The 288,358-nt window shown below is 40.0% G+C and overlaps 1 protein-coding gene, 2 non-coding genes and 1 pseudogene across 35 annotated transcripts; 1 reads left to right on the top strand and 3 right to left on the bottom strand.

Moving 5' to 3' along the window:
* Positions 1-67,893: 67,893 nt before the first annotated feature.
* On the bottom strand, positions 67,894-68,003 carry LOC118633702. The gene has a single exon (XR_004960245.1). It is a non-coding gene; the product is annotated as a U6 spliceosomal RNA (small nuclear RNA).
* Positions 68,004-68,405: 402 nt separating this feature from the next.
* On the bottom strand, positions 68,406-229,144 carry LOC118633232 (sarcolemma associated protein). 33 transcript variants are annotated; one of them, XM_036266945.1, is made up of 25 exons: positions 227,599-227,881; positions 164,271-164,424; positions 146,069-146,141; positions 141,269-141,305; positions 139,000-139,062; positions 134,196-134,291; positions 133,862-133,933; positions 131,570-131,710; positions 130,188-130,325; positions 128,035-128,203; positions 127,894-127,944; positions 127,351-127,401; positions 121,723-121,785; positions 111,076-111,120; positions 106,426-106,485; positions 99,248-99,328; positions 98,896-98,955; positions 88,354-88,476; positions 87,137-87,211; positions 84,238-84,558; positions 83,389-83,506; positions 79,277-79,448; positions 75,025-75,159; positions 72,680-72,769; positions 68,407-71,317 (listed from the first exon to the last, which is right to left on the bottom strand). In XM_036266945.1, exons 1-24 carry the CDS (start codon positions 227,794-227,796, stop codon positions 72,686-72,688), a joined length of 2,580 nt encoding a protein of 859 aa, XP_036122838.1. In that variant the 5' UTR covers positions 227,797-227,881; the 3' UTR covers positions 68,407-71,317; positions 72,680-72,685. The 33 variants fall into 33 exon arrangements, with proteins under 33 accessions (XP_036122851.1, XP_036122850.1, XP_036122838.1 ...); XM_036266951.1 differs by lacking the exon at positions 111,076-111,120 and adding an exon at positions 229,076-229,144 and having other exon boundaries at positions 68,408-71,317; positions 164,277-164,424; positions 227,599-228,872; XM_036266961.1 differs by lacking the exons at positions 111,076-111,120; positions 127,894-127,944 and adding an exon at positions 229,076-229,144 and having other exon boundaries at positions 164,277-164,424; positions 227,599-228,872.
* On the bottom strand, positions 100,236-100,342 carry LOC118633690. Its single transcript, XR_004960234.1, has one exon. It is a non-coding gene; the product is annotated as a U6 spliceosomal RNA (small nuclear RNA).
* On the top strand, positions 148,874-150,043 carry LOC118633234 (annotated as a pseudogene).
* Positions 229,145-288,358: the final 59,214 nt, after the last annotated feature.

The raw sequence follows: 288,358 nt of genomic DNA on the forward strand, positions 1-288,358 counted from the left end.
GGGCAGGATGGAGGTCTAGGGCTTCCAGCCCAGCAGTTTCCCAGGAGAAGTTAGCAGATTTGTGATTGTACCATTCTGTAACAAGTCATTTGCATACAATGCTGACATGCTTTGTTCAGACAAATTGCCTCACTCACTGGAAATGCTCACAACAGCAGCAGGGAGAGAGTGTATTACCAGGCCCTACCCCTGGCCCATTGTAGGAACATAATAACTATTTGAGAGTTCATTCTCCCATTTGTGTGTGTGTGTGTGTGTGTGTGTGTGTGTGTGTGTGTGTTTAAAGAGTACATTATTAAAGCTAGGGACGGTGAAACAAGGAAGGGCCTAGGATACAGAAGCAACAGGAGAGAGACTAGGCAGGAAAATGAGCCTAGGCTGGGCTGCTTTGGCTCACTAAGTGGTCAGAGAAAAGGGGGTCTTGGGGATAGATGCAGGGGATTAGCCTGGGATGAGCTGCAGCTGCCCATTAATCCTCGGTTGCAAATCTCCATGGGGTCCCTTAGAGTTTAGGAGATGCATGGGGAAGGGAAAAGTAAGGGCATGCTCCTGGGAGGGAAAGCATCCTCAGTACCCTTCTTAGTCATTAAGTGAAGAGGTTTGTTAGAGGTCAACTAGGTAAGGACTAGACAATGCTGGATTTGAACTTGAGTATAACTCCAAAGTCTGCACTATGCCTAAGTGCCCCCTTGGTGTTCCTAGCCATTTGTCTTTACAATCTGAGCAGCAGATTCACTAGAGGCAGTGTTGTAACTTCACCTCCCCTATATCCAAGGCTCCTGGTAGCTCATGCTTTCCTCCTCCACCCAAACTCATCCATCAAAATTTATGGGGCTAGTCTGGCTAGTGTGGCTCAGTGGATTTTGCATTGCCCCATAGACTGAGAGCCCCCGGTTCAATTCCCAGTCAAGGCACATTCAGTCTCCATCCCGAGTAGGGGGCATGCAGGAGGCAGCCAGTCGGTGTTTCACACATCAATGTTTCTCTCTCTCTCTCTCTCTCTCTCTCTCTCTCTCTCTCTCTCTCTCAAAAATCCATAAAAACATATTTTTAAAAAAATTTTATGGGGCCAGTGTCTTACTGCCAAAGGGACCGCGTCCCTACTAGGTGAGACTGGAGCTAATGTGATCAACTCAGCTCAATCATCAACTACTAATGTGCTAATATCCCCTTTCTTATAAAATATTTCTGCTTTCATCAGGTCTCCACACAAATAACTAAATAAATTCCGCATGTAAATATCCAGTCCACTTCACTCTGAGCTGAGACATCCTGTCTCTCCAGAATGACTCTCCATTCAATCAGAAGAAGCTTAAGAGTTCTCTAGTGAGCAGTTTATGGAGGGTGAAGGAGACTCAACAACCATGGTGGAGGGTGGTCATCAGTGGCTTCAGAGCCGAGGAGAGGAAGCAGACAAAGTCTTCAGATGGCTCTTTGATAAAAGATAAGGGCAACTCAAGGTAAGCATTTCTGCAGGGAGCATTTTAGCTAATACATTCCATAGTTTTGCATGACAAGGCCTTCATTTTACAAATACCTAATCCTTGTTTTCCAAATTTAATCCTAGGCATCTCTGATTTTTTGGTAGAACCATCCAGAGTGGAAACATGTAAAGAAGCACAGACTTTGGGTGTGAATTCTGGCTGTTCTGGTTTTGTGACCTTGAACAAATAACCTTTGCAAGCCTCAGCTTTCTCATCTAGGTAATGGATATAATGGAGATAACCCTGCTCCCAGGGTTATTAGATAATGCAAGCAAAACTCTTAGCGTAGTACCTGGCACACAATATGCGCTCAATAAATATGGCTGGAGACTGGGCAAAATTCACAGACTTCACAACCAGTCTGAAAAACCTTAAATTGACCGCATTTTCCCAGACTCGTCATTCTCTGTAAGAAGCCACATCTTTTACCCAGATATTGACACCAGTCTGCCACAACCCTGAGAGATCCTGGTCAGAATAAACTGACCAAGAAAACACGTGCAGAACAGTAACCCCTCCATGTCAGCGTGGGCCTGACAAGACAGCAGCAGAGGCACAGAGACATCCTGAGGAAGAGACCAGCTGGGCTTGAAGATCAACATGGAGTGGAAGGGTGCGGCACTGTGAGCCTACTTCTCAAAGCTGCACAGATTGCCAAATCAGCCCATCTGAGTAGGCCTGGAAAGGGTTCTTCTAATCAAGCAAGTGTGCATATATAATAGTTCCCTGGATCCCACCTCTATGCCTTTGCTCAGGAATGTTCTGCCAAGAATGTTCTCATCTCTCCCCTCCAATTTGGGAAAATCATGCCCATCCTTTAGTCCCCTCACTCTCACGTCTTGTGCAGTCACAATGCTTGTTTTGTGCTAAAGTTTAGTTGCTGTTTGCTGTGGTCAGTTGCTGAAGGAGGGAGGCTGTCACCTCTGACCCCTTGCAGAGTATAGTCTGGGGTTTAAGACCTAAGAGAGAGCCAGCACTATCCAATATAAACATAGTGAGCGCCATGTTGTAATTTTAAACTTTCTAATAACACTTAGTGTTATTTAAAAAGTAAAAAAGAAATAGGTAAAATTAATTATAATATATTTTAACCAACAGTAAAGTGACCAACTGCCCCAGTTTGCCCAGGACTAAGGAGTTTCCTGGGATGCAGGCCTTTCATTTCGGTGCTAAAACCAGGAGTGTCTCTGGCAAACCAAAATAAGCTGGTCACCCTGTTGGCATCGAGAACAGCACCAGGTGTTAAACTGGTGGAGTCAGACCAGACCTTAGTTCAGCGACCTTGGTACTTGAGTTCTGGCTAGGAAGGAATTCATTTATTTATTTATTTTTTATCCTCACCCGAGGACATTTTTCGATATTTTGTTCAGATAGAGTGGGAGGGAGAGAGAGAGAGAGAAACATCGACGTGAAAGCGACACATCGAGTGGTTGCTACCCACACGACCCAACCAGGGCCGGGGACAAACTGCAACCAAGGCACGTGCCCTTAGCGGAAACCGAACCCGGGTCTCTCCGGACCGCAGGCCGACGCTCTAACCGCTGAGCCAAACCGGCCAGGGCAGGAATTCAGAACCAAGACTCAAACTACAAGAGCGAGTTTATTTAGAAAGTCACAGAGGTAGAAGTGAGCTGTAGAAGAAATGGGGTAAGGAGACAAGTTACAGAGACAAAGACAGGCCTTGGAGCTTAGCAGAGAGAAAGATAAAGGTACTGTGCCTGGCGGGTGGGGTGAGGCGCAGGTGTGGTCCTGGGAGAGAGAGCCTGAGCTGGGTCCTCATCTTGAAGGTATTTAACGCCAAGTCTCAGGGGAGGATCCCAGTAGAATATTCATCAACTTTCCAGGTGCCTCCTTTCAGGATCGAGGTCTCTACTGATTGGTCAGCGCCAGGGGCAAGGGGTGAGTGGTCAGTGCAGCTGGTCCTGTTGTCAGACATGGCATCGCTTGTTTGGTTTTACTGCTTTTCTGGGCCCCCGGGGCTGAAACCCCTGAGGCCTTGATGTTATCCCTAGAATGGATGCTTGAGGGAGTGGTCGCCTGAGGCCACTCTTCAGCCCCTGTTTCTCCTCCAAGAGCATTTACTCCCCCCCCCCCCACTAGTGACCTGCCAGAAGAAAGGTCAGGGGAGGGTCTGAACCACACGACCAGCAACCAGCCATTTGAAAGGCTGAAGGTCTAAACTGCATATGCTAAGGGAAGGAAGGTTAGTTACCCTGGGGGTGAGGACCTTATTGTCCCAGTTTTGCTTATTGCCAGGCCTGGCCAGTTTGCTCAGCGGTTAGAGTGTTGGCCCACAGACTGAAGGGTCAGGGGTTTGATTCCTAGTCCAGGGCACATACCTGGGTTGCAGGTTCAATCCCCAACCCCGGTCAGCGTCCTGCGGGAGACAACCGATTGATGTGTCTCATATCGATCTTTCTCTCTCTCCCCCCATTCCCTTCCATTCTATCTTAAAAACAGGGACCTGGGGCTGCCTCTGCTTCCCAGGAGTTACTGGGATAAATGAGAAACTATGTGTCTAGCACTTAGTATGTATCTGCTGAGAGATGATACTGCTGTTATCATTACTATACTGATAATATTATGATCATGCGAAGAGCATAGGAAAGGGACCTGGCCCTGAGTGGGCCTGTCTAGGGCTGGCCAGTAGTGTGTGGGTTCTTGACTTCATGCGGGAAAAATTTCACAACATAAGTCCAGGTGATTTTTTTTTTTTAGGGAGAGAGAGATAGAAACATCAATGTGAGAGAGATAACATCTATCAGCTGCCTGCCTGCTGCCCACTGAGGATCAAGCCTGCAGCCCAGGCATGTGCCCTGACTGGGAATCAAACCAGGACCTCTCAGTCCATGGGACAACACTCAATCCACTGAGCCACACTGACCAGGCCATCCAGGTGACTTTTAGAGAACCTATATCATATCTGGTGACAGTGAAACAAGGAAGGGTCTAGGACAGAAGAAGCAATAGGACAGAGACTAGGTGGGGAAATGAGCCGAGGCTGGGCTGCTTTGGCTCACTAAGAAGGCAGAGAAAGGGGGTCTTTGGGGACAGGTTCAGGGAGTTAGCCAGAAATGAGCTGCCACTGCCCATGGCCTCCCTGGTTGCAAATCTCCTGGGGTCCCTTAGAGTTAGGAGCCGCACACCTATGGGGGTCGGGAAAGGCACAGGTGTATTCCTGGGAGGGAAAGCAAGCACTGTGACCTTTGTTTTGGGGGTTTTAGAGGCTGGGAGTTTAGGGAAGATCTTAGGGGAGGCTCTCAATAGAATATTCATCAGTTTTATCCTAATGTGCCAAATTGAGATTTAGTCCCTTAACTTCATCTGTGTTTTTTTTGTTTTGTTTTGTTTTGTTTTAATATGTTTTTATTGATTTGAGAGAGAGAGAGAGAGAGAGAGGAAGGGAGAGGGAGAGAGAGAAACATCAGCTGCCTCCCCACCAGGAATCAAATGGGCGACCTTTCGGTGCATGGGGTTACACTCAACCAACTGAGCCACACTTGTCAGGGTAACTTCATCTGTTCGTGGGTGTGGTTGGCACAAATGGCACTAATTGGATTTCTGCTCTGTCTCCCTGAGTAGGGTGAATTAAGCTGTTTACCCTCTGGTTGGGGAGGAGAAGTGCAAACCCTTGGCCGTTAGGTGTCCTTGGTTTAGGGAAGGTAGATGTACTAAGTGGCTGCAAACTGCTGTTTTACTGTCTCAGTTTCCCTGCTGCACTCGTCCTGGCTTACTAGCCTGTCTCAAGCCGGCATCAAAGAGCGAAGACTGCAAGCTCCGGGTTCAGAAGCCCACTTTCCAAAGGGAGCAGAGATGGAGACCCAGGACTTACAAAATGAAGTGATGTCCTCCCCAGTTGCATCTTGGTCCCAGGGCGGGACCTTCTCAGTTGTAATTTTACACCAAGGTTCACACCCTGCCAGAAAGGAAGAGAAGCAAAATGCAAATGAAAATATTTGCTCTTCTTCTACCCCTTAGGGAAGAAGAGCTTGTTATCTTAGCAGTTCCCTGGAGAGGGGGGAGGGCTTACCCTTTACCCTCAGCCCCACTGCAAAAGTCCCTGGACCGTGTGGCTGGGGTCCTGGGAGAAAGCATCCTCTGACAAGAACAAGGCTGGGTCAGCAGGCCTTTCCCAAAGGGTTGGCATAAGGCGATGCATTTTGAAGGCCCAGAGACCCACCAGCCAGCCCTGCCCTGAGATAAGGTGGGGTAAGCAGGCTGCAGGGAAAAGGCACAGACCTTCACCCCAACTCTGCCTCCTCACCCACTGCTAGGGTGGAGCTCAGAATGGGCTTGTTGTGATTTTATTCATATTACCTCCTTTGATCCCTCAACTGTGGTAACTGACCACTTCCTGGTGTCAGGCACCCAAGTAAGCATCACATGTCCATGAGTTATCTTTTTATTATTGTTATTGTTATTATTATTATTTTAATCCTCACCCGAGGATATTTTTCTATTTATCTTCAGATAGAGTGGGAGGGAGAGGAAGGGAGAGAGCAAAAAACATCCACGTGAGAGGGACACATAGCCCTGGCCAGTTTGGCTCAGCGGTTAGAGCGTCGGCCTGCGGTACAGAGAGGGACACATAAACTGGTTGCCTCCTGACAACCCCGACCAGGGCCAGGGACTAGCCACAACTGAGGTACATGCCCTTGACCAGAATCGAACCCGCGATTTATTGGTCCTCAGGCTGATGCTCTACTGCTGAGCCAAACTGGCCAGTTATTGTGTTTGTTTTGTTTTGTTTTTTTTAATATTTTTTCTTTATTGATTTTAGAGACAAGAAATGAGAGAGATGGAAACATTGATGAGCGAGAACATCAATTGGACGCCTCCTGCATGCCCCCCACTGGGGGATTGGGCTCACAATCTGGGCATGTGCCCTGACCAGAAATCGAACTGGCAACCACTCGGCACATGGGTCAATGCTCAACCAGTGAGCCACACCAGCCGGGCCAGTTATTGTTTTTTTAAAATATATTTTTATTGATTGTTTAGAGAGAGAGGAAGGGAGAGAACTGGAAACATTATGTGAGAGACGTACATCAAACGGCTGCCTGCTGCACGCCCCGCCCTGGGGCTCAAGCCTGCAGCCTGGGCACGGGCCCTGACTGGGGAATAAGCCGGGACCTTTCGGTTCATGGGATGCCGCGCAGTCCACTGAGCCACATCAGCCGGGCCATGAGTTGTCTTTTTAAATCTTCTCAAGAACACTGTGAACTTGGTGCTATTATTATCATCCCCGTTTTACAAGTAGGGAAACTGAGGCTGAAAAATAAAAGCAAGTCACTTGCTCTGGGTCCCTTTGGTATTAAGTGTCAGAGTCTGGATTCAAACCCTGGTCTAACCAACTCCAGAGGCCAGTTCCGAATCCCTCCCTAAGCTCTTCACTCCCTCAGAGCCCACAGCCCCGACTGCCAGAAACAGTTTTCCTGGCGATGGTGAAGGAGTGAAGGTGGTGGCCACCATTCACTGTTGTCTGTGTGCTGTTCACTCTGCAGGGGTGTGGAGACAGAGCCTGTTGTTAAAGGTCTTGACTTCTCTCTGGGCATTCCCAGCCCAAGGGGAACTCACGGCAAAGCAAGACCCACACCCTCCCCCAGTCTTGCTGGAATCACACACACACACACACACACACTAATTTGCAAGTGACTGGGCCCTCTTCCTCCACCCAGACTGGCTTTGGCTTCTTTGGAAGATTTATGTAAGAGTCTGGTCTGTTTTTTTTAAAGTGCAGACAAATGCCACAGAGCACTTTTCTGCTAAAGAAAATCCTGTCTAGCCACTGCTCACCTGCAGACCCAGCCTGCCTTCCAACTGGAACAGAGCTGGTCCTTTGTGGACGGCTGTGCAGCTGACTAAGCCTTTTCGACCTTATCTCACCTATGTCCCTCCACTGTGCTCTCCACGCCAGGATCACTATGATTATTGTCAGAGGCTCAAGGACAGGGACTGTATTTATTTGTAGGATCTAAAAGAGGGGAGGTGCCTAGCTGGTGTGGCTCAGTGGCTGAGCATTGACCCATGCACCAAGAGGTCACCGGTTCAATTCCTGATCAGGGCACATGCCCAATTTGTGGGCCAAATCCCCAGTGCAGGGTGTGCAGGAGGCAGCCAATTGATATTCTCTCTCATCATGTTTCTATCTCTCTCCCTCTTTCTTCCTCTCTCTTTAAAAATCAATAAAGAGCCCTGGCCAGTTTGGCTCAGCGGTTGAGCACTGGCCTGCGGGCCAGAGAGTCCCGGGTTCGGTTCCTGCTAGGGGCACGTACCACAAAAAAAAAAAAAAAAAAAAAAGAATAATACATGAAATGATAAAAAAAAATCAAGAAAGAAAAAACATTTTTTTGTAATTAAAAAATAAAATAGAGGCCCTGGCCGGTTTGGTTCAGTGGTTAGCACATTGGCCCACGAACCAGTGAGTCTCAGGTTCAATTCTGGTCACGGTCACATACCTTGGTTGCAGTGTTTCCCTAGCCCTGGTCGGGTTGAGCAGGAGGCAACCAGGTGATGTGTCCCTCTCACATCAATGTTACTTTCTCTCCCTCTCCCCCCGCCCCCACTCTATCTGATGATAAATGGGAAAATATCCTCAGGTGAGGATTAAAAAATAATAATAATAAAATAAAAGAGGGGAGGCATTTGTGACTGTTCACTGGCAGCTCAGAAAGGTTAAGTGACCTGCTCATAGTCACACAGTGTCAGGGTCAGAGCTCGATGTTCTGACTCCTGTCTCTAAAACCTGTTCTCTGGTGCGCCTTGTGCATATTCAAGGCTGTATATTGCAGCACTATTTCTAACAGCCCAGATGCCCCTGTCTGGTGGGTCTCTCACTTGCACTCCAGCCTTGCTCCTTTAAGTATAGTTCCATCAGCAGCTTGGGAAGCATCCGGGAGTGTGCAGAATCTTGGGCATCACCCTAGACCTACGGAATCAGAAGCTGTGCTTTAACAACATCCCCAAGGTGACTGTGGTAGGTTCTGCATGACAGTGCATCTTTGAAAAGAATGCGATGAATCTACATAGACTGATGTGGAAAGATCTCAGAATGTATTGCTAAGTGGGGGGAAAGAAAAGCAAGTTACAGACCCACGTGAATTTGTATGATCCAATTTGTATACACTCTTTTTATTTATTTTTATTTTATTTTATTTATTTATTTTTATCCTCACCCGAGGACATTTTTCCATTTTTTTGCACAGAAAGAGTAGGAGGGAGAGAGAGGAAGAGAGAGAGAAACATCGGCGTGAAAGGGACACATCGAGTGGCTGCCACCCGCACGACCAACCAGGGCCGGGGACAAACTGCAACCGAAGTACGTGCCCTTAGCAGAAACCGAACCTGGGTCTCTCTGGACCGCAGGCTGATGCTCTAACTGCTGAGCCAAATCGACCAGAGCTGTATACATTCTTTTTAAATACAAATGCACAGCCTGGAGGTGTGGCTCAGTGGTTGAGCATCAACCCATGCACCAAGAGGTCACCGGTTCAATTCCTGGTCAGGACACATACCCAGGTTGTGGGCCAAATCCCCAGTGGGGGGCAAGCAGGAGGCAGCCAATCAATGTTCTCTCTCATCGATGTTTCTATCTCTCTCTCCCTCTCCCTCTCTCTGTAAACTCAAATAAATAAATAAATACAAATGCACAGAGCTGATCAGCCAGGCAGCCTATCAGGGTGCCAGTCTAGAAGGGGAGCCCAAACAGTGCTGGACTAGATGAAAACATGGAGCCAGTTCACTCAGGTTTCCACACGGGACAGGCCTGTCGTAACCAGTGATCAGAGGCAAATAGCCTCCTCTGTGAGAAATTGGAACATTCTCTTCCCCAGCAGTAGGGGCAACTCTTGACTGGGCCACCAAGCCAGGACCCAGCTATGTGACAATCCTCTCGGGTCTTTGGTCACGTCAGCTTCGTCCTTGGTCAGAGCTACGTGCTGTGCCAACACCTAGCAATTTGTTAGTGCATCACCCAAATCTTATGCCCGTTAGCTCAGCCCCCCAAAAGCTTGGACAACTATAATTCCAGGACCATTCCAAATAAGTTCAAAGGTCAGGTTTCATTCTGTGCATGTAATAAATCTTTTATTTTGAAAAGAAAGAGGAACGCTATATTTTATTAACAGAAAATCAGTTTCTCCACATCCTGCCTAAGTAAATTTTGAACAACTGTTTTTATAATATCAAGTTGAGGGCATGTCAGATTATTAGCCTGTGCAGGGCACCTCACTGTCTCAGTCTGGTTCTGTATGTGGGCAAGAAAACAAAGGGACCCTGCAGGGATTTATAGTAAACAGTGAAGCAGGCCAATCAGTAGGAGGTAGAATTATAAGAACTTTTACTTTCTACTTTAAGGACTTTCTTTCTGTCTTAAATGTTTAATGATTTTAAACATACCCTGTTGGTGGGAATATAAAGTGGTACACCCACTATGGAAAGCAGTGTTTTAGAAAGTTAAACATATACCTACCATATGATCCAACCATTCTACTCCTAACTAATTACCCAAGGGGAATAAAAACATGTGTCTATAAAGAGACTTGTACTTGGATACTCATACCAACTTATTTGTAATTACCAAAAACTGGTAGTGACCCAAAGGTCCCTTAACAGGTGAATGGATGAACAAACTGGTAAAGCCACACAATGGATGGGTTAGTACTCAGCAATAGAAAGGCAGCACCTACTGATAGATACAACAACATAGCTAAATCTCAAAATAATTATGCTGAGTGAATGGAGTTAGGAAAAAAAAAAAAAAAAAAGAATATATACTGTATGGTTCCATTTATATACAACTCCAGAAAATACAAACTAATTTTAGCCCTGGCCGGTTTGGCTCAGCGGTTGGAGCGTCGGCCTGAGGTACAGAGAGACCCGGGTTCGGTTCCCGCTAAGGGCACGTACCTTGGTTGCAGTTTGTCCCCGGCCCTGGTTGGTCATGCGGGTGGCAGCCACTCGATGTGTCCCTTCACATCGATGTTTCTCTTTGTCTCTCTTCCTCTCTCTCCCTCCTGCTCTATCTGAACAAAAAATGGAAAAATGTCCTCGAGTGAGGATAAAAAAAAAAAAATTAAAAAAAAAAAGAAAATACAAACTAATTTTAGTGAGAGACCATACTGTGCTGCGGGTGTAGGGGATAGGGAGGGAGGGATTATAAAAGAGTATGAGGGAAATTTCTGGTCAGGATGGCAGCGCAGGTAAATGCGGTTTCATCTCCTCCCACAACCACATCAAAATGACAGCTAAACTACAGAACAACTATCATTCAGAACTGCCTGTAAACCAGCCGAATGGAAGTCCTACAACTACAAACTTAAAGAAGAAACCACACGGAGACTGGCTCCAGCATGGGGGAGACAGCTTGAAAGGCACCAGAGACATACAGAGAAAAAAACTGAGTCGTTTGGCATTGGGGTGAGGGCTGGAGGGGCAGCTTTCTCCCGGGCAGAGGTGCTGGTGGAGGCTGTTGTTCCTCTGGTGAGCCCTTCCCCCATAGGGCGGGCAGATTTCGGCCATGTCTGGGATGCCAGAAGCCTGGCTCACACTGGTTGCCCCACCCTGGTGATTCCCTGAGGGCCCACCCCACCCAACTTTCGGGCCCACCCAAGCTGTTTCCAGTGGCTCTACCATAGGATTGGCCTGTTGTGGATCCTGCTTCAGATTTTCTTAAATTCTCTCAATCAAGCAGCATCTGGTCTCAACGAGCCCCAAACCTCTTGCTAGGTGGCCCCAGGCCTGGCACTAGGAGCAGCCAACCTTGGTTCACAACTTGGCTTTTCCTGGGCACCTCCAAGCCTAGCATAAGAAGCAGCCATCTGCAGATCACTTTGTAGCTTATACCAGGTGGTCCTGGATAGCAGTGGCTGACCTTGCCCCAGAGCCAGCACACCCAGTGGACAGCTTCAGACCATGTTGAAGCACTACCACCCAACCACCTCCACAAGTGACACACTCAATGAGTGGACTCAGTGGGTACCAGAGCCCTACTGATGTAAGTCTTGTTCTGTATCGTGGGCCCTGCATAGCCAATCCTCCAAGGTAGCCAGAGGTCAGAGGTCAGTGGTCACAGACAGCCCTTGCAGCTGATTAACCTGAGTAAATAACTCCCACTGATGTGCCAACAGCAATTAAGACTCAATTACAACAGAAGTGTGTACAGTCCACACGAGGGGTGCACCTCAAGGGCCCAGCTGGGTGACCAGGGAGGCTGTGCTGCTGGATCCTACAGGACACCTACAATAATAGGCCACCCTACGAAGCCTAGGAAACATAGGAATTCTACCTAATACATAGAAACAAACACATGGAGGCAGCCAAAATGAGGAGACAAAAGAAACATGTCCCAAATTAAAGAACAGAACAAAACCCCAGGAAAAGAACTAAACTAAATGGAAATAAGCAATCTACCAGATGCAGAGTTCAAAACATTGGTTATAAATATTCTCAAGGAACTTAGTGAAAACCTCAAGAGCATAAAAAAGGAGCAGTCATAAATGAAGGATGCACAGTCAGAAATGAAGGACGCACTAACTGAAATAAAGAATAATTTACAGGGAATCAATAGTAGAGTAGGTAAAGCCAAGAAGCAAACCATTGATTTGGAATATAAGGAAGCAAAATACACCCAGTCAGAACAGCAAAAAGAAAAAAAAAATAAAGCTAGTGTAAGAAGTCTCTGGGACAACTTCAAGCATACCAACATGGGGCTGCTGGAAAGAGAAAAGAGAGAGCAAGAAATTGAAAACCTGTTTGAAAAAAAAAGTAACAAAAAGTCCCTAACTTGGTGAAGGAAACAGACATACAATCCAGGAAGCACAGAGTCCCAAACAAGATGAACAACAAGAGGCCCACACCAAGACACATCATCATCAAAATGCAAAAGTTTAAAGACAAAGAAAGAATCTTAAAAGCAGCAAGAGAAAAGCAGTTAGTTACCTTCAAGGGAGCTCCCAAAAGACTGTCAGAAAGGAGTGGCAAGAAATATTTAAAGTGATAAAAAGTACGGACCTACAACCAAGATTACTTTATCCTGCAAAGCTATTATTTAGAATTGATGGACATATAAAGAGTTTCCCAGACAAAAAAAAAAGCTAAAGTAGTTATCACCACCAAACTAATATTATTTGAAATGTTAAAGCGTCTTCTTGAAGAAAAAGAAAATAAAAAATATGAACAATAAAATGGCAATAAATACATATTTATCAACAACTGAATCTACAAACAAAATGAGCAATGTCAATAGAAACAGATTAAGAAGTACAAATTGGTTGTTAGACTGGTGAACCTCAAAGGGAAGGGGGGAGGTGTACAGGAAGAGATAAACCAAAGAACTTATATGTATATATGCATAACCAATGGACACAGACAATAGTGTGGGGAAGGCAGGAGGAGGGCAAGACTGGGGAGAAGGGGGTCAATAGGGAAAAAAGGGGGGGACATCTGTAATACTTTCAACAATAGAGATATGTTTTAAAAAAAAAAGAGCCCGGCAGGTGTGGCTCAGTGGTTGAGTGTCAACCCATGCACCAGGAGGTTGCTGGTCTGATTCCTGGTCAGGGCACATGCCCAGGTTGTGGACCCAGTCCCCAGTGGGGGACATGCAGGAGGCAGCCAATTGATGTTCTCTCTCATCGATGTTTCTATCTCTCTCTCCCTCTCCCTTCCTCTCTCTCTAGAATCAATAAAGAAAAAATATTTTTAAAAATAAATTAATTAAATTTAATTTAAAAAAGAGTATGAGTAAAATTTTTGTATTGATTTTTTTTCTTTATTGATTTTTAGAGAGAGAGGAAGGAAGAGGGAGAGGGAGATAAAAACATCAATGAGCCCGGCCAGTGTGGCTCAGTGGTTGAGCATTGACCCATGCACCAAGAGGTTGCCGGTTTGATTCCCGGTCAGGGCACATGCCCAGGTTGTGGGCCAAACCCCCAGTTGGGGGCATGCAGGAGACGGACAACCCATGTTCTCTCTCATCGATGTTGCTATCTCTCTCTCCCTCTCCTTTCCTCTCTCTAAAATCAATAAAGGAAAAACATTTTTAAAAAATACATGAATGAGAAAGATCATTGACTGGCCACAACCCGCATGCTCCACACTGGCGATTGGGCCCACAACCTGGACATGTGCCCTGACCTGGAATCGAACCGGCGACCTCTTGATGCATGGGACAATGCTTAACCGCTGAGCCACACCGGTTGGGCTTGTAGTGATTCTTATGTTCCCCATTTTTATTGTAGTAATGGTTTCATGAATGTGTGTGTGTATGTGTGTGTGTGTGTATGTGTGTGTGTGTGTATTATACACTTTAAATATATGCAATTTACTGTAAGTCAATCATACCAGGAAAAAAAAGACAGGAAGGAAGGAAAGAAAGAGAAGTCTGTTCCATTTCTATGGGTAGAAAAAAGCAGTCAGGATAAATTCAGAGGCACACCCACATGCAAATGTGTGCTCTTTTACTACATACATGTTTGTCTTCTAGATGTCCTAGTGTCCCCTACCCACCACCACAGAGAATAACTGCACCAAATGTGTTTTTATTCAGCTTATTTAGGACTGTTTTTTTCTGTCCCCCGTGCCCCCCACTCAGAAGGAACAAAGTGGGATCCTGCTGAAATGGAGTCAGATAAGCTTTCCTCACCACCCTTGCTCCGTGGTGGCCCGAGCTTCTCCCTACGGAGGTTACAGGCTGTGAGGAATGTGATGACATATGTACTTTGGAGCAGACTTTGGCCAGTAAATACACTCTCAACTCGGACCAGAATCAGCCCCTGATAGAAGATAGGCCCTTCCCAAATCCCCTCCAAATGTTCCATGTGGGTCTTTAATACTGCATGTGGGTGGGGGGAGGGGACTGACAGAGCCTTTTCCCTGGGATCCCCACAGCCTAAGCTGGGAGGGCAGTTGGCTGTAGAAGCTCACAGGGAAGTAACCTGAGAACAACCCGAACGTGGTTGGCCAGACTTCACGGGATCTGGGAGGGTCCCTGTGGTCCAAGTGCGAAAGGTTTGGTTTCTCTTCTGCGCTTCTGGCTGACAGGACAGTTGAGCAGTCACATGACCCCAAGCTGGTTAGGACCAGAGGGATCCACGGCACCAGAGAGCTTTTCAGAATGCAAAACTTCTCCCGTGCTAACAATGATAGTCATGATGACAGCCACCCATGTTCTGAGCAAGGGTTTACATCTATTGCCACATTGAATCCTCACATGCCGCTGTGAGGTAGGAACTGAGGCCCGGAGAGGTGCAGCAAGCAGCCCCAAAGCAGCCACTATTAGGGCTGATTCTAAAGTCCATACTGCTCCCTGGAAACCATGGGAAAGCCAGGCATGACACAGATTCTGCACTCAGATCCAGGTTCAAATCCCCATCCTGCCATTGAAGATATGTAGGGATAGGAACACTCTCACCGCTCCCTAGGTGACTCCCTATCCTCCTTTTCTGCCTTATTTTTCTCCTTGGCACATGTCACCTAGATACACTGTGTAATTTATTTATCTTGTTTATATTGTCTTCCCAAGTAATTCATGAAGAAACCTCTGCCTAGAACATGCCTGGCATACAGCAGGTGCTCAGGAAATATTTGAATCCTTGCTTGAGGTTTTAGATTGGACTTCAGATTCTGCTTCTCTTTAGTCTTGTAACATTAAGTTATTCAACTTCCAGGGGCCTAATTTTCCTCAGTGGCTGAAAAAGGCAATAGTATTTGAGTCTAAGGGACAGGCAAGGTCATGCATGAAAAAGAGTCACCTGCAAATACTCTAGGAATTGTTCCTGAGTGTCTGCTCCATGCCAGCAGGATGCCAGGCACTGGGGTTGGGGTGCAAACAGGCATCAAAAGCCTCTGCTCCAGGGACCTGTGACCTGGCCGAGCAGACAGACAATGTCAACAAGTATTTGCAGTCTACTTGGGTCACAATCCTGATCTATAGTAATCATTTAACAAGCTAAGCACATTGCATTAATTGTCTCATGTAACTATGTACTGGGTACCACCATCAGCCCCATTTCTTAGACAAGAAAACTGCTGTAAAAAAAATTAAGAAACAAGGATTTACTCCACACCTAAGTAAATACCCAGGAGAAATGAAAACATATGTGCACACAGAAACTTGTATGGGAATGTTTATACAATATTATTCATATTAGCCAAAACCAAAATGACTCAAATGTCCATCAGTAGATGAATGGATAAACAAAATGTGGTACATCCACACAGTGGAATACTATTCAGCCATAAAAAAGGAATGAAATACTGATACATCATGCAATCTGGATGAACCTTGAAAATGTGTTAAGTGAAAGAAGCCAGACACAAAAGATATGTACTATATCCTTTATTTGATATGATACAGCCATAATAGGAAAAGTCATAGAGCTGGAAAGCAGATTAGAGGCTACCAGGGGAAGGGTGGGGAAGACAGAGAGTGACAACCTAATGGGTATGAGGTATTTTGTAATGTGATAAAAAAATCTGAGCCTTAGCCAGTTTGGCTCAGCGGTTGGAGTGTTGGCCTGCAGACCAGAGAGTCCCAGGTTTGATTCCTGCTAGAGGCACATACCAAAAAGTAAAATAAAATAAAATAAAATAAAATTTAAAGCTAGGGAGACTGGTTTTTTTTTTTTTTTTTAATCCTCACCCGAGGATATTTTTCCATTTTTTGTACAGATAGAGTGGGAGGGAGAGAGGGGAAGGGAGAGAGAGAGAGAAACATCGACGTGAAGGGACACATCGAGTGGCTGCCACCCGCACGACCAACCAGGGCCGGGGACAAACTGCAACCGAAGTACGTGCCCTTAGCGGGAACCGAACCCAGGTCTCTCCGGACTGCAGGCCGACGCTCTAACCGCTGAGCCAAACTGGCCAGGGCGAGACTGGTTTTTTTAAACAACATTGTGAATACATTAAATTCCACTGAACTGTACACTTTAAAATGGCTCATTGTATGCTGTGTGGATTTCACCTCAATGAAAAAGAAACAAGGGCTGACATTGTCCGTGGTAAAGGCTGGGGCCAGGACCTGAGCCCGGGCAGTGGCTCAGCCTGTGATCCTAACAACGGCACCTCTTAACTTTAGTACTGTGTTTTTCAGTTCTGGAACTTCCACTTGCTTCTTTTTTATAGTTTCCGGTTTTCTGCTGAAATTCTTCTTATCTAATCTCCCGAAGGTGTTCATTATTTATTAGAGTCCCACCCCAAGCTGGGGTTTTATCAAAGAGCCACCACCTAGTGGTTCCTACAGTCCGATTTTGTCCCCTAGACCTGGAGACACCAAAGCTCTGTCAGCTCTCAGCCCTCTGCTGTGGCAGTGAGCACATGCCTCGAGGGGAAAAGGAGCCCCCAGTTTCGGGCTTGTCTTCTGGGGCCATTTCTAGGTGTTTTGGTGGGAGGGTTGACCAGCTCACCTGCCAGAGTGAAAGCAGGAAGCTCCAGCCTCCCCCCTCCCCCACCCCGCCATCCATGCCAGCTGCTGCCTGTCTGCCAACATGGGTAAGGACTTCAAAATTTAAAAGAAAAATAGAAAACTTGGGTGAAATGCAGTTTTCAAAGTTGTGTTATATATTTACTTATTTGGGGGAACATTTCCCTCTAGTTCATTCCAAAAAATACTATACAATTTCTGAAAGAAATGAATGACAAAAACTGCCATTTATTGAGTACTTCAAGAGGGCTCATTGTCTTGGGCATTGCACATGCATTAAGTCACACAGTCATCTTAAAAAGCCTGAGAGCAGGTATTGACATCTCCACTGCCATGGTTGAAGGAACCAAGGTTCAGAGAGGAAGGACATAGGACACACAACTCATACAGCCGGAGCAGAGTCACACCCAAGATCTGGCCAGACATTCTTCCTTGTGACCTTAGAGCAAAGAATGAGTAAATTATGAAGAATCTGAGTATCCAGACCTCAGGGGGCAAGAAAGCCAGAAAAAAAAATTGCAGACACCAGATGAAAGGTGGCTAAGGAGGAGGGAGCAATTTTGGGGGCCAGAAAAGAGTTCTGAGTTGTTTAGTGGGCCCCAGCTTTGAGGACAAGTAACTTAACTTCTCTGGCCTCAGTATCTTCATCTGTAAAATGGGACTGATAAAAGTACCCTTACCCCTGGGCTGTTCTTGGACTCCAGCTCCCAGCCGCCTGTCCTCATTCTGCTCTCTGAGTGGAACCTGAGAAATTCCCTGGGGTGGGGGTGGGGGGGAGGACGTACTCAGCTTCTGGGCCACGTGAACACCTTCCCTGAGCAGAGCCTCATCCTTTTTTGGAAAGAACCCAGGCTTGGATGCCAAGCTCTGCAGTGGGGAGGATGGAGACAGGGTGCTTTCCCAGGCCACATGACGAATCCCTGCAGGTCCTACGGGAAGCGGGGCCCTTAGCACATAGTCACTCCCAAACCTAAAGGGCTCAGGAGAGTGCCTCAGTGCTCACTCACTCACTCAACACATGCCCTGAGCACACCTCGAGAGTCGGGACTCTCCTGGTTGCCAGTGACAGAAACCTGGCTGAAATTCCTAAACCACAAGGGATGATGCTCTCTGTAACCAAGCAGCCCAAAGGGGTGGTTCATGCATGTCTGGGTCCAGGGGCCTGGGTGACACCATCCAGATCTGCCTCCCTCCACCCAGGGCTACTACAGGGACAGAGCCCCTCTTTCCAGAACTTCCAGCAGAAGTCCAGGGCTGATGCTAGTGGCTCTGGTGACCCTGACCCAGTCCCACAGGCAGTGGGATCTGGGCCTTGCATTGGTCAGCCCTGGACCAGGGCTGCGTCCAACCTCTTAGCTATTGATATGGGAAGACACACATATGTGACAGATTCACTGAGCCCTTCCTCTGTGCCAGACTCTGTGCCAAGTGCCATTGGCGTGTTTTAAACTCACAGCTCTGTGAGATAAGTACCATGTGTCATCCCATCAGGCAGGTGAGGAAACTGGGGCACAGAAAGGTCAAGTTACTTGCCCAGTCACACAGCTGGGAGATTGTAAGGCTGGGGCTTGTACCATTGTACCACACAGCTTCCATCCTCAACCCCTCAACCCCTGTCCCCTGGCCAGCCTGAATCATCCCAGTTCCTCCAGCGATCCAGCTTTCTCTCACCTCCCGGCCTTTGCACTCCCTGTCCCCTCTGTCCAGCGCCCTCCCTTTCCACGTTTCCCGGTTACCTGCTATTCACGGCCCAGCCTGGGCCCAGGCAGCTCTCGCTCAGGAAGTTTCCCCTGACCCTTCAGACTGGGCAGGGCCCTTCTTCAAGATGCCAGCCCCCAGCATGCCCTGCGATGGGTTGCAAGTGCCCTCTGCTTGATGATGTCCCCGGCCAGGGTCAGTTCCAGGGCCTCATCATGGTTGTCAGGGGCCACGCTGCAGCCAGGGCTGTGAGGTGGGGACTGTTACCATTTCCATTTTACAGACGCAGAAACTGACTCGGAGCTGGGGCTTGACGCCAAATGACTCCTTCCATGAACCCACCCTCTGGCAGCTGGAATTGCTTCCGGCTCCTCAAGCTGCTGTGCTCGCTGTCCCCTGCCCTCTGCTCTCTGCAGCACAGACAGGCTAACTCGCTTGGTCACACAGCAGGTTAGAGGTTGAGCCACTTGTTTCAAGCGCAGGTCTGCCGGCTGGAGCCCTCTCACATCACCCCTACTGTAGGCAGAACTGTGGCCCCTCCAGATGTCCGCATCCAGAACTTGTGGCTGTCACCTTCTAAGGCAACAAGGCTTTGCAGATGTGATTATGTTACGGATCTTGAGATGGGAGATTATCCTGAGTACCCAATGGGCCTGATATAATCACCACAGGCCTCCTAAGAGGGTGTCCTCATGTCTCTTGCAGAAATGATGATGGTCCCAACCCCACGGCACTGGCTGTCCTGGGATCAAATGAGTCAAGACATGTGACGTGCTGAGCATGGTGCTTGGCACAGAGAAAGTGCTCGGTGATGTCGGCGGCTGCATGTTGTCTTAGTTTGGGTTTCCTTACAGGCAGACCCCCCAGGACTCAAACGCAAGACATTTATTGGGAAGTGGTCCCAGGAAGCACTGGCAGGGGAGGTGGGAGGTGAGACAGGCAAGGAAGGAAGCCGGTAAGCTGTTCCTGGGAGGGCTGCCGGGCCCTGCGGGCAGGAGTCAGGGCGAACCTGCCATCAGGACTGCTCGGGGACGAGGGCCGTCCATTCCAGGCCCTCTGGCCTTCTGAGTGTGAGGCCGAGTGCGTGATTGCGATGACTAAACAAGTTATTCATGAAAAGCTCTCACCAGCAACCAGGTGGCCAGAAAGTCATTGGGCAAAAGCACCCGGATGCTGGTGGCTTACTTTGCTCTAAACCCTGGAGGGACAGAGCCTGAAGGGATGTGGGTGGGCACTGGGAGTGTGTGACACACCACACAAGGCCATCACCACCTGGGAGCCTGAATCCTTGGGGCCAGGATCTGGTGACTACACACAAAGAGGCACCCCCAGGAGAGTGTGGCTTCTTTGCCTTGGAAGTGGGCAGGCCCAGGACTGAGGCCTGAGCCTTCTGGGCCCCTCTGTACAGTTAGGTAGCCCCTTGCCCAATTTCATTTACTTTCTCCAAAATGCATATGATGCTGTCCAGCACAGGCTGAAGGGGAAATGTTAGCAGATCCCCGCCGGTCCTGGTGAGGTTTTGACTGCAGGTGTGGAAAGGTTTGCTTGGCAGCCTAGGGCCCCAGAGGCTGATGGAAAGGTGGTGTCTGCTGGGGAATTTCTGGTTGGGGCCAAGCAGCCAGAACTCCAGTCATATCCCTGCCTCCTCCAGGGAAGCAGAGGGGCATGAGGGTCTGGGATGAAAAGCGGGTGGTGAAATGTTGAGGGCAGGGAAGATGACCTCTTAGAAGAACATGAGCCACAAGGATGTGTAGTCCTGGGTGGAGGGCAAGGCTGTTGTAGCTTTCTGAGATATTTTGGGCATGAATAATGCTCAGACTGTGGGCAGGACACAGAAAGGAGAAGGGGAGAAGTCCTGAGAGACCGGGAAAGGCCAACTACTCTGCAGCAGCTGCAAGTTGAGGCCTCAACTACATCTACTCCCAGCACCGAGGAAGGATGTTGGTTCCCATTTCAAGACACCAGCAGGTAGCTCACAGGAGGGACTGGGGACCACAGGAATGAAGTTGGTTTGAACATCTGGCCAGAGCTCTGGGACACTGAACCCCCAACATCTTCCCAGTCTTTGCTCTAAACCCTGGAGGAGCCCAGCTGATAGAATGTGTCCAGCTGCTCAGAGCCTGGGATTCAGGACAGACCTTGACCTTATTTGGGGTTCCAAAAAGAAGCCTTTATTGAGATGCTGCTCCAACCCTGGGACCCCCACCCCAGCCTCATGATCTGTAGATATGACTTCATTTGTCCTCTGTTAGTCTCCTTGATCCAGGAGAGCCTACAGCCAAGAGCCAGGGAGCTGGGTTCTGATTCCAGTTCTGCCATACAGCAGCTGTGGACACCGGAGAAGCGGCCTGTGTCCACCTCAGCCACAGCTTTATCTCTGCACCTGGCACAGGGTCAGCCAAACAATAAATGCTGAATGAAGAAAGAAAACAAGTGGATGGATGCTTTGACTGTTGGATGAATGGGAGATGGATGGATGGGGGAGTGGATGGATGGGAGATGGATAGGAGGATAGATACGTGGATGGATGGATAGATAAATGACGGATGGATAAATGGGGGAATGAATGAATAAGCAGGTGCAGGCAGAAGGGCAGTACTTTATCCTTCAGGCTAGAGGTAGTGCAGAGCATCACAAGTGTGTGACCTGAAGAATCTACATCCTGTCCCTGCCCTGGGTGGGGTGTTTGCTCTACTCTTATTTCCACCATGCAATTAACTGCAAACACCCTCAATCCACAGAGACAGCCTCTAGAAAGTCAAGCAGCCCTTACCTCCCTGACCAGGAAAAGAATAATAGGGTCTTGCCATCCACCCATGGCTGGCTTCAGGGTCCTCGAGATTGAGTTGCCCAAAAACTCATAACTTCATCTTTTTATTTTCCTTTTATGCTATGTGGCAAAACATTATACTAATTTCTTCTGTTTATCTCAGGGATTTACAGTTTTCCTGTGACCTCGTCTGAACTTTATCCTCCTGGAAAAGTGGCTACCCAGTAGAAATCATATGTACACTGCACTGGATTTTATTTTCATTTAACATATTAATTTTCATGACACTAGATACTGTTTATTTGTGTAACTGCTGGTGGTTGTGGCCAGGCCTTTGCTATACAGTAATGTAATTTACTTAACCATCCATCATGGTTAGACAACTGGGTGGTTTATAAGGTCTCACTAGTCCAAGCAACCCTGTGGTTGGGTGCAGAACAGTGTGGCCCGCATGCTACCTTTGTGTAAAAAAGGTGGAGAAAAAAAAAATGTATATTTACCTGTCTGAGCATAAAATACCTCTGGCATGACTCATAAGAAAATGGTAACATTGTTATTTCCAGGGACACAGATGGGGAGAGGCTTTTCACCTGTTCCTTTGCATTTTAAACAAGAAGCATAGATTTTTTTATATATATATATATAAGTTAATTAAATTGCCCAGCCGGTGTGGCTCACTGGTTGAGCGTAAACCCATGCACTAAGAGGTCGCCAGTTCGATTCCCAGTCAGGGCACATGCCCAGGTTGTGGGCCCAATCATCAGTGGAGGGGCATGCATGAGGCGGCCAATAGATGTTCTCTCTCATCAATGTTTCTATCTCTCTCTCCCTCTCCTCTCCTCTCTTTCTAAAACCAATAAATAAAAAATATTAAAAAATAAATTTAATCTCTGGCTGGTTTTGCTCAGCGGTTAGAGCATCGGCCTGCAGTCCAGAGAGACCTGGGTTTGGTTCCTGCTAAGGGGACATACCTTGATTGCAGTTTGTTCCCGGCCCCAGTTGGGATTGTGTGGGTGGCAACCATCAAAGTGTCTCTCTCACATCGATGTTTCCCTCTCTCTTCCTTCTTCTTCCCCTCCCGCTCTATCTGAAGATAAAATGCAAAAAATATTAAAAATAAATAAATAAATAATGTGAAAAGTTAATTAAATTAACATTTCAAACCTTAAGCTTTCCCCCCAGAGGTGGAGCCTCGTTCCTGCCCTCCCCACTTGAAGGTGGCTTAGACTTATTGACTCACTTCCAAAGAGTCGAGCTGGGCAAGTGAAAAATAGTCACTTCACAGCATAGCAGGGAAACTGAACAGACATCACCTTAACCACAAATTCAAGGTGAACCTCATCAGTGGTGTCCCGTGGGTGTCATAGATGTGATAAAAAGGGCACTTCAGCCCTGGCCGGTTTGGCTCAACCGTTGGAGCGTCGGCCTGTGAACCAGAGAGTCCCGGGTTCGGTTCCCACTAGGGACATGTACCAAAAAAAAAAAAAAGAAGGGCACTTCACCCTGGGTGTTTTCTCTAAAACTTATAATCTGGTTTTATTAGGAGAAAACCACCGAATGAACCCAGCTTGAAGGACATTCTGCAGGATGCCTGCCAGTCCTCCTCAAGGCTGTCCAGGAGAAACAGTCACAGGTTAGAGAGACGTCACAACTAAATGCCATGTGCTTTCCTGGGTTGAGCCTTTGAACAGAAATGATGTTAGCGGTAAAACAGGTGAAATCCAAATCGAGTCTGGAGATCAGCTGACAGCAATGTGCCAATGTCAGTTTCTTGTTTGATGAATACACAATGCTAATTTAAGTGTTAATAATGGGGAAACTGCCCGGCCAGTGTGGCTCAGAGGTTGAGCATCGACCCACACACCAAGAGGTCACTGGTTTGATTCCTGGTCAGGGCACATGCCCAGGTTGTAGGCCAGATCCCTAGTGGGGGGCGTGCAGGAAGCGGCCAGTTGATGTTCCCTCTCATAGATGTTTCTATCTCTCTCTCTCTCTTCCTTCCTCTCCCTCTAAAATCAACAAAGAAAAAAATATATTTAAAAGTAATAATAATCATAAATAAATTATTGTGATAACTAAAGGACTATTTTATTTTGAGAAAGGGGATCCTTTTATAAATGAAGAATCATTACGTAATCCATCTTGAAGTTCTATTAAAGCAAATATTTCTTGTCTGCAGTAGAACAATTCTCTTGATCAGTGACGTTGTGAAACAAAACTAATACTTGTTCTTTAAATTAAAAATAATGAAGCTCGGCCGGTGTGGCTCAGTGGTTGAGCATCGACCCATGCAACAAGAGGTCACTGGTTCGATTTCTGGTCAGGGCACATGCCAGGGTTGTGGGCCAAATCCCTAGTTGGGGCATGCAGGAGGCGGCCAATTGATGTTTCTCTCTCACATCAATGTTTCTATGTCTCTCTCCGTAAAAAAAAATAATAATGGAAAAACTGGGGGAGGTGAACTCTCCATATTACTTACCATCACAACTTTTATGTGATTCTAAAGTGATTCCACAATGAGTTCACTTTAAAAAAAAATGCTTCCCCAAGTTTTAACGAGGAGTAAAATGAAACAATTCTTCTATGAACCTTTAGAATAAAAGCTTCTCTTCTTAGGTCTGTGGTCTCAGGAGAGCTGGGTGTGATGAGTTAGGGAAGGATGGGGACCCCCGCATTTTCCTCAGCAGCTCCGGTGGAGGTCTGCTCGGGCCTGCTGTTTGTCTGGGGCGGGCTGAGGCTGCTTCAACATGAGGAATTGCTATTGCGCGAGAAAGGACATAAATTCCCTCAGTGCTGTAGTTGGTAACGCTTGCACATTCACTCTAGATGGTGTCTGGTTCCTTTTTGGTGAAAATGGCTCTGGGTTCAAGGAGTCTGGAGGCCAGAGTTTTGGTGCCACATTTGCTACTGGCCAGCAAGGTGCCACCTCAGGTGGGGACTTTCTGGGTCTCAGTTTGCCTTGCTGTGAAATGGGATGGCAACTTCTCTCTCATAAAGAACACGTGAAAGCCCTGGCCGGTTTGGCTCAGCGATTAGAGCGTCGGCCTGCAGAGAAACCCGGGTTTGGTTCCCGCTAAGGGCACGTACCTTGGTTGCAGTTTGTCCCCGGCCCTGATTGGGTCGTGAGGGTGGCGACCACTCGATATTTCTCTCTCTCTTCCTCTCTCTCCCTCCCGCTCTATTTGAACAAAAAACAAAAATATGTCCTCGGGTGAGGATAAAAAAAAAGAACACGTGAAAGTGCCTTGGCCGGTTTGGCTCAGCAGTTAGAGCATCAGCCCATGGACCAAAGAGTTGCAGGTTCAATTCCAGTCAAGGGCACGTACTTCAGTCGTGATTCATCCCTGACCCTGGTAGGGGTCATGTGGGAGGCAACCAATCGATGTGTCTCTCTCACGTCGATGTTTGTCTCTCTCTCTCCTCTTCCCACTCTGTCTGAAGATAAATGGAAAAATATCCTCGGGTGTGGATTAAAAAAAGAAGAAGAACGTATGAAAGCACTTTGCAAAGGTGTGCTCAGTTCAAATATGAGACCTGAAGCATTTCTATAGCAGGGCCTAAGGGCGGAGAGAAAGAGAGAGGTTGAGTGTTGGGGGTGTAACTAGCCCAGAGCAGCTGGCCTCGAATATGCTTTGGGGCAGGGGGAGGTGAACCTCAGGCTTTCGATTTAAAATGTACATTCTGGCCCTGGCCAGTTTGGCTCAGCGGTTAGAGCGTCGGCCTGTGGTCCGGAGGGACCCGGGTTCGGTTCCCGCTAAGGGCACGTACTTCGGTTGCAGTTTGTCCCCGGCCCTGGTTGGTCGTGCAGCAGCCACTCGATGTGTCCCTTTACGTGGATGTTTCTCTCTCTCTCTCCTTTCCTCTCTCTCCCTCCCACTCTATCTGTAAAAAAAAATGGAAAAAATATCCTCGGGTGAGGATAAAAACATAAAATAAAATGTACATTCTGGCCCTGGCCGGTTTGGCTCAGCGGTTGGAGTCGGAGCTTCGGCCTGCGGACCAGAGAGACCTGGGTTTGGCCCCCGCTAGGGGCACGTACAAAACAACAAAATAATAAAATGTACATTCTAGTCCTGTGGGGCGTGTGCTGACAGCCAGGTCAGCTTCATGGCACGCGGCCTTGCTGTTGACAGGGTTCTGCGCTGAGAAGGGCCCTGCACTTGATTTCATGCTCTGTTGTCAACGTCTTGAAATTTTTCATGCTTTCTGAACCAGGGGCTCCGCATCTGCACTCCGCACCAGGACCCGCAGAGCAGCAGTCCTGCCAAGGCGCCCAGCACTGCCACGGGTGAGCGTGGCGGACGGAGGGCGGAGAGGAGGCCAGAAGCCGAGGCCTTGGGGGACAGTCCCTGGGGAAGGAGCTAGACTGGGAGGTAGGACTTTTCAGGAAGTCTTGCCACACTAGGAAACTTGCCTTTTAAATTCCTAAAATTCCACCTTTGGTGAAGGGTTGCCTTTGGCTGTGGAGGGAGAGTGTGCCCGGAGCAGCGCCGGAAGCGTGTCCTGGGTGTGTACGAGATACCGGCTGCCACGTTGGGTGTGTCTCCTGAGAGAACAAACCAATAAAGTAGGGCTAAGGGCCCGCTTCCTCTCCTGGCTCCCTGTCCCAGGCTGAGTCCCAGCAGGGGGTCTGTTATTTCCTCGTCTCCATACTCTGGGATTTTCAGGGGTAGGGACGATAGTTTCTAGTATAGAGCTCAGGTCCTTTGGGTCTCTGAGGAAGGGGAATCTGGTTACAGGGAAAGAAGAAGTCAGGTCCCGGCCTGGGCCTCAGCCTTTTGCTTTGCTCCTGGATTCCACTTGGAGGCTGGCCAGCCCCTCGCTGCCCTGACTTTATCCCTGGCGCTGCCCTGGCTGAGCTCCCACAGGGCCTGGCCAGCCCCACCTCCACACCTTTGCCCCCTCCTGAAGGCCTCTCCAGCTTCTCAGGCTTCTGCCCAACCCTCTCTGAACACTCACAGCACGATGGGGGATGGGACAGACTCTGCCAGGCCGCCATCCCGAGGTCTATTTGTTTACGAGGGTTTATATACTGGGTATCCACCTCTCCTGCAGTCCCCATAAAGTTCAGTGATGGCCCTTAAGTGCGACATAGTAAACGGCCGAGAACGTGGGCTCTGAAGTGGGAGAGACATGAGTTCAAATCCTGACTCTACCAGTGTGCTCTTGGGCACCTTACTCAGAATTCCTGAGCCTCAGTTTCCCCACCTGTAAGGTGAGAAAGGTGTCCTGGGTTCACTGAGAGAACATCTAAGTGAAAGGACCATAAACGTGGCCGCAATGCTGCTGCTGTTGCTGGGACCGGGTGTAGAGGAGAGGACTCCCACGGGAGTGCAGATGACAGTGGCCAACACTGTTCCCGGGAGTATTCTAGGTGCTTTATCTAGGCCTCAACTGTGAGGCTGATATTATTTTTTCCCCATTTTACAGATGGGTGAACTGAGATCCGCAGGTTATTAAGTGTTTTGCCCAACATCACAGTTAATGGCAGGTGGGCTGGGATTTTGAATCCAGGTACCCACTATCTACACTAGCCCTCCACCACCACACTGCCCGCCACCCCCCTTCTAGCCTGGGCCGGGCCACTGCCAGCCCCTTCCGACCTAATGCCTGAGGCAGGTGGGTGGGGGGGCCCCACCTAAGGAAAAACACTTTGTCTTCAAGGTTAGCTTTCCAGGTAGCTAATATATACTGAGCAAAAGCCATGCCCCGGGAACTATGCAAAAAAAGAAAGCATCTCATTTAATCCTCAAAGCAACTCTGAGTCAGATACCCTCATTAGATACCATCATTTCACAGATGGGAACTGAGCTCAGACAGTTTAGAAAATATTTTTTCATTGACTTTTTAGAGAGAGGAAGGGATAGAGAGATAGAAACATCAATGTGAGAGAGATCCACTGGGGATCGAGCCCACAACCTGGGCATGTGCCATGACCAGGAATGGAACCGGGACCTCTCAGTCCATGGGATGACACTCAATCCACTGAGCCACACCTGCCGGGCTGAGCTCAGACAGTTTAAATAACTTGCTCAGGGTCACACAGTAGAACCTGGCAGAGTGGGGCTTGAACCCAGGTTTCTGCTGCGCTTCTCCCCAGAGGGAAGCAGACAGGTCCCTTCCTACAGCAGGTCCTTGCAGCCCACTGGACTGTCCTGCAGTCTGGAAGCCAGCCCCTAAATCACAGCAGCCGTCTTTGGGAGGCCGGAAGAGGGATGATCCACCCACTCCCTGGCTGCAAGAATGTTATTAGGGCAGGGTGAGCCCCCCCTCCCGCTCTTCCCACTTCCCAGGTCTCCCCTCTCCTCCCTTTCCCCCACTCCCTGACTAGAAGAGGTTTCCAAAAGCCTGGTTTTCCTGGAAGGCAGGATGAGGAAGGAGCAGCTTCACTGAGGGTGAGTAAGCCCAGCACGGATAGGTGTCGTCCTGCCTCCAGTCAGGGGGCTGGACCAGATGACGTCATGGGATCCTCCCCTCCTGCCCTGGCCACCTTAATTGCCTAAGACCCCACAGAGACTGGGGAGTGGCTTTAGCCACAATGGTGGGGGCACCCTATCAGGGTTTGGGGCCTGCTCCCTGCACAGTTTGGGGTTTTTGCAGATTTTGCTTGACTGTTCTGCTCCCATCCCTGTTCTAAATCCCTCAGCTGGACCCTGTGTTCTACAGACAACTTCATTTGAGTGGGTGTTTCCTTTAAAAGGACAGATTGTTCTGGAGGTGAATAGTAGTGATGGTTGCTCAACAGTGTGAACATACTTAAAGCCACCGGACTGCACTCAGAAAGGGTCAGAGTGGTACATTTCAAAAAGCCAAAAAAGAAAATACATTTATTATGAAAACTTTCAAATACACATAGTAGTAGAAAAAAATGGTTCAATGAATTTCTGTATACCCATCATCCGATTCAATCCTCAAGATGTTCGCCACACTTGCTTCATCTAGCCTTGTTTTCTCTCTTCTTTTTTAAAAAGCACTTTAAAGCGAATCCCAGGCATTGTATCGTTTCACCCGTACACCAGTATTCATCGCTTCATATATATCCTCAATTCTGTTATCACACCTGATACAGTGAACTGACTCAAATAAAACTCTTTCCTTAGTGGATCTTAAAATCACAACTGCAGGTTTCAGAACGGCTGCTTTCTCTGCCACCTGCCAGGAGCTGAGAGGGTTGCTCCCCATGTGTCCTGCGGGGACCTGGTCACGCTCCTGAAGTGAGAAGGCGGATTGGATGAAGGGACAGCAAAGGAAACAGGAGGCCACTGCAGTGCCGAGAAAATACTGATACCCCGGAAGGAAAGCTGGCTTTGGTGGTGTCTGTCACCTTTCGGAGAGAAAGTCCAGAGAGGGACAGGAGCTTGACCACAACTCAGCGTCAGAAGAACAGGGCGAGCCCGGCCGGTTTGGCTCAGCGGTTAGCGTGTCGGCCTGCGGTCCAGAGAGAACAGGGCTCCCTTTCCCTTGGTTCTCAGCTCAGACCTGACGGTGCTGGCAAGGGGGACAGCATTTTCTCCGTCATCAGTGCCATTTATTGTGCTTATAGTTTGTCTAGAGTTATGTTGAGTGCTTAACTTACCTTCTCTAAGTCAGGGGTCAGCAAACAGTGGCCTGGGTCCCATTTTGGTCAACAAAGTTTCACTGGGACAGCTGTGCTCATGCGTTTGCATGTCACCTGTGGCTATTTGGGGGCTACAATGGCAGAGTTTAATAGTTTCGACAGAAACCTTCTGACCCATAAGGTATAAAATATTTTAGACTTTACAAAAAGAGTTGGGGATTTTTTGTTTGTTTTCTGTTCCTTTTAATTTTTTATTTTTATTTATTTATTTATTTATTTATCCTCACCTGAGGACATTTTTCCATTTTTTTGTTCAGATAGAGCGGGAGGGAGAGAGAGGGAGAGAGAGAGAGAGAAACATCGATGTGAAAGGGACACATCCAGTGGCTGCCACCCGCACGACCAACCAGGGCCGGGGACAAACTGCAACCGAGGTATGTGTCCTTAGCGGGAACCGAACCCGGGTTTCTCAGGACCGCAGGCCGACGCTCTAACCGCTGAGCCAAACCAGCCAGGGCTATTTTTATTTTTATTTATTGATTTTAGAGAGAGAGGAAAGGAGAGAGAAAGAGATAGAAACATCGATGAGAGAGAACATTGACTGGCCGCCTCCTATGGGGATTTGGCCCACAACCTGGGCATGTGCCCCAACTGGGAATCGAACCAGCGACCTCTTGGTGCGTGGGTCGACGCTCGCTCCACCCTGAGCCACACCAGCTGGGCTTATTTTTTGTTTTTAAATTTCTTCTCGGAGCCATTCCTGGCATCAGCTCGTGGAGTCAGCGTTAGGATGCCGCTTTACCGATGAGGAAACCAGCTCAGGCAGAGACATGCCCCAGATCACACAGACCATTGAATGGGACCCAAGCTGAGGTTTGTCAACCTCCACAATTTATGTTGCCTGTACTTTGTGCTATTTCAGTTGAATCTGGCTAATTAAATGGATCATCTCTTATCGAAGTAATAGATTATAATGTGATGACCTTTATTTTCTTCCTTAAATACAATAAAGTGACATTTTAAAATTGAAAATAGTCCAGTCGGTGTGGCTCAGTGGTTGAGCATCAACCCATGCACCAAGGGGTCTCCAGCTGAATTACCGGTCAGGGAACATGCCGAGGTTGTGGGCCAAATCCCCAGTGGGGGGCATGCAAGAGGCGGCCAATCAATGTTCTCTCTCATCGATGTTTCCATCTCTCTCTCCCTCTCCCTTCCTCTCTAAAATCAATAAAAAAAAAAAATTTAAAAATAAATAAAACTAGCCCTGGCCGGTTTTGCCCAGTGGTTAGAGCAGGGCCTGCGGTCCAGAGAGACCTGGGTTCGGTTCCCGCTAAGGGCATGTACCTCGGTTGCAGTTTGTCCCTGGCCCTTGTTGGGTTGTGTGGGTGGCAACCACTCGATGTGTCCCTTTTACATCGATTTCTCTCTCTCTCTTCCCTTCTCTCCCTCCCACTCTATCTGAACAAAAAAATGGAAAAATGTTCTTAGGTGAGGACAAAAATAAATAAATAAATAAATAAATAAAACTGAAAATAACATAAATAAATAAAATCACTACTCATCTCCTTACAATCAAAATCATATCTTGCTCTCCTTTTCACTTTCTATTACTCTGTATGACTAGTGCTTTCTGCTCATCTTCTGTCTGCCCTCATTGGACTGCAAACTCCGTGACGGCAGAAGCCTTTGTTTGGCTCACTGCTGCATTCCTAGGCCTAGCTCAGTGCCTGGCACGCACTGGATGGCTCAACAAACCTTGGCAGAATGAATGAGTTTATGAATAACTTAGGGCAGTCGGAAAAGGTATCTGATGCAATATAACAAGACAAAATAAAAGTAAACCTAAGTAGGAAAGCCTGGCCGGGGTGGCTCAGTGGTTGAGCGGTGACCCATGCACCAAGAGGTAGCTGGTTCGATTCCCGGTCAAGGCTCCTGCCCAAGTTGTGGACCCAATCTCCAGTGTGGGGCATGCAGGAGGCAGGCAATTGATGTTCTCTCTCATCGATGTTTCTATCTCTCCATCTCCCTCCCTCTCTCTCTAAAATCAATAAAGAAAAATAAATAAATGAATGAATAAATAAATAAATAAATAAATAGGGAAAAGGAGATGAAATGAAAATAAGAGTAAAAGGCCCTGGCCGGTTTGGCTCAGCGGTTAGAGCGTCGGCCTGCGGTCCTGAGAGACCCAGGTTCGGTTCCCGCTAAGGGCACGTACTTCAGTTGCAGTTTGTCCCCGGCCCTGGTTGGTCGTGCGGGTGGCAGCCACTCCATGTGTCCCTTCACGTCGATGTTTCTCTCTCTCTCTCCCTTCCTCTCTCTCCCTCCCACTCTATCTGTACAAAAAATGGAAAAAATATCCTCGGGCGAGGATTAAAAAAAGTGTAAAAGGAGGCCAGGAGTGAGGATGAAATGGAACAGGCCCATGAGACCCCCTTAGTTACTGGAGATAGGTCACCAGTTTTGCTCTGAGCTTCCTAGCAAGCAAGGCAAAGAAGACAAGTTCATTGATTAATTTAACACATTTATTTGGTGTTCATTATGTGCCAGGCACTGGACCAGGAATTGGAGGATACAGTAGAGAACAGGACAAACATGGTCTCTGCTCTACTGAAGTTTATGTTTTAGTGGGAGGAAGACAGGCAATAAATCCTAGGAGTCTAGACAGTGGTTCGTGCTAAGAATAGAAAACACTGACAGCAGACTAGGTGCGGGCTGGTTTAGCAGGGTAACTGGGGAAGTTGATGAGATATGCAGTTCGAATTGTGGTTCCCAAAATGTGTGCCCATCAGAAATTTCAGAATGTGACCTTATTTGGAATAAAACCACAATTTTCAGCTAATCCCATCAAAAGGTAAAGTCTATTTCTCCCCCGTAAATCTAGGTTTGGCCTGTGGCGCCTGTCAGCCAATGGATCCTTAGCAAAAGTGATGCAAGCAGCCTGGCCAGTGTGGCTCAGTGGACTGAGTGTTGCCCCATGGACTGAGAGGTCCCGGTTCAATTCCAGGTCAAGGCACATGCGCAGATTTGGGCTCAATACCCAGTAGTGGACATGCAGGAGGCAGCCAATCAATGTTTCTATCTCTCTCTAAAAAATCAATAAAAACATATTTAAAGGAAAAAAAGTGTGGGGACTCTTGCAGGGGGTGCTGGGCTTGCCCTCTCTTGCTGCTGGGACACTTAGACCACCGTGGGAACAGGCCCAGGCTGGCTTCCTGGAGGATGAGAGGCCACATGGAGAGAGGGACAGATGTTCCAGCTGCCCCAGACTAGAACTGTCCAACCAACCCACCAACTCAGGAGAAATAGAAACCATTGCTGTTTAAAGCCACTATGCTTTGAGGTGATTTTTTATGCTGCAAAGACTAACTGATAGACCAACCTTTGATTTTTTCCCCCCAAATGAAGAGTAGAGACACCTTTGCCATCAAAATGGAGTTGGAGTAATTTGGAGTAACACAATTGTAAGACTCATAAAGCCATTTCATTATTGTCCTGAATTGGATGATGGCATGTGTTGAAGTGAACACTGGGGGTGGGGTAGGGGTAGGTATCATGGGGCTCTAATACCTAGTCTTTGCCCTTCTGACCCTGAATCACCTCCTCCCCTCACCTATAACCACCAACTGTCACCCCTGCTTCCATTCTTTTATTTTAGTTTAGTTAATTCTCACCAGAGGGTATTTTTTTGTTTCTTAATTGATTTTAGAGAAAGAAAGGGAGAGACATAGAAACACCAATGATGAGAGAGAAACATCGATCGGCTGCCTCCTCCACATTCCTGCTGGGGAATCGAGCCCACAGCCCTGGCTGTGCCCTGGCCGGGAATGGAACAGGTGACTTCTTGGTGCCTGGGTCAGTGCTCAACCATTGAACCACACCAGCCAGGCACGCTGGGCCGGAGGATATTTTTTTTTATTATTGATTTTTAGAGAGAGTGGAGAGTGGGGGAGAGAGAGAGAAGCACTGATGTGAGAGAGACACATCAACTGGTTGCCTCCCACACCCAATCAAACCTGCAACCCAGGTACATGCCTTTGATCAGGAATCGAACCTGTACCTTCCAGTGCGCCAGCCAACACTCTAACTACTGAGCCATGCCAGCAGGGCCCTGCTTCTCTTCTTTAATTTTTAAATATTTTTTAAAATTGATTTTAGAGACAGGAAGGGAGAGGGAGAGAGATAGAAACATGGATGAGAGAGATCATCGATTGGCTGCCTCCTGCATGCTCCTCACTGGGGATCGGGCCCACAACCTGGGCATGTGCTCTGACCGGGAATTGAACCGGCAACCTCTTGGTGCGTGGGCTCAACCACTGAGCCACACTGGCTGGGCCCTGCTTCCCTTCTTAATTAAAAACCAAGGAGAGCTCTTCTCCATGCCATGCCCACCACATTTTGCAATCTAAGCATCAAAAGGTTTTAGGTGCGTGTTGGGTGTCACTACTGGCTGAGAACAGGAATCAGGACACTTAAGTTTGGATACCAAGGTGTTAGGTTTCTGGACCATTTGGAAGATTTATGTTGATGAGAGAGAATATTTGAAACCAGGATAATTCCAGAAAATTGAGCTGGGCAGCCGCTGCATGTCTGAGGGATTCCAGATTCCTCTGGACCTAGGGAGCACAATTAACTTAGCACATGGGTAGAGACCAGCTCAGCCCTCCTCCTTCCTCCCTACACCTTTCCGTCCCTCACCCACACAGAAAGATTTATGCCCTGCAGGAGACCCTGTGGAATGCAGCGCAGGGCTGCACTCAGCACTCTGGTTACCTCCTTCCTGACCTACTGCGTGTTGGGCTGGAAGCCAGGCAAGGGAGTTTCTGGGACCCGTGGGATTACCTCGTGGCCTCCACGTGCCCGGCACCAGGTTGATGCTACTGCTAACCTCTCAAGTTCTCCAGAACCCCAGTTTTACAGGTGAGGAATATGAGGTCAGAGAAGTGAACTGAATCGGCCCAAGTGTAACAGTAGTCAGTAATGATAGTACTAATAAAAGTAACCAGAGTAATCATGTTAAATAGTACAGTATTAATAGCAATATGATAAAGTAACATTACAGTGCATTGAGCTCTTCTCTCTTGGCTACTTTCTGCCGTACATGTACTTGCTCATTTAATCCTCATCCCAACTCTCTGGGATAGGTACTGTTATGAACCCCACTTTACACAGGAGGGAACTAAGGCACAGACAAGTAAGGACTCTTATCCAAGGTCACACATCTAGTAAGTGGAGAGGAATCTCAAACTCAACTGTGGCCAATCTCAAAGCCTCTGGTTTCTTTTTTTTTATTCTCACCCGAGGACATTTTTCCATTTTTTGTTCAGATAGAGTGGGAAGGAGAGAAAGGAAGAGAGAGAGAGAGAGAAACATCGATGTGAAAGGGACACATCGAGTGGCTGCCTCCCTCAAGACCCAGCCAGGGCCAGGGACAAACTGCAACCCAGGTAGGTGTCCTTAGCGGGAACCGAACCTGGGTTTCTCTAGACAACAGGCCGACGCTCTAACTACTGAGCCAAACTGGCCAGGGCAAAGCCTGTGGTTTCTTTAGGGTCACTTTAATCATAGTGATCAAACAGCAGCAAACATTTATAAAGCTCTTTCTGCCCTGGCCAGTTTGGCTCAGGGGTTAGAGCATCGGCCTGCAGTCCAGAGAGACCTGGGTTCGGTTCCCGCTAAGGGCACGTATCTCAGTTGCAGTTTGTCCCCGGCCCTGGTTGGGTTGTGTGTGCAGGAGGCAGCCACTTGATGTGTCCCTTTCACATCGATGCTTCTCTCTCTCTCTCTCCCTCTCACTGTATCTGAACAAAAAATGGAAAAATGTCCTCGGGTGAGGATAAAAAAAAAGAAGTAGTAAATCTGGCTTGTATCATGGTTCAGAAAGGTCAGAGAGGCAGGACAAGGCTCTGTACGCAGAGTCATTCAGAGGTCCAGGCTACTTCTACCTTGTGGCTCCACCTCTTCCAGGTCCTCTGAATCCCCTCAGCTGAGTCAGCCGGAGGGAAAGGGTCTGGATGGTGCGTGGGAGGTTTACCAGGGCCCAGGCCTGGAAGTGGCACTTATGACTTCTGCAGCACAAATCACATGGTCAGTCCAAACAGCAAGGGGCTCTGGGAAATGCATTGTCTCCTTCAGTCCTCATGAAAACCAAATCAATGACATACTATTATTACCCCATTTCCAAGATGGGGAAACTGAGGCACGCAGGGAGGAAACTGAGGCACACTTGCTTATGGTCAGGTAGCTGGAAACAGGCAGAGTTGGAACTTGAGCCCTGATGAGTCTGAGGCTAAATCTGTATGTAGCTGAGACTCTGCTGCCTCCCTGGGGCTGGGAGCTGGGCCCCCAGCAGAGCTCAAGATCCAGGAAGACGCAGCAGGATCTAGACTTTCTGATTTTGTGCCTAATGACAGGAACCTCAGGCTGAGGGGTGGGACCTGCACTGGTCCTACCTAGAGCGACTCTCTTCTCTCCCGCACGCAGCAGGGCAATGACTGGGAGAGACGTCTGGTGGGAAGAGGATTAGGGACCCACATTCTGGACTCCCACACGCTCCCACCCACCTGGGCTTCCCACAGCTCCAGGTCTCTCTGGGGGCAGTTCCTGGCAGAATCTGTGCTCAGTAAATATTTGTCAGATGATTGCGTGAACAGATGAACAAAAGATAAAAAGGTGCTGCCTTTCTCTCTACACTCTCTTGCTTTTTTCCCTTGTGTTACTATATTTTGTATTTCGTCAATTATAAGGAGCACGTTTTCCACATGTTAGCACCTCTGCATTTGGGTCAACAAATCTCACAATTGCTGTTGGCATGGTAAAATTGTCACTGCCTAGAAAATATCATCTACTTATTTCAACTATATTTGTTATGTGCACATAAATGCTATCTTATATGATAAAGAAAATTTTCCAATGAGAAAAAAAAATCTAGGCGATAATAGCTTTTCCATCAATTTCTTTTTCCTTTTTTTTTCTTCTTTTATTTGGTATGTGCCCCTAGCGGGAACCAAACCCGGGACTCTGCTCCGCAGGCCGATGCTCCAACCATTGAGCCAAACCGGCCAGGGCAATTTCTTCTTTTTTAAAAAAATATTTTTTTCTTTGTTGATTTTAGAGAGAAAAAGGAGAGGGAGAGAGAAATAGAAACATCGATGAGAGAGAACATCAACTGGCCGCCTCCTGCATGCCCCCACTGGGGATCGGGCCCACAACCTGGGCATGTGTCCTGACCAGGAATCAAACCAGTGACCTCCTGGTGCATGGGTCGACGCTCAGCCACTGAGCCACACCAGCTGGACAGTTTTTCCATCAATTTCATTGGCAGAGTCTTTTTGTTTCTCAGTGGCACTTGAAGTAATGGTGTGTTCTTATAATCCATGACATCTTGGAGTCAGTGGAACACAGCATGTCATGAGCATCTGACCGAGAATGGGAACAGCTAACAAGGCTGAGCTCCTCCCAGCCTTTACATTCACTATCTATTTATAATTAGATAATGACTGCCTGGATCTTATTATTATTCCATTTTACCAATGGGGAGACTGAGGCACAGAAAAGTCAAGTAACGTCCTCAAGGTCAGTAGAAGCAGAGCCAAGACTTGGCCAGCAGCAATTTTACCCCAGAGCCTGGGTGCCAACCACTGGCCCATTCTGCCTCCCACTCAGGGAGCAGAGAAAAACAATGGGGTTATCACTTCCATTTTTAACACTGGTGGGGTGATGTGACAGTCTGTCAATGTTTATTGAGCACCTACTGTGTGCTGAGCGAGACCTGTGCCAGGGGCCATGGAGAATCCCTGTGAAAAGGCACCAAGCCTCTCTAGGGTGTAGCAGATCATTCTAGGTATGTAGAACCATCACCCATCATGCTAACTTAAAAATCCAAATAATGGTCGCAATTTCAGTGCAAACTGGGTACCTTAAGGGCTAGTAGGAGCAGAGTGGAGGGGTTTAGCCTGTGGGGCAGTTCAGCAGGGCTTCACAGAGGTGGTAGCTTAAACCCATAAACCTCTTCCAGGGCTGCAACCAGGATCCAACATGCAGCTGCTTCCCCATGAGAGCAGGAGGGAGGTGGCGCCCTTGCCTGCAGTCGGCTTTTCCCCTTCCTGGCCGTCACAGCTGGCACTTCAGTCCAGATGTTGTTCCTGGCACCTCTCCTAAGCTGGGGAGGCTGTGAGTTAGGGAAACACAATGCCTAGAGCCTCCTGGGGGGCAGACACCCAGCCGGCTGCTGTGTACTCTCTGGGCAGGGACAGCCACCAAGTCTCAGGCCCGAGGGTCTTCTCCATGCCAAGGCCAGTGGCTCCTCCTTGGTTGGCTTGGATCCAGGACTTGCCAGTTCAGGTTGCTCGATTACTCATGTAGCTCTAGGTTCAAGTCCTAGATCAGTCGTTTACCAGCGTGATGTGGGCTTGCCCTGTTGAGCCTAGTTTCCTCTTTTCTAGAATGGGGATGTTAATAGCACTGACTTTGCAATGTTTCTGGGAGGATTCAGAGACGAGGCCTGTGGGCCCAGGGCTCAGCAGAGTGCCTGAGAGCTAGCTAGTATTCAGGAATAGGAGCTGGTTGGTGGGGCCAGGCTGCCGCTGCCGGTGCCGGTGCTGGTGCCGGGCAGGGTAGACGGTGCCTGCAGGAGCCAGAGTCAACTCTCGGCTGCCGGGGAGGAGTCAGACAGTTTATTTCCTATGGGCCTCAGTTGAGACCTCTGTAGAATGGGGATAGGAGCAGATTCGTAACATAAACATGCATATAGCAGATAGATAATAAATGGCAGATTTTGTGATGATCTTGTTCATCTCTGGTAAAAACCTTCCAGTTATCTCCATTTTTCAGAAAGAAATATGCATAGAGAGGTGGAAGACCTGCCCCAAGTCACACAGTGGGAAGGGGGGGCTTGACTGGGGGGTCCTTTTCTGCACCCCCAGCTCTCCCCACCCCCAGCTCTGATGAAGAATCAGTGGGGGTAAGATTGCCTTGGGTGTTACCATTAGCCAGCAGCAGCACCCAGGGCTCCTGACGCTCTGTCTGGGCTGTCTGCTGACTCAGTCTTCCTCTGTGTGGCACCCCACCCTGAGCAGGAGGGTGTCCCTAATGGGAGGAAGGACAGTGAAGCTATTTGTGTGTCCACCGCATTATTTCTTTTACACCTCATAAACCCTGAAAACTGTACCAGATGTCATTAGCCCCATTTTCTCCCTATATAGGATAAATCCAAGCCCAGGGAGGTTAAGAAATCTGCCTGAGGTCACACAGCCTGGACATAGCAGGGTCAGGATTCTAAGTAGCCAATGGGGCTGGGCGATGGGAAAGATGAACCTAAACATGGAGACTTGGCAGAAAGGAAGCCCTCACAGGGGTCTGAGGACATGGCAGATCCTTCCTTCATGGTTATATCGCTGGAAGGGGAAAACAAGGGGAGGAGGAGGAGGAAGTCTGTTTGGCACTGTTGTGTTCCCACACGCCCCTGATGGCCGCCCGGCTTTCTGCTGCTGGCACCAGCTTTCTCCCAGTTGCCAGGGCCCACCCTGTGCCACACAGCAGGCCTGACGTGCCCCCTCTGTCCCAGCACCCTCAAGGGGACTGACAGGGGTGGCCCATACGTACTCCAGCTCCCTGGTTCCTCAGTCGGCCTGTCCCACACCATTTCCCAGGATTGTTGTCCCAAGCTCATTAACACACCGGGTGTCAGCTGCCTTCTCCCTGCCCCACTGCCCGCCTCCCCCTCCCCTGCTATGCTTCCTGAAATTCCTCATCTCAAGATCTGCTTCTGGGATCATCTCAAACTGGGGCGATTTAGTCCCCAGGGACATTCGGCCAAGCCTGGGACTTTTTTATTGTTACAGTGAAAGAGGGGAAATGCTCCTGGCTTCTAGTGATAGAGGCCGGGGATGCTTCAAGCCCCCTGCCCGCACAGCGCAGTCCCCAACAACAGACCTTATCTGGCATGAAACGCCCATAGTGCTGAGGGGGTAAATCCCTGACTAAACTAAAAGGCTGAGTGGCTCCTTCCTGGTGATAACCCTCTGGCATCTTTGGCCTGACAAGAATGGCCCAGCCAGGCCAGTGTGGCTCATTGCTTGAGTGTCAACCCATGCACCAAAAGTCCCAGCCAGGGCACATGCCCAGGTTGTGGGCCAAATCCCCAGTGGAGGGCATGCAGAAGGTGGCCAGTCAATGTTCTCTCTCATCAATGTTTCTATCTCTCTCCCTCTCTCTCTCAACTCTCTCAAATTAATAAAGAAAATAAATAAATAAAAAGAATGGCCTAGCAAAGCCTGGGTATGGACAGGCCTGATGGGTGGGGAGCTAGCACCTGGAATCCCCTGGTTTTGCCTGTCTCCCCCTTTCCCCCTTCCATCTCCCACCCATTACTATTGGTTCTGCTGATCTGCTGTTCAGGCCCCACAAGGAGATTCAGTGCAAGGAAGGGCATGCAGGGCTGGACTCGGCCAATCTGAAAACCCCCACCCCAGACCATGGTGATTTGTTCAAACTGGGGAGCATGTGTCTCAAGATAAGCCGATCTGATTTCTCTCTGGGACTTTTCTGCTAGAGACTCTTCCCACTAGGACCAGCGAACTGGCCGGACACGAGTCGGGAGTATCCGGCAGGCATGCAGACAGCAATGCCAGGCCTGACTGATAAATGCCGAGAGGGCAGAGTCCTGACGACAAATCCACAGTTCAGCGACATGAATCAGAGCCTTCCCTTTTTAGGAATGGCTTTTCTGTCGTCTCTGCCACTGGGTTGGGAATTTCCTGTTCTTTATCTCATTCTCAAACACCACACCTCCACCCCCTTCCAAGCGCCCAGCAGAGGAGCCTCGACTGCTCAGTGATGAGCTCCAGTTACTCACCCACTGTCTGGCCCACAGAAAGCCCTGGTCCTCCAGCACATCACACCAATAAGGGACTTGCAGCCGGGAAAGCATCCTGTCCACCTCGGCGGGATCCCCCGGGCAGTGGACCCCTTTGAGGATGTGATGTAAGCTATGGGTGGCCCCCAGAGGTGTCACACATCCCTGCTGCTCAGCCCTGCCCTGCCTATCATCTCTCTGTTTGGGGTTTTCAAGGGAGTTTTCTACGAATTTTGGACTGGGCTTGAATCCTGGATCTGCTGCTTCTTGGATGAGTAAATCTGAGCAATCCACTTCCTCTCTCTGAGGCTGTTCCTCGTCCGTAAGATGTGGAAAGTAATAACACCAACTCCCCAGGTTGTGACTGGGGTGAAGATTACAGGGGACCGTATAGGCAAAACCCTTATTCTAGTGTCTGGTGCTTAGCAGATAGTCAACACTTTTGGGAAACAATATTCTGGAAATATTTTCTGTTTGGAAAATAAGAAGGAGACGCCCTGGGCCACCCCTCCCGTCCCAAACTTCCGAGGCAGGGACTCTCTCTGGCTGCTGAGGAGTGGGTGTGGCGGTCAGACACACTCCCACTGGGGACCCCCCCCCCAGTTGGTGCTTGGTGGTGCAGGGCCTGGCCTTTGCAGACGCCCCCACCCTGGCACACCCAGGTCCCCACCCCCGTGAGTCAGCCCCACTCCTTAAGGCACAGCAAACCCACAAGTCACTTCCTGGCCGCTCCAAACAAAAGACAGAATCCGCAGTACAGGAACTGACCCCTTATCACTCCTCAGGCCTGATAAGAGGGGCAGAGGGTCTGAGTCAGCCAGGAGTAACTAGCCGGTTCAGGACTCGCCCTGGCCTCGGGCCTGCTCCCAGCAGCCAAGGGCTGAGCCTCTGCTCCTGGGCTCTCTGTAGGCAGGCAGCCGGTCAGGCCTCTGGCACCAGCTCCAGAAGGAACCAGCTACAACCTCTCCGAGGAGCAGCGCCAGGCAATGCAGCGCTCCCTGGAGCTGATCAGATAGGCAGGCTCGAGAGGGGCCCAGGGAAGGGGCAGGGGACAGGAACAGGGCGAGGCAGGAGGGAGCGGTGAGGGGGGGCGGGAGGCGCCCTCCTGCGGAGCACTCTTTTGGAGCTGGGGCTCAGCCTCCTCAGGGATCCTGTCTCCCACCCACCTGGGCTGACGCCTCCACCCTCTGTAAGCCACATCTGCTGTCCCACCCTGCCCGGAACCCCGCCGTAGCTCCCGCTGCCTGCACGGTGGCAGTGGCAGGAGGCCCTTGGGCCGTTTGGTCTGAAGGGGTTTTCTCCAGGCCAGTCCCTTGGTTCCTTCTCTGGTCCCGGTCAAGGGAAAGGGCCATGGCTGGGGGGAAACGAGGCCAGGCCAACCTGGATTTTCCAATTGTTCCCAGCTGTGTGTTTGCTCCTTGGGGCTGGTGGGAGGAAATTCTCTGCACAAAGACAGGAAGGCAGAGGTGCTCTGTGGCAAAGCAAAGCCACCGTGGCGCCTGGTACAGTCCGAGGGTCTGCAGCACACAGAGGGCTGGGCAGGGGAACCACAGCAGAGGCTCCGTCACCCCAGCACCGCTCAACCCTGTAAGGACATCAACTCAGGAGGTCGCAGAGGGGGAACTGACACCCCGACAGAGTTGGACTCGCCCTAGGTCACATACAGGCTCCCAGTTCAGCTCTCCCTTCACTTTCTATCAAGTTCACAGCCACTGACTGAAGACACCCTATCAAGTACCTAGAAGATGGTGATCGCTCCCCAATGCGGTTTTAAAGGAATTCATTTCACATATATACACAGTTTAAACAGCTCTATGGAAGAGTAATTTATATGCCATACAATTCACTACAGTAAGTTGTTCTGATGAGTGAATTTCCACATCAGCTCAACCACCACAAAAAGTTTCAAACACTTTCATCATGCTGTTCGCTGTCAGCAGCGGATCCCGCCCCCAGCCCCAGGCAACCACTGGGCTGCTTTCTGTCCCTATAATTTTGCCTTTTCTAGAAATCACCATCCTCTTTTTTAAAAAAAAGTAAAACACCCAAGAACTCTGCCGTCTCCCAGGCCTGGAAAGGGGAAGACTTTGAGGGCAGGAAAGATGTGTCCGTGAGGGGCTCAGCTCAGAGAACTCCCGGTGACCACACTCAGAGTCCGAGAGGCCAGGGGTGGGAGGCTTTCGGTCCCAGCCCATGCCTTCGTCCACAGGCGAAAGTGACAGGCCAGAGCGCTGGTTACCTCTCAGGGCCCGGCCTGGCCATGGCGGCTGCCCCACCAGAGGAGGAAGACAGGTCTGGATGCAGGACGTCCTGGCTTCCCCAGGACCAGAGGCGCTCGCGAGCTGCTGACTCTGCTGGGCCTGGGGAGGCCAGCTCCCTCGGGCCGGTCCGTTCCTGTTCTAGTAGGAAAGGCTCTGGGTCCCAGCTTCTGCCCCTGGGCCCTGATAAGCTCTCGGGGTTACGAGTGCCCAGAAAGGAAACTGCCAGCTGCGTGGACTTGTAAGTGACGGGAAACCACCTTCCAAGCTGGACCCGGAGCGCGTGGCCACCAAAGAGCTCATTCACAAAAGCAGGGCAGGGGCTGGCCTTGGCCTACACATCACCTGGGCAGGTGACGATCGCAGAGGCCTCCTTCGTCCTAATCAGGGACTTGCTGTGTTGTTGGAGACTGGAAGCAGACATTTCTTCTTTCTGCCACGACCAGGCCCAGGAGGGAGAGGGAACTTTCCAGTGCTGCCAGCAGGACAGCCTGCTCTCCCAAGGCGAGCGGAGCTGTGCGTCTGAGTGGCGGATGAGGTCCTGATGATAACAGTGAACACATATTCTGAGCTCTGTGTGTGCGGTTCTAGGTGCTGTCTTAGGGAGTATGTACCACTGTGACCCGTATTTCACAGACGAGGAAACTGAGGCCCAGGGAGGTGAAGTGAGGGGCCACACACAGTGGGCGTGGAGCTGGGAGCTGGACCCTGGGCGTGGGCTCCACTGGTGCCGGAGCAGTGCTGACTTCTGCCATGGAGATGCCCTGCCTCCTGCTGAGCCTGCTTAATAGGCAACACTCAATCCTGACACAGAGACCCGCCAAAGCTGACGCCTGTGCCTCTGCTCTTCCCAGCACCCGAACCACCTCACGAAGCAGGGGTCCGAGCTGCTGAGCAATGAGAGATGAAGTTGGTAAGGTCATTGTTACAAGTTGAACTGTGTCTCCCAGAAGATGTTCAAGTCCTAACACACACACACACACAGACACCTGTGGAAGTGACCTTATTTGGACATTCAGTTCTTTGCAAATGTCAACAAGTTAAGATGAGGTCATACTGGATCAGGACTGCTCTAAATCCAATGACTGGTGTCCTTATAAGGAGAGGACGATTTGGAAACAATTTGGACAAATACACACACAGGGAAGAAGGCCACGTGACTACAGAGCAGAGGTCGGCGTGCTGTGTCTACAAGCCAAGGAAGCCCAAGGACGGCCAGCAGCCACCGGCAGCTGGGAGCGAGGCCGGGGACGGGGTCTCTCCCTCGGAACCTCCGAGAGGAAGCAACCCTGCCTACACCTCGATTTTGGACTTTGGCTGGATGACTTGTAAAATAATACATTTCTGTCGTTCTAAGTCACCCAGTTGTGGTAGCCCAGGCACACTTTTTTTCCCCTCAAATCTCTTCATCCAGCTTTGTCATTTTGCTAGTTCCCTCTCAAGGAGTTAAACAAACTTTGACATGTGGTCACTGTATACTTTTGAACACTGTACTTTGCCATAGCACGGACCCCGAGCTGTGACTTTAGGTTACTCTGTCCCCTGTCTGATAGGCAGGGCCCCACTGCCCGTCCCTCTGCCCCAGGCGAAGCCCCCGCTCCCCGTGGATGGCAGTCCACGCAGGCGGTGCAGGAGGAAAACAGCCCTCTCAGCCTGGGTCTATTTTAGCAGCTGGAGGGCAGGCCAGCCTGGCGACTGGAGGCTGAGAGGCAGAGGGCTGGAGGGGAGGGTTGCTCTCTGCAAACCTAGACACATCTGAGGAGTGGGGCGGAGGCAATGCGTGTGAACTCACACAGAGGTGCTGGGGGCCCGGGCTCAGTGACATGAAGCAGACGGCCAAACAGCCCACTGAGGACAGTGAGGTCATTTTGAGGCTGACTCACTCCAATTGGCAGAGAATTGTGTGCAAGGAGGAAGTCAGCTCCTCCTGAACCAGAAACAAGTGGGTGCCCAGGCTGGGCCTGGGATCGGGCATTCCCCTTCACCCTGATGCTTCCAAGGCTCCCGGTAGAAGGCCCAGGTGCTAACTGGTGTCCTCGCTCAGGACCTTCTGAGCTGGCAGCGGGCAGGTTTGAGTCCCATCTCCCTCATTCACTCACTGTGTGAGCAGAAACAAGAATCTGCCCATCAGTGTCTTTATTTGGAAAATGTCCACTTTCCCACAGTTCCCAGGCGGCCTTGATGGACTCAGGCACAAGAACACTCCTAGCACAGTGCCTGGAATAAACTGACATCTAAATGCTAAAAAAAAAAAAAAAAGAAAAGAAAAGAAAATTAACATGAAGTCATCCTCAAATACTCCCTTGGCTTTTTTTGAGGAAATCATTCTGAACAGGAGGGTGGAAGATGAAAGCAACTTAAGTCATTTTTTTTTTCCCCAAAAATGGAAATATCTTTTCACGTAAAAAAATGTACTACATTCCACTAATTCTAAGCTGCACATTTTTTTCATAGTTTAACATCTCAGAAGTATCTCAGTTAGTAAGCTGTCTTACTAACCGGTGACATGTAGTTTAGTGGGTAGCAGTTTGCCTTCGTGGTAGTGTATAAAATAATGGTACCTTTCAACCGATGGCATCTTAGACTTACGAAATGTGGTCTAAAATTGATGCTCATTGTGTGCAGTCCAGACACACAGAAGTACACGTAGTAAAGGTTCTGCATTCCAGAACACCGCCACCCCGAAGACAGCCCCCTCTGTGTGAAAGTGCACGTTTGTTTTCATTCTCTTTAATTGCCCAGAAAATCTCCGCAGACCAGTCACCCACACCTCCTCCAGGGCACCAGAGCCAAATTAACGCTCATCTAAAGACGGCACTTGTTACAGGTTTGGATTTTGTGATCAGACACCTTCCCCACCGGCACCCCCGCCCCACGGGCTGGTGCTGCCCCTGCCGCCCAGCCCTGCCTGCACCGTGGTGCCCTGTGCCGACCAGGTGTGGGGCTGAGGGAGCCGATGACTTCAGCCTTTAAAAATATGTGTGTGCAGTGCAGTTTGTAGTTTTACTACTTGCAAGTGACAAAAATCAGGGCGGCGTGGAGGCTGAAGAGGGAAAGCAGTGGGAAATCAGGAACGTGCGTCTCACACCAGGACAGGTTTTCACCCGTGACATGATTTAGCAGGACCACCAAGGAACCCTCGAGCTCACTCTGTGCCAACTTAATCAAACTGGGAAGAAGGAGGCACATACATAGTTCCATACAAGCACGTGTTGACTCTGATGAACAGGTAGCAGCTGTCAGGGCACTAGACGGACTCTGAGAAGCCCATTTTTCAAAGGAGAAAGGGGAAGTGATTTGTACCAGTTAACTTGACTAGTGATCAGCAGAATCAGCCTGGAAACCAGTCTAATCGCTGGGCGAGCAATTCTAGGGCTCTTTCCACCACACCATGTGGCTCCAGAGATGCCCTCCCACCCCCATCAGCCGTGCCCGACACTCACAGCCATGCTTTGCTCTGAGTCTACCTCCCCAGCCTTCTGTGGATCACAGCTTCCTCAGGAGACTGAAATGAGAGGCAAGGGGAAGGAGGCGGGAGACACACCAGCCTGGGGGCCCGCCGGTTATGAATGAGACTTCTGTTTGCCTGCCCTGTGCGCCTGGAATTTTGTATGAAAACAATGAACTGGAAGGAGGTGAAAGCATGTTCCCCAAAGCAAGCCCTCCACCCCACGACTTTATAAAAGACCTGCTTTGTTTCAAGCAAAGCAAAGGAGAAGCTGGCGAATACGCAGAGATTTGGGGGAGTTCAGGTGTTTGGGGTGAAGGAGGCAGCCATCTGAAAAATCAGGAGCCAAACCAAAGCCTGGGATTTCAGACTCTGATCATCTCCCTGAATGCTCTCGTATTTGTGTGATGCTTTATGCAAACTTGCAAAATGCTTTCTCCCACCTTTTCTCAGCGGAGTGAGAGCTTGAGGAGGGACAGAGAGCATGATGCCTTCAGCTTTTCTCTTGTTGTCTGGGGCCATGGTCCCCACCTCTGGAATCTGGCAGACCGGCTAGGGCCCTGGCTTAGGCGCCTGCTAGCTTCGGTGCCTTTTGCATATGAATGGATCATGGTACCAGCTGCAAAAGGGAGAATGATAATGGCTACCCGGTAGGACGCTGTGAGGACTGAATGAGCTCCTGGGGTATGGGGGCCTGGCTTATGGCAAGGCCTCAATCAATGGTGGCCATTAGCTGTTATGGCTAGTGAGAGGTGTACAGTAAGGCTGGCATATGGTCTAGCCTGGAAGCCTCTGGGTATATGATTAAGTCCCATCCAGAAAAACAGGGTGTGCTGGGGGAGCATCATGTCAGGCAATGGACTGAGTGATGTTCCAGGTGGGGACAGGCCCTCAGAGTTGAGGATGCTGGTTGACAGAGTCAAAGGAGCTGTGCAGCTTTTCTTTTTTTGTTTTTGTTTTTTGTTTGTTTTTTTGTTAATCCTCATCCGAGGACATTTTTCCATTTTTGTTCAGATAGAGTGGGAGAGAGAAAGAGGAATAGAGAGAGAGAGAGAGAAAAACATCGACATGAAAGGGACACATTGAGTGGCTGCCTCCCACACGACCCCAACCAGGGCCGGGGACAAATCGCAACCGAGGTACGTGCCTTGGCCGGAATCGAACCCGTGGACCAATGGTGCTTTAACCGCTGAGCCAAAGCGGCCAGGGTTGTGCAGCTTTTCATTTGATCTACAATACACAAGTAAGTACTGAGATCTACTGAGGGTCCAGTTACATCACTCCTCTCTCTCAACCCTTCCAAGTCCTCGTCTCAGGGAAAAATAGTCACAATCCTTACAGAGCCTGATACAATTGGGTTTCCACCTCTCTGACCTCCATTCCTACTGCTCTCTTCCTTTCTCACTCCACCCTGGCCACACAGGCCTCCGGGCTTGCCCTGAAACATGACAAACATGCTCCTGCCTCAGGGCCCTTGCACATGCTGTTCCCTCTGCCAGATGTGTCCTTCCCTCATTTCCTTCAGACTTCCACTCAAACACCACCTTCCCAAAGAGGCCTTCTTTGACCGCCTTATATAAAATAGCAACCTGCCACTGGTGTCCCTGGCTGCTGTATCATGCCATATTTTCCTCCAGACCATATCAGACCGTGACATACTTTATAAGATATGTACGTTTGTTATCTCTCTCTCCTCACTAGAATGTAAGTTCCATGAGGACAAAGACTTTTTTTGTTAGCTGGATAGGACTGAGCACAATGCCTGGCATGCAATGGGTGCTCAAAAAAGTATATGTTGAATGAATGAACCTCTGTTAAGAGAACACAGCAGGCTCATATACAGAAGGGCATGAGTCCTTTTTTGTTGTTTAGAACTAACATTTGTTGGCAATTGCTTCCAGGCATTGGATAAACTCTTGACATGAATCAGCTTATTTAAGCGAGTACTATTATCATGCCATTTTACAGATGAGGAAACTGGATCTCAAAGTTTAGTCCCCTTACTCAGGCGTAACGGCGGAGCCAGAACTGCACGTTCTCCCAGCCCGAGTGTGGGTTCCTGGCTGCAGAGAGTGCTCCTTCCTGATGCAGCCAAGTCACAGGACTACAGGAGGCTTACAGGTGATCTGTATCCATCTTCACATTTTTTCTAAAGTTATGAATTTTCCTCCCAATAAGCAGGTATTCATTTTATTTTATTTATTATTATTTTTCTTTATTAATTTGAGAGAGAGAGAAAGGGAGAGGGAGAGAGAGATAGAAATATCAATGAGAGAGAACATTGATCGGCCGCCTCCTGCACGCCCCCCACTGGGGTTTTGGCCCATAACCCGGGCATGTGCCCTGACTGGGAACTGAACTGGCGACCTCTTGGTGCATGGGTGGATGCTCAACCACTGGGCCACAACGGCCGGGTAGGTATTAACTTTATAATGGGAAAAAGCTAAAGGTTGATCTGCCTGTCCATCACCCACCAGGAATCACCAAAATAGTGGGGGCCCTAAAGTGAGAGGTTATGTCTATAGTCATCACCCTGAACACACCCAAGCTCGTCTATAGTGGGCAGTTGCTGTGGCTCTTCGGGGAGCCTCTGAACCTCAGAGTCTCTGGGAACCTGGGTAGGAGCAGGAAGACAGGACCCCTAGTAGAGATGATGACGGCAGGAAGACAACTGTCCGGCCAGCTGTGAGGACTGCAACTATTGCCAGGGACGGCGAGGGTGACGATGGAAGAGAAATCTTCCTCCATACTGCGGGACTTCTTGTCCTTCTGGAGTCTGGTACCACATGGACAGTAAACATGCTTCAAGGTCTGAGACTGGCTCACTTAACTGATCTCACCTTCCCCAAACCGTACTTGGCTTTGGAGCTGTGACAAGGCCCAAATTCTCACCCAGAAACAACAGGCAGACTTTGCTAAGACGACGCAGCCCCACCCCGTTAGCTGGGCTTCTGTCCCTGCAGGTCTAGTGGGGAGGAAAGGGAGGCGGGGACACGTGGGACCAAACCCTCAGACCCACGAGACTGCCGCTCTCTTCACCTCCCACCCAGCTTTCGGTAAACACCGCACCGCAAGAAACCAACACTCCCAGTAAGAAGTGAAAAACCAGAGAATGTCCTTGTTCTTAGCAAATATACCTTAATGCAAAGGACCACACGAATGAGTTGACATTCTCAAACAGTTCAGAAAAAAGTGTGTGTATGTTTACACATATGTCGAGAGTGATAAAGTCACTTGGGCAAAATGTAACCAATTAGTGAATCTGGGTGAAGGGTGAAGGTGAGTTCCTTGTGTTATTCTTGCAACTTTCCGAAAGTTTAAAATCACATCAAAACAAAAAGTTACAAAGAAAAGAAAGTATGAGTGTGAGGAGTTAACTAAGGTGCTCAGCTTGGTGTTCAGAGAATTGAGCAAAGGGTCCAATTCTTTTTCTTGTGCTAAACCCACTCAAGACCTGGAGAAAGCTGTGATCACCTCATTCCTCTTCCCATGGGTCACTCTGGATCCTCTTAAGCGTCCTGGTATGGAAAACATCCTGCTTGGACAAAAGTTTTGATCATAAAAATGCAATAAATGCCTGGAGCCTGAGACTGGAATCTTTGCAAGGGACTGTTGGAGGAGATAACATGGAGGGCGAATCCTGGGCACCACCCCATGAGGAGGCCAAGGCAGGGGCAAAGTGGAGAAAACCTGAAAACTTGTAGTTATTATCAGCCTCCCAGGGCAGTGGAGGGCTGGGGGGCAGGGAAGACCTGTGAGTCACAGTTTAGTAGGAGAGTGAAGCTCCACCCATTGGACTCCTGGGGTGGAAAGTGACAGGGCAGGAGGTGGTGTGTGTGTGTGAGTGGGGGGGAGTCACAGAAAAAGTCCTCCAGGGGCCAAGGCAGGAAGACTGCTTGGGGGAATTTTCTTTTTCTTTTTTTGTTAATCCTCATCGGAGGATATTTTTCCATTGACGTTCAGACAGAATGGGAGGGAGGCAGGGAGGGAGAGAGAGAAAAACATCGATGTGAGAGAGATACATTGAACACATTGATCGGTTGCTTCCCCCACTGGAGTTGGAGATTGAATCTGCAACCGAGGTACGTGCCCTTGACCAGGAATCAAACTGTGACCCTTTGGTTTGCAGGCCGATGCTCTAACCACTGAGCAATTGGCCAGGGATTGGGAGAATTTTCTAAGGGGAATGTGAGGGACAGAGAGACAAAAGCAGAAATGCCCGGCAGTGGCCTCCCAGTGAATTCTCTCTGCTTAGGCTGCCCTGGCTCCTCACTACAAAAAGTGAGCCCTCCCCAGCAGTGGAGCAGCCCCTGGATGCACACCCAGCTCCCTCTGTCTCAACACTTTCATGCACCTGAAATTCTCTCTTCCCAGTCTCCTCCCAAGCCCTGATCTTCCTCCAGACCCGGCTCCAGTCTGCATGAAACCACTCACACGCCTATCGCTTTCTTACCTTCCTTGCAATGCCTTCCTGTTTACACCCACAATGAGCCCAAATTGTTCTTGCCCTTCAAGGCCTGTCTGCAAAGTTTCACCCCCTTCCAGTTTTTCAAGTTGCTCCCTGGGGAAGTCATTTGATTCTGAAACAATACGATTTAAATGTTGTTCAAACATTTCAATCTTCCGCAGGACGCATGGACAGAAAGTTCTTTAGAACTGACCAGTTCCACATTCTCTGCAGTTCAGAGCCTTCTGGGAGCTGTTCTTGAAAACCCTGGCACACGACACTCCAGAAGACACAGTGTGGAAGGCAACCTGGCAACCTTGTCACATGAACAGCCGAGGGAGCCAAGTTTGTCGGGACTGACGCCAGCTTGGAGAGGTGCATTCCAGTAACTGAGGGGTTGTCATGAAATGAGGAGCTGAGTTCTGGGTAGCAAAGATTTCAGAACTAGGACCAGTGCAGTTTGGAGATACAAGGACTTAGGACTCCACAGGCAAGGACCACTTTGCGTTATGAAATGCTGCCATATGCAGTCATGTGCTCCCTGTTGCAAGAGGGAGCCAGGTGGAAGTGGGGAGCATAGAAAGACTTGTCTGGGCCTACATAAGACCCTCCCAGTCCTGGCCAGTTTGGCTTAATGGTTAGAGTGTTCTCCTGTGAACCATGTGGTCTTGGGTTCGATTCCTGATCAAGGGCATGTACCTGAGTTGCAGGTTTGATCCCAGGTCCCAGTGGTGCACCCAATCGATGTTTCTCTCTCTCTCCCTTGCCTCCCTTCCACTCTATCTAAAAATCAATGGAAAAATATCCTGGGTGAGGATTAACAACAACAACAACAACAACAAAAAGACCCTCCTAAATGTCCAACCATTAGGGCAATCTCCAGTGGTCTAGGTAAAAATAAGGGCAACATGCTGAGATTTTCATAAAGCTAGTTCATTTAAAGGGCTTTTCCTTTTCTGATACGGGTCCACAATCCAAAAAAAAAAGGTCTGAAAACCAGGTTTTTTTGGTTTGGCACCAAAACTCATTTGGCAGAAAATCCTGTCCTCAACTGATGATACACAGTTATTTATAGCAGTTACTTATCCCACTTAGTTGAATATTCATATGATTCGCTGCATAAATTTTACATTTTACTATGGAGCATAATATGCACCACATTACCTTTCAAAAATGTAAAAAACCCCAAAAATGTTCAATTCCAAAACAAATCTGGCTCCCAGGATTTCATAAGGAAATGTGAACCACTATTAAGTGCACCCTACTTTTTAGATGTATAATGGACTTTCTTTAATGAAATAATGAAAGTAAATAGTAGCTGTGTATGTGTGTCTTTTAGTAAAAAAATGTTATTGCTTGCTCAATTAAATGTTGGCAACCCTACGTTTAGCTCTGAAATTTCTGGAACATTTTATTGTTCTAGTCCAACTCTGGCATGAGGCACTCCAGGTGCTTTACAAATTTAAGCTTGATGAGAACACAGGTGGCCAGCTGGTAGCCCCACTGGCCTCGGGGAGCTTGCAGGATGTTTTATTTGCTTCACACAGCATTCTCCCCTCCCCTTCAATCTGGAACATGAACATAACGTCTAGCTTCCAGTTTCTCTTGAAAATTCAGAAGCTGTTGACAACTGTCCTGCATGGCACACAATCAGCTGGAGCCAGGTGGCCCTCTGCCCCCCAGCTGACCCCCTGTGTGTACTAGAACAGCAGTTCGCTCCACTGCCAATGCACTAGAGGAGACCGCCTTCCCCAGGGCAGGTGGCTGCTCACCAGCTCCCTGTGGAACGGTGCTCTGGCCAAAGCCTCCACACAAAACTAGGAGGCTGCCGTCCCAGGGAAGGCCTGGGGCAGAAGGTGCTGGGAGGCCTGGAGATCAAGAGCAACTTGCTCAACTCAGGGAACTGCTTCCCACCATCACACAAACTCCTGCAGAAGCAGCAATTGTCAGGAATATTGTCACAGCTTGCCTGAGGCCCAGCTGCTGAAAGTCTGTATAGAATCTAGTCCTTTGTCCACAAGGATGGCAGTACTGTATTCTGAGGAAAAAGATTCAAAAGATGGTATTAGAGTTTTTTTTTTTATCCTCACCCGAGGACATTTTTTTCGATATTTAGTTCAAATAGAGTGGGAGGGAGAGAGAGAGAGAAAAACATCAATGTGAAAGGGACACATCAGGTGGTTGCCACCCACATGACCCAACCAGGGCCAGGGACAAACTGCAACCGAGGTACATGCCCTTAGCGGGAGCCGAACCCGGGTCTTTCTGGACCGCAGGCCGATGCTCTAACCACTGAGCAAACCGGCCAGGGCTGGGTTTTTGTTGTTGTTGTTGTTTATTTTTTTTTTTTACAGGCACAATACAAAGCAAAATAAAAGTAATGATTTTTGGTTACTCAACCGATACCTGTCCAAACAGAACTGACACTTTGGTCACAGTGCTTTGCACAGTAGTTCCCTCTTATCCATGGTTTCATTTTCCACAGTGGTCAACAGCGGTCCAAAAATATTAAATAGAGCCCGGCCTGTGTGGTTCAGTGGTTGAGCGTCGACCCATGCACCAAGAGGTTGCCGGATCGATTCCCAGTCAGGGCACATGCCCAGGTTGTGGGCCCAATTCCCAGTTGGGGGCCATGCAGGAGGCAGCCAATCGATGTTCTCTCTCATTGATGTTTCTATCTCTCTTTCCCTTTCCCTTATTCTCTCTCTAAAACCAATAAAGAAAAAAAATGTTTTTAAAAGAATGATCTTATTAAAAATATATATATATTAAATAGAAAATTCCAGAAATAAACAACTCATAAGTTATAAATTGCATGCCATTCTGAGCAGTATGATGAAATCTTGCGCTATTCCACCCCATTCCGCCCGGGGCAGGAATCATCTCCTCATCCAGCGTATCCACAATGTACATGCTCCTCGTCGCTTAGTCACTTAGTAGCTGTTTCAGATTAATTTGCAGAATTTTAGTACTTGTGTTCAAGTAACCCTCATTTTACTTAATAAAGGCCCCAAAGCCATTCACTGTAACTTTTATCATAGTATATTGTTATACTTGTTCTATTTCATTCTATTGTTGTTAATCTCTTACTGTGCCTAATTTAGAAATTAAACTTTACCTTCAGTATGTATGTATAGGAAAAAAGATATACATGTAGGGTTCAGTACTATCTGCACTTACAGGCATCCACTGGGAGTCTTGGAATGTATTTCTCGTAGATAAGAGGGGACCACTGTATAGGTAAAATATGCCACTGTTTATTGTTTTTTAATTTTTTAGAGAGAGAGGTAGGGAGAGAGAGATAGAAACATCAATGTGAGTTTGGCTGGTGTGGCTCAGTGGTTGAGCATCGACCCATGCACCAAGAGGTTGCCAGTTTGATTCCCCGTCAGGGCACATGCCCAGGTTGTGGGCCAGATCCCCAGTGGGGAACATGCAGAAGGCGGCCAGTCGATGTTCTCTCTCATCGATGTTTCTATCTCTCTCCTTCTCATTTATCTCTCTCTAAAATCAATAAAGAAAAAGAAAGAAAGAAAGAAAGAAAGAAAGAAAGAAAGAAAGAAAGAAAGAAAGAAAGAAAGAAAAGAAAGAAAGAAGTTAAAGAAACAGATCGGCTGCCTCCTGCATGCTCCTCACTGGGGATGAGCTCACAACCTGGGCATGAGCCCTGACTGGGAATTGAACCGGACCTCTCAGTCCATGGGACAACACTCAATCCAGTGAGCCACACTGCCTGGGCTAAAATATGCCACTCCTATAGAAACAGTCTGTTTAATGGAAACAGAACTCTTTTCTTCAAATATATAGCATGGAAGACAATATAAGAAACATTTATATACCTGTTATCACAAATGAACAGATATTCAATTCTACCACCTGTACTTTTTTTTTTTTAATAAAGAACTAAAGCATTCATCATCTCAGTGAAAGCTGATGTCTCTTCCTTTTTTCTCCTTCGCGTCTCTAAATCTCATTGTCCTTGCACCATCCCAGAAGCAAATACAGGGAGTTAGTACTTCTACTGTCACTAGTTAGTTTCCCTACATAGAAAACATGGAGTGATGTTGGTCTTTCATTCAATATTGTTTGCGTTCTAACAGAGTTGATGCACATAAACCCACTTAATTTTTTTTTTTCTTTTCTTTTTCTTTTTTTTATCCTCACCCGAGGACATTTTTCCATTTTTTGTTCAGGTAGAGTGGGAGGGAGAGAGAGGAACAGAGAGAGAGAGAGAGAAACATCGATGTGAAAGGGACACATCGAGTGGCTGCCACCCGCACGACCAACCAGGGCCGTAAACCCACTTAATTTTAACTGTTGTATCGTGTTCCATCACGAAGCCATATACCACAATTCATCTCTTTCCTTATCGATGACCATTTAGGTTGTTTCTAAATGTTTGCTATTACATAGAATGAGTCTGTGAACAAAGATCCTTGTACACATACATCTGAGATTCTCTAATACATATAATTAGAAGAGGGATTGTTGGTCAAAATGTTATACATTTTCAGCTTTACTGAACATTGATCAATTGCTCCCCCAAGTGGCCATGTTAAGTTATATTCCTGCCTGCAATGAAGGACAATTCCTGTTTTTCCATACCTTGACTAACACTTAGCTTTGGCAGACCTTCAATATTTAAAATGCGAAGAGGCATTCAAAACTTCTAAAATCTGAGCACAATTAAAAGCAAAATAACAATGGTGATTTTTTTTTAATCTTTATTGTTGACTGTATTACAGATGTTCCTCATTTTTCCCCCATTGACCCCCTCCTCCCCACACCCACCCTCCTCCCGCCTTTTCCCACATTATTGTCTGTGTCCATTGATCATGCATATAAGTTCTTTGGTTTATTTCTTCCCACCATCTAACCTCCTTCTCTTTGAGGTTTGTCAGTCTAGCAATCAATTTGTTCTTCTTCATCCCTTCACCTTTTTCACCCATTCCCCCAAGCCCCCTCTCATCTGGCAACCAACAAAATGTTCTCTATATCTAGGAGAATGTTTCTGTTCTGCCTGTTCATTTCATTTGTAGATTCCATTGCCGATAGATATGTATTTATTGCCATTTTGTTTGTTCATATATTTTATCTTTTTCTTCAAAAAGACCCTTCATCATTTCATATAATAATGGTTTGGTGGTGATGAACTCCTTTTAACTTTTTCTTGTCTGGGAAAGTCTTTATATGGCCATCGATTCTAAATGACAGCTTTGCAGGATAGAGTAATCTTGGTTGTAGGTTGTTGCTTTTCATCACTCTGAATATTTCTTGCCACTCCCTTCTGGCCTGCAAAGTGTCTTTTGAGAAATCAGCTGACAGCCTTATGGGAACTCCCTTGTAGGTAACTAGCTGCCTTTCTCTTGCTGCTTTTAAGATTCTCTCTTTGTCTTGAACCTTTTGCATTTTGATGATGATGTGTCTTGGTGTGGGCCTCTTGGGGTTCATCTTGTTTGGGACTCTCTGTGCTTCCTGGACTTGTATGTCTGTTTCCTTCACCAAGTTAGGGAAGTTTTCTGCCATTATTGTTTCAAATAGGTTTTCAATTTCTTGTTCTCTCTCTTCTCCTTCTGGCACCCCCAAGATGCGAATGTTGGCACCCTTGAAGTTGTCCCCGAGGCTCCTTACACTCTCCTCAGTTTTTTGGCTTCTTTTTTCTTTTTGCTGTTCTGATTGGGTGTTTTTTGCTTCCTTGTATTCCCAATCGATGGTTCGCTTCTTGGCTTTACCTACTCTACTATTGAATCTGTGTAAATTATTCTTTATTTCAGTTAGTGCCTCCTTCGTTTTTGTGCATCCATCATTTCTGACTGGTTCTTCTTAATGCTCTTGAGGCCCTCACTAAGTTCATTGAGCATCCTTATAAGCAGTATTTCGAACTCAGCATCTGTTAGGTTGCTTATCTCCATTTCACTTAGTTCTTTTCCTGGAGTTTTGTTCTGTTCTTTCATTTCGGACCTGTTTCTTTGTCTCCTCATTTTGGCTGCCTCCCTGTGTTTGTTTCTGTGTATTACTTAATGAGAGGTATGGGGCTATCTGAGACCAGATGCTGCTTGTTTGAAAGAATTCAGGAAAACCTGAAGCAGGATCCAAGACAGGCCAATCCTATGGTTAAGCAAGTGCCAACAGCTTGGGTGGGCCTGAAAGTTGGGTGGGGCGGGGCCTCAGGGAATCACCAGGGCGGGGCAACCAGTGTGAGCCAGGTTGCTGGAGTCCCAGATATGGCCACTGTCTGCCGCCCCAGGGAAGGGCTCACCAAAGGAACAAAGGCCTCTGACAGCACATTTGTCCCGGAGAAAGCCCCCTCTCCAAACAGCTCAGTTCTTCCCTGTATGTCTCTGGCGCCCCTTGAGCTGCCTCCCCTCCAAGCTTAGAGGGAGAGAGTCCGGTAAGTCCGTGCGCGGGCCCTTTAAGGAGCTGCCTGGGGCTCCAGCCGCCTCAGCTTCCCTGAGCCTCAGTTCCCGCTGGTTTTTCCAGGCAGAAGTTATAGGGACTTCTCTTCCTGGCACTGCAACCCTGAACGGGGTGCTGTTGTGGGACAAGAACCCCTCAGTCCTCAGGAAGGACCTTCCTAGCCGAGGTGTCCTCCTGATTTTTATCTGCCACATGTGGGTGTGGGACCAGCCCATCCGCCTCCGCCCCTCCTACCAGTCTGGATGCAGCTGCTGCTTTAATTCTGTAGTTGTAGGACTTCCATTCAGCTCGATTTCAGGCAGTTTTGAATGATGGTTGTTCTGTAGTTTAGTTGTAACTTTGATGTGGTTGTGGGAGGATACAATACTGCGTTTACCTACCCGCCATCTTGACCGGAAGTCCGATGGTGATTTTTATATATCTCATAGGTGTTTTAGTTTGCATTTCCCTGATCTTTTTATATTTTATTGGCTATCTGGATTCTTTTTCTGAGACTTGCTAGTTCATACATATCCTTTGACCATTTTTCCTTTGGATTTTTCTTACCAGATTGTAGTTACTTATAAATTTGAGATAGTAATCCTTTGTTATATATGTTGTAAATATCATCTCCCAGTTTTTCTTCTAATTTATTAAATATCTTTCATTGTATAAGTTTTTAATATAGTTGAATTTATTTTTACCTTCATAAGTTGATCCAACACCAAGGTCATAAAATTATTTGTCCCGCATCCTCCCCCTCTACTGTAATAGTTTAACGTCTTTAATTCACCTGGCATTTATTTTTGTGTAAGGTATACTTTTATTTTTTCCATATGGAAACCCAACTGTCCTCAAACTGTTTATTAAATTATTTTCTGTGATTTGTAATGTAATGTGATCTTGATTTTAATGTACCAAGATTTCATAGGTGCTTGTTTCTGAGCTCTTTTGTTCCGTTCCACTGAGGTATATCAAGCTCCACCTTACTACTATATTCTAAATCATTATAGCTTTATTAAAAGCCTTGAAACTTGATGGAGCAAAAATTCTTTCTTGGCAATTCTTTTTCTTTTAAATGTTTTTATTGATTTAGAGAGAGAAGGGAAGAGGGAGAGAGAGAAACATCAATGAGAGAATTATGGGATCAGCTGCCTCCTGCATGCCCCTTACTGGGGATCCAGCCTCGAGCCTGCAACCCTGGTGACCTGGAATCAAGCCAGCGACCTCTTAGTGAATGGGATGATGCTCACCTGAGACACACTGGCCAGAGCAGCAATTCTTGAATTTTTAAATTTCTTCATATATATGTTTTTTATACATAGTCAAAGAAAAGTCTCATTAGAATTACATTAAATTTATAAATTCATTTAGGAGAATTGACATCTTTATAACACTGAAACTTCCCTTCATAAACAGTGTATTTCTCTATTAATTCAAAGTTTTATTCCAGATATTTTATAGTTTCTGTTGCTATTAGACATGGGCACTTTTTTCTATTACATATTAAAATTAGTTGTTACTGGAATTTAGAAACACTACTGATATTTGTATGTTGATTTTATTTATCCTCACCCAAGGACATTTTTGCATTTATCTTCAGATAGAGCAGGAGGGAGAGAGGGAGGAAGAGAGAGAGAGAAACATCGATGTCAGAGAGACACATCGACTGGCCGCCACCGCATGACCCCATTTGGGGCCGGGGACAAACCGCAACCAAGGTACGTGCCCTTAGTGGGAACCGAACCCGGGACTTTCTGGTCCGCAGGCCGACACTCTAACCCGCTGAGCCAAACCGGCCAGGGCTGTATGTTGATTTTATACCGAACAATTTTTATTCAATTCACACGAGTCTAATAGTTGATAAATGCTCTTAAGTTTTCTACATAGATCATTATAAGATCTGAAAATAACAAATTTGTCTTGCTTTCCAGACTTGTCTCATTTCTTTTTATTTTTTTTAAACGGAGAGAAAGGAACATCGATGTGAGAGGGACACATTGACTGGTTGCCTCCCGCATGACTCTGACCAGGGCTGAGGACAGACCGCAAGCAAGGTACGTGCCCTTGACCAGAATCAAACCCGTGACTCATTGGTCTGTGGGCCAGTGCTCTAACCACTGAGCAAAACTGGCCAGGGCCGTGTCTCATTTCTTATGTCATATAGCATTAGCTGGTACAATAAGAATTTGGGAATGGGAATGAGAATTTGGGGTGGGAGTGCCACTTGGGATCCCATTAAGTATGATAATTGCTGTACATTTGAAAACACTTTTAAAACCATTGTGGGATATTTCAAACATATATAAAAGTAGAGCAAACACTATAATGAATCATCATGTGCCCTTTCCAGTTTCGATAAGTGGTGATAATCTTTTTCATCTACTTTGAATATATATTTTTAAAAGTTTAAAAAAAATTTTTCTTTATTGATTTTAGAAAGAGGAAGGGAGAGGGAGAGAGAGATAGAAACATTGACTGGCCGCCTCCTGCATGCCCCCTACTGGGGATCGGGCCCACAACCCAGGCATGTGCCCTGACCAGGAATTGAACCAAGACCTCTCAGTCCATGAGCCAATGCTCAATCCAGTGAGGCACACTGGCTGAGCTACTTTGAATATTTTTGAAAAGAAGGTATTCAGGATTCCTTATGTCATATAGCATGCATTTTTAAAAAATAGACTTTTAAAAGAGCAATTTTAGGTTCATAGTAAAATTGAGCGGAATATCAAAGGCATTTTTTTTAAAAAGTTCTAAGAGAAATTCCTCGTTTTCACACTTCTCAATAATTTATTGTTAATCTTATGAACACTGACCTTAGTAACTGACAAGGACTTTTGGTTTGGTTACTATAAAGTTTAGAGCCATAGGTGCAGGGTGGCACGGAGTAATTTTTTTCCCTCTCAGTTTTAGATCTTCACTCTTATTTTACTTTCGTATTTTCCCCTTCCCTGCTCATTTTAACCACACTATTCCATATTTTAGGTATCTGTGTAGGTAGATACAGAAACAAGGCAGGGCATAAATAAATGCTTATTCAGTACCTTTTAACTTGGTAATTGGTAAAAACTAGGTCCAGCTTTTTCCATTATGATATTTAAGTGTACACTTAAAACAAATTTTTTTTTCTCCATTGATTTTAGAGAAAGAGGAAGGAGGACAAAGAGCTAGAAACATCGATGAGAGAGAGCATCCACTGGCCACCTCCTGCTGCATGCCCCCCAGAGTATCGGGCCCACAACCTGGGCATGTGCCCTGACTGGGAATGGAACCAGTGACCTCTGGGTGCATGGGTCTGATGCTCAACCACTGAGCCACACCAGCCATGCTTAAATGTATAGTTTAAATAAGGTTTAAAATCTGCTAGAAACAAGGTCCTCCTTCACAGTCAAATGTATGTTCATGGTAATAGAATGTTCATTGCCATTAGTTGGTTTTTTTCCAGGCAAGTGGTCACATCAGCAGACTTCCTACCAGTAGCTACCACTAATCACTAGAAAGTGGTGCTTTATTTTTTATTTTTTTATCCTCACCCGAGGACATTTTTCCATTTTTTGTACAGATAGAGTGGGAGGGAGAGAGAGGAAGGGAGAGAGAGACAGAAACATCGACGTGAAGGGACACATCGAGTGGCTGCCACCCGCATGACCAACCAGGGCCGGGGACAAACTGCAACCGAAGTACGTGCCCTTAGCGGGAACCGAATCCGGGTCTCTCCAGACCGCAGGCCGACGCTCTAACCGCTGAGCCAAACTGGCCAGGGCGAAAGTGGTGCTTTAAATCCACCTAACACTTGGTTTCTACATCCTTTATCCAACAAATATTTATTGAGTAATACATGCTAGGCACTGTACTAGGCTCTAGATATACCAAAGCAAGTAAAGCCCCAGTAGTTACCCTTAGGGAAGGAGGGGCAAGACGTGAGGATAAGCTCAGAGAGTCTAATAAAAACTGTCCCCTTAGCTTTTAACACAGTGGTGAAAGAAAAAGGACATAATTTTAAGAAAACTGTCCACTTTGAGGAATCTTGATAAAAATTTGTAACTGTAAATTATAGATATGAAAGCTATCTTGAAGATACACAAGCTTGATAATTCATCCAAAGAAATGCATTTCATTGTTTTGGACTTTCTACAACTTGTTCAAAATCAATACAAATGATACAAGGTGTGAAGACACAAAAAATAATTTTCCTCCCACCTTTCTAAATTCTTCTGGCGAACATAACAAATCAACATGAGACAGAAAATGTCCAAAATTTATTACATATGTACATGCAGGGTTCCATAAGAATATGAGACCCAAGGTCGCATTGGGCAGTTGTGTCTTTTATGCCATCTGGACTAAGAAGGGGGGCAGGGGTCTGGGACTTCAAAGGAAAAGTAGGCAATTCACTGGTAGAAGAGAAAGAGCAAACATGTGGTAAACAAATGTGCCAGAAACAATGGGAGTCCAACAAACAAGCTTTGCTAGATTTCTCCATTTGCCACACCTAATTCATAGCAGTCAGGGTAAATATGCTAAGGATCCCTTCCTGAGGCAGCTTTAAAAAAAAAAAATGGCCCTGGCCGGTTTGGCTCAGCAGTTAGAGCGTCCACCTGCGGTCCGGAGAGACCCGGGTTTGGTTCCCGCTAAGGGCATGTACCTTGGTTGCAGTTTGTCCCCGGCCCTGGTTGGTCGTGCGGGTGGCAGCCACTCGATGTGTCCCTTTCACATCGATGTTTCCCTCTCTCTCTCTTCCTCTCTCTCCCTCCCACTCTGTCTGCACAAAGGATAGAAAAATGTCCTCGGGTGAGGATTTAAAAAAAAAAAATGTTTTTATTGATTTTAAAGAGAAGGGAGAGGGAAAAAGAGAAACATAGATCAGATGCCTCCTGCATGTCCCCTACTGGGGATCGAGCCCACAACCCCAGCATGTGCCCTGACCAGGAGTCAGGAATAGAACAGAGGACCTCTGGGTGCATGGGATGACTCAGACAACTGAGCTACACTAGCCAGGGCCTGAAGCACATTTTAAAAATCTTAATTCCTTTATGCAGATAAGGGAGAGGGTCAAAGGTTCTTTCTGAGTCTTTCGCTTCTTAATAACCAGCTTAAAATCAATAGTCCTAAAGCCATATTTTGGGGTGGCAAACTCTGGTCCTCCTCAAAGGGAAGGATGTATTTCTTACAGAAGTCTCTTTAGTTTTTCTATTTTGATATACTTTATAAAATCAATAATTCAGAAGTTTCCTAATGGGAAGTTGGGTGAGGAAGCAGTTTCCAAACTGGCTCCCAATGATCCCTGCGACTTCTTGGTATCCATGCCTTTGGTTGCCCCCCAATCCCCATTGGACCTGAGTCAGTCTGTGTGACCAATGAAATATGGCAGCATGCTGGTACATCACTCCAGATGAAAAAACCCTTTATCCTTGTGCTCTTCCTCTCTTGAATCACTTGCTCTGGAGGAAGCTGGCTGCTGGGTCTGAGCAACTCTATAAAGAGGCCTGAGTGGTAAGGAACCAAAGCCTCAGGCTAACAGCCACCTGAATGGGCTTAGAAACGAATCCTCCAGACCCAGCTAATAGCTTGACTGCACCTTTATAAGAGACCCTGGTCCTGAACCATCCAGCTAAGCTGCTCCTGGATCCTCAGAAACTTTGTGAGATAATGTTTGCTATTGAAGCTGATAAACATTGGGGTAATTTGTTATACAATGGATAACTAAAACATGTTTTGAGGACTTTGCTATAAAGTGAGAACAGAAAAAATAACGTATTTTAGGTATTCAAAGATAACAGCTTGAGCAGGTAGAAGAAGGTTCTATCTACTTGAGGTGCTTTCTCAGTACTTACTCACCTCCACTGGTTAAAGGGCTTTATGTGGACACAGCACATCTATAATCCATCACCTAATTTTTGGCAAAAGTATTAAAAATACAAAGCTTTTCCTTTGGCTAAAGTTGCATGACAATAAACTCTTCCCATGTGATTTTATTAGCTACATGAAATGCTAAATTAGAATGTCCAACTTTTTTTTTTTTTAATCCTCAACCGAGGACATTTTTCCACTTTTTGTTCAGATAGAGTGGGAGGGGGAGAGAGAGAAACATCGATGTGAAAGGGACACATTGAGTGGCTGCCTCCCACACAACCCAACCAGGGCCGGGGACAAACTGCAACCAAGGTACGTGTCCTTAGCAGGAACTGAACCCAGGTCTCTCTGGACCACAGGCTGACGCTCTAACTGCTGAGCCAAACCGGCCAGGGCTAGAATGTCCAGCTTTAAAACTGCACTGGCCTAGACGGTTTGGCTTGGTGGTTAGAGTGTCAGCCTTCAGACTGAAGGGTCTTGAGTTCGATTCCCTGTCAAAGGCATATACCTGGGTTGTCCCAGACCCCAAAGGGGTCCTTTGGGAGACAGCCAATTGAAGTATCTCTCTCACATCAATGTCCACCCCCCCGCCCCCGCCTTCCACTCTTATCTAAAAATCAATGGAAAAATATCTTTGGGTGAGGATTAACAAAACAATAAAACAACAAACGACACCAAATTTAGTTTGTACCAAAAAATGTGATTACACTGACTTTTTTTTTTAATCCTCACCCAAGAACATTTTTCCATATTTTGTTCAGATAGAGTGGGGGAGGGAGAGAGAGAGAGAGAGAGAGAGAGAGAGAGAGAGAAACATCGACGTGAAAGGGACACATCGAGTGGTTGCCAACCGCAAAACCCAACCAGGGCCGGGGACAAACTGCAACCAAGGTACATGCCCTTAGCGGGACCCGAACCCGGGTCTCTCTGGACCGCAGGCCGATGCTCTAACCGCTGAGTCAAACTGGTCAGGGCTACACTGACTTTTTAAGGAAAATAAAAAGTTGATTAAAATATCCAAAACACATGAACTCTTCGAAAGTTAGTTATGACCTGGCCAGTGTGGCTCAGTGGTTGAGCGTCGACCCATGCACCAAGAGGTCGCCAGTTCGATTCCCGGTCAGGGCACATGCCTGGATTGTGGGCCAAATCCCCAGTGCGGGGCACACAGGAGTGGCCAATCAATGTTCTCGCTTATCGATGTTTCTATCTCTCTCTCCCTCTCCCTTGCTCTCTCTCAAAAATTAACAGAAAAAAAAAAAAAAGTTAGTTAGTTATGGAGTACATGAGGAGGAGGAGAACCTGAGGAGGGGTGGAGTGTGTGTGATGGGGCAGTTAAATAAGCATAGGTTAATTATCTCAGAGTAAGACAGAAAACCAAAACAGCATAACTACACACAGATTTTACGAACAGTGAAGTAACATACAGCAGAAACCTGTTTTTCAAGAAATGGAAATGGTCGAGGTTTTTAATGCCTGTGGTGTGCCTTCCTTGTCCGCTTGAAGAGCCCATCATGAGGAAACGTTCTCAGCTTAGCAGGAATGGGTTCCTGCTATTGAAGAGGGAAAGAAGTGCTGTCTAAGCCAGCATGCCTGCTTCAGTTCTATACAAAACAAGGTGACGGACAAATACATACATAAACATTTAGGATAAAGAAACCCTCTAGCCCTGGCTGGTTTGGCTCAGTGGTTGGAGCATCGGCCTGCGGACCAGAGAGTCCTGGGTTCGGTTCCTGCTAAGGGCACGTGCCTCAGCTGTGGTTTGTTCCCAGCCCTGGTTGCGGTCATGTGGGTGGCAGCCACTAGAGGTCTCTCTCTCACATCGATATTTCTCTGTCTCTCTTCCTCCCTCTCTCCCTCCTGCTCTATCTGAAGATAAAAATGCAAAGGTGTCCTAGGGTGAGGATTAAACAAAAAACCCTTTAGGCTGTAATTTCATAGAGCAGAAGTTTTTTGTTTTATAATTTTTTTATTTTTTGGTATGTGCCCCTAGCGGGAACCGAACCTGGGACTCTCTGGTCCACAGGCCAACATTCCAACAGCTGAGCCAAACCGGCCAGGGCGATAAACATATTTTTAAATGTATTTTTTACTTTTTTCAGATAGAGTGGGAGGGAAGAGACAGGAAGAGAGAAAGAAATGTCGATGTGAGAGAGACACATCGACTGGTTGCCACTGGCTGAGGACAAAATGCAACCGAGGTACGCACCCTTATCTAGAACCGAACCCGGGGCTCTCTGGTCCGCGGGCTGACGCCCTGACTGCTGAGTCAAACCAGCCAGGGCCATAGAGAAGTTTTAATCTCTTCTAAATAAAGTTTGGCTATCTAGATATGCTCTGGCCAATTCAAGAGGTCAAAATGAAAAGATGAAGTGGCCCTGGCTGGTTTGGCTCAGCGGTTAGAGTGTTGGCCTTCGGTCCAGAGAGACCAGGTTCGGTTCCCGCTAAGGGTGTGTACTTTGGTTGCAGTTTGTCCCTGGCCTTGGTTGGGTTGTGTGGGTGGCAGCCACTCGGTGTGTCCCTTTCACGTCGATGTTTCTCTCTCTCTCTCCCCCTCCCACTCTATCTGAACAAAAAATGGAAAGATATTCTCAGGTGAGGATTGAAAAAAGGAAGAAGAAAGAAAAGATGACGTGAACAGCAGCTGTAGACAGTGGGAATATAACCAATTCCTTCACTCCCCTATCCCCATGCTCTACCACATGTCCCTTTTGCTTTTATTTATTCTCAGTGTTCTTGTGTTTTACATAAGCTTTATCTCAGTGTCCTTGCACAACAGGGTAACAATCATACATTATAAGATCTGAGCTGAAACATGCTTCATCTTTAGGAAAAAATACACAGCTGCTTAATCTACTGAATGAGCAGCTCTGTAAATACATGCAATAAGATATGGTGAACACTTGCTTCTATGTGCAAGGGGTTATTGGCTCCATCCAATTCATAACCCAGCCCACCAATGGGAGGCTTCTTTCAAAGAGCCAGTCTGGCTAAGACACTTCACTGGTTTAAAAAAAACAAAGCTTCACTAGTTACCTGTTACTTGCAAGGTCCAGTTCAAACCATTTAACAGGGCAAAAATCCAAGACATTACATAAAGCCTTAAGAATGCTTTCCAATCACAATGCCTTTCCTAGGAAAATCAACCTCAGATTTGCAAAACCAGTTACTTCAAGAGAAACCAGTCCTGGCCACCTCCTTCTTCTGCAGCTCCTGGTGCTGCTTATGTGCTTACTTGGTGTGAACCTGTACCTCTTTTGTGAAGCGGCAGCTGAGGGGACCCCGGCGCTTACCATGCCTGATGAAAAGCCAAGGAAGGCCCTGACCCATTAGAGCATTGGCCTGCGGACCAGAGTCCCGGGTTCGATTCCGATGTGTCTCTCTCACATAGATGTGTCTGCCCCTCCCCTCTGTCTGAAAATAGATGGAAAAATATCCTTGGGTGAGGATTAATATATATATATCCTCAAGTGAGGATAAACAAACAAAAAAAGCCCAAGGAAGGTATCAAGACTGAGAACAACCTTCATATTCATTTGAAGGTGGCGGGGAAGGATGGTTCTGGGGTGCAATTTAAGATTAAGAGGCATACACCACTTAGTAAACTAATGAAAGCGTATTGTGAATGACAGGGTTTGTCAATGAGGCAGATCAGATTCCGATTTGATGGGCAGCCAATCAATGACACAGATACACAATGCACAGCTGGACATGGAGGATGAAGATCCGAGTGATGTGTCCTGGAGGTGTCTGCTAAAAGGGAACTGCTAGAACGCAGTTCCTCCAGACCAAGAGACATTCTCAATTTGAAAATGGTTCCACCACATCCTGACTACTACAGTATAGTTTTCTCTACTCTTTCATTTCCCCTTCCCCATTCCTTTACTGTACCTAAAGCAACCAATGTGGGTATACAAACATTTTTGTTGTTGTTGTTGTTAATCCTCACCCGAGGATATTTTCCCAATGATTTTCAGAGAAAGGAAGGAAGGGAAGGAAAGAGAGAAACACATTGATTGGTTGCCTCCCACACGACCCCGACAAGGGCTGGGGATGGAACCTGCAACCCACGCACATGTTCTTGACCAGAATCGAACCCTTGACCCTTCCATCCAAGGGCTGACACTCTAACCACTGAGCCAAACTGGTCAGGGCAGAAGGCTGATTTTTTTTTTTTTAAATTCCTCACCCGTCACCCGAGAATATTCTTTTTTTTAATTTAATTTTTTTTATCCTCACCTGAGGACATTTTTCCATTTTTTTTGTTCAGATAGAGTGGGAGGGAGAGAGAGGAAGAGAGAGAAACACATCGAGTGGCTGCCACCTGCACGACCCAATTAGGGCTGGGGACAAACTGCAACCAAGGTACATGCCCTTAGCAGGAACCGAACCCGGGTCTCTTGGGACCGCAGGCCAATGCTCTAATCGCTGAGCCAAACCAGCCAGGGCACCCAAGGATATTTTTCTACTTATTATCAGATAGAGTGGGAGGAGGGTGGAGAGAGAGACAGAGAGAAACATCGATGTGATAGAGCCACATCGACTGGTTGCCTCCTGCATGACCTGACCAGGGCCAGGGACAAACCCCCAACTCATTGGTCTGCTGGCTGATGCTCTAACCGCTGAGCCAAACCAGCCAGGGCAGAAGGCTGATTTTTATTTTATTTTTAAAATATTTTTTCTTTATTGATTTTAGAGAGAGAGGAAAGGAGAGAGATAGAAACATCCATGAGAGAAAACATCGATTGGCTGCCTCCTGCATGCCCCCCACCAGGGACCTAGCCCACAACCTGGGCATGTGCCCTGACCAGGAATCGAACCGGTGACCTCCTGGTGCATCGGTTGACACTCAACCACTGAGCCACAACGGCTGGGCAGAAGGCTAATTTTTAAATGAACACATTTAAAAAGTGCAAATGAACATTGCCCCTTAAATGTAGATACTCTGACAAGTTACTTATTCAGTTATGGAAACTAATTTGGAATTCTGCGGAATACTTTGTTTTTAATTCAAAGCAAAATCAAACAGCTTTTAAAAATTTTACAAAAGCAATATATATTTATTACAAAAAAGAAACAAAAAATAATAAAGAAATGAACTGACCTATAATTATAGAGACAGAAGCATTACTGTGGCCTGGGTATAAATCTTCCTAAGTCCTCCTGCAATAAACATATCCTATATGTCTATGTTATTTCTTTATAAAACCAGGGTTATTCTACACTGGTAACCCTTTTCTTTCACTTAATATAGTATGACTATCTCCCCCATATCCTTTGCAAGCACAGTAATCCGTAGAATGGTAATATTAATTCAACCAATGACCCACTGCTGGATATTTAGGTTGTTTACCCATCACTATTACAAAAAAAAAAAAGCTACACTAAATGGTAGTTAAAATTTGTGCACACAGCCCAGCCGGTGTGGCTCACTGGTTGAGCATCGACCGTGCACCAAGAGGTCGCCAGTTTGATTCCCAGTCAGGGCACATGCCCAGGTTGTGGGCCCAATTTCCAGTGAGGGGCATGCAGGAGGTGTCCAATAAATGTTCTCTCTCATCGACGTTTCTCTCTATAATCAATAAAGAAAAAAAAAATTTGTGCACACAACTGTATTCGCAGAATAAATTTCCAGAAGTGAATTTTTTGGAGCAAGGCTGTGTGTGTGTGTGTGTGTGTGTGTGTGTGTTTATTTATTTATTTATTTTTATATGGAACGCTTCACGAATTTGCGTATCATCCTTGCGCAGGGGCCATGCTAATCTTCTCTGATTGTTCCAATTTTTTTAAGTATATGTGCTGCTGAAGCAAGCACAAGGCTGTATATATATATATATTTTTTTTTTTGTACAGATAGAGTGGGAGGGAGAGAGAGGAAGGGAGAGAGAGAGAGAGAAACATCGACGTGAAGGGACACATCGAGTGGCTGCCACCCGCACGACCAACCAGGGCCGGGGACAAACTGCAACCGAAGTACGTGCCCTTAGCGGGAACCGAACCCCGGTCTCTCCGGACCGCAGGCCGACGCTCTAACTGCTGAGCCAAACCGGCCAGGGCAAGGCTGTATATTTTTAATAGTTGTTTTGTATCCAGTTTTTTTCTCTTTAGTAGCAGATTTCCATATTTTTAATAGTAGATATAATCACTGGAAGCAGTCAAAAGTTACTGGGGGTCAAATTTGGTGACTGAAGTGAGAGATCAAGCCACTCAATGCTATTTTTGGTTGGATGCCTCTGATTATTCAGCACTGTGACTTGTTTTTACATGCCACTCAAAGTAGCTCTGAAGGCAGTTACGATAGGCAACTGGCTCATTATCAGACTAAGCATATTACTTCCCAAGACACAACTATGAAGGGGACAGAACTAAGTGAAGATGCTTTCTTCAGATTCATTACTTTGCAGTTGTATCTCATTCACACACATAGAAAGTCTTAACATTTGAGTCAATCAATTCATTTTAAACAGCTGTAATGGTTCACCAAACTTAAATACTTGCAGTAGTTTTTCTAGCATAGCATTCTCCTAAACATTCATTTGGCACTCAAATGACAGTTTACATACATTACCTTCTTAATTTTCATACCACCAGTAAAAATATAGATGTTATTCTCTCCATTTTATAAAGGAGGAAATGGAGACTCAGAGAAGATAAATGATTTGCCCAAGGCAACACAGCTGATAAAAGGCAGAGTCAGGATGCCAATTTGGTTCTGTTTAGCTTTAAACACCATGTTCTTTTCATTTTCTGACCCAGCCACATAGCGTCTTTGTATAATTCTTAAATGTTTCATTATAGGGTTGTTCAATTCTTAACTACTATGATTAAAATTTCTTAATGGCTTATTACTACCAATGAATAATCCTACTCTTTATTTAACCTGGAAGTGAACTGAACAAAGCTGGAGGTATTGCTTATGAATAGGATCATTTATATTCTTAAAAACTGGCAGTAACTACAAAACCCCATTTATTCAATTTAAATAAAGTAAATATTGATACTAGACTTTACATTTAGAGAGCCTTGTCTGGCAAGTGAGTCATGTTTTAACAATAACAATAGTAAAAGAGAAAAAAATTAGAGCACTAAGTTAAATAAAAGGCTAATAAAACCTGGAGGAAACAGCTCAGTGTTTTCTTTTAAACCCTGAAGAACACCAACCATATATATGTTGCACAGAGTCATTTTAAGAAAAGACTTATTAACAATCCAATAGTAGAGTCAGCACTAAGAATTTCAATGATATTCAACTCAAAAATGCATAGGGAGAGTAAAGTTATTTTATTAAATCATGCACATCACGTGTGTTAGTGCAAATAGTTTAATCTGTACTCCAGAAATTCTATTGTACTTTATATCTTTACAAAATAGATTTAAAACAATTATTTACTTTAAAAAATGTAATTCTGAAGTTAAGCATTTCAGAACAATATTTGCAATAACCTATATACAAGAGGTACTGGGTACCACTGGCATATTAGCATTCTGTGGTGGAGTGGCTTCCTGCAACAGAAAATGATGAAATGAACTATATATGACAGTATTTTCTACAAGTCATCTGTGACTAATTCCTCCATAAATCTAGTGATCCTCCCAACAGCAAATCCTGAATAGCTTAAAATATAACCTTTAAAGTATAAACAATGACTGCCAACATCACAAGGCAAATTATATCCTAAACTTCTATTTCAATATTTGGCTAGGCCTGTGAATTGCCACAGAACATTCAAGCCAGTTCACTGACATCCCCTCCCAGTCTTCACTGACTGAAAAATTTAACTATGTGATGATACTTTAGGATATTCTATGATCTAAATAAACTTTATTGACATAGCTGTGGTGCTGCACAAAACCACCTCGGTGTTTTAAATTTATAATATCAAGCAGTGTTTAGGTGCTTCACTGTGCCTGGAACACTATTAATCTTGGGAATAGTGCTTCTCATTAACAGAACATACCAATTCGCAATTAAAAGAAAATAACCATTTGCATACCTAACTAGGAAATCTGTTGGTAGGTTACAACAGCTTACTTCGAACATGAATTAGCTTTGAAATATCATAATCAAATTAAGTCAGTAAAAGCTTATCTAAAGAGATATTAATTCTTTCTTCAATTAAACATGCTTTGGAGGAAGAGATGATAGAAAAAAATTCATGCTTCCTAAAATGCTGTAGATGAAAAAGTGACTTGGCTTTTAAAGAAAATATCTCTTTAAATACATGAGGTTTAATAAATTACATTCCAATTGACAACAGTTTGGTTTACTGCACTGAAATTATATAATTACTGTTTTTGCTCTCAGAAATACTTCAGTTTGCTCAAGAAAATACACTCTCATGGAAAGTTTTTCAAAGTTACTGTCCTCCACATCATCAAGTCACATTAAGGCTGAACAAGCGTGCACATATTGCCCAAATTATCACTAGAACAGAATATTTTCCAAGTGCATTATTTCTCCTTAACAAAAAAAAAAAAAAAAAAAAAAAATCCACACAAAGAGTTGTCTCTAAATCTTGTTCCCAATAGCTCAGTGGTTTTATAACGAGTAAAAATGGCGTAAATATGTAAAAAATATATATATGTGTATATATTTCAAACTGATAGGCACTGAGCACACAGGGCCTCTCTTCCCATGTATGTATCGATTGTTTGGTTTGGGTAGTTGATGAATCAGAAAAATGAATTATCTGGCCATTAGAATTCAGAGTAAAATACCCATAAATTTAATGTTATAAATAATTTGGTGTACCAAGAAGCCTACTTTAGGCCACCATAATATTCAGAATCCCAACATACTAATTTAAAAATTACATGAAAAATTGCAAGCAAGTTATTGCTTACAATAAAGTCACAATTTTATATTCTTTACAGTCAGATACATTTTATATAATTTAAAGCAATGACCCTACAGCTGTATTCTTGCACTTCCGCTGTTTTAAGAGGTAAAAAGAAGAAAATGGTTCTGTCTGTCCCCAGCATGAGTGTGATGCCAGCTTCTAGAGGGAGGACGGTGTACGGACTCAAGAAACGCTCTCATGGAGAAGCTCTGGCCAGACCTGGCCCGTACAGCACGATGGCTGTTACTGCAACCAGGGCAGCCAACATGGGCATCCAGGGCCAGGGTTTCTGTGTGGAAAGAAACCAAGAGTCAATATCACATTCTCCCCTCTCTTTTCATACCTCTTAACCCCTTGGGTTCCAGAGAGTCCTGAATATTTAGAATATTAGAAAAACCTTATCTTTGCATAAGAAAACATTTTAAAAAGAAAAGAAATAAAGGTGAGGGAGTGCAGGTGTGAGAGCCATACTAGCAGGAACTCTTTTAGAGGACCACTGTATAGAAGCCTGATACATCTCAGGCAATTCCTGGGCAGGTTCCAATTTTGGTACAGCTGAGACTTAATAGCAACTTCTAAGAAACCCTCTGGACTCAGCCTGCTTTATTTACTCCGGTACCCATATATTACAACTAACTGATGTACACAGATGCCTGGAATATGTTTCTGCCTAAAAGGTTTATTTCTTGATGAAAAACAGATTTACATGGTAGGGAAGTTTTCTACAAAAGGCTGGTGGATAAGGTGATAGAAAGAAAATTGTCTAAGCTTTGATCCTCTAATTTGAAACCACATAAGACAAAATAAGATGGGGTTCAAGATGGGGAGGTGCTATTTAGGGACTCTGCCTGTCTGATACTTTTGGTAAAGACCAGTGTAATAATGTCATGTGATCATCTCATATGGTCTACTAACATGCGTGACTGTTGGAAGTAAGCATGGATAGGCTGTTACCTGTAAACTTTCAGAGGACTTTATAATACCAACTTTTGGTTGATAGCTTTATTTTTCACTAGTGTTCTTACTGAGAAAGTTGGCTTTTAAGGAAATATTCTAATGTTGCAGATCAGGGCTCATAAAGATATGGGATAGGTTTACTCTCATAAGTATATGCACACTGGTGTTGAGATTGTAAGCCAATGGTCCATTATGTTAATCGCATATGTTTTCATCTTCATAGCCATAGTGTTAATATAGGCAAGGGTTGAAACAAAAAAATTCTACACTATGGAAAAGAAGAGGGAAGGAAGGAGGGCGAAGAAAGCTGGCTGAAAACTTCAAAGAGGCAAACTCTTCATTTCTCATTAAAATCTGATTAAAAATATAACTGGGAAGGGGTACTAAAATTGCAGAAAATCATAGTTTACTCCAGTTTGCTAGAGACAAAGACTCAGTTAAAGGCAGAATATTAACAACTGGTTAGGTTGGAATTAATTCATGGTTAGCATTACTACAAAGGAAACAAGACAAAATGTTATATGATTAGTTGATTGTTCAGTTCATTCGTATGGCACAATACATGGCATACTAAATGAAGGGTTTGCTTCAGGTAACCAAATACCTGTGTGGCTTTGCCATGCACTACATTACAAATATGGTACAAACAGGTGACAGGGACAAACAGACAAGGACTCAACAGTAGTGCTTGTACCTTTCTCTACCACAATGGACCGAAACACCAAAACAGGAAAGCCAGGAATAGGCCGATGAATACGGCTGGGACGGGTTGTAATATGGAAGGCTAAAGAAGGGAAGGGATATTAAAATCATTTTATGCTATAAAAAAAATCAGATAAGTTGATTTAGACCCCAGGGGGGTGGGAGGAAGGGCAGAAAGACTGAAGCAATAGAAGTAATAGCATTCAGGTTTTGCACTGATTCAAACATTTTAAAGACATCTAATACAATCCAGAATGATGGGGCTGGATTGACAAACTACATAGTTGTACATAGTTGACAAACTACCAGTCTAACAGGAACAGTTGGAGGCAAAGGGCAATATGGGTGCCCCTAAAATCCTAATGAAATGCAGTTCATTAAGACAGTGCAATGAGCCCTGGCCAGTTTGGCTCAGCGGTTAGAGTGTCGGCCCGCGGACCAGAGAGTCTCGGGTTCAGTTCCCGCTAAGGGCATGTACCTCGGTTGCAGTTTGTCAGCAGCTCTGGTTGAGGTCGTGTGGGTGGCGACCACTCAATGTGTCTTTTTCACATTGATGTTTCTCTCTCTTCCTCCCTCTCTCCCTCCCGCTCTATCTGAAGATAAAAATGCAAAAGTGTCCTCGGATGAGGATTAAAAAAAAAGACAGAGCAATGAAAATACCTCAACAGATGATGCATTGCTTGACAGTACATTATTTTTGTTCCATACTTGGAATCCATTATTTGACAATGAGTATATTGGAAATGGCTGAAGTTTATTTTATCTTTCCATCAAAACCTTTTTTTAAAAACCAAACTCTTTTGCTTGAAATGGCATTGCTTTAAAGCTTAAAAATAAATGCCCTATGGTGCATGCTTTTGAAACCAAGCAAGAGATCTGACACAGTGTACAACAATCATTTGGTATATGAAGACAGGCAGCTAAGTCTCAGGGCTTTCAGTTACATTACCAAATATAATCAATTTTTTAAAATTAGGAGGAAATTACAATAATGAGTGTTATTACAGAGTAATATTTTAGTACCACAAGTCCAATATCATTTAAAAAAAAAAAGAAAATTCACTCTAAGGTAAATTATTTGTACAACTGCAAATAATAGCAAGGTTACTTTCGAAAAAGTTCTAAATGGTACAGGGGATCCATTCTGATTATGCTAGATGTCTTCATAGGTTAATTTAGTAGAAGGCAGATTGAAATTCCATACTCAGAGGGATATGAATTAATATGAAAGACAAGAGCAACCAAACTTGGAATCAAACCATTAAAAGTTCTGTAATTTACATTTTCAAAATAAATGCCATCCATTTTTGCTTAGCATAAAGCCTCCAGACCCAATTTATCAACTTTTAAAAGGCTCCTAACTAAGCAACAGCCTTTATTTTCTAGAAAACCAAGACTTTCTTTAGCGAAGGACAGTTGGACACAACCCATGAGCATTCGGTGATGGCCATGCGACACCACTCTTTTGTAGTTGTTCTGCAAGTTAAGCAGAGTGCATTCCTTTGTAGAAGTGTGTGACTCATGCCCACTGCAGTGTCCAAGCCATGACAAAGGTTTGAAATAAGTCAGAGCACAACCAACTACACTGAACATCATCTATCAGTTAGGTCCCACAAAGGCAATGATCACCAAACATATAACACAACATTTATTTAGTATAACATATTTTTAAAGACCCTCTGTCTTTCTGGCAAATGAAAAACAAATTAATATTATTAAACTCAGTTTACACCAACACATTCCAACTTCACACACACACTCACACACACACACACTTGCACGCACACAGCCTTAGAAAAAAACTAATTGATATTTCCTAACATTTATGGGAGGACAAAAAGACATTAAGTTTTTTAGAAATGTGTCTTAGTGAGAAAATTATTAATATAAAATAAAAACCATAATAAAGTTTCCACTTTCGGATACAGCCAAGTGATAAGGAGTCAACATGAACTACTCTTTCTTAGGTGGGTCACTGGTGGTAGGTACAATGCTTCATTTCCCAGCATGGGAAAAACAAGAGCCAGAAAATGGGACAGAACTTCAGATTCATCTGGGAAAAGCTGACAGTTCTTAGGTAATTATTTTCTTGCAAACAAAGCTCTTCCTCCAGGTAGTCCTCAGGCTCTTCTGGGGCTACAGGTTAAAGGGGCAAATTCTAAACTAAAAAATTTGACAACACAATGATTTCATCATGGCATTTCATAATGAGAAGTTTAGTTCACGTGTATTACAGGCCTTCGTTTCTCAAATCAGTAACAAAATCCTCTGAAGAATCAATTTCAAGACTCTCACCTGCCTCTCAATCAAAGCTAAGCCATGTTTGCAAAAACTTACATTATTTCCTTTCTCTCGGAGCAGCTTCAGGTTGTCTTTACATTGTTTGAGCTCATCTGTGATTGATTGTTTTTCCTGCTCAGTCATTTCAAACTTCAACTTCAGTTCTGAGAGTACAGTCTGTGTCTTTTCATACTAAAGGCAAAGAAAAAAGAGTGTGCAGACTCAACTTAAATGGGTATGAAGTTATGGTTCTAGTCAGGTTTATATACCAGACCCTATTCAGTCACCTGCAACACCAAAGTCAAGCTTTTTGTTTTAAGAAGGATAAGAATCATTTACACTAATAATAATAATTCTTTAATGTTAACTTGATTCTATGTAAGAATTTTCTGGCTCTGAAATTAAAAAAATTTGAGAGAAGTTACCATCGTGTCATCTGTTTCTAATATAAAGGATCACTTTTTCCACTAAGTGAGTTAGAGGAGAAAAGTAAAATTTCAAACTGAGCAAAAGAAAACAATTGAAGAAAAACTCCATAGCTTAATTAAATGCCATAGTTAGAAAGTATGAGTTTATATCCTGGTAAACAATGACAGCCAAGCTATTTTAGTCTTGAAGTAGAAAGCATTAATTCCCATTAGGCCTCCCTTTATCCAGCATCACAGGTTATTAAAATGTTCTGGATAAGTAAATTTCTAGGCAAACAAAGCAAAGAAATATGTTTAAGGTACCAATCACTATGACTGAGGACATTTCTATCTCTCAACTTAAACTTATAAGCATCAATTAAAAGTAATTTTTTTATTGTTGTTGTTAGTCCTAACCCAAGGATATTTTTCCATTGCTTTTTAGAAAGAGTGAAAGGGAGGTGGAGGGAGGGAGGGAAGTAGGGAGGGAGGGAGGGAGAGAAACATCGATGTGAGAGAGACACACCGACTGGTTGTCCCCGACATGACCCCAACTGGGGCTGGGGATTGAACCTGCAACCCAGGTACGTGTCCTTGACTGAAAATTGAACCTGAGACCCTTCAGTTCGAGGGCTGATTCTAACCACTGAGAAAACCAGCCAGGGCTAAACATAATTTTTTAAAATGTGTTTCTGATAGACATTTTTCTATAGTGAAACACTGCTTCCTTCTCTGAAAAACAGTTCACTGTATATTAATTTGATTTTCAGATGCATCAGCTAGCCCTCAAACACTGGTGAGGTCAAAGAGAAACGCAGTATAGTTTGCCCCTACTTTAAATGCCCCTGGAGGCAGGAATTCTAGACTGGTCCCACTTCGAGACATTGCATCTAACATGCAAGCTGTGCTCCCAGTCAAAGAGCAAAGACTGTTCTGCTGCTGGCTGTGCCTTTGCCTTGGCCCTGCTACCTCACTCTGCCATATCTGAAGATTTTAGAAGAAAGAAGGACAAGGGCTGAGTATAAAATAAATATACCATGAGTCTGCCACACCAGAAAGGTTTCTTCTCTTCCCCAAACATAGTCCATGAGGCTGGAAAGTTTCCAATCCTTTCTGCCCATATCCTAGAAATTCCTCAATAAAGGACACACCTTGATATGGTGCTTCTGAATAATGCAAATACCTTGGAGTGATTATTTAGGAGCTTATCATTATGTACTCCAAAGGTAAATACTAAGAAGGCTGAAAATGTATAAAAACATTAGTCAAAAGAGCTAGGTCAGCAGAAGTAACCAGAAAATGGGGAGAAAAATATGGGTACAGAGGAGGTAAAATATGAAAGGAGCTCCTTGTTACCTACCTATGTTCCCAGAACAAGTCCAGGTAGTATGCCAGAGAATGAATTAAGGAGTAAGATTCATGGACTTTATAGCAGCATTTTTTGTAGAGTCTGTGGACTTCCTTCTAGAAGGCAGAAGGTTATGGGCAGGCTGCCAAGGCAAATTCAGTGTACCTAGACTAGTCTCTGTACCTTAGAACATAATCAATTCTCAATGATCTGATTCTTAACAGTGAGTAATAAAGCATAAGTGAAAAGTGCTTTGCTGACCTAAATTTTCCCTTACTTTCCCTTTCCACCATTTTCACATCCAGCCTGCTCTTTATACCAAAGCACTTAGTCATTTCTCTGTTCCAGGAGTTGTGAAGCAGAATGACAGGAAGACAGCTCAATCAGGAAGATCCGGCTGTTTACCTTCAGCATGTGAGAGGGGTGGAAAGAACTGAATAAATTGAAGCCAAACAACTTTCCTGGGTTAGTCTTTGCAGGGTGACTTGTGTGTTCAAAATATTATAAATTCATAGATATTCCTACTAAATTAAATCTGTAGATGCTTTCTTAAGTCAAATATAAAGATGATATATCATTTTTCTCTTAATACAGAGGATTAAAATGTACTGTTCTCATGTATTTTTTTCTTTGTTAAATGTTCAAATAAAAGCTGCCATATATGAAAATGTAACTGTTGGAACAAAGGTCACCTTCTGCAGTCTTAGTTTCACATCTCACTTGGATATCATTCTTACTCTCTCTTGCTTTCTAACTCAGAGGTGAGAAACGAGCTCAGTTCTGATTAAAAGGAAAATACCACACAATATTACCAACACCTTCGGTTTTCTTCTTAAATAACCTTGCTTATTAGCCGATAATATTTTAGCCTTTTACAGTGCTGAAGATACATAATGATGATACTATGCATGATTCTATGAGAAAGGAGAACAAAGGGAAAATACTGAAAGGGAAGAATATATGTGCATTAATAAAAGGTAGTAATCATTTGCAGTGGATTATACAGATATAAGGACCTCATTAAAGAACATTTTAGTTACAGACTAGTATCCAGTAGCCGACATCAGGACAAACAGAAAGAGAAGCAATTTTACATTACAAAGAAGGTGATGACTACACATCATTTCACAATGGAAAACACTGAACAAGAAAACAGAAAAGAAACATATTGACAAGATCAGACATATTTTCAAATATGCTGCATTTAATGCAATCCAAAGGCTATCAACAATTTAGATGCTGTGACAACATGCCACTGCCATTTGTGGAAACAGTTAAAGCATTTAGCACTGGTGGCTCAGTGACCAAAAACAGGCAAACAAATAATGCAACAAAACGGTAATGCATTCATAGTAACATACAACAGAATCATCTTCCAACCACTGCATTCTTCCCAGATTTTGAAAGAATTATGGCATATGGACTGGAAGAACACAAAGTGCTTACAGTATTAAATACTAGGATATTTACTTTGACACAAAATTTGTGTTCCAACTAAATAAAATGAGATTTCTCCCCAAACACATATCCTTAGCAAGAGGATAAAAACAAACATTACAAAATCAATATGGACACATATACTGTTACAGTTTTTTTTTTTTCCCCTTTAGGAACAAACATGAAGACAGAACAATAATTATTTCCAAGTTCAAGATACTACAAGGAAAGGAAAGTGCAAGAAAAAATTTCATTGAGTGACAGATTTTCTAAAAACAATTTTGGGAAAATTCGTTATTAAAGACAAAGAATTGTCTTCAACTTTCTTCTATTTATAACAAACCATTTAAGAGAGACTACAACTGGGGTAGGCCCTAATCAGTAAGTAGATCATGATGCAACAGCCTTCTCCATCCCCAGAGCTGGTCAGGAGTCAATGCAGGCAGTATCCAAGGCCAGTAGGACTGAACCCAACTCTTACCGCCCACTGTCTCCTTCAAGGATTTGCTCAGGAAGAGGCTGAGTGAGATCTCTGCTCCAAAGTCAACCCTCACCATTTCTAACATGGTATTTTAAAAAGCCACCAAGTCAAAGTTTTAAGCAAAATGATATGAAAAGGGAGCATGCATATTTGGGAAGAAGGGAAAAATTGGATGGGGGTGGTGGGAAGAAAGTAAAAGGTCATAGAACATGTGTTTGGTTGGCTGGCTAAGAGGTGAGTTTTAAGTAACTTTTCAGGCCAGTTTCACCTGAGGGGTTTAAACAGCAGTATGGTGTGGCCCAACTTTGCTTTCCAAAGTATTCTAATTGAAATAAGATACTGTTTTTGAAACATAAATAATGAATTAAGTGTTCTGGTACAAAGGGCTTTTCATATAAGTCAACTAACTGGTACAGAACATTTTTTAATGTAATTTTATATATTTATATTTTTGAGGTCAAACTCTACAGATAAAATCTCTATATATGGACCATGATACACAACTAGAAATCACCAGGTAGAGATGTTCCAAGTATCAACTTCATGATAGAGAATATAACTTTATTTCTAACTGGCATGAATATCTGATTTGCTTTTGTCTTTAAGTCCAACTACAATTGGGCCTTTTCGCTTTACCTCTTTCTGTACATCCTTTGCTTGGTTTTCAGCCTTACTGAGAAGAGTTTTTAAATCAGCGGAATCCCGAAGATGCTGTTCTTTCAAGGATCCCATTTGATTCTCAAGCTCTTTCCTAGTCATCTGAAGGATGCTGAGATCACTGGTAAGCTCTAAACTCTGCTTCTGAGAACTGTAAAATAAATATTGACAGAGTTATTCATGTAGAAACCGGATGCAGCAGGAAGTCCAATTCCTTATACATTTAACTAGAAGAGATGGACTGGATTTCAGAAGAGAGGAGAAAAGTATAAAAAAAGAATAGGCCTGGCCAGTGTTGCTCAGTGGTTAAGCATCGACCCATGCACCAAGAGGCTGCCAGTTCAGTTCCCGGTCAGGGCACATGCCCAGATTGTGGGCCTGATCCCCAATGAGGGATATGCAGGAGGTGGTCAATCGATGGTCTCTCTCATTGATGTTTCTCTCTCTCTTTCCCTCTCCCTTCCTAAAAATCAAAAAAAAAAAAAAAAAAGAAAGTTTATAAAAAAGAATAGGCGCCCTAGCTGATTTGATTCATTGGTTAGTGTCAGCCTTTGGACCGAAGGGTCTCAGGTTCAATTCCAGGTCGAGGGCACGAACCTGGGTTGCAGGTTCGATCCTGGCCCAGTTAGGGCTGTGCGGGAGGCAACCAATAGATGTGTCTCTCTTACATCTCTCTCTCTCTCTCTCCTCCCCACCTTCCACTCTATCTAAAATGGAAAAATATCCTCAGGTAAAGATTACTCCCCCCAAAAGAATAAGATTTTCAATCAATAAAAAGCATTAAAACACTAAAAAAATTCAAAAGTTTAAAGCTGTGTCCTATTTTCAAATAATCAAATATGCACAAAGGTTGGCATGTAAAAGATAAAAAAAGGAGGTGACTATATTTTGTTATATCATATTAACAATCCTAACATTCAGTGTAGGTCTTCTACAGGAAGGAATAGCATGTACTTCAGCTATTATAAGAACTTGACAAATAGGATGGGGGACAGAAACTCACAGTTTAGAAGCCAATGCCAACTCAAGTAAAGATAAACCTACTCAAATGAGAAGACACACCAAAATAGGGGAAAGCACGGAACGAAGAACCAAGAGGCTGGTTCTAGACCACAACTCTGCCACTATTTAGTTGTGGGATGTTAAGCAAATCATTTCACTAGTGTAATATCAGTCTCTGAGTAAGCATTTCCTGAGCTCTTAGATCTGTGCCAGGCACCATGTTATAGAGACACAAATAACACAAGCAGAGTCTCAGTGCTCTCCACTGTCAAACAGGAAGACTGAAGTCACTCAATTTCTGAGGCCATTTTCTGGCTTAAATTCTATAATTACTTTTATAATTCAATTTAAACAAAAACAATCCCGATTATACATTAGAAAAACAGCTTGTTAGGGGTAAATAGAAATCCTTTATTCAATTTTTTCTACCTCACAGATAACAAAGAACAAAAGACCTATATAGTGTAGTTGTGTCAAAGAATTTGGCTCCCAAGCCCTGGCCAGTTAGCTCAGTTGGTTAGAACATTGTCCTGATACACCAAAGTTGTGTGTTAGATCTCCAGTCAGGGCAAATACAAGAATCAATCAATGAATGCATAAATAAGGGGAACAACAAATCGATGTCTCCCTCTCTCTCTCCCCCATCCTCTCTCTAAAATAAAAAAAAAAATAATAATAATTTGGCTCTCATATACAATTGAAATAGCTAAATGAAGATAAGCTTTTCAAAATGACAGCTTTGTGCCTTGCAGGATGAAACATAAGACTCAGATTCAATACTGTAACTGAGGTACTACGGAGCATAAATCATATTTTGATTGTATGCGAGGCAGATTCTTAGGGGGAGGGTCTGATGTCAGACCAACATAGCTAGGAACTAAATACCAGAAAAGAAACACTATCTTGCCCTGGCCAGTTTGGCTCAGCGGTTAGAGCGTCGGCCTGCGGACCAGAGTCGCGGTTTTGGTTCCTGCTAAGGGCATGTACAAAAAAAAAAGAAAGAAAGAAAGAAAGAAACACTAGCTTCTAAATACAAGTATAGTGATCGCCCGGCTAGTGTGGCTCAGTGGTTGAACATCGACCTGTGCACCAAGAGGTCACCGGTTTGATTCCTGGTCAGGGCACATGCCCAGGTTGTGAGCCCAATCCCTGGGGGGAGGAGGGCATGCAGGAGGTGGCTAATCAATGTTTCTATCTCTCTCTCCTTCTCCCTTCCTCTCTCTCTAAAATCAATAAAGAAAAAAAATAATAATAATAAAATACTGGGGAGGCTTACTAAATAAATTTAGAGAACTACTAAACCAGAAAAGTTTAAGAAATTAATTTGTCTTAAACAGCATATGAGTTTAGGCAGACAACTTAACCAATATATATTCTACCCTCTGGGACCTAATTTAAAGTAAAAAAATAGCATTTAACAGTTTATCAGATTCCAATTAATTACTCAAAAAGGAAGGATCAAGTCTGAATCTTTAAAATATCAATAATTCCAAAGTAAGAATAATTTAAGATGATCAATACTGGTAATCAAACATCAGTATGTCTTCTTGTTAGAGTACCAAATTAAACGGATTCACTAAGACCCAAATATGAAGAACTTGAGTGTCTGCATCATCTTACACATACTTTATATCAAATAATGCCTAAATGTGTTGTGTTTTGGGACTTTATTTTGATCTATTCATATTTTGGAATTTTTTTATAAACTTTTACATGTTATAAACAAATATTTGTTGTATGCTTTATTGTTAATTATCTCTAAACATTCAAAAGTAACAAACATAAATGTGCGAAAAGACTACATAGAGATGACACTAAAAGAGAAGAAAGTGCTATATAGATATTGATATTGAGAACACGTGGTACTGAAAGACTAAATTAGCATATCTCGTTCCTACAACTAGTTCTTGATTTTTTAAAATGTATAATCAATATAATTGTTTTTGTTTTTATAAGCAGATGATGAGGCTTACTATTTTCTGATATATCTGCTCCTTTCTTTGTTAAAATTTTTTTTATTGATTGATTTGGGGGGGGAGAGAGAGAGAGAGAGAAATTGGGGGGAGATATACTGATTTTGTTGCCCCACTTATTTATGCTTTCATTGGTTGATTCTTGTATGCACCCTGATTGGGGATCAAATCCACAACCTTTGTACATCAGAATGATGTTCTAACCAACTGAGCCTCCTGGCCAGGGCCTATCTGGTCCTTTATTGTTTTTCCCTAAAGCTTATTTTCTATGGGAACTGACTTTGATCACTAAGTTTTTGCTAACCTTATTGCTCTTGAGGAGTGTAACCACAAGGCTAGCAAGAGAGTAATGACTCCCATTTTTCGTGTACTGGGGAGAAGGAGATAGATTAATTGAGAGTGCCTTCAATAATAAACAGGTACTACTTTCATATTCTGAATAAGAATACAAACATTGTTTAAATAAGAATATAGGGCAGATCAAATTTTTAAGGAAAAAATAGTCTGAACTCTGCAACAAATGTTTGTGGGAAAACAGGACTCCACTAAATTTGCTAAAATAAATCTACTGCACTGATTGGTTTGCATGTAAGGTATTGGATGTTAGAAAAATTTAACTGATTAGATAATTCTTAATCTTATATATTATTACTCTTTATATAACCCTGTTTGAAATTCAGAGGCTGAACTGGTATCCTTTAATAGTATAAATTATTATAGTCATCTCCTGATCACCCTTATTAAAAGAAGGGATCACTGGCATAAAAGGAAAGCAAACTTGTATTTGAAATTTATTATCATTTGGTTTATAGGGCAAGTTCAATCACTAATTACAGATCTTTGCTGTTTGTTTAGGAATATTTTTTTGGGGAAGAAGCATTTAATGAATCTGTATTCCATGAGTACATCAAAAGGAAAAATATGTATCATGACAGTGGTGGTAGAAAAAAAATGCTGAAGTAGTCATTTAGTATGGTTAATCTGCCAAACAGCCAAAATGATACTGGCTGAACATTTTGCTCCAAAAATATATTTTAAGTATCAAAATTAAATTAAATTTAGATTAAAATTTAAGATAAGGAAATATTTTGAAGCTAAATAAGAGTTCTTGCATACTTGTGCAATTCTTTTTCTTGCCGCTGCAATTCTGCCGATAGCAAAACATTTTCCTTTTTTAGAGAATGGCATTCAGTTTCCAAAACATTCCACTGTTTTCTCAACTTCTCTAGTTCACCTAAAAGAATCCCAAAACATATTTATTAATATAGGAACATAACTTCCATAATTAAGAGAAAAACGGTGAAGAATTTCAGAGAACAACATATTTCTTCCCCCTTAAAAACATATAGATTTTGCCCTGGATGGTTTGGCTCAGCGGTTAGAGCGTTGGCCTGTGGTCCAGAGAGACCCAGGTTCAGTTCCCGCTAAGGGCATGTACCTCTGTTGCAGTTTGTTCCCGGCCCTGGTTGGGGTCGTGTGGGAGGCAGCCACTTGATGTGTCCCTTTCCTGTCGATGTTTCTCTCTCTGTCTCTTCCTTTCTCTCCCTCCCACTCTATCTGAACAAAAAATGAAAAAATGCCCTCGGGTGAGGATTAAATAAAAAAATTAAAAAACAAAAACAAAAACAAATGTAGATTTTATATGGCTGTTCTTAGATTCCTGTTATCCTGCAGCTATATCTTATGGGAAGTCCCATCACCTTGAACTTTTGTCATTTTTTTCCCCACTTCAAGTTTATAAGATAAGTCATTTTAAATATAATTTAAATAAAATATAAAATTATAAAAAAATAGTTTATTCTAGAACTTGCAGACCTGAAGAATGTTTATAGCACTAACATAAGACACTGCTTTGTACAATCAATTGCTATCAAAGAGAAAAACAGTCAGAATGGTTAGGTTTCACAGGTTATAAGGTTATCATTGTCAAGAGTTAAGAGCTTTATGTAAAATATACTTATCTACCTTGTAGCCTCGTTGCTTCCTCTCTCTGCTGATCCTCACACTGTTGACATCGAAGCTGAAAGCTGTTTTGCAGACTTGTGATTTCTTTCTCATATTCAGACGCTGTTTTCCGCCACCGCTCAAGCTCACTTCGCACCTTCTTAAGCTCTTCTTGTAAAGAAGCAATGTCAGTGTCCCGCTCAGAGGCGGCCTTCTCTGCTGCTTGATGAAGAAGCAAAATTTCATCTCGGGCACCAAGCAGTTCATCACGAGTGCTTGTGATTTCACTGTCCTTCTCTTCCCGGAGATTCTCAATATTGATGTGTAACCTCTGCAGTTGGGCTACAAAAGTATATTTATCTATCATTTTCTTAGTCCATAGCGATTGGGAATAAAAGAACAGCTCATATGGGGCTGCAGTCACTACACAGCCCAGGTTGTCAAAACTGTTGCTTTTGATTAAACTGAGCAAGCAGGTTATGTTTAATGTAGAAAATGTCAAAATACAGAAACACAAAGAGAAAAAAAAACTAATCTTTATTTCCCCCATACAGAGAAAATTGCTTCTAACATTTGGTACTTATTCTTCTAGCTATTTTCTATGCATTTGTATACATATAAAAACAAAATAGGGAGGGATCATAAAATGTATAGTGCTCCTATCCTGCTAGTGATGATAACAAAAAGGTACACTGTAACATTTTTTTATAGATTCTGTATTTTAGACATTGTAGAATATTTAGTTTTTAGTTATTATAAACAATACTACCTATAACACAGTCCTAATTTTTTTCTTAAGGTGAATTCCTAGATAGAGAATTGCTTGCTTAAATGGTAAGCATTAGAAAAAACTTTGATGTTCTTGATTAAATTTTCTATGCAAATGTCAATTCCTTAAAGAAGCCTTCTCTGATGACTTGCCTAAAAATCACTCTGTCATCCTCTAGGTATTTACCCTGCCCTTATTGGATGTCACAATATATATTTATTTGCTTGTTGTTTATCTTTTTCACTAAACTGTATATTTCATGCATGCTCTATCTCCAATATTAGCAGAGTAAACAATCAAGAATTAATAAAATTAATGAATACTGTCCATCAAAGAGGGACTTTTTTTAAACTTTATTTTTATTGTTGACACTATTACAGATATCCTCATTCAAAGAGGCACATTTAGAAACGATCTAGTCTTATGTTCTCATGATGGAACTGGAAATAATTTGTATAAAATAATACTTTGTTCAGAAATAGAATACTACTTTTGGTTACTATAACACAAAAAAATTATTGGTAGAAAAAGTTCTTTAGCTAGAAGAAAATAATAATTAAAATAATTAAGAGGATTTAAGGTGGGGAAAGGAGGAGGTTGTTCCATAAACATTAGGCCTTTTAAGTTTGTAGGAAGCACTGAGAAGTAACAGGTCAAAATATGACAAGACACAATGGCCAGTGATAATATGACCATGGATTTGTGAAATTAAGTCCTGAAATATATGTGCTGGCACTATGGGGCACTCACTGAGGCCTAGGTAATACATCTTTGAGACAAAAGGCAGCACTGAGTCACAGAACTGTTAGGGAAAATTGCCTAATGTACAATACAAGATGGCCATATAGATTCAATTAAGATTTATATAAACTAATGAATAACAGTATTAAACTGTAAGGGCTTTAAACGTTTTCAACTTAAAAAAGATATATGGTGCCCTGGCCGGTTTGGCTCAGGGGTTAGAGCGCCGGCCTGCAGTCCTGAGAGACCCGGGTTCGGTTCCCGCTAAGGGCGCGTACCTCGGTTGCAGTTTGTCCCCGGCCCTGGTTGGTGGTGCGGGTGGCAGCCACTCGATGTGTTCCTTTCACATCAATGTTTCTCTCTCTCTCTCTCTGTTCCTCTCTCTCCCTCCCACTCTACCTGAACAAAAAATGGAAAAATGTCCTCGGGTGAGGATAAAAAAAAAAAGATAAATGGTTATTCTGGCCGGTTCGGCTCAGCGGTTGGAGCATCGGCCTGTGGACCAGAGACTTCCGGGTTTGGTTCCCGCTAGGGGCACGTACCAAAAAAAAAAAAAAAAAAGACAACCTACAGCAGAAATTCAAATTTGACCGTAATAAAATTAAAAAAAATTTAAAACGCAAATATCCCACTCAATAAGAAAAAGAAAACCCAAAGACTGGTTTTTCTCTGGGATATTTTAGGACAAATATCACAGGTCTCACACAATGACTCTTCATTTCTTCTGAAGTGAGACTACTTGTGTATTTAATTTCTGCTCACCCTCTCAAAATAAAATTTTAAAATAGTATTCGTTCCCTCTTTGACAATGAAGGCAAATTAATCTTGCTTTAGGTATATTACAACAGCACAGGAAAGAAAGCTCTCTCCTTGGGTATCTCACCACTATAGCCTCACAGTACCAGGAGCTCCAGTTCACAGAAAACCTTTGACAGGCAAGGGTCTTTCTGGTCATTTCTGTAATGACTCCACAACAGCCCACAAAATGGGGGATGGAAAGAACAGCCTTTACCACTGAAGGCAGTGCTGGGACCATTACTTCATTTCATGTGGTATATCATTTTTGCAATGCCAAGTGTGTCATGAACATTAGCAATAATGCCACCAACAAGCTAAAAGTGCTGATGCATGAGCAGCTCAAACTATTTCCTATCTGAAGGCCCTCTCTGTAGTAAATCACTACAATAACTCAGAAAGTGACAACCTTATCAAATCCATATCTTCACCCCTAAATTACAGGGTAATCTTCCCTTGTATCTTATTTAAAAAATTTAAAAAGGTCACCCTGTTATATTATCAGATTCTAGGGAAGAACAAAAGCGACTAAAAATGGGAACTCTCTGCACTATTATTTTCCATTCCCTTTGAATCACTAAAAACTATCTCAAATACTCTTGGAGTTTTCCATACCTTGAAGAACCTGTATTTGTTTAGTGGATTCCTCAATTTGATTTCGATAGGCTTTTCTTTCTTCTTCCAAAAGAGCTAAAAGTAAAACACAGTATATCTAATTTTGTGACTTAATAAAAGTATTCAAAATTGGGCAGCTGGAAATTTCTTTAAAATTCTCTTCTATAGCTTATTGAAGGAAAGAAAAGTTAGGCAGTAAGTATCATCAGTATTAGCAGTTAGATAGTTTAAAGATTTTTAGGAGCACAAAACAGTAGTTAAGTAGTAAATCTACTCAATTGAGTAGTGGAAATTTCTATACTTTATATCACCAAGATAGTATGTGCTATTCTTTGTATGAGAAGCATTCTTAAAAGTTGTTAATCAGCATTCTGAGCTTAAAATCCTCATGTGTACTACCAAGTTCGTAGAAAGTACTGACTAACTGCGGCTTGCTAATTTTTCCCCCAATATAATTAATTAAATTAGCTTGGGCCCTCCAAAAGATTCAAGTCAAGTAAATACCAACTCTAATTTCTTCAAGAAGCAGAAAAGGAAGGGAGTAGTAACTTCTCTCTGAGAATCTTCCTCCTGGTCAGGAAGGCCATCTTAGAGAACATGAGGGCCCCAGAGGCCATTCACTAAGCCTCATTCTAAGACATTCTAATAGACTACAACCAGATATTACTGTGTATGATACAGAAATATAAGCTCTAGGGAATAGCACAGACTCCACCAGCCTCTGACACTACAGGTAAGTGGCTACTAGAAAAGAAATGGTTGGTACATTAGAAGATTCTATACCTTAACCTAGCCTGATTCCTCCCATTTACTGATGAGTACACTAAAAAGTCACAGGGAATATAAATCTCCCTTACCTTATTTACACTGGGTAGCTAACATTAGGATAACTAAAACTTAGAAATTGATATACATTGCTTTTTTTCCTTTTGCTGTACTTAATATGTAATTAATTATTAAGATCCTTCACTGGTAGAGGTCTTTCATGATGTTCACATCAAAAATGTGAAGGAAGTAGAGCAACTGAACTCTCCTCAATTTAGTGATGTGAAACATAAGTTCAGAGAGGTTAAGTGACTGTCCCAAGATCACATATCTAATAAAGTTGTGGATCTGGAACAGGGACAAGATACCATGTCTCTGGACTCCAAGTTTGGGGCCAGTTATGTCATGTTGCCTCCACATCCCCTAAAGAATCAAAGTAATCTTGATCTCACCTTGAAGTTCAAAGCATTTTTGTTTACTTGCTCTAGCTAGCTCCTGGGCTTCAATCAATTCCTTGCGAAGATGCTGAATTTCTTGTTTTGCCTCAATTTCTGACTGTGCACCCTGCAAGTCATCTGACAAAAATATGTTTATTTTAAAAGCAAGAGTTAATATCACAATATAATCTCTACAAAGATTAGCAATCTCTTTCATGTTTAGACATGCACAGTTAAACAAAATAGCACAAATGAGTTAAATAAAACTTGGAAGCAAATTATATTAGGCACTTTAGTCATTTTACCCTGGAGAAAGAATACAAGTACAATTACATAAATATATTAGTAACTCATGGCATGGTACTACAAAAATATCTATTAATACATACTAAAATTATAAATTTCACTCATGTCGAACTTATGTAAGGCTTGAAATTCGGTAAGATAGGCATATTGCTATTCTTTACCAATTTTGAAATGTCTTTCTTTTTTTTTTTAATCCTCACCCGAGGATATTTTTCCGTTTATCTTCAGATAGAGCGGGAAGCAGAGAGGGAGGAAGAGAGAGAAACATCAATGTGAGAGAGACACATTGATTGGTTGCCTCCCACACGACCCCAACTGGGGCTGGGAACAAACCATAACTGAGGTATGTGCCCTTGGCCGGAATCGAACCTGGACTCTTTGGGCCATGGCCAACGCTCTAACTGCTGAGCCAAACTGGCCAGGGAGAAATTTCTTTTTTTTTTAAACCCTCACCCAAGGATATTTTCCCATTTATCTTCAGATAGAGTGGGATTGGGGCAGGGGACATCAGTGTAAGAGAGAGACATTGAGTGGGTGCCTCCTACATGACCCCAACCAGGGCTGGAGACCAATTACAACTGAGGTAATGTGCCCTTGACCAACACCAAACCTGAGACTGATCGTGGGCCAACGCTCTAACTGCTGAGCCAAACTGGCGCCAGAGCCCAATTTTGAAATTTCTTGATAACGAGTCAGAACAATTTTACTTTTAACTTAACTGAAAATGGAAAAACAGAAACAAACTTTTCTTCAAGAAAAAGTATTCTAGCATGATTTCCTCAGTTGTGGGATAGAAAATAAAAACTAGGCTGAAAGCTGCACTGTGCTTACTTTGTCATCGCTGTTTTTTCATCACTATACATAAAACAAATATTTGTTGAATTATTAAATAATGTAACTTAAATGGTTTTATTAAAAAAATATTTACCGTTGCATCTCAAATATGTCTCCTCCCCTAACTTCTTTCCTCTCTGGTCATTCTGTTCATTTTCCACTGTATTAAAACTTTCTGCAACTGAACGCTGCCTGAAATAAGTCAGGTAGGCCATATTTTTCTAGTACATTCTATTTGGCTATTACTTTGGTTTATAAGTAGCTCAGGTATAACAACTTTAATCCATCAAAACAGAGCTGAGGCCCTGGCCAGTGTGGCTTAGTTGGTTGGGCATCATCCTGTGCATTGAAAGGTTGTGGGTTTCTATTCCTGGTCAGGGCACATGCCAGGGTTTCAGGCTCCATCCCCGGTAGGGGCATGCAGGAGACTGCTGATTGATGTTTTGCTCTCACATCGATGTTTTTCCTCTCTCTCCTTCTCCCTTCCTCTCTCTCTAAAAAAAATCAATAAAGCTCTTTTTTTTTTTTTTTTAAGAAAGAGCTGAGAATAAAATTTCACAATACAATTGCAGTAAGTCTCAGATGTTACATACACATTATTTTCACACTCATCAATTACATGAAGGGAGGGGAGGAGGAGAGTAGATAAAATTCTTCCTTATAGTAGAAAGCCGGCCAATAAATGTAAAAGGAATCATAGAATTACGAGATCACTATTTGACAATTAATATAGTAACAGCTGATTCAGGCAAGAATCATCAGTAGATGCTAAAATTAAGTAGATAATAGGAGTAACAAGATATTTACATACCAGTGATAGAACAATTCAATATCAGATACCTCCTGGTATGATGTTACATTATTGTTATACCCCTACCAAAAATGCGTAGCTTAAATCTTATCATGAGGAAACATAAGGTACAGACAAGCTAAAAGACATTTTACAAAATAACTGTGTTCTTCTAAAATGTCAATGTCATGAAATACAAAGAAAGACTTGAAGAACTCTTCCAAATTAAAGGAGACATGACAACAGAATGCAATTCACGACTCAGGATTTTCTTTTGTCATAAAGGTCATTATTGAGACAACTGACAAAAATGTAAGGTCTGTAGATTTGATAATAATAATATATATCAATGCTAATGTCCTAATTTTGGGAATTGTAAGATGATTATGTAAGAGAAACAGAACATCCACATGGAAGTATTTAAGAGTAACAGCTATCATGTCTGCAATGTACTCTCAATGGTCCGGGGACACAGGGAGTGGTAGGGATCTGGAGAGGGAGAGGGAGATGGATAAATCAAATTTGGTAAAATGTTAACAACATACAGGATGAAATGCTAACATTTGGAGATTCTGGATAAAGAGTATAAACAATTCTTTGTTCTATTCTTGAAGCTTTTCTATAAGTCTGAAATTATATCAAAATAAAAAGTTTTAAAAAAGTCTACATATATACATATACAGTAAAGAAAATATGATAAAACACTAACAACTGTTGAATCTTGGTGATGGGAATATATGGGTGTTTTTGGTCTTTAACTTTTCTCATGTTTGAAAGTTTTCATAATTAAAAGTATATATACTAATAATACAAACTTAGAACAAGCCCCAGTGATTTCTTCCTAAATTCTTGTCCTTGCCTGGCCAGTGTGGCTCCGTAGTAGAGCATCGACACAGGCACCAAGAGGTCACTGGTTTGATTCCTGGTCAGGGCACATGCCCAGGTAGTAGGCCAAATCCCCAGTTGGGGGCAAGCAGGAGGAGGGCCAATCGATGTTCTCTCTCTCCCTTTCCCTTCCAATCTCTAAAATCAATACAGGAAAAAAAAAAATCTTCTCCTTGACCTATCTTGTCTTTCTTCATTCTATCCTAGATTGTAAGACTAGAGCAATTCCCTTATTTAGATTAAGAACCTATTTGGCTCATTGCTTATCAAATCCAGACATCTTTATCTGACTTTCGAAGTTCTCAATAATCCAGTCATTACTTATTTTCCTTTACTCACTAATCTACTCAATTCTTTTGTCTCCCCAGTGGATTACTTTCCTCACTTATCTTTGCTCATGCCATTTTCCTTTACTCCTCCAAACCTGTCCATCATTTAAAATTCAGGCTCATGCTTCTACATCTAACCCCATGACTGCATCTAACTCCTAGCACATAATGGTCCTTGCTTGATTTCTAGAGCTTGACAGTAAAATCCAAGCAAACTAGGAAACCCTTTTCAAGTTCCTTAATTGTTTAATAGCATTTAGTGTCATTTTTAAAGGAGCATGAATCCATACAGATACATAGAATTCTTTTAAAGGCCTTTAAGCCTGGCTGGTATGGCTCAGTGGTTAAGCATTGACCCACGCACCAAGAGGTTCCCAGTTTGATTCCCGGTCGGGCACATGCCCAGGTTGTGGGCCAAATCCCCAATGGAAGGTATGCAGTAGGTGGCCAATCAATGTCCTCTCTCATTGATGTTTCTATCTCTCTCCCCCTCTCCCTTCCTTTCTCTCTAAAATCAATAAAGAAAAATAAAATACAATAAAATAAAAGACCTTTAAGATCAAGTAACCTACACCTTTCATTTGACAGATGAGGAAATAAAGGTCCAGAGTTCTGAAATGGTTTACATATATGGGAAATGGTGAAACCAGGATTAAAATTCTCACTTGAGCTCAATTGGCTTTCCTATAAATCATGGTACCTTCTTAGTTATATCACAGCTATTAAGCAGCATGCTTTCCTAACAAACAACTCTTATTATTTTTTCTCTAGAAATAAATGGATTCCTATCATTGTTTTCTTTTTAGTAATAAATGTTAAATGCATGTTTCACACTTCTGCTCCATGCTATATGGAACATACTACATTCCATCTAACACAAAGCTAGACATACAGTAGGCACTTAACTATCTAGTTAATATACAGGTAATCAAAGATTTGCATCTAAAATGTGTAGACTTTAGCCCTGGCTCGTTTGACTCAGTGGTCAGAGCATTGGCCTGTGGACTGTAGGGTCATGGGTGTGATTCCAGTCAAGGGCATGTACCAGGGTTGTAGGTTCAATGGCCCCGGGGCCATTCAAGAGGCAACCAATCAATGTGTCTCTCTCACATTGATGTTTTTCTCTCTTTCTCTCTCTCTTTCCCTCCTTCCCTCCCTTCCACTCTCTCTGAAAATCAATGGAAAAATATCCTTGGATGAGGATTAAAAAAAACTAACTCACTCACTCACTAAATAAATAAAATGTGTAGACTTTAAAAATAATAATCATAGTCCAGCCAGTGTGTATCAGAGGTTGAGTGTCGACCCATGCACCAAGAGGTTGCTGGTTCGATTCCTGGTCAGGACACATGCCCAGGTTGTGGGCCCGATCCCCAGTGGGGGTGCATGCAGGAGGTGGTCAATCAATGTTCTCTCTCATTGCTAGTTCTATCTCTTGCTCCCTCTCACTTCCTCTCTCCCTAAAATCAATGAATAAAAAAATATATAAAAACAAAATAATCATAAATAAATTAATGCGATAACTAAAGGACTATTTTATTTTGAGAAAGGGGATCCTTTTATAAATGAAGAATCATTATGTAATCCATCTTGAAAGTCTATGAAAACAGATATTTCTTGTCTGCAGCAGAACAATTCTCTTGATCACTGATGTTGTGAAACAAAACTAATATTTGTTTTTTAAATTAAAAATAATGGAGCCTGGCCAGTGTGACTCAGTGGTTGAGCATCGACTCATGCACTAAGAGGTCACTGGTTCAATTTCTGGTCAGGGCACATGCCCAGGTTGTGGGCCTGATCCCCAGTGAGGGGCATGCAGGAGGCAGCCAATCAATATTCTCTCTCATCGATGTTTCTATCTTTCTCTCCCTCTCCCTTCCTCTCTCTCTAAAATCAATAAAGAAAAAAAAAATAACGGAACAGAATTTATGTTAAGTAATTATGTTTTGGGAGACAAATTTAATTTAGGCAAAAATGAGTTCTACTAACACAAGGATCGAGCAAATTAGTTCTCTTTACAACACAATAAAAAATGTCAGCATATGGCCCTGGCCGGTTTGGCTCAGCGGTTAGAGCGTCGGCCTGCGGTACAGAGAGACCCGGGGTTCGGTTCCCGCTAAGGGCATGTATCTCGGTTGCAGTTTGTCCCCGGCCCTGGTTGGGTTGTGTGGGTGGCAGCCACTCGATGTGTCGCTTTCACGTCGATGTTTCTCTCTCTCTCTCTTCCTCTCTCTCCCTCCCACTCTGTCTGAACAAAAAATGCAAAAATGTCCTCGGGTGAGGATAAAAAAAAAAAAAAAGAGAGAGAAAAATGTCAGCATATGTATATATTTTTTATCCTCACTCGAGGACATTTTTCCATTTTTTGTTCAGATGGAGTGGGAAGAAAAGAGGGAGAGAGAGAGAGAGAGAGAGAGAGAGAGAGAGAGAGAGAGAAACATCGACATGAAAAGGACACATCGAGGGGCTGCCTCCCTCAGGACCCAACCAGGGCTGGGGACAAACTGCAACCGAGGTACGTGCCCTTAGAGGGAACCGAACCCGGTTCTCTCTGGACCACAGGCCAATGCTCTAACCGCTGAGCCAAATCAGCCAGGGCGAAAGTGAGTACTTTTAATAATTATGCTAGGACAATAGGCATAAATGGTTCTAGGTGGTCACATTTCCTATTCAACACGTGCCAAACTAAAACCATCATTTTCCCCCAGGATGCCTCTTCTTCCAGAAATAAATACTTCTTTTAATAATACCACCATCCTTTCAGTCATTCAGCGTCAAATGCTATAATTATATCTTTCATTTCTCTCTCATATTCTGCTTCTCAGGCCTATGGATTTCAGATGATTACCAAAGGAGAGATGAAAAAGACAAGAACAATAGGGCCCCAAACTAGATTTTTGTTCTTTTGTTTAAATTTCCGAAACAGTCATCCTAGTTCAGACTGTCAATAATGACCTAAGCCTCTTAATTGATTGCCTTACCTCCAACTTCTACCTATTCCAATCTCCCAAAAATGCAGGTCTGATCAAATTTCTGTGCTCAGAAGCCACTGAATTTTACCAAAACAATCACCTCCAGCTTATAAAACACTGAAATAATTATGTGAACAAACTTTAATTATACTGTACTTGTCAAACACAACCCATGTTACATAGCTTGTAGTTTTTTTATGTTTTTATTGATTTAAAAAAAAATTTTTTTTCTTTATTGATATTAGAGAGAGAGAGAGAGAGGGAGAGGGAAAGAGAGAGAGAAACACTGATGAGAGAGAACATCGATTGGCTACCTCCTATATGCCCCCCACTGGGGAGTGGGTCCACCACCTGGGCATGTGCTCTGACTGGGAATTGAACCGGTGACCTCTTGGTGCGTGGGTTGATGCTCAACCACTGAGCCACACCAAGTGGGCTGTTTTTATTGATTTTTTAGAGAGAGACAGAAACATCGATGTGAGAGAGAAACATGGATCAGCTGCCTCCTACACACCCCCTACTGGGGATTGAATGCGCAACCTGGGCATGTGCAACCTGGGCATGTGCCCTGACCAGGAATTGAACTGGGACCTAAGTTCATGGGACAATGCTCAGTCCACTAAACCACACTGGCCGAGTTAAAACTTGTAGTTTTTAATATTTCCTTTGAGAAGATACCTTAACCTTCTCTTCTTAAAGTCCTACCCACTTAAAAAATATATCTAGCCCTGGTCAGTTTGGCTTAGTGGTTGGAGCGTCGGCCTTTGGACCAGAGAGTCTGGGTTCAGTTCCTGCCAGGGGCATACACCAAAAAAGAAAAAAAAAATCTCGCCCTGGTTGGTTTGGCTCAGCGGTTGAAGTGTCGGCCTGCGGACCAGAGAGTTCCGGGTTCGGTTCCCGCCAGGGGCATGTACCAAAGGAAAAAAAAAGTTCTCGGGTGAGGATTAAAAAAAAAAAAAAAAACTCTATCAATATATTCTCCAAAAGTCAAGAACTAAAAACAAAAATAACTGTAGTGCTATTATCACATTGAAAATAATAAGTAATTCCTTAATATCAATATCCATTTAATATTAAAAACTTCCCCATTGTCTCAAATTTCTTTTGCAGCTAAATTGTTTGAATGAAGCTCCAAACAAGGTTCACACATTGCATTTAGTTGACATATCTCTTAAATCTTTTTTAATTAATAGGATTCCCCCATTCCTCTTTCCTCCCCCCCCCCCCCCAAGCCTTGCAATTTTCTTGAAGAAGCTGGGTCACTGTCCTACAGAATCTTCCACATTCTGATTTTGCTGCTGTATGTGCATCACATCATTTAGAATATGCCTCTAGCCTTTTTTTTTTTATCCTCACCTGAGGACATTTTTCCATTTTTTGTTCAGATAGAATGGGAGGGAGAGGGAGAGAGAGAGAGAAACGTTGACGTGAAAGGGACACATCAAGTGGCTGCCACCCACACAACCAACCAGGGCCGGGGACAAACTGCAACCGAGGTACATGCCCTTAGCAGGAACTGAACCCAGGTCTCTGGACCACAGGCCGAGGCTCTAACCGCTGAGCCAAACCAGCCAGGGCCTCTGGCCTTTTTAAAAACAACATGTTTTTATTGATTTTTTTTAGAGAGAAAGAAAGGGAGAAAGAGCAAGAGACATCAATCGGCTGCTTCCTGCACGCTCCCCACTGGGGATTGGGTCCACAACCTAGGCATGTGCCTTGGCCAGGAATCAAACCTGCAACCTTTTGGAGTATGGGTTGACGCGCAACCACTGAGCCACACTAGCCGGGTGCCCCTAGTCTTTATATGTCCTGCAAATTGACCAGATTCAGGTTCTTTTTTTTTGTTATTGAATACATCATATATGGCATGATAGATACACTTTCAGGGTCATCTCAAATGATACTTCTTCCATGAAGCTCAAACTGCCTTTTCTCCCCATCTTCCAAAAGAAACATAAAATATCTGAACATTCTGTCTCCTTTCTTTGACTCCTAATGGCAACATCTACCAAAACGCAACTTACCGCCAGTAACTTTTCTATCACCATTTGACTAGAAACTCCTCAAACTCCAAGGACAGTTTTATCAGACTCTGAAACCATGAGAGGCTCTGGCACAGTTCCCTAAGTAGAGCAAACTTACATTTGATACTACTAGGACTGAATTCCAGTTTTGTTTTTCTCATTTTGGGGGGAAATGATTTCAAGCACATAAAAACCTGTTTGATTCCAAATGACCCCAAAAGAAGCTGGGGATTGAACCTGTAATCCAGGTATGTGTCTTTGACTGGGAATCAAACCCAAGACCCTTTGGTTGACAGGTTGATGCTCTAACCATTGAGTGGAACTGGCCAGGGCTGTATATACATTATTTAATTTAATCCTCACAATAACCCTATGAAGTTGGGTTTTCCCAGTCTGCCAAATGGAAAAAAAAGTGAAGCACAGAGGTTAAGCAATTTGCCCAAGGGCATATTACAAATAAATAACAAAGCTGAGATTGAGCGCAGAGCTCTTTGACTCTTACCTTATTGTCTAGGGTGTTACTTTCCTAATGCTTTTGTGGTTTTATAACTTTGAAGTAAGTGGTCTTTTATTAATTAAGTCAACAAATATCTGAGTCTTACTGAACTTCTGGTATTGTAGTAGGTAATAGGATAAAAATAAAATTTAGAACAAATTGACATAAAATTACAAATGCACTAACAGTTGAATATAATTAACACAATCATAAATGCTACTTATAAATCAGTTTGAACTTGGCTGCTGAAAAGATTTCTGGGAGATTTCTATAGTAAAAAAAAAAAAGACCATAAGAACAGCTACTTTGGTATGACAGATTTAAAGAAATTTTTTCTTTATTGATTTTGAGGAAGAGAGGAAGGAAGAGGGAGAGAGAGATTGAAACATCGATGAGAGAGAATATCAATTAGCTGCCTCCTGCATGCCTCCCACTGGGGATTGGGCCTACAACCTGGTCATGTGCCCTGACCAGGAATAAAACCGGTGACCTCTTGGTGCCTGGGTCGACGCTCAACCACTGAGCCATACCGGCCAGGCAATGTATGACAGATTTTTATTACTCATTCACCTTCCCTCTTGTTTTACTATGTTCCTGCAAAGGCTTAGGGGTTCTGACAGGTTTTCAATAACAATGTTTTGTATAACAATGTTACTGCATTTCTGCAAAGAATCAGAAATACTCCAAGATGAGATTTCTGGACTATGTAAAAATTAACACATATTTGTTATTTACAACACTAGGAAAAAAACATGCCTTAACAACATCACAGGTTATCTGAGAGAAATGCTGGACATTATACTCATACTTGAAGACAAGCTGGCAATTCATTGCCTTGCCCCATAATCCTCAGGGCTTCCCTTAGTAATAGAATTCAAAGGTGGCTCAAAGAGCCATGTGCACTTCAGTACCCATGTGGAAGAAAAAAGAAGGCCAGGATGCCCAGACTAAGGAATTCTAAGAGAATCTAGGTAATCTCTTTTTTAACCACCCTCAATCCCCATCATTGCACAATTAGGGCAACAGAAAGGTCATGCAGGGTGAAAATTAAGGCTTCTTACATAATCCAAATGTCAGGATCTGGACTGGAAGATCCTTTAATTGTCCAGCCAGAGCATAAGTATTTCTACACAGAGAAACTTCCATAGGCTGCTTCTGCTGCTTATTTCAGAGAGCTGCCTCGTGTTAGTCCATTGCTAGCAACATGTTTAACCAAGTGGTCTGAACTTCACATCAACTTTTCTTGTGTACAATAAGGCAATATAAAAGAGTCTAAATGATTAATAAATAAGCCAACCCAGGGCACTTTATTTTAAAAACACTTCTATAACTGTTGATTCATTTCCTACCCATTTCATTCTAAACAAATAAATATCAAGAAATAAATGTACTTCTTATTTAGAAGTGAGACAAATGAAAGAATTTATTACAAGTATTGCTTATTTTTATCTCCATCCAAAATTTCTAGAAGACTGTCCTAAGAACCTAGGTATCTTTATTGGAGAAGAGAAGGACCAGAAAATGAGGAAAATGACTATCATTTGACAACAGAGCAAATAGATGGTTTTATCAAGAAAGTTAATATTTTCACCTTTTTCTAATTTGTTAAAAGTGGTAATGAGTTTCTATCAGAGGCATCAAGGTAAACAAAAAAATACTGCTGCATTTCACATTCTATCACTTTCTGCTTTGACATTCATAATCTAGACTGATACACATTATTTTATAAATTAATTATGTTTGTATGAAGCATTGACATTAACACCAACATTTTAAATTTTAGTTCCTGCTACTTTACAGAACCTATCTTAATCTTTTAACTAAAACTGAAAACTTCATGTTATACATGGAATTGATTTTGTGGCAAAGGGTAAATAAATCTGGTGCCCTGGTTTAAAATGTCATAAAACATATACTATACCTTTTAATAGAGACACTTTAGCAAGCGGTTCATTTAGGTCTTGCTCATCCATTTGGGCGTCTACAGGGTGGAAAAAAGAGAATTAACAACAGTTGTTAACTCTATCGGCAAGCTGTTACTATCAAAATAAATAACTGAAATGTATACTCCTACTGTATTTGAAGAGTTGAATTTATAAAGCTATTGTATTTGGATAGTTTTATCAATATATCCAAGAGTCGAGAAAATTACATGGTAAATGAAAGCACTGCTTTTTGCTCAAACACAAACTGAAATTTCTACCCACATTAACCTGCATATCTAAACTACGTGGTAATAATAACATCTGCAAGTTAGTAAATATTAGGCTCACCTGTAGTGTCGTCACTACTTTTTTCCTTGCTTGGACTCAGAGTATCTGACAAATCAGATTCCTTTGCTTTTGCCTGGTTTTCTATCAAGAAAAAAATAAAAGTAGAACCTCATTATAATTAAATAGCTTCTATCAATAAAACTGCTCCAGGCTATTCGTACTCTACATCTACTGGTATGCAAAATACTTTAAAAAATTAACTGAGGTCACTGAATCTCTTACTTCTTCACCACTCTAGTCCAAAATGGAATGCTGGTTATTACACGTAGCTCATATTAAATAATAATGTGGATCATGTCTGCTGTGCAGAGGGCTGGGGCTTTTGTTCAAGGCTGTCCACTGGCCAACTGGAAACAGAAATGAAGCAAGCTTTGCTAAAGTATGTAGAGAATTGCAACAAATATAGCAAAATTCCCAGAAAAATGTGGACATTTTATGAAGATGATGAAAGAAAATGGCTCTATTATATAAAAACACTAGTTTGCCTTAGTAATATTTATACTCATAACAAAACTAAAATAAAATCACATTTATTATAAAAGAAACATTTAAAACAATAAAATTAAATTAACAGCCTTTTATATCTAAAGAAAATATAACTGTACCTGAACCACATTGAGAAAAAAATCTTAAAAAATGTTTTGTATTTGCAAGCAGTGTGCTGCCTGACCCAATGAAGACATCCTAGGTATAGTTTACAACAAAGTACTCTTAAAAAATTCTAACTGCAACTCCAACAATTAATTAAAGGTGACTGGCAGTTAATTAGCCCCTAGATTCTCATTTGAAATGGCACATCTGTGTATACTATGGTATGCATTATGATAGTATTTACAGAGACACTTATTTCTCTGACCATAATCCTTTAGCATCTCCCTATTCTCCACAAGGTCCCTGCATTATTTCCCACATGAGCTTTGTTTCAGTCAGGTCAGCCTCTTTAGAGGGCCAAAGCATCAGCTAATTATGACCTGCAATTCTTTTTTTTCTCAATATGGAATGCTTCATGAATTTGCATGTCATCCTTGCACAGGGGCCATGCTAATCTTCTCTGTATCGTTCCAATTTTAGTGTATGTGCTGCCAAAGCAAGCACCTGCAATTCTTTGCTTAAGTTGAATTTCCCTAAATTCAGTGACCATTCTCTCTACTTGGGCTATTTCTTCTGTAAGATACAGCTTAAGCCCCATCACCTCAAAGGAAGTCTTTGTATCTCCAGCATGTTGCTCCTTTTTATTGCATCTTCTCTGTCATATGTTTTTGAAATTAATCATGTTCTATTTCATATCATTCTGTATTTGTATATATATGTTATTTCCTTGATGAGATTATAAATTCATTAAACATGATTATTTTTTATAATGTTATACACTTGACTGTACTGTTTGTGGTGGTAAGTATCAAAACTTAAATGTACATATCCACTTCTAGTACTTTTCCTAAGGAAATAATAGACTATAAAAATGTTCACTGCAGAGAGTATTTTACTGAGCAAAATAAGCCAATCAGAGAAAGACAAATATCACACGATCTCATTCATTTGTGGAATGTAATGAACAATAATACAAGCTGATGAACAAAATAGACCCAGAGATATAGAAGTAGGGTACAGACTGACAAACTTCAGAAGAGGGGGTGGGGGGGAGGAAACAGATAAACCACAGAACTTGTATGCATGTATGCGTAGCCAATGTACATAGACAATAATGCTGGTGGGAGAGGGGGAGATTGGGAGGAGGGTGTCAATGGGGAAAAAAGGAGAAACATCTGTAACAAAAATAAATAAATAAAAATTGCAAAAAATAAAAATGTTCACTATTGTTCATTATGAAATGGAAAATATTCAAGATATACTGAGGACTATTAAGTAAAAATAAAGCTAAAGAACATGCCCTAGCCGGTTTGGCTCAGCGGTTAGAGCGTCGGCCTGCGGTCCTGAGAGACCCGGGTTTGGTTCCCGCTAAGGGCACGTACCTCGGTTGCAGTTTGTCCCCGGCCCTGGTCGGTTGTGCGGGTGGCAGCCACTCGATGTGTTCCTTTAACATCGATGTTTCTCTCTCTCTCTCTCTCTCTGTTCCTCTCTCTCCCTCCCACTCTACCTGAACAACAACAACAAAAAGAACAGTATATATAATATGACTCCATTTAGATTGAAAATAGCTATACATTTAGCTACAAATTTTCGTTGTATTTATTTAAATGTAGAAGAATCTACAACAGAGATACCAATAGTTACTTCTGGGAATAGGGACAGGGTGGACATTTACTTTCTAACTTCACATAGTAATAAATTATATGAAAAATTATAGTGAATACATACTGTTTTATAATAAACTAAATCAAGACATATTTTCCATTTTGAAAGCAATCAGAAATCTACCTAAAATCATTACTGTCAAAACATTTAATATAATATTAAAATATAACTAGTTATGGATAGTCCATTTAAGAACACTCCTAGAATGTGTGGCTTAACTTGTGAAATGGATAATGGATTACAAAAAGCCTTTGCTTCTTTTCTCACTGACATTTCTAGTCAAAGGTCAACTGCTGAAGGACAGAGAACTGAGATTAGAAGTAGTCACTGACCATGAAGGCCCATGGGCATCCAATCTGTTCTGGTGTATTCATAGTTTGCTATAATCAAACATTTCCGAATGTAGTGTCCTAGTTTTTATCACAAAGTTACAGTCTCAAATCAGGCAGGTTAGTACATCTAATCTTTATATATAGACAGAAAAGAAACCAGTCTGGGGAAACAAAAAAATGACTCCCTTCTGATTTTGATATTTTTGACAATTTTATGATCAGAATATTGAGGTAAAACCAAAAGGGACATATTTTCAAAAACATTCTTCTGGTTAGAAGGAACTTTTATTTTATATTTAGAGTATTAGCCAGGAAGGTAAAATTGCCTTAAAATCTGGACCAAACCTTTCAATAAGTCTTACTAAAATATATGCTCCATGAAGGCAGGGATTTTTGTCTGTTTCGTTAACTGTATAATCCCCCTCCCCTACCACTGCATAGAAAAGTACACAGTCCATAGCAGGTGCTTCAAAAAAAGAATAATCAGCCCTGGCCGGTTTGGCTCAGCGGTTAGAGGGTCGGGCTGCAGACCAAAGAGTCGTGGGTTTGGTTCCGGTCAAGGGCAAGTACCATGGTTGTGGTTCGGTCCCTGGTCCTGGTTGGGGTTGTGAGGGAGGCAACCAATCAATGTGTCTCTCTCACGCTGATGGTTCTCTCTCTCTCTCTCTCTCTCTCTCCCTCCCTCCCTCCCTCCCTCTCTCCTTCCCTCTCTCCCTACTCTACCTGAAGATAAAAATGGAAGAAAGTATCCTTGGGTAAAGATTTGAAAAAAAAAGGGGGGGATGATCGAAGGCACAAATCTACTTTAAGTAAAAAAGCAACAATTTAGTTAGTCAACTCATGGTCCACCATATTTATGTCCTGATATTACAGTTATTATATGAAAGCAAACCAAATCTATTTAAGAATGAAGCACAGGCCCTGGCAGCAGTTAGAGCATTGGCCTGCGGTCTGGAGAGACCTGGGTTCTGTTCCCGCTAAGGGGATGTACCTCGGTTGCAGTTTGTCCCCAGCCCTGGTTGGGTCGTGTGGGTGGCAGCCACCTGATGTGTCCCTTTCACGTCAATGTTTCTCTCTCTCTCTCCCTCCCACTCTATCTGAACAAAATATTGAAAAATGTCCTCGGGTGAGGAAAAAAAAAAAAAAAATGAAGCACAGGACACAACAAATGACTGGTAAAGTATTACTTCTTTTCAAAACCCCAATTCTTCAGCTATGAAGCAACACCCAACTTTTTAGTATAAAACGTCATTACTGGTTCATTTTATCTGTAGTATTTAATCATTAAGATACATGCTAATATTATTCAAAAGGAAATGAAAAAATAGCTACCAACATCAATACCAAAACTATTGCCAAACTGGGAAGTCTACAACAAAGTAACTATTTTCACTGTATCTTTGAGTAGACATAACATGGATGGGCAAAACAAACAAATGGGCCACAGACCACTTCGTATACCACTAGAACCAGTACTTGTAATTAGAGCAAGGTTAAGGATCAAGAAGGAAAATAAGAACTAACATTCATGTGGATACCAGAACGGTGCTTCCTCCTTTATAAGCAATATTTCATTAAATTTCCACAAAACCCTACAAGTTAAATATTGCCAATCCCATTTTACAAATGAGAGAACTGGGGTTTGAAGAGCTAAAGTAAGTTGCCTGATGGCATGTTGCTAGTGGTAGAGCTTGAAGTTGAATCCAGCTGTCTTACCTACTCATATTCTTACTACTTTCACCCCTTGTAAACATACAATAACTGTAAGTTGTATAAGGGCTTAAACAGAAAGCATATGCAACCAATGATTACATTTTACATTAGGTAAAGTATCTGAAGAAAATACTAAGATTGGCCTGGCTGGTGTGGCTCAGTGACTGAGCATCGACCCATGCAGCAAAGAGGTTGCAGGCCCATTCCCAGGAGGGGGTGTGCAGGAGGTAGCTGATCGATGTTTCTCTCTCACATTGATGTTTCTCTCTCTCTTTCCCTTCCTCTCTCTCTCAAATCAATAAAGAAAAACATTAAAAAAAATACTAAGATTGTACAGCTGATAATTGGCAATTTCTAGCAACTGATAATCTCAATGCAGAAAAGAAAATCCCCCCAAAACATTACCAATGAAATAAAAATAAGACAATTTGGCCAGATTCAAAAGAAAATACTTTATAGCCAGATATAAAATATTTAACATGTAACTTATTTCAGCCATCTGGTTTATTACAAGTCTTACCTCTGTATGTTTATTGTGATAAGCACTAGTAATATGTCGGCTGCTGACAGAAAAATCTCTGGGGTATATAAAACTTGTATCTGTATTATTATTCCTTTTTTAAATATGTTTTTATATAATTTTTAAGGAAAGATAGAAACATCGATATGAGAGAGAAACATCAATTGGTCACCTCCTGCATGCCCCCTACTGAGGATCAAGCCCACAACCTGGGCATGTGCCCTGACAGGGAATGGAACTGGGACCTCTCAGTCCATGGGATGACGCTCAATCCACTGAGCCACACTATATTATTATTATTATTATTATTCCTCACCCGAGGATATTTTTCCATTTATCTTCAGATAGAGTGGGAGAGGAAGAGAGAGAGAAAAACATCAATGTGAGAGAGACACATCAGTTGGTTGCCTCCTGTACAACCCCAACCAGGGCTGGAAACCTCAACTCAACCGAGGCACATGTCCTTGACCATAATTGAATCCGAGACTCTGTGGTCCACGGGCCAACACTCTAACCACTGAGCCAAACCAGCCAGGGCTGTATTATTCTTAAAGGGTGTAATCTATTCTCTTGCATGGACTTACTTGCTATAATTTATTTAATAAATGCCCTTATTATTAGACACCTACGTTTTTCTCTTTATGCTTTGAAAAACAACACAAAAACAGGTGCTGGCCAGGTAGCTCAGATGGTTAGAACATTGTCCTGATACACCAAGGTTGCGGGTTTGATACCCGGTCAGGGCACATATAAGAATCACCCAATGAATACATAAATAAGTGGAACAATAAATCAATGTTCCCCCCTCTCTCTTTCTCTCTCTCTCAAAAAACAGAAATCAATAATAATAATTTTTTTAAAACCCACAAAACAAACACAAAAAAGTAACACTAAAACAGATACCCTTGTACATTTGTTCAATTTTTATTAAGATAAAAACCCAGAAGTGGAATTGCTGGATCAAAAAGCATATTCTTTAAAACTTTCAATACATATTTTATAGCCAGGTTTCAAGAGGAAATCAGCAAGATTTCAGAAACCTTAAAAAAAATTATATCACATAATTTCAAGCAAATATAGTCTAAATCAGAATGCATTTAAAAGAAGCACGAATACTTTTCTTTAATTAAAGAAATGTCGATTTTTTCCACTTCAAAATGTTGGCTATTGAACCAACTAATCTGAATAGGTATTTAGGTGGTGAAGTAAAAGCTATTTTAAAGTCTGTTCTCATCTCACTTTAATAAGATGAAATAAATTGCCGTATGTACTAAAAATAATTCACTGTTCTGAAACTCAATGCCTGTTTGCCAGAACAGTATTAGTGATGCATATTCTATGCATTCTTTCCCCAAATATGGCATCTGCCATGCACAAAATTCAGAATGAAAGCCACCAGATATTTGAAATAACATTATCCTTTTAAATATTTTTAAAAAGCGGGGGGTAAGGGGTGGGAGGGAGGGAGAGGGGTTGGTTGTCAGTGGGGGAAAAAGGAGAAACATCTTTAACAAAAATAAATTAATAAAAATAATTAAAAATAAATAAATAATTAAAAAAGCCAAACAGATACAATTACTTATATGAAATAGAATATGTTAACATTGAGTACTCCAAACTTTTATCACTCATTGTTTTAACTGACCAAAATGACTGGGAATCTAGCCTTAGATTTTATACTGATACGTTCTGATAAAAGTCCTAGAATAATAAGATGCATATTCCATCAAATTTGCCCAATTTCCTTATGCACAAAAGTGACTTGACAATAAGATGCTTTAAAACTCACTTTTCTTCTCTAAGTCTGAGAATTGTAACAAAAAAAGAATTAACAGAATAAATTACTTCAGGCAATTATAGGACTACTCATTATAAAATATAAAAAGATTCTACATATTCACTTTTGTTTAAATCAAATTGAGATGCCAAAACTGAAGAAAATATTATCATAAGAAATGTTGAAGGTATAATATCCCCCCAAATGGAACTGCAAACATTTTTGACCTGTTGTTTCAAATAAGATTTACATTGTGTTTGATTAAAAATGTGAGATCAAAGCTGAAGTGAAAGAGATCGCAACAAATCTTTAATACCCAAAGAAACCTATTCTAAGCATTAAAATACACACATACACAAACACACATCCTTTTAAAAAGAAACTTTCCCATTAAGATATTCTTCTTAAAACAGAACTCCAACTATTTTATATTATTATGCATGATACCATTACAGGACTCCCATTTTGTGAGCTATAAGAAATACACTGATTGTTAAAATACTATGACCTTGAAAATATACACTAACCTTCATTATCCAAGAGTTGTCAAACCCACAGAAAAATCCCACAGAAAACAAACCTTTTGAAAGCTTTGTTTCTTCTACCACTTTGGTTAGATGCCCCTCGACGATCAGCTTCTCTGCCAAAGAAAATAAACATTACTATCCAAGTCCAAACCGAGTAGCATTTCCCTGAGCAGGGCAGTGCAACACATTCCATGACCAAATTTAAAGATGATAACATTACTCTCATGACTAGGCTTGAACAAGAACTAGACCCTGGACGGGAAACTAAGAGAACTCGAACTATAATAAAGCAATCAGATTAATGCAGAAATATGGGGGTAGGAGAACAATCTGCCTTTTATTTTCATTAGTTTTCACCTTATTTTACAAGTCTAGCACTTTTTAAAAAGGTACTCAGAACAAACAAAGCAACCCTCTTTAAATCAAGGATATTAAGTTGAAATAAAGGAATTCTGAGAAGGTATTTTACTTAAATAAAGAAGTAATACAAATTATGTTATACCAATAGTTTACTTTTCCCTATTGATACAATTCAGCAGAGATGCCTATATAACATTTTTTCAGTAAAATGAATCATTTTAGAAGAGCTAGTTAAATAAATAAACTTTTTGTTTTGTTTTATGGGGGATTCTCTGTAAATGTATAATGTAGCTTCTTTATAATTTGTTTAAAGTCAGATATTCATATTCTGCATTTCACTGAGGATAATATACCTGTCCTATATATCCCCTTATTTAATCCTGTATGTCAGTTGGTCTCGTTCAATTTACACTCTTGCTGTATGTAATATAATTTCTCTCTTCTTTTACTCTTCAACCCACAGCAACTTGGTCTACACCCACAACTCAAGAATCAAAACTGTTTCAAGATCACTATAACTCTTATCTGCCAAAACCCATGGCTCCTTTTCACATTTTATTTCATATAAGCTCTTTGCCCCGGCCTCTTAAAGAAAAAAAAAAGCCAAAGTAATGTAGATAATTTTAAAAGGCATTAGTCCTACAAGATGTATAATGTAAGCTGTCCTACTCCACTCCATTCCTGAAATTCACTTCCTAGAAGCAATAACCTTTATTTTATTTATTCCTCACCCGAGGACATTTTTGCATCTATCTTCAGATAGAGCGGGAGGGAGAGAGGGAGGAAGAGAGAGAAACATCAATGTGAGAGAGACACATCGAGTGGTTGCCACCCTCACAACCCCAACTGGGGCTGAGGACAAACTGCAACCGAGGTAGGTGCCCTTAGCGGGAACCGAACCCGAGACTCTCTGGTCCACAAGCCAACGCTCTAACCGCTGAGCCAAACCGGCCAGGGCAGAAGCAATAACCTTTAAATTTTAGCCATTTGTTCTGGTATTTACATTCATATTTCTAAATAATTTATTATAATTTATTTTTCCATTTTAGAGATCATTTATTGCCTATCTCTTATAGATATAATTAAGCTCTCTTATATCACTATCATCCTCTTAACAGTTGTGTTTTGTCCATTTATAATTCAGTATATATACAGGGTGGGGCAAAAGTAGGTTTATAGTTGTAAATATGCAAAACACAGACTTTATTTTTGTACTATTATTTATTATTGTATTATTTTCCATACAAACTATAAACTTACTTTTTTTTTTATCCTCACTTGAGGACATTTTCCCATTTTTTGTTCAGATAGAATGGGAGGAAGAGAGAGAGAGAGAGAGAAACATCGATGTGAAAGGGACACATCGAGTGGCTGTCACCCACACATCCTAACCAGAACCAGGGACAAACTGCAACCAAGGTATGTGCCCTTAGCAGGACCAAATCCAGGTCTCTCTGGACCACAGGTCGATGCTCTAACCACTGAGCCAAACCGGCCAGGGCTGAAAACTTACTTTTGCCCTGCGCTGTATTATGACTTATTTATAACTCAGTCATATAATAGTCTATGACTGTATTTCTCATCTTATATAATCAGTATTTTTGGAGCTTGCTTTGTTTAGCTAATTTTTATATATCAATCTTGAACACAGTACAAGTTCTTATAAAACCAAAAACTTTTTTTTTTTTTTAAATCCTTACCCAAGGACATTTTTGCATTTATCTTCAGATAGAGCAGGAGGGGGAGAGGGGGGGAAGAGAGAAAGAGAAACATCGATGTGAGAGAGACACATCGAGTGGTTGCCACCCATACGACCCCAACCGGGGCCCGGACAAACTGCAACCGAAGTACGTGCCCTTAGCAGTAACCAAACCCGGGCCAATGCTCTAACCACTGAGCTAATCCGGCTAGGACAAACTTTTTTTTAATTAAAAAAAAATTTTTTTTTTTTTAATCTTTTAGAGAGAGGAAGGGAGAGGAAGAGAGAGATAGAAACATTGATGAGAGAGAACAGTGACTGGCCGCCTCCTGTATGCCCCCCCAACTGGGGATTAGGCCCACAACTTGACCATGTGGCCTGACTGGGAATCAAACTGGTGACCTCTTGGTGCATGGGTCAATGCTCAACCACTGAGCCACACTGGCCAGGCCAGAACCATAAAACTTTTAATATTGTCAAACATATCAGGTAATCTAACACATTACATTTCCCTTTTCCTCTCTTCCTCCAGTCTGGGCTGTATCCTGTGCAAAATTCCCTGCCCCCCAATTCCAAATCTTCCTATTTCTGCTTTATTCCTTTGTTTTAGGGTAGTCAATTTCCTAAAATGGGTGAATAGATGGTAACAGCTTTGTGGCTTTGTTCCTCTGAAAAAGTTAATTTTATTTGTTTGTTTTTGTTAATCCTTACTCAAGGATATTTTTCCATTGATTTTTCAGATAGAGTGAAAAGGAGGAAATGAGAGAAACATGGATGTAAGAGAGACAAATCTATCAGCTGTCTTCTGCACAATGCCGAATGGAGATCAAACCTGCAACCCACATGTCCTTGATGGGGAATTTAACCCTCAACCCTTTGGTCTGTGGGATAATGCTCTAACCGCTGAGCCAAATTGGCTAGGGTTGAATGTTAATTTTTTAAAAAAGATTTTTATTATTTTTTAAATATGTTTTTATTGATTGTTTTAGAGAGAGAGAGAGGGAGAAGGAGAGATAGAAACATTGATTGGCTGCTTTCTGCACGCCACACACTGGGGATTGAGCCCACAACCTGGGCACGTACTCCAACCTGGAATCAAACCAATGATCTCTTGTGCATGGGATGATGCTCAATCCACTAAGCAAGCCACACTGGCTTGGGTGAAAATGTTAATTTTTTTAAAAACTGATTTTAGAGTGACAGAAAGGGAGAGAAAGAGAGAGAAACACTGATGTGAAAGAGAAACACTGATCAGCTGTGTCCAGTAGGTGCCCCCACTGGGGATCGAAGCACAAAGTATGTGCCTTGACTGGGAATCGAACCTGCAAACTTTTGGTGTATGGGTTGATGCTCCAACCAACTAAGCCACCTGGCCAGGGCTAAAAAATGTTAATTTTTTTACCCTCACAACTGACTGATGGTTTGACTAGATACAAAATTCTACAGGAAATAAATTTCCTTCAGCATTTTGAAAGCATTGTTCCACTGTCTTCTAGTTTCAAACTAGTCGAGTCTAATGCCAGTCTGACTTTTGTTCCACCAGTATGCACAGTAAAGACTTTTTGTGTTCAGTAATGCCTGGTTTTTCTGTCTCTTCTGGGTGTTCCAACTCCTTTGCACTAAGGAAGGTCCACATGACAGATTCTAGCCAAGGCCAAAGCATTTGAGAGTAGAATTTCCTACACTTTTCTCTTCCCCCACTTTAGAAACTACATGTTGACATGGCAACATCATAAAATGATAAAGTTTCCATTAGCTTACATCCCTGAGTAACAATGTAAAGCAGAGTGTTCTCACTCACCATGGACATGTAACATGAGTGAAGAATAAATGTTCATTCAATTAAGTTATTACAATTCTAGGATTTCTTTACTGCTATATTATAATTTAGTTTATTATGAGTAATAAAATGCAAAATCCTTTGTTTCTCTTGGCTGTTTTCAGAATCTTCTCTTTATTCCTGTGGTCTTAAATTTAATATACCTCAGTATATGGTCTTTTTTTTTTTAACTGAGGTAAAATTGACATAACATAAATAATCTTTTAAAGTAATTCAGTGGCATTTAGTATATTCACAGTGTTACACAACCACCACCTCCATCCAGTTCCAAAAAAAGTTTTATCACCCCAAAAGGAAACCACATACTCATTAAGAATTTACTTCCTGCCCTGGTCAATTTGGTTCAGCATTTGGAGCATCAGCCTGTGGACTGGAGAATCCCAGGTTCGGTTCCCACTAAGGGCACGTACCTCAGTTGCAGTTTGTCCCTGGCCCTGGTTGGGGTCATGTGGGTGGCAACCACTCGATGTGTCTCTCTCACATCAATGCCCCCCCCCCCCCCCCCCACTCTGTCTGAAGATAAATGCAGGAGTGTCCTTGGGTGAGGATAAAAAAAATAAGAAAAGAGTTTACTTCCTATCCCCCTCCCCAGCCCCAGCCATCACTACTCATTTGCTTTCTGACTCTATGAATTCCTAATCTGGACATTTCATACAAATAGAATCATACAAGATGTAACCTTTTGTGTCTGGCTTCATGTGTGGTCTTTTAAAATATATAGTGTTGAGCATTCACTGCATTATTTCAGATTAGAACCTCATAGCCTCAATTCTGAGGAATTCTCTTTCATTAATAAATTCTTACCTTTTATCTCTCCTCCTCTTCTTCCACTATCTCCTTTCCCACGCTCTGGAAATATTATTCAGATGTTAGGGTTAATTCCCTAATTTTCTTAAATTTTCCTTTCTTTAATGTTATTTTTATTTGTTGGTTTTGTTTTTTTTGGTATGTGCCTCTAGAGGGAACTGAACCCGGGTCTCTCTGGTCCGCAGGCCGAAGCTCTAACCACTGAACCAAACTGGCCAGGGCTCCTCCTTTTTTTCTTAAACAAAAATAATAAAACCCTTGTCTTTCTGTTATATTTTCTGAAATATTTCCTCTACTTTCTCTTCTAATCCTTCTACTGATTTAATTTTAAAATATATCTGGTATCATATTTTTAGTTTTCAAGAATTCTACTTGCACTCTGTTCCTTTTTAAAAAAGAACATCTTTATCTTGTTCCATCCATGAACCATCTTTTCTTTCTGAAGAAATTAATTATACATTTTTTTCGAAAGTTTTATTCTGCTTCCTGTATTTTTCATGTTCTCTTTAGTTACAATTTCCTTTTGCTTTTTTTTTTTTAAAAAAATCCTTACCCCAGGATATTTTTCCATTTATCTTCAGATGGGGCAGGGGGACATTGATGCAAGAGAGACACATCTGACTGGCTGCTTCCCGCATGACCCAGAGCAGGGCAGGGGACTGAACCGCACCGAGGTATGTGACCTTGATTGGAATTGAACCCGGGACTTCTTGGTCAGCGGGCCAACGCTCTAACCACTGAGCCAAACCAGCCAGGGCTCCACTTGCTTTTTATTTATTTTGATCTCTGTCCTTCTAAAGCAGAAAATTTCCTCACAGTCTGGTGATCTTAGCCATCTCATCATAGTTCAGGTGAGGCAATAAAAAAGTGACAAAGTTCTATATGCATGAGTAGGGCTTGTTATCTGCTGGGCCACACAGTGGCAGTTTGTTGGAGGACCTTTAATTGTCAGTATCAGTGTTTTCTCTTGGTCTAATCAGTTTCCCTGGAGTAGACTCCTGTAGTCTCCTTTCTGGGGAGTGTAAACCTGGTGACCAGCACTCTTACTCAGTTACTGGCTTTCATTGAACTCTCTCACCTTTTCCTTTTCAGTAAGATGCTCATACCCCACCCTCAGCAATGTCTGAAGTACCCTAGTCTAGAGACTACATTTCAGTCTCCAGAGAGCAAACCTTTCTCTTAACACTCAATTATCTGTTTTACATCTTCCAAAATTTTGTTGACATCTATTATCTGTTGTAGTTTCCACTCACAGTCTCTTTGTCTTTGCGATCTTATGTCTGTTATAATCTTTCACTATGAATGGGTCCATATTTAATAAAAAATTTACTGCCTCTCTTTTAAAACTCTTTTCCTTTAAGTCGACTTCTAGGACATCACCTATTTCTTGCTCATTCCTTCCATCTCAGCCTTTCACTGGCTTTCCTTTCTTCTGATTATAATCTAAATACGTGTTAGTCTTCAAGATCTCTGTTAACAACAAAATTATTATTATTATTATTATTATTATTATTATTATTATTATTTTTATCCTCACCCCAGCACACTTTTCCATTTTTTGTTCAGACAGAGCGGGAGGGAGAGAGAGGAAGAGAGAGAGAGAGAAACATCAACGTGAAGGGACACATCGAGTGGCTGCCACCCGCACGACCAACCAGGGCTGGGGACAAACCGCAACCGAGGTATGTGCCCTTAGCGGGAATAGCGGGAACCGAACCCGGGTCTCTCTGTACCGCAGGCCAACGCTCCAACCGCTGAGCCAAACCGGCCAGGGCAAAAAATTATTTTTTAATGGCATTAACTACCTGCTATTCCTTTAAAAAAATTTTTTTTAAACTGATTTTTAGAGAGAGAGAGGAAGGGAGAGAGAAAAACATTGATGTGAGAGTGAAACATCTTGGCTGCCCTCTGCGTGCCCCCTACTGGGGATTAAGCCTGCAACCTGGGCATGTGCCTTGACTGGGAATAGATCTGGCAATCTTTCGGTGCATGGGATGATGCACAACCAACTGAGCCACACTGACCAGGGCCCTGCTAAACTTATAATTTCTAAATGTTGATGCCTAGTCTAGCCCTCTTTTTTAGACCCTATTGTCTAACTACTTCCCAAACATATTCACCCAGAAATCTCACCGAAACTTAATTTCACCATGTCTAAAATGAAATTTATCTTGTCTTCCTTTCTCCTCTATATAGATTTGGTATCTTTCTCCTCCCTTCTTTCCATAGCTTTTCATTCATATCTCTATTAAGCTATTTCAACTATCTATTTATGTCTATCCTTCCCAACATACTATGAACTTTTAATATTCCTTCAAATATTTACTATGTACCAGATACAGTACTAGGTACTCCTCATGGATTATTAAGAGATATGTGATAAATCTAGAAATTTATTGTCTATGGAAAGCAGGAAGGTATCATATTAATAATTTAATTCCTAATACAATTCTGACACAAAATACAAGTTCCACAAATGCTTGTTACATGAATATAATAAATAATAAAATAATATAAACACGGACTTTGAAAGCCATTTTAAGTACCATCTTGTGTATAAAATTATAAACATGTATCACATCAGCAATAATTTATTGCTTAAAACTCTCTCACCCTTAGAATAAAACCTGAAGTCCCTACCATGACCTATAAGGTCTATGTGATTTAGCCCAGGGGTCAGTCAATTACAGGCCAAATCCAGACTGCTGCTTGTTTTATAAATAGTTTTATAGGAACACAGCCAGGTCCATTCATTTACAGATTTGCCATGGTTGCTTTCCACTACAATGGCAGAGTTTAGCAGTCCCAACAGAGACTTTATAGCCTACAAAGCCTAAAATATTTACTATCTGGCCCTTTATTTTTAAAACATTTTCATTGTTCTAAAACTCCAATTTCAGATCTGCCTTGGGTTTTCACACAGTTTCTATCTCATAGATTATTTCCCCAGATACATGTACAACTCACTCAATTTTGTACTATCTCTGTTCAAATACCACATACTACCATTGTCACTCCCTGCTACATTATATTCTCTTATGTTTGTTCAGTGGACTCATCATTACCTAACATATTATTTATTAATTTTTGTCTCTTCAAGGAAATGTAAACTCTATGAAGGCAAAGCTTTTTTTGTCTTGTTCATTACTATACCCACAACAGCTAAAACAATGCCTGGTATATATACATAGCAGATGTTTAATAAATATCTGGTGAATGAATGAATTGTGCATGTATTTTTAAAGAGATAAAACTTGGAAAAACTATTTGAATGTTTCCCTCATTTTAAAACTAAGGATTAAATGCATCAGCTCTTTAGGAGTACAAAAGTCAGAGACCTCTCAGAGACTCAAATGAGAACTTCCGTGTGATGACAACTGTAGGTCTTAAAGAGCTATTTACCTTAGCACAACTTTTAGATAAAATAGAGGATTTTCTTTCCTTTTGAAAACTCCCTATTTTTGAGGGATACTCTAGAGAGATAATTATTCAGTTTCTCATATTCTAAAACTATATTGCGAAAAACAACACACACAAAGAGGCATAAAACACAAAAGTACAGGTTAATAAACCTTTTTAAAGCAGATGTCTATATGACTACATCCCAAATCAAGAAACAGAACCTAACCATCACCACCCCAAAGCCTTCCATATTGCCTTTTCTAATCCTGACTTTTATAGTATTTTATTTCTTGCATTTCTTTAGTCATAATACTTAAATATGCATAATAATGCATGACTAAATAATACAATATAATTTAGTTGTTTTGAACTTTATATAAATGGAATACTACAGTATATATTCTGTTGTATCAGGCTTCTTTCATCCAATATACCTCAGCATATTTATCCATTTGACTACTGAAGGTTTTATGGGTTGTTTTGAATTACTTTAAATAATGTGGCTGTGAAAATTCTTAAATTTGTACCTGATATATATGTGCAGGTATTTCTGTAGGGAACCTATCAAGGAGTAGAACTGATGAGTATAAATTTGACAATATTTGAGAACCATCACTTAAACACTTAGTTTAGTCAGAAAACATCATGGAGTTGAAAAGCTATCAATTCGTGTTCAAGTCTGAATAGAACAGAGCCACATTTATTTTCTGGTTGATAAAAATAAATGATGCACTAACTACACTACTATGCACACTAAATAAAAATTAGAAACAGTGCAAATGATGCATTCAAAAGAAGCTCAAGTGGAGCACAGGTGTGCCTAGACTGGATTAAGTTCTTAAAGCTAAAGAGCCACTTCCTTCACATGATGGCTACAACCAACTGAAAGCAGAAAATAAACAGTACTGACTCTCAGATACTGATGTCAGTTGACTAGGGATCTTATATTGACAGAAAGAAGAATAGATGAATATAAAATAACTACATAATCTGCTGTTGTAACTGTCAATCTGGAAAATATTTCTAAATCTCGAAGTTAGGTTTTATCCAATAAGTAATGTTATGAGTAAGGCATCAAAATAATGTGCTTGAGAACAAATTCTTTAAATGACATGTGTACTGGTAATTAAAAAGTTAATCTCTAGATTGTCTGAAACATATTACTTTAACAGGAATAATAAAGCTAGATCAATCAGTGCTCACTGTCTTATGACTGGGAATAAAAAGGAGGAAAACAAGTTACTTCAACCACCCTCGCCCAATGATGAAGTTTTCTACCTACTAGTTAACATGTGTGTCAGACATTACTTAGAGTGTTTAGTAAATATCTCATTTAATTCTCATACTAATCCTATGAAGTAGGTACTACCATCTCATTTTATTTTTTTATTTTTTATTTTTTTTTATCCTTACCTGAGGACATTTTTCCATTTTTTGTTCAGGTAGAGTGGGAGGGAGAGAGAGGAACAGAGAGAGAGAGAGAAACATCGATGTGAAAGGAACACACCGAGTGGCTGCCACCTGCACAACCGACCAGGGCCGGGGACAAACTGCAACCGAGGTACGCGCCCTTAGCGGGAACCGAACCCGGGTCTCTCCGGACCGCAGGCCAACGCTCTAACCGCTGAACCAAACCGGCCAGGGCTCATTTTATTTTTATTTTTGATCCTCAGCCAAGGACATTTTCATGGATTTTTAGAGAGAGGGGAAGGGAGGGAGGGAGAGAGAGAGACAGATAGAGAGAGAGAGAGAAACATCAACTGATTGTCTCCTGTAAGTGCCCTGACCAAGGCTAGGAATAGAACCCGAAACCTAGGTATGTGCCCTGACTGGGAATTGAACCCATAAATAGAGTGTTGAGACACACAGGCCAGGGCCATATGAAAATTGAGGTATAAAGAGCTCATACTGTCCTGGTTGGCTTGGCTCAGTGGATAGAGCATCGGCCTGAGGACCAAGAGGTCCCACATTCGATCCCTGGCCGCAATTGGGGCCATAACAGAGGCAACAATCAATGTGTCTCTCTCACATCAATGTTTCTCTCCCGACCCCTTATTCCGCCCCCCCTCTCCCTCTCACTCTATCAAAAAAAAAAAAGGAAAGATATCCTTGGGTGAGGATTAACAACAACAAAAAAAGAGATCATATATGGCCAGTGAGGAAGCAAATCAGAATTCACATCAAGATCCCTATGATCCTATTCTAAACATCATAAATGAAAATGAGCTGAAATCATCTAATAGGTCATTAAAGGGTAATACAGCAAAGAAACTGACATTAGAATTAACATCAATATATAATCTAAATAAATATAAAAAATCAACATTCAATATCAAACCAAAAATTTATTTACTTCAGAGAGTAGCAGTTCACAAAGTAGAAACAGAACTTTAGAACCTCATAAGGGAGGTCCTGTGAGTTTGCTAATTTTAATAATATAAATTTTTACAAGGTTATTTGTTTCTACAGCAGAATAAAATTAATTAAAGCAATTCTTGCTATAGAAGATAGCCTGCATTTTTATAAAAACAATTCCAGAAGCTATTTGACTTAAAAACTAAGAATAAGGAAGAATAAATGAGACAAAATATTGAAATTCAATGATAGATTGAAAACTAAATGAAATGGACAAATTTTATTTTATTTTTTAAATTTTTTTGTCTTTATTAATTTGAGAGAGAGAGAAAGGAAGAGGGCGAGAGAGAGAGCAAGAAATACTGATGAGAGAGAACTTGACTGGCTGCTTCCTGCATGCTCCCCACTGGGGATTTGGCCTGCAACCTAGGCATGAGCCCTGACTGGGAATCGAACTGATGACCTCTTGGTGCATGAGTTGATGCTCAACCACTGAGCCACACCAGCCGGACGAAATGGACCAATATTAAAAGTACAGAAACAGATCTTTTCTTTAAAAATGAACAATCTACGTACCAAAACACTGTTGCCATGAATTTTAAGACTCTTCTGTGTAGTATATTGGGAGGAAATCTAGTAGCTAGTTGACTGGGGAAATGATTGGCACAAATAAATAAAAAACAAAACCCTCCAATATCCGAGACTGGACAACTACTCTAAGAATAAAGACACAGAAAAATTATAACATCTAGTTTAAACTCAAGAATTTTCTTCTAATGAGGACATAAACTACTCTGAGCAGGGAGGGAACCACACCAAATGTTTTCTATTCTTTGTCATAAAGTGCTTTGACTTAGGAAAATAAAAGGTAAAAAATGAAAAATTGTAAATGTGTTTCAAGTAGAATATGTAATTAGAATAATCCAAAGATTGTTCAGAGAGGCTAATCTCATAGAGTGATGAAAAGTAAACAATCACAAGAACAACACCAAGTCAATACATATCCATCACTCCAAATAAGGCAATTTCTATGTGAGAGCAAAGCCCTAAAAGAAGGGAGGAGGGAATGAGAGAAGTATACAGATAGTGACTGTGGTTTCAAAATGGAGTGGGAGGCAGGGAGAAAATTTTTTTTTAAATCAGGAAAAAACTAATAAGACATGAAATATTAAGAGAATTAGATAGATTCTTTCCTAATAATAATAAAAACCATAAGTCTCCTAATAAGTACAGATTAAGAATTCAGAGATGGTGTGGGGTGGATGGAGGTGGAAGAGGGCATATAAGGAATAAATGGTGATGAAACAAAATTAAAACACAATTTTTTTAAAAAAGGAAGTTGCCCTTTGGGGAGAGCTTAATTTATTTCTACAAAGCAGCCCTCAGAGGAAAGTTCCTCTGGCATCCAGCAATGATGCCTCTGCCCTCTCCCAGACGGAAAATCAAAGTGAGAGACAGCAGTCCAGAAAAGGCTTTCGAGCTATGCTATGAAGTGATGGCAGGTCTCCATGTCTTTAGATTCTCTCCCTTTCACCCTTTATCTTTTCACTCAGCATACAAGGTAATCAGGTGACAGTGTTACAAAATATGTATGAAACAGATTTAGAGATGCACAATTTAACTGAGAAAACATCTTTAGCAGAACACAAAAGTCTCAATGCATTAAGTTTCAGGGTTAACCTTGAGTAGCTAAAATTTGCTGGGACATGGAATATGGAGTTCTCCTTAAACCAAACTTTATGCCTGAAACTCTAAAGAAGGAAATATTGCTAGTGCTTTTTAGCAAGTTATACTGTTACTGGTTAATTGTAGATTTTATATGGTGTATTTTTATACAGAAAATTTACTTCACAGTTCTGGAATTATGCAAAAGGTTATTTTTAAATTTGTTCAAATCCAATCTCTTTGCCTGGGATTAAAAGCTTTTCTCCTAAAAAAGAATAAAAAGAAACACAGCATGTTTGACCATAAAAAGAAAAAAAGAAAAGAAATGTATTCCAACTCATTGAATTTCCTCAAAATCATGTTATAATGGTCAGAACCACCAACCAAACCGTCTCTTATGGATTCATGCATATAAACTGAAAAAATTATCTCAGTAAATTAAAAACAGACATGCAGAATCCTACGGAACTGAACTATTTGCTTTCTAATTTTTAACACACAGGTGAATTTACAGTACACAAGCACAGTAAATAATAAAAACTGAGTATTTAACATTTACTTTTTAAAAGACAGAAAACAAGTGTCACTGCTCACAGAATATATATTTCATGTTCAAGATCATAAATCAGCTCAAGATGCTTATTAATGAAAATAATAATATAAAAGTTTGCATGCACATGTCAAAAAATAACCCAAAATTGTTTCAGAAATTCACTTAAGGTAGATTTTTGCCAAAATTGCCTTGCTTGCCATAATACTTATTACACACAACAATTTCTATAAATGGCAGCTTGTCATAAAATAATGAAAATGTCCCTTACTACACCAACTCTGACTATCTAAATTTAAGAAGCAAAACAGATTTGGAAAATGTTAATATAAAACTGGTATCCTCATTAACCAAACTCTTGCTACTGAAACTCAGGAACCAAATAGATTCATATAATGGGCTATATCCCTAGCTACCTGAACATACGGTCCAAACTTTTACTATTTGCACTTAGGAACCAAATGGATTAAAATGTCTAGAAATACTTGTGTTTTTTCCCTCTGTTCCTTGGTTCACTGTTTGTCCACAAGAACAGAATTTTATATTCTTATCTACCATCCACCCTCAATGTACCACATTTAGCATTTTCCCATGCCATTACACAGTCCTCGTAAACATTTTATTGGCCAATATCCCTATTGAGGGGATTGCTATAATTTATGTAACTTCTGCTCTACCTCTGAATGTTTAGTCAATTTTCTCCCTATAATTTTGACCCAATAAAATCTCCAAACATCCTTTTATTTAAAACAAACTTTGTTCTGCATTACAACTACAGCTAAATATTGGACACATTTTATAATATTTTAAATAATTTTTGCAAATTGTAACTCAGTAAAACATTTTTTTGAGTTCTTTGGGCTCAAAATATAAATCCCAAAAGTTCAAAATAAAAATCATATTAAAAAAAGTCACACATAATAAAACTAAGTATAAAATCCTTCTCCTAAAGATTTATATTTTATAGTATAGTTTGCTTTTCGTTGGTTTCAGTGGTACCAATTATTTTGCCCCAAAACCTTGTGCCAATTTCCTGTAAAGTGAGATTTAATAATCAAAAGATAAAGAGATGCACTTATTTTTGCTTTATAAAATTTTTTTCTCAAAAAAAAATTTTAAAGGACAAAGAAATATATCATATTTATTAAATAATTTGCCTCAAAGTAATATTAAACTTACATTCAATATTATAGTCTCTAAAATGGACAAAAACAGAAACTCTTCTAAAACTTATTAAATGAAATCCTTAAAGCATCTCTAATGAGTATAAAATTTGATCTGTTAAGTTTGTATCTGCTATAATTACCAGGAGTAACCCTTACAACCCTGAGATGGAAGGGGAAGGGGGAAGCACAACACACATGTGTACACACCCACAAAATAAATTCATGAGCATAAAAACTTAGAAAATCCATTCATTTCACAAAAAGAGAGTGAAGAGGAAGAGAAAAATGCCTGACAAAATGTGTGTCTGATAGAAAAAGTAATTGTCACTAACAAGACCAAAGAATATCTCAACCTTGTGACTATTACAAATTTAAGCAGCCATGTAAGTAAGAGGGAATTCACAAAATTTTTGTTTAGAATTCAGCAGAGGTCTAAATCACCTCAAAAGCCAACTTATCTATCATTAAGATATTATTAAAGATAGCCTTGCCCAGCCAGTGTGGCTCAGTGGATTGAGCATTGTCCCATGGACTGAGAGCTACCAGTTTGATTCCTGGTCAGGGCACATGCTCGAATTGCGGGCAGCTGATCGATGTCTCTCTCTCACATTGATGTTTCTATCTCTCTCCCTTCCTTTCTCTCTAAAAAGTCAATAAAGCCCTGGCCGGTTTGGCTCAGCAGTTCGAGCGTCGGCCTGCGGTACAGAGAGACCCGGGTTTGGTTCCCGCTAAGGGCACGTACCTCGGTTGCAGTTTGTCCCCGGCCCTGGTTGGTCGTGCGGGTGGCAGCCACTCAAGGTGTCCCTTCACATCAATGTTTCTCTCTCTCTCTCTCTTCCTCTCTCTCCCTCCCGCTCTATCTGAACAAAAAATGTCCTCGGGTGAGGATAAAAAAATAATAATAAATAAAAAGTCAATAAGAACATATATATATATATATATATATATATATATATATATAGCCTTGTACAACCTCCCAAGGGGAAGTAGTTCATGGCAAATATAGGATAATCTGTTGCTACTCCTTTCCTAGAAAGCTCCGGCTACCCTAAGGGTCATCTTCATGCCCGAGTGCCCAAACTAAATCATTGTTTCTATGCTTCATTTAAGAAATTTATTTAAGAACCTCAAAATAGAAATCTATGACAGAAGTAGAGCTTAAGTAAAACAGGTTAATGTTATTACTATCTCTTAGGTTTAGGTGCTTGACATTCTGTTTTATTCCCTGCTCAATAATGATTTTTAATTAATAAGCTTGAAAGTTCCTCTTCTTTTGTGTGTGCAATATGAAATGTTCACCTCCATCTGTGAAGGCAAATGCAACAGAAATATTTTTTCTCGAAAGAGAGAAACACAAACAGTATGAAAAGGTTCACTGCTGTCTGAAGATGGTCCTTTGTGTACTGCTACAACAACAAACACATTGAGATCTTCATTTTCCCTCTCATTTTTCAGTTTTAGCCCCTGACTTCATTCAAATTGATGTGAAAAATACTCTGTACTCACGCTGGCATTCTATGAATTGATGAATAAAAGTGCAGTCCCCGCCACTCTTTGAAAGCAAGTGCTCTAATAAAGAAAGAAACACCTTTAAGGATATAGTTAGTTGCTGTTTTTGAAAACCAACAGCAAAGGTAGAAAAACTAAAATGTTTCAACATGGGTAACTCTGAACACCAGTAATAAAAGTTTACTATATTTTAATACTAACACCAGACATATTTTGGAGTTAAATAAAGTGAAATGACTAAAATTTGTAGTTAATCATTAATTTATACCCCAAATGGTTAGCTTTTAAAGGTGCAGTTTCTATCCAAAGTGCTCAAGTAAACCATAGAAATATATTGCTTTAAAAACTTTGTAACACTTTTAAAACACACTTTTCTCTATGATAGCTTAGTAAATAACCTTAACTAATTTCAAAATTTTAATTTGTTCTTAATGAATTACTTTTATTTTTTTAATTTATTTTTTTATCCTCACCCAAGGACATTTTTTACATTTATCTTCAGATAGAGTGGGAGGGAGAAAGGGAGGCAGACAGAGAGAGAAACAGTGATGTGAGAGAAACACATCGAGTGGTTATCACCCACATGATCCCAACCGGGGCCGAGGACAAACTGCAACAGAGGTACATGCCCTTGGCAGGAACTGAACCTAGGACTCTCTGGTCCGCAGGCCAATGCTCTAACCGCTGAGCCAAACTGGCCAGGGCCTTAATGAAATACTTTTCAAAGGACTGTTCTCTAACAGTTCCTCTTCAAAACGATTCATCTTAGTTAAGAGGAAAAGGTATTTTAAGACTACCATAAAATAACGTCTTAAATTTTTAAAGAAAATGATGCAATATTTTCGTTTTTACACTTTCATTTCACAAAGTCTTCCTTTAAAAAAAAATTTTTTTTTAAATCCTCATCTGAGGATATGCTTTTCATTGATTTTTAAAGGGAGGAAGGGGGAGAGAAGGAGGAGGAGAGAGAGAGGGAGATAGAGAAAGAAACACTGATGTGAGAAACATTGATCGGTTGCCTCCTGTACATGCCCCGACCAAGGATTGAACCCAAAACCTAGTAATGTGTCCTGACTGGGAATTGAACCACAACCTTTTTGGTGTATGGGATGATGCTCCAACCAACTGAGCCACCTTTCCAGGGCCAGTCTTCCCCTTTGAGTCACTTAATCTGTATTTCATATATTATCAAAACACTCTATTGTTTATTTCTGCCCAAATGATTAAAATGAATGCCTGCATATTTTAAAATAAGAGCTTGATAAATGCTTTTATTCAGGTGAAAGAGAATTTGTCTGTGTTTTTTAATGGGTACAGAGAAACAAAATCTAACATAGTAGTTTAATAAAAGTTTTAGTCCTTTTATTATAATAATCTTTACTTTGATTCAAAGTTAATTTTTAGATCTAGATAATATCCTTCAATTATATATTTGTATCTTTCAAAACTACCAAATAGATTTGGGAAGTTCAAGTGTTAAAAATCTACTCCAACATGAGGACAATGTTAGTGTGAAAGTACTAAAACCTGTCAAAGGACAATGAGCTAGTACCACTCTGTAAAAGCCTTTTTTCTCTTCTCCTCCATCTCAACCCACCTCACCCCTCTTCACCATCTCCTACTCTGATTGCTCATCAGCCTCTCTTGACATCCTTACTGATAGCCTTCTTCTTCACTTTCATACTCAAATCTACCATTATCCTTTATCTAGTTACATGTGTGCAAAGCCTCCAGTCTACAGTCATCATCAGTATAAAATAAAAACATGAGAAGAAAAATTAATAAAATGTTTTAGAGACCAATGCATTACATACTTAGAACAAAGATACAACATAACCCCAAAAGGGAAAAAAAATAAATAAATAAGAAAGAAAGACTAACTGCAACAGAAATTTGAAATTTGAAAAAAGGTTTAACAAACAGTATTTGCCAATTGGAGCCGAAAAATCCAAAACAGGGGCCCTCAATTCGACAGTTAATTACCAAGATAAAAAAAAAAAAAGGTTTTACATAAACCCTATCTACGCTATAACATTTTTAGAACTCAAACTATACAGACATCACTGTTAAATATGAAAAGTCATTTGAAACCATATTTTTCAAACTTATTTGAAACAAATTTCAAATTAACATCACAGGACTTTAGATGACATTTATTTATTTATTTTTTATCTTCACCCGAGGACATTTTTTCATTTTTTTGTTCAGATAGAGCAGGAGGGAGAGAGAGAAAGAGAGAGAGAGAGAGAGAGAGAGAGAGAGAGAGAGAGAGAGAGAGAAACATCGACGTGAAAGGGACACATCAAGTGGCTGCCACCCACACGACCCAACCAGGGCCGGGGACAAACTGCAACCGAGGTACGTGCCCTTAGCAGGAACCAAACCCAGGTCTCTCTGGCCGCAGGCTGACGCTCTAACCACTGAGCCAAAGTGGCCAGGGCTAGATGACATTTATTAATGCAGGACATCCCACCATCGGTGACCAAGCCAAAAATCACCCTTTCATCTACTCTGATTTTAATATCAGGACTCTATAGTAAACATTAAGATGTTTACTATATTACTTTAGATAAAATGAAAGATTAATATGAAAAGATAACTATATACATGACTTCCACAAAGACATCTCCTGAGACACATGACAGAAATGTCTTTCAGATAATATATGTAAAGGATCTGGATCATGACACATTTAATACTCCATTACTTAAATTCTGGCCCTTGGGAACTCATTTTGCCAAAACTATAAAAGATACCACTGATAATCCAAAAGGAGTTTGTGGGGGATAGTGTATCTATGATATTAAATAGGGTTGTAGGAATATAAAGAAAAAACACAGATATAGAAACATAATAGAAAACCACGATACTTAAAATGTGTTTTATTTATACATATGAGTTTCCTATGGATTTTGATTTTCTATACCTGTGTCATCCAATATACTAGCCATTAGTTTCATGTGGCTACTGAGCCTTTAAAAGTGAGGTGTGCTACATGCATAAAATAAATATAAACTGATTTCAAAGACTTATTGAGGAAAAAAGAATGTGAAATACTTCATTTATAATCTTTTAATATAGACTACATGTTAAAATAATATTTTGGATATAGTGAGTTAAATTAACTATACTATTAAAATACATTATTAAAATGTTACCTGTTTCTTTTTTATATTTTCAATGTAGTGACTAAAAATTTTTTAATTATGTACATGGCTCTTGTGTTTCTGCAGAAATTTAGAGAAAGCTGGTGATAGTAAAGCCATGTTACGAGCTTTAAAGACACTGAAGTCGCCCTGGCCAGTTTGGCTCAGCGGTTAGAGCGTCGGCCTGCGGTCTGGAGAGACCCGGGTTCGGTTCCCGCTAAGGGCACGTACTTCGGTTGCAGTTTGTCCCCGGCCCTGGTTGGTCGTACGGGTGGCAGCCACTCGATGTGTCCCTTCACGTCGATGTTTCTCACTCTCTCTCCCTTCCTCTCTCTCCCTCTCACTCTATCTGTGCAAAAAATGGAAAAATATCCTCAGGTGAGGATAAAAAAATAAAAAAAAAGACACAAGTCATTAAGGTACCCGAATATGGCTATAAGAAGAAAAAAATGTATGTGGCTCTCATAATACTTGTTTTAAAGACAGTGTTTTTCTATACCCTCTAAAATATATTCAAATTATACTTATTAGGAGATATTTAAAATTTACAGTACAAATCTGTACTTATAGCAGCTATGTTAGAGTTAATATCAAAAATGGGGTTTACTGGAGAAGCTTTCATCTTAACATCTCAAGGCATTTTTGAAATATTCTCTTACATCTATACTTGGTTGTCCTTCTACTATTGAAAGAGTAATTTTAGTAAAAATCATGTCCGATAGCCCATTATGGCTATGGACTTTAGTAATATTGGGATACTTATAACTGGTTTGTTATTTTATCACAAATAGTTCAGAAAAGATCCATCATATTCCAAAATCCACTCTGTAACTAAATCTGATGTAATGAAGCTTTTGTGCATATCCAGATATTTACTGCTCAGTTTCTTTAAAGATATTCTATTAGTCAGTCACTCTCACACTACTCAATTTACCACCACTCAAAAAACAAACACACCAGCAGGGAAAAATAATTATAGCAAGGAATACCTTAAAGCATCCAAAATATCTTATTCAGTCTTAAATCAAGGAGTTGTCTACAACTATTCTCATGTACATCTATTGGAACTGGCAAAAAATTTTAAGCAGTAATTTGGCAACTCTAAATAGTATGAAGATGGTTCAGGATATACAAAAGGATTCTCTTAACTGAAGGAATAGAATGTTCCCAGCTTGAATTACTAATATTAATAAATGTATACTCAAATCAAAAGGGTGATGGATTTGAATAAAAAGTATACATGCCAGAAAGAGAATAAAAAGGCAAAATAATAACAGAAAACATAAATTCACTTAAGGATGATAAACTTTTAGAAGATAAATAATTTTACATATGTTTGCTAAATATACTTAAGAAACAGAAATTAATACAATGAATATAAACTACACCTTTAAAAATTCTCGAATTGAAAGTCTATCCAACTGGAATTTTAAAATGTTAATGTATTTTACAAAACATGTATATAATAGTCAAATAACAATGATTAATGAAACTTAAAAATTTTAGAATTTCAAAATTAATTACATATTCAATATTAGGTCTTGACCTTGAGGCTTATATATACATGATTACCTGAGCCAGTACTTGATTAAAATTGAACCAACTAAAACAAAACAAAAAGTACCTCCTAACTTTATCACAGTTTGGTTACTGTCCAAGAACTATAAAGATAACCCCTCATATATGGAAAAATATTTAATAAGAAGTTCTGGGTATCAACCTTGATATCCTCCACTAACTTCTGTATGAAAACTGAGCTGAGGAGCACATATATTTCCAAACACAGAAAACAGTTTTATTCATGCTGTACTCTAAGCATCTAATGCAGAATCTGGCACATATTTGGTACTCAAATTAACACTGGATAGATGGGAAAGGAAGGAGTGTGTTGGTATATTCATGAATGAAGGAATTTAGAAGCCATTGGGTAAAAAGTACTCCATGTAGTAGTAAGAAAACCAATAGTGGCTATAGATTCTTGGCAAGGGATAACCCAAACTACCCAGAAAGAAGGATCATAGTACCAAGAACTAACAAAGGATTTTTCAGAACTGACTCCGATCTATGAAACAAATAAAAAAAGCAGTTTCTATGACATGCCCAAGGGCACAATGGGCTGATAAGTAAACTCTTGGTTGGGACACAAATACTAAAAATGGGGGCCATTTATCCCCAGAAAGCAGTACTTGATAAAAGAAAATAATAGTATAGTTCTTTGAAAAATGTAATGGGGGAAAAGTGTATTATTTTCTTATTATTTGAATAATAGGAATTTCCATAAAACAAAGGATATCCAACCATAAATTATAGCATTAAGAATTATAAAACAAACAACAAAAAAGAATTAAAAAGCAAAGGGAATTCAGTGGTCTATGAACAGCATGCTTTTTATTCCAAACACTTAAAACCCTGACCTATCTATCCTCCTTAAATAGTAAAAGAATATCATGAAAGAAAATATTTAAGTTTTTTACACTACCTTTTCCTGTGCTCCCATTTATTTTAGGTAAGAAGTCATCAACTTGTATCCCTAGGATTAAGACAGTATATCATTGTCTTATCAAAGAAAGGATACTTTAAAACTATTCTCAAGTGTAACCATGGCATTTTGTATCCCTGCTTACATTAAGAGTGTCTAGAACACTTTAAATTTATTTTTACAAGAAGTGTTCAACTTGCCATCTTCTATCAACTCAGAGAAAAGGCTACAACTGTTTAGTAGTCTTCCAGTGAACCTCAAAAAAAAAAGGATCCTGTTGTTCATGTATTTTTCTCATTTAAATATCTCTAAGTGGAATGTCTCAGATGTAAAAATTTCATTCATCTTAAAGGATTAAACAATGGTGCCCACTGGTGGCGATCAAGCATATTTTTAAAGGAAATTTTATGAAAGAGTGTAGATATTTTATACCTAATATGTAAAACATCACTCTTAAAGAAAATAAGTACCCAATTTGAGATAGTAAATATCAAAAGTTTAATGATAAAATTCACTTTAATAAAGAAATTTGATGACACCTACCTAAGCTGCTGTATTCTTTAAGAGCTTTTTCCTGAAGATGTTCTAACCGTACTGTAAATAAAAGTCCAAGAAAAAGATATTTCACAGACAAAAAGGAAAAAAAAAATCAAATTAAATCAATTTCTGGATAAATTCATTTACCTTGTAAAGCGGTTAGCCTTTCGTTGGTGAAGTCATTATCAGCTTGCAAAGCTTCTATTTTTGCCTGGAGCTCCTGTTCTTTTTCTTCCATTTCATCTATTTTATGTTGTAATTCTTTTTTCTCAGCTTGTCCTTTCTGTTGGATTTCCTCCTGTTTTCCCTCTGCTGCCTGTTGAGAAAGAAACAGAAATTCAGTTATTTAATAAAACATGACCAGTTTTAAGAAACCTAAAGCAGAACTGCTTTTATTCATGAAACTTCAAAGGAGAACATTCAATATTATAGAACATATTAATAAATATCAAAATAATGTCAAAAGTGATCTGCATTGGGGTCATGCCTCCATGTCACCTAGGGAAAAAAACTTGTAGCAAGCAAGCAGGCTCAATACACAGAAAAATGATCAAAGTAAAACACAGATTTTAAAAGAGGGAAATAAGGTTTTCTCATGAAATTACTATTGTTGCAATTAGTTTGTAAGTTCTAAAATATAACTTATTCTGAAATCTTAAACAAAATTTTGCTTCGCTAAAGAAATGATGGTTACTTTTTCCACTATCTTTCCACGTTGCTATAATGGTGCACATGAATGTCCTGGCTGATGCGCTCAAGAGTATCAACAATGCTGAAAAGAGAGGCAAACGTCAGGTTCTTATTAGGCCATGCTCCAAAGTCATCATCCAGTTTATAACTGTGATGCTGAAGCTTGGTTACATTTGTAAATCTGAAATTATTGCTGACTACAGAGCTGGGAAAATTGTTGTGAACTTCACATCATAGGCAGGTTGAGCAAGTGTGGAGTAATCAGCCCCAGATTTGATGTGCAACTCAAAGATCTAGAAAAACGGCAGAACAACCTGCTTCTGTCCTGTCAGTTTGGTTTCATTGGATCATGAAGAAGCAAGATAAGCCCTGGCTGGTTTGGCTCAGCGGTTAGAGCATCAGCCTGCGACCAATGAGTCGCAGGTTCGATTCTGGTCAAGGGCACATACCTCAGCTGCGGTTCATCCCTGGCCCTGGTCGAGGTTGTGCGGGAAGCAGACAGTGGATGTGAAACACATAGATTTTTTGTTTGTTTTTATTTTTTTCTTTATTGATTTTAGAGAGAGAGGAAAGGAGAGGGAGAGACAGAAACATTGATGAGAGAGAACATCGATTGGCCGCCTCCTGCATATCCCCCATTGGGAATTTGGCCCACAACCTGGGCATGTGCTCTGACCAGGAATCAAACAGGCGATCTCCTGGTGCATGGGTCAATGCTCAACCACTGAGCCACATCAGCCAGGCTATAAGCACTTTTCAAAACAAGCTCCTGCCGGCCAGTATGGCTCAGCGGATTGGTTCCAGTTTGATTCTGGGTCAGGGTGCATGCCCGGGTTTCAGGCTCAATCCCCAGCAAGGGGCATGCAGGAGGTAGATGATTAATGTTTTTTCTCTCACATAGATGTTTCTCTTTCTCCCATCCTCTCTCTCTCTAAAAAAGAAAATAAATAAATAAATAAATAAATAAAATATTTAAAATAAACAAATAAAAAAACCCCTCCTTTTAATAAGACCAACAAGAGGTATACTCTCATATTCTCTATCAAATGTATCTCTTCTAGGCACACAATTCGTGGTTTGAATTATATAAAAATGGGTCTTCACAAACTCAGTTATAACATTTTAAAGGACCAACTTGACATTGCCTATGGTCTGGTCTGTCCTTATCCTACATGTTCTATAGCAACAGAAAGCTGAAGCTGAAGCAGAGTCAAAAGCATCCCTAGGTAGCAAGAGGGTTCAAGCAATCACTCCAAGGTTCTCTCTGGGCTTGGTTCAGCACTAACAGCTGAGCCCTGCCTTTGGGACTGCCTAAAGATAAACAAATTCAAGTCAAAAAAAAAAAAAAAAGAGTATCTGAAGTTTTGCCACCTATTGTGAAGTAATATTTATTTCTATCCAGAGGAACTATGTCAACTTTTATAGACTTTCAATTATCTATGGCAATGGGGTTTGGAGTAAATGGAATTATAAGCAACTTATTTTTACCGTAACTTTCAACTATCACCAAATTTTACATCAGAAACTGTTCAGCAATACCTAAATTCTTAAGCTACCCATTGTATTAGGGCCGATTACTTAATATACATTTAGCTTGAGTAAATACATACCTTCAATTTATCAGACAAATCTTTAATCTCATTAACTGCTCCGTTATATTTGTTGGCTAATTCTCGTAATTCTTCCTGAGTTCGTTCATTCATTTCTTTCAGGTGGGTACATTCATCTTCAGTATTACTTAGACTTCGCTGCAATTCAAGTTTACAGGTAATAGACTTAGAATAAGTGCATATTCTAAATTCAGTTTATAAAAAATGTAACTCTGTGGGCTGATCCAAATCAACATCTACCCTGAACTTCATGTAAGTCTGAGGATTTCAATTTACTCCAAGTACATGCTAAAACAGAAAATACAACTAAGAATTTTTTAAAAACACACAAGACAGGGAGGAGAGAATGCTACCTTTTATATAATAACACTTTTAAAAGGCCACTGAGCCCTGGCCAATGTGGCTCAGTTGGTTGAGCACTGTCCCATGCCCCACAAGGGTGCTGGTTTGATTCGCAGTCCAAGTGCATGCTCAGGTTGCTGGCTTGATCTCCAGTAGGAGACATATGGGAGGCAGCCAATTGATGTTCTGCTCTCATATTAATGTTTCTCTTTCTCTCTCCCTCAAAAAAAAAAAAAAAAAATCAATAAAAATATTTAAAAAAGAAAAGGCCATTGAGCATGACTTTTATTTAGTCTTGAAAATATTTTAAGCCTATCAATTCCTCAAAGCAAGTTTAATAACATGAAGAAATCAATTTAATAAGAAAATTATAGAAGAGCTAGCAACTTTCTTTCCTTGCATGTCAAGTTAATGACATGACAGTGAATCAGTCATTATGGGGTGGGGTTATTATAAAAACTATTCCTATATAAAGGTATGTTTACTATTTAATTTACAATGGGCATTTTAACTAAATCTAGTAACAGATAACTTCTGTGGTTATTTTACACTGGTTCAAAGCAATGACCTGTGTTCTCAATAAGGTTGTTTTTAAAGCAATGAAAATCACATTTTGTTTGTAAAAGACTTAGAAAGGACTTTAGAAGTTCAAAGTTAAGACACAGTTCTCCTCTCTGGAGGATGGGTAAAGTAAGAACAACTGGTGTAAATTCTCTGCCTTATACTGACAGGAGATCAACTCCCTGGCACATACCACAGTACATTGTGTGGAAGATGAATCCAATGCAAATAGATGCCCTGGTTAGGCTTTAATTTCCTCAATCACTGACGGGGGACCCTAAGAACCAGAACTCACATACATGGTTATGTTGAGAATCCCTGACAATGAAAATAGCATACTGCTCCTTTCCACCTAACAGACAGGAAATATTTCCTAGCTATATAATAATACCCAAGTTTAACATGTCCTGAAATATGAGCAATTTTATGCTAAAAATTTTTAATCATATTACTATTTAAGATTTATAAAATTGAAATACCTCAACTTCTGAAAGTTTTCTAACCACTTCAATTTTCTCCTGAAGAACCCGCCTCAGAGACTCTTTGGCTGTCATCTCATAGTTGTGTTTATCCTCCTGTAATGCTACGAGTTCTTTCCGTAAACTATCTTCTGTTTGATTCTAGGATTAAAAGACATTCATAATTATAGCCAAGTTATTTTTTAAGTATTTATCATTTGAAAAAATAATACATTATGATGATCTTTGAATTCTATATGAAGATACAGTAAAACCTCGATATAATGGACTAATTTAGACCAGGGTGTCTGTTACAACTGAAAGTTCATTATATAATAAAGTAGTATGTTAAAAAATTGACAAATTAGTTAGTTTAACTGTTTTTACTTATATAGACACATTTGTACAATTAAAATTAACTATGTCTGAAAAGTTTAATTTCACAGAAAGGTTTTCTATATATATTATTGTAATTTTAAATTTATACTGAATAGGTCTAGCAAACTCATGCATTCACCAGTCACTGTGAGTAAACAAATGCACATGGCTGGGGCGTGGCTTAGCATAAAAACTGCTGTAGAAAGTCACACCACAAGACAACAGAACCAATTACCTCGAGTGATCATGTGCTAATCATTCCCAAACATTGCTTATAAGCAGGGACTCTTGGATTAAAATATGTATGCTATAGTTATAGATATGTAATATTTATGTTGGCAAAGTCACTACAGTGTTTTTCCCAACATATGGCCTATTTGCTAAAATTTGTTAAAAAAAACCCAAAAAACAATGAATTAATAACAAAAAATAACCTGTTACTTTAATTATAAGCAAATCTTGGTTAAAAGCCCTTAAAAATTAACAGGGTGTTAATTTTCACACATGACATACGGACCGGAAATTGTGTCTGTTAAATCTGAAGTCTGTTAAATTGAGGTCTGTAAAATCGAAAGTTTACTGTACCTCCAAAAACAAATGATGTAGCCCCTGTATTAATTGAAGTTGTGTTTAAAAGGTACATTAGTGCCCTGGCTGGATAGCTCAGTTGGTTAGAGTGTTATCCCAATTCACCAAGGCTGCAGGTTTGATCCCTGGTCAGGGAACATACAAGAATCAATCAATGAATGGGTAAATAAGTGGAACAACAAACCAAGGTTTGTCTCTCATCCTCTCCCTTCCTTTCTCTCTAAAATCAATCAATAAATAAAAGGTGCATTCGTAAATTACACTTTCACAAAGATATTAATTCATAGTTCCAACAGAAAAAAAAATCAAAGGAAACTGAGAATTTCTCTCAAATATACAAAATGAATTATCTCTTGTATTTTTCAAATTCTCTGCAAGCCACAATATTTATATTTGTGGACAAAAATTATCTATTACTTTCAAAGGGCCTATGCATTTTAAAACAATGGTTAAACCAAAAGGAATAAGAGCATCACAGGGAAAAACCAATTCCAAATCTGAGGCAGGAAATGTACAAGATGAGCCTGGAATGTCTTATCTGATATGAAAGCAGGAAGCTAGGGTTCTATCAAAATGACTCAGGTACCAACCTGTAGTTCCCATGATCAAACATGGGGTAATTTGTGCATCAATAAGAAAAAAAACTACAATAGAATGAAACACACCAAATATATTTAAATAGAAGTTAGGGGAAAAACCGGCTCATGGTCATTCTTTGGTGGATGAGAAGGAACCAATTCATCATTTTGAAATCTAGTAAATAAATTGAGAAAATCACTTATCCTGCTTTTCCTAAAGAAAATGTACCTCAGGGTAACCAAATAAATAAAGGATTGATAAAATTACATCATCATTTTTACAACCCTTAATAAAATAATGGATCTAGGTAAGGATCATCAATGACTGCTAATATCTCAAAAAGAACTAGACATTATGGTACCTCTTGGTGAAAGTACATAATACTACTCATGAAGTGTGTTGAAAAAAAAAAACTTAACCTAAATCAAATCAAATCCCTAGACGAAACAATCAATTTATGGTGTGGGAGGGGGAGCTAGAAGAATGTGTAAATAAGAATCCAGAATGAGAGAAATTATATAGGACAAATGACCCAGATTCTCCAACAAATATCAAGTGTGACAGAAAAAAGACAAAGAGTTGTACATATGTAGTCACTACAATTCATTCTACATACATGTATGTTTGAAATTTCCCATAATGCCAAAAGATTTCAAAGAATGGTGAAATGTATAATTGTTTAGCATGTACTCAAAATGACAGTCAAAGAAATAAAGTGACATTAAAAAACTACGCATTTTTCTTTATGTACTTGAGATTAATACCTACTTTGGAGCATGCCTGTAATTGGTTTCCCATAACTTCTAACCGTGATAAGAGTCTATCTTCATCTATTAAAGCCTGTTGAAGAAAAATCAAATATAAATTTGATCCCAGAGAAATTAAATAATAACATATCAAAATAGTTGCTCCTGCCAAAAAAAAAAAAAAATCATAAAACTGACCAATATCCTATATAAAATGCTAAGTTTTTAGTATTTGTTCATTAGAAAAAGTCTTTGATTTCGCTTGCTACAAAATATTAGTTTTAGTTAATCAACATCTAAGGGATATTAAACTTAAATGCTAAAATGCTTCTTGAAAATAAAGGCAACTGGAATACCTGCCAACTGGTATCGGAAGCCTCCTGAGTGATGGCTAGTAGCCGCTGAAGCGTGGCTAACTTCTGTTCCAACATCTGTTCCCGGTGTAAGGCCTCCTAATATTACAAATCACAAAAGAGATTCTAATAATGATTCCTTTGAAGAATTGATTTTTAGCACATTCTGAAAATACTCTCATATTACATTTCACTTTGTATCTTACTTTTTAAAAAAATCCTCATCCGAGGATATTTTTCCATTGATTTTCAAACAGAGTGTGTGTGTGGGGGGGGGGGGGGTGAAAGAGAGAGAAAAAGAATCATTGATGTGAGAGAGACATATCTACCACCACCTCCTGCACAACCCCAACCAGGACCAGGGCTGGGGATCGAACTGCAACAGAGGCACATGCCCTTGACTGGAATCGAACCTACAACTCTTTGGTCTGTGGGCTGATGCTCTAACCACTGAGAAACCCAGCCAGGGTTGTATCTTACTTTCAAACTTGATAAATCTAGTTTGTAAAATATATATAGGTCACATCATTTTAGCCTCTTTTGCTGGGCTGCAAGTACTACTGTTAGGGGTACTCTAGCAGTAACTTCCTTTTTAACAAAGAACAAGTCACCTTGGTTTTTATTTACTCATAATTCACAAGAGTTACAACATAAATATCTACAGTAGAAAAATCCAACAAATGTTTTAACCTCAAATTTGATAAAAATCAATCAATCCATGCTTGCTGATGTGGCTCAGTTGGTTGGGTGTCATCCCAGACACCGGAAGTTTGTTGGTTCCTTCCATTCCTGGTCAGGGTACGTGCCCAGGTTTCCGGCTTGACCCCCAGTAGGGGGCGTGCAGGAGGCAGCAATCAATGTTTTGCTCTCCAGTTGATAGTTCTCTCTCTCTCTAAAAACCAACAAAAACATATATGTTTTACCCTGGCTGGTTTGGCTCAGCAGTTAGCATTGCCCTCGGACTGAAGGGTTTCTGGTTTGATTCCTGGTCAAGGGCATGTACCTGGGTTGCAGGTTCAATCTCTGACTCTGGTTGGGATCGTGCGGGAGGCAACCAATCGATGTGTCTCTATCACATCAATGTTTCTCTCTCTCTCTCTCCCTTCCTCCCTCCCTCCCACTATATTTAAAAAAACAATCAAAATCAATGGAAAAATATCCTTGTGTGAGGATCAACTATATATATATATTAAAGCAATCAATCTAATCAATCAATCTCAGAACAAATTAATCAAACTCACTGCATACTGAGCCAAAACAATCTGGCTGATGGCAAATATTTCTTTTGCTTTTTAAAATCCTCACCGGAGGATATTTTTCCATTTATCTTCAGAGAGAGTGGGAGGGAGAGAGAAAAACATCAATGTGAGAGAGACACATCAACTGGTTGCCTCCCGCATGACCCCGACCAGGTCCGGGAACCAAACCACAACGAAGGAACGTGCCCTTGACCAGAATTGAACCTGTGATTCTTTGATCCACGGGCCTAAGCTCTAACCCCTGAACCAAACCGGTCAGGGTGCAAAACTTCTTAATGACTTAGCTGCATGGGTATAACTGCTAAAATAAAAATACCTTTCTATTTTTCCTATTTAAAATTTTACACACACACACACACACACACACACACACACACACACACACATTATTGGGGAAAAACAACAGCACAGAAACTGCTTCACTCCCTAAGCCTATTGCATTTTCAGGTGTTCTGATTCTCTCTGTGACTGTATATCACTTAGCAGCAATTAAATATGCCCAAAATAAGTAAGAGTCCAAGTGCTAGTTCAATGTAACTAAGAGGTCAAGGAATTATATAACTACTTGGCAGCTGCAAAGAAACATTTTCACAAAGACATTGGCAAATAAAGCTTTATCTCTAGGTCACTTGTTAACATTTGATAGCTGTTAAGAGGGTCTCCTTCACTGGAAGTCAAGGTGAAAATGCTCACACAGTTGTGGTTTTGGCACATCTTTAAATTTCACTTCTATTTCTGTCATTACCTAAAAAAGAACACTTACTACCCTAATACCACTGAGCCAACTCAACACAGAAGTATTTGCTTTACACACAGTGCTTGAGGTTTTAAAGCATGTACTCATTGCTCTCCACATCCTTGATAAATAATAGTTAGGGAAAATCTGGTCTAATTAGAGTTAGAGGTTCCATTTTTTCATGTAACTCTAAAAGTATAGATTAAGGAATCTAATAAAAGCCATCCTGCCCAGAACCCACATTAAAACGCAGCTTACACTTACAATAGACTAGTTGCCAAGTTTATTTTAAACTTCTAAAACATTCCTAATATTCAGGAAATTACACTCATGCTGCAAAAAGTTTTATTTAAAAATAAAACCACCAAACAACCACTACTTCCACTAGATGGTGTAATTGCACCAGTTTTTTTTTTTTAACTCATTCAATCTCACTTAATAAAATTTCATAACTCCATGAACCACATCCTAACAGAAATCTAATATTTCCAGGAGTGGGCTTTTGGTTCTAAGGCATGACTTTCATCTATTCCAGTTTTTATTCAAAATATTTACAATTTACATTAGAACTTTACCAATTCAAAAAGATGTATACATTACTGTATAATTTTTAATCAGAGCATTAGAAAAGAACATTGAAAGATTACGCCTACTATGAGTATTCAAAAAATTGATAAGAAAGTTAGAGTACTGGAGTAGAGTGAGCCAGGGCATTAGATTCACCGTCCATGATGACCAGTGTTAGTAGTATATAGCCTTGGGAAGTCATGTTACCTATATGATCCCCAGATTTCTCATATGAATAATGCAGTTTGGACTAAATTAACCTGGAAGTTTACTTCCACCTCTCTATATGAGAGATGTAAGTCAATCAATGTGCCTTCCTACTGAATGGTCAAAAATTACTAACATTTATGAAATACTTAAGTGCTTTACATATATTAATTCATTTATTCTTCATAATCCTGTGAGGTAAATGATGAGGAAAATGAGGCACGAAAGGGTTAAAAAACTTTCCCAATAGGTCAGAAGTTAAAGCCACAGATCAAGTCCAGGGAATTCTGGCTAGAGTCTATGCTTTTTTTTTTTATCCTCACCCGAGGACATTCTTTTTCATTTTTTGTTCAGATAGAGTGGGAGGGAGAGAGAAGAAGAGAGAGAGAGAAACATCGATGCAAAAGGGACACATCGAGTGGCTGCCACCCGCACAACTAACCAGGGCCGGGGACAAACTGCAACCAAGGTAAGCGTCCTTAGTGGGAACCAAACCCGGGCCTCTCTGGACCGCAGGCTGACGCTCCAACCGCCGAGCCAAACTGGCCAGGGCTAGGGTCTATGCTTTTAAACACTCTACTAAACCACAAGTGTATAAAGCTGCTTTTCTATGCACCGTTACATTATGCCCAGTGGAAGATAAGATTTGATTAATACACTGATAATTTTATTTTCACAGATGTGTATGTTCTTAACTGATGTAAAACTGTTGTTACAGATTGAGTCCTCTAAAAGAATGTGGGGAGCCAGGTTCACTGGTTTAGTCCTATTGTTTTAAACAAAAGGCAACTGCCCTGGCAGGAACTCGATGTGTCCCTTTCACATCGATGTTTCTCTCTCTCTTCCTCTCTCTCCCTCCCACTCTATCTGAACAAAAAATGGAAAAAAATGTCCTCGAGTGAGGATAAAAAAAATAATAATAAAAAATAAACAAAAGGCAACTGAAGACCTACACATGTATAGTGACTCACCCAAGGTCACAGAGCTTATTGAGTAGCTAAACCAGGAGAAAAAACGCAATCTCTAAATTCTGGATCCAGGGTTTTCCTTAACCATGCTCTCTCACCAGAATAATAAGAACTATAACCTAGACAAAATCTACCAAAACCAGAAAAAAAATAACATTTGCTTCCTTTTTAGAGGTTTGTATGGCTCTTTAAGTATGGTATTAACTTCCATTCCCAGTATCTGCCGTATCAGGAAATCTTTTTACAGATCCAGCAGCACAGCACAGTCGTTAAGAGCAGAGATTCTGAGGTCTGACTGTCTGGGTTCAAATTCCAACTCTATCACATACTAGGTTTGTGATATTGTGTAAAATATTTAAATTTCCTGTCCCTCAGTTACTCCATCTATAAAAATGGAAATAAAATACATAAATTATAGGACTGTTGTGAAGATTACATGAATTAATTTAGGTGATGTGTTAGACTAAAGTATAAGATATAATAAGTGCTGTATAATTATTTGCTATTAATACCATATTAAGCAACCAACATCTCTCAGGTTTAATTTTATTTAAAATCATCTATAGGTAAATAATTTCTTTTGAAAGTTCCTCATATTTGAAGAAAAAAACTTCTCTTGTACAGAATCTTCTCTTCTCTAGACTTAACAATCCTAATTCTTGGAGGTGGGATCAGGAGGAGGGTGTCAATAGGGGAAAAAGGAGAAATATCTGTAACTAAAATAAATGAATAAAAATAGCAAAATAACAAAAAACAAAAACCTTTAAAAAAAATAATAAAAGTGAACACTGACAGTATCCAAAAAAACCAATCCCAATTCTTCTTTTTATTTTATTTTTAAAATTTATCTTTATTGTTGAAAGTATGACAGATGTTCCCCCCCCCTTTCTCCTCCATTGACCCCTCTTCATAAGACCTATTTTTAATCCTCTCTTTACTTTGAAAAGATATTTATTTTGTATTTATATCTAACAATATTTCTTTAGCCTATATTTGTGAACCAACAAAATCAAACCTAGGTTGTTTAATTTTGCTTTTAAAGACTAAGAATTCTCAAGATTTACTTTTACCTGTAGATACTGAGAAAGCTGGAATAGTTCCTGAGAGTACATACTTGGAGTGTTAGCAGCAACCTAGAAACAAAATGACAGTGTCAATAGTCACAAAAGTATTTATGAAATACATTAAAGCCAAACCAGGTCCTTAAAATGCCTATTCACTAAAATATGCAAAATAAAAATTATTTTTCAAATTAACCAGTTCCTTTAGTTTTCAAAATATTTCTGCCCCATGTCTAGGATTTGTAAATGGTATTACATCATGCTGACCAGTTTGAGATTTATAAGCAGGGTGATGGAATAAGTGCTACTCATGAAAATGATCCTTATAAACCAAATCACAAACTTACAGCTAGACAGCCTTTTCTTGTTTTTTTTTTTTATCCTCACCCGAGGACATTTTTCCAATTTTTGTTCAGATAAAGTGGGAGAGAGAGAGAGGAAGAGAGAGAGGGAGAGAAATATCGACATGAAAGGGACACATCGAGTGACTGCCTCCCGCACGACCCAACCAGGGCCGGGGACAAACCACAACTGATGTACATGCCCTTAGCGGGAACCGAACCTGGGTCTCCCTGGACCACAGGCCGACGCTCTAACTGCTGAGCCAAACAGGCCAGGGATGGACAGCCTTTTCTTAACTCAGATATAATACCTCCTAAATCAAAAGATCTATCTACATCCCCCCCTCCCGCTTCAAAGTTATATTTAAATAGTTCTTCAATATGTCAGTAAGTCACAATTCATTCAGAAGTAGCCATCTTCAAAATGGTATTTGTATGTGGGGGTGCAAGGAGGACATGAAATATAACACTGTATCCAATGACCAGAGGCAATGAAAATAGTTTTGTCTTTTTCCCCCCTGAACTGATAGGTAGACTTTAAAAAGAAAAAGACAGGAAATAATGGTGTTTAAACATTACAAGTAACAGTCAAATGCTTAGAACTGAAGAGTATAAGAACAAATACCTTCTATAATGGCTTTCTCCTGGGTGTGGAATATAAAACCATGGCATTATTCCAAACAACAATAATATAACAACAACGAATAAAAGGGCACTAATAGATTTCTGTAACATTTATCCACACCCTCAACACTACCAAGCCTTATATCTTTTTTTTTTTTTTTTAATCCTCACCCGAGGACATTTTTCCATTTTTTGTTCAGATAGAGCGGGAGGGAGAGAGAGGAAGAGAGGGAAGGAGAGAAATATCGACATGAAAGGGACACATCGAGTGACTGCCACCCGCATGACCAACCAGGGCCAGGGACAAACTGCAACCGAGGTACGTGCCCTTAGCGGGAACCGAACCCGGGTCTCTCTGTACCGCAGGCCGATGCTCCAACCGCTGAGCAAACCGGCCAGGGCTCAAGCCTTATATCTTAACTTGTTCATGATCATATCATTACTAAGTTACTAATGATCGTTAATAGAATCATTCTTGATTAGGCTCAGAAAGTGTATTTTTATTACTATGCTAACTAGAAGACACAGAGGTGGCATTCTTTTTTAAATTAGCCCTAAATCAGCAAGGCTGATTTCTGAAATAATTCTTGGTACTGCTGAAGTTGATGATTAATCACTTTTATTTCTAAGACAGGAATCTAACAGAGAACTTCAGTTTCAAGCAAGCTTTCATTCTTTATCAAAATGGAAGGGAAAAAAAGTAAAATATTTTTCCCAATAGTTTAATTACCACTCTAAGAAAACTCATATCCACATTAATGTCAAAAGATACAAAAGATGGTTGGGTTTGTTTTCTCTCTTACTATTTAGCAATGATATCTATAGCTTAATATACCATTATTTCTGAACAAAGAAAAAAATATTTTCTAGCAAAGTTTTTGACCAAATCAGGCTATAACTGATCTTCAAGGACAATGAAAGAGCAATTTCTATAAGCCCATGTGGGTATATGCTGAGTAAACTCTCTGGGCAGAAAGCTTTAATAAACATTTCTAGACAGAACTATATTCCAGAATAAAGAATAGTAACTAACATTTTTTTTTTTACCTCTGGCCAGACACAAAACAAGCACTCCTAGTCTACACAGCCATTTGCTTGAGATAACACAGGCTTTTTTCTAAGAAACATCCATTCTAAATTTTCCAGATATTAAAGATCAGAAGAATACAGTAACTGTATAGCTATATGTACTCTATAGATTCTGTTACAAAAGAAAAATAAGTTTCTAGGTAAAGCATATTATAAACAAACAAATATTTTCCAAAGCAATATAGCTGAGTTAGTTTGGAAAAAAATAATCATTGGCAACTTACTTTGTCAACAGGACTTGGTAATGGAGCATGGATGACACTGAAAAGTAAAATTTAGAATTTTTATCTAATTTCCTGACAATAGAGGAAACAGAATATGACAGTACCAGAATATCTTAAACCCCAAAGTTAATATGTAATTGCCTTCATACGATTAAAAGAATGTGAATTATTTTTTAATCCTTTATAGAAAACAAGATAGTAAATATACAAACTTACCTTTCACACAAAATATATCTCTAAACACAAATTCAAAATCCAAAATGTATTAAATGCCCTTTAAGAATCCTCTGCCTAATAAGGACTATGGTGAATTCCTTGGTCATAGAACTTCTATATTAAAAAGAAGTACTCCTTAAATTATCCATTTTCAATTTTGGAATATGTAAATTAAGTTATTTTAAAATTAAACATTCCGCCCTGGCCGGTTTGGTTCAGCGGTTAGAGCGTTGGCCTGTGGTCCAGAGAGACCCGGGTTCGGTTCCCGCTAAGGGCATGTACCGCGGTTGCAGTTTGTCCCCAGCCCTGGTTGGGTCATGAAGGAGGTGGCCACTGGACGTGTCCCTTTTACATCGATGTTTCTTTCTCTCTCTCTCTCTCTCTTCCTCTCTATCCCTCCCACTCTATCTGAACAAAGGATGGAAAAATGTCCTCAGGTGAGGATAAAAAAATTAAATTAAATTAAACATTCCTATACAGGAAGTCTTAAAAAGCATAGTTATACCAAAAACAAAGCTATAATTTGGAAGCTTGTTCTAGTGGAGAACGACTTTAGCTAATCAAAACAGTAGTACTGCCCTGGCCGGTTTTGCTCAGTTGTTAGAGCATCGACCTGCAGTCCAGAGAGACCTGGGTTCGGTTCCCTCTAGGGAACGTACCTCGGTTGCAGTTTGTCCCTGGCCCTGTTTGGGCTGTGCGGGTGGCAACCACTCAATGTGTCCCTTTCACGTCGATGTTTTTTCTCTCTCTCTCCCTCCCACTCTATCTGAACAAAAAAATGGAAAAAATGTTCTCGGGTGAGGATAAAAAAAACAAAAAAACCAGTAGTACTACTCTTGTTCTCTACCCAGCCACTTTACACAACTAACAACTGAAAGCTTAGATGTAGATATAAAACTAAACTCAGTATATACCTTTAAAGCTAAATAGTAAACAGACAGTATTAGTTGGTACTAATTGTCTTTTGGTCTTATAAAGTACTACTGACAGAGAGGCAGTGTAGTATAATAGTTAAGCATGCAGTCTCAGAAGTTATACTGACTGGGTCCAAATTCTGGTTCTACTTACCAGCCATGTAATCTTGGACAAATTTATAGGTTTCAGCTTTCTCACCCATACAATGGGAATAATAATAAAACCAGCCCCATGGGGTTATTGTGAGTATTCAATGTGCTAGTATAAATAGCTTAAAACAGTACCTAGGACACAGTAGCACTTGATCATTACTACCACTCTCATGAGAACACAGCAGCTAAGGAAGCCAGGGCTCCTACAATGTACTGTAAGATATTGTATGTGGGTTGGGGGGTGAGTAGAGGGAGCAAAGAGCAAGTGTGCTATCCATGTTTCCTACCAGTTGCTAAGTACTCCATATCTTAGAGTTCATTTTGGTGATGGTCAGCTTGAGGGGTTGACTGGGTAAAATCCCTAGATTCAATTGGGTAATCATGTGTAAGATCCTGAGAAACTGATCTTCAGGACTTAAAAATAGAAATGACAATTCTGATCCCACTGTATCAAGTGCAAACATCCTAAAAACTGTTTCAATTACATTAATCATGATTATACTAGAATACAAGGGAATATTAAGTACCAGCACCTCCTTCCCTTCTGAGCACTTCTGATAGATATCCTGTACAGACTCTCTCTGAAACCTTATAACCCTTTATTCTACTTCTTTGATTTTATGTCTGTGTTCCCCAGCACTGTGACCAATTCACCTCTGTATCCCCAGAACCTACCACAAGGCCCTAACAAAGCTGGTGCCCAATGAAGGTTTAAAAAAAAATGGAACAGACATTTTAAACATAAGTTTCTTTTTCTTGCCTATACAAGTAATACATAATGATTAGGGAAAAATGTGTAAAGCATAAGGAAATAATAAAAATTACCCAACACCAGCACCCAGAGAAGACCATTTTAGGTATATATCCGTTTATGTGGAAGTATGCACAAACAGGAAAATGAACTTTTAAAAATTCTAAATAGAAGCAAATGATATTAATGAAGCTTTTTTTAAATCTAGTTTTCTTACTGACCCAAGTACAATTTTTTTCTGCTCTCATATAAATCTTAACAAACAAAAGGTTAAAATTCCAGCAAAATAGTGACATGTATTTGTGTTTTACAAAAACTATAGATATGTGTGTATTCTATTTGAATTATGGAAAAAGTTCAAATGCAACAAGAAAGGTACAAAAGGAAAACCATTATTTAATGTTAGGGTGGTGGGATTTGTTTTTTATCATTTAAAAATTATGTGTAGTTTGGTTGCTTAGAGCATTGTTCCGATATGCCAAAGTTGCGGGATCAATCCCTGTTCAGGGAACATACAAGAAATCAACCAACAAATGCATAAATAAGTGGAATAACAAATCAATGTTTCTCTCTCTCTCAAATCAATCAATAAATAAAAATTATTTGTACAATATAATAAAAATCAAAGAAAAAAAGAATCAACTCTTTGAGAACTACTGAAGACCTTAAAAGCATTAAATGCTATGTATACAAGGTACCTTAAACTCTAAGTATTCTGGCATACCAAAAAGCATCTTGATTGGTAAAAAATATTAGATTATAATAAGAGAAACATCATGTGCTTATTACATGCCAGGTATTATATGCCAAGCTCATTAAGTACACAATCTTGCTTAATCCTCTTTATAAAATTCCTGCTAAATATGTACAGTTTCTTTTCTTTTCTTTTTTTAATTGATCTTCGAGAGAGGAAGGGAGAGAAAGAAAGAGAGAAACATCGACTGTTTGCCTCCTGCATGTGCCCTGACTGGTGATCTAATCCCCAACTTGGGTATATGACCTAACCAGGAATCAAATCCACCACCTTTTGGTGTATAGAACAAAGCTCCAACCAACTGAGCCACACTGGCCAGGGCTATCTTCATTTTCAAATGAGAAAAGGAAGGCCTGGCCAAGTCATAGAACAGGTCTTGAACTAGTATTTTCTTCTAAAAACCATTCTGATCTTCTAGCTCTAAAGACTTGCCTGTTCAAAATTCATCTTGTCCAGAAAGTCAGCCCAATTATATACAATGAAATTGGTAGTACATTTTAAATGATGCAAATATTTAATCACATAAGGAAAACCAAACAATGAGAAGGGAGAAGGACAAAAATGAAAAGCATTGGGGAAACAAGAGGGATAGGGACACAATTCTCTGAAACACATATTAAAAAAGTTCACATGCCCTATTAAGTGAAACCTGAGAATACAGATGATCATTTATGTAACTATGTAATTGCTCAAAACATTTGACTATAAATGAAAGAAAAATCTCATTATCAAATACAAACATCAAGATCTTTAAGAAGCCATACTTCATCAGATGATTAATAGTCACTCCTCTTTTTAAAATCTTAACTTTTGACTCATAAAAGCTGAGTCACACTAAAGTTCCCAAAGTTAATTTGAAACAGGAAACATTAATGTTTTAAATTTATAATGTTTTTAAATTCTTATTTAATTTTATTGATTTTAGAGAGGAAAAGGAGGGAGAAGAAGGATGTTGGGAGAGAAAATAAAGAGAGGGAGGAAGAGAGAGAAACATCGCATGGTTACCTCCGGCACATGCCCCAACCAGGGATCAAACCTGCAACCCGGACATGTGACCTGACTGGGAATCAAACCCACAACCCTTTGGTGCATGAGACGACCCTCCAACCAACTGAGCCATACTGGCCAGGGCTAAATTTATAATGTTTTAAATTTTCTGCTTTGCTTCAGATATCCTTGAAACTAAAAAAAAAAAAAAAATGGCAGCTTCTAACTGAAGCACAATATATAATTTTAACCAACACACAGACTTTCATAGTAATAGAAGGGTCTCTGGTTTCTTTTTCCTTCTCTCTTTCCTTCTCACTACTCTATCTACTTTGCTTCTCTCAACCTCCCACCCTCAGATCTTTTTTCTGCTTTTGAAAAACAGAAAATATATGTTAGATATAGAAGCAAACTTCTAGCATATTCAAGCCCCCACCCCCGACAAATGCTGAGGTTTAAGGACTGTTTAGCTTCTTCCAACACTTCATAACAATAATCTATGAAAAACACAAATCAAAATGTACTTATGTTTACATATTAACATTTAGATTTTAACAATTTTTTCCCTTTTAAGTTTGTCCTTCTCCAAGTGATCTTTTTCAAAAAATGACAGCACTGGAAAATCCCTGCAAAAACTCCCACCAAAATGGGCTACTATGTCAATACTTTAAAGGTTCTATAAGATTGTGACACTGGTATTAACCTCAGTCAAAGAAGTCCTACATTAAATGCAGATCAAAATGAATGAAGTTATCACTCACCAATAACTTATATATCCTAAATATTTTGGAAAACAACTAATTACCCATCAAAATAGAAAATATAAAGTTAAATTTGGAAACAAAATAACCTGTGCCTCCATTATTACTTACTAGAATTACAACTAATATTAAAAACAATTAAAGTGTTACATACATTTTCTAACATTGTTAGAATAATCCTGAAGTATTAACAGTATCCCATCATCTAGAATATTATTAACCGAGGTAATTAATACAAACTTTATAGCACTGAATCATACTCACTCTGAGCGGAGTCGGGCTTCCATACCATCTGGTAGAAAAAGTTTTATTGTGGAAACAATACACCCATGGGTAACTGGTTAAAACAAACAAATAAAATGGATAAAATAACTATTTAAAAATATGAATCCTCATATCTCTTATATATAAACATATATTATATTCTTATATATAAACATATTATTTTATTCTTATATATAATAACTTCTGGGAAAGAAAATAAATCTGGTGGCTTAATGACAATATTCATTCCCCAGAAAAAACTCATCCCTATCCATAAGAAATCACAATTACAGATAGAATTACCATTAGAAAAGTGCCCTAACCTCTAAGGCTATAACAAGTCAATAAAAGATCAACTAAATATGTGGGAGTATAATTGAGGGGCTGGGGGGATGGACTTTCTCCTCTATTTGCCGGCATTAAATCTAAGTCCAACTATTCTCCAGTTTAAAATTTAGCCTTTATTCCTAATTCTCCTGTCTCCAACCTATAACTCTTATTCACACCTCACGAAACTCTAAAGTTCTGCATAATACAGTTTGAAATATGCCATTCAATGCCCCATTTTATGAGTGAGAAAACCAAGTCCTCAGGACAAATGAAACTGCTTTTACAACTCTCTGCTTATGAAGTACCAGAGCTATTTGTTAGACTTCAAGTCTGAAGTTTCCAGTTCAGTATTTAAATTTTTGGTTTTGTTTCCTTGGTGGTTGTTTCTTCCCTCAAACACCTTTATATAACTTTACACCAGTCATTACATAGACAACTTTTTATTTAAGTAAAAAAAATTGTTTATTCCTTACCTAAGAACATGTTTTTCATTGATGAAAGAGAGAGAGAGAGAGAGAGAGAAACATTGATATGAGAGAGAAACATTGATTGGTTGCCTCTAATCAATGGGGATCTAACTCCACAACCTGGGTATATACCCTGATTGGGAATTAAACCTGTGGCTGGCCCTTTCGTGCACAGGACAATGCTCCAACCAACTGAGCCAGGGCTGTAGACAACTTCTTACTTCCTCCTTTTCCTTCTGGTGATTTTGAGACAAAAGACCCCCAAAATAGCACTTATAAAGAGAGCTTTTCTCTTTGTGTGTGGTTTTCATAGAAAAAAAACAAACTTTTTTTGGCTTTTTTTTTTTAATCTTCACCCAAGGATTTCCCCCCCCCCCCCCATTTATCTTCAGATAGAGTGGGAAGGAAGGGGAGAGAGAGAGAAACATTGATGTGAGAGAGAGAGACATTGACTGGCTGCCTCCCACACGGCCTGACCAGGGCCGGGGACAAACCGCAACTGAGGTACATGCCCCTTGGCTGGAATCGAACCCACGTCTCTTTGGTCCTTGGGCCAACGTTCTAACCTCTGCGCCAAACTGGCCAGGGATTTTTTGGCTGTTTTAAGGGTTAACAGTTTTTTATTTCTCTGTTCTTCAGATATTAAGTCTTCCAGGGTTCAACGAGTTAATTCATTTAGCTTTTCAAACTCTAATTAAAAGCTAAAGCAGGGGGATGAAAATACACTCATTATTATTAGAGGAGAAGTGGTTATGTGATTCTACATTTGTCAAAACTCACTGAATTGTACATGTAAAATTGATGCTGAAAATAAACTGCATCTTAATAAAAATGATTTTAAAGAACAGAGCTAATGCGCTTATAGGAGGGTAACTTATTAAGTAATTAGGCCCATGAATCATCACCATTATAAGACACCATTATAAACAGGAAGTAATGTGATTACTCTGTCGTCTGGAAATGCACATTAAATGTAAGTAACTTAGCATGCTTTATTCAATATTAATGTTCATTAATTTATTATATGAAAAGTGCTAACAGATATCAAGAACCATCTATGGGACAGTCTTTCAAACTCTCTGCCTAACACAGCAATTACGGCCATGAACCACTGAGCTCCTTCCTTCCTTTGGGACTCTTCCTCCATCCTGCTACCATAAATACCTTATACAAGAACGAAGCTACTTGCATCTCCAAATACCTTTACTTTTCACAACCCCATGCCTTTTATACAAGCTATCCTATTAGTGATGTCCTTTATTCCCTGGCCTGCATGACCAAATGCTACTTATCCTCCAGGCTCAGATTTTCTAGTTCCTTCACCAAAACTCAGTATCTGAGTTAAGTATCCCCAGAACCTCCTATATATATACTCATTATAACACCAAGCACACTGCATTTTGAATATTTATCATTTACACAACCACTCTCTTTGATGGGAGCAAGGATTGGTTGCTTCTGGTACAAAGCAAACATTTAATAAATGCTTATCGACTATGTCAAAGAACATGTCTGGTTAATATTTTACAGCTGCCATTACTCAGGGGTGAAGCTGTCTGCCTCTCATTTTGAGAATGGCAGGGTTCATCTCCACTTGCAAGAAATACTTAACTCCCTCCTTTCCCTGGTGGAAGATAGGGAAGGGACAGATTTATTCCAGCTCTATGGCTCCCCCAGAATTTACTATAAACAGGCTACAATAAATATAGGAGCACAATACAAAAATACCCAGCAAGACTGACACTTTACCAGTATATTTAAATTAATAATAAAATTGTTTTTAAAAAAAAATAGGTGTAGTGAGTTACAGTGTTAAGCTGACAAACTGTGATATGTTACATCAGGATTTCTGTTATTCAGATATATCGCCCGGAAGCCCAGTAACTGGACTGATGTACAAACTGTGAGATGAACCAAGGGCTAACACTGTCTTGGCAACACAGGGTTGCCGCACTATTGGAGGCAGTTAAAGACCACATCTGGGAGTCGGCAAGAACTGGTAGCCAAGATGAAGGTGAAGATGCTCAGTCGGAACCCGGACAACTATGTCCGTGAAACCAAGTTGGACTTACAGAGAGTTCCCAGAAACTATGATCCTACCCTACATCCTCTGGAGGTCCCATGAGAATATGTAAGAGCTTTAAATGCTACCAAACTGGAATGGGTATTTGCAAAACCATTCCTTGCTTCTCTGGATGGTCAACAAGATGGAGTCAATTGCTTGGCAAAGCATCCAAAGAGCCTGGCTACTGTTCTCTCTGGTTCATGTAATGGAGAAGTCAGAATTTGGAACCTGACCAAACAAAACTGTATTCATACAATACAAGCACACGAAGGTTTTGTATGAGGAATATATACTCGTTTTTGTGGGAGTTCTTTTTTTACGTTTGGTGATGACAAAACTGTGAAGCATTGGAAAATGGATGGACCAGGCTTTGGAGAAGAGGAAGAGCCATAGCATTCAATATTAGGAAAGACAGTGTATAAAGGAATTGATCATCACTGGAAAGAAGCTATTTTTGCCACATGTGGACAGCAAGTAGACATTGGGATGAACAAAAAACCAGTCCTAAATGCTCAATGTCCTGGGGATTTGACAATATCAGTAGTGTTCAATTTAACCCAATTGAGACATTTCTCTTAGGAAGTTGTGCTTCTGACAGGAATATATGATATGAGGCAAGCTACTCCTCTGAAAAAGGTAATCTGAGATATGAGAGCAAATACAATTTGTTGGAACTCTATGGAAGCTTTCATTTTCACTGCAGCAAACGGAGATTGCAAGGAAGTATATCACACAAAGAGAATGCAACATGTTATTTGGGTAAAATGGACTGACAGCCAAGTACATTATGTGTGGATCTGATGAAATGAACACTCGTCTTTGGAAAGCTAATGCTTCTGAAAAATTGGGTCTGCTTACATCACGCGAAAAGCCAGCCAAATATTATAACCAGAAGTTGAAGGAGAAATTTCAACATCATCTTCATATAAAACAAATCGCTCGTCACCGACATCTACCAAAATCTATCTACAGCCAGATTCAAGAACAGCGAGTCATGAAAGAAGCTCAGCGACTCGGAGACGGAAGGAAGTGAATCGTCTCAAACATAGCAAGCCTGGATCTGTGCCAATCATGTCAGAGAAGACAAAACACATAGTAGCAGTTGTGAAATAATGTTTGGTATTCCTACCAATACCGATGTATAATTATTTGCTACATTTTGATTTGCAAACTCTACAAATAAAATTACAGTTAATCCTTGAACAACATGGGTTTGAACTGGCCAGATCCACTTATATGAAGATTTTTTTCAATAAATATACAGTTGGCCCTTAGTGTTCCCAGGTTGTGCATCCATGGATTTAACCAACCTTGGACCAAAATAGTTTTTTTCTATTTGAGGCTGGGAACCCTTGAATGTGGAGGACCGACTGAAGCTATATGTGGATTTTTGACTGCTCATGGGGTCGGCGCCCCAATCCCGTGTTGTTCAAGGGTCAGCTGTACTGGCTCTAGTATACCAGATAGTTTAGTTATATGTGTAGCTTTATCATTGCTCACTTTGGCTACCCTGAAAAATTATCTTTTGAAGGCCGCCTGGTTGATAAACGATCCAACATTTTATCCTTGATCTGCTTTCTTATTTCATTGAAGAATACAGAGCATTTGAAAACTAACTTATTTTTTCTGTTAGGAATTGCAAATATACTTTCACTCTAATGTATTATTGTAGACACTATACATTTGATTTATATTTTAGACCAAACATCTCTGGTATTACCTTTAAAGTTACTTTAAGTAATTATTGCAATGATTCTTCCTAGGATTTTATATAACATGTAGAAAAATCATGTCAGTACATTTTTTCATTGAATTTCTTTTCTGTGCTTTATATTTTGCCTTTTGAGACTTTCAAGATGATCAGCCTGTATTTATGTAAATTTAATAAATAATAATTATAATTTATGGTCAAGCAACAATAATGAAACATTATTTTTCTCAAAAAAAAAAAAAGGACCACATCTGATTATGCTGACAATGTAGTCTAGCCTGCCTTTGAAAAGGTTCTTGTAACAACCAGATGCACAGAAATGTCAGTTACCTCTTTAATAATATGCAAAAGCAACCTGATGAAAATGTTTTGTTCTACAACTTATATAGATCAACTCTATATAGCAGCATTTCCCCAAATGGAGTGCTAGTTGGCAGGGTCAAAGGATCTTAGAAAATACCTGCCCTGGCCTGTTTGGCTCAGCAGAGAGTCGACCTGTGGTCCAGAGAGACCCGGGTTCAGTTCCCGCTAAGGGCACGTACCTCGGTTGCAGTTTGTCCCGGCCCTGGTTGGTCGTGCAGGTGGCAACCACTCGATGTGTCCCTTTCACGTCGATGTTTCTCTCTTTCTCTCTCTCTCTTTCCCTCCCACTCTATCTGAACAAAAAACTGAAAAATGTCCTTGCGATGAGGATAAAAAAAAAAAAGAAAATACTTGGTTAAAAGATGTTGAAAGAGTTTTTAATTTTTTTTTTTTTTTTTATCCTCACCCGAGGATATTTTTCCATTTTTTGTACAGATAGAGTGGGAGGGAGAGAGAGGAAGGGAGAGAGAGAGAGAAACATCGACGTGAAGGGACACATCGAGTGGCTGCCACCCGCACGACCAACCAGGGCCGGGGACAAACTGCAACCGAAGTACGTGCCCTTAGCGGGAACCAAACCCGGGTCTCTCCGGACCGCAGGCTGACGCTCTAACCGCTGAGCCAAACTGGCCAGGGCGAGTTTTTAATTTTTTAAACCACAGGCTTTCTCAGAGCTTAAGGGGCGTTCTGTACATAATGATGCATTTCTAAAATGTATTTAACCATTGAGCGTTTCTGCTCCCTTTTAGGAACACATAAAGGACTATGTGATTATGGTTATATATATCTAACCAAAGACAGTTATATAGATATAGATATAGATATAGATATAGATGGTATATATGGTATTATGAAGAAAATACATGGTGGAGCAAAAGTAGGTTTACAATTGTGAGTATGTGAAACAGTTTATTCTTGTATTTTTATTTATTAAATACTGTGTTATTTTCCATACAAACAACCGTAAAACTACTTTTGCCCCACCTTGTACTTTGGAAAATGCTGCTGTACAGCATTCCCATGAAGTACCTTTAAAACAAACTTTGTTCTCAAAATTCACTCATATTATTAGTGTATATCCAAGATTCAAAGACAAAATTGATCGTAAAACACATAATTTAAATGTGTCTCAGGAATTCTCTCTCTCTCCTTAAGCTGGGACATCTATCTTTTGCTTCATTTGTACATTGGAGCACCTGGTTCACAGGCTTTCAGATTCTCGAACTTATATAATTACCATGGACTCCCCTGGTTCTCAGGCCTCTGGACCCAGGCTGAATTAAAACTGGCTTTCCTTGTTCTCCAGCTTGCAGACAACAGAGTGTGGGACTTCTCACCCTCCATAGCTATACTCTTTCTCCTCTACCTGGCCATGAAAAGCATTCTTCAAGAAAAGAGTTCTTCAGAGCACAGTATGAACTCTCTATTTACTTGGCATCTGAAAGTAACTTCAAATATTTACTCAATAACAACTATGTATTAGGCACAATGCTGAGAAGTTAAAAAAAAAAAAAAAAAAGCAGCCCCTAACATCTAGGAATTAGTCTGACACTTACAGCTAGGCCATGTTATTCTCCTGTGGGACAGAGATAATTTCACTAACATCAGACAAGGTCATTCTGAGACTATGGGACAAAACAAGACTACTTCTTAACTTTATCTAAGCACTGATAATAGCAAATACTCCTCTCTCCTGGTTAATATGAATTCCTGCTACTTTTTTTTTTATTTTTTTACCTATTATAGCCTTAAGCCTTGCTCTGCTTTGTCTTCTCTAAAGATACAATTTATTGAAATGTCAAATATTGAATCCCACCACCCTTTCTAAGAGCGCCTAACTAATCTAGAGTAAACGTCTGCTTTCTTGGATCCTCCCCAAATCACCCAACCAAAGCCCCAATACTATACTAGATCCTTTCTAACACTTCTTAGTGAGCCACCCATGGTTTCTCATGTTATTTGTTCTGTTTTTTTCTATAATGAGTAATAAACCCAGCTTGTTCAACTGAAAAAAAATGTCTTAGGCAGGGAAAGGAGGCCACAGGTACACTGACACATTAAATATACATATATATTATAAGCTAGATGCAAATTTCAAAAATATTAAAACATGAAAAACAGGTGTCTGAATGGGGGAAACAAGGTATTTGCAGAAGAAAAATCTGCAATTACCTGCTGTAGTTATGAGATTACAAAATCAGAATTAAGACTACACAAGCTGACTACCATTTATGTAGGGTTTTTTTCTATTATCTTACACAGATTATTATTTTGCTTCTGAGTTAATATATTTACTTTAATGGTATGTAGCCAGCCTTTTCTATTACCTCTTCACACGAATACCACTTAAAGGACCCATGTTTACTTTAATAAGTTTAAAAACTGTTTAAGTCTCTAGATTGGGAGACTAAAATTTCTGAAGTATGTTGCAGTCTGGTTCTATATCCATCCTGCATTTCATAGTAAGGTCAATACAACCTACACTCCAGAAGTTTGAAGGATCTTTCGAAATGACTGGTAATACGTAATAGGAAGCACAATGAGTAAGACCATAAAAGCTCAAGAAATTTTTAAAAAACCAAGACCTAAATGAGAGGTGTTAACATTTGCCTTAGAGGTGTTAATAATTCCCCAAGCTGAAGATTTATTTGCTTAATTTCCTTTTGACTGCAATCTAAGATAAAAGAGTTACTGCACTTTCATTCCTGAATTTTTGCTTCATAATGCTTCTAATTCAAAGACTTTCCCCACCCCATTCCCCAAGGCAGAAAAAAAGCAGGGAAAGTTAGCTGGATAGATAAGAACTCATTTATTTTTAAATTTATTTTATTTTATTTTTCGTTATTGATTTGAGAGAGGAAGGGAGGAGAGAGAGACAGAAAACATCGATTGGCGGCCTCCTACATACCCTCCATTGGGTATTGGGCCCACAACCTAGGCATGTGCCCTGACTGAAATCGAACTCGTGACCTCTTGGTCAACCGCTCAACCACTGAGCCACACTGGCCAGCCAGGCAACAAGTACTCTTTTAATTCTAAAAAATATTTTTGGCCCTGGCCAGTTTGGCTCAGCGGTTAGAGTGTCGGCCTGCGGTCCGGAGAGAACCGGGTTCAGTTCCCGCTAAGGGCACGTACTTCGGTTGCAGTTTGTCCCTGGCCCTGGTTGGTCGTGCGGGTGGCAGCCACTCGATGTGTCCCTTCACGTCGATGTTTCTCACTCTCTCTCCCTTCCTCTCTCTCCCTCCCACTCTATCTGTACAAAAAATGGAAAAATATCCTCGGGTGAGGATAAAAAAATATATATATATATTTTTGAATTGAATCATATCATTCTGTCCTCATTTGTGAGCTGAGTTCAGTTATAAAAACTTTATCACAGGTGTAATTCTTATAGGAAAGGTTGCATAAATATTTTAATCTTTCTCTTTATTTACCTGTTTTCAGAATGATAAATGGGTTTAATTTCTTCCAAAGGTGATTAAAATATTTTTCTTTTCTTTTTAAAATTATTGTGCATTCATGAATTTAAACAAATTTGATACATTTCAATCCACTGTTATTATTATTTGATGCTCAAATTGTCCCATCTTTAATCAGCTGGAACTCCCCATTAATTCCTGAATCCTTCTTATAGAAACCCAGCGGTCTTAGATAGCTTCATTGCTTTCTGGTGTGATAAATCTTCCAGGCTCAATTTGTATATTTCTTGCCCTAGACTCAGAATCAGCTCTCTCTCCCAGGAATCCTGTTTCTACGTATTTATTTGGTGGAAGGAATCCTTTCTCTAGGCATAGGAATTCATTTACCACTCTCTTTAGCATACTGTGGAATAATATTGCTCTTTGGCATATTTTTTAATTTATCCATGAGGAGTGATGGGTCTCTGGCTTTACCTGTTTGTTTAATATTCACTGAGAGCCCTGGCCGGTTTGGCTCAGAGGTTAGAGCGTCAGTCTGCGGTCCCAAAAGACCCGGGTTCAGTTCCCGCTAAGGGCATGTACTTGGGTTGCAGTTTGTCCCCGGCTCTGCTTGGGTCGTGCGGGTAGCAGCCATTCGATGTGTCCCTTTCACATCGATGTTTCTCTCTCTCTCTCTCTCTCCCTCCCATTCTATCTGAATAAAAAATGGAAAAATGTCCTCGGATGAGGATAAAAAAAAAATTAATTAATATTCACTGAGAGCCTACTGGCTACAAAGTAGTATGCTGAGAATGATGGAAAAACATGATTATGACTAGGTCCTTGTCTTTGAGATTTCAATTATTTTACAGAGCGAACTAGAAATATTTAACATAACAAAGTGGGAAATTTTCACAAATGCCACAAGAGGCACAAAACACTGGGAATTTGGAATGCACAGGGCAGGGGAATAATTTATGAAAAGGGTAAAGAATAAAGAATAGGATTTCAAAGGCTGGAAATGGAAGGAAAGGCAGAGAAAATAGCATGAGCAAACAAACAGAAAAAAAGAAGGATATGAGACAGCACACATCTAAGGACAGAAGACTGAAAAGATGAGGTGAAGAACATATTTCAAGGCCCTCTAGGTGGTAGGCCTCATGTTAAGCACACTATACATGTTAACTACTTATGACAAACCACACAAATAGTTACTTTTATGTCTTATTTTACAGATGAGGACACCAAGGTCAAAGATGTTAAAGTAACTTGCTGGAGATCACACTTTTGGCAAGTGGCGGTGCTAGAATTCAAAAGAATCTTTTCATATTAGGAAAATAATGAGAAATAAAAGCAAAAGATTGAATTGAGACCACATTTTTGAGGGCCTCAAGTGTACAATTAAGCATTTCAGTCTTTATTCTGTAATATGGTACAGTCAATAAGGCTTCTAAAAGCAGGAGAATGACATAAATACATCTGGAACAGAAAAATTGTGGCCAGATGTGGGAAGCTACTGTAACACTCTAGATGGCAAAAGGAAAAAAAAAAATAGTAGCAGGAAAAGAGGGCAAATGGTGTACATGACACAAGTGCTGGAGGTAAGAGATGGGATTCAGAAAAGATACCAAGAAGCTGAGCCAGAGTGTTTAGGAGAATGATGGAACAATAGAAGAAATTGGGAAGATAGTAGAATGTTCTAGTTTGAAGAGGAAATTAAGCTTTGTAAAGAGTAATTATAAGGTGACAGCAGGATATTCAAGAGGAAACAACCAGCAAGCATCTGGAAATACAGATATAGAGTCAGCATGAATGGACTCACAGTAGACAAAGTAAGAAGTGAAACTTAGGACTTGAGGATAAAGAAAAGCATATAAAATGGTTGCCAGGAATTTAATTAGGCAGGGTTCTTAAACCTTGCTGTCCAAAAGAACAATCAAGGTGTTTTTAAAACTAGGTATGTCCAGGCCTCATGCCTACCAATTCTCCTTCTTAGGGCTGAAGGGGTGAGATCCAGGCATCTGTAGTTTTACAAAGCTCTGCAGGTAATTCTGGTGTACATCTTGGGTACAGAATATATATATATAAATATATATATAAATATATAAATATAAATATAAATATATATATATATTTTTTTTAATGAAAAAGAGAAGATTGCCATGCCATCAGAAAGATTCTCTCAGTCAACCTGGCAAATCTGGTGTAGTCTCTGCTGAATCGGCTTTGTGATTTTCCTGAGCAGCTAGAAAGTGAAAGTATGAAAAACTTATGGTGAAAGCTACCAAGAGCTAGTAACAAGCAAGCCAGCATAGCCAAAAGTTAAGGAGTAATCTAGTTGGTGACAGTATCTCTGAAATAGCCAATAATGGGTTCCAAAGGACAGACAGGTAAAGGAGCCTGGGTCTGAAGGCTACTGAGAAAGAAGGGTAAACTTAATTGCAAAAAAAAAAAAAAAGGAGCCCGGTCAGTGTTGCTCAGTGGTTGAGCATTGACCCATGCACCAAGAAGTCGCTAGTTCAATTTCCTGTCAGGGCACATGCCCAGGTTGTGGGCCCAATCCCCAGTGGGGGCATGGAGGAGGTAGCCAATCGATGTTCTCTCTCATCGATGTTTCTCTTTCTCTCTTTTCCTCTCTCTAAAATCAATTAAAAAAAATATATATATATATTTTTTTTAATCCTCACCGAGGATATTTTTCCATTTTTTTGTACAGATAGAGTGGGAGGGAGAGAGAGTGAGAAACATCGACGTGAAGGGACACATCGAGTGGCTGCCACCCGCACGACCAACCAGGGCCGGGGACAAACTGCAACCGAAGTATGTGCCCTTAGCGGGAACCGAACCCGGGTCTCTCCGGACCGCAGGCCGACGCTCTAACCGCTGAGCCAAACTGGCCAGGGCGAAAAAAAAAAAAAATTTTTTTTAAAAAAACAGGAAATCCCATTTACCATCGCAACAAGAAAATTAAGATACATCACCTAAGGCAACAGAAACAAAGGAGAAAATGAACACATGGGACTACATCAAACTCAAAAGCTTCTAAACAGCAAAAGAAACAACCATCAAAATGGAAAGGCAACTCACTGTATGGGAGAACATCATTGCCAATGATACATCAGATAAGGGGTTAATTTCCAAATATAGAGTACTCATACAACTCAACAAAAGGAAGACAAAGAACACAATTAAAAAATGGGCAGAGAAGCTGAATAGACACCTCTCCAAACAGGACATACAAATGGCCAAGACACATATGAAGAAAGGCTCCACATCACTAATCATCAGAGAGATGCAAATTAAAACAACAATGAGGTATCACCTCACACCTGTCAGAATGGCCACCATCAACAAATCATCAATCAACAAGTGTTGGCGAGGGTGTGGAGAAAAGGGGACTCTCCTACACTGCTGGTGGGAATGCAGACTGGTGCAGCCACTGTGGAAAACAATATGGTGTTATCTCAAAAAATTAAAAATTGAACTTCCATTTGACCCAGTGATCCCGCTTCTAGAAATATACCCTAAGAAGCCCGAAACACCAATCAGAAAGAATATATGTACCCCCATGTTCATAGCAGCACTATTTACAATAGCTAAGATCTGGAAACAGTCCAAGTGTCCATCAGTAGACAAATGGATAAAAAAGTTATGGTACATATACACAATGGAGTACTATGCAGCTGTAAGAAAGAAAGATCTCTTATCCTTTGAGACGACATGGAGGGACCTGGAAAGTATTATCCTAAGTGAAACAAGCCAAGCAGAAAAAGACAAATACCACATGATATCACTTATATATGGAATATAATAAACATAACAGTCTGAGGAATAGGGTAGACCCAGAAACATGGAAGTAGGGTACAGACTGACAACCCTCAGAAGAGGGGGTGGTAGGGGGTGGGAAGAGATAAACCACAGAACTTATATGCATGTATGCATAACCAATGGGCATGAACAACAAAGCCGGGGATGGGGTGGGCGGGATGGGGAGGAAGGTGTCAATGGGGTAAAAAAGGAGAAACATCTGTAACAAAAATTATAAATAAATAGATAGATAGATAGATAGATAGATAGATAGATAGATAGATAGATAGATAGATACAAATGACTAGCAAGGGTTTTAGTGATAATTAAAGTACCTGGCCCTGCGCTGAGCACTTTGAACACACTTTCACACTGTGCCACATTGTGAACAATGAACACTGTACCAAAAACCTTGAGTCCCATTTCATAAAATGAGGAAATTAAAGCTTAGGCAGGGTAAGGAGAGGTAACTGAGTCACAGCAGAATATAAAGGGCAGTGGGTAACAAGAATGTTGCCAATTCCTAATCCTCATATTAGGAGGAAGGTTGTAAAATCTTAGTTAAGATGGTAGAAAGAACTTTTGTAAGATGGTGAAGACAGGACATATTAAAATTTATTCAACCAATATTGGTGCCAGGTTGAGTGTGGAGCTTCTATAATGAAGACAGATTGCCTGCTCTTGCACAGCTTACAGTTTAGTGCCAGCGGTTCTCAACCCGTGGGTCGCGACCCCTTTGGGGGTTGAACGACTCTTTCACAGGGGTTGCCTAAGACATAACAGTAGCAAAATTACAGTTATAAAGTAGCAACGAAAATAATTTTACGGTTGGGGGCCACCACAACATGAGGAACTATATTAAAGGGTCATGGCATTAGGAAGGTTGAGAACCACTGGTTAGTCAGAGAGGCAAACACATAAAGGGGAGGAGTGCAATGTGTAATAGGGACTTGGAAGGGCACCTTATTCAGCCTAGAAACATTTCTAGGTGAAGGAAAAAGCATGTGTGTACAATGGCTTGAAGGCCAGAAAAGGCAAGTGCTATAATGAGGAATAAAATTAATTCATTGCAGTTGGAGCATAAAGTAAAAGGAAGATACCTTGACCTTGCTCTTAACAGGTTCTATTTTCATAGGGGCTTACCCCAGGAACAGATTATGGTGAAGTGGACCTGAGCTGATGAGTTGATAGGAGTTATATGTGAAATTTATAGAGCTAACTAGTCTCAAACTTTGTAACAGAAGATTACTGTAATGTGTGACCCAGAAAATTCACGTCTTATCTGAACAGTTTGTGGGTTTGTGGGAACAAAGTAGTGGTCAGCAGTTAGTTTGGTAAGGCTCCCACTCCAGGAGGATCTGATAGGTTGGCTTTCTCTTCCTCCCTTCCTTTAAAAAAAAAAAATCCATTAGAATGTCATCCTATTTGTTTACAATGATTATTTTTAGTACAGTACTAACTAGTGAGTTTTCTTCCTAAAGCCATACTATATGGAATGTCAAAAAACAAAATCATCTTGCCCGGCCAGTGTGTCTCAGTGGATTGAGCATCTTCCTATGGACTGAGAGGTCCTGGTTCGATTCCTGGTAGGGGCACATACCCGGGTTGAGGGCTTGATCCCCAGAGGGGGGCATGCAGGGGTGCAGCTGATCTATGTTTCTATCCCTCTCTCTACCTTCCTCTCTCCCTCTAAAAAATCAATATGAACATATTAAAAAAAAAAAAAAAAGGTAGTTTTCCTGTAAAAATAAACAAAAGTATCTTATTTTAAAGAGTTTGGAAGAGAAGAGACACTAAAATGAACTGATATATTTCGTATCAACTTTTAACAAAATACTGACTTCACACACACATTTTTATACACTATATATTCTTTTTTAAAGTTTCCTTTTACACATGTATTCTATTATGTAAATTTCATATATACTTGAGGGTTGTTGTTTGTTTATTTGAGAGAGAGAGGAAGGGGGAGACAGAGAAACAGCAATATGAGAGAGAAACATCGATCAGTTGCCTCTGCACCTGCCCTGACCAGGGATTGAACCCATAACCTGGGTGTATGCCCCAACCAGGAATTGAACCCATCACCTCTTGGTGTACAGGACAACACTCCAACCAACCAAGTCACACCAGCCAGGGCTATACTGGAGGGGTTTTATTAACCTCATCTTTTTTCATTTGACTTCCTCTTCTCCTTTACCCACCCCACACAACCACTCCAGGATGACTTGACAATAATGGCCTGGTATGCATTCTTCCATGTTTTCCCCATGTTCATATAATCATGTACAAACATATACATATATATGTATATATCTAACAATTTTTAAAATAATAAAATTATTTAGAAGTAATTTTTAATTTAGAAGTAATTTAGCAATATAATTTATGGAAATCCCTGAAATTCATATAATCCTAATTTACTCTTTATAAATCTGCAGAATAGGCAATTTAAAAATTATGCTACCATTGTTTTTTGTCCTATGCACACTGGTGCAAAATATCCTTCCATTGATCCTCACAAACAATTTTTTATCATTTTAAGTGTCTAACTTTGTATCATTATTATAAATATATTCAAAAGCACTATATAGTATTGTTTTGCACAAATTCATGTTTTGTGTAAATAGTATTAAATAGTATTATACCATACATATCCTTCTGCAATTTGCTTAAGATGTTTGAAATTTATCTTTATTGATATATGTGAATTTCATTTAAACATTTTAATAGCTGTATAGTATTTTTCCTATTTTTATTCTAATTATAAATTTTATTTTAGTTTTTTTCATTCTATTTATTTAGAACTTTTATAACAAATAATTCCTGAACTTGATCAAATACCTTTTCAACATCTAGTTGTTACAGTTACATGTTTTTCAGCTTTAGTTTGTAGATAACATTGATAGATTTCCCCCAAACTGAATCACCTTTGCATTCCTAGAATAAATCCTTTGTTGTTTATTCTAGCTTCACTTCTAAATTTAATTTACTAATATCTTAATCAGAACTTGTAAACTATTGTCACAAGTTAGTTAGTTTTTTGGCATTAATGATATGCTGCTGGCTTCCTTAAAGGATTTTGAGGGCTTTCTATTTTTATCTATGTTTCAATTATTTGATTTATTCATTTTTTAAAGAATAAGATCAAATTCAGCTCTGAATGCCTCTGTTTGTGGTCAAGCCTTAGTAATATTTTAGTCTCTTTGAAGGAAATTGACTTATTCAAATTTTCCACATCTTGAGATAATTTTGATAGGAAAATATTAATTTACTCATTCTTTGTTTTTTTGCCATAAATTGGCATATAATAGTCTCTTAGAATTCTCTTAGTATATCCTGTATCTGTGTTTATGTTTCTTTTCTCATTCCTTATCTTGTATATTTTTGTTAGTATTGGGGGGGGGGGGGTAATCCTCACTTGAGGATATTTTTCCAGCAGTATTGTATAATTTCTGTATGATTTTCCAAGTGCTATAATGCTTACTTACTTTGCCTTCCTAACTTTCCTATCTTTCCTTCCTTCCTTCCTTCTTTCCTTCCCTCCCTCCATCCCTACCTCCTTCCCACCTTTTCTTCCTTCCCTCTGGCATATGCTTAAATTGATACAGCTCTATATTCCAAGAACCCATGGACAGCATAAGTCAACTTTCTGAAGCCAACAAATATAAAAAACAACACTTTAAATGATAAAGACATATTTCTTTCCTTAATTTCTTTAAAGTTGGTTAAAAGACAGTTAAATTTTCAAAGAAGCCTGCAAGAATCAATGTTTCTGAAATTATACTGTACTAACATGTAGTAATCCTGTCTCAGGATTGTCCTTTTAGCTTTCTATAGCACTTTTTTTCAATTTTTATTAACTTATATTTGTTATAGACGTTTCTCCTTTTTTCCTCCTAGACACCCTCCTCCCCATCCCACGCCCCATCTCACTCCCAGCATTGTTGTCTATGTCCATTGGTTATGCATACCTGCATATAAGTTCTTTGGTTTATCTCATTACAGCATTTTCTAAAGAGAGTTTCTTATAGCTAGATAGGGAAGAAGAGTGGGAAGGAGCTGAGAAAGAGCCATTCCGTAAGTCATCTCCTTGGAGATCTGCATATATATTAACATATTAAACGCTCTGAAAGTTCCCCTTATCTTGGGTTAATTAAGATGTCCTGAATGTACCTGATTACATTATCCTATTATCAATTAACACCTATGAATTCTCTTTGGGAAATGCAAGCCAAGGAGATAGATATTCCTTGGAGGGAAAGACAGTGTAATCAAATTATCTATTTTCTGTGGGTTACTCACACTTGGGGCTCAGTTAAATGTTTGCTGAAGGACTTGGTAGCAGAAGAGGTGTGATGTGACAACAGCAGATGTTAGAGTGTCCACTGTAGCTGTTCTCAGTATGGCCATACATAAGTTGAGTTCTTTAATTAAGGAGTACTAAACATTTTGCATCAAAATACAAACTTTCTTTTCTATTTTATAATCGTAAATGGAAATTCCTAAAACTGTGGCCCTACACAAATGCAAATATCAAAACCCAACTCCCGCCCTGGTCTCAGGTTTGATTCCTGGTCAAGGACATGTACCTGGGTTGCAGGTCCAATCCCAGGCCCAGGTTGGGGTTGTGCAGGAGGCAACCAATCAATGTCTCTTTCTCTCTTCAATGTTTCTCTTCTTCTTTCTTTCTTTCTTTCTTTCTTTCTTCTTTCTTTCTTTCTTTCTTTCTTTCTTCTTTCCTTCCTTCTTCTTCCTTCCTTCCTTCCTTCCTTCCTTTCTTTCTTTCTTTTTCTTTTTCTTTTTCTTTCTCTCTCTCCCCCCGCCCCCCTTCTCTCCCTTCCCTTCTATTCTATCTAAAAAAATCAATGGAAAAATATCCTCAGGTGAGGATTAACAACAAAAAATATATGCACATGCACACGCACACCAGTATCACCACCACCACCCAATCCCCATGTATACTGTGTAAAATGTCAGAGACCGATGACTTAGGGTATTACCAGATCAGATTATGTTCAGAGAAAAATGAAAGAAGAAACCTGCCATTGGTTCCACTGTTCATATTAAACTAAGACAGTAGAACTGCACTCTTGTTTCCTATTCATTTAATTTTATAACTCAGCCATATAATTTCATGGTCATAAACAGAGTTACTAGCTATAGCCAGAAAGCTTCAGAGTTCTAAAAATACAGACAATTTATATTTATTCAGCTAGATAACTTCTAGTTTCAAACACTGAGACATGTCATTTTATATCTGTGATAGGTACTATTAGCTGATTTCAGAACTCTAATTTTGTTAGGGGCAACAATGCATACACAACTAGAAGGAATAAATTATAATTGACCTATGTCAATCATGGATCTCCTTCTCATCTTTGCCAGGTAATTTACTTCCCAGGCTCCTCTGTAGCTACAGGTAGCTATTTTTGTGACGTACCCGCGGCCAGTGAGACAAAAAGAGAAATTTGCTGGGAAGATTCTATAAAAGACTGTTCTTTCAACATAAAAAGAGAGCCACAGAAGGAAAGCATTTTGTCCTCACTTCCTCCTTTTTGCCTAGAACACTGGTGTGAAGAAAATAATGCCTGGGGCTGCAGCCATCACCCTCTGACCATGAGGCAAAAAGCTAAAGCCTAACAAACCAACATGTTAATGATAATAGCACGGGAAGAAAGTAAGACCCTGGATATCTGATGACATCACTGAGTTGCATGAACAAAGTCTGGACCTACCTATCTCCAGACTTCTTGTTAACAACAAATATCTTTATGGTTTAAGCTCTTATTGGTTGAGTACAGAGTCACTGCAGCCAATTGTTTCCTAGTTGACACAGTGTGCCCTATGTTTTCATACTGTGATGAAAAATATAAATTACTAACATTTCATATTTTAAAATTTTATAAAAGGAATAGGGGATATGAGAGACTTTTAACTTTCAATGCATATAATGCCGTATTTAAATGGCTTCTATGAGCACAAAATATTTTGTAACATTTAATGACAGAATAAAAATATAAAGTTTAAAAGACAAATAATAGGAAAAGCTGATCCATACCCGTACCTTTCCGTGTGTTCTCCGTCACATCTACCCCAAACTGGATAATGTCACCAGAAAGAATTTCACATGGTGGACTTTCTTCAGAGCCTCGACTCAATCTCTGGCTATTTATAAAGGTACCATTACTACTTTTAGTGTCTTGAAGATAAAACTGCAAAAATAAAATTGGAAAAAAAAAGAGCCAAGGATTAACAGTAATAATTCCAAATCTACATTACAAAAAGTACAAAAGTACCTCCAACTTTCAAATCAAACCACTTGTTTCAGCTAAGGTTCTCATTATATATATATATATATATATATATATATATATATATATATATATATTTTGGAGACTTAAAATCCAGCTAGACAAAATAGTACAATCATTTTGGAAACTAGTATATAAGGTCCTCAAAATGTTAAACATTAAGTTAGCATATGACCCAGGAATTCCACTCTGAGGTATACACTCAAGAAAACTGACAATATATGTCCTCACAAAAACTCGTATGCAGTGTTCACAGCAGCATTTATTCCTAATGGCCAAAAAGTAGAAACAACCCAAATTCCATCAACTGATGAATGGGTAAACAAAATACAGTATATTCATATGATTTTATATTATTTGGCAATAAAAAGGAATGAAGTATTGATTCACGCTATAACATGGATGAACCTTTAAAAGATTTTATTAAGTAGGCTGCTTTACCTCCCCTTCACAAAGTTTAAGCCATTTATAGACATCATTTCTAGTTTTTAAAAAATCTATTAACGTTTTATTATTTGGTGTTTTTATTGTGATTGCCAACTTTAAAAAGTAGGCAATTTGTAAGCACTGATGCAGTTCTCAGAATAGAATCGTGCTTCCAAAGTACCTATGATGTCAGCAATTTCTTCTTTGCGGACAATTGACTGTTGAAATAAAATGAGCAATGGAAAAAAAAAAAGATTTTATTAAGTAAAAGAAGTCAGTCACAAAAGACCATATATTATGTAATTCTATTAATATGAAATATCCAAAATAAGCAAATCCATAGAGACAAAAGTACATTAGTAATTACGATGGGCTGAGGTGCTAGGATGTTGGGGTGGAAGGTGGGAATGACTGCTAATGGGTATAAGGTTTCTTTTTGGAATGATTAAAATGTTCTAAAATAAGATAGTGGTGATGGTTTCATAACTGTGAATATATTAAAAACCTCTAAATTATATACTTTAAAAGGGTGAACTTTATGATATATAAATTACATCTCAATAAATTTTCTTTTTTTTTTTAAAGCTAGTTAGGCAAAATTCTAATTCTATCTTTCCATCTCACTCAGACTTTGTAATTTCCTAGGATATCTGGGTTAAATCAAAGGAAATGTTGTTTATTCTACAGGCAGGACAAATGGTTTTAGGTAACACTTATAATTAATAGCTATCAGTTAGTTAACATACTGATATTAGGACCGATACATCTGCAGTAAATTTTTGTGTTAAACAGACTGGAGACACTAGAAATGAAAATAATGGAAGTAATTATGAAGGGACTATTTCCTGGCCTCCCAAACTTGCCTTTCATCACTTAGTAATCTTCCTTCTTTAAAAGGGAAGGGTTAGGAAGAAGCATACGAAATTTACCTGTTTATCACCTGTCCATCCTAAAGGAAATTAAGAACAACTGCAGTTCCTCACACACAATAGACTTCCCAGGAAAAGGACAACCAATAAAAAAAGCAGCAGCTTTCTTTTTAAAAATTTCCTACACTCTCTAGCCCTGATTATTCTAGCAACATATTTTCACTGAATTCCTTCCTAAGGGGAAAAAAAAACACCAACCTAATATTTATTAAAATACATGTTACACCTCCAGGCTGTCATTTAACCTTAACATTAAAGCTGTGATACAGATATTACTACCTTTTATAAATGAGAAAAGTGAGGCAAAGGCAAGTATTTTTCCAAAGGTCATAGAGCTGTGGAACACAGGAGGATTTAAATAAGAGAATTAAAGGGACCATCTTTCCCATTACTTCACATTGACCTTTATATTTCATTTATACTCCATTCCTCCCACAGGCTCTCTTCTAAAATGAAACACAACAAAAGAAGAAGCAATTTGCAGAAAAAATGAAAATGACATTTCTTTTCATTAATACTTAGGTGACAATATAAAGGCCACCAGGCTATCTATAAATGATTTACTCTGTTATAATTCAAAAGAGACCAACTGTTACTTTGGCTGGCAGTTTGTATATTTAATTACAAACCATAATAAAGAAAATTGTATTAATATTTTACAAGTCCATTTGAAATTTACAGGCCTTAACATTTCATACCAGGGAGAATAACACAAGCAATAAACTCAAGTAAGAACACTTCTCCTCAAAATTTTTCTATACTAGAACCTACTGTTACACTGTATAAGGAAGTTTGTCTTTTGTTTTATTTATTTAGTTAGTTAACCCTCACCTGAAGATATTTTTTCTATTGATTTTTAGAGATAGTGGGGGTGGGGGGGCTCAGCCAGTATGGCTCAGTGGATTGAAAGTCAATCCCACAGACTGAGGCCCAGGTTCTATTCCCAGTCAGGGCACATGCCCAGGTTGCAGGCTCGATCCCTAGTAGGGATGTACAGGAGGCAGCTAATCGGTGTTCCTGTCTCATATCCATGTTTCTACCTCTCTCTCTAAAAAAAAAAAAATCAATAAAAACATATTAAAAAAAAAAAGAAGGGGGGAGGGAGGGAAAGGGAAAAACAGAGGGAGAGAGAGAGAGAAAGAAACATCAATTGGTTGCCTCCTGCACGAATCTTGACAGGGATCAAACCTGCAACCCAGGTATGTGCCCTTGACCAGGAATATAACCAGAGATGCTCTAAACCACTGAGCCACACTAGCCAGGGTTGTTTTTGTCTTTTAATAAATATACTCTTAGGAAATGTGGTGATATCTGGATTCCGGTCTGCCCAGAATTTTCAACAATGTGTGCCATGGCAAAACAAATAAAGGGATTATACTAGATTTACAGTAGTTTTCAAACTTCAAGTTCTGATCCATTAATGTGACTAAGTTAATTTAGTGGGCTGCAACTAGCATTTCATTGTAAACATTAAAGAGAACAGAATATAAATAATATATGAAATGAGGTTCAGTACTATTTAGCAAACTTAAGAAAACAAAAAGGTGTGTGTGAACACCTCATGTTTTATAATTCTAAAACCACAACATTTCAAATAAAAAAATCAATATTAACCCAGGTTCTTTTATTCTGACACATCTATATTATTGTCCAAAGCACTCCATGGTACCTTTGGCATCCATTTAGCTTAAACATATCGTTTACATGAGTTGCTCATTCTTTCTTTGCTCTCAACCTAATGGCTTCCATACACCTTAGAATAAAGTCCAAAGTTCTTACCATTATTGCTTATAATCTGGCTCCTGGTTCCTCTCCAAACTTGATCACTTCCACCATTCTATTCCCTCATCTCTCCCAGCCACACTAACCTCCACTCATGCCCCTGAGTCTCTGCACTTGCGTAGAGCTAGACATCATTTGTTTACTTCCCTTAAGAAATATTTGGTTGATATGGTTTAATCTTCTGTCTTTGGTTGCTTTGAAAGATTGATATAAAAAAATGTTTCTGCACCACCTATGAAACATCTGCCATTATTCAGTCTACATTGAACAGAAGCTATTCTATTTCAAATCAAGTTAGGTTCCTCAAGGTACATATAAAGAAGTCAACTTGTTTGCTAGGGACTGAGAAAGGACTGTGCTTACCGTACCTGGATGTATTTCCTGTAAGTAGGGACATTAACTGGTCCTTTGTCACTCTCTATCCAGAAATATTTTTCTCCATATTTATGCTGATAAACCTTCTTCTACCAGGTATGTCCCTACCCCTCTAAAAGAAATCAGTGTGGGCTATTCTAAAAAAAAAAACAACCCTGGTAAAACTTTAGCTATCTTTATTTCCTAACAGCCCAAGGGATGCCCAAAAGCAGCACTAGTGCTCACACTAGCCATGGACCATTTACTTTGATGTTGAGGCATGTAAGTAGTTCAGAATTCATAAAACAATCTGTGGCTTGTGGCCAAAGTTCAACTTTCACTGTGTTCAGGCTTTATCTTGAATTAACCCTTTGCTCTCCCATGAATGAATTGTTAAGCTCCCAGATATCAAGCATTGACAGTGATCCTTGAACTGAAAGGTTGTCCCTGCCCCATGTTCCTTTTCCTTGTCTCTTGCTGATCACAATTACTTTCAATGACACAGGGACAGCACTTTACAGGTTGCATAATTTGTTCTTTGGCTTTCTGAACAGAAGTTCAGAATGAACAGAAAGTTCCTGCTGTTCATTCCATAAACAAATACATTTTGAATCACTTTCAACTTTGTTACAAAGAGTAAATACTTTCATTTCCATTGTAATAATAAACTGCTTTTTACTAGTCCTTTCTACATCGATAAGTTTTACAATACCCAAACACCAACAAATTAATAACATCTGAACTAAAGCTTCAGAACAAAGCACAGACATAGTAGACGTGCCATAGGCCAGAGGTCAGAAACTCTAAGTCCATACTTAGGGGAATTAAAAAAATTTTTTTTAATTGATTTTAGAGGGAGGGAGGGAGAAAGAAAGGGCCTGAGGGAGAGAGAGAGGAACAGAGATTTGTTGTTACACTTTATTCATTCATTGGTTGATTCTTATTATGTTCCCTGACCAGCGATCGAACCCACAAAGTTGGTATATGAGGACAATGTTCTAACCAACTGAGCTATCTGGCCAGGGCCACACAGGGCATTTTAAAAATGTGAATGCAGAATGGATTAGGATTCTAGATGGCAAATGCTGTACCGTGTGTGTATGTGTTTGTGTGTGTGTGTGTGTGTGTGTGTGTGTGTGTAAGATTTTTAACTGATTTTTAGAGACAGAGGAAGTCAGAGGGAGAAAGAAAAAAACATCAGTTCGAGAGCAGAAGATTGATGGTCTGCCTTCTGCATGTCCCTCACTAGGGATTGAGCTGCAACCCAGGAATGTGCCCTGATCTAGAATCAACCTGGCAACCCTTCAGTGCACAGGATGCCACCCAACCAACTGACCACAAGGGCTAGAGCATGTATAATGTATTTGTAATCTACCTGAATCACCACCTAAACTAAAATAGAACAGAGTAATTAAGGTAGCAAAACCAAAATCCCACAGACAACTTTTACAACAAAAGGAGGTGACAAGGTATCCACATGAACTTCAAAATACAAGTGAGAAAAACCATGATGAGCCACAGCACCTGCATAAAATCAGCACCTGTGCAGAAGGATGCACAGGGAAGTAATGGGGCATTTGAGGGGCTTAAGGAGAACATCAAAATAGTCACTAGGGCCCTGGCCGGTTTGGCTCAGCGGTTAGAGCGTCAGTCTGCGGTACAGAGAGACCCGGGTTCGGTTCCCGCTAAGGGCACGTACCTCGGTTGCAGTTTGTCCCCGGCCCTGGTTGGTCGTGCGGGTGGCAGCCACTCGATGTGTCCCTTCACATCGATGTTTCTCTCTCTCTCTCCCTTACTCTCTCCCTCCCACTGTATCTGTACAAAAAATGGAAAAATATCCTCGGGTGAGGATAAACAAACAAACAAACAAAAAAAAACAAAAAAACAAAAACAAAATAGTCACTAGGTATTTACTAGACGGTATGATGGCCAATTTGAGAAGAAAAGCTAAAAATTGGAAAGATTTAGCCCAATCCAATAACAAGTGAGTGCCAGGTAAGTTTGGGGAAAGACTGGAGCAGTTTGAGTCATATAAATTCTTAAAATTAACCCCCAACAAAAGCTGCTTCCAGAATAGTGCTCCACACTGGGAGAAAGCTACTAGGTATGGAACCAAAAATGAGCAAAACAGGGACAATAGAGATAAGGAAAGAAGACGTCCAGATAAAAGTAGAGAAGGAAAAGGGAAGTCACCATATTTTTAAACATTTTATAAAAATCAAAAACAGAAGAGGGAGCTCTGTGACATTATAAAAGCTATCCTGAATCCTGACCCCTTCTAAAAGTTCAGGAAAACAAATTTCACATAAAAATAAGCAACAGGAAAATGTCAAGGTCCCATCCCACACAGTTATTTTAAGAAAAAGGAGAATGAAGAGCAGAATAACATCCCTACAGATAATGAAAGACAGACCTTGTATGCACATCAAAATTATAACATACTATTTTAAAACAAGCTAAAACGAATTATAAAAGTAATTCAAGACATGTAAGAAAAACATGAATCACAATTATAAAACTCTAGAAAAGGTGAAAGAACTCCAAAAAGAAATAGGAACAAAAGGAAAAAAATCACTTCAGAAATGAATACAAAATTAGGACACGTGTGCCTAAATATAACAGATAATGCATTAATAAAAAAAAAAAAAAAAAGAAGAAGAAAAAATTTTAAAATAAGAAATTAAGAAAGTGATATCAGCAAAATGGAGTAGGCAGCTCTAAGCTCAGAAAGTTTCTAAGTTCAGAAATTTTGAAAAACAATCAACACTGTCAGGACCAACTTTGTTAGAACTCTGAAAAACAGTTTTACAGAAGCCAGTAAATACTGTACTGAATCAAGAAAAAGGCAACATAAAAATGGTAGGATATCTTTGTAGCATAACTTACCCTAGTCCCATCCCTTTCCCCAGTACAACAGAAGTCTTTTTTTTTATCCTCACCCGAGGACATTTTTCCATTTTTTGTACAGAGAGAGTGGGAGGGAGAGAGAGAGAGAGAGAGAGAGAGAGAAACATCGACGTGAAAGGGACACATCGATTGGCTGCCACCCGCAAGACCAACCAGGGCTGGGGACAAACTGCAACCAAGGTACACGCCCTTAGCAGAAACTGAACCCGTGTCTCTCTGGACTGCAGGCCGATGCTCTAACCACTGAGCCAAACCGGCCAGGGCACAACAGAAGTCTTAAATACACGAGCCTGCATTCTCAGTGTAAAACCCTGGTACTTGGTTCCAGAGGGAGCCAAGTAGAGTTAAATCTCAAATTATTGTGTCTATCTGTTCTATTCTGCCTGGGGCTATCTGACAGATGGACTAAAGGCTCTTATCTCTGTTTAGCCTAACTTGGAACTCACGCTAAAAATAAATGGGATTTATCCCAAGTAGTTCTATATAATAAAGTCAACCAACGTATCACATTAATAGAAAAAAGGAAAAACACACACACATGATCATTGATCATCCAAGTTTATGCAAAAAAAGTCCTGACAAAGTCCAATACCCTTTCATGATAAAAACATTCAGAAAGCTAGGATTAGAAGGAAACTTCCCCGACACGACAGAGAACATTTATAAAAAATCTATAGGTAACATAACACTCAATGATGAAAGACTGAAAGCTTTCTTCTTAAGATCAAGAACATGATAAAGAAGCCTGCATTCATCACTGCTGTGTAATACTGGACTGGAAGTTCTAGCCAGGTACAAGAAAAATAAATAAAAAACATCCACACTGGAAAGAAATTGAAAAATTCTAAAATACTAATTCGAAAAGATATATGCATCCCTATGTTTATTGCAGCATTATTTACAATAGTCAAGATATGGAAGTAACCTAAGTGTCCATCAATAAATGACTGAAAAAAAAATATGGTAGCTATATACAATGGAATACTACTTGGCCATAAAAGAGAATAAAATTTTACCATCTGTGACAACATGAATGAATTTAGAGGGTATTATGCTAAGTGACAAAGTCAGACAAAGACAGCATCATATGATTTCACTCATATGTGGAATCTAAAAAACAATATAAACAAACAAAACAGAAACAAATTCATAGATACAGAGAACTGTTGACAGCTGCCAGATGGGGGAGGAGGGGCGATTAGGGAACTGAGTGAAAAAAGGTGAAGGGATCAAGAAGTACAAATTGGTTCCCACCTGGTGTGTCTTAATGGACTGAGCATTGTTCCACGGCCTGAGAAGTCCTGGTTCGATTTCCGGTCAGAGCACATGCCCAGCTTGCGGGCTTGATCCCCAGTGGGGGGCGTACAGAAGGCAGCTGATTGATGTTTCTCTCTCTCTCTCTCCCTTCCTATCTAAAAAATCAATTAAAAAAAAAAAGACACACAAAGTGGCAGTTACAAAATAGTCACAGGGATGTAAAGTACAGCATAGGGAATATAGTCAATCATATTGTTAATAACTATGTATGGTGCAAAGTAGATATCAGACTTATGAGGGATCACTTTGTAAGTTTTATAAATATCTAACCACTATGCCTTATACCTGAAACTAGTATAATATTGAATGTCAATTATAACTGAAAAAACATTTTTGTTTTAAAGATTTTGTTTTAAAGATTTTGTGTAAGCCAGGGCTCCACTGAATTTTTATCTCAGCTATTATTTCACTAGAAATAAAAGTTATAAAGGAAAGCCCTGGCTGGGTTGCTCAGTTGGTTGGAGTATCATTCTGTATACCAAAAGGTTGCAGGTTAGATCCCCGGTCAGGGCATGTAAAGAAGGCAACTGATCGATGTTTCTCTCTCACATCAATGTTTTGCTCTCTCTCTCTTTCCTATCTACTCTCTCTAAACCAATAAACATAGCCTTGGGTGAGGATTAAAAAAAAGTTGAAAGGAATAAGTAAACTATGTCTAGTCACAGATGACTGACCTCTATATAAAAAAATTCCACAGAGCCTGGCTGGTGTGGCTCACTGGTTGAGCATCGACCCATGCACCAAGAGGTCACCGGTTCGATTCCTGGTCAGGGCACATGCCCAGGTTGTGGGCCAAATCCCCAGTGGGGAGCATGTTTCTATCTCTCTCTCCCTCTCCCTTCCTCTCTAAAATCAATAAAGAAAAAAATATTTTAAAAAAAATCCCACAGAATTCACAGGAAAGTGACTAGAGTTAATAAATGAATTCAGCAATGTTGCAGCTTAGATGATAAACACAAAAATCAGCTGTGTTTTTATACATCAACAACAAACAAGCCAAAAGGACAATTAAGAAAGCAATTCCATTTACAATAGCATCTAACTAAGATACCTAGGAATAAATTTAACCAAAGAAATAAAAGACTTGTATACTGAAAACTACAAAATACTGTTGAAAGAAATTAAAGACTTAAATAAACGGAACAACAGCCCATATTAATGGATTGAAAGACAATATTGTTAGGGTGTCAATTTTAACCAAAGTGATGTACAGATTCAATGCAATACCTATCAAAATGCCAACAGCCCCCTCCTTTTTAAACAGAAATGGAAGTTGACCCTCAAATTCATATGGAATTGCAATGGACCTTGAATAGGCAAAACTATCTTTAAAAAGAACTAAATTGGAGGATGCATGCTTCCTGTAGTCAAAACTTACTGCCAAACTGCAGTAATCAAAACAGTGTGGCACTGCCATAAATGGAATAACAGTCGGGAAACAAATCTGTCCATCTGACAGCTAAGGTGCCAAGTCCACACAATAGGAAAAGATCAGTCTCCAACAAATGGTCCTGAGACAAATGGATAATCACACAAAAAAGAATAAAGTTGACCCTTACCTCATTCTAAACACAAATAAATAGATCAAAGATTTCAATATAAGATCTAAAACCATGAACTACTTTTCAGGCATTATTTATTAAAATATTTTTTTCTGCCCCTTTCTCTCACTCTTCTTCTGGGATTTCCACAATGTATATATTGGTACACTTGGTGTCCCATTGGTCCCTCAGATACTAGCCATTTTTCTTCATCTTTTTTTTCCCTCTGGTCCTTTACTTCTGCCTGCTCAAACCTGCTAATGAATCTTCCACTGAATTTTTTTTTTCCCTTCATTTTTTGTTTAGATAGAGCAGGAGGGAGAGAGAGAGAGAGAGAGAGAGAGAGAGAAACATCGACGTGAAAGGGACACATCGAGTGGCTGCCACCTGCACAACTCAACCAGGGCCAGGGACAAACTGTAACTGAGGTACATGCCCTTAGCTGGAACCGAACCCAGGTCTCTCTGGACCGCAGGTCGACGCTCTAACTGCTCAGCCAAACCGGCCAGGGCTCCACTGAATTTTTATCTCAGCTATTATACTTTTTACAATTTCTATCTCCCCATTGTACCTCTCTACTTGTTCATAAATTATTCTCCTGATTTCCTTTAGTTCTTTGTCAACAGTTTCCTTCAGCATTCTCAGTATATTTAAAATAGTTAAAGTCTTGCGCTAGCTAGTTTGGTTCAGTGGTTAGAGCGCCAGCCACGGACCAATGACTCGTGAGTTCAATTCTAGTCAAGGGCACATACCTTGGTTGCGGTTCCTCCCTGGCCCTGGCTGGGTCGTGCAGGAGGCAACCAGTGGTTGTGTCTCTCTCACATCGATGTTTCTCTCTCTCCCTCCCTTCCACTCTATCTGATGATAAATAGAAAAATATCCTTGGGTTAGGATTAACAACAACAACAAAAAAACCAGCTAAAATCTTTGTCTAATAAGTCCAATGTCTGGACTTCCTCAGGAATGGTCTCACAACTACTGCAGATTTGACAGTTATTCCTTCAAAAACTCCACAATGCCTCCCTCCTCTCCTACTTAGACTAAATACTCTCTGGTCTTTCAGTCCAAATTTATGAAATCCCATTTTGTTTATGAAGTTTTCCTAAAGCAATCACAATAGAAAGAGCCAATTTCAACTCTAACTCAACCTTTTAGGCAAATCATTCAGTCTATAACATTTACTTTGCACCTATCTCAGAGAGATTGCACATCTATCAAATCTAATGCAGAGGAACTCTACACTGACAATAAACTAAGAGAGTATAAAATGAATACCAAAATTCTGAGAGGCTGGTGAGAAATATAGTTAGGCACAGTCAGTTGGTAAGGATGCACTTATGTGTGAGGGTGGTGATCTGAATAAAAGGCAAGGAGAAGGAGAAGGTGGAGGAGGAACAGGTTATTGCAGTACAATTACATATAGTTAATTTAAGGCCCAGCCCCAGAGGGTAACAAAAAAGGAAGCAGTGATAGAGTGAAGCTGTAAGAGAGGGCTTTGTGCATTGTACTAAGGAGTTGATGTTTCTTAAGAGTGAAGCCACTACTAAATAATTTGATAAAAAGTACTATTTTAGGGAGATTACTCTAACAGCTCTGATAATTGAGCAGCTGTGTGTAGGACGAACTGCAGTGGGAGTCACTAGAAATAGGGAGATCCATGGTTTGTGCATTTTTGCCACCAACAATTTAGTTATTTCTAAAGAGTATACAAGTCTTTATATGCATATTATATGCAAATTTGTTTGTTTATATAACCTTCCTAGCTTCCTGACTAGCAAAGTACCACAAGTTTCAGAGGCTGAACTTTTTAAATTGTGCCACTGAAAAGGAAAATATAAAATTTTATTCATATGCGATAGGAAAAAACATAGAAAAGTGATAAAATGTTTTTGCCAAAATATAATTTCACATATAACTAGAAGAAACTTGTCAACATATATGTATCCAGAAGTCTTGTAAATATTATAAACTTGCCAGGATTTTTCCATCACCAAGTGACATTCCAGACACATTCATTGTAAAGTAATTTTTTTTCTTGTGGAGTTACACTACAAGTGAAAGAGGAGAAAAGGTATTTTTCTCTTTCTACATAGAAACAAAAATAAGATTATGAAGGCCAGAAGTAAAGAAGGTAGAAAAGCAAAAACTTTTTTAATTTAATGAGAACATTAAAACACAAAACACAGCTAGAGTGATTACAACCTTTTAAAATATGCAATCAAATTGTGACAATCCTTCACTAGGATTTAGGACAAAATAAATTAGATTTCTGAAGCTCAGCAAGACACGATATAAACATATCAGAATATTACAGTTCTGAGAGGTGAGACATTGAAAGCCTACACCAAATTCTAAATTGAAGATTAACCTATTTCCCACATTCCAAAGCTGATGGGTTGACAAGCAAATCCTAATTATTTTCTCCTCTAATGGTGTGTTAATCATAGCAAGATGCATCCAACTTTGTCTTTGAGCCTCCTACTTAGGTACTGGTATTAAAGAACACATACTGATTCCAAACTCAATCTTTTTAACACCAAGAGATCTCTAATAACCTCAAAGAATGCAAAATTTTAATTCCAATATTTAAAATAAATACGTGTTTATTAAAAGGCCATGTATTTTAGCATATTAAGGATAGAACACGGGAATATTGTGATACTTTAAATACACAATAATGACTATATTTTATAGGTCATTATTATCCTCATAAAATGGTAGCTTAAACCATCCTGAGATTAGCTGAAACAACAAAATAATTGCACCACCACTCTTTACCTCTGATAGTTAAAAAAAACTTCACTCATAGAATAATAGTCTTGTTTGCCACAAAAGGAAATCATTGTGATCACATTTGTGGAAAATATAGAACAAGGTCACTATGTTTAAAAGATGTAGGCTTACATGTTGTTTAATAATGCACACTATGGCTAGATCTAAGGACAGCTGATATTGATTTGTATAGTCACTAAGAGGTAGAAGAGAGAGAGAAAAACAAACGTTTTCCATTAAAGATTGGCAAAATTGGCAAAACATAGGAATCTAGATATTATTTAGGGAAAAAAGTTGCCCACACATAAAACAATTTATTTGGCAAACAAATTTTATGGAAATGTTAAAAAATGCAAATAGTACATCTGCCCCCAAAACAAACATTCATAGCTGCTTTAAAGATTTTTATTTTTATTTATTTATTTTTTTATCCTCACCTGAGGACTTCTTTTTATATTTTGTTCAGATAGAGTGGGAGGGAGAGAGAGAGCAAGAAACATCGACATGAAAGGAACACATCGAGGGGTTGCTAGCCACACAACCCAACCAGGGCTGGGGACAAACTGCAAGCGAGGTATGTTCCCTTAGTGGGAAGCGAACCTGGGTCTCTCCAGACCATGGCCAATGCTCTAACCGCTGAGCAAAACCGACCAGGGCTCTTTAAAGATTTTTAAAATTGATTTTTAGAGAGAGAGGAAGGGAAAGGGAGAGGGGGCGGGTAACATCGACGTGAGAGCGAAAAATCGATCAGCTGCCTCCTGCAAGACCCGTGGAGAATAAGCCAGCAACCCAGGCATATGCCCTGAATGGGAATTGAACCGGCAACCCTTTGGATGCACCGGACAATGTCCAACCAACTGAGCTACACTGGTCAGGGCTCATAGCTTTTTTAAATACTTGCTTAATAAGGTAATGAAAATAATCTTGGTGGCCTTTTCCATTCTTTAGGCACAACGACTCAGGTTGGTATATAATTTTAAAATATAAAACACCTTGGTCTTTACTCCTGTCTCTCCATTGTTAGTAATAATTAAATCTTCAAGAGTGTCATCTCTTCAAGGCTTTGACAATTCACACATACATAGGGGAGTTCTTTAGAAATTATAATTTTACTTTGAAAGAGAAAAGGAAACAAAGTCACTAACTCAGGACTGTAAGTGAATACATAGAAATAATAACAATGCAATTTATGAAACAATAATTTTGACTGAGATGGGAAATGACTTTTGGGACCAAAGAAAACAAACCCCTTAATCAGTTGTGTACAGTGCAGAGGCTCTCATTTTTCTGCCGCCACATAATTAAGACTACTCTCACTATCCCTTATGATATCCACTGCTTCTCAGGATGGCTAGGTAATACCCCCAGTTAAGAGTTACTAATACTTTTTTTTTTTTTTAACTAAAATTTAATAGCAGAAAGTATCACATTCAGGGGGTGGGTGATGGATAGAAAAAATAAACTGTCTAGTTTCCTTTTTTTAAAAAAAAATAGTTTATTGATTTTAAAGAGACAGGAAGGGAGAGGGAGAGACAGAGAAACATCTACTGAGATGGCAACATCAATTGGCTGTCTCATGCACGCCCCCTACTGGGGATCAAGCCTGCAACCCAGGCATGTACCCTGCCCTGGAAGTGAACCTGCAACCTTTAGGTGCAAGGGATCACCCCCAACCAACTAAGCCACACTGGCCAGGGCTAGTTTCCTTCTTGAATAATGCTACACAAAAGATCCTATAGAGTTAGAGAATGTTTGGAAATTACAAAGCCATGTTCATATACTTTAATCTCATTTAATTATTATAAAGATCCTATATGACTGACTAAATAGACTATTTCAATCCTTATTTATAGACACAGAAACAGGCTCAGATAGGCTAGAAAAAAATGTATCACATTTCAAATTCTACCTCCATTTATGGCTTAAACACAAGTCCTTAAACATTTTTCCCAAAAAAACTTTAAGGGCCAAAGTGAAGTTTTCTTTTAAAAAGATCTTTGATTTCTTCCACTACCATGAAAGAAAACATCATTATATTCAGAACCCAGCTATACAGAAATTTTAATGACAGAGCAAAGCCAAATAAAGAAGAGTACATTGTTCAATAGCGTCAAGAGGAAACCGTATCATTTACAATAATCACGTTTTCTGAGTGCTTACAATGAGCTTGGATAAGCTACTTTCCATGTGCTCTTTCTTTCTTTCTTTTTTTTTTTATCCTCACCCAAGGACATTTTTGCATTTTTTGTTCAGACAGACCGGGAGGGAGAGAGAGGAAGAGAGAGAGAGAGAAACATCAATGTGAAGGGACACATCAAGTGGTTGCCACCCGCACGACCAACCAGGGCCGGGGACAAACTGCAACCGAGGTACGTGCCCTTAGCGGGAACCGAACCCGGGTCTCTCTGGACCGCAGGCCGACGCTCTAACCGCTGAGCCAAACCGGCCAGGGCTCCATGTGCTCTTTCAATTAATCTTTACAATAATCTTATGAGGTAGATGTTTTATTATTCCTACATTACAGATAAAGAAATTAGGACTGCCCTGGGCAGTTTGCTCAGTGGTTAGAGCATCAGCTCGTGGACCGGAGTCCTGGGTTTGGTTCCTGCTAAGGGCACGTGCCTTGGTTGCGGTTTGTCCCTGGCCCCGATTAGGGTCGTGCAGGTGGCAACCACTTGATGTGTCTCTCTCACATGGATGTCTCTCTCTCTCTCCCTCTCTCTCTCTCTCTCCCTCCCCCCCTACCTTCCTCCCTCCCTCCCGTTCTATCTGAAGATAAATGCAAAAATGTCCTCAGGTGAGGATAAAAAAAAAATTAGGACTAAAAGAGGTTAAGTAAGTTGCCAAAGGGCCTCCCAAAACTAGTAATGAGGAGAAATGTACATTTTAATCTTTTTTATCTCCACCATTCTGCTATGCTACTTATGTCTGTCTGGCAATTTCTTTTCTACTATCTTTAGTGCATCTCCAGACTACTCTACGGAATAGGTGTGATTTTGTTCATTTAATAGATCAGTAAACTGAGGCTGACATACAAGTCAAATGGCCTATCTATAGTAACAACGGAGAAAACAATAAAAACAGCAATCAGGCCTTATGATATCAAATCATCAGAAAAGGTAAACTTTTAAAATTTCTTTTAAAAATGCATTCACTGTCTGTTTCCACCTAAGTGACACACAATCCTAATAAATGTGGGTTTCCTAATTTCTGTATTCATGGCAGATTAAAGGGAACAAACATTTGCTTATGTCAGGCACTTTATATACATTACCTCATCTAAACTTCAGAATATTATAATATAAGCAATATCCCATATGAACAGACAAGGTTAGGAGTTAAATCATAAACCCAAAGATTACAAAGAAAGTAAGAACAGCAAATAAGGCCTACTGGACTACTCATGACTATGGCTAATTCCTTGAAGATCAGAATGAATACCCTAGACCTTAACAAAATGCCTCCTTCATAGGCACCATATAAGTAGTTTAAATAAATATTTCATGACTGTAACCTTTACAGTCATGACCCATTCCATCCTTCACCCACCATTTCCTAAGCACCTCTAGTCAGGAATTTAGCCATCAACCATACTCTAATAACAGAATAAATATGTGACTATCAGAAGCCACTTACAGTAGTAATAAATACTATCAGTAAAACAAGTAATATCTAGCCCTGGCCAGTTTGGCTCAGCAGTTGAGCGTCAGCCTGCAGACCAGAGAGTCCCGGGTTTGGTTCCCGCTAGGGGCACGTACCACCAAAGCAAAAAAACAAACAAGTAATATCTATAACCCTCTAGGGGCATCTAATATGTCACCAATTCCTGCAAATACTGAGTCAGAACAATCTCTCAATTCCCCACTGCCTTTCCCTTTCCATTTCTGTTCCTCTAATCCTGGCCCATAACAGTTGTCAAGATGATGGCTGTGATTCCACACTTTCCACTTTCCATAACTGATGCTAGAGTTATTTCCTCAAATACAAATCTGGTCACTTCATTTCCCTTTATAAAAGGACCGTTGACCTTCTGCTGCCTTCAAAATCAAATCCGAGAGCTGTGATAACTTTCAAAATCTTGCAAAATGATCCCAATCACCTTAGTTAACTTGATCTTCTACTCTTCCTAAAAGTACTATTTATTCCATCCTTGCTTAATTACTAGCAATTCCCTACACAAGCCCCAGGTCTCTGTGTGTTTGCTTATGCTGTTCTTGGACCTGAAAAGCCCTTGTTTCCACCCACTCACACTCTTTACTTGTTTAAAGCCTCCAACCGCTAAGCCAAATTGGCCAGGGCAAGCCTTCTTTTCTTTCTAAAGCCCAGTTTAAACACCTTAACAAATAAGATTTTTCTCTCAGATAAAATTTCTCAGTAAATAAACAAACTCAAGGCTTTATTTCGAGTTTAAGCAGTTAACTCCCAAACCTCTACATCCAAATCACACTTTGAATAGAACTGTAATCTAATCTATAACATTCATTCCCTGTCAGAAAGTTCCAACAGGCATAAGTCACAAATGACTTTTTAATGAATAAAATAATTCATACTCTAGAATGGAAGCTATCATGTTTTGATTTAACATGACATAGATCAAACTGTATTACATCCAAATAACAAGATGCTATGTGTTTAAATTCCAGCTCTATCACTTTCTAATTTAGTGTGTGATCTCGAGCATCTTTCTTAACCTATCTGAACATCCCTTTAGTTATAAAGAGATATTCATAAATCCTTACATACAAATTGAGGATGATATCAGAGTGTTTGTGATAAAGGTTAAATTATGTTAAGTGTGTTAAGTATTTAGCAGCGTATATATACACAGTAACTGCTAAACAAATGGCAGCTATTACTATTAAATTCACATAATATGCATAAATATATAGTCACTGACTTTCTTCAGTTAGGGAACTGAGGTAAGATGTTCCTTTATTGTTTAAGGTTCTTTGAAAAAAAGTTATTTGCCAATTAATTACTTAAACAGTAAACAGCTGATAGAGATATAAATAGATCAGAAACAGCTGAACTCTAACACATACAAGTATTAAAAATAGTATGCCTTTGCCCCATTACACATAAATATTACCGTAAGTAACCACAACCTGTGCACAGAAGGAAAGTACCTAAGCCTTTGTCTCACACTACTGAAAACCTTTTATGAAAAATATGAAACATATATCACAATATGATTAAGGAATTCCCTAATAAAATTTTAAAAAGGAAATTACTATTCCCAGGTATATGTAAATACACTTAGAATACATTACATAGATAAGCAATCTATAGCTCAATGAACAGTGTGAACCAACTTATGAATAAATTAAGCAAAGTGATATTTAGCAGATTTCATAATTCCAATTCTAACCCAGAACCCTAATGTACTCTTGGCCTTGAATGACAGTGCTATAAACCCAGTCAATTCATGGAATAATAAGGCTGTAACTCACTCAGTTCAAAACTCAAATGTTTACTTTGGATATCCTATAGATTATTAAGGTGGGGGCAGAAGTTTTCCCAATGCACCCTCCTATACTATTTGATTTTATGTTTTAAATAAAGAGAGGGGCAGAGACAGAGACATATAAGGGAAGGGGAAAATAAGCATCTAACTCCAAAACTCTCAACAAACCTAAAAGTTCAAGAAGATGGGCAATTAACAAAGTGATCATTATCAGTTCCACAAAGATTAAGGCTAGTTTGGCTCTGGCAAGAATATGGAGAAACAGCACTCATACTCCAGGCATAAGAGTGTAAACTGTTACAGTCTTTTTGGAATGACTCAAAATACCTATTAAAAATTTAAATGCTTATGTGTGTGTACACACACACACATATTCTTTTTTATCCTCACCCGAGGACATTTTTGCATTTATCTTCAGATAGAGTGGGAGGGAGAGAGGGGGAAGAGAGAGAGGGAAACAGATGTGAGAGAGGCACATCGACTGGTTGCTACCCACACGACTCCAACCGGGGCGGGGACAAACTGCAACCGAGGTACGTGCCCTTAGCGGAAACCAAACCCAGGACTCTCTGGTCCACAGGCTGACGCTCTAACCGCTGAGCCAAACTGGCCATGGCAATGCTTATATTCTTGAATGAGTAATTCCACATCCAGAATCTAACCTATAGAAACAATGAAATACTCACACACAAGTACAATGCCAAATGCATAAGCATGTTCATTGAAGCAAAATTAAAAGATAAAAACTGGAAATGACTAATGCCTACCCAAACTAAACTTTGCTCATTTGATGAAATATCAGATATCATAAGCACAATACCACAATAATAAAAAATAATGAGGCAGCCCTGGCCAGTGTGGCTCAGTTGGTTGAGTGACATCCCATGCACTGAGAGTTTGCAGGTTCAATTTCCGGTCAGGGCACATGCCCAGGTTGCAGGCTCAATCCCCAGTATGGGGAGTGCAGAAGCAGCCGATAGATGTTTCTCTCTCATCAATGTTTTTCTCTCTCTCCCTCTCCTTCCCTCTCTCTCTAAAATCAATAAAAATAAATTTAAAAAATATTTCTTAAGCTTCATGCTTTGTTAAAACTACTAAAAAGTTATTAAGTAATAATAATGGGGCAGAGTTATTGGCACTGAAATTGAACTACAGTAATCCCTTTTTAAAAAAGAGAATGATATAGTCTAATACACCATTAGAAAATAAAAACCTGCCCTGGCCAGTTTGGCTCAGTGGTCAGAGCATCGGCCTGTGGACCAGAGTCCTGGATTCGGTTCTCACTAGGGGCACGTACCAAAAAAATAAAATAAAATAATTTTTTAAAAAAGGAAAAACTTGAAGAATGTATACAAACTGTTCACAGTGCTAATCTACACAAAGACAAATCTTAAAGAGTTAAACTTTAAAATTAAGAAAGCTACAAAACTTTATTCAATAAACCTACCAAATCTTCAATTCCGTATTATGGTCATTTAGTGGAAGAAAGATGAAAAGAAAAAACAAAAAATACAGGAGTTTCCCTCTAAACGGAAGCAAAGAAATGCATACACACAGCAAACCATCAACAAAATGAAAAGGCAACCTACTGAATGGGAGAAAATATTTATAAATCTTTTATCTAAGGGGTTAATATCCAAAACATAAAGAACTCATATAACTCAATAGAATATAAAAAAACAATCAGATTAAAAAATGAGCAGAGGGACCCTGGCCAAGCAGCTTAGTTGGTTAGAGCATCATCCCAATACTCCAAGGTTTAAAGTTTGATTCCCTGTCAGGGTACATACAGGAATCAACGAATGAATGCATAAATGGGTGGAGCAATAAAATCACTCTCTCTCTCTCTCTCTCCCTAACTCCCTTTCCCAAAAAAAACAAATCAATTGAAAACAAAGAATGAGCAGAGAATCTGAATAGCTATTTTTCCAAAGAAAATGGTTAACAGGAACATGAAAAGATGCTCAACACCACTAATCATCAGGAAGATGCAAATCAATACTACAATGATGAGATATCATCTCACACCTATTAGCATGGCTACTATGAAAAAATACAAGAAATAAGTGTTGGAGAGGATGTGGAGGAAAAAGAAACTTTGTGCACTATTGGTGCAGTCACTATGAAAAACAGCATAGAGTTCCCTCAAAAAAATTAAAAATAGAACTAGCATATGATCCAGCAATTCCACTTCAGGTATTTATTTAAAGAAAACACTAGCTCAAAAAGATACATGCATCCCATGTTCAGTGAAGCATTATTTACAATAGCCAAGATATGGAAACGACCTAACTGTCTTTTGAAAGATGAACAGATAAAGAAAATGTGGTATAAATATTTCTGCTATTAAAAAGAATGAAGTCTTGCTATTTGTGAAAACATGGACCTTGAGAGCATTATGCTAAGTCAGACAGAGAAAGATAAATATCAAATGATCTCACTTATACGTGGAATCTTAAAAATAAACAAAACAAAAAAAACTCCAAGCTTATAGAAAGAGAACAGACTGGTGGTTGCCAGAAACACGGAGCGAGGTTAGGTGAAATGGGTGAAGGAAGTCAAAAGGTACAAGCTTCCAGTTACAAAACAAATAAGTCATGGGGTGCAATAATGTACAACATGGCAACTATAGTTAATAATACTGTATTGCATACTGGAAAGTTGCTAAGGAAGTAATCTTACCAAGTTCTCATCACAAGAAAGGTAATGCTATAACTATGTATTAATCATACATACTGACTTACTGTGGTGATTTCAAAAAATTTTTTTTTATCCTTACCTGAGGACATCTTTCCATTTTTTGTTCAGATAGAGTGGGAGGGAGAGAGAGGAAGAAAGAGAGAGAGAGAAACATCGACGTGAAAGGGACACATCGAGGGGCTGCCACCCACATGACCAACCCGGGCGGGGACAAACTGCAACCAAGGTATGCGCCCTTAGTGGGAACCGAATCCGAGTCTCTCCGGACCGCAGGCCGATGCTCTAACCGCTGAGCCAAACCGGCCAGGGCTACTGTGGTGATTTTTTTTACAATATGTATAAATATCAAATCATTATGTTGTATACCTGAAACTAATGTTGTATATAAATTATACCTCAATAAAAAATGTTTAACCAAATAAAAATGAAAGAAATGAGCAGTAACCAGAAGGGAAGGTAGGATCATGATAACTTTTTTTTAAATAAGAGAAAAATCACATTGTTTCATACACTAACAAGAATGATCCAGTAATGAGGAGGGGCACTTGACCCAACCCTGAGGAATCAGAAAAGGCTTCCTGAAGGAGTTGTCCCATGCTGAGTCATAAAGGGTAAGAGTGAGTAGGGATGAGTGGGGAGGAAACAGCATGAGCAAACACAGGCAAGACACAACAGAGAGAGTATGGGGGAAGGAGGGGCATGTGAAGTACAAAACTGAGAATGACAAGAGGTGAGCATGAGGGCCACCAAGCCTTTTAAGATAAATCAAGCAGTACAACTGTTACCATACAGATAGATAATAGGGGCCTTGCCACTACAGGGATTTTAGGGGAGGAAGAACTAAGATCAAATCAACATTTCACTGAGGGAAGGAATGGCTTGAGGAATATTAGAAGGCAGGAAAAACAGCTATGAAGCTACTGAAATAAGAAAATAATGAAGTCCTAAACAAGGACAGCGTTAAAAGTAGTGAAAGGGACTTAGTGACAGATCCTATGTGCTCAATGATGAAGACAGCAGTTTCTAGAGTGGTCTACTGGATATATGATAATGCCATTACCTGTATTTGAAAATATTAATGAGGGGGTTAGTGAATGATTCATTTAAGTTTGGGGTATATTGCTTTTGGAGTCTCTGTAGGATATCCAAGTGAATAATGTAAGCAAGCAGTTGGGTACAAAACTGAGACCTTAGGGCTGGAGACATCTCAAGGCATCAGCATTTGAATGGTTATTAAAATTATCATAACATATGAGATGATTCAAAAATAACATTTACAGGGGAAAAAAATGAATGAACTTTAGGAGCACTAACATTTAAGGAGAAATCAGTGGGGAAAATGCTTGAAGGAATTTCAGATAGGTCAGTCAGAAAGGTAAAAGAAAAATCAGGAAAAGAAATATCCAAAAGCTAACACCTCTACCAGTCAGTGTAAAACACAACATGTAGTGACCTGAATAAGCTGGCAGAGATCAGAGGAGATCAGGAAGAATTAAATCACGTAACAATCTGGATTTTCCAATCCTGTTGTATTCCTTTTTTAAAAATCAGGGCCATTTCTTCCTGAGGTTCTTAAGCAGTGAAGCCAATCTGAATGGAAAAGACTAAAAGAATTAAACACAACTGTACATTACCTATAGAAGATTATCTACAGTTCTACTACAGGAGTATTTATGGTTGCTCTACACAAAGAAAATCAGTAATATATTTCTTAGTAAATCAAAAATTGCTGTTAAATATAATTAAAATGAGTAAGAAAATGTTTACTTTTTTTCTTTCCTGACTTCTTGATTGTTACACATTACCTCACCTATGACTTCACAAAACTCAACAAACAATATAAAATCTTATACCCTTATCTAACAAGGGAAAGTATTTAGGCATAGATGATGTAGAAACCTATAATGCTAGTAATGAGGAAAAAGTATTACCAATACAATAAAAATTTATCAGAAATGGAAAGAATTTTTCATTTGGGAAGAAAAAAAGATAACTTGAAAGATAAAGGGAGAAATAAACAGAACAAGGGTCAATTTCCGTTTCTTAACTTTAACTCCACTTTATCTACTTCACACTTTTTGGCAGACTAAAACAGCGCTCATTCTTGGATGGCTGTACTATACTATACTAACTGGGAGTGACTCCCAAGTGTTTGGTCCCACCCATACAGAAGAACTCCACAAAGAACTAAAAAAAAAAAAAAATCAACAGGAAGCATATTTTTGGATGAGCACCTAAACAAAGAAATCACTGAAACAAAGAAAAGACATGACATGGTAAAGGTAACGCATTTTCTTGGAGTGGGGTGGGGAAACTCCCAAGGAGTGTGTCATAAGCCAAAGCTGGAAGGCCGGATTCAGACAACAGCAGAGCAAACATGCAACTCTCTAGGCCAGAAAGAAAAAAAGCTGTGTTGGGTTAATGCTTCTAGAGTTTGGGTGAGTCAGAGAGAAAGTGAAGAAGAAAGCACTACCACACTAGACTTTAGCACATGGGAAAACTGCAGCTATTTTCTTACCTTTTGGTTTATTCCTTCTCTTATTAATATACTATTAAAACATTTCAATTATATTCAAGGAAGCTAAAATGAACGTTATTTCAGAATCTTATTACTCCAAGGATCTGGATGAGCTTTGCCATATTGCTTTTTGCACATAGACTAGACTAACATATAAAACTAACATCACTAACACAAACAACCTTTCTAACACTTGACAGTTTGATTTTGTTAATTTTATATAACACATCAATTTGTAAAATATTTATTTCTATGGTTACTAACAAGGATAAATATTTACTACATATATTCATCATGAACAAACTGACTACTTGTTTCTTTGGCCATATGTGTATCTATAATAATCATGACAGCCATCTTTAATTTTCGAAAGGGCATTTTATGTGTTTTTTAAAAAATATGTTTTTATTGATTTTTTGAGAGAGAGGAAGGGAGAAAGAGATAGAAACATCAATGTGAGAGAGATATATCGATCAGCTGCCTCCTGCTCACCCCCTACTGGGGATTGAGCCAGCAACTAGGTCATGTGCCCTGACTGACAATTGAACCAGGACCTCTCAGTCCATGGGATGATGCTCAATCCACTGAGCCACACGGCTGGATTTATGTGTTATTAGATATTCATTTTTTTGTCATAATGAATGCAAATGATGTTCCACTTTTCTTGGAACAAAAGTTTTTAATGTTTATTTAGATATTCATTGATTTTATTTGCCTTCACTTGGCTTTAGGCTGTAGTAGTTACTCATCTACCAATAAATCCTGAAGTGGTTTCCATTATTACACAGTCACACTGCATGTCTTAGAACTTTTCACTTGCTTGCTCCAATCATTCCCCTTTAACTCTTTTATATCATTTGTTTCTTTTTTCTTTTTTCCCTCATCTGAGGATATGTTTATTGATTTGAGAGAGAAAGAGAGAGAGAGAAAAAAACATCAGTGTTAAAAAGAGGAAAATAACCTCAAATATTAGTTGAAAGTAACAAACTGTATACCTCAACTGTGGTCATCAAACCCCTACATTTTATTTCCTGGCAATGTTATTCTATTAATTTACCCTCTAACACAAAAATAATGACCCCTGTAGTGGACAGCCTACTGTACCTACACTATACAGAAAAGAGGAGAGTTTCCAAATATCTACGAATAAATATATGAAAATACAACTTTCATTCTTACCCTTTTGAGGGAAAAAATATCATCTTCATTATGACTACCACTATAGACTGAGGTACCACAGAGTGACTTGTTCAGAGAAATATTTCCAAAACAGCAGAATAGCTGAGTCCCTTATTCACTGAAGATTTAATTATCTCATATAATCAGTGAAGGAAAATGATACAATATTATGAAAGTAATCTATTTCTATAGTCTTTGCTCCATGCGGCTTCAAAATTAATTTCAACATGGTTGCTGACTATGAAAGTGACTTTCACATACTCAGATTTATCTCTTAAAGCACTTGGTCATGCGATATCAACTTTTAGTTGCATTTTCCTTACAATGTTAACTTTTCCTAGAATGGGCTAGGCAATTGAGGTACAACATTCTCTTGGGCTTTATGTCATTTCCTAAGTTTAAAACTGAAATATCAGTTGAAGAAAAACAGGTACAATCTAACAGCCGATGTGACTTAATTACAGATAGATTAGGCTGCATCCATTAGCTTCAGAACAAAAAGAGTCAGAAAAAAACTCTAGAAAATCAAGTATGAGATTTTTACTACTAAAAAGATCTACAAAAGACCCTCACCAATGAGGTAATTTAAGGCCCCAAAGAAGCTGCCAGCAAAACACAAGATAACCCTGGCCAGTTTGGGTCAACGGTTAGAGCATCCACCCGCGGACCAAAGAGTCTCGAGCTCGATTCTGGTCAAGGACACGTACCTGGGTTGCAGTTCGGTCCCCAACCCCGGTTAGGGTCATGCAGGAGGCAACCAATTGATGTGTCTCTCTCACACTGATCTATCTTCCTTCCTTCCTCCCTTCTTCCCTCCCTTCCTCCCTTCCTTCCTTTGTTCCTTCTTCCCTTCCTTTTCTTATTTCCTTCCTTCCTCTCTCTCTCTCTCTCTCTCTCTCTCTCTCTCTCCCCCTCCTTCCCTCCCTCTCTTTCCTACTCTACCTGAAAATAAATGGAAAAATATCCTTGGGAGAGGATTTAAAAAAAAAAGAACACAAGACAAATAGGCAAAGCTTGGGGAGGGGGACAGGGACTCCAAAATATTCTATTTCACAAATCAATAATCTCCATAATCTCAAAAACCCCTCAACAGAAAATCAGCTAAAGTTTCAAAACAATAGACAAATTTATGAATCACTCATCTAAAAATATCACTGGCAATAAATGACTGTATTAAAAGAATTTAAATCCTTACTTTGTGCCAGACTGTATATAAAGTCCTTTACATGTATGAACTCATTTAATTCTCACAACTGCCCTGTGAGGTATTATTATCATTCCCATGTTATAAGTAAGAAAACTGAAGCACAGAAAGTTAAATTAACTTTGTTTAAGTCACCAAACAGACGAGAACCAGGATATAAACCCATGCACTGATCTTCTCAGCTGTTGTCCCTAACTCCCCATTTCTGACTTTTCAGCTCTTAACTACTCAACTATATTAGCTTTTTAATTTTGGTCCAACTCCTCATTTTGTAGATGAGGAGACTGTGTCCCCTAAGGAAGAGATAGAATTCATTCAAGGTTCAAAACTATTTAATAGCAGTACTAGTAAGTGACATCAGAGGAATGGTAGTGTGAGAGATCCCCTTGGCCTCCCCCCCTAAAATTTCAACAAATTAACCAACTTGAACCCAACAAAGAATCACCTACTCAATGTGGAGGCAAGCCTGAGAGATCTGTGCTAAAGATGTGCCCCCAGAAATAAACAGGGAGGTGAGAGGAAAGGAAAGCTCAGATGGCCACAGACATAGCTCTGCAGCCAGGAGCTCGTGGCTCGGCCCTGAGAGGGAAGGAAGCCAGTGGTAGCAGGAGCTTCCTTCAGCCAGGAGGAAGAGAGTCGTAGTGGGCAGTCCAGCAAGGCAAGCAGAGAAAACAGTGACTAAGCCAGCAGAGACACCTGACAGAGCAAGGGTATTCTGCAACAAGGCTGTCCACTACTGGCCAGTGGTGTTTCAGATGTAGAAATGGAACCAGGGAGCCCTGTTGCCCCTTGGACTCCCAAAACTTGCCATCCATTGTCCTTGGTGTCAGTGGAGGAGCACATTGTCTGTCAATGGACAGCTACTGCAGTGGAACTGCTATTTCCTTCTGTGACTGATCCCCAGCTGGGGGGGAACTCCCAGAGGTCGAGGTCACCATTGCAGTGAGGGCAAAACAAACCCCACCCCAAGCAGTGTGGTGTACTGTCTCAGCCCGGGATGTTAAGTCCAGGAGATCACAGACGTAAAAATTTTCTGATTCAACACCATTTACTAGAAAATAGAAAGACCTCTTCAGAAAAAGCTGCTAGAGAAGGGCCAATAATACATACATGCCTAGACAAAGGAGACCAGCAAATACCATGAATAACGACGATAACGAGGAAGCTCAGAAAGAAAATGAAAAATACCCAGAAAGCAAGCTGGAATACATGGAAATATATGATATAAATGACAGAGATTTCAAGATTGCAGTTCTGAAAATACTCAATGAGATACAAAAAAAACAAAACAAAAAAAACAGCCAGGCAATTCAATGTACCCAGAAAAAATATATAATAATGAATAAAACAAGTACTTTATCAAAGACACTGAAACTTTAAAAAAGAACCAGTCAGAAATCCTGGAAATGAAGGATGCACTTAAGGATATTAGGAGTGAACTAATGAGCATAGAAAATAAAACCAATGAGATAGAGGAGAGAATTAGTGATATCAAAGATAGGAGTCCAAAAATAATGTAGAGGGAAGAAGAGAGAGACCTGAGCATAAAGAAAAATGAAAGAGCTCTAAGTGAACTATCTAATTCCATCAGAAGAAGCAATATTAGAATAATAGGCATACCAGAAGAAGAGAGGAAGAAAGGAACAAACAACCTATTCAAACGAATAGTGGATGAGAACTTCCCAAACCTATGGAAAGAACTAGATCCTAGAATCCAAGAAGCAAACAGAACACCTAGTTACCTCAATCCAAAGAGGTTCTCTCCAAAGCATATTGTATTAAAACTGTCAAAAATTAATGATAAAGAAAACATTCTCAAAGCAGCCAGGGAAAAGAAGGAAGTCACCTACAAAGGGAAATCCGTCAGAATATCATCCGATTTCTCAGCAGAAACTCTACAAGACCGAAGAGAGTTAAGCTAAATATTCAAATGTCTGAAAGAGAGAAATTACCAGCCACAAATAATATTTCTAGCAAAATTATCCTTTAAATATGAAGGGGAAATGAAGACTTTCCCAGACATACAGAAGCTGAGGGACTTTATCACCAGAAAACCTCCACTGCAGGAAATTGACTCAAGGGAGTTATTCTACCAGAAACAAAGAACATAAAGTCACAACATTACAAGTAAGATCACCAAGAAATTTACAGCATAAACAGGGATTATTTGTAACAACAAAAACATAAAAGGGGAGGGCGTAAGGGTCTGAACTGGCAAAGGAAGATGAAAATCAGATCCACTAAAAAAAAAGTATTATATATATTATATGTAACTCTATTTTTTATAAACTTAATGGTAACCACACACAAAAATCCCCAAATTAAGACATATAGCTTAAAAAAAAAAAAAAAAAAAGAGGAAACAGAGAAAAGAACTATGGAATACCACCAACAAAAACAACAAACAAAAGAAAAAGAACCAATGGAGGCACAGAGCTACCAGAAAAAATAAAATAAAATGGCTATAGGAAATCTTCATACATCAATAATTACCCTAACTGTAAATGAACTAATTTCACCAATAAAGAGGCACAGAGTAGCAAAGTGGATCAAAAAACAAAACCCAACCATATGCTGTCTACATGAGACACATCTAAGCTGCAAAGACAAAGGCAGATTCAAGGTAAAGGGGTGGAAAATTATTCTTCAAGTAAATAACATCCACAGAAAAGCAGGTTTAGCCACTTATATCTGACAAAATAGATTTCAAGATAACAAGAGACAAAAATGGACATTTTATAATGATAAAGGGGACATTACATCAAGGAAACAACATTTCTTAATATATATGCACCCAACCAGGAAGCACCGAAATATATCAAGCAACTACTCACAGAACTAAAGGGAGAAACAGATAAAAATACAGTCATAGTTGGGGATCTCAAGCCTCTACTGACAGCTCTAGATACATCATCCAAACAGAAAATCAATAAAGAAATATCGGTCTTAAATGACACATTAGACCAAATGGACATAATTGACATTTACAGAGCCTTTCATCCCAGAACATCAGATTATACATTCTTCTCCAGTGCACATTAAACATTCTCAAGGATAGACCATATGTTGGGTCACAAAACTAGCATCAGCAAATTCAAAAAGATTGGAATTACACCAAGCATGTTTTCTGACCGTGATGTCTTGAAATTGGAAATCAACTGCAAAAAGGAAGTGAAGAAACCCACAAATACATGGAGATTAAACAACATACTACTAAAAAATGACTGGGTTAAAGAAGAAATAAAAGATGTGATCAAAAGGTATATAGAACAAATGAGAATGAAAATACAACAAACCAAAACTTCAGAGATGCAGCAAAAGCAGTAATAAGAGGGAAGTTTATATCATTACAGGCCTGTCTCAAGAAACAAGAGAAATCCCAAGTAAATAATTTAACATTACATTGTAAAGTACTAGAAAAAGAACAACAAACACAACCCAAAATCAGCAGAAGAAAGGAAATAATAAAATAATAGCATAATTGAATGAAATAGAGAACAAAAAGACTACAAAAAATTTAATAAAACAAAGAGCTGGTTCTTTGAAAAGATTAATAAAATTGACAAAACCCTAGCTAGGCTCACTAAGGAAAAGAGAAAAGACTCATATAAACAAAATCAGAAATGAAAGAGAAGTCACCATAGACATCACAGATATACAAAAGATCATACTAGAATACTATAAAAGATTATATGCCACCAAATTCAACAACCTAGAAGAGGTGGATAAGTTCCTGGAAATATATAACCTTCCTAGACTAAATCGTAAAGAACTGAAAAATCTAAATAGACCAATCAGCAGTGAGGAAATTGAAACAACCATAAAAAACCTCCCATAGCCCTGGCCTGTTTGGCTCAGCAGTTAGAGCGTCGGCCCAGGAACCCAAGAGACCCGGGTTCAGTTCCTGCTAAGAGCATGTACCTCAGCTGCCGTTTGTCCCCGGCCCCGGTTGGAGTCGTGCAGGTGGCAACCACTCAATGTGTCTCTATCACACTGATGTTTCTATCTCTCTCTTCCTCCTTCTCTCCCTCCCATTCTATATCTCAAGATAAAATGCAAAAATGTCCTCGGGTGAGGATTTAAAAAAAAAACAAAACCTCCCATAAAATTAAAGTCCAGGACCACATGGCTTCACCAGTGAATTCTACCAAACATTCAAAGAAAATTTAAAACCTATCCTTCTCAAACTCTTCCAAAATATTGAAGAAGACGCAATACTTCCTAACACATTTCATGAGGCCAGTATAACCCTGATACCAAAAGCTGGCAAGGATAACCGCAAAAAAAGAAAACTACAGACCAATATCTTTCATGAATACAGATGCAAAAATCCTTAAAAAAAAAAAATACTTGAAAATCAAATACAACAGTACATTAAAAAAATAATAATACATCACGATCGAGTGGAGTTTATTCCAGGAGCACAAGGATGGTTCAACATATGCAAACCAATCAATGTAATACACCATATTAACAAAAAAAGGATAAAAATCATATGATCTTATCAAGAGATACAGAAAAAGCATGTGGTAAGATACAACATCCATTTATGTTTAAAACACTCAATAAAATAGTAATAGAAGGAAAGTACCTTAACATAATAAAGGCCATATATGATAAACTCTCAGCTAATATCACAGTCAATGGTGAAAAACTGAAAATTTTTCCTCTATGATCAGGAACAAGACAAAACAAAGATGTCCACTCTCACCACTCTTTTTTTTTTTTTTTTTTAATCCTCACCCGAGGACATTTTTCCATTTTTTGTTCAGGTAGAGTGGGAGGGAGAGAGAGGAACAGAGAGAGAGAGAGAAACATCGATGTGAAAGGAACACATCGAGTGGCTGCCACCCGCACAACCGACCAGGGCCGGGGACAAACTGCAACCGAGGTACGCGCCCTTAGCGGGAACCGAACCTGGGTCTCTCAGGACTGCAGGCCGACGCTCTAACCGCTAAGCCAAACCGGCCAGGGCTCACCACTCTTATTCAACATAGTTCTGGAAGTCTTAGCCAGAGCAATAAGGCAAGAGAAAGAAATAAAAGGCATCCAAATATAAAAGGAAGAAGTAAAACTGTCACTTTTTGCGGAGGACGTGATTCTGTATATAGAAAACCTTGAAGACTTCAAACAAAAAAACAGAAAACTATTAGAAACAATGAACAAATACTGCTAAGTTGCAGGATACAAAATCAGTGTACAAAAATCCACTGCCTTCCTGTATACTGACAATGAAACTTCAGAAAAAGAAATGGAAAATACAATTTCTTTTGCAGTTACAACCAAAAGAATAAAATACCTAGGCATTAACTTAAGAAAGAACATGAAAGGCCTATATACTGAAAACTACAAAGCATTATTAAAAGAGATTGAAAAAGCCCTGGCCAGTTTGGCTCAGCAGTTACAGTGTCAGCCTTCAAACCAAAGGGCTGTGGGTCCAATTCCCAGTCAAAGGCATGTACCTGGGTTTCGGATTTGATCCCAGGCCCCAGTCGGGGTCATCTGAGAGGCAACCAATTGATGTGTCTCTCTCACATCAATGTTTCTGTTTCGCTGTCTGCTCTGTCTCTTTCTCTCTCCCCCTCCCTCCCTTCCATTCTAAAAATCAATGGAAAAATATCTTTGGGTGAGGATTAACAAAATAATAATAATAAATTAAAAGTAAATAAAAATAAAACTCATTGAGTCAGACATTTAAGAATGGCGCTTTTCATGGTATGTAAAATTTATGTCAATAAAAATGCTACAAATGACTTAGAAATAGCAGTACTAGTACTAGAACTTAGGGTTTTTAAATTGTTGACAGTATTATGGATATTCCCCCATTTTTCCCCACTCCACTCAGCCCCCACCCCAGGCCTTCACCACTCTACTGTCTTTGTCCATGGGCTATGCATATATGGTCTTAGGTTAATCTATTCCTGTCCCCACCACACCTCCCTCCCCTCTGAAGTCTCTCAGTCTGTTCCACACATTCATATCTCTGAACCTATTTTGTTCATCAATTTCTTTTGTTCATTAGATTCCACATATAAGTGAAATGATATGGTATTTGTCTTTCTCTGACTGGCTTATTTCTCAGACTCAGGTTTCTTATTCATTATGCTTTCCTATCTCATATTGAGCTTTCTCCCCAATTTAGTCTTTTTAAAAAATGTTTTTCTGAGTATGAAATACTTATTGTTAAAGTCAAGAGAATTCAATAGAATACAGAAGAAATTAAAATCCCTCCTCCCAGTTTTCAAGGATAACTACTTTCAACATTTTAACATATTTCTTTAAAAAAATTTTTTTTTCTTTATTGATTTTAGAGAGAAAGATAGAAACATTGATGACAGACAACATCGATTGGCCACCTCCTGCATGCCCCCACTAGGGATCAGGCCCATAACCTGGACAATGTGCCCTGAACTGAACTGGTAACCTCTGCATGGTTTGATGCTCAACCACTAAGCCACACCGGCCGGGCATAACATATTTCTTTCTATGCATTGCAAGACCAATACTCCACTTTTCTGCCCAGTATTTTTAAGTATAAAGTATTTTAGAGACATACTTTATATATAGTTGCATATTTATTTGATATTTTTCACTTACATCATTATTTTCCCAATTTTCCCATTAAATAATTTTTGAAAATACGACCAAATGGCAAATGACACCTCATAAATTTCATTAATTTATTTAATAATAGGTCTACTGACTATATATGGTAGATTTCTTGGAATTAGTCTCTGCGATGAAATTGCTATACATACATCTTTAGGCACTATCTGATAATGTTCTTAGATTAAGTCCCTAGAAAGAGCATTACTGACTGAAAGGGTATAACAATATCTAACACTTGTGTGGTGCTTACTATTGCCAAACTATTCTAAGTGCTTTAGATACTAGCTTGTTTAATCCTTGCAATAACCCTGTGAGAGAGGAAATGAATGCCCAGAGAGAACAAGTGACTTGCCCAAGTTTGTACAACTAGAAAGTGTCACAGCCAGGATTCATATTCAGGTAGTCAGGCTCTAGGAGCCATGTTCTTTAATCACCATGATGAACTATTTTAATTCCATACTTTTTCAACCACATGATGCCGAGTCTACTAGAATTTTACTACAAATGTACAAAAATCACTGAGGAACCTGTGTTTTAGTAAGCATCCCAGGAGATTCTAAAGTTTGAAACCCACTATCCTGATCTAAAAATGTAAGAAGAGGCCCTGGCCGGTTTTGCTCAGGGGTTAGAGCGCCGGCCTGCGGTCCAGAGAGACCCAGGTTCGATTCCCACTAAGGGCGCGTACCTCGGTTGCAATTTGTCCCTGGCCCTGGTTGGTCGTGCGGGTTGCAGCCACTTGATGTGTCCCTTTCACATCGATGTTTCTCTCTCTCTCTCTCTCTCTCTCTTCCTCTCTCTCCTTCCCACTCTATCTGAACAAAAAATGGAAAAATGTCCTCAGGTGAGGATAAAAAAATTAAAAAAAAAAAAAGTAAAAAGAGGACATTTAATCAACCCTTCCCATAAAGACCTTGATAATTATATTGATGTTTTAAATATGGATGGGAGGGCCAAGTAAGAGAGTACTCAAAAACGGTTAAAGTGGCCCTGGATGGTTTGGCTCAGTGGTGAGAGCATCGGCCCGCGAACCAGAGAGACCCAGGTTCAGTTCCCGCTAAGGGCAAGTACCTCAGTTGCAGTTTGTCCCCAGTCTTGGATGGGGTTGTGTGGGTGGCAACCAGTCGATGTGTCTCTCTCACATCGATGTTTCTCTCTCTCTCTCCCTTCCTCTCTCCCTCCCACTCTATCTGAAGATAAATGCAAAAATGTCCTCAGTGAGGATAATAAAAAGAAAGAAAAAAAATAGTTAAAGTGAATCTTCGTGACCTTTGATTAGGCAATGGCTTTTTAGATATGACACCAAAAGCACAAGTGACAATATAAATTTAAAAATTTAAGATTAAAAATTATTGAAAATATAAAAAGTAGATAAATTGAGCTTTCTCAAAATTGAACTTCTAACACCATCATCACAGATATTATTTTATTACACTTATATGAGGCACCTAGAATAGGCAAACTTACAGAGCTAACAATTAGAAATAGCAGTTATCAGGGGCTGGGAAAGGAGAAGAAAGGGAGTTATTGTTTAATAGGCAAGAGTTTCTATTTGAAATGATGGAAAATTTCTGGATATGGATGAAGGTGATAGTTGTACAACACTGTGAATATATTTAAACATGTTAATGTCACTGAATTGTACACTTAAAATGGTAAATTCTGTTATATATATTTTACCATAATAATAATAGTAATAAGGCACAATTAAGACAATTACTGAATGGAAAAAAATATTTGCAAATTATTTACCTGATAAGGGAATAACATCCAGAATATACAATTCAATGACAAAAAGATAAAAAAACAAACCCTAATGGCAAGAAAGATGTGAACAGTTCTCAAAAACTATATACAATGGCTAATAAATACAAGAAAAGATGCTCAATATTATTAGTTATTAGGGAAATACAAATAAAAAAACACAGTGAAATACCACTTCATACTCACTAAATGACTACAATAAAATACAGGCAGAAGTATTGACCAGGAAATAGAGAAATTAAACCTTTATACATTTCTGGTGGGCATATGTAATAGTCCAACTACCTTGGAAAACGCTTTGGCAGTTCCTCAAAATGTTAACTACAAAGTTACAATATGATCCAGTGATTCTACTCCTAGGTATATTACCAAGAGAACTAAAAACACATGTCCACATAAAAACATGTAAATGTATGTTCTCAGTGGCATTAGCAGAAACCCAAATGTCTATCTACTGATGAATGGATAAATGAAATGTGGTATATTCCTATGATGGAATATTATTTGGCAATAAAAGGTATGAAGTACCGATACATGCTACAACATGGATAAACCTTGAAAACACTATGCTAAATTAAAGAAGGCAGACACAAAAGGCCACATTATATGATTCCACTTTTATGAAATATCAAGATAGACAAATCTGTAGACACAGAAAGTAGATTCATTAGTGGTTGCCAGGAGCTGGGAGAAGAGAAAATAGGGAGTGATTGTTAACAGGTACATTTCTTTCTGAGGCAATGAAAATGTTCTGGAATTGAACAGTGGTAACAGATACACAATTCTGTGAATATATTAAAAGCCACTGAAGTACACTCTTAAAAAACTAAAAACCAAAAATATGGTTAAGAAATTAATGATAATGACATAAATTCTGAAATAAAGCGTTTATAAAATTCTTTATGGAAACCATAGACAATGAAAACAAAGATGGAGATGTCAAAACTGTTGATAAATTAAGAACTAGGAAAGTACAGTGTCATGCAAACAAAAGTTTGAAAGGTTTTATTAAAATTCATACTGAGGAAGGTGGAAAAGTGAGTTTCCAAGCAGAGAGAAAACAAAAAAAGTAACTACTAAAACAAAATCATTCAATGACTCATCTAAGAGGTTCCCTAATGACTTTGAAATTTAACCAGAATACATTGAAGACATATGATAGTTTTGCTCTTGCAAAGCAAACCTGATGACCTGAACTATGTTGAATTCCCTGTCAATAAATGAGAAGCACTCCCATTTGTCCTAAATAGGCAGTGATGATGATGAAAGATTGTTGAATGTCAACTCCATGAGGGCAGGAACTTTGTTTGGTTTAACTTTGTTTTGCTTGACACACAGGAAATACTCAATAATAATGGCTAAATGAATCAAAAGTACTTTGAAATCTATAGAATACTGAGCATATGTCTTAGGAATTCACATCTAGGTTAGGGAATTCTACATATCTATAAATGGAATGTTAATGGGTGGAAAACCAGAGATCTCAAAGATCTAAATCTAGATTTTCAGGGAAGAAAAGAATTTCCCTCTAATACCACACTGACTGGAGGCAGATAAGCCAATATAATTTGCTCGTGGTTTTTATACGCACGCGCGTTTGTGTGTTTTTAAGTGAAATAGAGTTTATTAGTGAAACAGTGAGACAGAGCACAGGCTACTCCACAGACAGCAGCCCTTGCTGTTGTTCTTAAATGTTTAAACATATTCATAAATTTCCCTTATTTTTACATTGTTAGGATAATAAAAAATATAAATGAGCCCATTAAATTCTAAAGAGTTAACTATTTAAATGGTAAAAATAACCATATACACTTAGAATTCACCATGATCAAGTTAAAGGAACACAAAGTATAAAATATAAAATCCCCCTAAAGATATGATTTAAGTAAAATATAATAGACAAAATAAATATCTATAAGAAATATAAAACCTAACTCTTAAAATCTATTTAATCCTAACCAAACTTAGGACAATGAGCATAGAAGTAAGACAAAGTCCCACTTTATAGGAATTCAATCAGGATAACAGACAAGAAAAAACTACTATACAGTGATAAATGTCATGACAAAGATAAGGACAATTTCTAACAATGAGTGATTCAGCAAATTTACTTGTAAGTTTACATGGAGAATGAAAAAAAGACAAATTTTATTTTAAAGCATTACTCTGTGTGTGTGTGTGTGTGTGTGTGTGTGTGTGTGTAAAGTTTCTATACCTGTCACATAAATAGTAAAGTCAATACCAACAAAAGGCATATTATATTAAAATATCACCAACATTGCATTTAAATATTTAATCAACAAATTAATACAAAAGTTTGTTCTTTAAAGCATAGTACTCTATTGTTAGAATAATGACAGATGTCTGTAGTTAGTTCATTCTCACTCACTTTTCTTTTTAAACAAGATACCTGCAGGCAATGGACAAACAAAGCTATAGTTCAAGTGCAAACAATTCCCTTTGAACACACTAAAATGATAGCCCACAAAAATGTCCTGTTATAGTTGTCACATTTGAAAACTGTTTTAGATTTACCTCTATTGAGAAGTTTATTTGAATCTAAAATATCAAGCAAAACTTGAGATAGAATTTCTTGTTTTCCATTAAAGATAGATGTCTTTAAGTATGTCAAAATTTAGTAAAGGCCATAAATTGGCTCAAGTATGAGAGATCTCTATTTATTCACTAAAGTAACAATTTTGAAGTATTTAACCTGAGCAGATTTAGATGCCATCTAAAAACAATCAATTTTTGGAATTTTCTGTTGGTATAGGAGAGTTCATTTGATAGTTTTAAAAATTATATTGGCAATATTGAAATAAAATTTTAAATATTTAAAACTTAGAAAATTAATCATACCTTAACTTTTCTTACATTCTCAAGCTGTTTTTCAAAAACATGAGAAACTTACAATGTTTCAGGCATGTTATCTTAGCAGAGCCGGAATTACTATAAGGAAGTGACAATGCAGATTCTGGGTTTTGACATACATGCTTTACAATAAAAAACATTGTGCAAGTAAAAGCGTACTAAAGTTCAGAACTGCAACACATGCTAAATAAAATGGTACACTTTTTTTAAAGTAAAATTGCTGCTACATACTACTGGACCAAACTCATAAAAAGCCATTCCTCCAAAATTGCCTTCTTCCCCTAACCCCCAGCTCAAAATACATTTTTCCATCTTAGAACTCATAAAATATACTTTAAAATATATATATATCTCAGTACATCTTTTTTATCTTTATATTTATGGATATAACTCTCTGAAATAGAAAATATTATATATGACCTCTTTGCTTCAAAGCAACATGTTTTTCTATTAAATTTAGAATGAATTTTTAAGTATTTAAAATTAACTACTTAATTTCTAACTACCTAGTATATAAAACAGTTCCACATACATGACTTCACTTTACAAAGTATAAATTCAGAATTATTAATCTTACATGTTTAATTGAAAATTGGTATCTTCCTTTTTACTTAATATTGAAAGTACATTTTAATAATCACATATTCAGCACCTAACACAAAAACAAGAATGCAAAACTGGAAAACTATTATAAAGTTATAGAAATAGAAAATAAGTGACTGAAGTGAAAAATTAAGCAACAGAATTTGATAATCCACGAACTGGATATCTCTTACTGCAAAAATATTCAAATTTTACCATGATACTTCTTTTTTTTAAAAAAACCTTGGTTTATAAGTTGAAATAACCATTTTTTAATAGATAGGTGTTTGTCAGGATGGATATTAAAACATTAACCCTTTTGTAGGATATTACAGGATTTATGCTAAAAATTTAATTTTGGCCAAATGTAAAATATCTATCAATCATTCCTAGAATGAGCAGTCCTCAGAGTCTCCCATCCATATTCTTTGGACACACACACACACTTTGCAGAAGTACTTTTTTTTTAACTGACAGAAATGCAAAGAGAAATTCCTAGCTTTAAAAATTCAGAACATCAAAGAGTCCTTGGGAATATCATCAGTGGCTACTGAATGTCTCATTCTTGTAGAATTTCCAAGTTTTAACATTCCTATATCTTTTTGACATCTGTTACTCATGCCCTATTTGCACAAATTATATTTAACTCAATAAAATTTCAACTTATATTTTTTATTTTTTTAATCCTCACTCAAGGATATTTCCCCATTTTTATTTTCAGACAAAGGGGGAAGAGAGAGAGAGAGAGAAAGAAACATCGATGCGAGAGTGACACATTGACTGGTTGCCTCCTGCATAACCCTGACCAGGGCTGGGGACTGAATCACAACCAAAGTACGTGCCCTTGACTAGAATCGAACCTGCGACTCTGGTCCGTGGCTCTAACTGCTGAGCCAAATCAGCCAGGGCTCAACTTATATTTAAGTCTATTGAGAAATTAGTCGCTAACAGGGAGTGCCCTAACCTAAATTGCTTTTCTCATTCCACTTCTCCCCCACCCCACCCCACCTCATGCATGTGGGGAACCACCAGTCTCCTTACAACAATTAAAACTGGAGAAAAAAACAAATTATCATCATTGATGTATACCTACACATATCTTTTACGTGGAAGGAAATGCCCTTAATTACCCTCTGCATCCATTCAGTCAAACACTTTCAGAACTGTCACACTCACAGACTTCTTTTTTTTTTTAAGACATTTTATTGATTTTTAAAGAGAGAAGAAGGAAGAGGGAGAAATATCAATCAGCTGCCTCCTGCATACCCCCTACTGGGGATCAAGCCCACAACCTGGACATGTGCCCTGACCAGGAATCAAACCAGCAACCTTTCAGTGCATGGGATGTCACTCAATCAACTCAGCCACACCGGTCAGGGCACAGCCTTTTTAACCTGTTGATAGTGAGCTTCCATACACACCACCTCCACTGAAAAGCCCTCAAGCCACTAACGAGACTCTTACCTGTAAAACCCAAGGACAACTTTCAGTCCTTATAAGGTGACATTTGAATGCTACTAACAATTACCTTCTCAAAAACTCTCCCCTGCCTTGAATCTCACAAATCCAATCTTTCCTGGTCATCTTACTTCTCTAGCTGTTTTTCAAACTGTTTTCTTTTTCCCTGACAGCTGTTCAAATGTTGATCATCCCCAGGGTTCTTCCTCAGCCTCTACTTTTCTAGAGATGTACAAACTTCCCTGGGAGTGTATTTCCTACAGCCTTCACTACACTGGTTGATGACTCCCAAATCTGTGTCTCTCCATCCAGATGATTTGGTTGGACTCCAGAAATTTATTTCTCACAGGCTCTCTACTATATTACTCTACCAGGCCCCCTTGCCTCTAGGCACAAATTCCAATGTCTTCCACATTATCACCAAGACTGCTTTTCTAAAACTAAAGATCTAACCTTGTGATTCAATACTTAAAATCTGTTGGAACTCCTCATCACTGTTGTAAAGGAAAAAGCATCATGACATTAAAATCCTTCAAAACTTGATCCTAAATTACCTTTCTGCCTCATCTTCTCTTCTGCCCCTTCCCTCATATGATGTCACACAAAATAAAAGTTTCTCAAACAAGCCATCTATTTTTACTCCTTCATGCTATTACTCATGCTCTTTATTAGTGCTGCCTATAATGTACTTCTCTCTCATTTGCATGCTAAAATCCTGCTTTTTGTTTTCTTTTTAATAATATGTTTTTATTGATTTTTTTTTAATAGAGAAGAAGGGAGAGAGAGATAAAAACATTGATGTGAAAGAGAAATACTGATTGACTGCCTCCTGCACGCCCCTAACTGGAATAACCCTGGCCTGTGCCCTGACAGGGAATAAAACTGGGACCTCTCAGTCCACGGGACGACACTCAATTCAATGAGCAGCACTGGCCAGGGTTGCTCTTCTTTTAAAACCTGTTTCAGGCCCTGATTAGTTTGGCTCAGTAGTTAGAGCATCAGCCTGAGGACCAGAGTCTTGGGTTTGATTCCAGTCAAGGGCACATACCTCAGTTGCAGTTTGGTCCCCGGGCCTGGTCAGGGTCGTGCGGGAGCAACCGATCAATGTGTCTCTCTCACACTGGTGTTTCTCTCTCGCGCTCTCTTTCTCTCTCTCTTTCTTTCTCTACCTTTCCCTCCCATTCTATCTGAAAATAAATGGAAAAATATCCTCGGGTGAGGATTTAAAAAAAACAAACTTGTTTCAATTACCCAAAGAAGCCATTCTATCTATTCCTTCCTTCATCTCCTTATCAAATGATCATTCCATCCTCAACATTCCTACCATACTTTATTTGAATAACAACTCTCTTAGCAATTATTTCACTGTATTGTAATTATCTGTAGACATGTTCATTTATGCAGAATCCTTACAAGCAGAGATCATATCTTTTCATTTTTGTATCCCTCTCACTTAGCAAATATGCTACATAGCGGATGCTTAATAAAGAGATGCTCAAACCCTGGCCAGTTTGGCTCAGCAGTTGGAACGTTGGCCTGCAGACCAGAGAGTCCCGGGTTTGTTTCCCGCAAGGGGCGTGTAACAAAAAAAAAAAAAAAGAGAGAGAGATGCTCAATAAGCAAATGCTATATAATTTTGTCACTATTTTTTAAAAATATATTTTTATTAAAAGGAGAAACATCTGTAACAAAAATTAACTAATAAAAAATAAAAATAAATAAAATATATTTTTATTGATTTTTTTGTTTTTTAGAGAGAGAGGAAGGGAGGGAGAGTGATAGAAACATCCACGTGAGAGAGATAACATCAATCGGCTGCCCACCAGTGATCGAGCCCACAACCTTTGGTATGTGCCCTGACTGGGAATTGAACTAGAACCTCTCAGTCCATGGAACAAAATTCTATCCACTGAGCCACAATGGCCGGGCTATGTCACTATTTTAAATATCCTAATGTTTGGCCCTATGAACTAATTTATCCCAGTGTTTTATTTGAAAATATAATTAATGCAGATTCAGTCCATGACAAAGCAGATGAATAGGCAAAATAAAGTAGATTAAACAGATGTTTTTAAAAAAATACACTTATGATCCTGGTCGGTTTGGTTCAGCAGTTAGAATGTCAACCCTCAGACTAAAGGATCACAGGTTCAATTCCTGGTCAAAGGCACATACCTACCTGGGTTGCAAGTTTGATCCCCAACCCCAGTAAGGGTAGTGTGGGAGGTAACCAGTGTCTCTCTCACATTGATGTTTCTCTCTTTCTTTCTCTCTCTCTCTCTCTCTCTCTCCCCCTCCCTCCCTCCCACTCTGTCTAAGAATCAATGGAAAGATATGCTCAGGTGAAGATTAAACCCCTTGCAAAATTCACTTATGACTAAACCTCATAACTCAATGTCAGAGTTATTCACAAAAGATATTAGTTTATCAATTATATAGTCTTCTATCTCTCATAAGAACAACACTACTTCAAATTTTAATTCCTTTTTCTAAGATACAAACCACTTAACTTATGGATATTAGAATGCTCATAAAGAATTGGAAAACAACTTTATTTTTGCTAAAATGCATTCTTATTTGATAGCTCCCAAAGCTACATAATTTTCACTTTGAGTGGGAAAGACACTGAGTGTAATAGAATGTATGACTACGCAACTATTCCACTGCTTCTTCCTATATGAACATTAATTACACTTCCCTGCCCAACTGCAACATGCTTGGCCGAGTGACTTGCTTTGGCTAATAAAATGTGAGTGGAAGTGACTTGTGCCACTTCTAAGCAGAAGCTTTAACTGTAGTAATTCCAAGGCTCTGCATAGCACTTTTCCTTCTACTACCAGAACATGTCCCAGATAGAAACTGCTCCTTTAAGCTGAATTCCAGAAAGGAAAACAATTGTGGGTGGTGCTGCCACCTATCTAAACATACAACATGAGCAAGAGATAAATCTTTGTTACAAAACACTGAGGTCTTGGGGTTTTTTATTATCACAGTATAACTAGCATAAACTAATAGATTGAGTTAAATGTTCCTCCTCTATAATATCATAACATCCAGGCATATGTCACTATAAAAATATTATACTATACAGTTGCTCGTCGACTTACAATGTGATTAACGTCCCAATAAACCCATTATAAATCAAAATGCATTTAATACACTTACTGAACATCATGGCTTAGCTTAGCCTACCTTAAACATGCTCAGAACATTTACATTAGCCCACAGTAGGGCAAAATCATTTAGCACAATGAACACTGTAGATTATTGATTTATCATCATGATCACATGCCTGACTGGGAGCTGCAGTTTGCTGCCACTGCCCAGCATCACAAGAGTATTGTACTGAATATCACTAGCCCCAGAAAAGATCAAAATTCAAAATTCTAAGTATGGTTTCTACTGAATGCATATCATTTTTGCACCATCATAAAGTTGAAAAATCATATAGACCAAAAAGTTTTCCTGCCACACTTATCTCATATCAACCTCCACCTTACCTCACTCCCAGGTAACCACAGTTACTAGTTCCTTTTGTATCCCTCCAGATTTCTTTATGCATAAATAACAAATATAGTTTCCTATTTTCCCCCCTTTGCACCAAAGGTAGATTATTTTATATATATATATATATTCTCTCTCTCTATATATATATATATATATACATATATATATATATACTGTCCTGTTCCTTATTTTGTTACCTGACAATATAGTTCCTCATTCTTTTATAGACTTTCCAATGAACCAGAATATCGAAGTTAGCCTCTTTACTTTATAACTCACCTTATATTCCCTTACAATCATCCCAATAAAGACATACATAATGCAGATGCAATAAAAAAAATCTCTGGAGCCTGGACAGTGTGGCTCAGTGGTTGAGCGTTGACCCATGCACCAAGAGGTAACCAGTTTGATTCCTGGTCAAGGCACATGCTCAGGTTATGGGCCAAATCCCCAGTGGGGGGCATGCAGGAGGTGGCCAATCAATGTTCTCTCTTATAGATGTTTCTCTCTCTCTCTCTCTCCCTCTCCCTTCCTCTCTCTCTAAAATCAATAAAGAAAAAAAAATCTCTGGAATTTAAAAAAATTTTATTTGATATTTTTATTATAAAGAACTTACTGAAGTGTGGAATACCTACAAAGTGAACAAATCAAAAGTGTGCAGGTTGACAAACCACCCTAAGTAAACACAGGGTGCAACTACCATCCAAGTCAAATTATAAAATATTAATAACATATCATCTATGTCATTTTTGTAATATTTCATAATCTACTGGTATCTAGAAAATATGTTAGAAAATTAATGGTGTTGACTTCCTAAACTTTCATTTGGGATACAGTTTAAGGAATTGTTTCTTATATTCCATTTCAGATGGACTGACATTGTTATTTTCTTTTAAAATTTTAACTAAGTTGGCCTGGCTAGTTTGGCTTAGCGGTTAGAGCATTGGCCTTCAGATGGAAGAGTCATGGGTTCAATTCCCAGTCAAGGGCATGTACCTCAGTTGCAGATTCCATCCCTGGCCCTGGTGAGGCAACCAATCAATGTGTCTTTCTCACGACACATCGATGTTTCTCTCTCTCTCTCTCTTTCTCACCGGAGTCCTTCCCTCTCTCTCTCTCTCCCCCTCCCTCTCTGTCTAAAAAAAATCAATGGAAAAATATCCTTGAGTGAGGTTTATAAAAATAAATAAATAAATAAAATTTTAACTAAGTAGTTCATACATATAAAAACAAAAATAAATATAGGAATAAGAACTAAAGAATAATAAAACAAACATCCATGTACCTAACACCCAGCTTCAGAATCCCCCTAGCCCTCCCATCTGGGTAAGCAGTATGTTTAATAGTTAAGACTGCAGATTCTGGAGTCAGACTGCCTGGGTTTGATTAGAAGGTTTACCATGGATTAGCAGTGTGATTTGGGGAAGTTAAGGTTTTCTGAACTCTTACTTATAAGTTACTTTATTTATAAATGAGAATAATAATAGTGCCTGCTTCACAGCAAGTATTCATTTAAGTATGAAAATTAAATAAGTATATATTTGTATAGTATTTAACACTTTCCAGCATATATTATGCAAAATTTAGCTATTTTGATATTCACTCTCTGCTTTTCTCATAATGAAAGATGTTTACCATTCTATTACTATATATGTAGTAAAATAGATTTATGAATAAATTTGTACTTTTAAAATTTTATATTAATGTATCACAGTCTAAGTATTCCTTTACAACTTGCTCTTTTCATTTAACATTTTGGAGATTCATTTAACTAATAAATACAGCCGATGCTAATTCATGTTCATTCCTGTACAGTATTCCATGGTGTAAATTAACAGAAGTGTTTACATATTCCTGTCAATGGACAAATATCTGGATTATTTCCATTTTTTTGCTACCATGAAAAATGCTACTATTAAACATGCTTGAACATGTCTCCTAATGCTGATATAATAAAGTTTTTCTAGAGCATATACCTAAGTGAAGAACTACTGGGTTATTAGATATACAAAAGTTTAACAGTATAACAATGTCAAATTGTTTGCTAAAATAATTATATCATAGTATAACATGCCTTTATTTAGAAGAGACATCTTAAGTCAGTGATCTCAAGGTTTCAATTTATAAAACTAGAAAACAGAAGAGGAAATTAAACCCATAGTAAGCAGTAAGAAGAATATAATAAAGATAAGAATAGAAATCTATGAAAACAAAAAATAATAGACAAATCTATTAAAAATAACAATTCTTTAAATGACTAGTCAAACTGGTAAAGAAAAAAAGAGAAAAGCTACAAATTGCTAATATTAGATATGAGAGAGGTGACATCACTACAGATTCTATAGATAGTACAAGGATAACAAGGTAATGCTATGAATAATTTTATGCCAATAAATCCAACTTAAATAAAATAGACAAATTTCTTAAAAAGATACAAATTACCTAAGTTAACTGGAAAATAACTAATTAGCATGAAAAGCCCTTTATCTATCAAAGAAATTAAATTTACAGTTTAAACCTCACACACACACACACACACACACACACACACAAAATAAATAGATGAAATACAAACAGATTCAGATAGCTTCATTCGTAAATTCTAACAAGCATTTAAGACTAATCCTTCATGAACAGAGATGCAAAAATCCTTAACAAAATGTAAGCAAACCAAACCTAGCAATGTAATATAAAAGGATAACACAGTACAATCAAGTGGAATTTATCCCAGAAATGCAAAGTTGATTTAACATTCAAAAATCAATCAATGTAACTAATCTTATCAACAACAGAACATGAGAGCTCCTATTACTCTACAAGTATGTCACCCATACTTGATATTATCCAACATAGTGAATGAGTATAAATGACATCTCATGGTTTAAGTACAGTTCCCTAGTTATGTTGAACACATTGTTTACTGCCCATTCTTACTTCTGTTAAATTCTTATTTGTGTCTTTTGATCATTTTTAAGTTGTACTTCCTTTGCAAGTGATATATATTATAAATACATTCCCATAGTTTTTTTCTTCACTTTTTCATTCTATTAATTAAAAATTTATTTTAATATATCTAAATTTACCAATCTTTTACTTCAATGTGTGCTTTTTATGAATTACTTACTATACTTCCCATCACCAATTCTGTTAACTTCTGGGTTGCACTTCCCACATTCTCTTTTAGGTTTTTCTACCTTGAGCACATACTGTTCCCTTGGGCTGGAATGCCCTGCTCTTTTTTTATCGAGTTAGCAAAGCCCTACTCACTCTTCAAACAGCAGCTTCAAAACAACTTTCTCTGTGAAACCCTCTTCATTCCTTCCACATTTTCTGCCCCGAATATATCACTCCCTTAGCTCCTTGGAAACAATGATTCACAGATAGTTCTATTGTTGGACTTATTTGTAATGTAATTCTATTTTTCAGTACTATGTACCTACTGGACACTACACTACACTGTAAGCATGAGACACTCAGATACTTGTGAAAGACTAGGAATGCACAATGGTTCGAGTTTAAGTTCAATTATAATTTAAATGAACATTTTCTTCTGGTCAAACCACATCATTCATTCCAACAATATTTTATTGTACTTTATGTGCCTGCATACATGAAAGATTCACTAGTGAGTAAAAATTAATATCTTAAGCTATCCCAATTCAGACTGAGACTTTTAAACTGTATTTTTCCAACCATTTCTCAACTCCCACATTAAGATGTTGGCACTACAACTTGTCAATAATACCTAAATTGTGACTATTATCAAAATTTTCAAAAATTAGAAACACTCTCTCCATCTACTAAATTTGTTGAAATAAAAGTCTAACCAAGAGTAAGACAATTCACAATTGAAAGTAGTGATAAAAATTAAGCTAAAGGGCTCTGGTCAGTTTCGCTCAGCAGTTAGAGCATTGGCCTGTGGACTAATGCTCGATTCCCAGTCAAGGCCACATACCTGGGCTGCAGGTTCGATTGCCAGCCCCAGTCGGGGTCATGAGGGAGGCAACCAATCGATGTGTCTCTCTCACATCAATGTTTCTCTCTCTATCTCCCTCCCTTCCACTTTATCTAAAAAAATCAATGGCAAAATATCCTCAGGTGAGGATTAACAAAAAAAAATTTAACATCAAAAGCTGCTCTGTTAATCCTACCCCATTTGAACAATCAATCTACACTCTTCCACCTGCTACGCTCTAATCTACTTTCACTAAGCTATTACTCCATCTAACATTTCTTTGTTTATAAGAACTTTTTTGAGCTATAACTCACATACCATATGATTTACCAATTTAAAATGTACAATTCAGAATTGTGCAACCATTACCACAATCAGTTTTATACCATTTTCATCATCCCAAAAAGAAACTCGTATCCATTTAACAGTCACTCCCTATATTAGTCAGGATTCTCCAGAGAAACAGAACGTGTGTATTTATACAGAGAGAAAAAGAGAGACAGAGAGACAGAAAGACAGAGATTTTAAGGAATTGGCTGACATGACTGTGGGGACCGTCAAATCTGAAATCTGCAGGATAGGCCATCAGTCTAGAGACACAGAGAAAAGTTGCTGTTGTAGTCTTGAGTATGATGGCTCTCTGGATTCCTTCTTCAGGGGAACCTCAGTCTTTTCTCTGAAGGCCTTCAGCTAATTGCATGAGGCCCACCACATTCTGGAGGGTAATCTACTCAAAATATACTGATTTACACAGACAACAGTGTGGGGAAGGCAAGAGGGAGGTAGGAGTGGGGAGGAGGGGGTCAAGGGGAAAAAGGGGGTGAACATCTGCAATACTTTCAACAATAAAGATTTTTAAAATCTACTGACTTAAATGTTAATCACATTTAAAAATACCTTCACAGCAACATCTGGACTGGTATTTGGCCAAAAATGGAACACCATGGCCTAGCCAAGTTGACATATAAAATTAACCATCACTCCCTGTTAACTCCCAGTCCCTGGCAGCCACTAGTCTACTTTCTGACTATTGATTTGTCTATCCCACACATTTTATATAAACAAAATTATACCATATGGAGCCTTACATGTCTGGTTTTTTTCACTTAGGATAGCATTTTCAAGGTTCAGCCATGTTGTAGCCTACATCAGTACTTCATTTCTTTTTATTGCCAAATAATATTCCATTATATGGTATACCACATTTTATTTATCCATTCATCAGTCAGTGGACATTTGGGTTCTTTCAACTTTTTTTTTTTTTTTTACTACTATGAATAAAACTGCTATGAACATTCATACAAGTTTTTGTGTGGACATATGTTTTGATTTCTCTTCAGTTTATTATAGCTAGAAGTAAAATTATTGGGTTATATGGTAATGATATAATATTCCTTTTCACTATGCAAACTTGAAAAATTCAAAACTACAAATTTTGTTTATTCTAGAAGCATAACTACCATACCTATACTTATAACGTACATGATCTTATTCCTTATCCATGAATTTTTGAAAATGGAAAGAACCTTGTAACTAGCATCTAATAATACAATTAGTATTTCTATAAACAGTTAAAAAAAACAAATATTGTCACTTTTTCTAAATTATATTTGTGTGTGTGTGTGTGTGTGTGTGTGTGTGTGTTCCACTTAAAACACAAACGCTAGCCCTGGCCAGTTTAGCTCAGTGGTGAGAGCGTCAGCCTGCAGTACAGAGAGACCCGAGTTCGGTTCGCGCTAGGGGCGCGTACCTTGGTTGCAGTTTGTCCCTGGCCCTGGTTGGGTTGTGCAGGTAGTGGCCACTCGATGTGTCCCTTTCACGTCAATGTTTCTCTCTCTCTCGCTCCCTTCCACTCTATCTGAACAAAAAAAGGAAAAATGTCCTCAGGTGAGGATAAAAAAGAAAGAAAACAAAACACAAACTCCATACATAATAAACTCAGAAATTACCCAATGAAAGCCCTGGCTGGGCCCGGCTGGTGTGACTCAGTGGTTTAGCATCGACCCATGCACCAAGAGGTTGCCAGTATGATTCCTGGTCAGGGCACATGCCCAGGATCTGAGCCCAGTCCCCAGTGGGGGGCATGTAGGAGGCTGCCAATCGATGTTCTCTCTCATAAATGTTTCTATCTCTCTCTTCCTCTCCTTTCCTCTCTCTCTAAAAATCAATAAACAAACAAACAAACAAAAAGAAAGCCCTGGCCGGTTTGGCTCAGCGGTTAGGTTATTGACCTGTGGACCAAAAGTCGTGGGTTTGATTTCGGTCAAGGGCATCTCAGTTGCAGTTTGGTCCCCAGCCCTGATCGAGTCACACAGGAGGCAACCAGTAGATGTGTCTTTCTCACATTGATATTTTTCTTTCTCTCTCTCTCTCTCTCTCTCTCTCTCCCTTCCTCCCTTCCACTCGATCTGAAAATAAATGGAAAAATATCCCGGGGTGAGGATTAAAAAAAAAGAAATCACCCAATGAAAGAAAAAAGTACCTTTTTAAGTATATTATAGTATCTGAACGGTGATACTCTAATATACTGGGTGGGGCAAAAGTAAGTTTACAGTGGTGAGTACGCAAACATTTTATTCTTGTATTATTATTAATTAACATTTGTATTATTTTCCATATAAACAACTATAAACCTACTTTTGCCCTACCCTGTATTTATATGTAAAGAGTTGTTTTTATTCAACTTATAAAATGTTAAGTGATGAATAAATACTTTTTGAGGAACTGATCTTCAACTAAAACTAAACAGATTTCCTACCAAAATATCTCAGTGTTAAGAGACAATAATTTATTTCAATGCATTTTTTCTTTTGCTCTATTGTTAACTAACAGATTGGTGATGAGACTAATGATGAAGAGAGCTGAGGTAGCACGCAATAGAGGTCAGGAGTGTGTGTTCTGCAATCAAATGGTTCAAATACTGACTCCACTACTATTTGTGCTTCATCCATAAACTGAAGATAATAATGCCACCTACTTCAAAAGTTTGCTGTGAGAATTAATTGAGATAAAGCACATAAATCTTAGCACATAACCTACTAAGTGCTCAATAAATAATAGTAATTAATTTTACAACAATCTGGAATCTGGTCAGATCAGAGAGCATATGAACACATTTCAGAATAGCTTACCAAAATTCACTTGATGTTATCATACAAAAAGCAAATTTTGAATTATGATCTAATCACTTATGAAAAAAAGTAATGACAACAAAAAACTGTTTCCTTACCTACATACCCGAGTAGGTAAATGTACAGAAAAAGTTCTGAAAATCACATACCAAACTAATAACAACTGTTACTTCTGGAGGAAAGTAAGAGAGGATGGGAGGTACTTATATGAAGGAGGACATATATGGATTCATTATACTTCCCTATTGTTTGAATTTTTATGATAATGTATTCCTGTTATTCGTATAAAGTAAAAAATACGAAATATCAGCTTAAGCCCAGGCCAGTGTGGCTTAGCAGTGAGAGCACTGGTTCTCAGACTGAAGGGTCTCGGGTTCGATTTCCAGTCAAGGGCATATACCTGGGTTGAAGGTTTGATACCCGGCCCCAGTTGGGGTCGTGTGGGAGGCAGACAATCGATGGATCTCTCTCACTGACATTTCCCCCCCCTTCCATTCTTTATTATTATTATTTTTTTAATCCTCACCCGAGGGTATTTTTCCACTGATTTTCAGATAGAGTGGGAGGAAGGGAGGAAGAGAGAGAGAGAGAGAGAGAGAAAGACAGACAGACAAACATCGATATGAGAGAGACATATCGATTGGTTGCCTCCCATATGACCCCAACCGGGGCCAGAGACTGAACCACAAACAAGCTATGTGCCCTTGACTGGAATCGAATCCGTGACTCTTTGGTCTGTGGGCCGACACTCTAACCGCTGAGCCAAACTAGCCAGGGTCCTTCCATTCTGTCTTAAAAAGAAAAATCAATGAAAAAAATATCCTTGGTGAGGATTAACCAAAAAATAAAAATAAAAAACAAATAGCTTGAAAGTTCATATTGGAAATTCATTTCTGCTTCCCTCAACTAGAATTAAGTCAGTAGTTAAAAATGTAGATAAAACTATAAGCCTGAAAGTATTGAAAAATCTTAATATAATAAATAAGAAAACAAAGTTTCTTATGTCTTTAAATTAAAATCTAACCCAAAATGTATATTTGACAAAGGATATAGTATGAATCACCAAAAGTTTTCATGTGTTTAAAGTACCTATATAAATTTTACTTTTTAAATTTACAACTATCTATTCTCTTAAAAGGATAAAAAATTTACATGGCAAATACGTTTTTTAAAGCTGTTTCATTCATTTGCATGAACACCCAAATCCAAATCAGTTGTCTCAATGCAAGTCTCAGAAAAAAATGTATTTATTGCTAGGAGTAGTAGAAATATCTTTTAAAAATGCTAGTTAACCCAAAGAAATAATTAACTCAGGTTCTCTCAGTCTTTGAAAGTCTGTCATATGACAAGCATTTCAGTTATGCATCCCAAAAATAATAGCTTAAATTGCCTTTCAAGAGAGCAAAAGACAGAATTTCAGTACAGTAATTGTTCAGTCCATAATAAGATAGTTAAGAATAAACGTCTAGCAGTTGGCTTTTATTTCAAGAAAAATCTAGATTCTGGTTCCAAATCCCATAGTTCGTAATAGGTGACCTTGTACAAATTACCTCTAAACATCAAACTCTTTTTGGATAAAAGAGAGCCAGTCTGTAGCTGCTCTACCTACCTAAGAGTGTTACACAGATCAAGTGAAATAAGAAAGCACTCTGGATATTATAAAATCCTTAGAAATATTATTTCACATGGAAATAGAGACATAGGTAATAGCTCAAAATTAATATCACCAACTAGATTATCTATGATTGCAAAACACTTAGCAAACTGTCTTGCACAATGCAAGTTCTCAATAAGTAATGATTTATATAAAGATTACTTATTGGTAATCGAGTCCATAATCTCAAATTAAGAACTAACTCGAATGAACTTTTGCTCTTTGACCCTCCTCAGGGTTTGGAGAAATACAAACTGCTCTATTGTTCACATTTCACTCAGCGAAACATTTATGTAGTGCCTATTTCCTTGTTCTCAAGAGCTCACATCTGGCAGGCAACAGTACATATTTGCATCATAGTTATTTTGTTGTGTGTATCCCATAATGATATTATCTACAAAGTTCTGTGGAAGTATAGAGGAAGACCCAATCAATTCTTCAGTTAGCAGGAGTCAGGGAAGGTTTAATATTGAAACTGGGCCTTATGGGATGAAGGGAAAGATCATTCTGGAAGATGAGACAAAACAGCAAAAAAGGTACTTGTTCTAGGAACAGTCTACACTGTTACATAGCTACTGCACAGAGTTTGGGGTAAAAAGGAAAAAAAGAGTAATAGACGATGGAACTAAAAAAGAGGAAATGAGAATCAGATTTTGAAGGAGTTCACATTATTTTGCTAAAAATGAATGGGGCAACAAGCAAAATAAATTATTAATCCTCACCTGAGGACATGCTAAGAAAGACGGAGAGAAAGGTAGAGAGAAAAACATCAATGCAAGAGAGAAACACTGATCGGTTGCCTTCCATATGTGTCCCAACTAGGTATTGAACCCACAACCCAGGAATGTGCCCTGATAGGGAATCCAACCGGCGACCCTTGGGTGCACGAGATAATACTCAACCAACTGAACCATACCGACTGTGCTCAACTAAAATTTTTTTATTTTTCAATTAAAGTTGACATACATGACCTGGCCGGTTTGGCTCAGTGGTTGGAGTGTCAGCCTGTGGACCAGAGAGTCCTGGGTTCAATTCCCGCTAAGGTCATGTACCAAAAAAAAAATAAATAAATAAATAAATAAATAAAATAAAGTTGACATACATTTTTTTAAAAATCCTCATTCTAGAATATTTTTCCATTTATCTTCAGATAGAATGTGAGGGGGGTGGAGAGAAAGAGAGAGAGAAAAACGTTGACATGCAAGAGACACATGGATTGGTTGCTTCCACTCAAACCATGGCCGGGATTGAACCGCAACCGAAATACATGCCCTTGACCAGAATCAAGCCCAAGACTCTTTGTTCCACAGGCAATGCTCTAACTGCTGAGCCAAACAGGCCAGGGCTGACATACGATATTATATTAGTTTGTGTACACCCCAGCAATTAGACATTATATAACTTACTAAATGATCATCCTGATATATCTCGAACCCATCTGACACCATACATAGTTATTAGAATATACTGACTATATTTCCTAGACTGTACTTTGCATCCCCATGGCTATTCTGTAACACCAATTTGTACTTAATCCCTTCACCTTTTCACCCATTTCCCCCAACCCCCCAGTCAAAATGTTCTCTGCATCCATGAGTCTGTTTCTGTCTGCTTCGTTGTATTTTGTTTTTTAGATTCAATTGTTGATAGATATGTATTTACTGCCATTTTATTGTCCATATTTTTTTTCTTTTTTTTTGTTTGTTTTCTACTTCTTGAAGACCCTTTAACATTTCATGTAATACTGGTTTTGTGGTGATGAACTCCTTTAGCTTTTGCTTGTCTGGGAAGCTCTTTATATGTCCTTTGAGTTAAATGATAGCTTTGCTAGGTAGAGTCATCTTGACTGTAAGTCTTTACTTTTCTTCACTTTGAATATTTCTTGCCAATCCCTTCTGGTTTGCAATGTTTCTGTTGAGAAATCAGCTGACAGTCTTAAGGGAGTTCCCTTGTAAGTAACTAACTGCTTTCCTCTTGCTACTTTTAAGATTCTCTCTTTGTCTTTTGACCTTTTGAATTTTAATTATAATGTGTCTTTGTGTGGGCCTCTTTTGGGTTCATCTTGTTTGGGACTCTCTGTGCTTCCTGGACTTGTATGTCTATTTCCTTCACCAAGTTAGGGAAATTTTCTGTCATTATTTTTTCAAATAGGCTTTCCGTTTCTTTTTCTCTCTCTTCACCTTCCGGCACCCCCATGATCCAAATGTTGGTATACCTGAAGTTGTCCCAGAGGCTCCTTACACTATCTTCACTTTTTTGGATCCTTTTCCTTTTTGCTGTTCTGATTGGGTGGCTTTTGCTTCCTTATATTCCAAATGGTTGATCTGATTCTCAACTTCATCAACTTTACTACTGATTCCCTGTAAATCGTTCTTTATTTCAGTCAGTGTATCCTTCATTTCTTCCTTTCTTTCTTTGTTAATTCTCACCCAAGGATATTTTTTCCATTGACTTTTAGAGAAAGTGGGAGGGGGAGAGGGAATGGGAGAAGGAGGAGTCAGAGAGAGCAGGGGAGCAGGGAGAGGCAGGGAGAGAGAGAGAGAGAGAGAGAGAGAGAGAGAGAGAGAGAAATATTCATGTGAGAGAACATCAATTGGTTGCCTCCTGCCTGTGCCCTGACTGGGGCCAGGGATAGAACCTATAATGCAAGTATATGCCTTTGACTGGGAATAGAATGCATGACACTTTGGTGCACAGGCCAATGCTCTAACCACTGTGCAACATTGGTCAGGGCTCTATCCTTCATTTCTGACTGATCCTTCTATATTGTTTCCATGTCCTTTGTTATGCTGTTCAAGTTTTCACTAAGTGCATTGAGCATCCTCATAACCGGTGTTTTGAACTCTGCATCTAGCAGATTCCTTGTCACCATTTTGTTGAGTTCTTTTTTCTTGAGTTTTGTTCTTTTCTTTCATTTGGGAATGTTTCTGTATCTCCTCATTTTGGCAGCCTCTCTGTGTTTGTTTCTCTGTATTAGGTAGAGCTGTTACATCTCTGGGGCTTGGTAGAGTGGCCTAATGTAGTAAGTGTCCTGTAGGATAGAGTGGCACAGCCTCCTTAATCACCCAAGCTGGGCACTCCATGAGTACCCCCACTGTGTGGGCTATGTACACTCTCGTGTTGTAGCTGAGCCTTAATTGCTGTTGGTACATCAATGGGAGGGATTTACCCCAGGCTGATCAGCTGTAAGAGCTGGCTGTGACCACTGTGGAGAACCAGCTGTGTAGGGGCGCACCCCACAGAGAACTTATTTCAGTGGGGCTCTGGTAACTTGAGTGTGTCGTTTGTGGATGCAGTGGGGTGTTGCTTCGAGGTGGTCTGAAGCTCTGGGGCCTCCTGGGAGATGCAGGCCACGGTCAGCTGCCACCTGTGTTCTGCCTGGGGCCCTTCCAGTATGAGCTACAAAGCAATCTGCAGGTGGTTGCTACTTGTGCTGGGCTTGGAGGTGCCCAAGAAAGGCCATGCTGTAAACCAAAGTGGGCTGCTGCTAGTGCCAGGCCTGGGGTCACTTAACTAGAGGTATGGAGCACTGAGGCCAGATGCTGATTTTTGGAGGGATTTTAGGAAACCTGAGGCATAAACCAAGACAGGCCATTTGTATGAAAAAGCCACTGGAGCCCAGCTGGTGTAGCTCAGTGGATTGAGTGTCATCCCATGGACTGAGAGGTCCTGGTTCGATGCCCGGTCAGGGCACATGCCCGGGTTTGGGGCTTGTTCCCTGGTGAGAGGCGTGCCGGAAGCAGCCAATCGATGTTTCTCTCTCACATCAATGTTTGTATCTTTCTCTCCCTTCCTCTCTCTCTAAAAAAAAAAAAAAAATCAATGAAAACATTTTTTGAAAAAAGAGCCCTGGCCAGTTTAGCTCAGCGGTTAGAGCACTGGCCCACAGACCAAAGAGTCCCGGATTCGATTCCAGCCAAGAGCACGTACCTCAGTTGTGGTTCATCCCCAACCCCGGTTGGGGTAGTGCGGGAGGCAACCAATTGATATCTTTCTCTCTCTCTCTCCCCGCTTCTCTCCCTCCTGCTCTATCTGAAGATAAATGAAAAAAACCCTCAGTGAGGATTAAAAAGAAAAGAAAGAAAACGCCACTGGAAACTGTATCAGTGGGCCCACAAGTTGGGTGGGCAGGGTCTCAGGCAATCACTAGATGGGGCAAACAGGGATTTCCAGGTTGATGGAAACTCAGACATGGTGCCTGCCGGCTCTATGGAGAAAGGACTCAGCAAAGGAACAATGGCCTCTGCCAGCACTTCTGTCTATCCCTACAGCCCTCGCCTTGGTGCCAGGATGTGAGTACGGCATTGACCTATACCACCATCTTGACTGGAAGCCCCCAACAACTTAGATTTTTGAGCACTGGTGTAAAATGTTACTTTACCTGTAGTGGCAGTGACAGAAGCATGGGCAGGAAAGAGTCCTCAGAACATTTCCACAGCAAACAAGTGCCACCATTTTTCTTGATTCACATAACTGACATACCTTAAGAAACAATCTCACAATCTTTTCACTTAAAACTCTAAATGACAGACACCTTCGTCTCTATTTATCAAAGAGAATAGATACTAAGCTCTAACATAATACCACTTAAGAAAACCAAATAGGAGCCTAGTAAGGTAAAGAATAAATTTAACCTAAAGTCAAATAACTAAGTAGGAAAAAATGTATATATGTGTATATACTGTCAATATTTTTTGCAACTTGAAATAACAGAGAAAATGTTTCATTAATTTTTTACTACTATGAAAACTAACACAGAAGTAAATGAATATGTGCTTTGGATATAAAATGTGGCCTTAAACTATGTTTATATTAATATGCCTTAAATATAACGTGTCAAATATGCGATTTTCTCAGAAAAAGCAGCACCTCTTAATAACTTTTTCATTTCTGTCAAAAAAAAAAATTAGGTATCTGTTAAAACAACACAAACAAATAAACAAAATCAGTAAGTGTATAATATGCCATTCTCCCAAAAGCTAAGGCCAGAATCTTTGCTGTCATTATTCAGGTACGGGAAGGAAGAAACTATCTTGGTTGTAGAATTTTGGAGATTCTCTTTGCAATGACTTCCTTGCAATATCCTTGGAACATACCTGCTTCTATGCCTTTGCTTGAGCAATTCTTCCCACCCAAAACTATGACTGACTCCATCTATTCTGCCCTATTTAAAAAGTCCTAGTGTCTAGCTCAAATTGCATTTCATCCATAAAACCATCCCAGCCATGAAACCTCCCCTAAAATCTCCAGTCCATACAGAGCCTCTCTTTGCTGAAGTCCTAACTGATAAGTTAATACACTTACCTTTTCTCACTTTCTAGCCTTTAATTATTTTCATTCCTATCGTGAATCTGGTCTATATTCTTACAAAATGACATCATATCTAAACTGTTACAAAGCCTCAGAATAGCAGAGTAGTTAAGAGCTTGGGTTCTACGTAGAACCTAGAATCAAGAGTTAGAATACCTCAGTTCAAATCCTAGCTCTACCATTTATTAGCTGGGTGAACTTGGGCAAGTAAACTTAATCTACTCCTTCCTGTGCCTTAATTTCCTCATAGGTTAATATGGAAAAAATAAAAACCTATCTTTAACAGCTATTTAAAAAGTAAATAAATTAACATTTAAAGCATTTAGAACAGGGCATGGTACATAATGCACAACAAGTGTTAGTTAAGCTGTTACTCATTTTTCCTTGTTCCAGATCTCTCTACATATTGTTGTGTCACTCTTAAATGGTGTTTTTGGTATGTTGGTACTCACAGAACTCTCCCTGGCTTTCCATAGCCTGTGGGTCCATGTCTTTAAGTTTGGTAATCAAGGCATTCTACAACCTGACACCACACTATCTACTCAGCTTCTACCCAGTATCTAATTTATACAAAATAAAAGGAAACAGACATATAAGGCAGAGACTCTCTCCCCCAGGGTCTAACAACTAATTACAAAAACAAGGTACAAACATAAAACCATCACACAGAATGGGTATTCACCATAGGTGCTCTCAAAAAGAACTCTACAATCCAACAAAATTCATTTCTACAGTGTTTGAAAGATGACAACCTCATTCAAAATCATTTGCTTTTGTTGTTTATTCTACTCTCATCCCCTCAAAACACATAAAAAAAATTTAAAAAAAACAAACCAGAAAGCACTTTTTAACTTGTATCTATCCATCCCTTGTTTTAAAGTCCAATTCAAACTCTGTCACTCTCTTACGATTTACACTTATATAACACTATCTTATCTCAATCAACTGTTCTCAAAATGTATAGTCACCCTCTCTAAAATATAAACTCCAAGCCTGGCAGGTGTGGCTCAGTGAATGAAGTGTTGGCCCATGAACTGAGGTCCTGGTTTGATTCCCAGTCAGGGCACATGCCCAGGTTTTGGGCTCGATCCCCAGTGGGAGGCATGCAAGAGGCAGCTAGCTAATCAATGTTTCTGTCTCACATCGATGTTTCTCTCTCTCTCCCTTCCTCACTCTCTAAAAAATCAATAAAAAATATTTTTAAAAAATATAACCTCCTATAAAGAAATAACAATTTCTTACCAGTTCTCGCCATTTCCTTCCCCTCACCATGCCCTTCACTAAAACAGATCATGCTAGAACAAGTGCTCAAAAGTATGTGTTGAATTTAAGTTAAAATAGGAAACTAGAAGTAAACAACAACTACTACAGTGAGACTGGAAATAGACGGCATACTGTAGGACCACTAGACTATCACCTGTCCACAAAGCCTCAAATTAAGTGGGGCCATCCAAATCAGAAAGAGGTAGTCCATTCACTATCCTTTCTATGCAATCACCATATGGGTAGATTTTTTTTCAGTGGTACCTTGAGTCAATAGAAGGATTAATAACCATTCTATTATCTACCACCTAACATGAAAATTCTGACCTCCAAAAAAGATGAAACACTGGGCCAGTATCCAAGAAGGGCAATGTCCAACTGCTACACATCTGAGTAGGTGATTTGGGAAAGCTTGTTAAAGTCTGCTTTGTGGCAAACCTATGACCCTTCAAAACGCAGGATTTAAGTACCACAATACATTCCATGAACTTAGCATTAAAAAGTGTCACCTACATTTCCATTAAAAAGTGTGCTCACATTTTGCAAATTTTCTATAATGAACATGTATTATTTGAGTAATCAGAAAGTTTCAAATGTCTAGTATTTTTTCCAGATTTTTTTTCTTTATTGATTTAAGGGAGAGGGAGAGAGATGGAAACATCAATGAGACAGAACATCAATTGGCCACCTCCTGCATGCCCCACACTGGGGATCTGGCCCACAACCTGGGCATGTGCCCTGACCAGGAATTGAACCAGTGACCTCTTGGTGCATGGGTTGACGATCAACCACAGAGACACACCGGCCGGGCTTGTCCAGATTTTAATGGGCCTCCCATAATGGTCCATGAAGAACACAACAATCACAATAAAAAATAAACCAAGCCCTGGCCAGTGGTTAGGGCATCGGCCCACAGACCAGAGAGACCCAGGTTTGGTTCCCGCTAAGGGCACATACCTCGGTTACAGTTTGTCCCGGGTCCCAGTTGGGGTCGTGTGGGTGGCAGTCAGTCGATATGTCTCTCTCACATCGATGTTTCTCTCTCTTCCTCCCTCTCTCCCTCCCACTCTATCTGAACAAAGAAATGGAAAAATGTCCTCGGGTGAGGATAAAAAAATAATAAAATAAACCAAAAGAAGACCTGATTGGTGTTGCTAAGTGGTTAGAGCACTGGCTAGTGCACCAAAGGGTTCAATTCCGGGTCAAGGGCACGTTCTTGGGTTGCAGGTTCAATCTTTAGCAATCTCCTGGATGGGGCGCATGCAGGAGGCAACCAGCTGATGTGTCTGTCTCTCTCTCTCTCCCCCTCCCTTCCATTCTCTCTAAAAATCAATGGAAAGCCCCGCCAGTGTGGCTCAGTGGTTGAGCATCAACCCATGCACCAAGAGGTTGCTGGTTTGATTCCTGATCAGGGCACATGCCTGGGTTTCAGGCTCAGTCCCTAGTGGGGGCCCTGCAGAAGATAGCCAATCAATGTTTCTATCTCTCTCCTTCTCCCTTCCTCTGTCTCTAAAAATCACTAAAAACATTTTAAAAATTAAAAATAGCCTGGCCAGTGTGGCTCACTGGTTGAGCGTTGACCCGTGTACCAAGAGGTCACCAGTTCGATTCCTGATCAGGGCACATGCCCAGGTTGTGGACCGGATCCCCAGTGTGGGTCATGTAGGAGTTGGTCAATCAATGTTCTCTCTCATCAATGTTTCTATCTCTCTCTCCTTCTCCTTTCCTCTCTCTCTCTAAAATCAATAAAGGGAAAAAACTAACTAAATAAATAAAAATAAAAATCAATGGAAAAAATATCCTCGGGTGAAGATTAAAAAAAATTATAATAATAAAATAAACCAAAGGGCATATTACCTCAACTTTCCACCTCCCAGGTAAAGTGCCAACTTGGACACAGTTCTCAACTTTGTATGTTTCAATTTAAAAAATCACTTTTACAGCCCTGGCCAGGTAGCACAGTTTGTTAGATCATCACCCTGATATGCCAAAGTTTCAGATTCAATCTCTGATCAGGGCACATACAAGAAACAACCAGCCCTGACAGGTTTGGTTCAGTGGTTAGAGCCTCAGCTCACAGACCAAAGGGTCTCAGGTTCGATTCCCAATCAAGGGCATGTACCTGGGTTGCAGGTTCAATCCTCGGCCCCGACTGGGGTTGTGTTGGAGGCAACCAATCAATGTGATACATCAATGTTTTTACCTCTCTCTCTCTCTCTCCCCCGCTGCCTCCCTTCCACTCTCTCTAAAAATCAATGAAAAAAAAAAATTCTCAGATGAGGAGTTAGAAAAAAATAAAATAAAAGGCACTCCCTGTTAAAAAAAAAAAAAAAAAAGGCAACTAATAAATGCATAAATAAGTGGAATAACAAATAGGTGTTTCTCTCTCTTTCTCTAAAATCAATCAATAATTTTTTTAAATTACTTCTACATATGCCCAGCCAGTTTGGCTCAGTGGTTGAGTGCCACTCCATGCATCACCAGTTCGATTCCCGGTCAGGGCACATGCCCAGGTTGTGAGCCAAATCCCCAGTGCGGGGCATGCAGGAGGCGGCCAATCAATGTTCTTTCTCATCAATGTTTCTCTCTCTCTCTCTCCCTCTCCCTTCCTCTCTCTAAAATAAATAAAGGGAAAAAAAATTACTTCTACATACAATTTCATGCCATCACATGAAAGAAAAAAATTTCTCACTACCTTCCTAAGATTCCATAGCACAACAAATTGCAAAGAGCGGCCTAGATGGTTCCTCTTCCCCCACTCCAAACACCCTCCTCCCTAAGTACTGAGCCCTTAATAATGCCCAGGAAAAAGGTGCTAAGTGATTTACATGATTATCCCAATGTTCAAAACAATTATTATCAATACCATTATTATCCCCAGAAGTTAAAACTGAGGCTCAGAGATGTTTGGAGTAAAAAAAAAACTTGCCTGAGGAGGGGATTCTTGAACTATACAAAAGAATGTGTTGGGAATGGCCCAGGGACTTTTGATGTGAGACAATTATAGCAGAAATCCTCAAACTGGAAATTTCACAGAGAAAACAATAAATGATATTTGGTCAAACTATGGGTTTTCTTTGGAACTGTGTACCTCACAATATCTGGCACATAACAAATGCTCAATAAAAACCAGTCTGTTTGAGCCCTGGACGGTTTGGTTCAGTGGTTAGAGCATCAGCCTGCAGACCAAAGGGTTGTGGTTCTATTCCCTGTCAAGGGCATGTACCTGGGTTGCAGGTTCGATCCCTGGCCCCAGTTGGGGTTGTGCAGCAAGCAACCAATTGAAGTGTATCTCTCACATTGATGTTTCTCTCCCTCCCTCCTTTCCACTCTATCTAAAAATCAATGGAAAAAATATCCTTGAGTGAGGATTAACAACCAACTGTCTGTTTGAATTTAAATTTTAAATAGTTAATTCCTAAAATAATTTGATCACATGGCAAAATTTGACAGGTTATTTGTTTTAACTAGATTAGGTGGTACAATTGCCAATAATTATATCTACACCTAAAGTAATATTCTGAGTGTTTGGCTAATAAAGCAGAAATAAAAATGAAAAATGGCAGAAATGAGTTGTGTATCCTTTAAAGATAAGTTTTTCTAATAACAAATCCCATTTTAATTTTTAACATGTCATCACAATTTATACATAAACACTCACTACTGACCTATTCTTAGTCATCTCAAAATAACCTATTGTGGGGGTTTTAGTATAGCCACAAAAAACACTGTTCATGTAATCACTGTTTTTCAAATTAGTAAAAGAAAAAATATCTGAGTCTCCTTTGAGTATTGAATCAAAGTAAAGAATGTGCATTTTCAGAGTATGTACTTTAAGCAAACTTGTAATCTGATTAATTTGGACTATAACTGTTGCCCAGGGACATAAAAAGACAAAAATTTGAAAGCTGGTTGAGTTAAGGCACTAGCAGTTAATTGAATTCTGAATCTGACTGATGGAAAGGTGAGTACTATGAATATTCACTTTAAATTATTTAAATTAGGTAATCCGGTCCCACCAGTGTGGCTCAGTGGTTGAGCATCGCCCTATGCACCAAGAGGTCGCCGGTTCAATTCGTGGTCAGGACACATGCCCAGGTTGTGAGCCCGATCCCCAGTGGGGGGGCATGTAGGAGGCAGCCAATTGATGTTTCTCTCTCTTCCTCTCCCTTCCTCTCTCTCTAAAATCAATAAAGAGAAAAAAACATGAAAAAAAAAACCTAGGTAATCTGTGAAATCTTTCAGGCACCCAAACTTTAGTTTCTAGGGTGGGGGGGAATCTCTGTTCCACAGGTAAATGAGCATCTGGTATTATACAGAAAAATTGAACTACTTTTCAGTTCTCATCCTACACACAGATCAGGAGAAAGGTATTATGCAAGCACACAGTACTTGGGCAATTTTTTCCTCCCTTCTTTGAAAAATGATTTATAAACTAATTCCTTAAGTCAGTAGCAACAGATTTTACTTTCTTCCTTTTGAGGCTCAGGTTTCTTTTATTTCAAAACACTACTCTTGAAGACTTAACTTTTTCTTTTAAAAAGACTAAATCATTTAACTCAAAAAGGGGGAGCAAAAGTCAGGAGGTGAAACCGGAGATATTCTTATTAGTCTTACATAACTTGCTCTAAGTTGGAAGTGATACTGTAGCTTAACTAAAACCTAAAGTTGTTTTTTTTTTCCTCACCCGAGGACATTTTTCCATTTTTTGTTCAGATAAGAGTGAGAGGGAGAGAGAAACATCGATGTGAAAGGGACACATTGAGTGGCTGCCACCCGCACAACCAACCAGGGCCGGGACAAACTGCAACTGAGGTACATGACCTTAGCAGGAATCAAACCCGGGTCTCTCTGGACCGCAGGCCGACGCTCTAACTGCTGAGCCAAACCGGCCATAAAACCTGAAGTTTAAGCACAAAGATGAGCTCTTTGGTATATTCTTTACACACATAAAGCATTTTAAAAATTGAAAGGGTCTTTTTTTTCCCCCTTGTATTCTTAAAATATAAGCACTCACATGTATAGTATTAGGGTGCCAACATAAAAATGATAAAATGGTCACACTTAAAATAAAGAGCTCTAAATTCATCCTGCTGTATGTAAGTAATGCAATAATTGATAGAATTGAATATCATTTCAGAAGTAAATTAATTTCCTAACGCTGATTTTTGAAATATCACCTCTGTAAGTACACATAAAGTATTTTAATAAGTGCTACAGGCAACATCAAAAAGTGATTTCCAAAACAACAGGTAAATGTTCACGCAACTTGCAAACAAAACTCTGAAAATGTAGTTAGTTGTTCATACCTAATTAAACTGGCTTTAATAACAACAAATTACTCCTTCGTGGGTATACATGTATCAAATCCTTCAAAATCTAACATTACACAAAGGCCTGCCTTTACAAGACAGGCCCTGATCTTAACTCAACTAAAAGCTACGTGTTAACTACATCTCACCACGGAGACACTTGAGCTCGAGTGTAATAATGGCCAAGGATTCCCAGCATTGCTTTGGGAACTGCTGCTTGCTTAATCAAGGTCTGAACTGCAAATTCACGTTTCTAAAAAGACTGAGAACAAGAAGCCAAGTTTCACTATCTAGTTTTCCGAAACAAACTAGGGTTTGGGATTTCACTGGGAATGACCACCTTATCAAGATGCCATCGCCCTCCCAAGGCATTTAATTACAATACCTTCTCTGTTTTCCATTCAACCACCTCAATTAAATTTCCACTAGAACTAGACACACACAACGTTGATCCCGTGGCCTTGCTGAAAGTCTTCTATGGGTGCAAACCCTGAGATCCCACATGAATTATGCAGAAAGAGCAAAAGGAAACAAAAAGTAATGATTGTTAAACAATGTGGTGACATTACCTTGCCTGTCTTGTGATCAAACCAGACCAGAGCATGGTTCCTTGACAGCACTTTGCAATCAAAGGTAGCATTATTCTGCGCGGGTCGACAACGGGCCACGGAGCGGCCGATTTTAATGGGCTCGTCCAGGTAGACATGACGCTCCTGAAACGGGTGCGAGTTCGGGCGGCAAGTGAAGATGGCCAAGGCTGACGGCATCGAGGACAGACTAGAGGTGTCTCTCCTACTAAAGGACAAAGAGGAGTTCCACCGGATCCGGACTGCCCTTCACAAGCCTATACCCCTATCCTCCCCAAAATTTTATATTAAAACAAACTGCACATTGTCTAAGCATAACCAGTGAACATCAACAACTCTTCACTTGAGTGGGAAGACAAGCCAGCGCAAGCCCCATCACCTCCGCGCTCTGATTACAAAAAGTCCCCAACTGGCAGCTTTCAGTCCATCTTCTTCCTTGGGAAGAAAAGGCTCAAACATCGGATAGCTTCAGCCAAGAAAACTCCTAGAAGACAGTTTGGGGACTGGAGATATCCAAGCCGATGAGTCACACACCAATTCCTACGTTTTGTTTGGGATCGCGGCCGCTTTTCCCCCTCGGTGGCGGAAATGTTGCAGCACTGCAGCATGAAGGAAGGGTCGGTTTGATGCGGCCAGAGAGGTCCTTTCGGGGCGAAGGGAGGTGTAGCCGAGCACCTCTGGGCAGCCACCACCCGTCCTGGAGGGTCTCCGAAGTGGAAGGACGAGAGGGAGACCAAGGGGTCTAGACCGCCAGCGGGACAGCCTGCATTGCCCCAGATGCGCGGAGGCCGCCGGGAGGTGGCCCAGGGTCCCCGGACCGCACAAGACGAGGCGGCGGTGGCTGGAGTCCTTGGCACGAGGAACAGGGACCCGCGGGGACGCGGACAGCGGCCGAGTGGGGACTCCCGGGCACCTGGCGGGCGTCCCCGCGACCAGGGCGGGGATGCGGACCGAGCTAGACACCACCCCGGGGAGGCTCGGGGGTCTCCGCTCGCAGCAAGTTGGTCCCTGGACGCCGAGGCTCCCGGCTCCCGGTCAGCACACTGGCCGCCTCTTCTCAGGGTCGCCCCCGCGAGGGTCGCATCTCAGGGACAGCAGCCGCAGCTCCCGGCGGACGAGGAGGTGGGGGAGGAAGGCTGGCCCGGAGGTTGGAGGAGAGGCCTGGAGGCCCCGGGCTGAGTCCGCCGCAGCCTCCACCACTCTCGGCGGGTGGGACACGCTCAGGCTGTGCCAGGCGAGGCAGGAAACTTTCCGACCTGGTAGGGAAACACCAAAACAAACGGCCGTCAAGCGCCGGTGCCCGTCCGCCTCAGCTCTCGCCCACCTCAACCTGCCCCCGCCAGCCCTCGCGACTGGCCACAAACTCGGCCGACCTCTCCGAGGACGGGCTGCGAAGATTTGAAGCCCGGACGCCACGACAGGTCCAGCTTCCCTTGCCGCCGCCGCCACCTCAGCTTACCTTGCCAGCGCCGGCCGCCATAGTGACTCTGACTGAAACCTACCCGGTGCACCGCCACGGGAACGCGCACCCTTCAAGGGCCCTCCTACCCTTCTCCCGCGCCGTAGTCCGGGGACGTCACGTGATCGACGCCATGGAAGCCATGATGGTCAGGGGCAGCAAAGAGGGCAAGCTAATTTTTAACTGCTCTCCCCCAGCACCATCTTAGTTAAGGGCAGTAAGCTTCAAATGGTAGGACAGACTTCTGCGGCCATTTTGAGTAAGGGCAAGAAAGAATTTGACCCATTGAAGGTTTTACAAACAAACCGTGCCAACTTCCTGCTTTACTGTCTTTGTAAGAAGGCACCAACTTTCACTAAACTTTATTCACTGTAGTCCTCGTTGAAAATACTAACCAACAAAGAGAACACACCCATCCAGGGGAGATGTTATTTATAGGCATCTTATCTGTGGACAGTGCAGTTTCCCCACAGCTGCCTTGGGTATAAGCAACCGAATTCCCACAATGCCTAGAATTTGTGCATCTAAGATGATAGGGCCCATTCTCCCCCTGCCAAAGTCTTCCTTGTGTTTTGTGAGAGGAGGAAAACTCTTAGCCACTTCAATGATGGGTCACCTCAATGGATCTCATAGAATAGGAAGAAGCTAGGAAAATTCCAAGACAAGTGCAATAGGGAGACTAAGATAGTTAAACAGCAGTTTGCAGCCACCTAGTAAATCCTATCCTCCCTAAATCAAGGACACTTAAGAGTAAATGGCTTGGACTTCTCACCAACCAGAGGGTAAATAGCTTAAATCACACCACTCAAGGAGACAGATAACAGAAATCCAATTAGTGCCATTTGCCAACATACCCAAGGACAGACAAATTAAGAGAATAAATACATCAGCATAAAGTTGATGAATATTCTATTGATCCTTCCCTACCTCCCCCCATAAAAGCCCAGCCTTTAAAACTCCTGAAAACTGAGGTCCCAGTGTGCTGTCCTTCCCAGGAACACATCTGCACCTCTCCGTATTTCCTTCTCCCCTCACAGGCTTGTATTTCCTAAATTCCAAGGGACCCCAGGAGACTTGCAACCAGAGGAGCATTGAGCAGTGGCAGCTCATCTTGGGCTGATCTCCTGAACCTGTCTCCAAGACCCCCTTTTCTCTGACTTCCCAGTGAACCAAAGCAGCCCAGCCTGGCCTCTCCTGTTGCTTCTTCTGTGCTCTTCCTTGTTTCACTGTCCTAAGTATATTTTTGCTGTGGTCAATAAATTCTTGTTTGCGTTTTTATATTTTGTCTCTTGATTGAAATCTTTTCTTCAAGAAGACAAGAACTGAGGTCTCATCATTGTCTCGCTGATCCTCCAGAGCTCCAATGCAGATTCTATCATGTTCCCCAGGGCTCCAACACAGATTCTACCCCAGAAAGTGTGACTTAAGCAAATTTAAAATCACATTGTTTCCAAAGAGAAGTCGAACAATTTCGAATATGAAAAAGAGGGTAATTCCCCTACTCATAATATTAAAGTAGATGAGTCATCATTGATCTCAAGAAAGAAAAACTGCAAAGCCTTAACGAAAATTTCAAGAAAATATGATGGGAAGGAGCCTTACTCATTCAGAATCAATTTTGGCTTCATCAGATTCCTTTGACAACAGACTCCACCACTGTGACCGTGGGCAACGTTCCAAGACAGTAACCATTCTTCATTTCAGTACCTGTATATAGGATTTAGCCCTGTCCTAAACTTTGTGCTGGGCCCTGGGGACACATAGGTGAACAAAACCTCAATTTCTGCTCTCTGAGAACACATATGGGTATTGGAGATAGGAATAGGGTTATAAGGGGATGATAAACACAGATACAGATAACTTTACCTTGATGTGATCAGGGCTAAAAGACAGAGGCAAGCATAGGGTGCTAAATGGGCCAGGGATGGCCATCTAAGAGAGATAACTGAACTAAAGGAAGGAGGGTAGAAAACCCACAATAAATATAATATTTGATGAATAGCCTCAGAAGGAATAGCAAGAAAATGAACAAGGCTATTTGAAACAGTGGACCAACGTGCCTGGCACCTAATATTTGATACATGAATGAAAATTACATACCGTTAACTCATTATTACATGATAAAGTAGGAGTGGCACAAAGTGAGTCTAGAGAGAATAATACTCATTAGATTATAAAGAACTTGTATAATTTCTGTTGTTGTTAATCCTCACCTGAGGATATTTTTCTGTTGATTTTTTTAGAGAGAGTAGGAGGGAGGGAGAGAGAAACATCTGTGTGAGAGAGACACATCGACTGATTGCTTCCCAACGCACGATCCCAACTGGGGCCAGGGATCGAACCTGCAACCTAGGTACGTGCCCTTGACTGGAATTTAACCCTTGACCCTTCAGTTCACAAGTTGACACTCTAACCACTGAGCTACTGGCCAGGGTTGTATACATTTTAAAATTTTTATTTTATTGTTGAGAGTATTACAGATGTCCTTCATTTTCCCCCGTAAAGAACTTGTATACTTTTTAAAGACGCCTCACTAATTCAGCAATTATGTATTTAACTACTATTGTGTTTAACATACTTTATTCTAGAGAAAAATAAGGATATGTGAAAAAGTTTCATTTATTTACTTTTTATCCTCACCCGAGGACATTTTTGCATTTATTTTTAAATAGAATGGGATGGAGAGAGGAGGGAAGAGAGAGAGAAACATTGATGTGAGAGAGATACATCAAGTGGCTGCCACCCACACTTCAAGACCAGGGCTGGGACAAACTGCAACCAAGTTACGTGCCCTTAGCGGGAACTCAACCCTGGACTCTCTGGTCCACAGGCCGATGCTCTAACGCCTGAGCCAAACCAGCCAGGGCTGAAAAGTTTTAAAATAAGAGGTTGAAAAGTTTTCATTTCAGGTAATTTTAGGGTTATGTGGAATAAATTAATACAGTTTCCTCCACATATTTCTAATGAGTTCACAACATCAATGTATAAGTCATTTATGTGTTCTTTCATTCATTCATTTAGAATCAAAGGACATATAAAAAGCTTCCCAGACAAGGAAAAGCTAAAGGAGTTAATCACCACAAAACCAGTATTACATGAAATGTTTAAAGGTCTTCAAGAAGTAGAAATAGCCCTGGCCGGTTTGGCTCAGCGGTTAGAGCATTGGCCTGTGGTCCTGAGAGACCCGGGTTTGGTTCCCGCTAAGGGCATGTACCTTGGTTGCAGTTTGTCCCCAGCCCTGGTTGGTCGTGCGGGTGGCAGCCACTCGATGTGTCCCTTTCACATCGATGTTTCCCTCTCTCTCTCTCCTCCTCTCTCTCCCTCCCACTCTATCTGAACAAAAAATGGAAAAATGTCCTCGGGTGAGGATAAAAAAAAAAAAGAAGAAGTAGAAATAGCCCTGGCCAGTTTGGCTCAGCGGTTAGAGCATTGGCCTGCGGTCCGGAGAGACCCGGGTTCGGTTCCCGCTAAGGGCATGTACCTTGGTTGCAGTTTGTCCCTGGCCCTGGTTGGTCGTGCGGGTGGCAGCCACTCGATGTGTCCCTTTCACGTCGATGTTTCTCTCTCTCTCTTCCTCTCTCTCCCTCCTACTCTATCTGTGCAAAAAAATGGAAAAATGTCCTCGGGTGAGGATAAAAAAAAAAAAAAAGAAGTAGAAATAAAAAATTAGAAATATGGACAATAAAATGGCAATAAATACATATCTATCAATGATTGACTCTAAAAAAAACCCAAAATAAACGAAGAAACAGAGTCATAGATACAGAGAACATTTTGACAGTTGCCAGATGGGAGCGGGTTGGGGGGATCGGTGAAAAAGGTGAAAAGATTAAGTACAAATTGGTTGTACCAGCATAGTCATGGGGATGCAAAATACAGCCTAGGGAATATAGTCAATAATAGTCTAATAACTCTGTATAGTGTCAGATGGGTACCAGATTTATTGGATGATTACTTAGTAAAGTATAAAATGTTCAATTACTGGGGTGTACACCTGAAACTAATATAATATTGTATGCCAGTTGTAATTGAAAAATAAAAAATGATTTAAAAACAGAGTAGTGGGATCATATAGAATAGGTTAAATGGAGACTTGAAAAGTTAGTAGGAGTAGGCCAGCTAGTCTGGTAGTAGCAGGATAACAAAATTTTAGGCCAAGAAAATACAAACAAAACCCAGAAACTTGAAATGACAGGACTTTAGAGGAATTACAAGTAGTCTGTATTACTAGAGCATAGGGGGTTAGGGGGGGCAAAGAGAGGTGCACAAAAGTGGGGTTTCAATTGCTGAAGGACTCAAAGGCAACCAAAGGGATTTCAGAACATTTCCATCTTTCTCCTAGAAGGTCAAAGTAGAGTAGTGAAAATCAAGGTTTCAGAATTAAATATTGTGTCACCATTTACCAGGTCTGTAAATGGTAAATTATTTAGCTTCTCTAAGTCTCATATCCTCATTTGAAAAAGTATATAACACCTCACAGAGTCTTGTTAGAGTTATATAAGATCATTCAGGAGAAAGTGCCTACCATGATGCCTAAAAAATGATAGCTTTTAGCCCTGGTCAGTTTCGCTCAGCAGTTGGAGCGTTGGCCTGCAGACCAGAGAGTTCTGGGTTCAGTTCCTGCTAGAGACACGTACCAAAAAAAAAAAAAAAAAAAGTGACAGATTTTAGAGAATATTAGTTTTTATTATTATTACTAATAGTAAGAATTTTCCCAGCCTTCCACATACAGTAAGGAGCAAGTTGTATTATCCCTAATTTGTATATAGAGAAATTTGTTTATAAATGTGGAAACAAAAGTGTCCCTTTATGTTCATTTCTACTACAATACCTCTTAAAATTAATGTTAAATAAACAGAATAGGCTTTTTTTTTCTGCAAAAAAATCTGGAATTGCTATAACCTGGAAGGGTAAAGAATACTACTAAGCTATGCAGGGTGCTAGAAATGCCAAAACAGCATTGAAGGCGTTCTTCACTCACTGGTATTCGGCACAGAAAAGTCTTAAATTAAGAAATCTCATACATGAGATATTTAGAATTCTAAGCCATGTGGGTGTTCCTCTCTACGATTCTGCATTCATACAACATTTTAATTATATAAAAAACATACCATGTTTTAAGAAATTTGGGATGGTAGTATTTCCCAAAGTTGTGGGGGTTTTTTTGTTTTTGTTTTTTTTTATTACTCACTTGAGGATATTTTTCTACTTCTTATCAGATAGAGTGAGAGGGAGGGAGACAGAGAGACAGAGAGAAACATCGATGCGATAGAGCCACATGGACTGGTTACCTCAAATGACCCCACCAGGGCAGCGAGGAACCTCAACCTCGGCACGTGCCCTGACCGGAATTGAACTCGAGACTCATTGGTTGTCGGGCCGACATTGTAACCACTGACCCAAACTGGCCAGGGCTTTCTCTCCCTTTTTTATTTTTATCTTTTTAATAGACAAATAACTATTACTACTGCTATGAACCATACTACTTTGCAATCCTAGCAAAGCAACGAGAGAACTGTAAAATTATTATCCTGAGACCATGAAAAACAGTCAATAATTAGCATTTCAGGTGTGTAGGAGACAAATCTTTAAACTCATTTAAAATGCAACCTCTCCCTACGTGATAATTATCTAATTGGACTTTAACCAATGACATTTGATGTAATGAATTATGGAACACTTGCATAACTGCTTATGCAGAGTGTCTGGATTCCAAATATAGGTAATTAAAAAGGAGGCCTGGAATAGTCAAAGATTAAAATTGAGGGTATGTAATATTCGTAATAGCACACACTGGCTTATTAAAAATAAGTTTGATCCTTTTTCCAATAAGGAAGGCTCGCCTCATCAGAGAGATTCTAATGAGTGGAAATACACTGTCATTTCCCAGGTGCCCAGGGTGGAGTGGCCCAAACATTCCAGAGTTACTGCTCATCTGTTTTTGGCTTCCTGGTTCTACAGGAAATAGAAGAAAAATAATTACCTGAAGACAAGTAAAGACATTTATTTTTCAATTAGCAATCTTATTTTGTGAACATAAAAAGAAAGTATCAGGATATTAACTCTCAAAAGGATCACAGATAACTAATCTAGCTCCCTCATTTTGCAGGCAAAGAATCTGAGGCTCAGAGAAGAAACTTTAAAAAAAATGCTTATATTGATTTTCTTTAGAGAGAAAGAGAAAGGGAAATGGAGAGAGAGATAGAAACATCGATGAGAGATAAACATCAACATCGATCAGATAGAACATGCAACCTAGGTATGTGCCCTGACCGGGAATTGAACTAATGACCTCTTGGTGCATGGGCTGATGCCCAACCCATGAGCCACACTGGACTGGGAAAAGAACCTTTATTGGATGTGTATTTGCCATGTGATAAGGCTTTTTTCTCATGATATCTCTGTGTGGTATTAATCCCGTTTTATAAGTAGGGAAATTGAAACTCAAAAAGATTAAGTGACTGATCCTAAATCACCATGCTAAATCTAAAGTACATGTTGGTGTTTTGTGTGTTTTTTTCCTTAAAAAAAAAAAAATCTTTACTGATTTGGGGTGAGGGTGCAGTATTGATAAAATGAATACATATTCATTGCATATATTCAAATAAGCAAAGTAAGGAAAGTAAAAGTCTTCTCTAGCTTTATCACAAATTCTCAGTCTAGAGCTAACCATTGTTATCAGTTTATGATCTATATCCTTCCAGATTTTTTTCTAAGCCATATGAGCAATATCCTTTTTAAAAAATGCCACATTATTGTCCTGGCTGGTTTGGCTCAGTGATTAGAGTGGCCACCTGTGGACCAGAGAGTCCCAGGTTTGGTTCCTGCTAAAGGCACATACCTCAATTGCAGTTTGTCCCTGGCCCCAGTTGTGGTTGTGTGGGTGGCAACCACTTAATGTGTCTCTCTCGTCGATGTTTCTCTCTCTCTTCCTCCTTCTCTGCTTCCTGCTCTATCTGAAGACAAATGCAAAAGTCCCGGTTGAGGATAAAAATAAGTAAAAACAAAAAGTGCCCCATTATTTATTAGAAATGGAAAAATGAACAGTAGCAACCTTATTCCCCAAAGTGATAAATACTTTATGTCAGTAGCAAAAAGCAAAAAGCCAGTATTGGGAGGAAAGGGGAAGAAGAAAGGAAGAAATTATGTTTATTTTTGTCACTCTTGTGTAAGTTCCATTTTAATTAGTCAAAGTGTTCTCTTGCTTTTAAAAATCATGTTAAGAATTTTACTTGGGCCCTGGCGAGTTTGGCTCAGAGGTTAGAGGGTCAGCTCGAAATAGTCACAGGTTCAATTCCTGGTCAAGGCATGTACCTTGGTTGCAGGTTTGATCCCCGGCCCTGGTGGGGGTTGTGCAGGAGGTGACCAGTCAACATGTCTCTCTCACATCGATGTTTCTCTCTCTCTCTTCCTTCCATTCTATCTGAAAATAAAAAGAAAAACATACTCAAGTGAGGATTAACAACAACAACAAAAAGAATGTTATTTGGAATGCAGTAAATGCTTAAGGAAAAAGTGGATAAAAAAACTGGCACAGTGGAATACTATGCAGCTGTAAGAAAGAAAGATCTCTTATCCTTTGAGATGACATGGAGGGACCTAGAGAGTATTATGCTAAGCAAAATAAGTCAGTCAGAGAAAGACAAATATCACATGATCTCACTTATTTGTGGAATATAATAAACCAAACAAGCTGATGAACAAAGTAGATAATGATCAACAGAATCTCACCAAATGGCTATACTTTGGAGAACTGATCAATTTCTCAGAGATCTTTGAAACCGTTTTAAGTAAAACCAGACAGATCCATCTCTCCATTTCCTGGGATCTAATATATAACTTGGTGTCAGTGGCAAAGATGGTTGCAGAAGAAAACTTGCATTGATTTTGTAATTTATCATCCATCCCCTCTAGCTTAGATGTTGAACTTATTCTTGAAAATGATAATGAGAATAATATAAAATTTTGCATTTTTTATAACTTTTTATTATAAACATTTTCAAATGTACATAAAAATGGAAATAAAATTACAGTAAACATACATATATGCATATACCTCCTTGATTCAAAGTTTTTATTGTTTGGCCATATTTGCCTTATCTTTCTATGTATGTGTTTTCTGAACTTGTTGACACTTAGCTGCAGACATAATGATACTTTATTCCAAAATAAATCAACATGCCCTGGCCAGGTAGCTCATTTGGTTAGAGTATGGTCCTGACATGCCAAGGTTGTAGGTTCGATCTGTAGTCAGGGCACATACAAGAAGCGACCAATGAATGCATAAATAAGTGGAACAACAAATCAATGTTTCTCTCTTTCTCTCCCTTCCTCTCTGTCTCTCTCTCAAATCAATCAATAAAAATAAATTTAAAAAATAGATCAGCGTGCATTTTCTAATAATATATTCTCCTAAATAACCACAATAAATATTTTTTAAATTATTTTCTTTTTAATGTGGAAAACAGAAAAGCATACAGAAAAATTACACACAGTTCCACTCCCCAGAGATAACCACTGTAAGCAGTTTGGTGCTATAGAGAAAAATGGTATCATCGTACCTATTGCTTTATCCACACAGAATAAATTATCTCTGCTATTTTTCACCCTTAACAAGAACATTTCCATGCCTTTGGTGGTAGGCAGAATAAGACACCTCATAGATGCCCATGTCCTAATCCCCAGCACCTATGAAGGTTAAGCAAAGAAGACTTTGCAGATGTGCTTAAAGGTACAGAATTTGAGCTGGGGAGTTTATCCTGGATTATATGGGTGTAGCTACTTTTAATCACATGAGTCCTTAAAAGTGGAAGAGGGAGGCAGAGGTCAGGACATAGAGATGTGACATGAGGACCCAATCTGTTGCTGACTTTGAAGATGGAGGGAGGGAGCCAGGAACCAAGGAATGAAGGACGTCTTTAGAAACTGGAAAAAGGAAAGGAACGTGATATTCTCCTAGACTCCAGAAAGGAATTCAGTTCTGCCAACACCTTGAGTTTAGCTTAGTGAGACCCTGTCAAACTTCTGACCTATAAAACTTTAAGATAATAAATCTGTGCTGTGTTATACCACTAAATTTGTGGAAATTTATTACAGCAAAAATAGAAAATGAATACATCTCCCGATTTATATTTGCCATTCAAATGGCAGTCTTTTATCCATTAGGACATTTTGTCTGAGTGATTTTCCTTTTCTATTTGGCTTTGAAAACATTAATAATTAACTTAGTGAGAAAATAAAGGCAGAACCCCTAGGTTTTGTTCTGAAAGGGAAACTAGATCTTCCATGGTGTTTTTCACCAGAGCTGTGGAATATATGTATATTTATAGACCATTTATAGGCTAATGGGATAAGGGAAGGATTGCCCTACATCCTTCTAAGAATTCACTTAGAATTATGGAAACTATTTGTTTTGAGAAAAGTAGTTTACTCTTCTTATAGCACTAGTAATAATTTGTAATGGGGTATGAGGACAACATCTTCATTAATGTTTGTTTTCTCTCTGGACTCTAAGCATTGTAAGAATAAAGACCCTGTCTGATTTTCCTTCTTATTGTTTCTCCAACACTTAGTACAATGCAGCAGAAAGTATGCACAAAAATTTGTTAAATGATTGGCTCTTTGGCTATACAAAGATCTGGTTCTTGAGTAGCTAATGAGAAGCTAAACTGTTGTGTAATAATATTTTTAAAACATTAAATTATAAATAATAATATATATAATGTATAGTTAGATTATTTTAAATAATATTAAAATACACTGTTTAATATATATATTTTTAATCCTCACCCGAGGATACTTTTCCATTTCTCTTCAGATAGAGAGGGAGGGAGAGAGAAACATCGATGTGAGAGAGACACAATGACTGAGGTGCATGCCCTTGACCGGAACCAAACTCGCAACTCCTTGGTCTGCGAGCTGACGCTCTAACCGCTAAGCCAAACTAACCAGGGATAAAATACATTTTTTAAGAAGAGAAAAGTTGTTTTCCGCATGAGTTTGGGAACCTCTTTGCAAATGATTATGCTTTTATGAAGATTTTTTTTTCCTGGATGCAAATTCAGACTACACTGTCTGACTGCCATTCTTGCATATGTGTGAGTTCCTTCCAAAAGTCTTCTCAGGAGGTCAGGAAAGACAATGAGCAGTGTCTTTCCTTCCTGCTGGCAGTAGGCCCTGGAGTCGATCAGGCAAGGAGCACACCCTGCGCCTTTGTGCTCAAGTCAGATTGTATTTCAACACTCTAACAGTCCAAATGGGGCAATTTTAGGAAAATGGAGTTAAAATAACCATTGAATAAGTGGTGTCCCCATGCTGGAGACATTTCTAAGAGCTACAACTAACAGTAAGGTTGCTCTGTTTTTCCAGGAACAGCCACTTCTGGGAGTGTGAAAGTAGAGTCTCATAAGTTAGACAGAACAGCAGAGTGATGAGCCTGAAAAGCACTTCCACAACTAAGCTTTGAGGAAGGGTGTACTCAGGCTCAATGTTTTTCTATGCAACCCAAGTCACAGTTATGCTTGGGCAAGTGTTTTTGAAAGCAAAACTTTTTTTCTAGTCTGCTGTTACTGTTTAGGATCCTGGTTTTGCAAGCAACAGAATCTAATACTGGGCAACTTAAGCCTGTGGAAATTGTTGGAAACACATGGGGGTACCTGAGAGGATGAAAATAAATGCTGAAGAAGCAAGTCTTAGGTGGGATAGGAAGCAGAGTGGATGAGTAACAAAAACCAATAACCAGCTTCTTCAGGGCACTATCTTTAGGAGGAATCAGGTCACCATTTTTCAATACTTGAGACCCTCTCCTTAAAATTCAAATACCCCAGAGACCATAGACCTAGGTTGAGTTACATGTCCAATTCATTGCCAAAAGGGCAAGACACTTTGAAGGACAGTCCCATTTACTCTGTATCTAATGGGAGAGGAATGGTTTCCCAAAGTTGTTGCCAGAAATAAGGAAAAGGACTGCTGACCAGGCAAAAACATTAGATATTCACTTAGCTTATTCACTAGTATGCATTGAGGGAAATGAGTCTTCTCAAGCCTCTTAGAAAAGAGGTACAGCTGCCTATGGAATCTAGGCAGGTAACTTTCTATGTAACCTTAGATAAATTATAAACTTTCTCTGAGCCATAGTTTTCTCATTTATAAAATTTATTGAACAGTTTGGAGCAGATGATCTTGAATAGCTTATAGAGTGGAAAGAGACAGAAGAGAGGATCATCTCCCAGATACTGGCAATGTGACCTTGGCTGACTCATTTGCTAATTCTGGGTTTCCCTATGTGTAAAAAAACGAGGTTGAACTAGACAACTTTAGGTTCCTTGTAGCTCTTAAAGTACATGATTCTCTAAAAGGATAGTTGGAAGTAGCCAGGACAGTCTCTCCCTGCCCCCCAAAAATCAATGGGATATCCTTGTTTTTAGGGAACACACCTTGAAGTATCAAGGGATAAAGGAACATTATATATGTACCCTATTCTCAAATAATTCAGAGCAAAACCTTATATATTATATACTAAATGTAAATATAAACTATATATTTAAATCTATATAAAACAAGAAGTAGAGAGAGAGATGTGGCCAAATGTTAAAAAATAGTGACTTTGAATAAGAGTGTGTGGGAGTTTTCTGTGCAACTCTTGAAACTTTTTTTCTAAGTGCAATTATTAAAAAAAAAAAAAAAAGTCAATGGGAAGGGAAAAAGGAAACATGTTCCTCCATTTTCATATCCAAAGGGCCTTTCATATCCAAAGGGCCTTTTGATGAATTATCTGCATGACAAATGAATATTTGTATGTCTGTACTGGTAGATCCAAACTCTCTAGGGGAAGTTCTTAGTGCCAAGGCATGGACTGTACAAACACTTTTCACTATTAATGTGACAAAGCTCTACTGTGGACCTGAAATACACTGAATAAGGCCTATCTATTTATTCCTCCTAAGGAGTCTAAGTGGGTGGAAACTTCCTATTGACTTCTATGGTTTTCTTTTGTTTGGAGGAACATATTTCAGACACAGCACATATATTAAATGTTTTGTACCTTTAATATTCATCTATAACTCAAGAAATGTCTCTATCAAGTACTTACTAACTTGATTTGAAACCTACCATTACTACCTTCAGAAGTAATTTCTTATTCCAAAATGACTTCACTATCTAGAAGGGTATTCATTGCAGGACCGGATTAACAAGATATTGGGACCAATCTAGGGGTCAATCAATAGAATATTGGTTAAATACATTCATGTGATGAAAAATTGTGTAGATGATAAAAAATAAAAAGAAAGAAACAATGAAGCAGTTCCCTAAAAGTGGTCTATGGAACGATCTCCAAGTTAAAAATAACGAAGCAACTCTACATGGAACAATCTAATGGAACAATCTCCAAAGTAATCATGTATAAGTATAATACTATTGTATTTTAACAATTGCTTGAATGACTAAGCAATGAGTGGGCAATTAATATTTTTGCCTGCTCAAGCACAAGCCTGTATACATATATGCAGAGCATTTTCTGGGAAGACATACAAGAAATTAGTAATAGTGATAACCTCCGGAGAGGGGAACAGTAGGTGGGGGTAGGGATCTGGAGAACAAGGATGTGAGAAGGACTTTTCATTTACATCTTTTGAGTTTTAACAAATTTAATGTAGGAGTTGGTACCCCATTAGTAGTAAATCCTTAGGGTCCATTCTCATCATGTAGGTAGAGATAAATTACTGTAGCCAAGGAAATTGTCCTATTAGAGTGTGAGTACTCTGAATATTGAGTCCATCGCTTCTCATCTTTCTACTCTCAGCAGCTAGCCTTACCTTTGCATATTGTAGGTACTTAATAATTGTTTATGGAATCAAATTCAACTGGATTGACTCACAGTGCTTTTAGGGACACATTCATATACATTCACATTTGCTGGCTTAAATCTAGGCATATTGGCCCTTAATGTGGGTGTGTTTCTCTCTTTTCTATCTTAAAGGAAAAATGGATGAAACAAACATTTATTTTCTATTCTTAAGAATTTAAAACTTAGCCAGTCAATGAATATAAATTGGTGCCTCTTTTTTGGAGGGCATTTTGGTGTCATAATGCAGCATGTAAAATGTACCCAGTAATCTTAACCCTAATAAATTATCCTAAGGAAGTAATTATGTTTCAGAGAAAGATGTGTACAAAGAAGTTCTTTGCAGTATTGCAGATAATATTGAAATTTTAGAAACAATCTTTTTTTTTTTTGATAGAGTGGGAGGGAGAGAGAAGAAGAGATAGAGAGAGAAACATCGACGTGAAAGAGACACATCAAGTGGCTGCCTCCGCACGACCCAACCAGGGCTGGGGACAAACTGCAATGGAGGTACGCGCCCTTAGTGGGAACCAAACCGAGTCTCTCTGGACCACAGGCCGACGCTCTAACCGCTGAGCCAAACCGGCCAGTAGAAACAATCTTAAATGTTCATGAGTAGGTAACTGGTTAATTAAAGAATGGTATGTCCATCTAGTGTGGCCATAAAAATGATAATTCCACCCTATCTTTATTGCCAAGGAAAATATCCATAGCATATTGTTAAGCGATACAAACATTATACATGTGTTTGCCATTTTTATCAAATTTTATGCATAGGTCCCTATATGTTTATATAAATAGATATCTGGGAGAAATTTCATCAAAATGTCTCTCTCTCCATGATGGATGATTTTTAATTTCCTCTCTGAATTTTTTCATATTATTTACAGTTTTCTGCAGTACACATTGAAACTATTACAAAAAACAATAGTTTCACTCTTTGACTTAACAAGTATTTGTTGATTGTACCAGAGTATCCTAGACTTATCTTTCCTAATTTATAGTCTTCAGAATAGTCTATGTACCCACATAAGAAAACACTGAAGCTAAGTACTTATAAAGGCTTCTTTTGAGAAATGTAAGCACAAAAAGAAAAAAGAAATCAGAACAGTAGTTGTCTTTGGGCAAGGTGGAGATGGATATTGATAGGAAAGAAGTATGAAGAAACATTTTAGGGTGATAGTAATGTTCTATAAGTTTGGGTTACAGAGACATATACGTTTGTCAAAACCCAGCAAATTTACTCTTAAGATTTGTGCATTACTTTATGTCAATTTTACATCTCAAAACAAACAAACTAACAAACTGGACCTTAGGTAATGACACTGATTTCTGAAATTTACTCTGAAATGCACCAAAAACAAGATAGATTAATGAATGGTTTGATGAATAGATAGGTGGATAGATATATAATAAAGCAAATATAATAAATAGGTCCAGAGGCATGGATGCATAAAACTGACAGATTTCAGAGGGGCAGGGAGTAGGGACACACGAAGAGATTAACCAAAGAACTTATATACATGTATGACTACCCCATGGAGACAGACAACAGTGTGGTGAAGGCCTAGAGTGAGACAGGGGCTAAGTGGAGGGGGACAAAGGGAAAAAAATGGGGCACATCTGTAATACTGTCCTTAGTGGGAACCAAACCCGGGACTCTCTGGACCGCAGGCCAACACTCTAACCACTGAGCCAAACCGGCCAGGGTTAGGTTTCTTCTTCATAGCATTCCTTACCATTATAATTAGGTAGTTCTTTGTTTAATGCCTGCCTTCCCTCTGGACTGGAATCTCAGTGAAAACAGTGACTCATTTTTTCTGTTCACCGCTCTGTTCCCAGCATCCAGTGCTTTACCTGGAGCCTGCCTACCTGCCTGCCAGAGTTCGATTATATATTTTCTCATTTAACCCTTAACCCTGTGAGGTAGAGGTTATTACTATAATTTTACAGGTGAAGAAAGCAAGGCTCAGAGAAGTTAAGTCTGAGTCACTCCACCACAGAAAAGCACCCACCACACAGTGGGCCTGCATTTGCCTTACTCAAAAATCTCTTGTCGTTTCACTGGAGCCCACTGTTTGCACATAACATGTGCTTGACATTATTTTCTATCTCTAGGAACCATGTATTCCTTTACTATCTCTTTCAGCTCCTATTTTTACCATCTGACCTCTGGATTCTCTAATGAAGAGGAGACATACTTTCCAAGAAGTAATTACGGCAGGTGATGTAATCAGGCTGGCTGAAGCTGAGGTTTTATTTTCTGACCTTGAGTAAAGCAGCTGGAAACTCTACCATCTAACAGCAAAAGATCCAATTTCCCTTTGATACTAACTCTTACTTAGTCCTGGGAAATACCTTGAAATGGTCTCTTGGGTTGTGTAAATATGAAACAATCACTCATGTCTAATTCTTGGGAAAGACTTGAAATATTAAGGTAAAGCAAATGTAGATGCTTCAAGCTGTTAATAAGATGTCTTTTGGTAGTTTTCTGCCCCTATAGATTTTGATTTCTTTTTTTTTTTTTTATCCTCACTCGAGGACATTTTTCCATTTTTTGTTCAGATAGAGCGGGAGGGAGAGAGAGGAAGAGAGAGAGAGAAACATCGATGTGAAGGGACACATCGAGTGGCTGCCACCCGCACGACCAACCAGGGCCGGGGACAAACTGCAACCGAGGTACATGCCCTTAGCGGGAACCGAACCCGGGTCTCTCTGCACCGCAGGCCGACGCTCTAACCGCTGAGCCAAACCGGCCAGGGCTAGATTTTGATTTCTATATGGAAATGTTTTTCCATAATTGTGGATTTAGACTGTCCTAGGCTTATGCATTACTGGATGTCTTCGCAGAGTTGGGAGTGCTATTCTTTTGGCAGTTGTTTGTGAGAGTTATGGAACTGGATGGAAGGGAAGCTGGGAGAGTGCACAGGCTTATTTTCTTCAGCCAGTGCTGGAAGAGAGGCTGTGAACTAGAAATGGAGAGTGGTTGGCCCATCATGCCATGGTATGGATTGTTGCGTTCCACCTGTGGTGTTATTTAAAGACTGAAAATCCCAGACCTTATGAATTGCACTGACAACAGATTGTGTTGCACTTTGTCTTTTGTAGGACATAGGACAAGAGAACATCATCTGGTTGTGGTAGAGTTTCCAGAGGACCTTTTTTGTGCCATTCTGAGGGTAAGTTTAGATTGTGGATCTCTCAGAGTAGCTACTGCTAATAACAGTGTAAGTTACCCTATCTATTACATTTCTTATCTGGTATTTTGCAGTCCTTCTGAAATGACTTGTTAACAATCACAGCCTGGTCTTAGTTGTGCTCTTGAGCTTGTTTTACTTTCTTGGAGGAGTATCAAGCACTTCCCAAAGTCAGTGGTAGAAGCAATGGTGACAGTCATCTGTGCAAGACAGTGGTGCCCAGTAAAGCTACAGCCTCAGAGAGAGAAACAGCAGGGCTGTAGCCGATCCAGAAAGTTGGGGCAGAACAGGGGAGACTGTTCCAGGAAACACAAGAGCTACATCAGAAATATAGAAGAAGAGGTTGCTATTGCTAGGAAATGGGCTGTGAGGACTTATGCCAAATTAAAAGTAGGTTAGTGAGAAATGATATATTTTTGTTTCTCTGTATGCCACCATTAGTTTCCAAGATGGCTTCCAATGATCCTCACTCTTTTGTATTCATGTCCTTATATAGTTTTCTCCCACAATGAATCACGGCTAGTCTATGTGAACAACAGAATATGGTGGAGGTTAGAGTAGGTGACTTCCAAGAGTAGTTGTAAAGGATTCTTAACTTCTGTTTTGATCTCTTGGATTGCTTGATTTGGGGGAGGCCAGCCATCTCTTGAAGACTCTTAAGTAGCTCTGTGGAGAGGCCCACAGAAGAAGAATTGAGGCCACCAGCAACATCCAGCACCAATTTACCAGCCATATAAGTAAGGCATTGGAAGTGGGTCTTCCAACCCCATTCAAGCCTTCAGATGACATTTGACTGTACTTCATGAGAAACCCCTACCCAGAACTTCCCAGACAAATGGCTGCCATATTCCTGGTCCATAGAAACTATGAGAGATAAATGTTTATTACTGCTGTAAGCCACTAAATTTTAGGATAATTTATTATGCAGCAATAAGTAAAACATTATACTATAGATTATATAGAATAAATATCTATATGAAACTATTGCCTAAATTGGTCAGAAAAATCTTCAGAAAAGGGGAACATGAACTGAGTCTTCAAGATGAGTAGGAATGTGCAGGTGGATGTAAGGTAGAGAAAGGGGAGTCATTTCAGGCTTAAGGAACAGCTTGACCACAAAGCCAGAAGTAAGAGAACGTGACTTTTTTGAAAAACAGCAATCAGTTCAGCATGACTAGATGCAGTATGTTTAAAGAATGAGGTTGAAAGAGATTAAAAGAGTAGACAGAAACCAGCTCACAAAGCACCTTATATGCCATGTGCATGTATTTGTTTTTCTATCCTGAAGGCAAAGAGGAGCCACTGAAGAATTTTAAATGGGCAACTGACATGATCAATTGTATATTTTAGAATGATGGCCAAATGGAAGATGAAATGGAGGCAGAAAGACCATTTAGAAGCTACTGCGAGTCCAGATGAGAAATGATTAGTGACTGAATGAAGGCCTAAGGAGGATGAACAGAGACAGGGAAATGGATTCAGAAGGCTTTTAGGAGGTATAATTTTTTACTTTATTTATTTGTTTGTTTGTTTGTTTGCTAATCCTCACCCGAGGATATTTTTCCATTGATTTTCAGGTAGAGTGGAAGAGAGGGAAGGAAAAAGAGAGAAACACTGATGTGTCTAGACACATCAATTGGTTGCCTCCTACACGACCAGGGCCCAGGTACATGCCCTTGACCGGAAACTGAACCCACAACACTTACGTCTGAGGGCTAACACTCTAACTTATAAACCAAACCAGCCAGGGCAAAGAGGTATAATTTTTAAATGTGAGGGGTGAGGGAAAGAGAAGATGTGGGATCCAGAAAGAGAGCAAATTTTCAGAGGGTGAATTTGAGTGATCTGTAGGACAATCAGGTAAACATGTACAGTGGGCAACTAGAAACACAGATCTGGCATGGAATCCAAGAAGGAGCAAGGTCAGGCTGAAGCTGGACACAAGTTTTGAAGGCTTTTTTCACACAAGCATCCCTTATTAAAATGTAAAAAATTCCATGGGTGGGATAAAACCTAAATAAAATTTAGAGTTTTAGATTTATCTTTCAGTAATAGCAAAACCATTTAGAAATAAATTTTGCAGTAAGAACTTGGGATAGGATTGGAGAAATGAATTAGAACCAGGTACAAGTAGTAAGAGTAACTCAAAGATCTTTTTTTTCTGATTATTTCTTTTTTTATTATTAATTTATTTTTGTTACAGATGTTTCTCCTTTTTTACCCATTGACACTCTCCTCCCATTCTGCCCCGTACCCCAGCATTGTTGTCTATGTTCATTGGTTATACTTATATGCATAAGTTCTTTGGCTTATCTCTCCCCTTTCCCCTGTCCCCCTCCTCTGCGGTTTGTCAGTCTGAACCCTACTTCTATGTCTCTGGGTCTATTTTCTTCATCAGCTTATTTTGTTCATTATATTCCACAAATAAATGAGATCATGTGATACTCGTCTTTCTCTGACTGGCTTATTTCTCTTAGCATAATACTCTCCAGGTACCTCCATGTCATCTCAAAGGATAAGAGATCTTTCTTTCTTACAGCTACACAGTATTCCATTGTGTATATGTACCACGGCTTTTTTATCCACTCGTCTATTGATGGACATTTGGGCTGTTTCCAGATCTTAGCAATTGTAAATAGTGTTGCTATGAACACAGAGGTGCATATATTCTTTCTGATTGGTGTTTCAGGCTTCTTAGGATATATTCCAAGAAGTGGGATCACTGGGTCAAATGGCAGTTCCATTTTTAATTTTTTGAGAAACACCGTAATGTTTTCCACAGTGGCTGCACCAGTCTGCATTCCCACCAGCAGTGTACTGGAGTCCCCTTTTCTCCACACCCTCGCCAGCACTTGTTGTTTGATGATTTGTTGATGGCAGCCATTCTGGCAGGTGTGAAGTGATACCTCATAGTTGTTTTAATGTGCATCTCTCTGATGATTAGTGACATTGAGCATTTTTTCATATGTCTCTCGGCCATTTGTATGTACTGTTTGGAGAGGTAGACAGGTCCTCTGCCCATTTTTTTTTTTTTTTTATCCTCACCCAAGGACATTTTTCCATTTTTTTGTACAGATAGAGTGGGAGGGAGAGAGAGGAAGAGACAGAGAGAGAGAACCATCGATGTGAAAGGGACACATCGAGTGGCTGCCACCCGCACGACCAACCAGGGCCGGGGACAAACTGCAACCGAAGTACATGCCCTTAGCGGGAACCGAACCCGGGTCTCTCCAGACCGCAGGCCGATGCTCTAACCGCTGAGCCAAACTGGCCAGGGCCCTCTGCCCATTTTTTAATTGGCTTCTTTGTCTTCATTTTGTTGAGTTGTATGAGTACTCTATATATTTTGAAAATTATTCCCTTATCTGTTGTATTGTTGGCAATTATGCTCTCCCATGTAGTGGGTTCCTTTTCTATTCTGATGGTTGTTTCTTTTGCTGTGCAGAAGCTTTTTAGTTTGATGTAGTGAGTTGATTCTTGTGTATGGTGTAAGTTGATGGTCTAGTTTCATTTTTTTTGCATGTAGCTGTCCAATTTTCCCAATACTATTCATTAAAAAGGTTGTCTCAAAGACCATTTTTTAATATCTTCCAGTTTTGCTGAGGATTCAACCATCATCAGAACCTGATGACTAAGTAGATATAAAGGTTAGAAGATAGGGAAAAGTTTAAAAATTATTCACCCACCCCAAAATGTTTTTTTTTTTTTCCAGTTCAACTTGTTTTATCACCTCTAATATCTCGTGGTTTCTCTCCACTTCTGTATTATACTATTCCAATTTTTTTTCAAATTAAACTTTGCTTTTGTTTATTTTATCTATTTTCCAATAAATCTGTATCAGTTTCATGATCTATTTCCTCCTCTCCCTGCTTTTTCCTCTTCCTGTTTTTTGTGAACAAAAGAAAATAAAACTTCTTCTTTATTGAACAGGTATGGCAGAGTTCTTGATTTCCTTATTGAGTATTTTACAGGCATAGTACACTTCTTGATTTCATTGTCCATAGTCATCTAATTCTTTGAAATTGTTTTTCAACTAATGTGGTAATTTTCACTTCTAACACCTTAGTATGGCCTAGAACTCAACACTCTGAGACTTGGAATTCAACCAGTTCACCTGATTTGACCTGGTCTACTTACCTAGAACTACATATGTAGAAATATTATATCCATAAGCGCAGTGTCCATAGCATTAGCATTTCAAGGATTTAAAAAAAAGTAACTTGCCCTGGCCGGTTTGGCTCAGCGGTTAGAGCGTCGGCCTGCGGTACAGAGAGACCCGGCTTCGGTTCCCGCTAAGGGCACGTACCTCGGTTGCAGTTTGTCCCCGGCCCTGGTTGGTCGTGCGGGTGGCAGCCACTCGATGTGTCCCTTTACATCGATGTTTCTCTCTCTCTCTCGTCCTCTCTCTCCCTCCCGCTCTATCTGAACAAAAAATGGAAAAATGTCCTCGGGTGAGGATAAAAAAAAAAAAAAGTAACTTGCAGGTCATATAGCTTTGTAATCAAGTTGGGAAGAATCATTGTGATAATTGTTATAAAATCAAGACATTGAACAGTAAGTACCTTTTCCTTTGGTTGTTTAAAAACTATTTCTGCCTCAGGAAAATAAGTAGTATCGGTGGAATTCATGTCATCTTTTTTGTGGAAACAATTGTGGTTTTAATTAATAACCACTTAATTTTTGTTAGCAAGAAAGTCCAAGGAATCTTAAAAATGAGTAAATGGAGCTGAGTGGTTTTACAAGTGTTTAGTGGTTAGCATAGATACCCACTTCATGTAATTAAGTTTTTCAACATATAATTGAAGATAATGGAGGCTTAATAAATTTTTTCTAAGAGACAGAGAAAAAATACCTATGTAAAAGTGACACATTGATTGGTTGCCTCCCATATGACCCTGACCAAGGCCGAGGAGGAACTGCAACCGAGGTATGTGCCCTTGACGGGAATCAAACCTGCGGTTCTTTGGTCCGAGGGCCAACAGTCTAACCACTGAGCCAAACCAGCCAGGGCTCTAATAAATATTTTATTTTTTAATTTTTTTTTAATTGATTTTAGAGAGAGAGGAAGGGAGAAGAAGAGATAGAAATATCGTTGAGAGAGAACATCAGTGGGCTGCCTCTTGCATGCCCCCTACTGAGGATTGTGCCCACAACCTGGGTCTGTGCCCTGACTGGGAATTGAATTGGTGACCTCTTGGTTCATAGGTCGACGCCCAATCACTGAACTACACCAGACTGGCTCCAGTAAATATTTTAAATGTAGCTTTAGATAAAATAGTTTTGTAGCATAAAGGTAAAATTGTAAAATTCTAGGTATTTTTTCCTAAGAAAAATACTTTTTTTTTTTTTGGCTACAGAATTGAAACATGCTCATTTAAAAAAAATTTAGTTCATCCAGAAAAGCAGAAAATAAGTTAAATTACATAAACCTCCCTGGCCGTAGATGGCATTGTTAACATTTTGTGAACTTGCTTCTAACCATGTCTCCATACATATAGGTGTCCCAAAAAATGTATATACAAATGTGAATAATTCTAAAGCCAGTGTTTATTAAAGTACATTTCATTTTCAAAATGTAGTAGAATCTATAGACACCCTGTATGCATTTTTTGGGATACCCTGTATATTTATGTGCATACACACACACACACACACACACACACGTACATGGTTTGACTTACACAGAATCATACTCTACATACTGTTCTGTAAACTGATCCTTTCATTTTGCAACATGTGTGGACACCTTCCCACATCTATATATACAGATCTGTTCCAGCTTTCTTTTTTTTTTATCCTCACCCCGAGGACATTTTTTCATCTTTTGTTTAGGTAGAGTGGGAGGTAGAGAGAGAGAGAGAGAGAGAAACATCAAGTGGCTGCCACCCACACGACCAACCAGGGCTGGGGACAAACTGCAACCGAGGTACGTGCCCTTCGCAGGAACCGAACCTTGGTGTCTCAGGACCACAGGCCAATGCTCTAACCGCTGAGCCAAACCAGCCAGGGCTGTTCCAGCTTTCTTAACAGATGCATATAAATGCCATAATTTAATCAACCACTCCCACGTTGTTGAACATTTAGGTTGTTCCCACATTTTCCCTTTAATTGGTGAACGTTTCTGTCATATTTTCTTCATTAATTCATTCATTCAAATAAAACATGGTTCAGAGCCCCCACTCATTAAGGTAGACAAGAGTTATTTCTTGAATTATTTTCCTTATTGCAGTGAACTATACAAGATCTCTAGAAAAGAGTGGTTCTGGGAAACTGGATTGGGGTTATGCTGTTGATCCTTCTTTGTCTGACCAAAGATATCTATCTCTAGTAGTCTTCTCCATTCTCCGGAGCAAAGCAGCCCAGACTCTTAGGTCTGTTTTCAGGGTCTCAGTGCTTAAACCTGTCTCCCAGGCATCCTGCAGCCATCCCAACCTGACTCTTGTCCTTTGCTGGATGCTTCAAGGGAGGAAGACACACGGAAATTCTCAAACGTCACAATGCCTCCACAGCCTCAGGGCTGTCTTTACATTAGCAAAAGCTGTTTTATTTTTTTAAATGTTTTTATTGATTTTTGAGAGAAAGAGATAGAAACATTGATGTGAGAGAGAAACATCCATCGACTGCCTCCTGCTTGCCCCCTACTGGAGATTGAGCCCACAACCTGGGCATGTGCCCTGACCAGGAATCAAACTGTGACCTCTCAGTCCAGAAGACCATGCTCAGTCCACTGAGCCACACCAGCTGGGCTCAAAAGCTATTTTCTTGAGAAGATGGGGAAAAAGGGGAACTACCACTCAGTCTTTCCAGATAAACCTGTAATAAACAATTAGACAGTTGACTGTGGAGGAATTACTCCACTCCTTAAACCTCAAATTCTTTATCTGTAATATAACAGCAATTAGCAACTCCATCCTGCCAATTGTAGAGGCAAAAAAACTTAATTGTCTTTAGCTCCTCTCATTCTCTCACTCCTACTCATCTTCCACCTTCTAAATAGATCCAGAATCTGACCCCTTCTCTCCACCTCCAATGCTTCTACCTTGGGCCAAGCTTCTATCATGTCTCACCTGGATCTTTGCAGGAGTCTCCTACAAGGTCTCTCTGATTCTGCCCTTGTTCCCCTGTGATCAATTTTCAAAGCAATAGTCCATGAGTCTTTTAAAAAGAAGTATGGCTCATTCATATGTGGAATCTAATGAACAACCTGAACTAGTAAGCAAAATAGAGACAGATTCAGATAGAGAGCAGGCTGAAAGCTTAGGGGCAGTGGGTAGGGGTGGTGATGGAGGGACTGAGCCAAAAAAAAAAAAAAAAGGCCTGGCCAGTATGGCTCAGTGAATTGAGTGTCGTCCCATAGACTGAGAGGTCCCAGTTCAATTCCCAGTCAGGGCACATGACTGGGTTGCGGGCTCGAGGCAGCCGATGGATATTTCTCTCTCATATTGATGTTTTCATTTCTCTCTCCCTTCCTCTCTCTCTAAAAAAAAAAAAAAATCAATAAACACATGTTTTAAAAAATTAAAGAAAAAAGAGAAAGAACTCATGGACATGGACAACAGTGGCGGGGGCGGGGGGGAGTTGAAGGTACGACCATGGCTTTATATATTTTTTCTTTAAAAAAACATTTTTCTCTCTTTATTGATTTTATTTTTATTTTTTAAACTTATCTTTATTGTTGAATGTATTACAGACGTTTCTCCCTTTTTTTCCCCATTGACCCCCTTCTCCCCATTCCTGCCCTCTCCTGCCTTCCCCACACTATTGTCCATTGGTTATGCATACATGCATAGAAGTTCTTTGGTTTATCTCATCCCACCCTCTGTCCCCCCTTCCCTTTGAGGTTCATCAGTCTAACAACCAATCTGTACTTCTTAATTCCTTGATCTTTTTTACCCATCCCCCCAGCCCTCACCCATCTGGCAAGCAACAAAAAGTTCTCTGTATCTATGAGTCTGTTTCTGTTTGGCTTGCTCATTTCGTTTGTAGATTCCATTGTTGATAGATATGTATTAATTACCATTTTATTGTTCACATTTTTATTCTTCTTCGCCTTCAAGAAGACCCTTCGACATTTCATATAATACTGGTTTGGTGGTGAATTCCTTTAGCTTTTTCTTTATGATTTTTAGAGAGAGAAAGATAGAAACATTGATGAGAGAGAACATCAATTGGCCGCCTCCTGCATGCCCCTACTAGGGATTTGGCCTACAACCTGAGCATGTGCCCTGACCAGGAATCAAATCGGCAACCTCTTGGTATATGGGTTGACACTCAACCACTGAGCCACATTGGCCAGGCACCATGGCTTAATATTTAACTAACTTAGAAGAAAAGGTAAAATTCTTAGACTAAATTATAAAGCCCTTTTATATGATTTAGCCCCATCTCCTTCGCTTCTCTAACCTCAACTCCAATCGTCCTCTTCTTCAGTCACTCTGCCCTTGCCCAAACATGTCAAATATGCCTTTTGTTTTTTCCTCTGTCTCCAGCTATTCTGAAGGGTAACAGCTTTTTACATTCAGATATTTGCTTCAACAATTATCCTTATCAGTATTCCCATATTCTGCTTCATTTTTTTTCACACTTGTCGCTAATATATTGTATGTTTATTTATTTATTATTTGTGTCTTAAAACTGGAATGAATGTAAGCCTGTTGAAGGAAGGGACTTGTCTGTTTAGTTTTTCAGTGTCTAGAATAGTACCTGGCACACATTAGGTGTACAATAAGTACTTTCCGAATGAATGAATGGCCAATCATCATAATCATTATTGTTCAGAGTTGGAGTGAGGATTCATTCTGATAAATTCTTTTTGCTTACTAAATAGTATGAACTATATAAATATAGATTGGTGTTGCATCATCAGTGTTATTATGTTAAAATTAGTCTTTGAAGAATATAGTTTTAAAAGGGCATTCCAGCAAAGAACTGACTAGAGTAGAGGCATACAGTAGGGAATACCCTGTAGGCAAGTGTAACCTGCACTAAAAGTGAGTGGATATTGATAAGGGATAGGGTTGAAAATGTAGGGATGGAAAAGAATGTGGGAGAAATTAAACTCAAAGCTCAGAAGCCGAATTTGTCCATTAAGAGTGGGGAACCATCCAGAATTTTCAGCAAGGAAGGTAAGATCTTGGTTTTTGAAAGTTCCGTGGTGATAATTAGTTATCCTGCATTGTAAAATTACATTTTATAGCTTGTGGGAGGTGGGTTTGTTAATCAGAGAAAACAAAGAGTTTTTTTAAGAAACGTTGCTGGACTTTTTCAGGTATAGACTGCTAGGAGCTGGCTGTGACCTTATCGATGACCCACTTTTTTCATGATGACATCAAACATGCTCCATGTGGGGAAAAAATAAAAGGCTGAGAGCCAGAGCCTTGGGGATTCACCTTATCAAGTCTGAGTTGCCAGCTATATCCCCATCTGTGATTCTAATTTGCTTAACTTTTGGATTAAATTTTCTTCAGACCTTGGCTGTGTTTCATGTTTTGGTTTTTCACTTTGAGTGCAATTTCTGACCATAGCTCATTCCATTACCTAACTCCATTTTCAATTAAAATCTTGGCATACACCCAGCCAGTGTGGCTCAGTGGATTGAGCATCATCTCATGAACTGAGAGGCCACTGGTTCGATTCCCTGTCAGGGCACATGCCCAATGTGGGGTGTGCAGGAGGCAGCCGATGGATGTTGATGCTTTTCTCTCATTGATGTTTCTATCTCTCTCTCCCTTTCTCTTTCTGAAAAATCAATAAAAACATCTGTTTTCATCCTCACCCGAGGACGCTTTCTCCATTTTTTGTTCAGATAAAGTGGGAGGGAGAGATAGGAAGAGAGAGAGAGAGAGAGAGAGAGAGAGAGAGAGAAACATCGATGTGAAAGGGACACATAGAGTGGCTGCCACCTGCAGGACCCAACCAGGGCCGGGGACAAACTGCAACCGAGGTACGTGCCCATAGAGGGAACTGAACCCGCATCTCTCTGAACTGCAGGTCGATGCTCTAGCCACTGAGCCAAACCAGCCAGGGCTTCTTAGTATTCTTATGTAATATAAGAGAATGCTTTTCTTATGTCTGATGCTTTCTTTAAGTCACTGTGTTTCTTTTCACTAACACCTTATATCAGACCAGCTAGTTTCATGGTCAATGCTTTTTGAAAAGTACCTGGGAAGAGGAAGAGGGAAATGGCAGGTATATTATTCACTAGCTTGTAATATTATATAGCTAAACATGACTTTATTATACCATTCTCTAGGGTCTGGGAGTTGGAGGGCAGGGGTAAGGACTGAAACAGTTTCTTCGTTCCTGCAGTTTGTTGGTCTACCTCTTTTATTTTTATTTTGTTAATCCTCCCCTGAGAAATTTTTCCGTTGATTTTTATTATTATGTTTCTTTTCAGGCCCACAACCTGGGCATGTGCCCTGACCAGAAATTGAACAGGTGACCTCTTTGTGCATGGGTTGATGCTCAACCACTGAGCCATACTGGCCAGGCTCCATCAATTTTTAGATAGAGTGGAAGGAAGGGAAGAAGGGAGCGAGAGACAGAAAGAGAGAAACATCGGTGTGAGAGAGACATATCGACTGGTTACTTCTGGCATGACCCTGAGGGGGCTGGGGATCGAACCTGCATTCCCAGTACATGCCTCTGACCGGGAATCAAACACTCAACCATTCAGTCCATGGGCCGGTGCTCTAGCTGCTGAGCCAAACCGACCAGGGTTGGTCTACCTCTTTACTGCTACATCTACTACTACGTCAAGGGCTCAACATGTAAGTTGAGCAGAATGAGTGAAAGAATGGCAGTACTAGTTGAACATATAACTATTATGAATTTAAATTTCACATATTAATCTATGTTAATATATTAATGTAATTAATATATTAATCTATATATTAATATATTAATTAATCTATATTAATCTAAATGTTAAACTAATAAAACTACACCTCTTTCAAATAAAATTTAAACAGTCTGAATCTGAATAAAGAGGGTGTCGAGAGAGAGAATAAAATGTATTCCAGACTTCTACATCCATCTCCAATAGTGTTGTTTTAAATTTAACAATCCTGTTTCAAAAAAATTAGAAAATCAGAAACAGAATTATCTTATCTTTCTCAGAGGAGTTTAAGACTCAAGGGCATTCTTTAATGAGTCTATACATATGTATCCTTTTCAAACTCTTAGCAAGATCATATCTTGTCCTTTTTTTCCCTTTATTCCCTTTTTTAGAGAGAGAGGAAGGGAAAGGGAGAGAGATAGAAACATCAATGAGAGAGAACATCAATTGGCTGCCTCCTACATGTCCCCTGCTAGGGATCGTACCCACAACCCGGGCATGTGCCCTGACTGGGAGTTAACTTGGCGATCTATTGGTTCATGTGTCGATGCTCAACCACTGAGCATACCAGCTGGTTATATCTTGTCCTTTTAGAGCCCCTATAGTGCTTCCTTTTCTCATTTTAAGCTCTCTTACTCTTACTTGATTTGTGGTTGTATCTGGGCCTCTTTTTGATTATACTCTTGGCTAGTTGTAAATTCTCCTAGGTAGAAACAGTGTGTTTTCCTTTTTGTACCTATCAAGTATTTATTGTTATTCTCTATGCTCAGCAAAGTAAGGCATACCAAAGTATAACTTAGGAAGCAAATAGTTTAACTTGGAAGAAAAACCTTACCCATACAAAACTGTAGCAATTTCTATAAGCAAGTATACAAGTATATGACTAATAGAAGCATGAGCTTTAATCCCATACATTCTGTCCTGGAAAATGCAAAACCACTTCAGTATGGAATGCCTGTTCTCTCAACACTAAGACACTTAGCTTTGAGATCAGCAGTAAAAATTCCAGTGGTCTAAAGAAAATAGATGGGACTTCCCAGTCAAGATGGTGGCATAGGTAAACACGGTATTGAGTCCTCCCACAACCACATCAAAGTTACAACTAAACTACAGAACAACCATCATTTAAAACTGCCTGAAATCAAGCTAAATGGAAGTCCTAAAACTATGGGATTAAAGCAGCAGCCACATCAAGACTGGTAGGAGGGGCGGAGGCAGACGGGCTGGTCCCACACCCACGTGTGCCAGATAAAAATCAGGAGGACACCTCGGCTGGGAAAGTCCTTCCTGAGGACTGAGGGGTCCCCATCCCAGACCAGATGCCCCTCTCAGGGTTCCAGTGCCAGGAAGAGAAGTCCCCATAACTTCTGGCTGGAAAAACCAGCAGGAACTGAGGCTCAGGGAAGCTGACACCGCTGGAGCCCCAGGCAGCTCCTTAAAGGGCCCACGCACAGACTTGTCGGACTCTCTCCCTCTAAGCTTGGAGGGGAGGCAGCTCGAGGGGCACCAGAGACATACAGGAAAGAACTGAGCTGTTTGGCACTGGAGCGAGGGCTGGAGAGGGGGCTTTCTCCGGGAAAGAGTGCTGTCCGAGGCCTTTGTTCCTTTGGTGAGCCTTTCCCTGGGGCAGTAGACAGTCGCCATATCTGGGACTCCAGCAACCTGGCTCACACTGGTAGCCCCGCCCTGGTGACTCCCTGAGACCCCGCCCCACCCAACTTTCAGGCCCACCCAAGCTGTTGGCACTTGCTTAACCATAGGATTGGCCTGTCTTGGATCCTGCTTCAGGTTTTCCTAAATTCTTTCAAACAAGCAGCATCTGGTCTCAGCAAGCCCCATACCTCTCATTAAGTAATACATAGAAACAAACACAAGGAGGCAGCCAAATGAGGAGACAAAGAAACAGGTCCCAAATGAAAGAACAGAACAAAGCCCCAATAAAAGAACTAAGCGAAATGGAGATAAGCAACCTAACAGATGCTGAGTTCAAAATACTGCTTATAAGGATGCTCAATGAACTTAGTGAGGACCTCAAGAGCATAAAAAAGGACCAGTCAGAAATGATGGATGCACAGTCAGAAATGAAGGCGGCATTAACTGAAATAAAGAATAATTTACACAGATTCAATAGTAGAGTACGTAAATTCAAGGAGCAAACCATAGATTTGGAATATACGGAAGCAAAAAATGCCCAATCAGAACAGCAAAAAGAAAAAAGAATCCAAAAAAATGAGGATAGGATAGAGTAAGGAGCCTCTGGGACAACTTCAAGTGTGCCAACATTCGCATCTTGGGGGTACCAGAAGGAGAAGAGCGAGAACAAGAAATTGAAAACCTGTTTGAAACAATAATGGTAGAAAACTTTCCTAACTTTGTGAAGGAAGCAGACATACAAGTCCAGGAAGCACAGAGAGTCCCAAACAAGATGAACCCCAAGAGGCCCACACCAAGACACATCATCATCAAAATGCAAAAGGTTTAAGACAAAGAGAGAATCTTTTTTTTTTTTTTTTTGGTGGTACGTGCCCCTAGCAGGAACCGAACCTGGGACTCTCTGATCCGCAGGTTGATGCTCAACCACTGAGCCAAACTGGCCAGGGCCAAAGAGAGAATATTAAAAGTAACAAGAGAAAAGCAGTTAGTTACCTACAAGGGTGTTCCCATAAGACTGTCAGTTGATTTCTCAAAAGAAACTTTGCAGGCCAGAAGGGAGTGGCAAGAAATATTCAGAGTGATGAAAAGCAAGAACCTACAACCAAGATTACTCTATCCTGCAAAGCTGTCATTTAGAATCGATGGCCATATAAAAACTTTCCCAGACAAGAAAAAGTTAATAGGAGCTCATCACCACCAAACCATTATTATATGAAATGATGAAGGGTCTTTTTGAAGAAAAAGATAAAATATATGAACAAACAAAATGGCAATGAATACATATCTATCGACAATGGAATCTACAAACAAAATGAACAGGCAGAACAGAAATATTCTCTTAGATACAGAGAACATTTTGTTGGTTGCCAGATGGGAGGGGGTTTGGGGGAATGGGTGAAAAAGGTGAAGGGATTAAGAAGTACAAATTTGCCCTGGCCGGTTTTGCTCAGCGGTTAGAGCGTTGGCCTGCGGTCCGGAGAGACCCAGGTTCGGTTCCCGCTAAGGGCATGTACCTTGGCTGCAGTTTGTCCCCGGCCCTGGTTAATTCGTGTGGGTGGCGGCCACTCGATGTGTCCCTTTCACGTCGATGTTTCTCTCTCTTCCTCTCTCTCCTTCCCGCTCTATCTGAGTAAAAAATGGAAAAATGTCCTCGAGTGAGGATTAAAAAAAAAAAAGAAGTACAAATTCATAGCTAGATTGACAAACCTCAAAGGGACAGGGGTTGGGGGGTGGGAAGAAATAAACTAAAGAACTTACATGCATAACCAATGGACACAGACAATAGTGTGGGAAAAGGTGGGATGGGGGCAGGAGTGAGGAGGAGGGGGTCAATGGGGGGAAAATGAGGAACATCTGTAATATATTCAACAATAAAGATTTGAAAAGAAAGAAAAAAAATGAAGTAGATGCCCTTAGTTAATCTGTTCATGTTCAAATGAAAAAAAGGCAGTGAACATCTCCAAGCTCTCATGATGAACCAAGGCCAAAGCTCTGAGTTCAATTTTCCTGGATTCCATAATTTATTTATGCTTCAAGGTGAGAAGGAATACCTGAAGGTTGGTCATAAACATTAGCCCATCAGGTGAAGCCAGTGCCAAATTTAATTTGATTTAGAAAAAAAGAAAAAGGTAAGTGAAATACCTGCATGTTATGAAGCAGTTTATAAATTTACATAAATTATGGTGGTCATATATTGTTTTTGCCTCCCTCCTTGTGATAAATCCTATCTCAATTTTCCCTTCGGAACTCTCCTTCCTCCATTTCTGAGTCCACTTGATTCAGACAGGCTCTACTCCTAGTTCTGAGGTTGGAGCATATGACCCAGAATCCTGCTTACCACAGTGCTGGTCCTGGGATGGGTATGACCAATTCAAAATAGAAAGGGTAAATTCCAAGAATTGTGTGAAAATTTTCAGGAAGAAATTCTACTTTCCCATTGGCTTTGAACCTGAGAAGATGTGAAGTTATAGCTTTGCTTGGGGTGAGGGGAGAAATCACATAAGTAAAGCTCGAGAATAAAGCCAGTTCAGTGAAAGGTAGAACCCAGAAATGAAAAGCAACCAAATCCTGGTGCCATTATTGAAGGCTTTGAATAGAGCCCCAATAAAAGATATAACCTATAATTTTAAGTTATACCAATGACTAAATTTCCTTTATTGTTTAATAAATTCACTGGAGCCCTGGCTGGGTGGCTCAATTGGTTGAAGCATTGTCCCAAAATGTTGTGGGTTCAGTCAGGTCACATACCTATGTTGTAGGTTCAATTCCTGGTCAGGGCATGTATAGGAGACAACCAACTGATGTTTCTCTCTCACATCAATGTGGTTTTTTTCCCCTACTCTCTCTTTAAAAATCATTGAAAACATATTCTCAGATGAGGATTTTAAAAAATTCAGTCCTGGACTGGTTGGCTCAGTGATAGTGTCGGCCTGCAGACCAGAGAGTTGCAGGTTCAATTCTGGTCAAGGGCACATACCTCAGTATGGTTTGGTCCTCGCTCTGGGGTCGTGTAGGAGGCAACCAATCCATGTGTCTCTTTCACATCGATGTTTCTCACTCTCTCTCTCCCACTCTATCTGAAGATAAATGGAAAAAAATATCATTGGGTGAGGATTAAAAAAAAAAAAAATTCATCCCTGGCTGGTTTGGCTTAGCAGTTAGAGCATCAGCCCATGTACCAAAGGATACCATGGGTTCCATTCCTGGTCAAAGGCACATACCTGGGTTTCAGGTTTAAACCCTTGCCCTGGTCAGGGTTGTGTGGGAGGCAACCAATCAATGTGTCTCTCTCACATTGATGTTTCTCTCTGTCTCCCTCCCTCCCTCTCTTCCACTCTATCTATAAAAAATAATAATAATTTTGCTTGAGTTAGGATTTCTATCACTTGCAACCAAAAGAGTCCTAACTGATATATACATAAATTCTAAATTATATAGTACCTACTGTAAATGTTTCTTTTCTTTGTTTTCTTTTTTAAATTTTTAAAATGGATTTATTAGGGTGACAATGGTTGATAAAATTATATAAATTTCTAACTGCACAATTCTATAATATCTCATATTATATTGTGCTCATCACCTAAAGTCATGTTTCCTTCTGTCACCACTTATCCCCCCTTAACACTCTTTGACTTCTCCCACCAACCTCCTTTCCCTCCTGGTAATCACTATACTGTTGTCTGGATCTATGAGTTGTTTTTTTTCTTAATCTGTTCACCTTTTTCACCCGCCCCTAAACCCTCCTCCCCTCTTACAACTGTCAGTCTGTTCTCTGTATCTATGAGTCTGTTAATATTTTGCTTGTTTATTTTATTCATTAGATTCTATATATAAGTGAAATCATATGGTATGCTACCCCTTTGTTCATTGCAGCATTATTTACAATAGCCAAGATTTGGAAGCAGCCCAAGTGCCTATTAGTAGATGAGTGGATAAAAAAGCTGTGGTACATTTACAAAGTGTAATATTACTTGGCCATAAAAAAGAAGAAAACACTTTTTGCAACAGCATGGATGGACCTGGAGAGTATTATGCTAAGTGAAATGAGCCAGTCAGAGAAAGACAACTACAATATGATTTCACTTATATGTGGAATCTAATGAACAAAATAAACAAACTAACTAAATGTTTTGGTTGAGAGGGACTAAGGAGTATAGTCAGGGCAGGGCCAGTCATGGAAGACTTTATGAATAAAATGGAGTATGAATAAGTCAGAGAAATAAGAAGGGAGAAAAAAGAGAAAGCCCCTCTGTGATGTTGACAGTTCCTTCCCTCCAAATTCATCTCTTGCCACACTCCTCAGCATCACTCTCCAGGCATATTAGCCTCCTCTAAGTTTCCAAAATATCATGGCCTAATAGAATTTTCTATGATAATAGAAATGTTCTGCTGTACTGTCCAGTTGTCTGTTGGTGTCCACCAACCACATGTAGCCGAGCATCTGGAAAATGACTAGTGCAATTGAGAAAGTAAATTTTTAGTTTTACTTAATTTTAATTAATTTAAATTTAAATAGCCACATGTGTCAAATGACTACCCTATTGGACAGTGCAGTTCTAGAACACATTGAGATTTTCCCATGTTAAGGCCTTCTGTTGTATGAGAAATTACCTTGTAAACATCCATTATACTATCAGGCAGGCTATCCCAAAGGTCACAGAACAGAAGGGCTCAAAGATCAAATTAAAATGCTTGAATCACACCACTTATTAAATTAACTTAAAACACACAGCACAGTCTGGCCGGCGTGGCTCAGTAGTTGAGCGTCAACCCATACACCAAGAGGTCGCTGGTTCGACACATGCCCAGGTTGTGGGCACAGTCCCCCATGGGGGCATGCAGGAGGCGGCCAATTGATGTTCTCTCTCATTGATGTTTCTATCTCTCTTTCCCTCTCACTTCCTCTCTCTCTAAAATCAATAAAGGAAAACAACAACAACAACAAACACACAGTACAAAGCAAGGGGGACAAGACAGGGTAAGTTAACACATTATTTGGAAAGGATATAAGAGAGGTGGAAGGATCACACTACTTTAATCCTGGGTTATATATTGTTTGTATCTAAATCTCTCTGCTACATCAGTTTTCTCTGCTGATGGGCCAGAGTTGAGGTTTAAGCAAGGGAGCCCACAGACAGAAAATGCCTTAAACCAGTGACATATATTTGCTCTACCAGGAAGACACAGAGACAAATATACACCTGTCTAATATTTGTAGCTTGCCAACTAACTTGCTGAATAGCCATGGGCTTTATTTGGGTTATGAGTTTATGTGTTTGGGGTAAATGACACATGGACCAGAACAGTTATTACCAATGAGTGGCTGGATTAAGACCTCATAAATACAAGAGACATATGAAGAAATGTTCAACATCACTAATCATCAGAGAGATGCAAACCTCACACCTGTCAGAATGGCCGCCATCAACAAATCATCAAACAACAAGTGTTGGCGAGGGTGTGGAGAAAAGGGGACGCTAGTACACTTCTGGTGGGAATGCAGACTGGTGCAGCCACTGTGAAAAACACTATGGTGTTACCTCAAAAAGTTAAAAATTAAACTGCCATTTGATCCAGTGATCCCACTTCTAGGAATATACCCTAAGAAGCCTGAAACACCAATCAGAAAGAATATATGTACCCCCATGTTCGTAGCAGCACTATTTACAATAGCTAAGATCTGGAAACAGCCCAAGTGTCCATCAGTAGACGAGTGGATAAAAAAGTAGTGGTACATATACACAATGGAATACTATGCAGCTGTAAGAAAGAAAGATCTTTTATCCTTTGAGATGTCATGGAAGGTCCTGGAGAGTATTATACTAAGTGAAACAAGCCAAGCAGAGAAAGACAAATATCACATGATCTCACTTATTTGTGGAATATAATGAACTAAAGAAACTACTGAACAAAATTAACCCAGAGGCAAAAAGGTGGGGTACAGACTGACAAACATCAGAGAAGGCAGATTTGTGGGGGAAGAGATAAACCACAGAACTTACATGCATGTATGCATCACCAATGAACATAGACAATGAACATAGACGACAAAGCTGGGGATGGGGCAGGGTGGGGGAAGGAGGGTGTCAATGGAGGAAAAATGAGAAATATCTGTAACAAAAACAAATTAATAAATAGAAAATTTTAAAAAACTCATAAATATTAAGTGCTCGTATATTTAGTGTATCCTGGCCATGAAATTTCTCATATGTATTTAATTTGTTATGAATATTTAGTGCCTAGGTGCTTCATGTATATTTAGTGCCTCTTGACTATTACTCTTGGTCCTTTAATTCCTTTCTATTTATGTTTTACATGTATGTGCTCTACTCACTGCTAGTTATCTATACCTAACTATATATCTTATGAGCTTCATTTCTCCTACTTGTTTTTTTCTTCTGCATCATCATTCAATATTCCCAAACAATTTAACAAATGCACATTATACCTCTTTATATATTTCTTCTTTGTATAGTGATCTTCTGCTTGCTTATCCCATAACAAGACCCTATAGCTTTTAGGTCTCAGTGGAAATAATCAATTCCTCTGAAAGGCCTTCTCCAATCACCTGTTATAGAATGAAATATGTACTCCTGACCACAAATTCACGGTTGAAGCCCTAACCCCAATGTGACTATATTTGGAGACATTTGGGCCTTTAGGGAGGTTAAATGAGGTCATAAAGGTGGGGCCCTCTCTAATAGGACTAGTGTCCTTATAAGAAAACGAAACATCAGATCTCTCTCTCCTTTTCTACATTAGAGGGATCTGGCACACAAAGGAAAGGCCACATGAGCACAGGCAAAAAGCTAGCTGTCTAGAAGCCAGGAAGAGAGGTCTCACCAGAAACCACCCCTGATAGCACCTTGATCTAGGACTTCTGGCCTCCGAAACTGTGAGAAAAATAAATTTCTGTTGCTTATTTTGTTGTGACAGCCTCTGAACTATTTTTACTCACAATACTTCTGTCACTGAATTGTATACTTTTCCCTCACACTAAACAATTCTCCAACTCTCCAGATCCCAACTGGGTGTTGAACAATTCAATTCAATTCAATTCCGACCCTATCTATCTGGAGTTAGCACCAGATCCCATAAGTTAAAGGGCTCAGTCCCACAAGACGATCCCCACTTCAGACACCAGGCACAAGTCCCTGGTGGCCACCTGTACTTCTGACCACCCAGCTATAAATCAGAAGTTCCTACAACTTCCTCCTCAGGTTTGCTAATTTGCTAGAACAGTTCACAGAACTTAAGAAAGCACTTAACTTACTATTAGTAGTTTATTATAAAAAAAATACAACACAGGAACAGCCAAATGGAAGAGTTGCATAGGGCAAGGTAATAGGGAAAAGTTGAGGAGCTTCCATGGCCTCTCCAAGCATGTCGTCTTCCCAGCACATCCATGTGTTCACCAACCCAGAAGCTTTCCAAACCCCATCTTTTAGGGTTTTTATAAAGGTTTCATTACATAGGCATGATTGATTAAATCACCAGCCATTGGCGATTAACTCAATCTTCAGCCCTTCTTCTCTCCCTGATATCAGAAAGTAGGGCTGAAATTTCCAACCCTCTAATCGTGCCTAGGTCTTTCTGGCAACTAAGCCCCCTCCTAAAATTATCTAGGGGCTCCCAGACACCAGTCATCTCATTAGCATTCAAAAGACATTTGTCATCACTCCAGAGATTCCAAAGGTTTTAGTAGCTATATTCCAGGAACCTGGGACAAAAACCACATGTTTATTTTTATTATATCACTCAGCCCACAGAAGACTAATATACCATCTATCAGATCCATCTAAAGTAGGTCTTCCCCACACACACCTATTAATCTGCATCTTTTTTTTTTTTTTTTTTTTTATCCTCACCCGAGGATATTTTTTCTTTTTTGTACAGATAGAGTGGGAGGGAGAGAGAGGAAGGGAGAGAGAGAGAAACATCGACGTGAAGGGACACATCGAGTGGCTGCCACCCGCACGACCAACCAGGGCCGGGGACAAACTGCAACCGAAGTACGTGCCCTTAGCGGGAACCGAACCCGGGTCTCTCCGGACCGCAGGCCGACGCTCTAACCGCTGAGCCAAACTGGCCAGGGCTTAATCTGCATCTTATCTCAATGTTTACTTCTTCATACTTGCCACACTTTATCATTATTTAAGTTATTTGCTTGTTTACTTTCTTTTTACCATTTTCCCTCCAAAACTATAAGCTCTTCTATGGCTGCAACTATGTTATTTTGCTCATGTTAGTAACCTCAGCAAGTTGTCGATGAATATTTATGAATGGAAAGCCCTAAGTATATATTAGTGTTAGAAAAAAATCCTATAAATCAGCAAGCCCTGTTCTTGAAAATGATCTTCAGTATACCTATGTGCCTGAAGCCAAAAAATTTTTGTGGTAAAATGTATGTAACATAAAATTTACCATCTTAAACATTTTTAAGCATACAGTTCAGTGGCATTAAGTCCATTCACATTGTTGTGCTATCCATCTCTAGAACTTCTTCATCAGAAGAAGCTAGGTACCAAGTAAACCATACCTTCCCTCTCAAACTATTCCAAAAAATTGAAACACAAGGAATGCTTCCAAATTTATTCTAAGAGGCCAGCATTACCTTTCTGTCAAAACCAAAGACACTACAGTAAAAAGAAAATTACTGGTCAAAAATTTTCATGAATATAAATGCAAAAATTCTCAACAAAATACTAGCAAGCCAAATTTAACAATACATTAAAAGGATTACACACTGTGATTAAGTGGGGTTTATTTCAGGGTTGCAAAGATTATTCAATATATGCAAATCAATCAATGTGATATACCACATAAACAAAATGATGGCTAAAAACCATATGATCATATCAATAAGTGTAGAAAAGCATTGACAAAATTTAACATGCATTTATGCTAAAAATTCTCAACAGTGTGGGTATACAAGAAACATATCTCAACACAATAAAGGCCATATATCATAAATCCACAGCTAACGTCATATTCAATGGTGAAAAGATGAACGTTTTTGCCTAGGTCAGGTAGCTCATTTGGTTGGAGTGTTGTCCCAATGTGCCAAGGTTGTGGGTTTGATCCCCAGTCAGAGCATATACAAGAATAAACCAATGAATGCGTGAGTAAGTGGAAGAACAGGTGGATGTTTCTCTCTTCTCTCTCTCTCTCTCTCTCTCTCTCTCTCTCTCTCAGAAATCAATTAAAAAAAAAAAAAAGATGAGCCCTGGCCGGTTTTGCTCAGTGGTTAGCGCATCGGCCCTCAGACCAGGGAATCTCAGGTTCAGTTCCCGCTAGGGGCGTGTACCAAAAACAAACAAACAAAAAAAACCAGTATGGTACTGTTATAAAAACAGACACAAAGACTAATGGAATAGAATAAAGAACCCAGAAATAAACCCTTGTTTATATGGTCAATTAATCTACGACAAAGGAGACAAAAATATACAATGGGGATATGACAGTCTATTCAATAAGTGATGCTGTGAAAATTGGACAAATAAATTAAAAAAAAAAAAAGAAACTGGATCAGTTTTTTGCACCATACACAAAAATAAATCCAAAATGGATTAAGGACTTAAAAGTAAGGCTTGAAACCATACAAGTCCTAGAAGAAAACATAGACAGTAAATTCTTTGACATAAGTCTTAGCAGTATATTTTTAGGTATGTCCTCTTGAACAAGGGAAACAAAAGCAAAAATAAACAAATAAGACAATAGCAAACTAAAAATGCTTTGCACAGTAAAAGAAACCATTAGCAAAATTAATATACAATCTACTAAATAGGAGAAGATATTTGCAAATAACATATCTATTAGAAGGTTAATACTCAAAATATATAAGGAACTCATAAAACCCAACATCAAGCAAACAAACAAACAAAAACCATGAGATTTAAAATTGAGCAGAGGACTTGAATAGACATTTTTACAAAGAAGGCAACAGGTGGCCAACAGACATATGAAAGATGCTTAACATCACTAATCAACATCACTAATCATCAGGGAAATGCAAATCAAAACCACAGTGAGATTTTACCTCACACCTGCGTGAATAACTATTACAAAAAAGTCAACAAATAACAAGTGTTGATGAGATTGTGGAGAAAAGGGAACCGTCGTGTACTGTTGATAGGATTGTAAATGGGTGCAGCCACTATGGAGAAAACAGCATGGAGGTTCCTCAAAAAAATTAAAAATAGAACTACCCTATAATCTAGCATTCTCATTCTGGGCATTTATTCAGAGAAAATCAAAACACTAATTTGAAAAGATATATGCACTTCTCTATGTTGATTGCAGCATTATTTACAATGGCAAAGATATGGAAGCAATCTAGATGTGCCTCAATAGGTGAGTGGATAAAGAAGCAGTGAATATTTATGTACAATGGCATATTAGTGATAAAAGGATAATAAAATCATTTTATTTATAACAGCATGGATGGACCCAGAGGGTATTATGCTAAGTGAAATAAGTCAGACAAAGAAAGACAAATACCATATAATTTTACTTACATGTGGAATCTAAACAAAACAGAAACAGACTCTGCATGGTGACAGATAGTTATTAGACTTACCATGGTGATCACATTACAAGGTATATAAATGTCAAATAATTATGTTTTACACCTGAAACTAATGTAATATTGTATGCCAACTATACTATTATCAGACAGCCCCTTGAGTTAGAGAGAGAGGGCCGTCCCCTCCTCAGTTCTCGTTAGTCTCGTAAGAAAGATTTCAAATGAGTGGCACCAGACAGCAGCATTAAAGCAAAGCAAGCAAATTTATTAAGAATACATTTGGGCCCTGGCTGGTTTGGCTCAGCGGTTAGAGCATCGGTCTGTGGTCCAGAGAGACCCGGGTTCGGTTCCTGCTAGGGGCACATACCTCAGTTGCAGTTTGTCCCCAGCCCTGGTTGGGTCGTGCGGGTGGCAGCCACTCCATGTGTCCCTTTCACGTCGATCTCTCTCTCTCTCTCTCTCTCTCTCTCTCTCTCTCTCTCTCTCCCCCTTCTGCTCTGTCTGAACAAAGGATGGAAAAATGTCCTCGGGTGAAGATAAAAAAAAAAAAAAAGAATACATTTGGCATATAGCACAAGTGGGCCACCCAGCTAATCTGAGTGCATGCCAGGTGAAGGTTCAAGGACTTTTATACCCTTCTTCCTATAGATTTCAAGATTCCTCTGCCAGATATCTTGGATGGCAGATTGGGTTTCAAAGTCCCCTTTTACTTTGTTGTGGCTTTTCTTGGGATGTTTGTACTTGCACCTGGTCATCTTATTTGGCAAGTCCTAACATGGCTGACTTCTTTGTTTAGTGGGTGAGAGAAAACTCCCCTTTTTTCTTTTTCTGTTTTCTCCCTTCTGCCTTAGTAGTTCCAGAGTGATTTAAGCTATGTATTCTCTGGTTATGGAGGTATTAACTATTTTCTCTCATGTGTCCTTGGTTGGGAAGATAAGTTCTTGCTGCAAGCTGGCTGAAAGCTGCCCAAACTGTTTGGCTTTGTAAATTTTCTTGTCTCAGTTTCCCTATTCCACTTGCCCAGGATTTTCATAGTTTCTTACTGTCCTGTCACATATACTTTAATTTAAAAAAAAAAAAAATTGATGAGACAAAAAAAATTTTAAAAATTGTATGTGCTAAATCTGGCAACTCTAATCCTACATCATCATAAATGCAAATGTAGAAAAAGTTTTGCAAGTGTCACAAGATCAGTATACTTATAATGAAAATAAAAGCAGAGAATAAAAAAATGGAAATTTGTGAGAAACGACCAGTAAAAGCAAACAAGCAAACTTCTCATTTCTTCCTCCCAGCCTCTGGCAACCATCATGCTCTGTAAGTCTGACTACTGTAAGTCTGTCTCTGTAAGTCTGACTACTCTATGCACTTATTGTAAGTGGAATTATACAATGTTTGACTTTTTGTGTCTAGCTTATTTTATTTTGGATGTCTTCAAGGTTCATCCATGTTAAGGCATGCATCAGAATTTTATTCCTTTTTAAGGCTGAATAATATTTCATTATATATATATAATGAAATTTTGTTTATCCATTCTCCGTAGATGGACATTTGTGTTGTCTCTACCTTTTAGCTATTGTAAATAGTGCTGCTATGAACAATGGTGTACAATTATTTCTTTGATTCCCTGCTCTCAGTTGTTTTGAGTATATACTGAGAAATAGGATTGCTGGATTGTGAGGTAATTCTATCTTTAATTTTGAGAAACTTCTATTCTGTTTTCCATAGTGACAGTGCCATTTTATATTCCTACTAGAAATGGACAAGGGTCCCAATTTCTCTATATCCTCACTAACACTTGTTATTTTTTGGTTTCATTTGTTTGTTTTGGTAATAGATATCCTAATGGGTGTGAAGTGGTTTCTCCATGTGGGTTTGATTTGCATTTCCGTAATAGTGATGCTGAGCATCTTTGCATAGGCTCATTGGCCAACTGTATATCTTCTTTGGAGAAATGTCTATTCAAGTCCTTTAACCAATTTTGAATTGAATTGTTTGGTTTTTGTTGCTTGCATTGTAGGAGTTCTTTATGTATTCTGGATATTAATCCTTTATTAGATAAATGATTTACAAATATTTTCTCCCATTCTGTAGGTTGCTTTTTCACTCTGATGATGGTGTCCATTTTTTGATAAAGTCCAATTTACCTATTTTTTCTTTTGTTGTCTGTACTTTTAATGTCATATCCAAAAAAAATCACTGCCAAATTTGATGACATGAAGTTTATTTTTTGTTTTCTTCTTACAACTTTCTAGATTTAGCTGTTATGTTTAGGTCTTTGATCCACTTTGAGTTATTTTTGCACATGGTATAAGGTAAGGGTCCAACTTCATTCTTTTCATGTGGGTATTCAGTTTTTCCAACACCATTTGTTGGAAAGACTATTCATTTCCCATTGAATGGTCTTGGCACCCTTGTCGAAAACCATTGACCAAATACAATGGTTTATTTCTAGGCTCTGTTCTATTCCATTGGTCTATATGTCTGTGTGGTATTGTCTCACTGTTTTGATAACTGTAGCTTTGTAGTAAGGGTTGTAATCTCTGACTTTGTTCTTCTTTGAAACCAAAATTTTAATCCACTTTCTAAAATTATTCATAGGGGGCTGAAAAAATATATACTTTATGGCAATTATTTCTAATAAGAATTTGTCTTCTTTGTAAATTCTTGACAAGAAGGTGCCTAGAAACAGCAGTCCTTGTTTGGAATCATATTCCCTTTATTTTTCATAGACAAAAGTCTTACAATTCAATTTGCTGTGACTTAGTCTTTTGTGCAAGCTGGCATTGCCCAGATGGGAAATCAACCAAGGAAGACTTCCTCAATTAAGTTTAACTTAGGTAAATCTTTTAGTTTGGGCTATCAGACTCCATTCCTTTGCCCAGAATACAGAAGAGAATAAACATATTCAAAACAAGATATTTTGGATTTTTCTCAGGCAGTGTCCCTGTACTTTCAAGGTTAGACTATATATATAAAAGTCAATAAGAGAAAAACCATGACAGAAAATTGAAGGCAAACTCTCAAACTGAGGCAGAGCCTTGCTGCTTTGCCTCCATCTAAATAAGAAGAGAATCAAGCTTACTTTAGTGTGGTCTCTGAGATTCTCCATTTTAGGTTGTATGGAAGAAAAATTATAGTTTGAAAAACTTCTTGGTATTTTGCTCTTCTCCTAACAGAATTAGGGTGGGGTAGTAAGAAAGAATGTTGGACTGTGTCTAAGGAGTTCTGGCTTCTAGTGGGATATTGCCACTGACTCACTTTGGGAACTAAGTCACTGGCTCTCTAAGCTACAGTTTCCTCAACTATGTGTTCAAATAATTGTTGGATTTCTAATAACTTTAACAGCTCTAATAATATTACAGAATTTTTCTTACCTTCCCTAAATATTTTTTTTTAATTTAGAAAAGTTTTTTTTTCTTTATTGATTTTAGAGAGAGGGGAGGGAGAGGGAGAGAGAGACAGATAGAAACATCGATGAGAGAGAACATTGATTGGCCGCCTCCTGCATGCCCCACCCTGGGGATTTGGCCCACAACCTGGGCATGTGCCCTGACTGGGAATCGAACTGGCAACCTCTCGGTGTGTGGGTTCATACTCAGCCACTGAGCCACTCCAGCTGGGCTTTTAAAAAATATTTTAAATTGATTTTTAGAAAGGGAGGAAGGGAGAGGAAGAGAGAGATAGAAACACTGATAAGAGAGAACATTGATTGGCTGCCTCCTGCATGCCCCACACTAGGGATTTGGCCCACAACCCAGGCATGTGCCCTGATCAGTAATCAAACTGGCTACCTCTTGGTGCATGGGTTGATGCTCAACCACTGAGCCACACTGGCCAGGCTAAATGTTTTTGTTATTATTCTCTAATTCGTATAAAATAGTGTATAACTGTTATTAGCATTGATGTTTTATCTGCTGTGCTGAATTGTAAGGTCCTAGAAAACCTTTCAGATTCAGTCTGCTATTCCTCACAATTTAACACTGTAATTTTCATAAGTTAAATAAATCTTTGAAGGAAGAAAGGGAGAATGAGTTGAACTATTTTTTGTTTTTAAGATTATTTTCCAATAACTGTTTCATTTTTTTTGGTGAGATAAAATATCCTTTAGCTAGGTGATAATGAATATGTTATAGTAATGATGTTTTCCCCTATTTTATATTATAAAATGATTTATGGATTTTTAAAATAATATAAAAACCCAGAAGCATTATATTAGTATTCTATACTACTTTCTGGTAAATAAACTTCAGGGAAGATTTCCTATGAACACTTGGCATGGTAAAGGCTAATGTAATGAATCAGGATTGTTTTTTATTACTAGTTAGGATTCCTATAGTTGCAAATATCAGAAGACCCAGCTCAAACTTGTTTAACCAAAAAAGAAAATTTATTTGACTCATGTACTGAAAAGTTCAGGCTTGGCTGAATCCAGAGCTGAATGACGTCATTAGGACTTAGTCTTACTCTTTCCATTTCTTGTTTTTTTCCTCTCTTGGCTCCAATATGAGGCCAGCTCTTCATTTATGGTGATAAGGCTACTTACTAACAGCTCTAAGCTAATATTTTATCCTCTCAACAATCCTGGTGTTAGCACAGTATCTCTTTCAGAACAGTTCTAATGACTCCCAGAGTTGAGTTGCATTGTTTAATTGGGTCATGCATGGGGATATGCCTGCACTTATCATTATTCTACATATATGGTATATATTGATTCTATAGGACTGGGTTATGTGCCCACAGTGGAGTCCATGGGTAGCATTTACCTCCTCCTAAACTTCAAAAGATAATAGGGTGGCTCCCTGTTGGAAAACTCAGGACTCTTAAGCAGAAAAAGGTACAGTGGATAGTAGGCAAGAAAGAACAGTGGGAACCCACAACAAAACTAACAAAAAAGAGGTCCTAGTTCTGCAAAACAAAACTTTTTGTTGTTGTTGTTAATCCTCACCCGAGGATATATATTTTCCCCATTGATTTAGAGAGAGAGTGGAAGGGAGGGAAAGAAGAGGGAAAGGAACAGAGAGAGAGAGAGAGAGAGAGACAACAATGTGAGAAAGACACATAGATTGGTTGCCTCCCACATGCTCCCAGAGGAGGGTGGAGATTGAACCTGCAATCCAGGTACGTGCCCTTGACTGGGAATTGAACCTGAGACCCTTCAGTTCTCAGGTCGACGCTCTAACCACTGAACCAAAATGGCTAGGGTAAAACAAAACTATTTTTATTTGAAGATGAGGGGGTGCTGGCTAGGGGTGCGTGGGGGACAGAAGTTATTACTTGTAAAAGTATCACTGTGTTGCACTGGTGTTCTCTGAGCATCCCTAAAACGAGATAGAGTGGTAGCAGGGAATATGAAGACATTGAGACTGGGGGCTTGTGGAGAGCAAAGTCCTCACTCTATGGGAGCAGATGGGTGATAATCTCTGTCTAGTTAATATGTCATGGGCTGCAGGAATGCACCAGATTAGACTGGGGGGGGGGGTCCGACTGGACCTGGGTTCAGCAACCTCGGTACTTGAGTTCTGGCTAGGAAAGAATTCAGAGCCAAGACTCCAACCATAAGAGAACATGTATTTGGAAAACCACAGAGGAAGAAGAAGTAATTTGTAGAAGAAATGGGCTTAGGAAACAAGTAATAGAGGTAAAGGAAAGGCCCTTGGAACTTGGAGTGAGGAACGTAATGGTAACGTGCCTGGGGGAAGGGAGAAAGGGCGGTGTGGGAGTTGGGGGAAGGCCACAAAACTATTTTTAAGTCTGTTTGTATACAAAAGACTAACTGAGAAATCAATTCTAAACACAAATTCATGTCTAATGTCTACTTACCATTTGAGCTTTCTCTCGTAGCTTAGTACATGGTAAAAGCTTTTTTTAAAATCTTTATTGTTTAATGTATTACAGATTTTCCTCCTTTTTTCCCTATTGACCCCCTCCTCTCTGCTCCCGCCTCCCTCCTGCCTTTCCCCACACTGCATATATGCATATAAGTTCTATGGTTTATTTCTTCCCACCCCCCTTCCCTTTGAGGGTTGTCAGTCTAACAACCAATTTGTACTTCTTAATCTCTTCACCTTTTTCACCCATTCCCACAACCCCCCTCCCATCTGGCAACCAACAAAATGTTCTCTGTATCTATGAGAATGTTTCTGTTGTGCTTGTTCGTTTTGTTTGTAGATTCAATTGTCGATAGATATGTATTCATTGCCATTTTGTTTGTTCATATTTTTTATCTTTTTCTTCAAGAAGATCCTTCAACATTTCATAAAATAACGGTTTGGTGGTGATGAACTCCTTTAGCTTTTTCTTGTCTGGGAAAGTTTTTATATGGCCATCGATTCTAAATGACAGCTTTGCAGGATAGAGTAATCTTGGTTGTAGGTTCTTGCTTTTCATCACTCTGAATATTTCTTGCCACTCCCTTCTGGCCTGCAAAGTTTCTTTTGAGAAATCAACTGACAGTCTTATGGGAACACCCTTGTAGGTAACTAACTGCTTTTCTCTTGTTGTCTTTAATATTCTCTCTTTGGCCCTGGCCAGTTTGGCTCAGTGCTTAAGCATCGACCTGCGGATCAGAGAGTCCTGGGTTCGGTTCCTGCTAGGGGCACGTACCACCAAAAAAAAAAAAAAAGATTCTCTCTTTGTCTTGAACCTTTTGCATTTTGATGATGATGTGTCTTGGTGTGGGCCTTTTGGGATTCATTTTGTTTGGGACTCTCTGTGCTTCCTGGACTTGTATGTCTGTTTCCTTCACCAAGTTCGGGAAGTTTTCTGTCATTATTGTTTCAAATAGGTTTTCAATTTCTTGTTCTCTCTCTTCTCCTCCTGGCACCCCAAGATGCAAATGTTGGTACCCTTGAAGTTGTCCCAGAGGCTCCTTACACTATCCTCATTTTTTTTTTTTTTTTTTTTGCTGTTCTGTTTGGATGTTTTTTGCTTCTTTATATTCCAAGTCGATGGTTTGCTTTTTTGGCTTTACCTACTCTACTATTGAATCTGTGTAGATTTTTTTTTTATCCTCACCCGAGGACATTTTTGCATTTATCTTGAGATAGAGCAGGAGGGAGAGAGGGAGGAAGAGAGAGAGGGAGAAACATCGATGTGAGAGAGACATATCGAGTGGTTGCCACCCACACAACCCCAACCAGGGCCGGGGACAAACTGCAACTGAGGTACGTGCCCTGAACGGGAACCAAACTTGGGCTTTTCTGGTCCTGGGCCGATGTTCTAACCGCTGAGCCAAACCAGCTAGGGCTGTGTAAATTATTCTTTACTTCACTTAGTGCCTCCTTCATTTCTGACTATGCATCCTTCATTTCTGACTTGTTCTTTGCTCTTGGGGCCCTCACTAAGTTCACTGAAGTTCTCACTAAGTTCATTGAGCATCCTTATAAGCAGTGTTTTGAACTGCTTATCTCCACCTTGCTTAGTTCTTTTCCTGGAGTTTGTTCTGTTTGTTCATTTGGGACCTGTTTCTTTGTCTCCTCATTTTGGCTGCCTCCCTGTGTTTGTTTCTATGTATTAGGTAAAGCTGCTATGTCTCCTGCGCTTCCTAGGGTGGCCTGTTGTAGTAGGTGTCCTGTAGTCCAGTGGCAAAGCCTCCCTAATCTTCTAGCTGGGCCCTTGAGGTGCACCCCTCGTGTGGACTTTATACCTTTCTGTTATAATTGAGTCTTGATTGCTGTTGGCAGATCAATGAGAGGGTTTTACTCAGGCTGATCAGCTGCAAGGACTGGCTGTGCCCACTATCCACCAACCTCTGACTACCTCCGATGATCAGCTGTGGAGGGGCCCACCACACAGAGCAAGACTTATTTTAGCAAGGCTATGGTACCCACTGAGTCCATTCCTTGAGTGTGCCACTTGTGGAAGTGGTTGGGTGGTGTGTTTTGATGTGGTCTAAAGTTGTCCACTGGCTGTGGTGGCTCTGGGGCAAGGTTAGCCACTGCCTGTGTTCTACTCGGGGTCACCAGGCATAAGCTACAAAGTGATCTGCAGATGCTGCTTCTTGTGCTGGGCTTGGAGGTGCCCAGGAAAAGCCAAGTTGTGAACCAAGGCTGGCTGCTTCTGTTGCCAGACCTGGGGCCACTTAATGAGAGGTATGGGGCTTGCTGAGACCAGATGCTACTTGTTTGAAAGAATTTAGGAAAACCTGAAGCAGGATCCAAGACAGACCAATCCTATGGTAAAGCAACCGGCAACAGCTTGGGTGGGCCTGAAAGTTGGGTGGGGCAGGGCCTCAGGGAATCACCAGGGCAGGGCAAACACACTGGTGATTCCCTGAGGCCCTGCCCCACCCAACTTTCAGGCTCCAAGTTGCTGGAGTCCCAGATATGAAGGCTGTCTTCCACCCCAGGGAAAGGCTCACCAAAGCAACATCAGCCTCCACCAGCATGTCTGTCCAGTAGAAAGCAGCCTCGCCTGCCCTTGCCCCAATGCCAAACAACTCAGTTCTTCCCCATATATCTCTGGTGCCTTTCAAGCTGCCTCCCCCACGCTGGAGCCTGGAGGGTGCGAGTCTAAGTAAGTCCGTGTGCGGGCCCTTTAAGAGGAGCTGCCTGGGGCTCCAGCCGCCTCAGCCTCCCTGAGCCTCAGTTCCCGCTATTTTTTCCAGCCAGAAGTGATGGGGACTTCTCTCCTGGCCCTGGAACCCTGAGCTGGGTGCCTGGTGTGGGACAGGGACCCCTCAGTCCTCAGGGAGGACCTTCCCAGCCGAGGTACCCTCCTAATTTTTATCCGCCACACGTGGGTATGGGACCAACCAGTCTGCATCTCCGCCCCTCCTACCAGTCTCGGTGTGGCTTTGTCTTTAATTCCGTAGTTATAGAACTTCCATTCAGCTCGATTTCAGGTGGTTTTGAATGATGGTTGTCCTGTAGTTTAGTTGTAACTTTGATGTTGATGTGGGAGAACGCGATACCGCGTTTACCTACCCGCCGTCTTGACCGGAAGTCCCATAGTAGAATTTTAATGTAAAAGCTAATTCATGTCAGTTTTGATCTACTTTTGGCTGCAAGTGACAGATCTAACTATAGTGGCTTAAACAGAAAAGAGTTAGTTTTTAAGACGTCTAGAGACAGGTTGTTGCTAACATTGGTTTGGTGCCTTAGTACTGAGTCTTTTGATATTTTCTTCCTCATCCCAAAATGGCTGCTTGAATTATGCAACAGGAGGAAGCAGAGTACAAAAGGACAAGAACTGCTTGCTCTATTTATTTTTTCTACATGTTTTTTAAAGAGTATAACCAGATGTTCCAATCAACCCTTTCGCATATATCTTATTCATCACATAGTCACATATAATACAGTTGTTTAGTTGGGCTCAGTGCCACCCCAAATTAAACCAGGCTGTATTGCTAGAGAAAGGGGGTTAAATGGATATTGGGTGACAGGTCAGTTGAGCTGCTGTAACAATATACCATAGACTGGGTGGTTTATACAATAGATATTTATTTCTTACAGTTCTTGAGCCTGGGAAATCCAAGATCAAGGTGCTGGCTGATCTGGCTCCCTGGTGAGTGCTTGCAAACGCCCCCTTCTTGCTGTGCCCTCATATGGTAGAGAGAGAGGGAGCTCTGGTCTCTTCTTAGAAGGAAACTAATCACATCATGGGCCCCACCCTCATGACCTCATTTAGACCTAATTATATTACAGCTCCAAATACCATCACATTAGGTGTCAGAACTTCAACATGTGAATTTGCAGGGGACATATACAATCAGTTCATAACATTCTATCCCTGGCCCCCCAAATGCATGTCCTTCTTGCATGAAAAATACATTCATTTAATCCTAATAGTTTCAAAAATCTTAACTTCAACTCAAAAGTCTTAAATTCAAATCTCATCTAAACATCTAAATTAGATATGGGTGCTATAGGGAGGTATGATCCATCCTGAGGCAAAATTCCTCTCCAGTTGTGAATCTATGAAACCACATAAATTATGTGTTTCCAAATACAATAGTGGGACAGGCAAAGGATAGACATTCTCATTCTAAAAAGGAGAAACTAGAAAGATGAAAAGGCTGTCAGATCACTAGTAATCCCAAAACTTGGTTAGGCAAATAACATTAGATCTTGAGGCTTGAGAAAAATCCTCTTTGGTTTGATGCTCTGTTTTCTAGACCCACTGGGGTGGTGGTCCTGCCTCTATAGCTCTGCCAGGTGAGGTTGCATTCCCAAAGCCTGTTGTCCACCAACCCCACCACCCCCAGCTCCCAAGCTATATGCAGGTAACTGCTGTGTGGACTGTTGAATCTGAATCAACAGCCACAACACATGCACACACACACACACACACACACACACACACACACACACATCCCTCTCTCCTTCTTGAAACTGAGGAGGCAGCCCTGATGATCTGTGAATCACTTTTGTGATCATTCTTCCTTCTTCTTGAAGAATAGCACACATTTGCAGCTATATAGCTTTATAGCCCAGTCCCATAGGACCCAAGAAGTCTGACGGTCTTCCTTCACTTTGTGCTGGGGTGGCTGATAAGGTCTATGGTTCACACCCATACTAACCTCCTTATCAAACTACTGTTCGACCACACCTTTAATGTTCTATTCAGAACAATCTTTCTTATTTTTTGCAGTATTCATAGAATGAGAATATTACAAATCTTAAGTTCTGGTTTACTTTTGCTTATCAATTCCTTCTTCAATTTATTTCTCTCTTCTTGCGTTTTGCTGTAAGCAGTCGGGAAGTCTCCAACTGCTCCTTCAACACTTTGCTGAGAAATCACCTAAGCTAACTAACCAATTTCATAGTTTGCAAACTTTACTTTCTATAAAACACTAGAATATAGTGTTTTATATCTGGCCACTTTATAACAAGAATCACCTTTCTTCCCTTGTCCAATAACATGGAGATCTCACCAGAATGACCTTTATCATCCATATTTCCACTAATATCCTGTTGATGATTATTTATGTGTTCTTTAAACAGATGTATAGGCCCTGGCCAGGTAGCTCAGTTGGTTAGAGCGTTGTCCCAATAAACTAAGGTTGTAGGTTCAATCCCAGGTCAGGGCACATACAAGAATCAAACAATTGCCTGTTTGGTGTGGCTCCGTGGACTGAGTGTCATCCCATGGACTGAAAGGTCCCAGTTCAATTCCTGGTCAGGGCACATGCCCAGGTTGCAGGCTTGATCCTGGGTAGGGGGCGTGCAGGAGGCAGCTGATCGATGTTTCTCTCTCACATGGATGTTTCTATCTCTTTCTCCCTTCCTCTTCTCTAAAAAGAGAAAAAAAAATCAATAAAAACATATTTTAAAAAATCAACCATTGAATATATAAATGGGTGGAATAACAAATCAATTTTTCTCTATATATATATTCCTTTCTCTCTCTCTCTCTCTCTCTCTCTCTCTCTCTCTCTCATCAATCAATAAAAAAATTTAAAAATAAATAAAAAGATTTATAGGCTGAGAAGTCCCATGGTCTGCAAGCAGTAAGCTGGAGACTCAGGAGAGACAATGGTATAGTTCCTATCCAAGTCTAAAGGCCTGAGAACCAGGAAACCTGAACAGTCCAGTTTGAGTCTGAGTCCAAAGGCAGAAGACCAATGTCTCAACTCAATGACAGTCAGGGGAGAGTTTATTCTCCCTTACCCAGTATTTTTGTTCTATTCAGGCTTCCATGGATTGCATGAGATCCACCCACATTGGGGAGGGCACTCTGCTTTACTCAAGTCTACCAATACAAATGTTAATCTCATCTAGAAACACCCTCATAGACACACCCATAATAATAATTAACCAAATATCTGAGTATTCCATGGCCCAGTCAAGGTGACACATAAAACTAACTATCACAATGACACTGCAGTTTCTGCCATGAAGATATTAATGAAAACATTCTAATTTCTTTCTCTTCTGTTTCAACTGTTTTCTTATTTTAATGTTTTTATTGCTTTTTAATTTTTTATAGAGAGAAAGAGATAGAAACATTGATGTGAGAAAGAAAAATAGATTGGCTGCCTCCTGCATGCCTCACACTGGGAATCAAGCACACAACCCAGGCATATTCCCTGACTGGGAACCGAATTGGGACCTCTTAGTCCATGGGACGACAATCCACTGAGCCACACAAGCTGGGCTTATATAGATAAATATATATATATTTATATCTATCTATCTATCTATCTATCTATCTATCTATCTATCTATCTATCTATCTATCTAGATATATAAAGCTTTTAGTTACATAGATATTATACAGATAAAATAAATGTTAAATTCCAAACAAAAAATTCTCCTATGTCAAGATACTTTTTATCAAGTCTGTTTTTTATTTTGCAAACAATTTATAAAAACAGAATCATTTATAGTTTGTTTTATATCCTACCTTTTTCTACTTGAACTATATATTTTGAAAATTTTTCTGCTACAAAATGGTCTTCTACAACATTTTTAATGACTGCATAACAGTCCATTGAATGAATAGATGATATTTTTCAGTCAATCCTCTATTGATGGACATTTAAGTAGTTTCCAATTTTTCACATGCTATACAACTCTATTACACCCTTGTTATCTTTTTTTTTTTTTTTAATCCTCTCCCAAGGACATGTTTTTATTTATTTTAGAGAGAGAGGAAGGGAGAGAGAGCGAGAGAGAGAAAAACATCAATGTAAGAAACACTGATTGGTTGCTTCTGGTATGTGCCCTTACTGGGGATCAAAGCTCTGCAACCTAGCTAGGTATGTGCCCTGACCTGGAATGGGACCCAAAACCTTTTTAGTGTGTGGGACAACACTCCAGTCAGCTGAGTCACCCAGCTAGTGCACCCTTGTTATCTCTTAATGTTTAATTACAAAAGCAATATATGCCCCTTTTAAATAACAAAAACAATACAGAATTGTGTAAAATAAAAAGCAAACTTCCTTATTTCTATTCACCAGTGCTTCTATTTCCCAGCCTTTCTATTTCCCATAGGGCAACCACTGCTAATAGTTTACTGTGTATCCTTTTTAACATTTTTATTTTCTGACTCCTTTTTAAAAATTTTTATTATTATTTTTGTTACAGATAATTCTTTTTTTTTTTCCCATTGACACCCTCCTTCCCATCCCCCCCCACCCTGTACCCAGCTTTGTTGTCCGTGTCCATTGGTTATACGTACATGTATATAAGTTCTGTGGTTTATCTCTTCCTTCCCCCCACCACCTCCTCTTCTGAGGGTTGTCTGTCTGTACCCTACTTCCATGTCTCTGGGTCTACCCTATTCCTCAGACTGTTATGTTCATTATATTCCACCATTAAGTGAGATCATGTGGTATTTGTCTTTTTCTGCTTGGCTTGTTTCACTTAGGATAATACTTTCCAGGTCCCTCCATGTCACCTCAAGAGATCTTTCTTTTGTATACCTGCATAGTACTCCATTGTGTATATGTATCAGCTTTTTTATCCATTCGTCTACTGATGGAACACTTAGGCTGTTTCTAGATCTTAGCTATTGTAAATAGTGCTACTATGAAAGTGGGGGTACATATATTCTTTCTGATTGGTGTTCAGGCTTCTTAGGGTATATTCCTAGAAGTAGGACCACTGGATAAAATGGCAGTTCAATTTTTAAGTTTTTGAGGTAACACCATAGCGTTTTTCACAGTGGCTGCACCAGTCTGCATTCCCACCAGAAGTGTACTAGAGTCCCCTTTTCTCCACATCCTCGCCAACACTTATTGTTTGATGATTTGTTGATGGCAGCCATTCTGACAGGTGTGAGGTGATACCTCATTGTTGTTTTAATTTGCATCTCTCTGATGATTAGTGATGTTGATTGAGCATTTCTTCATATGTCTCTTGGCCATTTGTCTCTTGGCCCTGTTTGGAGAGATGTCTATTTAGGGCCTCTGCTCATTTTTAAAATTGGGTTCTTTGTCTTCCTTTTGTTGAGTTGTATGAGTACTCTATATATTTTGGAAATTAACCCCTTATCTGATGTATCATTAGCAATTATGCTCTCCCATACAGTGGGTTGCCTTTCCATTTTGGTGGTTGTTTCTTTTGCTGTGCAGAAGCTTTTGAGTTTGATGTAATCACATGTGTTCATTTTCTCTTTTGTTTCTGTTGCCTTAGGTGATGTATCAGTGAAAATTCTGCTGCGTATGATGTCTGAAATTTTATTGCCTACATTTTCTTCTAGGATTTTTATGGATTCACGGATCACATTTAAGTCTTTTATCCATTTTGAGTTTATTCTTGTGTATGGTGTAAGTTGATGGTCTAGTTTCATTTTTTTGCATGTAGCTGTCCAATTTTTCCAACACCATTTATTAAAGAGGCTGTCTTTACTCCACTGTATGCTCTTGCCTCCTTTGTCAAATATTAATTGAGCATAATGTCTTGGGTCCATTTCTGGGTTCTCTGTTCTGTTCCATTGATCAATCTGCCTGTTCTTGTGCCAGTACCAAGCTGTTTTGATTACAGTGGCTTTGTAGTATAACCTGAAATCTGGTAATGTGATCCCTCTAACTTTGCTCTTCTTTCTCAAGATTGCTGTGGTTATTTGAGGTCTTTTTTTGTTTCATATGAAGTATTTGTTCTAGTTCTGTGAAATATGTCTTTGGTATTTTGATGGGGATTGCATTGAATCTATAGATTGCTTTGGGTAACATGGACATTTTAATGATATTAAGTCTCCCAATCCATGAACAAGTTATGTGCTTCCACTTTTTTATGTCTTCCTCTATTTCTTTTTTCAATGTCCTGTAGTTTTCTGCATATAGGTCCTTTACTTCTTTGGTTAAGTTTATTCCTAGGTATCTTAATTTTTTTGCCACGATGGTAAATGGGATTTTTTTTTTAGTTTCTCCTTCTGTGACTTCATCATTAGTGTATAAGAATGCTGTTGATTTCTTGATGTTAATTTTGTATCCTGCTTTGCCAAACTCATTTATTAAGTCTAGTAGATTTTTGATGGAGTCTTTAGGGTTTTCTGAGTATAATATCATGTCATCTGCAAATAATGACAGTTTCACTTCCTCCTTTCAAATTTGGATCCCTTTTATTTTTTTCTTCACGTATGATTGCTGTGGCTAAGACTTCCAGTACTATGTGAAATAAGAGTGGCGAAAGTGGGCATCCCTGTCTTGTTCCTGTTCTGAAGAGAGATGACTCCTTTTTTTCTTTCCTTCCATTCTTTCTGCTCTTTTCATGCTCAGCTTCAAGCAGCTACCTCTTCACACTTCTTATTTGCTGGTTAGTCTGGGGAACCTGACAAGTACATTTGTGAGAATTATGTATAAATTCAGACAAAATAATTTATCAGTGAAAGCCTCACATCTCTCTAATTGAAGAGCATAAACTTTACTTATTACATTTTCTGTTTTGCATTTTTACTACTAGTAGGCCTATTAAAACAGCTCCCCTGGCACTAACAGGGTCAGAGAGTTGGCAAAGTAACCTTCAAATAAGTGAGGCATTACTATCTTTATTTTTCATAAGCTAAGAGTGAACTACATTTAAGAAACATTTTTTTGTTGTTGTTGTTGTTAATCCTCACCAGAGGATATTTTCCATTGATTTTTAGATAGAGTGGAAAGGAGGGAGAGAGAAACATTGATGTGAGAGAGACACATCGATTGGTTATCTTCCACATGACCCCAACCGGGGCCGGGGATCGAACCTGCAACCCAGGTACGTGCCCTTAACTGGGAATCGAAACTGTGACCCTTCTGTCTGTAAGCCAATGCTCTAACAGCTGAGCCAAACTGGCCAGGGCATTTAAGAAACATTTTTAGCCCTGGCTGGTTTTGCTCAGTGGTTAGAGTGTCAGCCTGCAGTCCAGAGAGACCCGGGTTTTGTTCCTGCTAAGGGCACGTACCTCGGTTGCAGTTTGTCCTCAGCCCTGGTTGGTCGTGCGGGTGGCAGCCACTTGATGTGTCCCTTTCACGTCGATGTTTCTCTCTCTCTCTCTCTCTCTCTCTCTCTCTCTCTCTCCCTCCCACTCTATCTGAACAAAAAATGGAAAAATATCCTCGGGTGAGGATAAAAGGAAAAAAAAAAGAAACATTTTTATGTTAACATTTTTTTTTAATTCCATTTATCATCAGATAGAATGGGAGTGAGGCAGACAGAGAGAGAGATAGACAGACAGACAGAAACATTGATGTGATAGAGCCACATCAACTGGTTGCCTCCCACACAACCTGACCAGGGCCCAGGACGAACCACAGCTGAGGTACATGCCCTGGACTGGAACTGAACCTGCGACTCATTGGTCTGTGAGCTGACACTCTAACCGATGAGCCAAACTGGCCAGGGCTTTATGTTAACTTTTCACGTGTTCATGCAACTGACCATGAAAGAAAAATTCTATCAAATAGGAGAACAGCAATTAGAGATTTTTTTTTTTTAGTGTATTGATTGATTCATTAACTATTTATTAGGTGTCTGTTATGTTCCAGGCACTGTATAGATATTAGGAATATAACGACAAAAAAACCAAAGCTCTTTACCTTCTTTTTTTTTAAAGAAAATCCTCACCCGAGGATATTTTTCCATTTATATTCAGACCCAGTGAGAGGGAGGGAGGCGGGGGGAGAGAGAGAGAAACATGGAAGTGAGACACATTGACTGATTGCCTCCCACACAACCCCAACCAGGGCCGGGGACCGAACCGAAACCGAGGTATGTGCCCTTGACCAGAATCAAACCCGAGACTCTTTGGTCCTCGGGCCAATGCTCTAACCACATCGAGCCAAACCAGCCAGGGCTACCTTCTTTTTAAAAAAGCTTACACAAGCACTATTTAGGAAGTACCAAACAGTGTATTTTATTGTCTTCTGCATTAGAGCATTGTGTGTCTCAGAGGCCTGTGGAAGTAAATTTAGTTCCCTGTTGATAAACATTGGCACTTGAGCCTCTGTGTATTTCTCTGTGCATTTTCTTGCCACCACAAGTATAGTTATGGCCCAGCAGTTACAGCAGCATTTAGCTTTAGAGCAAAGAGGAAGTTCTCTGCCCAAGTAGGTCGATATTTCAGATACGTAGACTCCCTTCAGGTCCTTCTGGTAAAACTAAGTTCAGAGACTTGGCATAGCAATTCATACATTATCTAAAGCTCTTTCTTCCTTTCTCTCTTTTTCTTTTCCTTCCTTCCTTCTTTCCTTTTTTTAAACTATGAAAACTGCTGAAATGAATGGGTTGGTTAGGGATGAGTAGAGAAGTTTGGAATGTCTTTAATCCTGTGCTCAATGTTGTTGGTAATATTAGAAGAGCAGCAGAGCCATGAATCCAGTTATGCTCTTGGCTAAAGCAGCCTACCCTGACTTAAGCGCTCCTCAAATGAAAAAAGACCCAGGGCTTTACTTGACAGTAAATGCAACCTGAGCCAGTGATGTGACCTGACTGCCAAAACAAGCAAATGTGATCTGAACCAGCATTAAGAGAAGGCTGGTGGCTGGGACAAGTAAGGTAATAGTCCCAGAGTACATTCTGCAGTGGTCAGATCACACCTGGAAGATGGTGTTTCCTCCTGGGCACTGCATTTTAAGAGTGACATGGACAAGTTGGAGAATGCCCAAGTTGGGCAACAGGATGATGAATGGCCTAGAAACTACATCCTTTGAGGAATAGTTGGAGAAACTGAAGTAGTTTACCCTGGAAACTAGAAGGCATGAGGGTGTGGGATAACCATTTTCAAATATTCGCAGGGCTATCATATTGAAGAGTTGGACTCCTCTGTGTAATCTCAGCAAGTACAACTTAGACCAGTAGTGTACAAGACAAAGTGGCTGATCTTGTCTCCATAAAAGGAAGAATTTTCTAGCCCTTATGAACATCCAGAAAATAGCAGCTTTGTAAGGTAGTGACTTTACTTAATAAAGGGTATTAAGACAGCAGCTGACTGACGAAACATCAGAAGATTCATGAATAGAATGGGAAGTTTGGAGAGATTGCCTAATCCATGATCCTTTTACATTCAATGATTCCACTGACAGAACCTTAAGAAGGAAAAAAAGCATTAGTACGTTTTCTCTTAGATCCCATACAAGTATTAACCACAGAAATTATGTTAAAGTTGATGCTAAGAGCAAATATCAGTTATGAAGGTAGAAGGTAAAAAGAAGGTAAAAAGTCAGGAACTTTTCTGTTTTCCCTGATAGTATGAATTTCATTTTAGTAGTGTTTGCTTGTTTGTTTTTTTCCACAGCAAACTGAATAATTTTTTTCACTTTAAAAAACATATTTTTTTTTTTTTTTTTTTTTTTATCCTCACCCAAGGACATTTTTTTGTTCAGGTAGAGTGGGAGGGAGAGAGAGGAAGAGAGAGAGAGAGAGAGAAACATCGATGTGAAAGGGACACATCGAGTGGCTGCCACCCGCACGACCAACCAGGGCCGGGGACAAACTGCAACCAAGGTACATGCCCTTAGCGGGAACCGAACCCAGGTCTCTCTGGACTGCAGGCTGATGCTCTAACCGCTGAGCCAAACCGGCCAGGGCAAAACATATGTTTTTTTACTGATTTTTGAGAGAGAGAGAGGAAGGGAGAGATAGAAACATCAATGTGAGAGAGAAACATCTCATCAATTGGCTGCTTTCTGCATGCCCCCTATTGGGGATCAAGCCTGCAACCTGGGCATGTGCCCTGACCAGGAATCAAACCAGGACCTCCCAGTCCATGGGACAGTGCTCAAACCACTGAGCTACCCCAGCTCAGCATTTTTTTTTTCACTCTTTTTTTTCCTTTATTGATTTTAGAGAGAGATGAAGTGAAAAGGAGAGAGAGATAAAATCATTCATAAGAGAGAACATCGATTGGCCACCTCCTGCATGTCCCCCACTGGGGATCGGGCCTACAACCTGGGCCTACAACCAGGAATTGAACCAGCAACCTCTTGATACATGGGTCAATGCTCAATCACTGAGCCACTCCGGCCCAGACAATTTTTTTCACTCTAAAGATCCTTTAGAGCTCTGCTATGCTTTCTCATCAAACGTATGCTCCTCTTAATATGCTGTTTGCAGGGTACTACATTTTGGTAAGATTACTTTTTTAAAAAAGACTTTTTATTGATTTTTAGAGAGAGAAGAAGGGACTGGGAGAGAGCAACATCAATGTGAGAGTAGAACATCGATTGACTGCCTCCTGCATGCCCCCTACTGGGGATGGAGTAGGTAAACCAGGCATGTACCCTGACCAGGGATGGAACCAGCAACCTTTTGGTGCATGCGATGATGCCCAACTGAGCCACAGCAACCAGGGCATAAGATTACTCTTAATCCAAAATTGTAAAGTAGCATTTTGGGGAACAGCAATCTGTGTTCACATGTGAAACAACCAGCCCTGTGGAACAGCTGGTGTTTAAAGTTCATTAATCATTAATAATGAGGTCGCATCCAGTAAAATGTGTGCATTGGGATAGTTTGGCCCTTCCTACAATAGGTGAAGTAAGAAGAATGGGAATGATCATTCCTTTTTTTTTACCAATGCAGAAACTGAGTCTTGGAGTAGCTTACCTACCGTGATCATGAGTGGAGCAGGTCCTAGAATCCAAAACTTCTGACTTCTATTCCAATACTCTTTCTAATACTGTTTTTAATACTAAAGGCTACTATTCTTTCCTAATAGTGAGTTTATTGACTTACATAAGTACAAAATATAGTTTTTCTTTCTTTATTAAAAATGTTTTTATTAATTTTTTAGAGAGAGGGAGATAGAAACATTGATTGGCTGCCTCCTGCACACCCCCTACTGGGGACTGAGCCCACAACCCAGGTATGTGCCCTGACCAGGAATCAAACCCAGATCTCTCAGTCCATGGGACAACACTCAATCCACTGAGCCACACTAGCGAGGCTAGTTTTTCTTTCTTAACTACAGTGATTCTCTGGAGTAGGAGAGCAGACTGGTTTGGCCAAAGAGTAGGCCTTTAACTTCAATGTTGTCCCTAGTTCATCTTATGTCCTAAAGAAAGTCTATGTCAAACATTACCATTGATGTCTGAGGATACTTGACCCTCTTCTTGAAAACAGGGATGCTAACAGTTACTTCAAATAAAAACCCTAAGGATGTGGACAAAACAATGTTTGTTAAATGGGGTAGATTTGACTGGGTACTGCAGCAAAATGATTAGCAGCTCAGGCTGTCAGAGATCTGGGTTTAAATTTTTGTTCTGGTCCGGCCAGTGTGGCTCAGTGGTTGAGCGTTGACCCATGAACCAAGAGGTCACCAGTTTGATTCCTGGTCAGGACACGTGCCCAGGTTGTGGGCCCAA

Source organism: Molossus molossus, unplaced genomic scaffold (assembly GCF_014108415.1).
Source record: "Molossus molossus isolate mMolMol1 unplaced genomic scaffold, mMolMol1.p scaffold_m16_p_18, whole genome shotgun sequence".
Lineage (NCBI taxonomy): Eukaryota > Metazoa > Chordata > Mammalia > Chiroptera > Molossidae > Molossus > Molossus molossus.

Excerpts from the sequence above, each read along its gene's own strand:
- LOC118633232 (XM_036266942.1), bottom strand. The coding sequence starts at position 227,796 with ATGCCGTCAGCCTTGGCCATCTTCACTTGCCGCCCGAACTCGCACCCG. Across the intron at positions 141,306-146,068 it reads GAAGCCCGACTCCGCTCAGA|TGTCATCCATGCTCCATTAC; the intron begins GTGAGTATGATT and ends TTTACTTTTCAG. Across the intron at positions 84,559-87,136 it reads ACAAATACAGGTTCTTCAAG|CCCAACTGCAGAGGTTACAC; the intron begins GTATGGAAAACT and ends ATACTTTTGTAG.